This window comes from Ranitomeya imitator, chromosome 6 (assembly GCF_032444005.1).
Source record: "Ranitomeya imitator isolate aRanImi1 chromosome 6, aRanImi1.pri, whole genome shotgun sequence".
Lineage (NCBI taxonomy): Eukaryota > Metazoa > Chordata > Amphibia > Anura > Dendrobatidae > Ranitomeya > Ranitomeya imitator.
Genome location: NC_091287.1, coordinates 151,022,756 through 151,311,113, shown reverse-complemented (window position 1 = coordinate 151,311,113; position 288,358 = coordinate 151,022,756). Strand labels below are relative to the sequence as shown.

Genomic DNA, 288,358 nt, shown 5'->3' with positions numbered 1-288,358 from the left:
TCAATGGTTCGGCATGACAACCAGAGATCTGAAGTAGACCTCTATGGTTGTCATTGCTGGATTGCTTTGAGCGCCGCCTGGTGGTCGGCGCTCATAGCAAATGAGGATTTCTGCTACACACAGGCGATCTGATCATCGCCTGTGTGTAATAATAATAATAATTATAATAATCTTTATTTATATAGCGCCAATATATTCTGCAGCGCTGTACAGTTTAACAGTCTCAAACACAACAGTCATAAGTAAAAATGTTAACAATATGTTAATTAAAGCAACATAAGACGACCCTGCTCCTGAGAGCTTACAATCTACAATGAGGTGGGGGAGATACAAAGTACAGGTGTGTATTTACAATGATGTATTTACAATGATGGTCCAGCCATCTTCAGGGAGTTGGGGATAGATGGAGGTAGTGAATGGGCTACATACAAACATAAAATGACTTTGATTAGGGAACATGATAGGCCGCTCTGAACAAATGTGTTTTGAGGGAACGCCTAAAACTATGCTAATTGTGAATGGTCCTAATATCTTTGGGTAGAGCATTCCAGATGATTGGCGCAGCATGGGAGAAGTCTTGGAGTCGGTAGTGGGAGGTACGGATTAGTGCAGAGGTTAGTCAAAAGTCATTTGCAGAGCGCAGAGGTCGGTTAGGCAGTTAGACAAAAATGAGGTAGGAGATGTAAGGGGGTGCTGCACTGTGAAGAGCTTCATGGGTGAGAACAAGTGCTTAGAATTGGATTCAAATAATGAATGGGCAGCCAATGTAGTGACTGGCGAAGAGCGGATGCGTCCGAGTAATGATTAGCTAGATAGACAATCCTGGCTGCTTCATTAAGGATAGACTGGAGAGGGGAAAGTCGAGTAAGGGGGAGGCCAATTAATAGAGCATTGCAGTAGTGCAGGTGGGAGTGGATCAGGGCGATAGTGAGGGTTTTTGTTGTTTCCATAGTGAGAAAAGGGCGGATTCTAGAGATGTTTTTTAGGTGTAAGCGGCACGAGCGGGCAGGAGATTGTATATGGGATTTGAAGGAGAGATCGGAGTCAAACGTAACACCCAGAAAGCGCGCATGCTGTCGGGGTGTTATTATGGTGCCACCCACGGAGAGAGAAACGTCAGGTTTAGGGAGGTTAGTAGATGGTGGGAGCAGAAGAAGTTCAGTTTTGGAGAGGTTGAGTTTCAGATAGAGAGCATGATGTCGGAGACTGCGGACAGACAGTAACTGGTGTTCTATAGTACAGCGGGAGTAATGTCATGGGATGACGTGTATAGTTGTGTGTCATTGGCAAAAAGATGGTACTGAAAGCCAAATCTGCTGATGATCTGTCCAATTGGGGCCGTGTAGAGAGAGAAAAGAAGGGGGCCAAGGACTGAGCCCTGAGGTACCCCGACAGTGAGAAGGAAGAGGAGATGATGTGGAGCCAGAGATCAGAACACTGAAGGAGCGGTCAGAAAGATAGGAGGAGAACCAGGAGAGAGCAGTGTCCTTAATGCCAAGTGACTGGAGCCTAGAGAGTAAGAGAGGGTGGTCAACAGTGTCGAAAGCTGCAGAAAGATCGAGAAGAATGAGCAGAGAGTGGTCACCGTTACATTTTGCTGTCAGAAGGTCGTTGGTCACTTTGATGAGTGCAGTTTCTGTCGAGTGTAGGGGCGGAAGCCGGACGGTGAAGGGTCTAGGAGGGAGTGAATGGAGAGTTAACGGGTAAGGCGGGAGTAGACTAGGCGCTCCAAGAGTTTAGAGATGAAGGGGAGGTTGGAGACCAGTCTGTAGTTATTTGTGCAGGATAGGTCGAGGGCAGGTTTCTTTAGTAACGGAGTAATGATAAAGTGTTTGAAGGAGGACGGGAAAATGCCTAAGGAGAGTGAGAGATTAAAGATTGTGGTTAGATGAGTAGTGATGACTGGAGAGAGAGACTGGAGGAGATGAGAGGGAATGGGGTTGGTAGTGCATGTAGTCGGACGAGAAGAAGAGAGGAGCCTGGAGACTTCTTCTTCTGTGATGGGATCAATGTGGAGAGTGAGCCAGGGGAGATGCAGGGAGGGATGGGAGACACTGAACTTGGTGATTGTGAGCGTATTTCCTGATGGATATTGTCTATTTTCTCTATAAACTGGGAGGCCAGGTCATCAACACAAATCTCTGTGATAGGAGCTTGTGCTTTTGGCCTGAGGAGGGAGTGAAAGGTGTCAAAAAGTTTCTTGGGGTTGTTGGATAGTGAGGATTTCAAGGTGGTGAAGTAGGTCTGTTTGGCAATGTGAAGGGCAGAGTTATAGGTTTTTATCATAAATTTGAAGTGTATGAAGTCTTCTGGTGTGCGAGTTTTCCTCCATGAGCGTTCAGCTGTTTGGAGGTTCTGATGGTAAGGGGAGCTACTTCGTCCAGGGTGCTTCTAAGAGTGTAAGTGTAGTGATGTACCGCCAGATCAAGACACTAAAAAGAGGAGATTGGGGACAGTGATGAGTGTAAGGAGTCAGAAAGTGTATGAGGGTTAAGGGCTTGTAAATTTCTGACTGAATGGTAGGTAGGAGGGTGCTGGGGTGAGCAAGGATTTGTGAGCATGAAGGAGAGAATGTTGTGGTCAGAGAGGGGAAGCAGTGAGTAATTTAGGTAGGAGATTGAACACAGCCGGACAAACTCCAGGTCAAGGGTGTTACCGTCCTTGTGTGTCTCAGAGGTTGAGAGTTGTGAGAGGTCGAGCGAAGTGGTTAGTGATAGAAGCTGGGATGCAGATGTAGAAGTGGGGTTGTTTATGGGGATGTTGAAGTCTTCCAGGGCAAGGGTTGGGAGTTCTGAGGACATGAAGTGCAGCTGCCAGGCAGAAAAATGGTCCAGGAAGTGGATGGGTGAGCCTGGGGGACCGGTATATGACCTCTACTCTGAGGGAGAGGGGATGGAAGTGTAGCAGAGGCGATCAGACAACTGCAGCTTCTAGTCTCCCATAGAGACTATTGAAGCATGCAAAAAGTAAAAAAAAGTTTTCAAAAATACAAACAAAATAAAAAATATAAAAGTTCAAATAACCCCCATTTCACCCCATTCAAAATCAAAAATAAGAAAAAATCAAATATATACATATTTGGTATCGCAGCATTCAGAATCACCCGAATGATCAATATAAAAAAATTAACCCGATTACTAAACAGCATAACGAGAGAAAAATTCCAAACCCCAGAATTACCTTTTATTGGTCGCCACTACATTGCAATAAAATGCAATAACGGACAATCAAAAGATCGTATCTACACCACAATGGTATCAATAGAAATGTCAGCCTGGAGCGCAAAAAATGAGCTCTCACCCAGCCCCAGATCACAAAAATTGAGACTGCAAGGTTCTCGGAAAATAGAGAGTTTTTTACCAAAGTTTTGATTTTTTTTCTCCAACACTTAAATAAAAAAAACCTAGACATGTTTAGTGTCTATGAACTCATAAAGAGCAGGAGAATCATAATGGCAGGTCAGTTTTAGCATTCATAGAACATGGTAAAAAAAACTGTAGAATTGCACTTTTTTGCAATTTCACCGCTCTTAGAATATTTTCCCATTTTCCAATAGGCGATATGTTAAAAGTAATGGTGTTGTTCAAAAGTATAACTTGTCCCATAAAACAAAACAAGCCCTCACATGGCCATCTTGACCTAAAAATAAAAAAGTTATGGCTCTGGGAAAAAGGGGAGCAAAAGCGAAAATACCTCCGGTCATGAAGGGGTTAACCTATGTACTCATGCTCCAACCTAAAAAGTGGTTGTTCATCATTGCACTCAGTCTCTTCTACTTCTGGGGCATTGCCAGGTGAATGGGCCACAGAACCACAGTCAACGGAGTGATCAAAAAGCAGAAGAGACTTAGGGCTCAGACTGCTTAACTGATTTGAAAAGGGTGAGGTGGAACGCGGATGACCATCGTCCTCAGGTACCAACTCTGCACTTTCTGCAGTTGACCGGATACAAAGTAATGCGAAGGAACTGGAGGCACTCTCAGCCATCCAAGCTAACAGATTTTCAACATATTTTGGTCTCACCGTTCATCCAGGGGTATTTGTCCTACCAAAGGACGCATATTGTCCTTTGGCCTGCATGCACCAGAAGAAGGTGTTGTATTTGGGCATTTCCCAGAATACTAGAAAACATACACCTGTTTAGAAAAATTGTTTCTTTGGCTTAGAAATTGCAGCAATATTGTTGATGCCAATTATTTTTTTCCCAAACTACTATAAACCACACACACAGGTTTAGGAAAATTATTTCTTTGGCCTACATGTAGAAACAAGATGGCTGATATTAATTATTTATTTCCCAAACTACTAAAAAACACACACCAGTTTAGAATTTTTTTTATTTTAGGCTATAAATGGCAAAGAGATATGATGTATGATGTAAATTATTTTTTTCCCAGACTGCTATAAAGCACACCGATGTAGGAAAATTATCCAGTTTATAAAAATTATTTCTTTGGCCTATGAATGGCAATGAGATCCCTGAGGTGATTTATTTGCCACACTACTAGAAAAGACAGCGGTGCAGAAAAATTATTTGTTTGGTATTCAAATGGCAACGAGATTGTTGATGCCAATTATTTATTTGAATCACTACTAGAAAACACACAGTAGTCCTGAAAAAATATTTCTTTGGCCTATAAATTTCAGTGTGCTGGCTGATGCTAATTACCGTATATACTCATATATAAGAGTTTTTCGGCCCTTTTTACTGAGAAAGACCCCCTCGGCTTATACACGAGTCATGGTCTCAGTTTGGAGGTTCCCGGCATCTCCGGAACATGTCCTTGCTCCCCTGCAGCCTCGGCAAGTGTTCTGGTGGCTGCTGACAGAGCTGGCAGTCGGCGTTGGCACTGGGACAAGTGCCGTTGTCCTGAGCTGCCGGGGACATCGGCACACTATGGGGGCCAGGTGCCTGTGCCGCTGCTGGCTCAGGCCCCCGGTACTTGCGATATTCACCTGTCCCCGTTCCACCGCCGTGCTGTGTCTTCCACGTCCACCCGCTCTGACGTTCAGGTCAGAGGGCGCAATAATGTGATTAGAGTGCGCCCTCTGACTGAACAGTCACTGCAGAGAGCCAGCGATGCTGAGGAGCAGCGGTCGGGGACGAAAGGTGAGTATGTCATTTTTTTTTATTGCAGCAGCAGCAATATACGATATATGAGCAGCATAAACTGTATATGAGCACCATATGGGCATCTTATGGGGCCCATCAATATATTTATAGAGCATTATATGGGGCATATTTCTGTATGGAGCATCTTATGGGGCCGATCATCAACTTTATGCAGCATTATTTTGGGCATATTTTTATGTGGAGCATCTTATGGGGCCATCATCAACTTTATGGAGCATTATATGGGTCGCATTTTGTATGGAGCATCTTATGGGGCCCATGTCTCAATGTAATTTTATTGGTATATATTTTTGAAATTTACTAGTAGCTGCTGCATTTCCCACCCCAGACTTATACTCGAGTATATAAGGTACTTACTTCCAACCATACTAGAAAACACAGCTTTGTAAAAATTATTTTTTTGGCATAGAAAGAACAATGAGACTGCTGATGTCAATTATTTATTTCCCAGTCTGCAGTCCTGATAAGTTATTTCTTTGGCCTATAAATGGCAACAAGATGGCTTATGTCAACTATTTATGTCACAGACTATTAGAAGACACACTAGAGACAAAAAACCCAGCACCATAATGGTTAATGGGACCATGCACCGAGTAGATGCCAAAAAGTCACATTGATAGACTCACTCCAACACATATTTTTCAAAACAGGAGAAAATGCGGAGTACATAGGTTTAAGAAAACTTGTATTTTTAATATTCTCACAAAGGTAGGCAAAAGTTAAAAAACATGTATAAAAAGACTGTAGAGTCAGAAATCTAAACCCGGTTTTGTGAACTGTGCCCATTCCTCCCAGAGGGTAAGATGTCTCCTATATTAAAAGTATCATCCTGAAATATAGCACTGCATATGGTCTACAAAAAAATGGGTTACTATTATTTGATTACCATTTAGCTTTCTGACTGTACAACACTGACCAGTGCTTTACATATCTATAAAAACTCTATTTTGTTCACTTACATTGTGAATACTACCCTTTCAGAGAGAATTTTCTTACTGTTTGATGTGTCTGTCTTTTTATACATGTTTTTTAACTTTTGGGAAAAAGATCATTGCATGGTTGTCGTCACACATTTATAAAGACCAATAAGACCAAATAAGACCTCTGGAGATCTAGTTTAACATTTGGGCAGTCAGCTTTTGTCTTGTCGATCATCACCCCAATATACATTTTTTTAAAGCACCTGCACTTTTCCGGAATATTTAGTTAAAGGCTGGACATCAGAGAACAATTGGGGTTTAATTCCATACCTGTAGTTTTTCTTCTAGTTCATTGTTATGAAGTTGTGCAATTTTTGTAACAGACCATATCTTCAATTTATATTTTGTGTTATTAATCTGTCATTGTTGTCTAGCCAGGGAAAAACCTCAACTGGATGCTTGCTTCTTTACAACAATGTGAATAATTTTTATGGAGCCTGGATTCTTTGACTGAATTTGACATGATAATACTCTAATACGTGTTCAACATTCTTATGTGACTAGTTCATCATCTACTTTGAGTATTTGCTATGACCCATTGAGTCTGGAATCACACTTCTTACACGAGTCTGTATTAGGTAACTGCTAAAAGCTGCACTTAATACCTTTCAACTTCATAGCCTGCACATTAGAAATGTCTATTATTATGCCTTTAATGTTATATTCTAATATGCCCGCATTGAAAAAAAAGCTCTTGCTTATGGCAAGCTTAAATTTAAAGCTGCATCTTTTAAGAACAATAAAACATTTTTTTTCTATTCTATTATTTACAGATATGTTCACCTTTCTACATAATTTAACATGCATCTTATATATTGTACATACATTACATACATTTCCATACATTTTATACAGATATAATCCGCATAATATACTGAGTAACTTTGTAAGAGCATTTTAATATTTTTGCACTTGCTTTGAGTTACAGTTTGTAATATAGTCCAAATCTGCATTTACAGTTCTAGTCATCCTTAAAAATAAGATTATCTAACTTCTGTAATGCAATGATAGATTTAGTTTTTACTACATCAAATTACTTTATGTTGTCTATTAGAAAAAAATAAACTGAACTTCTGAGAGTGGTGAGCACTTCGAACCCCCAAGTGCTTCACAGAAGTTTATAACTTAGTGCCGTAAAAATAAAAAATCTGCTTCTCCTCACAAAAATTTTATTTTAGCCCCAAATTTTGCATGTTCATAAGGGTAACGAGATAAATTGCACCATACAATTTGTTGTACAATTTCTCTTGAGTACACCGATACCCCATAGGTAGGGGAATACTTCTTTTGAGGCACAGTGCAAAGCTCAGAAGGGAAGAGAAGCCATATTGCAGTTCAGATTTTGCTGGAATTTTATAACATTAGGCAGTGAAGACAAAATTACTACATTTTTACAACCAAAATTTTGTTTAGCCAAAGATTTTACATTTTCAAACAAGAAGTGGGTAATTTTGTCTCGCAATTTCTACTGAATGTCGCAATACCCAATATGTGGCTGTACAGTAATACTTAGCCATATGGACAGACTTGGCCATATGGAGATACTTGGGAGGAACGGAGAGCTATTTGCCTATTCAAGTGAATGGGTCTGTGCACATGTCAGTATGTTTCCAAGGGCCGTGTGTCCATGGGCAAAACAGGCTGACATGTCCATTTTTAATGACAGCATGGGCGGCAAAACATCCCGCACCTGTGCACACGCATAACACACATGGATGTCAACCATGTGAAATACATCAGCGCTGGGGAAGAAACATTATAGTAACTGCTGTTCCCCAGCGCTGGGGGCAGAACTCGGCTCTCATCACTCTCCCCTGCTCTGCTGGTGATCGGCATGAGCAGGGGAGAATAATGAGAGTAACATTTAAGTGATAAAAGAAACAGCAGGTGGGGGCTGATGGGACGATTACTCCCATCAGCCTACCCTTGTTGCTACTAATAAGAGTGACAGCAGCTCTTCCTACTTGCCCTGTAGTGATGACAAGTGGGATTCATATTTGTGGGGTTGATGTCACCTTTGTATTGTCTGGTGACAGCAATCCCATGGCTTAGTAATGGAGAAGCATCTATAAGACACCTATCCATTACTAATCCTATAGTTATCTATCTATATATATAATTGTCTAAGGGTTTTTCCGTCTGTCTGTCTGTCTGTCTGTCCTGGAAATCCCGCCAGGCCTCGACCAATCAGCGACGGGCACAGCGACGATGATGTCATAAAGGACGTAGATATCCCGCGTCTGATTGGTCGAGGCCGCCAGGCCTCGACCAATCAGCAACGGGCACAGTATCGACGTAGATGTCATAATGGTTGCCATGGCGACGATGATGTCATAATGGTTGCCTCGACCAATCAGCGACGGGCACAGTCTGCCGCGAATTCTGGAATCATTATTGTCCATATTCTACGGGGACATGCATATTCTAGAATACCCGATGCGTTAGAATCGGGCCACAATGTAGTATATATATAATTGTCTAAGGGTTTTTCCGTCTGTCTGTCTGTCTGTCTTTCTGTCTGTCTGTCTGTCCTGGAAATCCCGCGTCTCTGATTGGTCGAGGCCGCCAGGCCTCGACCAATCAGCGACGGGCACAGCAACGATGATGTCATAATGGTTGCCATGGCGACGATGATGTCATTAAGGTTGCCTCGACCAACCAGCGACGGGCACAGCGACGATGATGTCATAATGGTTGCCATGGCGACGATGATGTCATAAAGGTTGCCTCGACCAATCAGCAACGGGCACAGCGACGACGATGTCATAATGGTTGCCATGGCGACGATGATGTCATAAAGGTTGCCTCAACCAATCAGCGACGGGCACAGTCTGCCGCGAATTCTGGAATCATCATTGTCCATATACTACGGGGACATGCATATTCTAGAATACCCGATGCGTTAGAATCGGGCCACAATCTAGTATATCTATAATTGTCTAAGGGTCTGTTTGTCTGTAACCGAAATACCGCATCACAATGGTTGTGCCTAGCCGGCCTCAACCAATCAGTATTCATAAATAAACTACATACATATACTAGAACAAAAATAACATGAAGGACAGTCTGTGAGAGAGAGAATAACAGGGAGGACAGTCTGTGAGGGAGAGAATAACATGGAAAACAGTCTGTGAGGGAGAAAATAACATGGAGGACAATCTGTGAGGGACAGAATAACATGGAGGACAGACTGTGAGGGAGAGAATAACATGGAGGACAGTCTGTGAGGGAGAGAATAACATGGAGGACCGTGTGTGAGGGAGAGAATAATATGGAGGACAGTCTGTGAGGGAGACAATAACATGGAGGTAAGTCTGTGAGGGAGAGAATAACATGGAGGTCAGTCTGTGAGGGCGAGAATAACATGAAGGACAGTCTGTGAGGGAGAGAATAACTTGGAGGACAGTCTGTGAAGGAGAGAATAACATGGAGGTCAGTCTGTGAGGGCGAGAATAATATGGAGGACAGTCTGTGAGGGAGAGAATAACATGGAGGACAGTCTGTGAGGGAGAGAATAACATGGAGGTCAGTCTGTGAGGGATAGAATAACATAGAAGACAGTGTGTGAGGGAGAGAATAACATGGAGGACAGTCTGTGAGGGTGAGAATAACATGAATGACAGTCTGTGAGGGAGAGAATAACATGAAGGACAGTCTGTGAGGGATAGAATAACATAGAGGACAGTGTGTGTGGGAGATAATAACATGGAGGACAGTCTGTGAGGGAGAGAATAGCATGGAGGACAGTCTGTGAGGGAGAGAATAACATGGAGGACAGTCTGTGAGGGATAGAATAACATAGAAGACAGTGTGTGAGGGAGAGAATAACATGGAGGACAGTCTGTGAGGGTGAGAATAACATGAATGACAGTCTGTGAGGGAGAGAATAACATGAAGGACAGTCTGTGAGGGATAGAATAACATAGAGGACAGTGTGTGTGGGAGATAATAACATGGAGGACAGTCTGTGAGGGAGAGAATAGCATGGAGGACAGTCTGTGAGGGAGAGAATAACATGGATGACAGTCTGTGAGGGAGAGAACAACATGGAGGACAGTGTGTAAGGAAGAGAATAAAAATTTTCCCGTTTTTAAGTTTATTATATGGTAAAATAAAAGGTGTCATTGAAAACTATACGTCATCCTGTAGAAAACAAGCTGAACTATCCCGCTGAACTAATTTTGATATATGATCATGCAGCGATTATAATTCCCGTTACCGGCTTTTATTTAATAACCTCCTGTAACTTATGAAGGTCACAATTGACCGAAACGCTTTCCTGTATTTACTACAATAAATTTTTCCTGCTGCATCTTACCTAAAGTTGAGTGCTTGGTCTCTTACTATTAAAACATAAATGTAAGTGCCAATGTTTATAGAAATACTTGATGGTGGCCCGATTCTAACGCATTGGGTATCTACTATATAATCATCTAATTCTGTCTGTTTGTCTGTAACGGAAATCCCACGTCGCTGATTGGTCTCGCCAGCTGCCCGCAACCAATCAGGGACAGGCACAGTCTGGCCACGAATTGGCATGGGATTTGAACCACGCTTTGCTGATTGGTCGAGCCCGGTCGGCCGCAACCAATCAGTTATATTGGCACGGGATTTAAACACCACTTCACTGCTAATGTATATATTTTACCCAGAAAATTCTGTGTCTTCACTGCATTATTCTTAAATCTTCATCAATAAACTACATACATATTCTAGAATACCCGATGCATTACAATCGGGCCACCATCTAGTATGGTAAATAAAGACATAGCCAGAATAAAGTATTTCATGAGAAATAAAACAACACACAGTTTTCCATTTTATTTAAAAATAACAAACAGTTATACTCAGCTAACATCTATTCCATTGAAGCCCTCGTTCTCCTGTAATAAAACAAAAATAAAATACAACCATATTCCTCACCTGTCAGTCGTTCTGTCCCATACCATAATCCATGTCTGGGGATAATTACTTTTCAACCTGGATGGTGCCAAGATGCGATCATCCAGGCTAAAAACCAATGGTGAAAGAGCTGCTGATGAGAGCCATGTTTAGCACCCAGCACCAGGGAACAGCACTTACTGTAACGCTTCTTCCCTGGCACCCGTCTGTGTGGTACTGATGCTGCACATTGGCGGCACACACATGCCGCACATATGCCGCATGTATTACACACACTGACACCGACATCTCCGGTACTGGAAATATCAGGAAGTGTGAAAGAGGCCTTTTAGAGGGTTTTTATGTTTGGCTTCTGTCACACACTAAAAGACGCTTTTTATTGCGTCTATATTTTTTGCATCACCACATTTTGAGAGCTATAATTTTTCCATATTTTTGGCCGACAGAGTTATGTGATGGCTTGTTTTTGCTGGATGAGCTGATGCTTTTATTGGAAGTAGCAATCCTAACAGTCAATGTCAACCCTTTAACAAGCCTTGTCACATGACTTAGGATAATAGCCAAACTAGTGTGACAAGGCTCGTTAAAGGGTTGACATTGACTGTTAGGATTGCTACTTCCAATAGGTGGCACTAGAGTTCTATTCCTCTTCCTCTCTGAAGAGACAATTTGCATATTTCCCAGAGGAGCATTGAGGCTTTAAGTCTTCTTACCTCAACACTCTTATCATGTCACTCTCCGCAAGGAGACATGATACTTCTTGGATCCCAGTCAGACGCCTCTCAATCAGCCAAACCAGATCTCCACTTTGCACTGATGAGGGGCAGTACCCCGAAACACAGTGTCTGCAAATTGAGATTCTGGTTTGACTATTATCCTAAGTCATGTGACAAGGCTCATTAAAGGGTTGACATTGACTGTTAGGATTGCTACTTCCAATAGGTGGCACTAGAGTTCCAGTCCTCTTCCTCTCTGAAGAAACAATTTGAATAATACTGGCCTACAAAACCATCCATAACCTGTTTCCTCCAAATATCTCTGAACTAATCTCCCGATATCTTCCCTCACGTAATCTTCGATCCTCCCAAGACCTCCTTCTCTCCTCCACACCTATTCGCTCTTCATCCAATCACCTCCAAGACTTCTCCCGAATATCCCCCATCCTCTGGAATTCTCTGCCCCAACACATCCGACTATCAACCACATTTGGATCCTTCAGATGGAACCTGAAAACTCATCTCTTCAGGAAAGCCTTCAGCCTGCACTGATCCCGCTGCCTCCTCATCACTATCGAAGCTACCGCCTCACTAACACCGGAGCTCCTGCAACCCTCAACCTACTGTCTCCTTCCCCATAATCCTGTAGAATGTAAGCCCGCAAGGGCAGGGTCCTCGCCCCTCTGTATCAGTCTCTCATTGTTTGTTTGTTTACTCTAAGTGATATCTGTAACTTATATGTAACCCATTCTCATGTACAGCACCATGGAATCAATGGTGCTATATAAATAAATAATAATAATACTAATCGCACTGACTGGAAGAATAGTAAAAGTAATCTAATCACTCATACTGCATGAGGACAATTCCTTATGTTGATTTGTTCATTCTGCCTTTCAAAGATCGCAGCATGGCTCAACTCACATTTATCCTTCGCAGTTCCCTGAGAGCTTACACTGGGTTTTCCATGTAAATCTCTAAAATATGTGATTCAGATAGAACCATCGGCTGAAAATTTCCTATAATAAGGCATATAGAGGCACTGTGAATGCAGTCTGGCCTTTCATCCAGTGGTGTCCTACTTTTTAAATGTGCATAAAAGTACAGTTGCCACAAATTTGTTTACCTCTTAAAAGAAGAACACCGCTGAAGATAGGCCAGATGGAGTCCAATTCTGTAACTCTGCTGCCCCTTACCGCAAATAGATCCTTTGGGGGTTTCATCTGAATCGTGTCATTCGGAAATTTATTTGCTAACCTCGATGTAAGTGCTCAGCATAGAGTGCTGGATAAATGTGATCCCAAACATTATGCAAAATATTCAAAATAAAAGCTTCAACTCAATTCAAGAAAAAAGTAAGTCCCCACTCAGGTCTGCCATCTGTTAATGGAAATCTAGGTGGGTTCTGTGCTACTTTTAGTACAAAGGCTCTAGAAAAGCACTATGGCTCTGCAAAAGAACTCCAGAGAATTCTCCACTCCCAAATCCAAATGCCCCACTCCTTTCTGAGCTCCACAGGGTGCCTAATACATATTTAGCATCTACATGCATGGAATTTCTGTAGCAATGAGAGCCCATTTAATTTAAGGGGGTATGTTTCCAGAAGCACGTGCTGGGTATAATGTACTGGGGACTACAATGTACTGGGTACTAAAATGTACAGGTGCTACAATAGCAGATTTGCAATTTCTAATAAGCAACATCCACTGATGCTTGTTTCTGGAAAACACTCATGGAGTCTGTTAGGGCTAGCGGAATGCACTGAGTAATAGGTAGGTAGCTACAAGGTGCATTCGCAGCCTGGGGTCCACCGTGCAGAGATATCTGCTGCTAAGTAATGGCGGATGGACTCTGAGCTCACACGTGGGTTAAGCTTCACCCCGTGTGAACTGGTAGCGAACTCTGTTGCCTCACATAGTCGCGCTGTACACAAAACTAATACCCTAACTAGGGTTGTGCTTGCTCTGGAACTCTTCTGTGCTAACTGCACACATGAAGGAACTAGATGCTAAGCCAAGGCTAATTGCCCCCACTGACGCTAGCTGCCTGCCTGAGTGTACAGTCCCAATGCAAACAACTTCACACCACATAAGAACAGAGTGGTATTGTATCCACTGGCATAAGCCAAAACACATTTGATACTAGCGCATGGCCGTGCGGCCATGCGAGCCTTATATAGTTGCAGCAAGTAAAAGACCTTCCTAGAAGGACCAATGAGAGACTGCCATACCTGAGCATGTGACCCTAAATCTCCACTAAGAGACCTTGCCCTGGGCATGCTCAGTGTGTGCAAAACAGGACTTAGTCCTAGCACCTACAGGACCTTCCTGAAAGGACCAATGGGCTTAGGTGCCGTATCTGACCATGTGACCCTCGATCTAATTTCCAAAATGGGGTCACTTGTGGGGGTTACCAATGTTCAAGCAAATCAGGGGCACTTCAAATGCGACATTGCGTCTGTTAATGATTCCAGAAATCTTATGTTAAAAAAATCAAATGGTGCTCCTTCTCTTCCAAAACCTGCCATGTACTTTTCTTTCACATATTTGGTATTGACATACTCAGGAGAAATAGCAGAACAATTTATATGGTGGATATTCTCTTGTTATTCTTGTGAAAATGCAAAATTTGGGGCTAAAAGAACATTTTTGTGAGAAAAATGTGATATTATTTATTTTTACAGCTCTACGTTATAAACTTCTGTGAAGCACTGTGCTCACTACTCACCTAAATACATTCCTTGAGAAGTAAAGTTTCTAAAATGGCATCAGTTGTGGGGTTTTCCAATGTTTAGGCACTTTAAGGGCTCTCCAAAAGCGGCATTGTGTCCTCTAATGATTTCAGCCATTTTTGCATTCAAAAGTCAAAGCGGTGTTTCTTCCCTTCCAAGAACTGCAGTGCATTCAAACAGTAGTTTTCCCCCACATATGGGGATTCGGCATATGCAGAAGAAATTGCAAAACATCTATTTGGGTCCATTTTCTTTTACCAAAAATAAAAAAAATTGGGGTTAATAGAACATTTTTGTGGAAATAAATGTGATTTTTGATTTTCACGGCTCAACGTTATAAATTTCTGTGCTCACCACACATCTAGGCAATTTTGTTGCTTGGTCTAGTTTCCAAAACAAGGTCTCTCGTGGGGAGTCTCCACTCTTTAGTCACATCAGGGCTCTCTAAATGGAGCAAAATCAAACTGTGTTTCTTCCCTTCCAAGCCCTGCTGTGCACCCAAACAGTAATATTCCCCCAAATATGAGGTATTGGCATGCTCATGTGAAATTGTCCAACAAAGTATGGTATCCATTTTCTCCTGTTACAACTTTGAAAATAGAAAAATTTGGGTCCAAATAAAATTGTTGTGAAAATAAGTTAAATGTTAATTTTCTCCTTCCACATTGCTTCAGTTCTTGTGAAGCACCCGAAGGATTAATAACCTTGTTGAATGTGATTTTGAGAACCTTGAGAGAAGTTTTTAGAATGATTTCAATTTTGAGTATTTTTTGGCCATATAGTCCTCGCAAAGTCACTTCAAATGTGATGTGGTCTCTTAAAAAAATGGTTTTGCAAATTTTGTTATAAAAATGAGAAATCGCTGGTGAACTTTTAACCATTCAAACTTCCTAACAAAAATAAGTTGAACAACATGAAAAAGGCATCTGACGAAATGCGTAGTTTTGGGAGGGGTGAAGATTTTTTGTCTATATATGTAACATTATTGGATCCATTAAATATTAAGAAGTTCTTTGCAAAAATATATATCACTGTACCCTCTATGCTCGCTGGATACACTCCTCTTTTTTCTTGAATACAGCTGTGTTTAGTCTAGACTGAACAACTTCCGTGCTGGAGCGTCTGAAACGGCCGTCATAGTGGTGAGCTGAAATTATTTATATTTTTTCCTTTAAAAACAAATTATGTTTCAAAAATTGTGAAGCAAGGCTAGAGCCATCTAGTAGGATTGTTAACCAGCACTGGAGAATCCTCACAGTGCATAGTATGCACGATATGATGATTCACGAGTCTGCAGTCACATAGAGTAACTGCAGACTTGTAGCTTTAGACTGGACAACCCCTTTAAAACTCACTTTACTCTTATCTAAGTCAAGTGTCTGCTAAACTGACTTTGATATTTGATATAATGCTTGCAATCATTGAGATTATGTTTCTGCCTTAAGATTATCTCACCCAGTACAACTTTCTTTCAGTTTGCTTCACTATATGCTAAAACAATATGTTCATAGCCTTTTTGTATGTGTTTTATCAGTAAAAAAATGGAGGTCAACAATACAAATAGATTCCTAATTCACCATAAAGGGTATCTGTTGGTTGAGAAAAAAGATACATTTTTTGGGTTTCCTTTACCGAGGTAGAAATGTGGGATGAATCTAAAATGTCCCTACGAGGAATTCCCTGAAAATAATTTTCAAGCAAATCATCCGAAATTGTTAACTTTCATTTAAGAAGACTCAGTAATGCAGCGTGTCAGAAAGAGGAAGCTACAGAACACAATCTGACATTTCACAGTAGCCAATGTTGCAGCTGTTTCTAATAAGAAATTATTTTTAAAGTACATATACTGGTAGAGTTAGAATGTGCAATTGTTATGTGGGAAGAGGACATTTACCAACCATGAGCAGTTTGGTGTCCCCTTACAAAATGGATCTTTTGTCTGCCCACACATTGCACATTATTTTTCAGAACATTCATCTGAAAAATAGGATCCAATATGGAAATTTGTTGATTAAAAACAGCAACGACATTCAAAGATATACAGTCAAGACACAAACATAGCAACATCATCACCAGAAAACAGGGTGTACAACTAAGCTTGTCACCAGCATCATATGACTAGAGTAAATGTGACAGGCATTAAATGTCATATTTCTTAGGAAAACAAGTTCTTTTCAGAAGGCTGTACACTTCAATCTGATAGAAAACTTATGGAAATGGGGTTCTAAACTTTTTGACTATGCCTCAAATAAATCAGCAAGTTCTCCATTGCTGTATTTCATTTATATACCCCTATACCCTGGTTAGCAAACCATTTAAGTATAAACTATGCTATATAAAGATATTTGTTTTTACTTACTAGAGCTATTTAATTCCAGACACAGCCACATTTTAAGATTAACAATTCAATTTCCACCAGAAATTAATAGTATACATACAAATAAACATTTTAATATAATTTATTAACCCCTTTCTGACAACGGATGTACTATCACGTCGAGGTGGGGTGGGCCCCTATGACCATGGACGGGATAGTACGTCCAGCGCGATCGGCGGCGCTCACGGGGGGAGCGCGGCCGATCGCGGCCGGGTGTCAGCTGCCTATCGCAGCTGACATCCGGCACTATGTGCCAGGAGCGGTCACGGACCACCCCCGGCACATTAACCCCTGGCACACCGCGATCAAAGATGATCGCAATGTGCCGGCGGTGCAGGGAAGCATCGCGCAGGGAGGGGGCTCCCTGCGGGCTTCCCTGAGCCCCCCGCAGCAACGCGATGTGATCGCGTTGCTGCGAGGGTCTTACCTCCCTCCCTGCTTGCTCCAGGCCCGGATCCAAGATGGCCACGGATCCGGGTCCTGCAGTGAGGGAGGTGGCTTCACAGAGCCTGCTCAGAGCAGGCACTGTGAAGCAGCCTGCACTGCTATCAGATCGGTGATCAGACAGAGTGCTGTGCAAACTGTTAGATCATCGATCTGTGATGTCCCCACCTGGGACAAAGTAAAAAAGTAAAAAAAAAAAATTCCAAATGTGTAAAAAAAATAAAAAAAAATATTCCTAAATAATGAAAAAAAAAAAAATATTATTCGCATAAATACATTTCTTTATCTAAATAAATAAAAAAAACAATAAAAGTACATATATTTAGTATTGCCGTGTCCGTAACGGCCCGACCTATAAAACTGGCCCACTAGTTAACCCCTTCAGTAAACACCGTAAGAAAAAAAAAAAAAACGAGGCAAAAAACAACGCTTTATTATCATACCGCCGAACAAAAAGTGGAATAACATGCGATCAAAAGGATAGATATAAATAACCATGGTACAGCTGAAAGCGTCATCTTGTCCCGCAAAAACCGAGCTGCCATACAGCATCATCAGCAAAAAAATAAAAAAGTTATAGTCCTGAGAATAAAGCGATGCAAAAATAATTATTTTTTTCTATAAAATAGTTTTTATCGTATAAAAGCGCCAAAACATAAAAAATGATATAAATGAGGTGTCGCTGTAATCGTACTGACCTGAAGAATAAAACTGCTTTATCAATTTTACCAAACGTGGAACGGTATAAACGCCTCCCCCAAAAGAAATTCATGAATAGCTGGTTTTTGGTCATTCTGCCTCACAAAAATCGGAATAAAAAGCGATCAAAACATGTCACGTGCCCGAAAATGTTACCAATAAAAACGTCAACTCGTCCCGCAAAAAACAAGACCTAAAATGACTCTGTGGTCCAAAATATGGAAAAATTATAGCTCTCAAAATGTGGTAACGCAAAAAATATTTTTTGCAATAAAAAGCGTCTTTCAGTGTGTGACGGCTGCCAATCATAAAAATCCGCTAAAAAAACCACTATAAAAGTAAATCAAACCCCCCTTCATCACCCCCTTAGTTAGGGAAAAATTAAAAAAATGTATTTATTTCCATTTTCCCATTAGGGCTAGGGCTAGGGTTAGGGCTAGGGTTAGGGCTAGGGTTAGGGCTAGGGTTAGGGTTAGGGCTAGGGTTAGGGTTAGGGCTAGGGTTAGGGCTAGGGTTAGGGTTAGGGCTAGGGCTAGGGTTAGGGTTAGGGCTAGGGTTAGGGCTAGGGTTAGGGCTAGGGTTAGGGTTAGGGCTAGGGTTAGGGCTAGGGTTAGGGCTAGGGTTAGGGTTAGGGCTAGGGTTAGGGCTAGGGTTAGGGTTATGGTTAGGGCTAGGGTTATGGTTAGGGTTATGGCTAGGGTTAGGGCTAGGGATACAGTTTGGGTTGGGGCTAAAGTTACAGTTAGGGTTTAGATCACATTTACAGTTGGGAATAGAGTTGGGATTAGGGTTAGTGGTGTGTCTGGGTTAGAGGTGTGGTTAGGGTTACCGTTGGAATTAGGGTTAGGGGAGTGTTTGGAGGGTTTCAGCTATAATTGGGGGGTTTCCACTGTTTAGGCACATCAGGGGCTCTCCAAAAGCGACATGGCGTCCGATCTACATTCCACCAAATCTGCGTTGAAAAAGTAAAACAGTGCTTCTTCCCTTCCGAGCTCTCCCGTGTGCCCAAACAGGGGTTTACCCCAACATATGCGGTATCAGCGTACTCAGGACAAATAGGACAACTGTTGGGGTCCAATTTCTCCTGTTACCCTCGGGAAAATACAAAACTGGGGGCTAAAAAATAAATTTTGTGGGAAATAATTTTTGTTTTATTTTTACGGCTCTCCATTATAAATTTCTGTGAAGCCCTTGGTGGGTCAAAGCGCTCACCACACATCTAGATAAGTTCCTTAGGGGGTCTACTTTCCAAAATGGTGTCACTTGTGGGGGGTTTCTACTGTTTAGATACATTAGGGGCTCTGCAAACGCAATGTGACACCTGCAGACCATTCCATCTAAGTCTGCATTCAAATGGCACTCCTTCCCTTCCGAGCCCTCCCATGCGCCCAAACAGTGGTTTCCCCCCACATATGGGGTATCAGCGCACTCAGGACAAATTGGACAACAAATTTTGGGGTCCAATTTCTCCTGTTACCCTTGGGAAAATACAAAACTGGGGGCTAAAAAATAATTCTTGTGGGAAAAAATTTTTGTTTTATTTTTACGGCTCTCCATTATAAACTTCTGTGAAGCCCTTGGTGGGTCAAAGCGCTCAACACACATCTAGATAAGTTGCTTAGGGGGTCTACTTTCCAAAATGGTGTCACTTGTGAGGGGTTTCTACTATTTAGGTACATTAGGGGCTCTGCAAACGCAACATGGCGTCTCATCTCAATTCCTGTCAATTTTGCATTGAAAAGTCATACGGCGCTCCTTCCTTTCCGAGCTCTCCCATCCGCCCAAACAGTGGTTTACCCCCACATATGGGGTATCAGCGTACTCAGGACAAATTGTACAACAACATTTGGGGTCCAATTTCTTCTCTGACCCTTGGAAAAATAAAAAATTGGGGGCGAAAAGATAATTTTTGTGAAAAAATATGATTTTTTATTTTTATGGTTCTGCATTACAAACTTCTGTGAAGCACTGGGTGGGTCAAAGTGCTCACCACACCTCTAGATAAGTTCCTTAGGGGGTCTACTTTCCAAAATGGTGTCACTTGTGGGGGGTTTCAATGTTTAGGCACATCAGGGGCTCTCCAAACGAAACATGGCGCCCCATCTCAATTTCAGTCAATTTTGCATTGAAAAGTCAAATGGCGCTCCTTCGCTTCCGAGCTGTGCCATGCGCCCAAACAGTGGTTTACCCCTACATGTGGGGTATTGGCGTACTCAAGACAAATTGTACAACAATGTTTGGTGTCCATTTTCTCCTGTTACCCTTGGTAAAATAAAACAAATTGGAGCTGAATTAAATTTTTTGTGAAAAAAAGTTAAATGTTCATTTTTATTTAAACATTCAAAAAATTCCTGTGAAGCACCAGAAGGGTTAATAAACTTTTTGAATGTGGTTTTGAGCACCTTGAGGGGTGTAGTTTTTAGAATGGTGTCACACTTTGGTATTTTCTATCATATAGACCCCTCAAAATGACTTCAAATGAGATGTGGTCCCTAAAAAAAAATGGTGTTGTAGAAATGAGAAATTGCTGGTCAACTTTTCACCCTTATAACTCCCTAACAAAAAAAAAATTTGGTTCCAAGATTGTGCTGATGTAAAGTAGACATGTGGGAAATGTTACTTATTAAGTATTTTGTGTGACATATCTCTGTGATTTAATTGCATAAAAATTCAAAGTTGGAAAATTGCGAAATTTTCATAATTTTTGCCAAATTTCCATTTTTTTCACAAATAAACGCAGGTACTATCAAATAATTTTTACCATTGTCATGAAGTACAATATGTCACGAGAAAACAATGTCAGATTTACTGGGATCCGTTGAAGCGTTCCAGAGTTATAACCTCATAAAGGGATAGTGGTCAGAATTGTAAAAATTGGCCCATCATTAACGTGCAAACCACCCTTGGGGGTTAAGGGGTTAAAGAAATACTTCTGTACTGATCATTCAGTCTCAAATTTCCCAATAAATGGGTAAAATCTGTCTTTAGTGAATATACATTTTCCTATAAATGAAATCTGAAAAGACAGTTGGTGCTCATAAAGTTCTGTGGAGGACTGTAACTGTCATTTCAGTATCATTTGCCGCAGAAAGTCTGTTTCTTCTTCTAGCTCCTTCCATCTCTTTCACTCTCCGAAAAATCTTACAGGCACCAACTATCATCTTCTGTCTCAAAAATGGGAAAATCTGTCTTCAAGAATACAGTTTTATCCATGAATTGAGAGTGAGAGGTGAATCCAGGAGGAGAAAGATGCTGATATTACAAAATTACTTTTTTCATGTGTTACATTTTAAGGAAGGACATACAGTACCAAAAGGCACAGATAAAAACGAAAGTAGTTGAGATTTTCTAAAATTACAGTGGCATGTAAAACTTTATGCACATCTGGTCAAAATTGTGAATAGTTGAGCAAGTTGAAGATGAAATTATTTCTAAAAGGCCTAAAGTTAAGGATGAGACATTTCCTCTGTATTTTAGGCAAAAATATATATTTTCATCTTTTACATTTTAAATATTACAAAAAGAAAAATGGGTTGATGCAAGAGTTTGGGCACCATGCATAGTTAGCACCCTCTTTTGAAAGTATCACGATTGTAAATGTTTTTTTGCAGCCAGTCAAGAGTCTTTCAATACTTGTTTGCTGGACTTTCATCCATTATTCCTTGGAAAATTCTTCCATTTCTGTAAGATTCCTGGGTCATCTTGCATACACAGTTCATTTGATGTCTAGCCACATATTTTCAATGATGTTCAGATCAGGGGACTAGGAGGGCCATTGTAAAACCTTCAGCTTGCTCCTTTTGAGGTAGTTTGTTGCGGATTTTGATGTTTGTTAGGATCATTATCCATTTGTAGAAATCATCCTTTTTTCAAATTCAGCTTTTTTACAGATAGTGTTATGTTTGCATCAAGAATTTTTTGAAATTTCATTGAATCTATTCTTCCCACTTCCCGTGAAATGTTCCCATGCCATTGGTCAACACAATCCCAAAGCATGATTGATCCACCCATATACTTAATTATTTTTGTTCCTGATAGTCTGTATAATGACGCCAAAAAGAAAAAAACAAAAGCCATGCACATATCTGACCTAACTGTGGGGAAGAAGACTGAAGACTGAATAAATTATGTACTTGAAACTGAAAGTACTGTCACAAGAGAGCCTCTTGCCCTTGCATTTTCCACACAGGTCTTGCTGGTGGGGTCTTTTAGGTCTACTTGATACTCTTTTACAGGACACATGCACCTTGTCTGTTTGCAGCTCTGACTCATGATGTCCTCCACTCGATAAGGGTTAAAGGACTTCTGACAAGTTCTGCAAAACTGTTTGAAATACACCTTGTTGGTCCCCTGCACACACCAAACATATGCACTTTCCCAGAGGATGTTGCAGTCTTTACAGTGGTAATAGCCATACTTTTGTTCTAGGAACTGGAATCTTACTTTTGTCTGCCCAGGTGAAGGGCAGATTGGGTCTCATTCTCATCTCCTTTTTTTGGCTTCTTTGCCTTCACTAGCCTGTTTTTTGCCCTCTTTATCACTTGCAATTGAAGGGACATCATCTTTTGCAGCCTCACCAATTTTCTGCTGGACTTCTACATCCTCCTCTTGAAAAGATGTCTGTCTTCCAGCAGCAACAGGCAAGTACACTGTTATAGTTCTAAGAAAGCGTATGGTCTTAGTGGGAGATGTAGGACTTTCCTGGTCAAACAAAACCTGCTGAGGTTTTCTGAGGGTTCCTAGCCTCCTCCTGATTAGTGTTCTGGGGCCCAGAGAGCACTGGACAGACACATCCTATCTGGGGTTTACCTGGATGCCCACATCTCTGGTATTTACTTTCGTTAGTCTTAAGGTAAGTTTAGAATTCACCTGAGACAGGATAGCCTTTAATTGCGCTCTTTGGTAGTTATCAAAATATTCTCCAGTGTCACGATAGTTGGAAAGGTAGCTTTTCTGCCTCCAGCTTATCCCTTTATTTTTAGGATTAGGTACCTGAAGGAGTAAAGATTGTATGTGGAATATATGTAGTTATCCATTGCCTCAACTGTGAAGCTAGCTATAATGTCTGGCCTGATAGTCTGTACCTTTTTTCTCCACACATACCTTTGCTAATTATGGTCTAAGAATTTTATCTTCATTGGTCCACAGTATTTGTTTTCAAAATGCATCAGACTTGTTTAGCATACTTCTGAATCTTCATTTTATGGTGAGGATGCAGAAGAGGTTTCTCTTGAAGACTCTTCCATGAAGGTCATATTTGGCAGGTGTCTCTGAACAGTAGAAAAATATACCACAACTCCAGTGTGAGCTAAATCTTTCTGAAGGTATTTAGCCACCAATTGAGGTTCTGATTTGCCTCTCTAGCAATCCTACAAGCAGCTCTCACAGAAATTTTTATTGGTCTTCTAGACCTTATCTTGACCTTCACCATTCCTATTAGCTGCCATTTTTTAATTACCATATATACTCGAGTATAAGCCGACCCGAGTATATGCTGAGACTTCTAATTTTGCCACAAATAACTGGGAAAACTTATTGACTCTACTATAAGCCTAGGGTGGGAAATGCAGCAGCTACTGGTACATTTAAAAAATAAAAATAGATAGTTACCAATAAAAGTAAAATTAATTGCGACATCAGTAGGTTAAATGTTTTTGAATATCCATATTGAATCAGGAGCCCCATATAATGCTCCATACAGTTCACGATGGGCCCCATAAGATGCTCCATACAAAATACACCCCATATAATGCTCCATAAAGTTCATGATGGGCCCCATAAGATGCTCCATACAAAAATATGCCCCACATAATGCTGCACAAAAGTTAATAATGGCCACATAAGATGCTCCATACTAAAATATGCCCCATATAATGCTGCATAAAAGGTTAATGATGGCCCTTTATAATGTTCCATAAAAGTTGATGGCCCCATAACATGCTCTATTGAATAATATGCCCCATATGCTGCTCCATAAAGGTTGATGGCCCCATAAGATGCTCTACTGAATAATATGTCCCATATGCTGCTCCATAAAGGTTGATGGCCCCATAAGATGCTCCATAGAATAATATGCCCCTTATGCTGCTCCATAAAGATTGATGGCCTCATAAGATGCTCCATAGAATAATATGCCCCGTATTCTGCTGCTGCCGAGATAAAAAAAGACATACTCACCTGGCCAGGTGCTGGTGGCCTGAGAAAGCGGAGACATGGTGCGCTTTGGAGGCCAGGTGCTGGAGTTGCTGCTGGCTCAGGCCCCCGACCCTTGCAATATTCACCTGTCCCCATTCCACCGCCGCGCACCGCTGTGTCTTCCGGTCTCTGCAGTGACTGTTCTGGTAGAGGGCAAGCACTAAACATGTCATCGCACCCTATGAACTGAACGACACAGCCAGAGGACACGGAAGATCCTCTGGCAGATGAATATCGCATGGCTCAGCCTCCCCCGCCATACTCACCCCCTTCTTGTGCGGTCTCTGCTTCTCAAATGGTCTCTGGCACCTGCAGCTCTTCCTGTATTTAGCAGTCACATGGTACCGCTCATTAAAGTAATGAATATGCGCTCCACGCCTATGGGAGTGGTGTCGCATCCGTATTCATTACTTTAATGAGCTGTACCACGTGACCGCTGAACACAGGAAGAGCTGGTGCTGGAGACCATCTGAGAAGCAGAGACTGCACCAGGATAGGGTGAGTATGATGTGACAACCGCCACTACTGCCGCTCCCCCTCCCCTGTCGACCCCCTGGGATAATGACTGGAGTATAAGCCGAGAGGGGCACTTTGAGCCTAAAAAAATGGGCTGAAAATCTCGGCTTATACTCAAGTATATCCAGTACATTTCAATATGAGGATAGATCATCTTGAAAAGCCTATTCCTGCTTTGAGAGCCTCCACCAATTTAATTTTCAGAGTGCTAGACAGCTGCTTAGAAGAACCTATGACTGCTGTTTTTAGCCAAAAGGTTAGAGGAGGCTTGGTTTGTATAAAGCTTAGAAATTTGCATCACCTGGCCTTTCCTAACAATGATAGTGAACAAGCCATAACCCTAACAGGTTAATTAAGGTCTGAAACATTGGTGAAGGTTATCTAAGCACACAAATCTTTAATGGTGCCCAAACTTTTGCATATGCCCATTTTCATTTTATAATTTTTAAAATGGTTAATAATGACATTGTTTTGCCTGAAATACAAAAGAAATGTGTCATCTTTAACTTGAGCCATTTTAGAGTTAATTTCAGCATTGACTTGCAAAACTGTTCACAATAACAGTCATTTTGACCAGGGAAGCACAAACTTTTATATGCCACTGTATCTGATGGTGAAAGTCCATAGAATAGGTCATTAATGAATAATTCTTAAAATAACAACAAATGGACAGAAATATAAAAAATAGATAAATTAATAAAAATTAAAACTTAAGTAACTACGAGGTAATAGTGTTAGACTATACGGTAAATGAGATTTTTTTTTGTCCTAAAATGTCATATCACACATCACAAACAGTGCAATAACTTGATAATATTACTAACCTTAAGGCTATGAATATAAGTCCGGAGTTTTATTATCTTCCACTTAGTAAGTTATTCAGTAATATTTTACATTATTCATTTTGCCCCTGGAATACTTTGTTCATGGTAACTATCCTTACTGAATCTTGACATTTTAATCAATACCCTCAAGAGAGAATTAAGGAATGATTCAGACTACTTGGCATGACTTGCTTGGAAAGTTTTTGATCGGCTCAAAATAATATCTTTCTTTATGCTTGTCCTCGCTGACCCTGTCTTAAATTTTCTGGTTATATTGTCTTCACAGTATGCATGTCTGCTTTAATAAGCCAGTAGACATCTCACAATCTTAGATTACTTTGGTTTGGCTTTGCTGGTTTTTCACTGTTGTTGAGTATCCAAACTACTGTATTTTCAGCAAGTGCACATGTTAAAGATTGTATTATATGTGAGAATTGTTTAATGTACATTGATTATGTTCATATGTTTCTAAGTACCCTAATTTGTTTTGCAGGGTGATTTTACATATATTTTTAACAATGTTTTGAGATGTTATGCAACATCTATTTTGGATATGAAGTGCATAGCATAGCTTAAATATGCATTATTACAAGCAAAGTTTGATATATTATGGTTCAATAAAAGTTTATTAAACCATCTGAATTGTAAATGACATATAATGACATACAAAATGTACAATATGTACAATGTGACGTAAGAGACTTTGGTCTCATGGTCACACAGAAGACATCCATGAAAGCAAGTGAAACAACCAGATGAAAAGCGAGCACTATTCCGAGTGACAAATCAGTATATATGAATATGTAAATATCTATACAAATGTATAGCAAAATAATTAAATCGTTGCAAAACATGCAAAAAATATATGAATATCTGTCTATAGATTGGTCAAGAAAATATACACCAATATAATAATAATTAGAAACTAGTGGACACACAGCCATGGGAGACCACATCAATTTAATGCCCAACTCAAAGGAAACAGTAAGGGGGTAAATTGTTGTGCACACTGTCTGTAAAGGTGAGGTGCTGGTGTAATGGACTGTGAAAGTCCTTAAACCAGGAGTAAATGTTCACCGCACACTCTTTCAGTAGATATGCAGAACATAGTTTTATTTACTAAACAACAAATGGGAACAAAATAAAGATGGCAAAGGTGACCAAGCATTAAAACTAACGTTTCGACCCTCCCGGGTCTTAGTCATAAGGTCGCTCAGTCCAGAAGTGTAGATGCATAGATAGGGCGAGGGCAGAGAAGTCCTAAGGAAATGCACAAGTGCTGCTCAGTAAGGCTCAATCTATAGCAAGTGGAGAAATAGTCCTTATAGATGGGGACCTGTGGGAGTCTAGTGCATAAGCGGCGCACCCAGTGACAATTCTGACCACTGTCTTTTTGTGAAGTTATAACTCTGGAATACTTTAATGGATCCTGCTGATTCTGAGATTGTTTTTTTTGTGACATATTGTGCTTCATGTTAGAGTTAAAATTTATCCAATATCACTTGCGGTTATTTTTTAAAAAAACAGAAATATGGCGAAAATGTTTAAAATTTAGCAATTTTCAAACTTTTAAATTTTATCCCCTTAAATCAGAGAGACATGTCACAAAAAATTCTTAATAAATAACATTTTCCACATGATTACTTTACATCAGCACAATTTTGGAAACAATTTTTTTTTTGTTAGGAAGTTAAAAGGGTTAAAAGTTGACCAGCGATTTCTCATTATTACAATACCCTTTTTTTAGGGACCACATCACATTTGAAGTCACTTTGAGGGGTGTACATGACAGAAAATACCCAAAAGTGACACTATTCTAATAACTGCACCCCTCAAGGTGCTCAAATTCCACATTCAAGAAGTTAATTAACCCTTTTAACATCAGGGGTGGGGAATCTTTTTTCCGCCAAGGGCCATTTGGATATTTATACCATCCTTCGGGGGTGTACAAACTCCACCCACAAAGTGCATTCTGACTCTGGCACTGGTTTCAGGATGTAATCTTTCATTACATGCCCTTCAGTGTTCAGTAGTGAACACTGCATGTGTGTGCTAACAAAGCAAGGAGAAATTAATGAGCTGGTTGTAATCAAAATACACCTCCCTGTCCCTAGAATGCGGTCCCTGAGAATCTGTTTGGGGACCTGATAAAAGATCATCGAGGGTTGTAAATGGCCCTGGGACCTGAGGTTCCCCACCCCTGCTTTACGTGCTTCACAGAAGCTGAAGCAATGTGGTAGTAAAAAATGAACATTTAACTTTTTTCACAAACATTTTATTTCAGAACCAGTTTTTTTATTTTTACAAGTGTACCCTATAGGAGGAGGTAAACCAATGTTTGGGCGCACAGCAGAGCTCGGAAAGGAAGGAGCATTGGTTGACTTTTTCACTGCAGAATTGGCTGGAATTGAGATACAGTTAGGTCCATATATATTTGGACAGAGGCAACATTTTTCTAATTTTGGTTATAGACATTACCACAATGAATTTTAAACAAAACAATTCAGATGCAGTTGAAGTTCAGACTCTCGGCTTTCATTTGAGGGTATCCACATTAAAATTGGATGAAGGGTTTAGGAATTTCAGTTCCTTAACATGTGCCACCCTGTTTTTAAAGGGACCAAAAGTAATTGGACAATTGACTCCAAGGCTATTTCATGGGCAGGTGTGGGCAATCCCTTCGTTATGTCATTCTCAATTAAGTAGATAAAAGGCCTGGAGTTGATTTGAGGTGTGGTGCTTGCATTTGGAAGGTTTTGCTGTGAAGTAAACATGCGGTCAAAGGAGCTCTCCATGCAGGTGAAACAAGCCATCCTTAAGCTGCGAAAACAGAAAAAACCCTTCCAAGAAATTGCTACAATATTAGGAGTGGCAAAATCTACAGTTTGTTACATCCTGAGAAAGAAAGAAAACACTGGTGAACTCATCAATGCAAAAAGACCTGGGCGCCCACGGAAGACAACAGTGGTGGATGATTGCAGAATAATCTCCATGGTGAAGAGAAACCCCTTCACAACAGCCAACCAAGTGACCAACACTCTCCAGGAGGTCGGCGTATCAATATCCAAATCTACCATAAAGAGAAGACTGCATGAAAGTAAATACAGAGGGTTCACTGCACGGTGCAAGCCACTCATAAGCATCAAGAATAAAAAGGCCAGACTGGATTTTGCTAAAAAACATCTAAAAAAGCCAGCACAGTTCTGGCAGAACATTCTTTGGACAGATGAAACCAAGATCAACCTCAACCAGAATGATGGAAAGAGAAAAGTATGGCGAAGGCGTGGTACAGCTCATGATCCAAAGCATACCACATCATCTGTAAAACACGACGGAGGCAGTGTGATGGCGCGGGCATGCATGGCTGCCAGTGGCACTGGGTCACTAGTGTTTATTGATGATGTGACACAGGACAGAAGCAGCCAAATGAATTCTGAGGTATTCAGAGCCATACTGTGGGCTCAGATCCAGCCAAATGCAGCCAAACTGATTGGTCGTCGTTTCATACTACAGATGCACAATGACCCAAAACATAAAGCCAAAGCAACCCAGGAGTTTATTAAAGCAAAGAAGTGGAATATTCCTGAATGGCCGAGTCAGTCACCTGATCTCAACCCAATTGAGCAGCATTTCACTTGTTAAAGACTAAACTTCAGACAGAAAGGCCCACAAACAAACAGCAACTGAAAACCACCGCAGTGAGGGCCTGGCAGAGCATCGCAAAAGGAGGAAACACAGCGTCTGGTGATGTCCATGAGTTCAAGACTTCAGGCAGTCATTACCAACAAAGGGTTTTCAACCAAGTACTAAAAATGAACATTTTATTTAAAAATTATTGATTCTGTCCAATTACTTTTGGTCCTGTTAAAAACAGGGTGGCACATGTTAAGGAGCTGAAACTCCTAAACCCTTCATCCAATTTTAATGTGGATACCCTCAAATGAAAGCTGAAAGTCTGAACTTCAACTGCACCGGAATTGTTTCATTTAAAATTCATTGTGGTAATGTCTATAACCAAAATTAGAAAAATGTTGTCTCTGTCCAAATATATATGTACCTAACTGTAGGACGCCATGTCGCGTTTGTATTGCCCCTGATGTGCCTAAACACTAGAAACCCCCCACAAGTGACACCATTTTGGAAACTAGACCCCAAAGGAACTTATCTAGATGTGTTGTGAGAACTGTGAACACCCAAGTGTTTCACTAAAGTTTTTAACGCAGTGCCGTGAAAATAAAAAATCTTTTTTTTCCACAAAAATGATTTTGTTGGCCCCGAATTTTGTATTTTCACAAGGGTAACAGAAAATATTGGACCCAAAAAGTTGTCCAACTTGTCCTGAGTATGCTGATATTCCATATGTGGGAGAAAACTACTGTTTGGGCACATGTCGGGGCTCGGAAGGGAAGTAGTTAAGTTTTGGAATGCAGACTTTGATGGAATGGTCTGCGAGCTTCATGTTGCATTTGCAGAGCCCCTGATGTGCCTAAACAGTAGAAACCCCCAACAGTGACCCCATTTTGGAAACTAGACCCCCAAAGGAAGATATCTAGAAGTGTTGTGAGAACTTTGAACATCCAAGTGATTCACTAAAGTTTATAATGCAAAACTGTGAAAATAAAAAAAAAATTTTTTCCCACAAAAATGATTTATTAGCCCCCAATTTTTTTATTTTCACAAGTCACAGGGGAAATTGGACCAAAAAAGTTGTCAGTTTGTCTTGAGTATGCCGATACCATATTTGTGGGGGTAAACCACTGTTTTGGCACATGGCAGACCTCGGAAGTAGCACCATTTGAATTTTTCAAAGCAAAATTGAGATCATGTCGCATTTGGAGAGCCCCTAATGTGCTTAAACAGTGGAAACCCCCAATTCTAACTCCAACCCTAACACCAACACACCTTTAACCCTAATCCCTGTTGTGAATTCTGCTCTTGGGCTCCCTCCGGTGGTTGTTGATGGTAATGCAGTTATTCCTGAGCAGCAGTCTTGGACAGGTGTTTCTGCTAATTGCAATTCTGACTGGGGTATTTAGATTTGCAGGACTCATTAGTCCTTGCCAGTAGTCAATGTTCCTTTGGAAGTGTTGGTCCTCCGCCTGGCCTATCCTGCTTGGTGCCAATTCAGCTAAGATAAGTGTTTGTTTCTTTTTTTTAGACAAACTGCTGTGTGTTTATTTTCTGTCCTGATCTTGTTTCTATTTTGTTCCTGCTAGACTGTGCCTGATGTTTTTCTCAGTCTAGTTGGATTCGCTGGAGTCGCAGATGTACTCTCCACATCTTTAGTTAGGTGGTGGAGTTTTTGTATTTTTCTGCTGTGGATATTTTGTAGTGTTTTATGCTGACCGCATAGTATCCTATACTATCCTTTCCTATCTAGGTAGAAGCGGCCTCCTATGCTTATCCCTGTTTTCTGTCTGCGTGTGTCTTTTCCTCTCCTACTCACAGTCATTATTTGTGGGGGGCTACCTATCCTTTGGGGGTCTACTCTGAGGCAAGAGAGTTTTTTTATTTCTATCTTTAGGAATATTTAGTTCTCCGGCTGTGTCGAGGTGTCTAGGTCTGGTTAGGCACACCCCACGGCTACTTCTAGTTGCGGTGATAGGATCAGGGTTTGCGGTCAGTAAAGTTACCACTGCTCCAGCGAAGGTCATTTCATGCTGCTCCAAGGCCACCTGATCATAACAAATCCCAAACTGAATCATAACCCTAACCCTAACTCGATGACGAAGGTCCTTCACTCACTGCATTCTTAGGGACGGAGGCAGACGCTCGCAGCGGTGACAGCCAGGGTCCTTCGGAGGGGTGAGTATATCCATATTTGTTATTTTTATTCTTTATTTTTTACATGAATATGGATCCCAGGGCCTGAAGGAGAGTCTCCTCCCCTCCAGACCCTTGGAACCATATGCACCGCACACACCGATTCCGATTTCCGATATCGCAAAAATATCGGAACTCGGTATCGGAATTCCGATACAGCAAATATTGCAGTATCGGAATGCTCAACACTAGTCATTGGAAGGCATAACTAACTAGAATTGAGCGCATTGCCATTATGCAGCAAGGTGTCTTTTTGGCTTGTTTCAGACAAATCGATGAAGAGCCTCTATTAGATCTGGATTAAGACAGCTTCCATTAAATAGTGGAAGCCACAAGATCACCCCCAATGAAGAAGTGTTGGACAAGATCTTTATCAGTGTTGCGGAACAAAGAAATCCAAACATTGCCAACTAGGAGATTCCACTGCAGTAACTTGAATCCTAAGAGCTCAGCCTTACTTTTGGGCAGATTCAAATCTCTAACAAGATCGTTCCATTCACTTTGTGTTATAAGGTGGTGAGGTTGCTGACAAAGTCAGGGTAATGCAAGGAAGATGCTTCATTGCACCAAGCGCCCTCTTCTTCCTCACTTGACTGAAAATGTTTCTGATGCTTTTGGTACCCGCAGTTCTTCTGTATGTGACACTGGGAGTATTGCCACTTCTTCCTTTTAACTCCTTTCCTAATGGGGGAAACCATGACGAAATAGCAGTTGGTAGTGTGATTGCTTGGCTCTCTCCAGATCATTAGGACTGCAAAAGGCAGAGAATACCTCTTCCCATGCAACCACTGGGTAAGATGTGATGCACATCTATTGCATCATATGTGTGAAGCCCAACTCTTGTCCTGATTTCCTATTCTTCAGCCAAAATACAGGTTCTTATCATGGTAGTAAAGTTTTTTCTTTGTGGCACAAAAGTGACTTCTCCGCAAGTGTATAAAAACCTATCCACTTTGTTAATGCAAGAATGAGGCGTATCTGAAAAATATATAGAAACATGTCAATATGCTAGAAAACTAATCTAAGAAATCGTAAATCTGTATACATTACATAGAGAGGATTTATAAAAGTAGATGATGCAACTGTAATTAGGATTACGTCATCAGAGCTAAATTGGTGTTTTTGATTGGTCACGCTAAGATAATAGAGTACTAAAGGCTCAATAGACTAAATCGATGATGTAATAGATTAGCTACAAACAATGCAATAATGATGATGAAATAATAAAGACGCAATTTTTCTATAAGTGGCATGAAAGGTGTCATAAGTAATCACCACCTCCCCTGGATCTTAAAAGTTAGAGCCACTCAGCAAATTTAGGCATCATATTTATTTTCAGCACCACAAAATTAGTTAAGTTCATCTGTTTTTGTCACTGCACCAATTTGGCTATAGAACAGTGCTATGTTTACAATTTTACACTATTTATGTGCGGCAAAAATAAACTGTTAACTTTATTCTGTAAGTCAGTTTGATTAGAGTGATTCTAAATATATTTTGTACATCTTATTATTAGAGCTACAACTTTCTACTTTTTCACTTACTGAGCTATTTGACAGCTTTTTTTTATGTAACACGTTTTTATTGCTTCCATATTTGAATATACACAACTTTTTGATATCCTTTAACTTCATTTTTTTCTTGAGCCAGGATGAACAAAAAAAGCAATTCTGGTGCTGTTTTTTTATTTTTTGGTTTGCAAAGTTTACTGTGCAGGATAAATAATGATATAGTGTGATAGTATGCATTATTATTGGCCCTGTTATACCAAATACACTATATATTGTTTTTAAAGAACATTTATTTTTTGTAGCTTATTTTTTTTTTCCTAAAACTTGGATTTTGGGTAGATTATTTTTCTAAGTTTAAATACTTAACATTTTTTCACTTTTTTAATATTTATAAATCCCTGAAGTAAACTTGATCATGCGACCCTACAATCGCATAGGTAACACACTACACTACCTATGTTATTCAATTCACTATTTAGACTGACACCGTTTGACTGACATGTAGAGTATTAGACTCTACCACCAGTGGCATCTGTCAAGCTGTAATGTATGGCAAATAGAGACCATTTTCAGGCCCCTGGTTGCCATCGGAATCCATTTTCACCCCATTATTGCACTGTGTTGAGTTGGATGGGTTGACAGAGGACGAGCTCTTCCTCTTTTTAACTCCTCATGTTCTGATGTCACGATTGAAAGTGGTACACATTTGCTTCTCACAAAATTAGAATATCATCAAAAAGTTAATTTATTTCAGTTCTTCAGCACAAAAAGTGAAACTCATATATTATATGGAGTCATTACAAACAGAGTTATCTATTTCAAGTGCTTATATCTGTTAATGTTGATGATTATGGCTTATAGCCAATGAAAACCCAAAAGTCATTATCTCGGTAAATTAGCACTAGAACTACCGGAGGGGTCATTTTGACCCTTTTGCTATTTCTTTTTCCTATAATTTCTAACATTTTAACAAATGAGTTCTGAGTTTTTGTGACTTTTATTTATTCATGGTAGTGTATATCTTAGGACACAAAAATGAATTTAAACTTTTTCAGGGGCCTGGATTTTACAATTCATACCTACAAGTACTGAAGGGGTCAATTTGACCCCCATACATAAAAGTAGTAGTAGCCAAGTCTCCTAATAACAAATACATATGAGACTACTCTGATGAAGAATGGTGACATCACTCTTACAGTTTACCAAGGTAAGCCAAATAAGAATGTCATTTTGCTCAGTAGTCTTCACCCAGATGTAGCAGTTGGAAATGACAAGAAAAAAAAACGGAAACGGTACAATTTTACAATAAAACAAAGGTTGGAGTGGACACAGTAGACCAGATGGCTCGAAAGTACACCATAAAATCTGGAAGCCGCCGATGGCCTGTTCAGGTGTTTTGTAATGTACTTGATTTAGCAGCTATTAACGCAACTATGCTCTATAAAACAGCAACTGGGAGTAAAATTAGCAAACGGGAGATCATTCCTCAGCTTGATGTTATGACCATGTAAAAGGAAAATGCGTGTTGTACTTGATCTTAACACTGTTCCTACTAAGTTAAAATAAATGTTCTTTAATTTGTTGGCAACAAAAAAGTTATTTTTACTCCAGAGTAATGGTAGTTATAGGTATTATGAAACCTGCTGTAGTTCTATTGTTAGGGTACTTTATAACATCAGCTTCAAAAATTATTTTAAAATCTGAAATGTTGGCCTACTGAAATGTATGTCCAGTAAATGCCCTCAATACTTGGTCGGGGCTCCTTTTGCATCATTTACTGCATCAATGCAGCATGGCATGGAGGCGATCAGCCTATGGCATGCTGAGCTGCTAAGGAAAACCAGGTTGCTTTGATAGCAGCCTTCAGCTCATCTGCATTGTTGGGTCTGGTGTCTCTCATGTTCCCCTGGGCAATACCTCATAGATTTCCTGGTAGATGGCTGCACTGACTTTGGTCTTGATAAAACACATTGGACCTATACCAGCAGATGACATGGCTAGCGAAACCATCACTGATTGTGGGAACATCACACTAGACCTCAAACAGCTTGGATTGTGTGCCTATTCACTCTTTCTCCAGACTCTGGGACCTTGATTTCCAAATGAGATGTAAAATTTATTTCCTCTGAAAACAACACTTTGGATCACTGAGCAACAGTCCAGTTCTTTTTTCCTTGGCCAGGTAAGATTCTTCTGGCATTGTCTATTGGTCATGAGTGGCTTGACACAAGGAATGCGACACTTGTAGCCCATGTCCTGGTTACGTCTGTGGGTGGTGGCTCTTGAAGCAGTGACTCCAGCAGCAGTCTACTCCTTGTGAATTTCCCCCAAATTTTTGAATGGCCTTTTCTTAACAATCCTTTCAAGGCTGTGGTTATCCTGGTTGCCAGCCAGCTTTTTTAGTAATGAACTGCTGTGGCTTACCCACCTTGTGGAGTTTGTCAATGACTGCCTTCTGGACATGTGTCAAGTCAGCAGTCTTCCCCATGATTGTGGAGCCTACCGAAACAGACTAGGGGACCTTTCTATACACTTAAGAAGCCTTTGCAGATTTTTTTTGCCAATTATTCTAATTTACTGAGATAGTGACTTTTGGGTTTTCATTGGCTGTAAGCCGTAATCATTAGGGTTGAGCGAAACGGGTCAGCCATTTTCAGAAATCGCCGACTTTTGGCAAAGTCGGGTTTCATGAAACCCGACCCGACCCCTGTGTGGGGTCGGCCATGAAGTCGGCGATCTTCTGAATCTGGTATCGGAATTCCGATCCCGAGTTCCAATATGTTTGCAATATCGGAAATCGGTATCAGAATCCATATTAAAGTGTAAAATAAAGAATTAAAATAAAAAATATCGCTATACTCACCCTCTGACGCGCCCTGGTACTAACCGGCAGCCTTTCTTCCTTCGAATCAGCGCTTGCAGGACCTTGCGGTGACGTCGCGGCTTGTGATTGGTCGCGCGACCACCCATGTGACCGCTCGCGCGACCAATCACAAGCCGCGACGTCACCGCAAGGTCCGGCAAGCGCTGATTCGAAGGAAGGAAGGTTCCCGGTTAGTACCAGGGCGCGTCCGAGGGTGAGTATAGCGATATTTTTTATTTTAATTCTTTATTTTACACTTAGATATGGATCGCAGGGCCTGAAGGAGAGTTTCCTTCAGGAGTTTCCTCTCCTTCAGACCCTGGGAACCATTGGAAACCCAATGCACTGCATTGGGTTTCGAGTTTCGGCCGACCCCGACCCCGACTTTTTTATAGGATCGGCCGATTTCACTCGACCTGACTTTTGAAAAAGTCGGGTTTCGTGAAACCCGACCCGATCCTATAAAAATAAAAGTCGCTCAACCCTAATAATCATCATAAACAGATAATAAACACTTGAAATAGAATGCTCTGTTTCTAATGACTCTATATAATATATGAGTTTCACTTTTTGTATTGAAGAACTGAAATAAATTAACTTATTGATGATATTCTAATTTTGTGCAAAGCAGCTGTATGATGGGTTAAACTCGTAGGATGTTAAACTTCTAAGTTTTTAGTAGTTATAGAAATAATTTTGTTGTGAATATCAATTAAGTTCCTGCAGCTATTTACACCCATGGTGCAGATTTACCGTGTGAACAGCATAATGGATATATCTGTCATGGAGACATGTGCTCATGATTAGTGATGAGTGAGCGTGCTCGCCACTAATCATTACTCATTCAAGTATCACCATGCTTGGTCTACTCGGCGAGCACCGAGCATTTCTGGGATTATTTGGTGGTAACGAGTGTTGAGTGATACCTTCTGATATCCAGAAGTATCGGTATCGGATTGGATCGGCGGATATCCACAACATATCAGATATCGCCGATACCGATACCAATGCAAGTCAATGGGACACAAATATCGGAATGAAAATGAGCCCTTTCTGTCCTTCTACATCCTGTTCCAGAGGGGGGAAGTGTGTGGGCGGTGCGTGGGCGGACACTGTGCATGTCTGTGTGTGCGGGCGGCCTCTCGGGGGTCTGTGCGTGCCTGCCGGGGGTCTGTGCAGGCCTGCCAGGGCTCTGTGCAGCGTGCCGGGGCTCTGTGAGGCATGCCGGGGCTCTGTGCGGCGTGCGTGGCTCTGTGCAGCGTGCCGGGGCTCTGTGAAGCATGCGGGGCTCTGTGCGTCATGCGGGGCTCTGTGTGGCATGCTAGGGCTCTGTGCAGTGTGCCGGGGCTCTGTGAGGCGTGTGGGGCTCTGTGCGGTGTGCCGGGGCTCTGTGCAGCGTGCCGGTGCTCTGTGCGGTGTGCGGGAGGTCTGTGCGGTGTGCCGGGGATCTGTATGGGCCTCTCGGGGGTCTGTTCGTGCCTGCCGGGGGTCTGTGCGGGCCTGCCGGGAGTCTGTGCGGGCCTGCCGGGGCCCTGTGCGGCATGCGGGGCTCTGTGCGGCGTGCCGGGGCTCTGTGTGGCGTGCAGGGCTCTGTGCAGCATACGGGGCTCTGTGTGGCATGCCTGGCCTCTGTGCGGCATGCCGGGGCTCTGTGCGGGCTGCCGGGGCTCTGTGCCCGTGTGCAGGCATCGTCCAATGGGACTAAAAGTGACAGTGATTGACACATTAGCCAATGATGGGACAGTAGTAGTCCCATCATCCGGCTAATGTGTTGAATTAAAAAAAAGCGCCTGCAAAAAATGTAAAATAATAAACCATATACTACCTATCCGCTGTAGTCCAATTAATAATGAGTGTCCCACGACGATCTTCCCTATAGAACAGTGACATTGGGTGATGTCACTGCTCTATAGGACCCTCAGTGACACACTGACAGGAGACAATGCTTCCGGCAGTGCATCACTGAGGTTACGTTAGGACAAAGTCTCACTTTATGGCAATTGCTGCGTGGGAAAATTTCTCATACAGCAATACCAAAAGTGACACTACGGACTACTTTTTTTTTTTTACAGTGGCGGAGGAATACAGTGCGGAAGGATACCTTTCTCCCGTCATTGTGTTTCTGGAGCCCCTAAATGCGGTCGCAGCAGCTGATGCTGCCGTTCTCTATGGGAGATCGTCGTGGGACACTCGTGGATTTCTGCGGATAGGGAGTATATTGGTTGTTTGTTATTTTCATATTTTTTTACAGATGACAATGGCTTCGGGGATCAAAGTGACCAAGTAATGGTGAGTATGAACTCTATGTTTAATGTACTGTATATGTCTGTATGTATTGTATGTAATGTATAAATGTACTGTATGTGGTATGTATGTAGTATGTATGTAGTGTGTAGCATGTATGTAGCATGTATGAAGCATGTATGTAGCATGTATGTAGTATGTAGCATGTATGTAGAATGTATGTAGTATGTAGCATGTATGTAGCATGGATGTAGCGTGTATGTAGTATGTATGTAGTATGTAGCATGTATGAAACATGTATGTAGCATGTATGAAGCATGTATGTAGCATGTATGTAGTATGTAGCATGTATAAAGCATGTATGTATCATGTATGAAGCATGTATGTAGCATGTATGTAGTATGTAGCATGTATGTAGCATGTATGTAGCATGTATGTAGTATGTTTTTTTTTTCATTCAACACATTAGCCGGATGATGGGACTATTACTGTCCCATCATTGGCTAATGTGCCAATCACTGTCACTGTAGTAGGCATCGGACGATGCCTGCACACAGGCACAGAGCCCCGGCATGCCGCACAGAGCCCCGCACGCCTCACAGAGCCCCCGCACGCCGCACATAGCCCCGCACGCTGCACAGACCCCCGGCACACCCGCACAGAGCCCCGGCACGCCGCACAGAGCCCCACATGCTGCACAGAGCCCCGCACGCCGCACAGAGCCCCGGCACGCATGCACAGAGCCCCGCACGCCGCTCAGAGCCCAGGCACGCCGCACAGAGCCCCGGCACGCCACACAGAGCCCCGCACACCGCACAAAGCCCCGCACACCACACAGAGCCCCGGCACGCCGCACAGAGCCCCGACACGCCGCACAGAGCCCCGCACGCTGCATAGAGCCCCGGCACACCGCACAGAGCCCCGGCATGCCGCACAGAGCCCCACACACCGCACAGAGCCCCACACGCCACACAGAGCCCCGGCACACACGCACAGAGCTCCGGCACGCTGCACAGAGCCCTGGCACACCACATAGAGCCCCGGCACACCACACAGACCTCGGCACGCTGCACAGAGCCCCGCATGCCGCACAGAGCCCCGACACGCCACACAGAGCTCCGGCACGCCACACAGAACCACAGCAGGCCCTCACAGACCCCCGGCAGTCCCGCACAGACCCTCGGTAGGCCCAAGCAGACCCCCGGCAGGCGCGCACAGACCACCCCACGGTCACGCACAGACCCCACCCGCACACACACCCAGGCTCTGCCCATGCACCGCCCACACTCCATTATAGTGCGTCATTGTACTGTATGTGGTATGTATGTAGTATGTAAGTAGCATGTATGTAGCATGTATGTAGTATGTATGTAGCATGTATGTAGTATGTAGCATGTATGTAGAATGTATGTAGTATGTAGCATATATGTAGCATGGATGTAGCGTGTATGTAGTATGTATATAGTATGTAGCATGTATGAAGCATGTATGTAGCATGTATGAAGCATGTATGTAGTATGTATGTAGTATGTAGCATGTAAAAAGCATGTATGTATCGTGTATGAAGCATGTATGTAGCATGTATGTAGTATGTATCATGTATGTAGCATGTATGTAGTATGTATCATGTATGTAGCATGTATGTAGCATGTATGTAGTATGTTTTGTTTTCATTCAACACATTAGCCGGATGATGGGACTATTACTGTCCCATCATTGGCTAATGTGCCAATCACTGTCACTGTAGTAGGCATCGGACGATGCCTGCACACAGGCACAGAGCCCCGGCATGTCGCACAGAGCCCTGCACGCCTCACAGAGCCCCCGCACGCCGCACATAGCCCCGCACGCTGCACAGAGCCCCGGCACACCGAACAGAGCCCCGGCACGCCGCACAGAGCCCCACATGCCGCACAGAGCCCCGCACGCCGCACAGAGCCCCGGCACGCATGCACAGAGCCCCGCACACCGCTCAGAGCCCAGGCACGCCACACAGAGCCCCGACACGCCACACAGAGCCCCGCACACCGCAAAAAGCCCCGCACACCGCACAGAGCCCTGGCACACCTGCACAGAGCCCCGGCACGTCACACAGAGCCCCACATGCCGCACAGAGCCCCGCACGCCGCACAGAGCCCCGGCACACCGCACAGAGCCCCGGCATGCCGCACAGAGCCCCGCACGCCACACAGAGCCCCGGCACACACGCACAGAGCCCTGGCACACCACATAAAGCCCCGGACACCACACAGACCTCTGGCACACCGCACAGAGCCCCACATGCCGCACAGAGCCCCGCACGCCGCACAGAGCCCAGGCACGCCGCACAGAGCCCCGACACACCACACAGAGCCCCGGCACACCGCACAAAGTCCCACACACCGCACAAAGCCTCGGCACACCCGCACAGAGCCCCGGCATGCCACACAGAGCCCTGGCACGCCGCACAGAGCCCCGCATGCCGCACAGAGCCCTGGCACACCACACAGAGCCCCGCACACCGCAGAGAGCCCTGGCATGCCGCACAGAGCCCCGGCACACACGCACAGAGCCCCGCACACCGTACAGAGCCCCACACACCACACAGAGCCCCGGCACGCCGCACAGAGCCCCGACACGCCGCACAGAGCCACGCATGCCGCATAGATCCCCGGCACACCGCACAGAGCCCCGGCACGCCGCACAGAGCCCCGCACACCTCACAGAGTCCCACACGCCACACAGAGCCCCGGCACACACGCACAGAGCCCCGGCACGCTGCACAGAGCCCTGGCACACCACATAGAGCCCCGGCACACCACACAGACCTCGGCACGCTGCACAGAGCCCCGCATGCCGCACAGAGCCCCGGCATGCCACACAGAGCCCCGCACACCGCACAAAGCCCCGCACACCGCACAGAGCCCCGGCACACCCGCACAGAGCCCCGGCACGCCACACAGAGCCCCACATGCCGCACAGAGCCCCGCACACCGCACAGAGCCCTGGCACACCACACAGAGCCCCGGCATGCCGCACAGAGCCCCGCACACCACACAGAGCCCCGGCACACACGCACAGAGCCCTGGCACACCACATAAAGCCCCGGACACCACACAGACCTCCGGCACGCCGCACAGAGCCCCACATGCCGCACAGAGCCCCGCACGCCGCACAGAGCCCAGGCACGCCGCACAGAGCCCCGGCACGCCACACAGAGCCTCGCACACCGCACAAAGTCCCACACATCGCACAGAGCCCTGGCACACCCGCACAGAGCCCCGGCATACCACACAGAGCCCTGGCACGCCGCACAGAGCCCCGCATGCCGCACAGAGCCCTGGCACACCACACAGAGCCCTGCACACCGCACAGAGCCCTCGCATGCTGCACAGAGCCCTGACACACACGCACAGAGCCCTGCACACCGTACAGAGCCCCACACACCACACAGAGCCCCGGCACGCCGCACAGAGCCCCACACACCACACAGAGCCCCGGCACGCCGCACAGAGCCCCGACACGCCACACAGAGCCCCACATGCCGCATAGAGCCCCGGCACACCGCACAGAGCCCCAGCACGCCGCACAGAGCCCCGCACACCGCACAGAGTCCCACACGCCACACAGAGCCCCGGCACACACGCACAGAGCCCCGGCACGCTGCACAGAGCCCTGGCACACCACATAGAGCCCCGGCACACCACACAGACCTCGGCACGCTGCACAGAGCGCCGCATGCCGCACAGAGCCCCGGCACGCCACACAGAGCTCCGGCACACCACACAGAGCTACGGCAGGCCCTCACAGACCCCCGGCAGTCCCACACAGACCCTCGGTAGGCCCAAACAGACCCCCGGCAGGCACCCACAGACCCCCCCACGGTCACGCACAGACCCCACCCGCACACACACCCAGTCTCTGCCCATGCACCGCCCACACTCCATTATAGTGCGTCATTGCACTATAGGAACTTCTGATTCCGGTATCCAATATCGCAAAAGTATCGGAACTTGGTATCGGAATTCCGATACAGCGAATATCGGCCAATACCTGATATTTGCAGTATCAGAATGTTCAACACTAGTGGTAACTGGTGTCTCCACCCAGCATTTTTGGCAGAGTTTGGAGACCCAATCTTGCTGCAGGGATTGTCTGCCAGGCCATGAAACGCCGCAGCCATCTTTGCTGTGGTCGTGCAGCGATTGGCTTAGCAGCACAGCATCATCCTGAGTATAAGAGACCTGGCACTGCCCTGCTCGCTGCATTCATCTCTGGATTGAGTGAGAGTAGGGAGAGCTGCTGCAGAGATAGGGTCAGAATCGTGCTTTTAATGGTTAGTGTAGGTCTGCAACTGTTAATTCCACAACTCCTGAGAGTCCAACAGTCCTTTTTAGGGCTAAATCGTTGTTCCCGAGATTGCAGCGCTAGGTAGGCAGGGCACAGCATATCCACATCAGTGCAAGGCCTGCAGGCACAGTATTTGCGTACATAGCTCCCACCGCATCCCTCCAAAACCTCCATAACTGTCTGCTGCTGCTTATTTCCTATATACCTAGTTGCAGTTTTCATTTTTTTATTTTTTCCAAAAATTCACCCCCTCCTCAAAAAAAGAATACAGTCTGCTATGTCAGACTGAGTCCTGTTGCATCTGTAGAAAAATCATAGCTTGTCAGGCATACATAGCATAGTTGTGTCTGCTAGCCTTGTTCTACAATTTTTTTTTTATAAATTCACCCAAAAGCCAAAAAAACAACAGTTTGTTATGTCAGGCTGAGTCCTGGTGTTTTTTTTTTAAATCGTATTTCTGCAGTATCACAGTTCTCTGTGGTAGCTTTGTGCCAAAAAACAAAAAAGGCCTCATATATCGTCGTGCTCCAAGTTTGGGCATTTTAGGCCCGTTTTCCACTGTGTTTGTTGTCTCTTACTCTAGTTATATACTGCATTATTTTGCAGAACCCCCAAAAAAGTACAGGCAACATATTTGTCAGTGTAGTATTTCTGTGACAGGCCTCATACTGTATATCTGTGTGCTCCAAGTTTGGGCATTTTAGGCCGGTTTTCCACTGTTTTTGCTGTCTTTAACTCTAGTTATATATAGCACTATTTTGCATATAAAAAATACAGGCCACATATTTAGTAACATAGTAACATAGTTAGTAAGGCCAAAAAAGACATTGGTCCATCCAGTTCAGCCTATATTCCATCATAATAAATCCTCAGATCTACGTCCTTCTACAGAACCTAATAATTGTATGATACAATATTGTTCTACTCCAGGAAGACCTCCAGGCCTCTCTTGAACCCCTCGACTGAGTTCGCCATCACCACCTCCTCAGGCAAGCAATTCCAGATTCTCACTGCCCGAACAGTAAAGAATCCTCTTCTATGTTGGTGGAAAAACCTTCTCTCCTCCAGACGCAAAGAATGCCCCCTTGTGCCCGTCACCTTCCTTGGTATAAACAGATCCTCAGCGAGATATTTGTTTTGTCCCCTTATATACTTATACATGGTTATTAGATCGCCCCTCATTCGTCTTTTTTCTAGACTAAATAATCCTAATTTCGCTAATCTGTCTGGGTATTGTAGATCTCCCATCCCCTTTAATAATTTTGTTGCCCTCCTTTGTACTCTCTCTAGTTCCATTATATCCTTCCTGAGCACCGGTGCCCAAAACTGGACACAGTACTCCATGTGCGGTCTAACTAGTGATTTGTACAGAGGCAGTATAATGCTCTCATCATGTGTATCCAGACCTCTTTTAATGCACCCCATGATCCTGTTTGCCTTGGCAGCTGCTGCCTGGCACTGGCTGCTCCAGGTAAGTTTATCATTAACTAGGATCCCCAAGTCCTTCTCCCTGTCAGATTTACCCAGTGGTTTCCCGTTCAGTGTGTAATGGTGTTATTGATTCCTTCTTCCCATGTGTATAACCTTACATTTATCATTGTTAACCCCTTCATGACCCAGCCTATTTTGACTTTAAAGACCTTGCCGTTTTTTGCAATTCTGACCAGTGTCCCTTTATGAGGTAATAACTCAGGAACGCTTCAACGGATCCTAGCGGTTCTGAGATTGTTTTTTCATGACATATTGGGCTTCATGTTAGTGGTAAATTTAGGTCAATAAATTCTGCGTTTATTTGTGATAAAAACGGAAATTTGGCGAAAATTTTGAAAATTTCGCAATTTTCACATTTTGAATTTTTATTCTGTTAAACCAGAGAGTTATGTGACACAAAATAGTTAATAAATAACAATTCCCACATGTATACTTTACATCAGCACAATTTTGGAAACAAATTTTTTTTTTGCTAGGAAGTTATAAGGGTTAAAATTTGACCAGCGATTTCTCATTTTTACAACGAAATTTACAAAACCATTTTTTTTAGGGACCACCTCACATTTGAAGTCAGTTTGAGGGATCTATATGGCTGAAAATACCCAAAAGTGACACCATTCTAAAAAATGCACCCCTCAAGGTACTCAAAACCACATTCAAGAAGTTTATTAACCCTTCAGGTACTTCACAGCAGCAGAAGCAACATGGAAGGAAAAATTAACATTTAACTTTTTAGTCACAAAAATTATCTTTTAGCAACAATTTTTTTATTTTCCCAATGGTAAAAGGAGAAACTGAACCACGAAAGTTGTTGTCCAATTTGTTCTGAGTACACTGATACCTCATATGTTGGGGTAAACCACTGTTTGGGCGCACGGCAGGGCTTGGAAGGGAAGGAGCGCCATTTGACTTTTTGAATGAAAAATTGGCTCCACTCGTTAGCGGACACCATGTCACGTTTGGAGAGCCCCCGTGTGCCTAAAAATTGGAGCTCCCCCACAAGTGACCCCATTTTGGAAACTAGACGCCCCAAGGAACTTATCTAGATGCATAGTGAGCACTTTGAACCCCCAGGTGCTTCACAAATTGATCCGTAAATATGAAAAAGTACTTTTTTTTCACAAAAAAATTTTTTAGCCTCAATTTTTTCATTTTCACATGGGCAACAGGATAAAATGGATCCTAAAATTTGTTGGGCAATTTCTCCTGAGTACACCAATACCTCACATGTGGGGGTAAACCACTGTTTGGGCACATGGTAAGGCTCAGAAGGGATGGCGCCCCATTTGACTTTTTGAATGGCAAATTAGCTCCAATTGTTAGCGGACACCATGTCGCGTTTGGAGAGCCCCTGTGTGCCTAAACATTGGAGCTCCCCCACAACTGACCCCATTTTGGAAACTAGACCCCCCAAGGAACTTATCTAGAGGCATATTGAGCACTTTAAACCCCCAGGTGCTTCACAGAAGTTTATAACGCAGAGCCATGAAAATAAAAAATAAAAATTATTTTCTCAAAAATGATCTTTTAGCCTGCAATTTTTTATTTTCCCAAGGGTAACAGGAGAAATTTCACCCCAAAAGTTGTTGTCCAGTTTCTCCTGAGTACGCTGATACCCCATATGTGGGGGTAAACCACTGTTTGGGCACACGCCGGGGCTCGGAAGTGAAGTAGTGACGTTTTGAAATGCAGACTTTGATGGAATGGTCTGCGGGCGTCACGTTGCGTTTGCAGAGCCCCTGATGTGGCTAAACAGTAGAAACCCCCCACAAGTGACCCCATTTTAGAAACTAGACCCCCCCAAGGAACTTATCTAGATATGTGGTGAGCACTTTGAACCCCCAAGTGCTTCACAGACGTTTACAGCGCAGAGCCGTGAAAATAAAAAAATCATTTTTCTTTCCTCAAAAATGATGTTTTAGCAAGCATTTTTTTATTTTCACAAGGGTAACAGGAGAAATTGGACCCCAGTAATTGTTGCGCAGTTTATCCTGAGTATGCTGGTACCCCATATGTGGGGGTAAACCACTGTTTGGGCACACGTCGGGGCTCGGAATTGAGGGAGCACCATTTGACTTTTTGAATACAAGATTGGCTGGAATCAATGGTGGCGCCATGTTGCGTTTGGAGACCCCTGATGTGCCTAAACAGTGGAAACCCCTCAATTCTACCTCCAACACTAACCCCCCCACACCCCTAACCCTAATCCCAACTGTAGCCATAACCCTAATCACAACCCTAACCACAACCCTAATTCCAACCCTAACCCTAAGGCTATGTGCCCACGTTGCGGATTCGTGTGAGATTTTTCAGCATCATTTTTGAAAAATCCGCGGGTAAAAGGCACTGCGTTTTACCTGCGGATTTTCTGCAGATTTCCAGTGTTTTTTGTGCGGATTTCATCTGCGGATTCCGCACGGTATTTTCCGCACCATGGGCACAGCGGATTTGGTTTTCCATAGGTTTACTTGGTACTGTAAACCTGATGGAACACTGCGGCCAATCCGCTGCGGATCCGCAGCCAAATCCGCACCGTGTGCACATAGCCTAATTCTAAAGGTATGTGCACACGCTGCGGAAAACGCTGCGGATCCGCAGCAGTTTCCCATGAGTTTACAGTTCAATGTAAACCTATGGGAAACAAAAATCGCTGTGCACATGCTGCAGAAAAACTGCACGGAAACGGATTCCGCAGCGGTTTTACAACTGCTCCAATAGAAAACCGCAGTTGTAAAACCGCAGTGAAATGTGCAGAAAAAACATGGTAAATCCGCCATAAATCCGCAGCGGTTTAGCACTGCGGATTTATCAAATCCGCAGCGGAAAAATCCGCAGAGGACCAGAATACGTGTGCACATACCAAAACCCTAACCCTAACCCTAGCTCTAACCCTAACCCTAGCCCTAACCCTAGCCCTAACCCTAACCCTAACCCTAGCCCTAACCCTAACCCTAGCCCTAACCCTAACCCTAGCTCTAACCCTAACCCTAGCCCTAACCCTAACCCTAGCCCTAGCCCTAGCCCTAACCCTAGCCCTAGCCCTAACCCTAGCCCTAACCCTACCCCTACCCCTAACCCTAACCCTACCCCTAACCCTAGCCCTAACCCTAGCCCTATTCTAACATTAGTGGAAAAAAAAATTCTTTATTTTTTTATTGTCCCTACCTATGGGGGTGACAAAGGGGGGGGGTCATTTATCATTTTTTTATTTTGATCACTGGGATAGATTATATCTCAGTGATCAAAATGCACTTTGAACGAATCTGCTGGCCGGCAGATTCGGCGGGCGCACTGCGCATGCGCCCGCCATTTTGGAAGATGACGGCGCCCATGGAGAAGACGGACGGACCCCGGCAGGATCGGTAAGTATGATGGGGTGGGGGGGAGCACGGGGGGGGATCGGAGCATGGGGGGGTGGATCGGAACGCAGGAGGGGTGGAACGGAGCACGGGGGGAGGGGTGGAACGGAGCACGGGGGGTGGAACGGAGCATGGGGGGGTGGATCGGAGTGCAGCGGGGGTGATTGGAGCATGGGGGGGTGATTGGAGCACGGGGGTGAGCGGACAAGAGCACGGGGGGGAGCGGAGCACAGGACGGAGGGGAGCAGGGCAGTGTACCGGACAGATCAGAGGGCTGGGGGGGCGATCCGTGGGATGGGGTGGGGGCACATTAGTATTTCCAGCCATGGCCGATGATATTGCAGCATCGGCCATATGCTTGACAAAGACTTCCGGGTCGAAACGTTGCTGTAACATGGCCCAATAAAGTTTGCACTTTGGAATATTACACCCGGATGGAGCGCTGGTCTTTTGTTTCTCTTTGGACTATGTGGATGTTCCAGGAAGGTTCCCTGGATGTTTTCCTGGCGCCCCAATAAGTGAGTGCTGTCAGTCTTCTTTTTCTTCTTTGCAAAGTTTCTTAGTTCTGTCTGCTAGCCTTGTTCTTTTTTTTTTTTTAATTATACAACACCCTAAAAAAAGTTAATACAGTCTATTATGTCAGGCTGAGTTCTGTTGTATCGGGTTTAAAAAAATTGTGTTTCAGCTGGCATACATAGCATAGTTCTGTCTGCTAGCCTTGGTCCATTTTTTTTGTTTACATTCACCAAAAAGAAAATAAGACATTAAAACAGTCTGTTAAGTCAGACTGAGTCCTGGTGTATCTGTTTTTGAAAAATCTAATTTCCGCAGTAGCATAGTTCTGTGTGGTAGCATTGTGCCACTCTTTTTTTTGTTTTTTGTAAATTCACAAAAAAAAAGGTCTCATAAACCTGCGTGCTCCAAGTTTGGGCATTTTAGGCCGGTTTTCCACTGTTTTTACTGTCTGTGACTCTACTCATATACAGCACTATTTTGCATTAAAAAAAATACAGGCCACATATTTGGCAGTGTGGTATTTCTGTGACAGGCCTCACATCTGAGTGCTCCAAGTTTGGGCATTTTAGGCCAGTTTTTGCTGTCTCTTACTCTGGTTATATACAGCACTACTTTGCAGACCCCCCAAAAAGTACAGGCCACATATTTGGCAGTGTGGTATTTTCGTGAAAGGCCTCATATATCTGCATGCTCCAAGTTTGGGCATTTTAGGCTGGTTTTCCACTGTTTTTGCTGTCTCTTACTCTAGTTATATACAGCACTACTTTGCAGACCCCCCAAAAAGTACAGGCCACATATTTGGCAGTGTGGCGTTTCCGTGACATGCCTTATATATCTGCATGCTCCAAGTTTGGGCATTTTAGGCTGATTTTCCACTGTTTTTGCTGTCTCTTATTCTAGAACCAAAAAACACAAAAAAATATAGAACTAAAAAACACACATGGGCCACTTGCACAGTGAACAAGTCTGTAGAAACCTGTTCACACCACCAAAGAACTTGAAAACACAAAAGCGCACAGCAAGGTCAAAAATACTCTGTTGTAAAAAAAAGTCACAGTAAATAAGCAAGTGCTAGTCAAAAAATGAAAAAAATACAGGGTATTTAGTTAATACGTTTTTTTGCAAAAAAAAGTATGTTAAGCTGCTCCACCAATCGCCAAGGTATACCCATAATAGAGCAGTCCTATCTAATATATATAATCCCTATCTGATGTATTTAAAAACCTGATCATCTGTATAGTACCTGTATAAGCAGGATTCAGAGAGAAAATATATCCATGTGGACGTGCAGGATGGAACAGCTACAATGCAAATGACCCACAGAAGAGTGGTGAACTTCTGTTGTGAATTCTGTGGCTGAGTTCACTTCTGTGGTCACAAGTGGTATTGCAGTCTCTGGGCTTCCTCCCTCAGGTGTTTTGGTGAGCTCGTTGGCTGCCTTGCTATTTAGCTCCACCTGAGTCTGTCTTCCTTGCTCCTTGTCAATGTTCCAGTGTTGGATCTGAGCTACTGCATCTTTCCTTGGGCCTGCTGCTCTGCTAGATAAGTGCTTCTAGTTTGTTTTCTGTTTTTTCTGTCCAGCTTGCTATTAACTTTTGCTGGAAGCTCTGAGAAGCAAAGGGGTGCACCGCCGTGCTGTTAGTTTGGCACGGTGGGTCTTTTTGCCCCTTTGCGTGGTTTTCGTTTTAGGGTTTTTTGTAGACTGCATAGTTCTCTTTGCTATCCTCGCTCTGTCTAGAATATCGGGCCTCACTTTGCTGAATCTATTTCATTCCTACGTTTGTCTTTTCATCTTGCTAACAGTCATTATATGTGGGGGGCTGCCTATTCCTTTGGGGTATTTCTCTGAGGTAAGTCAGGCTTGTATTTCTATCTTCAGGCTAGTCAGCTCCTCAGGCAGTGCCGAGTTGCATAGGTAGTTATAGGCGCAATCCACTGCTGCTTATAGTTGTGTGAGGATAGATCAGGTACTGCAGTCTACAGAGATTCCACGTCTCAGAGCTCGTCCTATTGTTTTTGGTTATTGCCAGATCTCTGTATGTGCGCTGATTACTGCACGCTGTGTTGCCTGATTGCCAGCCATAACAGTAGATAAGTGCTTCTAGTTTGTTTTCTGTTTTTTCTGTCCAGCTTGCTATTAACTTTTGCTGGAAGCTCTGAGAAGCAAAGGGGTGCACCGCCGTGCTGTTAGTTCGGCACGGTGGGTCTTTTTGCCCCTTTGCGTGGTTTTCGTTTTAGGGTTTTTTGTAGAAAGCATAGTTCTCTTTGCTATCCTCGCTCTGTCTAGAATATCGGGCCTCACTTTGCTGAATCTATTTCATTCCTACGTTTGTCTTTTCATCTTGCTAACAGTCATTATATGTGGGGGGCTGCCTATTCCTTTGGGGTATTTCTCTGAGGTAAGTCAGGCTTGTATTTCTATCTTCAGGCTAGTCAGCTCCTCAGGCAGTGCCGAGTTGCATAGGTAGTTATAGGCGCAATCCACTGCTGCTTATAGTTGTGTGAGGATAGATCAGGTACTGCAGTCTACAGAGATTCCACGTCTCAGAGCTCGTCCTATTGTTTTTGGTTATTGCCAGATCTCTGTATGTGCGCTGATTACTGCACGCTGTGTTGCCTGATTGCCAGCCATAACAGTACAAGGAGCCACACCAATGATTCCCAATAGAGGGAAAAAAGAAATCCTGACATCATTTTTTTTTCTTAGCTCTGTCTTCAGTCTTTTTTTTCCCCTAGACATTAGAGTGCTTCAGGACACAGCTGTGGACATGGATATTCAGGCTCTGTGCTCCTCAATGGATAATCTCGTTGTAAATGTACAAAAGATTCAAGATACTATTGATCAGAAATCGATGCTAGAACCAAGAATTCCGATTCCTGATTTGTTTTTTGGTGACAGAACTAAGTTCCTGAGCTTCAGAAATAATTGTAAGCTATTTTTGGCCTTGAAACCTCATTCTTCTGGTAATCCTATTCAACAGGTTTTGATTATTATTTATTTTTTGCGCGGCGACCCACAGGACTGGGCGTTTTCTCTTGCACCAGGAGATTCTGCATTGAGTAATGTTGATGCATTTTTCCAGGCGCTGGGATTGCTTTACGATGAGCCTAATTCAGTGGATCAGGCTGAGAAAAATCTGCTGGCTTTATGCCAGGGTCAGGATGATGTAGAAGTATATTGTCAGAAATTTAGAAAGTGGTCAGTACTCACTCTGTGGAATGAATCTGCACTAGCGGCTTTGTTCAGAAAGGGTCTCTCTGAAGCTCTTAAGGATGTAATGGTGGGATTTCCTATGCCTGCTGGTTTGAATGAGTCTATGTCCTTGGCCATTCAGATCGGTCGTCGCTTGAGCGAGCGTAAATCTGTGCACCATCTGGCGGTATTGTCTGAGAGTAAACCTGAGCCTATGCAGTGCGACAGGACTATGACTAAAGTAGAACGGCAAGAACACAGACGTCTGAACAGACTGTGTTTCTATTGTGGTGATTCTACTCATGCTATTTCTAATTGTCCTAAATTCACTAGGCGGTTCGATAGCTCTGCCGTTATTGGTACTGTACAGTCCAAATTCCTTTTGTCCATTACCTTAATGTGCTCTTTGTCATCGTATTCTGTCATGGCGTTTGTGGATTCAGGCGCTGCCCTGAATCTGATGGATTTGGATTATGCTAAACGTTGTGGATTTTTCTTGGAGCCTTTGCGGTGTCCTATTCCGTTGAGAGGAATTGATGCTACACCTTTGGCCAAGAATAAGCCTCAGTACTGGGCCCAGCTGACCATGTGCATGGCTCCTGCACATCAGGAAGTTATTCGCTTTCTGGTACTGCATAATTTGCATGATGTGGTCGTGTTGGGGTTGCCATGGCTACAAACCCATAATCCAGTATTGGATTGGAACTCTATGTCGGTATCCAGCTGGGGTTGTCAGGGAGTACATGGTGATGTTCCATTTTTGTCTATTTCGTCATCCATTCCTTCTGACATCCCAGAGTTCTTGTCGGACTTTCAGGATGTATTTGAAGAGTCCAAGTCTGATGCCCTACCTCCGCATAGGAATTGTGATTGTGCTATCGATTTGATTCCTGGTAGTAAATTCCCTAAGGGTCGTTTATTTAATTTGTCCGTACCTGAACACACCGCTATGCGCAGTTATGTGAAGGAGTCCCTGGAGAAGGGACATATTCGCCCATCGTCGTCACCATTGGGAGCAGGGTTCTTTTTTGTAGCCAAGAAGGATGGTTCGCTAAGACCGTGTATTGATTACCGCCTTCTTAATAAGATCACTGTTAAGTTTCAGTATCCCTTGCCATTGATTTCTGACTTGTCTGCTCGGATTAAGGGGGCTAGTTGGTTCACCAAGATAGATCTTCGTGGTGCGTATAATCTGGTGAGAATCAGGCAGGGAGATGAATGGAAAACGGCATTTAATACGCCTGAGGGTCATTTTGAGTATCTGGTGATGCCGTTCGGACTTGCCAATGCTCCATCTGTTTTTCAGTCTTTTATGCATGACATTTTCCGTGAGTATCTGGATAAATTCTTGATTGTTTACTTGGATGACATTTTGATCTTCTCAGATGATTGGGAGTCTCATGTGAAGCAAGTCAGAATGGTTTTCCAGGTACTGCGTGCTAATTCCTTGTTCGTGAAGGGATCAAAGTGTCTCTTCGGTGTGCAGAAAGTTTCATTTTTGGTGTTCATCTTTTCCCCTTCTACTATCGAGATGGATCCGGTTAAGGTTCAGGCCATCCAGGATTGGACTCAGCCGACATCTCTAAAAAGTCTGCAGAAATTCCTGGGCTTTGCTAATTTTTATCGTCGCTTCATCTGTAATTTTTCTAGCATTGCCAGACCATTGACCGATTTGACCAAGAAGGGTGCTGATTTGGTTAATTGGTCTTCTGCTGCCGTGGAAGCTTTTCAGGAGTTGAAGCGTCGTTTTTGCTGTGCCCCTGTGTTGTGTCAACCTGATGTTTCTCTTCCGTTCCAGGTCGAGGTTGATGCTTCTGAGATTGGTGCAGGGGCGGTTTTGTCACAGAGAGGTTCTGGTTGCTCAGTGTTCAAACCATGTGCTTTTTTTTCCAGGAAATTTTCTGCTGCTGAGCGTAATTATGATGTGGGCAACCGAGAGTTGCTGGCCATGAAGTGGGCATTCGAGGAGTGGCGTCATTGGCTTGAGGGTGCTAAGCATCGCGTGGTGGTTTTGACTGATCATAAGAACCTTACTTATCTTGAGTCTGCCAAGCGCTTGAATCCTAGACAGGCCCGTTGGTCGTTATTTTTTGCTCGTTTTGATTTTGTGATTTCATACCTTCCGGGCTCTAAAAATGTGAAGGCGGATGCTCTGTCTAGGAGTTTTGTGCCCGACTCTCCGGGGTTATCTGAGCCGGCGAGTATCCTCAAGGAAGGAGTCATTGTGTCTGCCATCTCCCCTGATTTGCGGAGAGTGTTGCAGAAATTTCAGGCTAATAAACCTGATCGTTGTCCGGCCGAGAAACTGTTCGTCCCTGATAGGTGGACTAGTAAAGTTATCTCTGAACTTCATTGTTCGGTGCTGGCCGGTCATCCAGGAATCTTTGGTACCAGGGAGTTGGTTGCTAGATCCTTCTGGTGGCCATCTCTGTCACGGGATGTGCGTGCTTTTGTGCAGTCCTGTGGAATTTGTGCTAGGGCTAAGCCCTGCTGTTCACGTGCCAGTGGGTTGCTTTTGCCCTTGCCGGTCCCGAAGAGGCCTTGGACACATATTTCGATGGATTTCATTTCTGACATTCCCGTTTCTCAAAAAATGTCGGTCATTTGGGTGGTCTGTGATCGCTTTTCTAAAATGGTCCATCTGGTGCCCTTGGTTAAATTGCCTTCCTCCTCTGATTTGGTGCCTTTGTTCTTCCAGCATGTGGTTCGTTTACATGGCATTCCTGAGAATATTGTTTCTGACAGAGGTTCCCAGTTTGTCTCGAGGTTCTGGCGAGCCTTTTGTGGTAGGATGGGCATTGACCTATCTTTCTCCTCGGCCTTCCATCCTCAGACTAATGGCCAGACCGAACGAACCAATCAGACCTTGGAAACATATCTGAGATGTTTTGTTTCCGCTGACCAGGATGATTGGGTGTCATTTTTGCCGTTGGCTGAGTTCGCCCTTAATAATCGGGCCAGCTCGGCTACCTTCGTCTCTCCATTTTTCTGCAATTCTGGGTTCCATCCTCGTTTCTCTTCAGGACAGGTTGAGTCTTCGGACTGTCCTGGTGTGGATTCTGTGGTGGACAGGTTGCAGCAGATCTGGACTCAGGTGGTGGACAATTTGACCTTGTCCCAGGAGAAGGCTCAGCTTTTCGCTAATCGCAGACGCCGTGTGGGACCCCGACTTCGTGTTGGGGATCTGGTTTGGTTATCTTCTCGTCATATTCCTATGAAGGTTTCCTCTCCTAAATTTAAACCTCGTTTTATTGGTCCGTATAGGATTTCTGAGATTCTCAATCCGGTGTCTTTTCGTCTGACCCTCCCAGACTCCTTTTCCATACATAATGTATTCCATAGGTCGTTGTTGAGGAGATACGTGGCACCTATGGTTCCATCTGTGGAGCCTCCTGCCCCTGTTTTGGTGGAGGGGGAATTGGAGTATATTGTGGAGAAGATTTTGGATTCTCGTGTCTCTAGACGGAAACTCCAGTATCTGGCCAAATGGAAGGGTTATGCTCAGGAAGATAATTCCTGGGTTTTTGCCTCTGATGTCCATGCCCCAGATCTTGTTCGTGCCTTTCATGTGGCTCATCCTGGTCGGCCTGGGGGTTCTGGTGAGGTTTCGGTGACCCCTCCTCAAGGGGGGGGTACTGTTGTGAATTCTGTGGCTGAGTTCACTTCTGTGGTCACAAGTGGTATTGCAGTCTCTGGGCTTCCTCCCTCAGGTGTTTTGGTGAGCTCGTTGGCTGCCTTGCTATTTAGCTCCACCTGAGTCTGTCTTCCTTGCTCCTTGTCAATGTTCCAGTGTTGGATCTGAGCTACTGCATCTTTCCTTGGGCCTGCTGCTCTGCTAGATAAGTGCTTCTAGTTTGTTTTCTGTTTTTTCTGTCCAGCTTGCTATTAACTTTTGCTGGAAGCTCTGAGAAGCAAAGGGGTGCACCGCCGTGCTGTTAGTTCGGCACGGTGGGTCTTTTTGCCCCTTTGCGTGGTTTTCATTTTAGGGTTTTTTGTAGACTGCATAGTTCTCTTTGCTATCCTCGCTCTGTCTAGAATATCGGGCCTCACTTTGCTGAATCTATTTCATTCCTACGTTTGTCTTTTCATCTTGCTAACAGTCATTATATGTGGGGGGCTGCCTATTCCTTTGGGGTATTTCTCTGAGGTAAGTCAGGCTTGTATTTCTATCTTCAGGCTAGTCAGCTCCTCAGGCAGTGCCGAGTTGCATAGGTAGTTATAGGCGCAATCCACTGCTGCTTATAGTTGTGTGAGGATAGATCAGGTACTGCAGTCTACAGAGATTCCACGTCTCAGAGCTCGTCCTATTGTTTTTGGTTATTGCCAGATCTCTGTATGTGCGCTGATTACTGCACGCTGTGTTGCCTGATTGCCAGCCATAACAAACTTCCCAGTCTTGTAGAAACAAGAAAACAATTATAGAACCAAAAAACACATGGGCCACTTGCACAGTGAACAAGTCTCTTATTCTAGTTATGTACAGCATTATTTTGCAGATTCCCCAAAAAGTACAGGCCACATATTTGACAGTGTGCTATTTCCATGACAGGCCTCATATATCTGCGTGCTCCAAGTTTGGGCATTTTAGGCTGGTTTTCCACGGTTTTGGTGTCTGTTACTCTACTTATATACAGCACTATTTTGCATTTAAAAAAGTTCTACAAAACCCCAAAAATTTAAGACAGTCTGTTATGTCAGAGTGAGGCCTGTTGTGCTTGAAAAATCGTAGCTTGACAAGCTTAAGTTTCATAGTTCTGTCTGCTAGCCTTGTTGTTTTTTTTTTTTAATTATACAGAACCCTAAAAAAAGTTAATACAGTCTGTTATGTCAGGCTGAGTTCTGTTGTATCTGGTTTAGAAAAATCGAATTTCAGCAGTCATACGTAGTATAGTTCTGTGTGCTAGCCTTGTGCCACTCTTTCTTTTTGGGCTTTAAATTCAGCAAAAAGCCCAAAAAGATTTAATACAGTCTGTTATGTCAGGCTGAGGCCTGGTGTTTGTGTTTGAAAAATCAAAGCTTTGCAGGCATACTGATCAGATATCATTTAGCTAGAAATAAATACATTTATGTTGAGCTTCTGAAATAGTGCAGTAGTCCATTTAAAATGTGCAAGGCAAGGGATGGGGAAATGGATGTGATGCTGATGGTGCATGCAGAGGATGAGGCCGTCACCAAGGTGAAAGTGGGCCACAACATAGACCCACATCTTCTCACTCGACCTTCCTGTCCCAGTTTCTAGGGGACCGCAGCACACCACTATTGAAGCCAGAGCAGTGTGAAACTGTACTTGGTTGGATAGTGGATAATGCTTCCAGTCACTTAGCCACCACCACCACCATGTCTTCCACACGGTCAAGTCTGAGTAGCCGTGAATGTGGCCCAGATATTCCTCACCCTGATCCTCCTTCCTCCCACCATGCCGAGTGCCCTGAGACAACAGATCCCACACTTGGACACTCTGAAGAGCTGTTCAGTTTTCAATTTCAAGACTCTGGACTATCAGCCAGTCAAGTGAAGTGGGGACAGATGAGATCGCATGTAGAGCTGCCCAAAGCTTTGACCAGCCCCGTCACACGAAGCCGATGGTGTGAAAGTGTCACAAGAGGTGGATGATGATGAGACACAATTTCCATAAAGTCAGAAGGAGGAGCAGGGTGCGGATGTGGAAGACGAGGTGGTGGATGACATAGTGACTGACCCAACCTGTCAGGAGGACATGCATAGCGAGGACAGCAGCACAAATGGGGAAGGAGGCATATCCCCCAACAGGCAGGAAGAAACAGTGTGGTGGCCACAGACAGAAGGTGTGCATCCATTCCCCGTTACACCAACATGAGTGAAGTTGCTATTCCAACTGTTAGATCTTCCCGAGTCTGGTTATTTTTTAAAGACTCTGCTGATAACCTCACCGCCGCCAGAGCCGCTGCCTCACTGCCACCAGAGCCGCCGCCTCACCGCCACCAGAGCCGCCACCTCACCGCCACCAGAGCCACCGCCTCACCACCGCCAGAGCCGCCGCCTCACCCCCGCCAGAGCCGCCACCTCACCACCGCCAGAGCCGCTGCCTCACCACCGTCAGAGTCGCAGCCTCACCATTGCCAGAGCCGCTGCCTCACCCCTACCTTCTGTCTCTTCCCCACTATCCCATAGAATGTAAGTCCGCAAGGACAGGGTCCTCTCCCCTCTGTACCAGTCTGTCACTGTAAACCTGTTTACTGTAAACGATATCTATAACCCTGTATGTAACCCCTTTCTCATGTACAGCACCATGGAATTAATGGTGCTATATAAATAAATAATAATAATAACAACACCTAACAGACCATTTGCAGCACCTGCCATGCCCGCAGCATCAGCAGGGGTAGAAAAGCAACCTGCCGGACCACCACCAGCATGATCAGGCACATGGCAGCAAAGCACCCGACTTTGTGGGCCGCACCCCAGGCTCCAGGAACACTGTCTGCAGGTGACACCACTGCTTCTTCCACTGTTTTGTGTAGAAGGCAAAGCCAATCCCCAGTCCACCGTGCATGTGAAGATGCCTGTAGCCCTGCACCTGTTGTTGCCCACAGTCAAGCAGCACCATCATCAAGCCCGTCCATGTCCTTGTCCCAGCACAGCCTTCAGTTGTCTACACCCCAGTCTTTGGAATGCAAGCAAAAATACCAAGCGAACGCCCCACAGGCCTCAGTCCTAAATTCTAACATTTCTTTTCTGCTTGCTCTCGAAATGTTGCCTTTTAGGCTTGTTGAGACAGAAGCTTTCCACAACCTGATGGTGGCGGCAGTCCCAAAGTACTCGGTCCTTAGTCGCCACTATTCTCCTGGTGTACCATACCGGCATTAAACCAGCATGTGTCCCACAACATTACCCGTGCCCTCGGCAATGCTGTTACAGAGAAAGTCCACCTAACCATGGACACGTGCTTGTGGGCAGGGACGGTTCATCTCACTGACAGCACACTTGATTAACATAGTGGAAACTGGGACCCAATCGGACCTTGGGATGGAACACATCCTCCCCACGCTGAGGATTGCTGGCCCTACGTCAATCAGGGTTGCCGTCACAGTCTACAGCTCCGGCACCTCCTCCTCCTCCTCTTCATCCTCCATCTCTGAAATCAACATATCAGTCAGAAGCTGGAAGCACTGCAGCACTGCCTCAGCCAAGCGGCAACAGGCTATGCTGAAGCTAATCTACATAGGTGACAAACCGCACAATACAGAAGAGTTGTGGACAGCACTGAAAGAGCAGTCAGATATTTGGATGACACCACTGAACCTACAGCCAGGCATGGTCGTGTGTGACAATGGTCGTAACCTGGTGGCGGCTCTGAGGCAAGGTGAGCTCACACACGTACCTTGCTTGGCCCATGTGCTTAACCTTGTGGTTCAATGTTTTCTGAAAAGCTACCTGGAACTGCCAGAAAGTACGCCATCTGTCTGCCCATTTTAGAAAGTAAGCTACAGCTTCAGCTGCCCTTGCTGTGCTTCAGCAGTGTTTGCAGCTTCCAGCTCACTGACTGGTGTGTGATGTCCCCACGTGCTGGAACTCAAGGCTGCATATGTTGGAAAGGATTTGTGAGCAGAAGAGGGAAGTTGTTGACTACCAACATCATCAAGGTCATTGATATTCAGTTCAGACTCCACACATAAGACCTCAGGAGTGGACATAGATGTCAGACATATGTACCATCCTCAAAAACTTTGAGGACTGCACCAAGATGGTGAGCAGCGTTGATGCCATAATTAGCTTCACCATGCCGCTTCTCAGCATTCTGAAAACCTCTCTGCTCACAATTAAAAAGGATGTTTTGCAGGCAGAGCATGAGGACATGGAGCATGGAACCATATGGGGGAATTACACTCAGCCAGGCCTCATGTTTTCTCAACGTGGATTGGTAGGCAAGTAGGAGGAGGAAGAACAGAAGCTACGTTCATGCGCTATAAACGGTACTACAAGCACAGTTGTCATACCATCTGTTCAGCGGGGATGGCCTGGGGACAGGGAGGAGGAGGATGAGGAGGAGGATGACAGCATGGTCTGCCATCCTGTTGGTGAGGACACGGATGTCTTGCCTGTTAGCAGTCTGGCACGTAAGGCTGACTTTATGCTGTGCTGCATTTCACGTGACCCTCGCATTATAAAAAATTTGGGTGACACTCATTACTGGTTGGTGACACTTCTAGATCCATGCTACAAGGAGAACTTTCGATCTTTTCTGCCAGACGCAGAGAGGTGTACTAAAATGTTGCAGTACTAGAGGGCCCTTTTAGCAGAATTACTTAGAAAATTCCCATGTGAGAACGCTGGCAGCAGATGTCAGAGTTTGTTGTACAACCAAGGAGTCCAAGTGAGAAAGAAAGAAGTAAAATCCAGCTCAGGCAGGGGAACAATGGCAAAGTTCTGGGACAGTTTTCTCAGACCCTCCCATCATGATGGCACAGAGGCAAGGGGTGCTGTCACAAGAAGTGCAATGTTTGGGAAGATGTGAGGGAGTACCTTGCAGATCATACAAACATCCTCCGTGATTCCTCTGTGCCTTTTAATTATTGATTATCCAAGCTGGACAAGTGGCATGAACTTGCTCTCTACGCCTTGGAGATCCTGGCCTGCCCTGCTGCTAGTGTTTTGTCAGAGCGAGTTTTTAGTGCCGCTGGTGGAATTATAACAGATAAGCGCATCCGCCTGTCAACTGAAAATGCTGACAGGCTGACTCTTATAAAAATGAACAAGGGCTGGATTGGGAAAAACGTCTGTACACCATCAAGTGAAAACAGCGAAACATAACCTCAAATACATTCACTGTTTTGGGGAGGTGTATTCTCATGCAAATCTTCACAACCACACATGGGTATATGATTCCAGATTTTGTCTGTTTGTTCTTATCCTTCTCCTTATCCTCATCCTCATCATCCAGAACCACTAGATCACCAGGGTGAAGGTGCTCTGTACTCTCGGGGGTCTATGCGGCCTGCTTGGGGTCTGTGCAGCCTGCCGGGGGTCTGTACGGGCCACTCTGGGGGTCTGTGCAGCCTGCCGGGGGTCTGTATGGCCTGCCAGGGGTCTGTACGGGCCTCTCGGGGGTCTGTATTGGCCTGCCGGGGGTCTGTACGGGCCTCTCTGGGGTCTGTGCGGCCTGCCGGGGGTCTGTGCAGGTGTGCAGGCTATGACTGCTACAATGGCAGTGATTGACACATTAGCCAATGATGGGACAGTAGTGGTCCCATCATCCAGCTAATGTGTTGAATGTAATAAATAAAAAAAAACATACATGCTACATACATATTACATACATACTACATACATACAACATGCTGCATACAGTTAGGGCCACAAATATTTGGACAGTGACACAATTTTCGCGAGTTGGGCTCTGCATGCCACCACATTGGATTTGAAATGATACCTCTACAACAGAATTCTAGTGCAGATTGTAACGTTTAATTTGAAGGGTTGAACAAAAATATCTGATAGAAAATGTAGGAATTGTACACATTTCTTTACAAACACTCCACATTTTAGGAGGTCAAAAGTAATTGGACAAATAAACATAACCCAAACAAAATATTTTTATTTTCAATATTTTGTTGCAAATCCTTTGGAGGCAGTCACTGCCTTAAGTCTGGAACCCATGGACATCACCAAACGCTGGGTTTCCTCCTTCTTAATGCTTTGCCAGGCCTTTACAGCCGCAGCCTTCAGGTCTTGCTTGTTTGTGGGTCTTTCCGTCTTAAGTCTGGATTTGAGCAAGTGAAATGCATGCTCAATTGGGTTTAGATCTGGAGATTGACTTGGCCATTGCAGAATGTTCCACTTTTTGGCACTCATGAACTCCTGGGTAGCTTTGGATGTATGCTTGGGGTCATTGTCCATCTGTACTATGATCGCCATCCAATCAACTTTGCAGCATTTGGCTGAATCTGGGCTGAAAGTATATCCCGGTACACTTCAGAATTCATCCGGCTACTCTTGTCTGCTCTTATGTCATCAATAAACACAAGTGACCCAGTGCCATTGAAAGCCATGCATGCCCATGCCATCATGTTGCCTCCACCATGTTTTACAGAGGATGTGGTGTGCCTTGGATCATGTGCCGTTCCCTTTCTTCTCCAAACTTTTTTCTTCCCATCATTCTGGTACAGGTTGATCTTTGTCTCATCTGTCCATAGAATACTTTTCCAGACCTGAGCTGGCTTCTTGAGGTGTTTTTCTGCAAATTTAACTCTGGCCTGTCTATTTTTGGTATTGATGAATGGTTTGCATCTAGATGTGAACCCTTTGTATTTACTGTCATGGAGTCTTCTCTTTACTGTTGACTTAGAAACAGATACACCTACTTCACTGAGAGTGTTCTGGACTTCAGTTGATGTTGTGAACGGGTTCTTCTTCACCAAATTAAGTATGCGGCGATCATCCACCACTGTTGTCATCCGTGGACGCCCAGGCCTTTTTGAGTTCCCAAGCTCACCAGTCAATTCCTTTTTTCTCAGAATGTACCCAACTGTTGATTTTGCTACTCCAAGCATGTCTGCTATCTCTCTGATGGATTTTTTCTTTTTTTTCAGCCTCAGGATGTTCTGCTTCACCTCAATTGAGAGTTCCTTTGACCGCATGTTGTCTGCTCACAGCAACAGCTTCCAAATGCAAAACCACACACCTGGAATCCACCCCTGACCTTTTAACTACTTCATTGATTACAGGTTAACGAGGGAGACACCTTCAGAGTTAATTGCAGCCCTTAGATTCCATTGTTCAATTACTTTTGGTCCCTTGAAAAAGAGGACGCTATGCATTACAGAGCTATGATTCCTAAACCCTTTCTCCGATTTGGATGTGGAAACTATCATATTGCAGCTGGGAGTGTGCACTTTCAGCCCATATTATATATATAATTGTATTTCTGAACATGTTTTTGTAAACAGCTAAAATAACAAAACTTGTGTCACTGTCCAAATATTTCTGGCCCTAACTGTACATACTACATTCATACTCATACATGCAACATACATATTACATACATACTACATTCTACATACATACACACATACTACATACATACATGCAACATACTACATACATACTACATACATACATACAACATACTACATACATACTACATACATACAACATACATACAACATACTATATACATTCCGGTTTTAGTCTCAACTTGAGAGCATTCACCATTCAGCCAAGCTCCTCTAGGACCATTGTTACAACTTCCAGCTGTTCTGCACAGTGGTGTTCCGATCTTCCCAGTATAAGGAGGTCGTCCAGGTAAGGGACGAAAACGATGTTCCGAGTACAAAGGTAGGCCATCACCTCTGATATCACCTTGGTGAAAATTCTCAGAGCCACTGACAGCCCGAATGGAAGAGCTGTGTATTGGTAGTATCGGACCTGTCCCTGGACATATAGAGCTACCCTCAAACTTTTGAAGGTCTGGATGGATTAGGATGTGATAATTAGCATCCTTCAAATTTATGACCGCCATGAAACAATTAGGGTATAACTTTTACAGCAGTGTTAACCAATTCCATCTTGAAGGAGCAATTTACAATCCACAAATTGAGTTTCCTCAATAGTTCTGAAGGAAACATCCATTTTTTTTATTTTATCAAAAAGAGTGGGGAATAAAATCCCCTTCCCTTTTCTTCCTTCGGGATCTTGCAAAATTACATATATATATATATATATATATATATATATATATATATATATATATATATAATAATGATAATGTGTGCAAACTGTAAAGCGCTGCGGAATATGTTAGCGCTATATAAAAATAAAGATTATTATTATTATTATTATTATTATACAACATACCACATACATACTACATACATACTACATACATACATACAACATACATACTACAAATATACAACATGCATACAACACACATACAACATACATACTACATACATACTAAATACATACTACATACATACAACATAATACATACTACATACCTACTACATACATACTACATACAATATAACAACATACCAGAACTGATAATATAGAATGACCATATTTTCAAGGAATACTCAAATAAGGCTATAGAATACACATAAAGAGCTTAGAGCTTTTAAATTCCAAAATATAACAAAAAATATTAAAAATAATCACTAATATCAAGCAGATAACCATAGAAAAAATAATTTTATTGATACTACAAAATACAAGCAAGACAAACAAGTGCATATAATAAAATTTAAGAAAGTACTGGACAGGTCTGATGAACAATGATGCAAACTGGCAGAGGTAGGCTATCCATATAAAGGGAGGCACTCAAAAGTATATACAGTATATACCCAGCAAATATGTATATTATTAAGCTGGGTGGCAAATATTACATACACATACAAAAAGAGTAGCCAAATACAACCCTAATATAAATGGGCAAAAAATACGCCACAGGTCACAGGAACAAACAATGTGTTAAATATGCCATGTGGCAAAATCACCATGTTTCTACGAGACCAAAAAGTAAAGTGCCAAAAGTGCGTATATATCAAGGCATATCTTACCCATGGATGCCAAACAACAACCGCACAGATGCCCCATAGACTTGTATTAGCGACGGATCATGACGGATCGCGTCCGTTGTGCAACTGATCCGTCGTGTTTTTGCGGACCGTTGACATGAAAAAACGTTCAAGTAAATGCTTTTTGCCCGTCGCGTCCGCCATAATCTGCCGCGCATGCGTGACCGAAACTCCACCCCCTTCTCCCCAGACTTTAGAATGGGCAGTGGATGCATTGAAAAACTGCAACCACTGCCCACGTCATGCACAAATTTCACAACGTGCGTCGGTACGTCGACCCGACGCAAAGTGACCGACCCGTTCCGATGCAAGAATGAAAGAGGCCTTAATGAGCGTTTAATAAAAAAACGGAAAAAAGGCATGGGCTCCCGTGCAATTTGCTGTGCCAGAGGGGGAAAGGAGACAGCCGGGGGCCAATATTTGTAGCCTGCTATAAATATCAGCCCACAGCTGTCTGCGTAGCCTTTACTGGCTATTAAAATAGGAGGACCACCCCAAAAAATGATGTGAGGTACCCAAATATGTTATAGCCAGAAAGGCTACGCAGACAGCTGTGGGCTGATATTCATCGCCTAGAGAGGGGCCATGGATATTGCCCCCCCCCCCCCGGCTACAAATACCAGTTCGCAGCCACCCCAGAAATGGCGCATCTGTAAGATGCACTAATTCCAGCACTTAGCCCCTCTCTTCCCACTCCCGTGTAGTGGTGGGATATGGGGTAATAAGGGTTTAATGTCACCTTGCTATTGTAAGGTGACGTTAAGCCGGGTTAATAGCGGAGAGATGTTAATAAGACGCCTATCCATTATTAATCCAATACTAGTAAAGGGTTAATAAAGCACACACATTAGGAAAAAAGTATTTTAATATTCTTCATTTAACCATACTTTCCATACTTCAGCGCCTGCAAAAAATGTAAAATAATAAACCGTATACTATCTGTCCGCCATAGTCCAATTAATAACGAGTGTCCCACGATGATCCCCTCTATAGAACAGTGACATCTGGTGATGTCACTGCTCTATAGGACCTTCAGTGACACACTGACAGGAGACAATGGCTCCTGAAGTGCATCACTGAACTATAGTAACCTCTCAGAGTCTCACTTTATGGCAATTGCTGCATGGGAAAATTTCTCACTCAGCAATGCCAAAAGTGAGACTAGGGACTATTTTTTTACAGCGGCGGAGGAATACAGTGCGGAAGAATACCTTCCTCCCATCATTGTGTTTCTGGAGCCCCTTGAGAGTGGTCGCATCAGCTGATGCTGCCGTTCTCCACGGGAGATCGTCGTGGGACACTCGTGGATTTCTGCGGATCAGGGAGTATATTGGTTGTTTGTTATTTTAATCTTTTTTACAGATGACACTGGCTTCGGGGATCAAAATGACAAGTGATGGTGAGTATGTAATCTATGTTATATATACTGTATGTCTATATGTATGTATTGCATGTTATGTATGAATGTATTGTATGTAGTATGTATGTAGTCTGTATATAGTATGTATGTATATACAGTATGTAGTATGTATGTAATATGTATGTAGTATGAATGTATGTATGTAGTATGTATGTAGCATGTATTTAGTATGTTGTATGTATGTAGTATGTATGTAGTATGTATGTAGTATGTATGTATGTAGTATGTATGTATGTTGCATGAATGTAGTATGTATGTATGTATGTAGTATGTATGTAGTATGTTGTATGTATGCAGTATGTATGTAGTATGTACTGTATGTAGTATGTATGTAGTATGTATGTAGTATGTATGTTGTATGTATGTAGTATGTATGTAGTATGTTGTATGTATGTTGTATGCATGTATGTTGTATGCATGTATGTGTTATGTTGTATGTATGTAGTATGTATGTAGTATGTTGTATGTATGTATGTAGTATGTATGTGGTATGTAGTATGTATGTAGTATGTAGTATGTAGGTATGTAGTATGTATGTAGCATATTGTATGTATGTATTATGTTGTATGTCTGTAGTATGTATTTAGTATGTAGGTAGTAAGCATGTAGTATTTATGTTGTTTTTTTTACATTCAACACATTAGCCGGATGATGGGACTGCTACTGTCCCATCATTGGCTAATGTGTCAATCACTGCCATTGTAGCAGGCATAGCCCGATGGGACTTGTTGTCCCATCAGACGATGCCTGCACACCCACACAGACCCCCAGCAGGCCGCACAGACCCCAGAGAGGCATGTACAGAACACCGGCAGGCTGCACAGACCCCCCGAGAAGCCTGTACAGACCCCCGGCAGGTCGCACAGACCCCCGGGAGGCAGCACAGACCCCAGAGAGGCCAGTACAGACCCCCGGCAGGCCACACAGACCCCCAGCAGGTCGCACAGACCCCCTGAGAGGCATGTACAGACCCCCGGCAGGCCACACAGACCCCCGGTAGGCCACACAGACCCCAGAGAGGCCCATACAGACCTTCGGTAGGCGGCACAGACCCCTGAGAGGCCGCACAGACCCCCGAGAGGCCTGTGCGGACCCCCGGCAGCCCCGCACAAACCCCCATCAGGCTCACACAGACCCCCCCATGGTCACGCACAGACCCCGCCTGCACACACAGACTCAGTCTCCGCCCACGCACCGCTCACACTCCATTATAGTGCATCATTGCACTGTAGGAACTTCCGATTCTGGTATCTGATATCTTAAAAGTATCGGAACTCAGTATCGGAAATCCGATACAGTGAATATCGGCCGATACCCCCTATTTGCAGTAACGGAATGCTCAAGACTAGTCACAAAACACTTCATATAAATTTGATAAAGCAATGCAGTTAGTTTGGCTCAGTAGTTCATTACAAATATTTCTTTGTTCAATATATTAGTTTCTCTCCTTGAGAGCCATAACTTTGGCTGCCTCAAATGTACAAATGGCAAATATACAAATGGCGATTTGCAATCCAGATTAAAATACTGTATACCGAATACTTTCAGACCATCACATAGCTGCATTTCTTGTAAAACATTTACCAATGTGACAGACAATGCCCATAGTGGCAAAATCTTGAGAAATGTTTGTTTATTCACTTCACAAACAGTTCTAAGCCTCTATATGTTTGCTGTTTGTCATTGTAAAACATTAAGGTTTACTAAAACTCTGCCTGTGGTTGCTTTGTTATAACCTGGTGGTAAGGACAATAATGGACCGGTGGTTAAGAGCACACGGAATGACCTGATAGTTACTAATAATATAGGACGAGCTCTGAGACGTGGGAACTCTGCTGACTGCAATTCCTAATCCTATCACACACACTAGAAATAGCCGTGGATTGCTCCTAACGCTCCCTATGCAACTCGACACAGCCTAAGAAACTAGCTAGCCCTAGAGATAGAAAAATAAGCCTACCTTGCCTCAGAGAAATTCCCCAAAGGAAAAGGCAGCTCCCCACATATAATGACTGTGAGTAAAGATGAAAATTACAAACACAGAGATGAAATAGGTTTAGCAAAGTGAGGCCCGACTTACTGAACAGACAGAGGATAGGAAAGGTAACTTTGCGGTCAGCACAAAAAACTACAAAAAGACCACGCAGAGGGCGCAAAAAGACCCTCCGCACCGACTCACGGTGCGGAGGCGCTCCCTCTGCGTCCCAGAGCTTCCAGCAAGCAAGACAAAATCAAAATAGCAAGCTGGACAGAAAAATAGCAAACCAGAGAAAAACAAGCAGGAACTTAGCTTCAGCTGGGAAGACAGGTCACAAGAACGATCCAGGAGAGAACTAGACCAATACTGGAACATAGACAGGTGGCATGGAGCAAAGATCTAAGTTGAGTTAAATAGAGCAGCCAGCTAACGAATTAACCTCGTCACCTGTGGAAGGAAACTCAGAAGCCGCAGCTCCACTCACAACCACCAGAGGAAGCCCATGGACAGAACCAGCCGAAGTACCATTCATGACCACAGGAGGGAGCTTGACAACAGAATTCACAACATTGCTTGCTCTAAATCCTAGTGGCTTTTCTAGGGGTTTATGGCCCCTCGTCTGATGACTCCATGATATCTCAGTTTCATACAACCTTGAAACGTGGTCACTTGAAGGGCTGGGTGAAACTAGAGTTACTACATAGTATAAATTACTATGTAAGACCAGAGAAACATGACTAAGACAGATGCAAAAACTGGGGTACCTGTACATGTACAGTGTGCTCATGCCTGCATACTTGGGGACGCCCATGCAGTGTAGGTAATCTCCCAGGGGTTCTCTGTCTTGGTGTTGATTGTCTGATATTCCAGACTGATGATGTTTAAAAGCCTCTTGTGGATTATGTAAGTATACTGTATGTAGTTAATCTTTATATATACGTAATCACTATATGTATTTAATCCTTATATATACGTATTAACCTTTTTATGTTAACATATACAAAGGTGTGCGCACTCACACTAATCAATCATACTATTCCTTGAATTTTGTAGTTTGCAATAAAATTGTGTTGTATTGAAAGTATTAGCTTTATTTAAAGCTGTATCTGAACGTTAGTGTTAAAAACATGGCAAATAAAATTACCAAATTCTCCTGTAAATAATTCTGCAATGAGTTAACCACCATTCCATTAAAAAATACAAGTGGATTTTCATGGGCCCATCCAGTATGCGGGTTCCAAGACATAATGGGGTGCATATGACTATGCAGCAGGGCTGGCCTTGCTGCCAATGGGTAAAACAAAGGAGTACAGGAGTACAAAATGCATATTGTGAAGTGCATTTTCATGGGCCCATCCAGTATGTGGGTTACAAGGCGTAATGGGGTGCATATGACTGACTATGCAGCAGGGCTGGCCTTGCTGCCAATGTGTAAAACAAAGGAGTACGGGAGTATAAAATGCATATTGTGAAGTAGATTTTCATGGGCCCATCCAGTATATGGGTTAAAAGGCGTAATGGGGTGATTCCTGCCAATGTGTAAAACAAAGGAGTACGGGCATACAAAATGCATATTGTGAAGTGGATTTGCATGGGCCCATCCAGTAAGTGGGTTCAAAGGCTTATTGAGGTGCATATGAATTTGTAACAGGGCAGGCCTTGCATTCAATGCAACATTTTTTTCAGGAGGCCCTCTTGGACATCTTATGAAAGGGGTATTGTGGTGCGTTGTAATTCTTGGCAGCCCAGCCACTCACAGCATAGGGTACAACAGTTTAGGAAACCCACTGTATAATAATGGCCCTTTAAAAAGATTAATGCCACCTGATGCACCAGTAAAAATATGCTCTGTGACTTTAAGAGTCCCTCCTTCATATATTAAACAAGATGAGTCTGCATATGTGTCACACACCACATGGCCAGCTAGGGTTGTTAAATGTTACAATGACATTTCCCAGTGAATGCATTTGTAGTGGTTGAAAGCAATGTTAAAGTTGAAAAAACGCTTCAAAAATGCTGCGTCTGAACTAAGCCTAAGTGGGGAGGAAATTTTCAGTCTGGGTTAATTATTTGGCCTTACAGGCAAGTCCTTAACCTGCAAAGGATGTACCTGACATATTTCCCAGCAAAATCCGTTTTCGTTTCATTTTAGTGTGTTTTTTGTGGCACCTGGAAAAATGGCATGAATCGCGGAAACAATTGATTAAAGCTATGAACTAGGAGTCAGGAATGCTTCCAGGGGCAATCTACATGAAGTTCCTGTGTCATTTGAGCAGTGTTTCTATGATTTTCAGATGTTTTAGACATTAAAAGGACCCCCAGGGAGGTCACAGTAAAAATACTCGGGTCTCCCATAGACTTACATTGGGCTCGATGTTCTGGCTGAGTACCCTAGTATACCAATCTGCTCGACCCGAGCAAAGAGCACCCGAGCATTTTAGTGCTCACTCATCACTGCTCATGATGTAAACAGCTGTGCTAAAAAGTTTACATACCCCTGCAGAATTTTTGCTTTCTTGGCCTTTTTTTAGAGAACATGAATGATAACACCAAAACTTTTCTCCATTCATAGTTAGTGGTTGGGTGAAGCCATTTATTGTCAAATTACTGTGTTTTCTCTTTTTAAATCTTAATGGCAACCCAAAATATCCAAATGACCCTGACCAAAAGTTCACATACCCTGGTGATTTTGGCCTGATAACATGCACAGAAGTTGACACAAATGGGTTTGAACAGCTACTAAAGGTAACATCCTCACCTGTGATCTGTTTGCTTGTAATCAGTGTGTGTGCATAAAAGCTGAGTGAGTTTCTGGGATGCAGACAGCATCTTTTCTCCAGAAACTGACATTTTTGGATTGTGAGTAATGGAGAAAGCAAAAGAATTGCCAACGGATCTACGGAAAAGGTAGTTGAACTCTAAAAAACAGGAAAGAGATACAAAAAGATATCATAGGAATTTATAATGCCAATCACCAGCATTCAAACTGTGATTAACAAATGGAAAATCAGAGGCTCTGTAAAAACAAAACCATGGTCAGGTAGACCAACAAAATTTCGTCCACAAATGCCAGGAAAATTGTTCGAGATGCAAACAAAAACCCACAAATAACATCAGCTGAAATACTGGACTCTCTGAAAAGTAGCGGTGTGGCTGTTTCAAGATGCACAATAACAAGTCACTTGAAAATGGACAGAAAAATGGACTGCATGGTCGAGTTGCCAGAAGAAAGCCATTACTGCGCAAAAGCTACAAAGTATCTCTCCTACAATACACAAAAAAAGCACAGAGATAAGCCTCAAAACTTCTGGAACAAGGTAATTTGGAGTGTTGAGACCAAAATTTAACTATTTGGCCACAACCATAAACATTACATTTGGAGAGAGGTCATCAAGGCCTATGATGAAAGGAACACCATTCCTACTGTAAAGCATGGAGGTGGATTACTGATGTTTTGGGGATGTGTGAGCTACAAAGGCACAGGAAACTTGGTCAATGTTGAAGGAAAGATGAATGCAGCATGTTGTCAGCTAATACTGGAGGCAAATTTGCAATCATCAGCCCAGAAGCTGCGCATTGGACGTACTTGGACATTCCAACGTGACAACGACCCAAAACACAAGGCAAAGTTGACCTGTCATTGGCTGCAGCAAAACAAAGTGAAGGTTCTGGAGTGGAATATGTGGAAAAGCTCTCCAGATGTATACTTTGAAAAGGCTCAAATGTTATATGATTACTAATCTTACTTAGTAAAGCTTTGTTCACATGTTACTAAATTGACTTCACTTCATGCAAATCCTAGGAGTTTTGTTAGTCTCACCTCCTTCCGGTATCATTTGCCACGTTCTGCATATTTTAGGTAATTTTCATCTAAGATTGCGCTAACCTAGTAGCAGAACTGAATGCTATGTTATTACAATAAGTCACCACGCTGGGGCTATGTGCATGGAGAGCAGTAAATATTCATTGCTCTTTAATAATGGACTTGCTGTTAGCCGCAGTCACTGGCTTCCTGCAGCTGCCGAGCTTTCACGTGTCCCTGCTACTAGAGAGAATGAATATTCATAGCATTTCATGCCTATGGGGGTGGCAAGCAGTGAATATTCATTCCCTTAAGTAGCGTGGACATGCAAAAGCCCAGCAGCTTCAGGAAGCCAGCGGCTGCGGCTAACAGCGTGTCCATTATTAGCAAGAAATCAATATTCTGCTTATCACTGCTTTCCACTCCCATGGGTGTGCAATGCAATGAATATTCATTTCTCTTAAGCAGCAGGCTTAGAAGTTAGTCATAGCTGCCGATTCCTGCCTCCTGTGACCTGCTGCTCCCCCACCACAGCCAGAGCAGGTATATCCGGACTATAAGACACACCCTCCATTTTCCTCCAAAATTTTGGATGAAAAAAGTGCGTCTTATAGTCTGAAAAATATTATACTTGAGTAACAAGTTTCAGAGACTGTCCAAAGAAAAACTGAAGTTAGGCATTATTGCGGATCTGGATATTTGGAAATTCATGAAGTACAATGTGTTCTCAACAAAAATGAAAGCTGTTGAAAAAAGAGCTTTGGATTCTTTTATAAAAGTTGTGAAGAGTTTTCTAGGCAACAACAAAGTTGCAAAAATTAGGTCTATTGTGGAGAACATGAAACGTTTCAAAGCTTTCTGATGAATTTGAAGTTACATTTTTTTTACATTCCTATTTGGACTACTTTCTTGAAAATCTTGGTGCTCTTAGCGAAGAGCAAGGAGAAAGATTTCATCAGGGTATCAAAGAGATGGAACAGCAATACTAAGGTAGACGGAACGTGAACATGGGGGACAACTGCTACATGCTTCATAGACAAGATCTGCAGGTCTTCTCTAGGAGAAATTCTATCAAGAGAAGCTTTGAAAAGCTTTATTTTCCCCCCAAAAAATTGCAGAATGAATGTTCAATACATTTTTATATGTAATATTGTGTACATTTTTTACTACAATAAAGATTTCTCTTGTTCATCTTGCTTGTACATAATTTCACGCACATTTTGTGCAAAATTCATATGTGATGGTTAAAACTATATATATATTTTTAACTCATGAACATAACATAAGAATCAGTCATCGGATGTGAACAAAAATTTCATAAACCCCAAATTTGCATACCTGTGTAATCGGTCAGAGTTCATCTACAAAATTAAGATTTTTTTCTCACGTTTCCTCTGTGTGCAGTCCATATGCAATCCATTTTTTTTTACAGCAGCTATTAAAGTAAATCAGTAGGTAACATGAATCAAGTACCGACTGTACAATCTCTAAAACGCTGTGGCGGGAAGAAGCCGCTGGGGACCCGCCTGTATGACTAGTTAATAGCGAGGCGCAGTCGCTGGAGGCTATTAAAGGTATGTTTTTCTCTGAAAGGTCACAACATTTCAGAGACAAACTTACCTGGCTGTGATCACACAGCCAGTTTGGTCAGCATGTATCAGCTAACAGGTTCCCTTTAATTGTTTACAAGACTATTTAGTGTTTCCTATGTTACAGCATTGCAATTTATTCATTAAAAAAATGGATGCTATACTGTGGTTCTGTATTGGAAACTTTTTTTTGGTGCACCCATAGACTTGGAATTGCGGGAAATCTAGTGCATACTGCGATCTTTTTCAAATGCAGATTTGGTTGGTGAAAAAGATTGCTCATCTGCTTTATTGAATAAAGTTGGTCCGAGTGAAAATGCAATTGTGTGAATGAGCCCTTGGAGCCATTTGTCGTCTGGAAAAAAGGCACAAACATGATGATTCAGTCCATATGTATCCATGGATTATTTCAGTGCTCTACGTTAGCACATTTTTTTAATCTGTTCTGGTTACTAGGAGTAAGAGCCTATAGCTCTAAAAAGTCACTCTTATATAAGGCAGTATACTGAGCCGCTAAATCCTCTTTAAACTTATCGTGTTTGCTGTCATAGGTCCAGCAGCATATTCATGATTATATAGCAGATGATCTCAGCAACCTGCAGTACGTTTCTCGAAAAGTGTTCTTTCTCAGAAGAATTGACATTCCTGACTCTGCTACAGCTGGTCCTCTTAAAGGTAAACTTTAGTTTAAAGAGGCTCCCGGGCTTCATTTGTCAAATATGCGAGTTGCTATCACCGGGGATTTGTGAACAGAGTAGAATCATTTTTGAGATGTATTCTAATTAAAATTGATACTGAAACTGTGTCTGTTTCTTTTAATCCTTACAGGGGATTTTTATTCAGGAAAGTAAAATATACCTCATGGGAATGAATTTTAGCTACACACTCGAATCTTCATGAGCACTTTTTTTATTAAGAAGGGTGAGAGCCAAAATTGTGAATGAGAATAGGCCAATATTATTTATCTTTAAAGTGAACCTGTCATGATGTAAATGTTATTTATCTACACAGTACCACTATATCTGTCGATAAATAGCATTTCTGGACGTGTATGGCAGGGTTAGTGGAGCAGCGGCTACAGGGAGAAACTGAAGTTCTAGTCCCCTGCAGTCATTGGCTTTCAGACATTTGGGTGGAGCAGGAGAGTAAGGCTTCTTTCACACTAGCGTCGGAATCTCCCCGTCGCAATGCGTCGGGGAGAGATTCCGACGCTAGCGTTTGCTGCATTGCACAATGGGTGCAGCGGATGCATTTTTCCGGCGCATCCGCTGCCCCATTGTAAGGTGCGGGGAGGTGGGGGCGGAGTTCTGGCCGCGCATGCGCGGTCGGAAAAAGCGGTCCGTCAGGAGAAAAAAACGTTACATGTAGTGTTTTTTTCTCCCGACGGTCCGCAAAAGCACGATGCATGCGACGTGTGGCAATCCGTCGCAAATGCATCGTCAATGCAAGTCTATGGGGAAAAAACGCATCCTGCAAGCACTTTTGCAGGATGCGTTTTTTCTGCAAAACAACGCATTGTGATGGATTGCAGAAAACGCTAGTGTGAAAGTAGCCAAACATTCACGAGCAATATACATTGAGGTGCTATAATCATTCCATGTCTTTTTGATTGGTAGCCTGATGAACACACACCGCACACATATGCGATGCACATACACTGCAGAGCAGGGAGGGAATTACAGCACAAGGAATTTTAACCAAATGGTCTTTGTATAGGGAGCAGTGACTGTTACAGCCTCCTGTACCACCCTAATGGCTGAAAGTGAGCGTCTGCAGTGAAAATAAGTTACTATACAGTAGATTAGTGCACTATTAAAACCACAATCATTGTATTGGTCACTATTATAATACTGAATGCAGCCTCATTCCCCTGAAGACACCAGTAATGGTGAAACATGTTGAGGAGGCATCCAGTTACTTATGTTCTTAAAAAACAATAGTTTGTAGCTGGTCCTTAATAAGTCGTAAAATATTGGTCTGTGGCAACACTACGCAATGAGAAATGATACAATGAACTTCTAATGGTCCTGAAGACTGATAGAAGAGAGTCAAGGGGATCGTGCAATAAGGAGATTAGTAGACAGTGGGGGCAATTAGATTAGTTAGTCCCATTTCATATAATGGGAGTTGTTGGCTACTCAGCCTAGAATTGATCATTGATATGTCAGTATAACTAAATATTTATAATCGCTGAATAGGAGGATTTGTGGGTTATGATCCATGCTGCCAGCTCATCCAGAACAGACAAAATGTACAATTGAACAGTGGTTTATTCTACGCGTTTCGGAGTGCATATGACTCATTTTGACAGATGATGTAAGGTCGCGTGTGGACCGGGGGATCTGCGGGAGCCGCCACTATATGACTATGAATCTTCTACATCAAGTGAGTAGTTACATTACTGGTGAATCTTCTTTTAAATTGTGAGATAAGAAACTATCTGTGCTTTTTCTTTCCTGCAAGGCATATTACTAGTAAATATTTATAATAGAACAAGTGAATTAATGCCAGATAGGAGGAGAGACCTTATGGCTGGCTGACAAGTTGATCAATATAAGGAAGGTACATTACCTTCTAATATGAGATAGCTAATTGTATGAAGGAATTGTTAAGTAATAAGCTGATACTTATGAAGGTGGATAACTATTTCATTTGAAGCCTATATAAAGTCATCCATTACAACAAAAAGACTATCTTCACATTGGAAATTAATCCAAACATTGTTACTCAGGTCAAAGTAGAGAGCTATAATGGTGATGAACACATTACAACATTGTAGTGCACTAATCTATATTAAATTAATTAATAAAAGTTATGTTGTATTATAGAATCTTTAGTTTAGTTTTATGTTGCCTTTGGCAATCCGTATTTAATGTATTAAATACGCTATCCTGGTTCTGTAGGAGCAGTCATGATACAGTGAGATTAAGGGTTCATAGTCATCGGCGTATAAAAAAAACAGATTGCACTGTGATTAATATTAGTCAATGATTATTTGTTCATCTGCATTTTTTTCTCACCTCGGATAGAACTTAGAAAAAATTTGCAGCATGCTGCAAGTGTCCACAAATATCGAGCGAGAATCGCCAATTAAAGTCAATGGTTATGCTGTCCTTCTTTTTCTGATATAATCCCCCAAAAAGTAAAAATAAATAAATTAAATCATCCCATTACAGGAAATGACACATGGGTAAGTGTTGACAGGCTTCCATAAAGCTAATATAAGCCTCCATTGAGACAAACACACCTCTACGGAGTTTCTACAACAGTTGGAAATGTCTCGTTCTATCAACTTGGATATGCTGTTGGAACTGGTATAGCTGCGTCCCGAGCTTTGGGACGCCAGAGACTTGGGCTCTCAGAACGAAAATATTAAGGATGCAGCATGAATATATATATGTCAGCAATTGTATTCACAATTTGCTGACAGTTCTAATGATGTCCAAATGGGGATAAGTAAGTTTTGTTTTGTGATTATACTATAATTCTATTTGTATGATATGAAAATGCCATATTCCAAATCATGTATCGTATTTTTCATATTATAAGACACACTTTTGTTCCCCCAACTTTTGGGGGAAAGTGGGGGGGGGCGTCTTATAATCCAAATCTGTGTGCTGTGCTGTAGAGGAGAGGGGGCGGCTGTGAAGTGGTGTCAAGGGGCTGGAGTGGGCTCCAGAGACAGTGGGAGGTCATGTGCTCCCGCTTATTAGCCTCATGTAATATTCACTGCACCCGCTGTCCATCACGTTGGTGCTGAAGCCATGCGGAGTTGGTTGACAGGGGAGTGGCACATATTACATTGCCTGCTCTCTCCCCCCTCTCCAATCATGGATATGGCCCCCCGGTCACTATATGCCCCCCTGCGCTGCTGGCAGGCACATGAACCCCCCAGTCACTATATGCCCTCTGTGCTGCTGGCACGCACATGGCCCCGCGGCCACTCTATATGCCCCCCTGCTGGCAGTCACATGATAAAATAACAAACACTTAATTTACATTCCGTTGATGGCTCCGTGTTCCCATTTCCCCGTGCGTGGGTCTTCCTGTGTCCGTGCTGACATCTGATCATGTGATTGGCACAGCACAGTAATGTCATCACTGTGTGCCAAGGTCACATGATCCAAAGCCCGGGAAACAGGAAGCGCAAGTGAGGAGCTGGGAGCACAGAGCCATAATCGTAAGGTGTGTTAAGGGTTTGTTATTTTATCATGTCCCTGCGAGCAGGGCGGCATATAGTGACCAGGGGGCCATGTGCATGCCATAAGCACAGGGGGCATGTGGTGACCAGGTGGGCCATGTGCCTGCCAGCAGTATGGGGGCATATAGTGACCGGGGTGGCCATGTGCCTGCCAGCAGCACAGGGGGCATATAGTGATTGGGGCCATGTGCCTGCCAGCAGCACAGGGGCCATGTGCCTGCCAGCAGCAAAGGAGGGCCATGTGCCTTCCAACAGCACAGGGGGCAAATGTGCCAGCACCACAAGGGGGCCATGTGCCAGCACTACAATGGGGCCATGTGCCAGCACAAGGATGGGGGTTATATAGATATCAGGATGAGGGACATACCGTACATATGATTGGCAAGACGGACCCTGGCATCATAAAACAGACCCCCATTTAACATAAAAAAAATGTTTTCACTTTTTCTTCACCAAATTTGGGGGTGCATCTTATAATCAGGTGCATCTTATAAATCGAAAAATACGGTATACACTGTGTGCAGAATTATTAGGCAACTTGTATTTTGATCACATGATACTTTTTATACATGTTGTCCTACTTCAAGCTGTTCAGGCTTGAGAGCCAACTACCAACTAAGTAAATCAAGTGATGTGCATCTCTGTAATGAGGAGGGGTGTTGTCTAATGACATCAAAACCCTATATAAGGTGTGCTTAATTATTAGGCAACTTCCTTTCCTTTGGCAAAATGGGTCAGAAGAGAGATTTGACGGGCTCTGAAATGTCCAAAATTGTGAGATGTTTTGCAGAGGGATGCAGCAGTCTTGAAATTGCTAAACTTTTGAAGCGTGATCACCAAGCAATCAATAGTAATAGTTACCTGCGCAAACAGATATTCTCCTAAGATAGCCAAATCTAAAAAAAAAAACCTCTCCAACTTCCAAAAATATTAAGCTTTGATATTTATGAGTCTTTTGGGTTGATTGAGAACATAGTTGTTGATCAATAATAAAAATAATCCTCTAAAATACAACTTGCCTAATAATTCTGCACACAGTGTATTGTGTGTACGTCAATGTTATGTTTGCCTTTTTGTGCCCTTCATAAACTTTTAAGTGATCAAATAACAACTTAAATCCATTACAGTGAATGATGTCACTAGAAGATGATGAAGCTGTCAAGACTTGTATCGAAGGAAGGGGCAGCAGCAAGCTACCTGTGGTGAGAGTGCCCCCAAAAAGCATCCATATCTTTACATGCATTGTTTAAATTTTCTTTTTTTTGTTTATACTTACAAGATTCATAATATTGAGCAATTATGTTTTTTTTCATATATCACAGAACAGAATCCAACTTACAGGATTGGAAGTTAGTCCCAGAGTCAGGGGCTTTCAACCCACAAGAAGAGGATCCTGGACATTCGGGCAAACCACAGGAGGCCACTGAACAAGAGGAGCAGGGCCAGAGCAGTAGCCCCACCTTGCCCCTTGACACATCCCCACAGGCAGCACCCATACCACTCAGACTCAGAAGAAGGGAGGCTCTCACCAACTCCATATGGAGCAAGATAGATAGCAGGGTGATTGACTATATTTCATACACCGTAGATGATTATGGTGAGGAGCCCTTTTGTAGAACTCTGGCCCAACATCTGAACCAAATCCCCATGGAAATCAGAATCCAAACAAAATACAGCAATTCTCCACATCATTGATGCTGCAATTCCCCCCAGTGACATCCAAGAACTTTATAAAAGCGACACTTGAGATGGGCACAAAGGCACCAGCCACAGGTCATCCTGGAGCGACAGGACATTCTGCAGCCACAGGACAGACTCCAGCCTCAGGACAGACTGAAGACATCCTCCAGCAACAGGACAGCTTCCAGCCTCAAGACATCCATGAGCCAAAGGACCACTGGCAGCATCAGGACCACCAGAAACACATGGTCTACATGATTACTATGCTGCACCATCTTAACACCCACAGTTTTTCCTCCCAATTGAAGCCTGGCATGTTGTTCCTCCAAACAATATCTACCGTGTTGCATATCGCAGACACAGACACTCCTGCCCACCACACCAGGATTCTGGCCATAAACTGACAGGACCTGTTATATATGGCCCCAAACAACAATACCCATGTCATCCCCCCAAATACTTACAACCACCCTTTTTGTCACATGTAGTCAGCCTTCATCGTTCAACCCAAGCTAACTCATCTTCAAGTCTACCCTCATCATCACCTCCATATTTTTTGAGTTTGTAGACCTGTTTTAGGTTCCAATTTTTGTTTTGTTCAAACATTTTGCCTAATTTAAGGTTTTATTTCAGCCATCATGTTGTAAATAATAAAGAACAATGTTGTTAAAGATGACAAATGAGCACATGTTTTTATTTCATCATCTATGTTTTCCAATTACAAAATAAACACTTGTTTATACACATTTTGCGTATTTGAACATATATCAAACCAACATTATAGTGTGAGCATCACAACACTAAATTATCTTGCCATGGTGTGGACTGACTATGTCATAATTAGCATCACTTTTCTCGTGCTGTATGCTGGAGCAGACTTTGAATAGACTCTGGCAGGAGACAGCCGAAGAGGATGCAAAAGGGATAACATTGTCTTTAAGTTCCAGACTGTCATCACACAAGCTTGTGCCAAGACAGGGTGGATCACTGTGATCTCGGGAGGCTGGTGAAAACAGACAAACTGTTATCGAAGGTGCAAGTTGCGAGGAACAAATGGAGGAGGAATAGGTGATGGGCGAGCAACTATCAGATGAAGAGCAGCATGAGTTAGGACTTCATGTTAGAGCCTGACATATGAGTACCTTCTTGCTGCACTATCTGCAACATGATCCCCATATAGTTTTGATTAGGAATACTGCTGACTTAAGGTACCGTCACATTTAGCGACACTGCAGCGATCTAGACAATGATCCCGATCGCTGCAGCGTCGCTGTGTGGTCGCTGGAGAGCTGTCACACAGACAGCTCTCCAGCGACCAACTATGCGAAGTCCCCTGGTAACCAGGGTAAACATCGGGTTACTAAGCGCAGGGCCGTGCTTAGTAACCCGATGTTTACCCTGGTTACCAGCGTAAACGTAAAAAAAAAACAAACACTACATACTTACATTCCGGTGTCTGTCCCCCGGCGTTCTGCTTTCCTGCACTGACTGTGAGCGCCGGCTGACCGTAAAGCACAGTGGTGACGTCACCGCTGTAATCTGCTTTATGGCTGGCCGTCGCTGACAGTGCAGGGAAGCAGAACGCCGGGGGACGCGACAGACACCGGAATGTAAGTATGTAGTGTTTTTGTTTTTTTTACATTTACACTGGTAACCAGGGTAAACATCGGATTACTAAGCACGGCCCTGCACTTAGTAACCCGATGTTTACCCTGGTTACCAGTGAAGACATCGCTGAATCGGCGTCACACATGCCGATTCAGCGATGTCTGCGGGAGATCCAGCGACGAAATAAAGTTCTGGACTTTCTGCTCCGACCAACGATGTCACAGCAGGATCCAGATCGCTGCTGCGTGTCAAACACAACGATATCGCTAGCCAGGATGCTGCAACATCACGGATCGCTAGCGATATCGTTGTTAAGTTGGCCAGTGTGACGGTACCTTTAGGGTTTGCCACTCTGTTAGATCCACGTTATAAAACCAAATTTTGCCAAATGCTTCCCGCCCTGGAAAGGGACCCGCAAATGCTGGCGTATCGAAACATGCTTTTACACAACCTTAAGTGAGTTTTTCCTCCATGACAGCAGTGAAGCACACAGTTTGCATTTCAGCTCTAGACTTCCAACCTCTGGCACGTCAATTTGTCAGCACCAAACACTAGCAGCAGCAGCAATGTTGTAAGTGGAAGAAGCAATTTCTGTGAGTCCTTTGACACTTTTTTAAGACCAACTTGTGCACCAGCACAACAGAGTCCAAGTCTTACACGTGGTGAACAAATGGAGAGGATGCTGCAGGAGTTTCTAGAACTGAATATCAATACCATCAGGGAGGGTTTGGAGCCTTTCACATTTTGGTCTTCCAAAATGGATGATGACCTGAGCTTGCCTCACGCTTCTTGGAGGTTTTATCATGGTCAGCAGCCAGCGTTCTCTCAGAACGTGTCTTCAGCACTGCTTTTGTTGTCCCGATGGATAAGCGCAGCTGCCTGTTCCCTGAAAGAGTGTACTGCCTAATTTTCATCAAGATGAACAAGTCTTGGATCTCCAAGGACGTTTGCACCCCAATCGCAGACTGTACAAACTAGTTGATATTAAATTTTTTTAGTGTGACGCATTATTATCACGTAACTGCACTCTGTGATATCTTTAGTGTGGCTTCTGTGCCTTCTGTGGCTGCTGTTACTGGTGTTAAGACAAATTTGTTGAAATATGAACAGTCATGGTTGATCTACATCTGCTGGGTTAGCTGTAGTGCATGACGTGTCAGTCCCAATTATACTATTTCTATTCTAGTGACATTTATTCCACTTTGGTGGTGTTAAAATTGTGAACACTCCTAGTTGGGTGTCCATCTGCTTGATTGGGCGTAGTGGAAGACCTGTCAGTCCCTATTATACTATTTCTCCTGTGGTGAAATTGATGCCACTTTGGTATTGTCTGCCAATAATTTTTGGAAATGTGAACACTCCTGGTTGTGTGTCCATCTGCTGGATTGGATGTAGTGGAAGACCTGTCGGTCCCTATTATACTATTTCTAATGTATAGGCCCGAATACATTCTCACATTGTCGCACTCTAATAAATGCGTTTCTTGCACACATATGATGTCCTGGCGAGCTTTAGCAAGCTGTCGCCAGACAACAGATCTTTTACCTGGAGAAATGAGTCCGTTTACGTTATTTGAATATAATGAGATAGTCATAAGGAAAAACTATAGAGGATCTAATAAATACATGTTCTCTGGGAGACCGCCACTGCAGATAATGAGGAAGAGGACTTCTATCTAGAGCAGACCTGTAAAAAAACAGAGGGGGAAAGAGGGATGGGGAAAGGAAAGACACGACAAACAGATGATTAAACTCATTCTGACATGTGACGTACTATCCCTTCGAGGTGGGGTGGGCCCGTATAACCACCGACGGGATAGTACGTCATAGCGATTGACCGCGCTGTGGGGGGAGCATGGCCGATCGCGGCCGGGTGTCAGCTGACTATCGCAGCTGACATCCAATACTATGTGCCAGGCGCGGTCACGGACCGCCCCCGGCACATTAACCCCCGACACACTGCGATCAAACATGAACGCAGTGTTCTGGCGGTATAGGGAAGCATCGCGCAGGGAGGGGGCTCCTTGCAGGCTTCCCTGAGACCCCCGAAGCAACGTGATGTGATCACGTTGCTCCGAGGGCCTCCTACCTTCCTCCCTGCAGCAGGACCGGATCCAAAATGGCCGTGGGGCTGCAGCCGGTTTCTGCAGGGAGGTGGCTTCACAACGCCTGCTTAGAGCCGGGAAGCCTCTATGAGTGCACGTCAGATCGCTGATCTGACACAGTGCACAGCAAAGTGTCAGATCAGCGATCTTACACTATAACATGATGCCCCCCCTGGGGCAATGTTACAGTGTAAAAAAAATATTCACATGTGTAAAAAAAATTTTAAAAAATTCGAAAAAAATATATATATATATTGTTCCCATAAATACATTTCTTTGTCTAAATAAAAAACAATAAAAGTACACATATTTAGTATCACCGCGTCCGTAAGGACCCAGCCTATTAAACTGTTCCACTAGTTAACCCCTTCAGTGAACACCGTAAAAAAAGAGGCAAAAAACAATGCTTTATTATCATACCGCCAAACAAAAAATGGAATAACACACGATCAAAAAGACAGATATAAATAACCATGGTACCGCTGAAAACGTCATCTTGTCCCGCAAAAAACGAGCCGCCATACAGCATCATCAGCGAAAAAATAAAAAGTTATATTCCTCAGAATAAAGTGATGCAAAAATAATTATTTTTCCTATAAAATAGTTTTTATCGTATAAAAGCGCCAAAACATAAAATAAGATATAAATGAGGTATCGCTGTAATCATACTGACCCGAAGAATAAAACTGCTTTATCCATTTTACCAAACGCGGAACGGTTTAAACGCCCCCTCAAAAGAAATTCATGAAAAGCTGGTTTTTGGCCATTCTGCCTCACAAAAATCGGAATAAAAAGCAATAAAAAAATGTCACGTGCCCGAAGATGTTACTAATAAAAACGTCTCGCAAAAAACAAGACCTCACATGACTCTGTGGACCAAAATATGGAAAAATTATAGCTCTCAAAATTTGGTAACGCAAAAAATATTTTTTGTAATTAAAAGCGTCTTTTAGTGTTTGACGGCTGCCAATCATAAAAATCTGCTAAAAAACCCGCTATAAAAGTAAATCAAACCCCCTTTCATCATCCCCATAGATAGGGAAAAATAAAAAAATTAAAAAAATGTATTTATTTTCATTTTCCCATTAGGGTTAGGACTAGAGTTAGGGCTAGGGCTAGGGTTAGGGCTAGGGTTAGGGTTAGAGCTAGGGTTAGGGTTGGGGCTAGCGTTAGGGCTATGGTTAGGTTTAGGGTTAGGGTTAAGGCTAGGGTTAGGGTTAGGGTTAGGGTTAGGGTTAGGGCTATGGTTAGGGCTAGGGTTAGGGCTAGGTTTAGGGTTAGGGTTAGGGCTAGGGCTAGGGTTAGGGTTAAGGCTACAGTTAGGGTTGGGGCTAAAGTTAGGGTTAGGATTTGGATTACATTTATGGTTGGGAATAGGGTTGGGATTAGGGTTAGAGGTGTGTCAGGGTTAGGGGTGTGGTTAGGGTTACCATTGGGATTAGGGTTAAGAGTGTGTTTGGATTAGGGTTTCAGTTATAATTGGGGGTTTTCCACTGTTTAGGCACATCAGGGGCTCTCCAAACGCGACATGGCGTCCGATCTCAATTCCAGCCAATTCTGCGTTGAAAAAGTAAAACAGTGCTCCTTCCCTTCCGAGCTCTCCCGTGCGCCCAAACAGGGGTTTACCCCAACATATTAGCATACTCAGGACAAATTGGACAACAACTTTGGGAGTCCAATTTCTCTTGTTACCCTTGGGAAAATAGAAAACTGGGGGCTAAAAATAATTTTTGTGGAAAATTTTTGTTTTTTATTTTCACGGCTCGGAGTTAGAAACTGTAGTGAAACACTTGGGGGTTCAAAGTTCTCACAACACATCTAGATATATTCCTTGGGGGGTCTAGTTTCCAATATGGGGTCACTAGTGGGGTTTTTTACTGTTTAGGTACATTAGGGGCTCTGCAAATGCAATGTGACGCCTGCAGACCAATCCATCTAAGTCTACATTCCAAATGGCACTCTTTCCCTTCTGAGCTCTGCCATGCACTCAAATGGTGGTTCACCCCACATATGGGGTATCAGCGTACTCAGGACAAATTGGACAACAACTTTTGGGTCCAATTTCAACTGTTACTCTTGGAAAAGTACAAAACTGAGGTCTAAAAAATAATTTTTCTGGAAAAAAAATGATTTTTTTTATTTTCACGGCTCTGCGGTATAAACTGTAGTGAAACACTTGGGGGTTCAAAATTGTCACAACACATCTATATAAGTTCCTTGGGGGGTCTAGTTCCCAATATGGGGTCACTTGTGGGGGGTTTCTACTGTTTAGGTACATTAGGGGCTCCGCAAACGCAATGTGATGCCTGGAGACCAATCCATCTAAGTCTGCATTCCAAATGGCGCTCCTTCCCTTCCGAGTTCTGCCATGCGCCCAAACAGTGGTTTACCCCCACATATGGGGTATCAACGTACTCAGGACAAATTGTACAACAACTATTGTGGTCCAATTTCTTCTCTTACCCTTCGAAAAATAGAAAAATGGGGGTGAAAATATCATTTTTGTGAAAAAATATGATTTTTTATTTTTACGGCTCTGCATTATAAACTTCTGTGAAGCACTTGGTTGGTCAAAGTGCTCACCACACATCCAGATAAGTTCCTTAGGGGGTCTACTTTCCAAAATAGTGTCAATTGTTTAGGTACATCAGTGCCTCTCCAAATGCAACATGGCGTCCCATCTTAATTCCTGCCAATTTTGCATTGAAAAGTCAAACGGCGCTCCTTCCCTTCCAAGCTCTCCCATGCGCCCGAACAGTGGTTTACCCCTTACAACTCCCTAACAAAATAAATTTGGTTCCAAAATTGTACTGATGTAAAGTAGACATGTGGGAAATATTACTTATTAAGTATATTGTGTGGCATATATCTGTGATTTAATTGCATAAAAATTCAAAGTTGGAAAATTGTAAAATTTTCAAAATTTTTGCCAAATTTCCATTTTTTCATAAATAAACTAAGGTAATATCAAAGAAATTTTACAAGTATCATGAAGTACAATATGTCATGAGAAAACAGTGTCAGAATCACCAGAATCCGTTGAAGCGTTCCACAGTTATAACCTCATAAAGGGATAGTGGTCAGAATTGTAAAAATTTTCCTGGTCATTAACGGGCAAACCACCCTTGGGGGTAAAGGGGTAAACAGAAGAACAGAAGACCATTCAGGTATGTCCTAAGTCCGAAGGTGAGCAAAAAACAGTTCACCCACAGGGCAATATGCTGAGGCTAGCCAAAAGAAAACAAAGGGGTAGTCAACTCAGCAATAAACATCAGCATTCAAAAAAGAGAAAAAAAAGCTGAACAAAGCGACCAGTTTTGTATGGGAAAGTAGCCAGGAACCAATACAGCTATAATCCTCAGGCAACCTCCCACTCGGGATCGATGTGGCACCTGCCGTTCTTGTTATGTCCAGATCCTAGGGAGTCTGTGGTCGAGGGGGAACCAGGAGGCCCCAGGCCCGTTTGGTCAGGGCTTGTGAGGGTGTTAGACAAGTGGTGACCGAACCATATTTACGGATAAAAAGCTTGGTGGGGAACCCCCAACGGTATAGGATACCCTTTTCCCGCAAAATTGAGATAGAGGGAAGAAAAGCCCTATGCAAGGCTAGAGTTCCCGGGGACAAATCAAGAAAAAACAGCAATGCCAGCAAAGCGTTCAGGCAGAGTTGGGATGTTTCTCATTGCCTGCAGGAAGTCTTCCTTCATTTCAAAAAATGGATACAAGCCAGAACGTCCTTAGGAATAGAGGGACCCAGATTCGCTGGTTTAGGGATCCGGTGAATGCGGTCTATTACAATATCCTTTTTAGCAGATTGTGGGAGAACCGCAAGAATAAAGTCCTGAAGAAAAACTTTCAAGTCTGCTGCCACAACTGACTCCCCAATGCCTCTTAATGTTGTTTCTCCTGGACCTGTCATCCAGGTCCAGAGTCTTAGAATGAGTTTTGGTAGCCATTAGATGGAGATTATCATGGGCATCCCATAGTTCGTTGTGAGAGGCCACTAGCTCTGCCATTTTACGCTCCAGGCGGTCTGTGCGGTTCCCTATTTCCTCCACATCTCCCCTCAGATCTGCCAGCATGGAGCGCATATCCTCCTGAAGGGAGGTCCTAAGGTCCCCCAGCATTTCCCTAAGCAGGGCAGCAGTAACGGGGCCATCAGAGAACTCAGCTGCAGCCACAGTTGATAGTGATAATTGCGAGCCTCGGTGTGCAGCGCGGGAAGCTCTGGGGGAAGGCGGCAACAACTTGGAGCTCTGGGGCGGCTGGGGGGAGGCTGTGAAAAAGTACACGATGCGCTGAAGCGGTTCGGGAACCAGGCTTGGACGTCTCCATGCACTCACCGCAAGGTCAAGTACCAGCGCCGGTAGCTTACTTGAGCGGAGGAGCCATCTGGTAAGAGCTTTGTGCCACTTTATGGTTCCTGCGCACGGAGCTCCCATTCTATGCGACCTACTCCATGGGCAGACAGGCCACGCCCCTAAACTGGTGCAGTTTTGATGCAGTTTTTGGTGCGGTTTTTGGTGCAGTTTTTGGTGTGGTTTTTGATGCAGTTTTGGTGCAGTTTTGATGCAGTTTTTGGTGCGGTTTTTGCGCAGTTTTGATGCAGTTTTTGGAAATAAATAAACAAAAAATGTGCATGATTTGAATGGAAACATGAATGAAAAAATGGACTCGGAGGCCAGATTCATCATTTCACATCTCAGTTTCATATATTTTTCTCCGGATCCATCGCTGTGCGTTTTTTCACCGGACAGAAAAACCGATCCTCTGTATTTGTTTTCCATCCGGCGGAAACAGCTTTTTTGACGGATCCGGCAAAAAACGCATGAAACGTGGGGCCATCAGGCGCAATTCGGCGCTAAGACAACTCTATGAGAATAAAACAGATCCGTTTTTTCAAAATTCGCCGGATTGTGCCTGATGGCAAAAACCTGATGTGTGAAAGCAGCCAGATATATGGATAGAAACAACTATGTATCTATAGATATATCTATCTATAAATATATCTATAGATAGATATATCCATAGATATATAACACTGGTCAGCGCAATTTTCCTGGCAAAAGGGTTTTAAAACATACTTTAAATTAATTTTGGCTGCTGATTACGAATATAAACTTCATTTTTGGCTATCACATTAGGATTTCGAGATATTTTAAATTTTTGATGAAAATTACTCCTAATGTTTTATGATAAAAGCACATGATTTTCGGTACTACATTTTGTATATTTTTAATCAAGGAATAGCAAAGATTACAAAGTCTATGTACAGCAAATCAAATATACTTACAGAATTAAACTACAAAATATAAAAACACATATATATGGCACACAGATGAATGACAAATGGCAGTTATTTTAACTTTCTTTTCTTGGCTGATCTGTGATGTACAGCTTCTGGGTTGTCTCTCATCAAGCTCCAGCAATAGTCAGCCATCATATGTCAGTCCCACTGACCTTGATACCGTTCTTCCATTGTTTTAATGTCCTGATGAAAATGCTCCCCTTGTTCCTCGCTCACATCCCCAAGGTTCTCTGGAAAAAAGTCTAACTGGCTGTGTAAATAGTGAATCTCGATACTCATTCTACATCCAAGATTTCGCAGACTCATTAGTAGCTCTTCCACAATCTCTTCATAGTTGTCTGCTTTCTTATTCCCTAGAAAATTCTGCACCACATTACAAAATGCATTCCAAGCTCTTTCTTCTGTCTCATTCATTGATGTGATAAAATTTGAGTCTCTCATAAGTGTTCTTATTTGAGGTCCATCAAATATTCCAGCCTTTTTCTTCTCTTCGCTAAGACCAGGAAAAGTTGACCATATATAGTTAAAGCATTCTCCACTGTGATTGAGAGCTTTGACGAACTGCTTCATCAATCCAAATTTTATGTGTAAGGGAGGAAAGACAATGTCCTTCCTACCCACTAGAGGATCATGGTTGCCATTCTTATCGCCAGATGCCAAACTCTGTCTCTGAGGTCATTCAGTTTACACCCAATGCTCTGCTGTAGCTCTACTGTCCCAGTAGCACAGAAAACAAGGGTGTTATCATAACAAATGGGAATTATGCATGTTCAAAGAAAACAAAGATATTCTGACATTTATTGTGAGACTAAATGAAAACTAAATTTACCTTAGAGAACCGTATAAACCGGCACTTTTCATACACTACTTATATTTATCATGGAATTCATGAAAATGGGCTATATACCTATAGCGCAAAAACGTGATGTGATAAACGTGATGTGATTTTGTTGACCAGTGTAATAGAAAGGCCGATGTTTTTAAGGCTACTTTCACACTTGCGTTTTTAGCAATCCATCGCAATCCGTCATTTTGGGAAAATAATGGATCCTGCAAATGTGCTCGCAGGATGCGTTTTTTTACCCATAGATTTGTTAGCAACGGATAGCGATGGATGGTCAAATGTTGCGTCCATTGTGCAACAGATCAGTCATGTTTTGGCTGACCGTCGGCGCGAAAAAACGATTAAGTGAACGATTTTTTGTCTGTAGCATCCGCCATTTTCTACCACGCATGTGCAGCCGAAACTCTGCCCCTTCAGAATGGGCAGCGGATGCCTTGAAAAACTGCATCCGCTGCAGACGTCGAGCACAAATTTCACAAGGTGCCTCGGTACATCGGCCCGACGCATAGCGACGGACCCGTACCGACGCAAGTGAGGAAGAGGCCTTAATGAGCATTTCATTAAAAAAAGGAAAAAAACGGCGTTGGCTCCCACGCAATTTTCAGCGCCAAAGGGGGAAAGTCGACCGCCGGGGGCCAATATTTGTAGCCTGGGAAGGGGGTAATACCCATGGCCCCTCCCAGGCTATGAATATAAGCCCGCAGCTGTCTGCGTAGCCTTTACTGGCTATTAAAATAGGGGGACCCCAAAAAGAAATGACGTGGGGTCCCCCTATATTTTATAGCCAGAAAGGCTACGCAGACAGCTGCACCCTGATATTCATAGCCTAGAGAGGGGCCATGGATATTGCCCCCCTGCTACAAATAGCAGTCCACAGCTGCCCCGGAAATGGCGCATCCATTATTAATTCTAGTGTAGTGAAAGAGTTAAAAAAAATAAAGACACAGCCAGAAAAAAGCATTTTAATATTCTTCATTTAACCATACTTACCATACTTCAGCGCCTGCAAAAAATGTAAAATAATAAACCATATACTACCTTTCTGCCGTAGTCCAATTAATAAGGAGTGTCCCACGACGATCTCCCTATAGAACAGTGACATCGGGTGATGTCACTGCTCTATAGGACATTCAATGACACATTGACACGAGACAATGGCTCCTGCAGTGTATCACTGAGGTTACCTTAGTTCAGGGTCTCACTTTATGGCATTTGCTGCGTGGGAAATTTCTCACACAGCAATGCCAAAAGTGAGATTAGGGACAATTTTTTTTTACAGCGGCGGAGGAATACAGTGCGGAAGGATACCTTCATCCCGTCATTGTATTTCTGGAGCCCCTAGTGAGCGATCGCATCAGCTGATGCTGCCGTTCTCCATGGGAGATCATCGTGGGACACTCGTGGATTTCTACAGATGAGGGAGTATATTGTTTGTTTGTTTGTTATTTTACTATTTTTAACAGATGACACTAGCTTCGGGGAACAAAGTGACAAGTGATGGTGAGTATGTACTCTATGTTATATGTACTCTATGTCTATATGTATGTATTGTATGTAATGCATGACTGTATTGTATGTAGTATGTATGTAGTATGTATGTAGTATGTTGTATGTATGTAGTATGTATGTAGTATATTGTATGTATGTAGTATGTATGTAGTATGTATGTTGTATGTTGTATGTATGAAGTATGCATGTATGTATGTATGTAGGATGTATGTAGTAAGTACGTTGTATGTATGTAGTATGTATGTATGTAATATGTATGTTGTTTGTATGTATGCAGTATGTATGCAGTATGTAGTATGTATGCAGTATGTATGTAGTATGTATGTATGTAGTATGTTGTATGTATGTTGTTTGTATGTAGTATGTGTATGTAGTATGTATATAGTATGTTTGTTGTATGTATATAGTATGTATGTTGTAAGTATATATGTAGTATGTATGTAGTATGTATGTAGTATGTATTTAGCATGTATATATGTAGTATGTTGTATGTATGTATGTAGTATGTATGTAGTATGCAGTATGTATGTTTGTGTTTTTTTTGTTTTTACATTCAACACATTAGCTGGATGATGGGACTACTACTGTCCCATCATTAATTAATGTGTCAATCCCTGTAAGTGTAGCAGGCATTCAGTGTAGCAGGCATAGCCCGATGGGACTTGTAGTCCCATCGGACGATGCCTGCACACACAAAACCCCCGAGAGGCCTGCACAGATCCCCAGCAGCCTGTGCAGACCCCCGCCAGGCCCACACAGACCTCTGGCAGGCCCATACAGACCCCCAACAGGCCTGCACAGACCCCCGGAAGCCCACACAGACCCCTGAGAGGCCCGTACAGACCACCAGCAGGTCTGCACAGACCTCCCACGGTCCTGCAAAGAACCCGCCTGCACACACAGACACGCAGTCTCCACCCATGCACCGCCCACACTCTTCCCCCCTCCAGAACTGGATGTGCACAGGAAAGAAAGGGCTTATTTTCATTCCAATATTTGGGTCCCATTGACTTGCATTGGTTTCCGGTATCGGTGTCGGCGATACCTGATATTTTTTGGGCGTCGGTCCGATCCAATCCGATCTGATATTTCCCGATATTGGAAGGTATCGCTCAACACAAATTTTCTGTATTCTATGTGTATATATATAAATATATGTATATATACAGTTATATGAAAAAGTTTGGGCACCCCTATTAATCTTAAGCTTAATGTTTTATAAAAATTGTTTTTTTTTTGCAACAGCTATTTCAGTTTCATATATCTAATAACTGTTGGACACAGTAATGTTTCTGCCTTGAAATGAGGTTTATTGTACTAACAGAAAATGTGCAATCTGCATTCAAACAAAATTTCACAGGTGCATAAGTATGGGCACCCCACCAGAAAAGTGACATTAATATTTAGTAGATCCTCCTTTTGCAAAAATAATAGCCTCTAGTCACTTCCTGTAGCTTTTAATGAGATCCTGGATCCTGGATGAAGGTATTTTTGACCATTCCTCTTTACAAAACAATTCCAGTTCAGTTAAGCTTGATAATCGCTGAGCATGGACAGCCCTCTTTAAATGATCCCACAGATGTTCAATGATATTCAGGTCTGGGGACTGGGATGGCCATTCCAGAACAGTGTAATTGTTCCTCTGCTTGAATGCCCGAGTAGATTTGGTGCGGTGTTTTGGATCATTATCTTGCTGAAAGATCCATCCCCTGCGTAACTTCAACTTTGTCACTGATTCATGAACATTATTGTCAAGAATCTGCTGATACTGATAGGAATCCATGCGTCCCTCAACTTTAACAAGATTCCTGGTGCCGGCATTGGCCACACATCCCCAAAGCATGATGGAACCTCCACCAAATTTTACTGTGGGTAGCAAGTGTTTTTCTTAGAATGCTGTGTTTTTTGGCCGCCATGCATAATGCCTTTTTGTATGACCAAACAACTTAATCTTGGTTTCATCAGTCCACAGGACCTTCTTCCAAAAAGAAATTGGCTTCTCCAAATGTGCTTTTGCATACCTCAGCCGACTCTGTTTGTGGCATTCTTGCATAAACGACTTCTTTCGCATCACTCTCCCATACAGCTTCTCTTTGTGCAAAGTGCGTTGTATAGTTGACCGATGCACAGTGACACCATCTGCAGCAAGTTGATGCTGCAGCTCTCTGGAGGTGGTCTGAGGATTGTCCTTGACTGATCTCACCATTCTTCTTCTCTGCCTTTCTGATGTTTTTCTTGGCCTGCCACTTCTGGCCTTAACAAGAACTGTACCTGTGTTCTTCCATTTCCTTACTATGTTCCTCACAGTAGAAATTGACAGGTTAAATCTCTGAGACAGCTTTTTGTATCCTTCCCCTGAACAACTATGTTGAATAATCTTTGTTTTCAGATCATTAGACAGTTGTTTTGAGGAGCCCATGATGCCACTCTTCAGAGGAGATTCAAACATGAGAACAACTTGCAAGTGGCCACTTTAAGTAGCTTTTCTCATGATTGCATACACCTGGCTATGAAGTTCAAAGCTCATTGAGGTTAGAAAACCAAAAAAAGTGCTTTAGTAAGTCAGTAAAAAGTAGGTAGCAGTATTTAAAACAAGAAAATGATAAGGGTGCCCAAACTTATGCACCTGTCAAATTTTGTTTGAATGCAGATTGCACATTTTCTGTTAGTACAATAAACCTCATTTCAAGGCAGAAACATTACTGTGTCCAACAGTTATTAGATATATGAAATTGAAATAGCTGTTGCAAAAAAAAAACCATTTTTTATAAAACATTAAGCTTAAGATTAATAGGGGTGCCCAAACTTTTTCATATAACTGTATATATATATATATATATATATATATATATATATACAGTACATATATAACTATATACATGTATTTATAATACAAACGGAGTCAGCACATGCGCATACCGCACTAGGGCACCATTTATTGAAGAGTGTCTTCAATAAAACGGCACCATACTATGGACGCCGCTGATGCCAGCACCTACTTCAGCAGGATGTGCTTCCTCGGCAATCAGAAGCCAGCAGCTGACGTCAGTGTGTGTGTGACTGGGTACTTGGGAGTGACATCATGCTCCCACATCGCTTGGAGGCTGAAGCCAGCTGCTGGCTATAGAAAATGATGATGTGCTGCATGGGAGTGGAGGAAAGGTGTGTCAGAGTGTTTATTGTTTTTTTCTATGTATTGAAAAACAGCATTGCAGCCAAGATGGGGAAGATTGGGGACTAGGGTTGAGTGAAACAGGTCGTTCATTTTCATAAGTCGCCGACTTTTGGCAAAGTTGGGTTTCATGAAACTGACCCGATCCCTGTGTGGGGTCAGCCATGCGGTACGCGACTTTCGCGCCAAAGTCGCGTTTCAATGACGCGAAAAGCGCCATTTCTCAGCCAATGAAGGTGGACGCAGAGTGTGGGCAGCGTGATGACAAAGGTCTCAGTCCCCACCATCTTAGAGAAGGGCATTACAGTGATTGGCTTGCTTTCTGCGGCGTCACAGAGGCTATAAAGGGGCGTTCCCGCCGACCGCCATCTTATTGCTGCTGATCTGAGCATAGGGAGAGGTTGCTGCTCAGAAGCAGGGATAGCGTTAGGCAGGGTACATTAACCCCCAAACCGCTTGTGCTATAGCGATTTCCACTGTCCAACACCACCTTTTCTTAGCAGGGACAGTGGAGGCTACATTTTTTTTTCCTCAGCGCTGTAGCTCATTGGGCTGCCCTAGAAGGCTCCCTAATAGCTGCATTGCTGTTTGTACACCGCTGTGCAAACCAACTGCTTTTTTCAAAGCACAAATCCTGTTGCTCCTTCCTTTCTGCACAGCTTTCTTGTTTGTTTGTCCACATTTTTGACTTTTTTGTTTCAGCAGTCCACTCCTTGTTATTGCTGCCTGCCATACATTGCTGAGATTACTGCAGGGAGATAGTAATTGCAGAACAGTCCCTTTTTTTTTTGTTTCGTTATATCTCTTCAAGCCACTTTCTGCCACAGAAAATATACTCTAATACAGTGGCCCAGATTTATTCACTAGTCTCCCTGAAGAAAAAAAAAAGGTACAGATTAAAATTGGCAAATCTGTATCAGTGGCAGTCCTGTGTGTGGCATCTGTGTCTCATTTTCTGGCACAGAAAACATACAGTCTAACAGTGGGCCTGATTTCTTGCCAATTCTCCCATAAATAAAAAAAAATAGTGGGAGATTAAGATTGGCAATTTTGCCTCAGTGCCAGTGCTGTGTGTGGCATCTGTCTCTAATTTTGTGCCACATTAAACCTAGTGTGTAATACTGGGCCAGATTTCTTTTAAATTCTCCCTGAAAAAAAAATAGTGGTAGATTAAGATTGGCATTTCTGCTTCAGTGCCACTCCTGTGTGTGCCACCTGTCTCAAATTTTGTGCCACATTAAACCTAGTGTGTAATACTGGGCCAGATTTCTTTTCAATTCTCCCTGAAAAAATAAAAATAGTGGGAGATTAAGATTGGCATTTCTGCTTCAGTGCCACTCCTGTGTGTGCCACCTGTCTCAAATTTTGTGCCACATTAAACCTAGTGTGTAATACTGGGCCAGATTTCTTTTCAATTCTCCCTGGAAAAATAAAAATAGTTGGAGATTAAGATTGGCAATTCTGCTTCAGTGCCACTCCTGTGTGTGCCACCTGTCTCAAATTTTGTGCCACATTAAACCTAGTGCGTAACACTGGGCCAGATTTCTTTTAAATTCTCCCTGAAAAAAAAAACAGTGGGAGATTAAGATTGGCATTTCTGCTTCGGTGCCAGTCCTGTGTGTGCCACCTGTCTCTAATTTTGTGCCACATTAAACCTAGTGTGTAACACTGGGCCAGATATTTGTCAAATTCTCCCTGGAAAAAAAAATAGTGGGAGATTAAGATTGGCATTACTGCTTCGGTGCCATTCCTGTGTGTGCCACCTGTCTCTAATTTTGTGCCACATTAAACCTAGTGTGTAATACTGGGCCAGATTTTTTTCAAATTCTCCCTGGAAAAAAAAATAGTGGGAGATTAAGATTGGCATTACTGCTTCGGTGCCATTCCTGTGTGTGCCACTTGTCTCTAATTTTGTGCCACATTAAACCTAGTGTGTAACACTGGGCCAGATTTCTTTTAAATTCTCCCTGAAAAAAAAAATAGTGGGAGATTAAGATTGGCATTTCTGCTTCGGTGCCAGTCCTGTGTGTGCCACCTGTCTCTAATTTTGTGCCACAGAAAACCTAGTGTGTAACACTGGGCCAGATTTCTTTTAAATTCTCCCTGGAAAAAAAACAAATAGTGGGAGATTAAGATTGGCAATTCTGCCTCAGTGCCAGTGCTGTGTGTGGCATCTGTCTCTAATTTTGTGCCACAGAACATATACTGTATAAGAGTGGGCCACATTTCTTCAATATTCTCCCAGAAAAAATAAAAAGGGGGAGATTTTAATTGTTAGTGTCTGCATCAGCATCAGTCCTGTTAGTGGCATATCTGTCTGCCACTGAAGCTGTGTACTGTTATACATTGGGCCTGATTTTCCCTGCAGTCCCACCCACCTATAAAGGGATATATAAATCCAACAGAAGTTTGAGTTCACTTTGTAACTGGTTTTACAGTAACAAATACCGTTAGTTTGGTTACGTTTTTCAAACAATGAGGAAGTCTGGTGGAAGAGGTCGTGGCCGTGGGCGGTCATTGCCAGCTGGTAATGATGGTAGTGGTGGTGGAGCATCAGGTGGTCGTGGGAAAAGCAATATAGCACCTAAGTCTCGAGTTGTTGAGCCAGGTTCGTCGCCTGGCTACACAAGGCCTCGAACGCTCCCTTTTCTGGGAGTAGGAAAACCGCTTTTAAAGCCGGAGCAGCAAGAACAAGTTTTGGCTTTCCTTGCTGACTCAGCCTCTAGCTCTTTTGCCTCCTCTTCTGAAACTGCTAAATGTAAAAGCAGCGCGTCGTTAGTGGATGTTCACGGTCAGGGACAAGTCGCTTCCTTGTCTTCTTCACCAAGAACAACAGAGAAGGATGCGTCAGGCAACACAACGGGTTACTCCATGGAGCTCTTTACACATACCGTTCCTGGGTTAGAAAGTGAAACAGTTAACAGGCCATGCCCATTACAAGTTGAATCGGACATGGAGTGCACAGATGCACAGCCACAGCCAGATTACTATGCTGTTCCTTTGACTCAGACCAGAACATTGCCCTCGCAGTGTACTGATCCAGAATCAGACCCTGATGAGACTATGGTGCCCCGTCATGAACGCTATACCACCGGCTTACACGGTGACACAGATGAAGTTGCACACGAGATAGAAGAGGAGGTCATAGATGACCCAGTTGTTGACCCCGATTGGCAGCCATTGGGGGAACAGGGTGCAGGCGGCAGTAGCTCTGAAGCGGAGGAAGAGGAGCTGCAGAAGGCATCAACATCGCAACAGGTTCCATCTGCCAGGCCCGTATCTGGCCAAAAACGCGTGGCAAAACCAAAACCAGTTGTAGGACAGCGTGGACATCCGGTTAAAGAAGCTCAGTCTGCAATGCCTGAAAAGGTATCCAATAGTAGAAAGAGTGCAGTCTGGCATTTTTTTAAACAACATCCAAATGATCAGCGCAAAGTCATCTGTCAAAAATGTTCAACTACCTTAAGCAGAGGTCAGAATCTTAAAAGTCTAAATACAAGTTGCATGCGTAGACATTTAACCACCATGCATTTGCAAGCCTGGACTCACTAGCAAACGTCCCTTAAGGTTGTAGCACCCTCGGCCACTGAAGCTAGTCAGCAACGCTACATCCCTTCCCTCACTGTAAGCCTACCATTTCCCGCACCACCTGCAGTAAATGTGCAGATTTCGTCGCCAGGCCAAAGCAGTTAGGGAATCACCAGTTTCGTAGTAGGAAACACTGCATGTAGGGCACCAGCAAGAATACCATCTCCAACCCTCTCTCAGTCTGCCATGTCCACCGGCACCCCCGCTAGTTCCACCATCTGCAGCTCTCCAGTCCAGCTCACCCTACATGAGACTCTCGTTAGGAAAAGGAAGTACTCATCCTCGCATCCGCGTACACAAGGTTTGAACGCTCACATTGCTAGACTAATCTCATTAGAGATGATGCCCTACCGGTTCGTTGAAAGCGAAGCTTTCAAAGCCCTGATGGACTACGCTGAACCACGCTACGAGCTACCCAGTTGACACTTCTTTTCGAGAAAAGCCATCCCAGCCTTCCACCAGCATGTAAAAGACCACACCGTCCATGCACTCAGGCAATCTGTGAGTACAAAGGTGCACCTGACAACAGATGCATGGACCAGTAGGCATGGCCAGGGACGTTACGTGTCCATCACAGCACACTGGGTTAATGTGGTGGATGCAGGGTCCACAGGGGACAGCAGTATTGGGACAGTTCTGCCTAGCCCACGGTCTAGGAAACAGTTGGCTGTAGGCGTTCGCCCCCTTCCTCCTCCTCCTCGTCCTCCTGCAGATGCGAGAGCTCGTCCACAGACCGCAGTCGCACAAGCATTCCATCTGCAGCTGCCACTGTTGCACATGAGGTGTCCCATAATGGGACAGCTAGTGGCAAGCGTCAGCAGGCTGTATTGGCAATGAAGTGTTTGGGTGACAACAGACACACCGCAGAAGTTCTGTCCGAGTTCTTGCAGAAAGAAACTCAGTCATGGCTGGGCAGTGTACATCTTGAGGCAGGCAAGGTAGTGAGTGGTAACGGAAGGAATTTTATGGCTGCCATAGCCCTTTCCCAACTGAAACACATTCCTTGCCTGGCTCACACCTTAAACCTGGTGGTGCAGTGCTTCTTGAAAAGTTATCCGGGGTTACCCGACCTGCTCCTCAAAGTGCGCAGACTTTGCACGCATATCCGCCGTTCGCCCGTACACTCCAGCCGTATGCAGAACCATCAGCGGTCTTTGAACCTTCCCCAGCATCACCTAATCATCGACGTTGCAACAAGGTGGAACTCAACACTGCACATGCTTCAGAGACTGTGTGAACAGAGGCGTGCTATTATGTATTTGTGGGAGGATACACATACACGGGCAGGCAGTTGGATGGCAGACATGGAGTTGTCAGGTGTGCAGTGGTTGAAGGTACAAGACCTGTGTCAAGTCCTTCAGGGTTTTGAGGAATGCACATGGCTGGTTAGTGCAGACAACGCCATAATAAGCATAAGCATCCCCCTAATGCGTCTGCTGATGCAAAGTTTGATGCACATAAAGGAGCAGGCGTCTGCAGCCGAGGAAGAGGAAAGCCTTGATGACAGTCAGCCATTGTCTGGTCAGGGAAATCTACAGGACGAGGTAGCGGGCGAAGAGGAGGAGGACGAGGAGGATGATGCGGAGTATTTTTTGAATGAGGAAGCTTCTCCGGAGCCAATATTAACTGGTGGCGTTGCAAGGCTGGGTTCAGGTTTTTTGAGGGAGACAAGTGACATAGATTTGCCTGAAACTGCCCCTCAAACCAGCACAACCGCAGATTTGACAACTGGAAGTTTGGCCCACAAGGCGGATTATACCTTATGTATCCTCAAAAGGGACCCACGCATTATTAAAATGATGACCGATGACGATTACTGGTTGGCCTGCCTCTTTGATCCTCGCTATAAAGGCAAATTGCAAAATATCATGCCACATGAGAACCTTGAACAAATATTAGCAACCAAACAAGCAACTCTGGTAGACCGTTTGATTCAGGCATTCCCAGCACACAGCGCCAGTGATGGTTCTCACATGAGCTGCAGGGGGCAACAGGGCAGAGGTGTTAGAGTTGCAAAAATCAGAAGTGGCGTTGGACAGAGGGGTTTTCTGACCAGGTTGTGGAGTGATTTCGCAATGACCGCAGACAGGACAGGAACTGCAGCATCAATTCAAAGTGACAGGGGACAACATTTGTCCAGTATGGTTACTAACTATTTTTCATCCCTTATCGATGTTCTCCCTCAACCGTCATTCCCATTTGATTACTGGGCATCCAAAATAGACACCTGGCCTGAATTGGCAGAATATGCATTGCAGGAGCTTGCTTGCCCAGCAGCTAGTGTGCTATCAGAAAGAGTATTCAGTGCTGCTGGTTCAATATTGACCGAAAAAAGGACTCGTCTGGCTACCCAAAATGTTGATGATCTAACCTTCATTAAAATAAACCACTCATGGATTTCTAATTATTTTGCCCCACCTTTCCCGGCTGACACCTAGCTTTCCTATAAAAAGGTCTTGCTTGTGGACTGGTCTTACTGACTGTTCCAATCTCTTAATCTGCAGCAGCTGTTTGTCCAGCATACGACATGTTTACAGCTCCCTAAATGCGCTAACTCCCCCCACGGGGCCGTGGTCTCGACACTTGGCACAAGCACCCGTGAGAGTGCCGTTTGTCTGAAGAGGTGGGTGTGCCTGCTTTTGGCTGACGGCACTGCCACTGGGTCCCTCATAGTACAATAAAGTGTCTCTGGCGGTGGTGGCGTGCAACCAACGTCAGACACACCATTGTAACATGAAGGGCCCTGGGCCTGTACCGCCGGCCACAAGAGAGTTTCCCCCCCCCCAGCTCAAACAGTGCTCTACCACTTGCAAAATTATCTCTCACATCTCCACCAATGTTTAGTCTATGCGCTGACATCCTTCAATGCCTGGCACTGACAATACCAATTTGTTGGCATGTATGATGCTAGTTAAAATAGTCAGGGTCAGTGTCCTATATTGACACCAGTAAATAATTAGCGGCGCCAAATTACTATGTCTGAAACTCAGCAGAGGAACCCACCCCTGTACCTAAGTATGCCACCCTTTTTTTTTTGGTTTACTTGTTTGGGGAGACATTAACATCTATTTATTTTTGGGGAGTACGAACTGTGTCAGACACTCCTTCCAATCGTCCTCCGCTGAACAAACCAATGCTGCCTGTGTACCCCTGCAAGATAATTCGAACTGCATTGAGCCTAATTTTTTTTAATTTTAGGACTACTAAGTCTGTCTGCGGTCCCTCCTTCCAATAGTCCTCCACTGACCACACCACTGCTGCCCGTGAACCCCTGGAACCTATTTTAAAGTGCCTACAGCCTGTTTTTGTTATGTTAGGCCTACTAAGCCTGTCTGCGGTCCCTCCTTCCATTTGTCCTCTGCTGAGCACACCAATGCCGACCGTGTACCCATGTACCTTTTTTTCAACCTGCAGTGAGCCAACTTTGTGGTGTAAGGCCTACTAGCAGTGTCTGTCTGCGCCACTTAATACAGCTGTTCTCCTCTAAAAAAAAAAAAAAAAAAAAAAAGGCTGGTTTTCAGCCTGTCAGAATTATGAAACTGCATTGGGGCCACAAATTTCGTTGTGGTCTACAAACTGATTCTTCCACTCCAAGGTGTTCTCCAGGTTGCCTTTCCTGAGCTTCAATCTTCAGGCTCTTGTTAAATAGTTTTTTAATTGAACAACTGCAGTGGGGCTACTAGTTGGGTTGGGGCCTACTAACGGTGTATGCTGCTCCTAGGTGTTCTCCAGGTTGCCTTTCCTGAGCTTCAATCTTCAGGCTCTCGTTAAATAGTTTTTTAATCGAACAACTGCATTTGGACTACTAGTTGGGTTGGGGCCCACTAGCGGTGTATACCGCTCCAAGGTGTTCTCCAGGTTGCCTTTCCTGAGCTTCAATCTTCAGGCTCTTGTTAAATAGTTGTTAAATGGAACAACTGCATTTGGCCTACTAGTTGGGTTGGGGCCTACTAATGGTGTATGCCGCTCCAAGGTGTTCTCCAGGTTGCCTTTCCTGAGCTTCAATCTTCAGGCTCTTCTTAAATAGTTTTTTAATCTAACAACTGCAGTGGGGCTACTAGTTGGGTTGGGGCCTACTAATGGTGTATGCCGCTCCAAGGTGTTCTCCAGGTTGCCTTTCCTGAGCTTCAATCTTCAGGCTCTTGTAAAATAGTTGTTAAATGGAACAACTGCATTTGGCCTACTAGTTGGGTTGGGGCCTACTAACGGTGTATGCCGCTCCAAGGTGTTCTCCAGGTTGCCTTTCCTGAGCTTCAATCTTAAGGCTCTCGTTAAATAGTATTTAATCGAACAACTGCAGTGGGGCTACAAGTTGGGTTGGGGCCTACTACCAGTGTCTGCCGCTCCAAGGTGTTCTCCTGGTTGCCTATCCTGAGCTTCAATCTTCAGGCTCTCGTTAAATAGTTGTTGAAACAACACTGCATTAGGCCTACAAGTTGGGTCTGGGTTCTACAAACGGTGTCTTCCGCTCCAAGGTGTTCTCCAGGTTGCCTTTCCCTAGCTTCTATCTTCAGGCTCTCGTTAAATTGTTTTTAATATAACACTGCATTTGGCCTACTTGTTTTGTTGGCCCTACCAACGGTGTCTGCCGCTCCTTGATGTTCTCCTACACTGAACAAACCAGTGCCACCTGTTTACTACTGTTACCAATTTTGAACTGCATTTAGCCTACTTACTGATTTGGACCTACTCACAGTGTCAGCCTCTCATTACAGTTGTACTCCACTGAACAAAGCAATGCCCCCTGGTTAGTCCTGTTACCAATTTTGAACTGCATTTAGCCAAATTAATTCTTTGGGCCTATATCTTTGTTTCCTCCTCATCCTGCCCATTGCCCAGCCAGTGATAGATGAGTCTGCTGGTACATTGACCCAGAACGCTACATTCCCCATGCACGCTACACAGCAAGAATGTGACCCTGCTGAAAGTCAGGTTCCCCTTCCCGCATACCATAACACCTTACACGGGGACAAAGAGGAAGGTGCAGATGAAAGTGCAGGTTCCTTCATCAGGTGGGGGGGAATACTCGTTGGCGACGTCACTGGCACAGGGCCCCTCATAGTATGCAAAAAGTGTCGCTGCTGGTGGGAGGCGCCCCCGCCGTGCAAACACACCACCGTACTTTGAGGGGCCCTGTGCCAGTGCCAGTGCCAACGAGTGGGCCCCCCCTGCTTGCTCAGGATCACAGCACTTGCAAAGTTTAAATACTTACCTCTCCCTGCTCCACTGCCCTGAGGCGGTCCAGATTACCTGGGCCCACTAAATACTTGAACCAGCCCTACCCCCCACAACTTTAGCCAAATGACCCCCAATTTCCAATGCCTAACTATTATTATAAGGTAAATTAAGATTGACAAGCTTCAGTAACAAGAATGGATGTTTTTGCCATTAAAATGGGCCCTGTAGGTGTTTTCCTAGCCTCCACTCACTACCGACTATGCTTCCCCATTGACTTGCATTGGGTTTCGTGTTTCGGTCGATCCCCGACTTTTCGCGATAATCGGCTGATTCCACTCGACTCGACTTTTGAGATAGTCGGGTTTCGTGAAACCCGACTCGACCCTAAAAAACTAAAAGTCGCTCAACCCTATTGGGGACCATATACAAAGATTGGGGACCATATACCATGATAGACGGACATACATCACGATAGTGAAGCATATACCAGGATGGGGAAGCATATTCCCTTATATTTGCATTCTGGTGCCACTGCTCCTGTCTGTGGCTGCACATTGTTACCCCTACCTGCTCTCTGTTGCCCCTGCCTTCTCTGCTGCCCTCGTCTGCTCTCTGCTGCCCCTGTCTACTCTCTGTAGGAGTGTTTTTTTTCTAAACTAAAACCTCAGTATTCAGGTTAAATTGCCGTGTTGTCACTTTGTGATAAATAATTGGGTTTTGGGTTGCACTTTGGTCACATGGTCTCTAAATGTTTTGCCATCGCTGTTGTAGAACATTATTTCAATAAAATGGAGCTGGAGCCAGTGAGTGTGCAAACTGCAATCTCCAGCACCATTTTATTGAAGACACGTATATGCGAATTCACAGACACAGTGCGTAGAACAGGTACTGTATATATATATACATATATATATATATATATAGATATATATATACTGTACATATGTACATACAGTTTATATATATATATATATATATATATATATACACACATACATACATATTTCTTCATACATATGCATCTTTTTAGACATAATTATTGATAAATCCTAGTGTGGTAGGGTAGTAAGAAATAATAAAGAAAGAGCGATTTAGAATTAATCATTATTATTTATTATTAATAACGTGTTCACTTCTCTTCTGTATCAACAATGCTTTAGTTGTTGGACATCTGAAATGTTTATCTAGGAGGCTAAAACAGCAACACAATTTCAGATATTGTAGAGGTTATAAAAACAAATGCACTGAAATTGCAGCTATTCGTTTGTCACTCGTTGTTGTTTCAAGGGCCGAGCCCATTTATCTCTTGAGTGTACGTGTGAATAGTTTTTATGTTTTCAGTTCAAATTATTATTGTTTTATAAAATAAAAGCTAGAAATCTGGAACTTGTCTTATATGTCAGAATTTATATTGAGGATCTATTCTCTTGTTTAGGATACATGCTTCTAAAAGTGATTTCTAATTTATAGATGAGATTGCAAATTAAAATGTATGAAAAATGTAAATAAGCCAATCAAAAAGTAAAGAAGTGATCTTGCATATATAGTATGTATGAAATTGGATAGATAGATGGATAGATAGATAGATAGATAGATAGATAGATAGATAGATAGATAGATAGATAGATAGATAGATAAGGTATAGATAGATTAAATAAATGAATACAGGAAGTAAATTATATAAATTATAAAAAATAATAGTACAGAAGAAAGGATGATGTATATGTAGAAGAAGGCACACATGAAATTAAATGTTAATTTTTACCTTTCATGAACATAAATGTAATTGATATACATCACTTTGCTGCAGAATGGATATATTAGAAAATATATTTTTATTAACTGAGCCATTCCCCTCCCCAAGATATCCTGTTATTTATTTATTTGTTTGATGTACTGTACTTGTCACATGCACTTTGGATTGCACTGCATGCACTTTATATACATATTGTATCCTAATCATGATATATATTATAAAAAATGTAGTTTATCCTGTCAATGCATTTATGATATTATCGATTTGTTGCACACTTTATGCACTAATTATGTAAATGTATGCACCTATAAAAGGTGGACACTGATATCTGTTTGCTGCTTGAGAAAGGCTCACAGTTTTTGAGCTGAAATGTGGATACTTTAGGTTATTAAATAAGTACCTTTTCACTTTTACTGGTGTGCTGCCTCCATTTTTTTCCTCCTACATAGAGGATTGGTTGCTGCCTTGGAGACACGGCACCCAGACACACTGTTGCCTGTTGCTGTTTTTCACTTTTTCCTTTCTGCTATTTATTGGAGATCCCAAAAATTATAAATAAGTCAAGTCCATAAAACTACAAAGACATGTGTTAAAGATATTTTCTGCTAAATAATTATGACATGTCAATCAGATATGCCATACAGGAAGATGGCATTCTCACTGATTTAGAGAATGAATGAACCCAAGTGACCCTTTGTCAATAGGGACATGCAAAGATTTCCAAAATGTCCATTAAATTAACTATATTGTATTTGTGTAGTATTGAGTAGCATTGCCAGAGAGTACCCTAGATCAAACCAAAAACAGAGGAAATGTGATAGATAAGTGAGGTCACCCTACATTTTACTACATATATAGGTATGCCATACAGGAATGTATAAAGGGGTAACTTGGTAACAACATAAAGTTCTTCATTTCTATAACATATGCAATTACAATATTACAAAATATACAAGCAGTGCCTCAGCAATAGAAAAAGATTGAAAAAAAGCAGATATTTTTACATTAATAGACAGTTTTCACCAGTCAGAAGTAATTCTTGCAAGTCATCAAAATAGTTTCAACCTTACAGTTTAAGAATTTCCACATCTGTATAAATGCTTACATAGATAAAAAAATCCTCAAATAACTATGAGGTATAGATAATTCAACGACAATCGTATCTACAATTTAATGTTGGTCAAGATAGTATATGCAAAGTAAAAAATAAGTACCTCTAACTAAAACCTTAATGTAAAATCATAAATCAAAAAGACTGAGTAGAAAACAAATACCCAAGGTCATGCAAGGGAAGGTCATGCAAGGGTTAGATGAGTTAGTGGGAGTTTTGCCATTGACACTGGCTTACTCAAGGGTGCAGAGTAGTAGCAAAGTATGTGTGTCCGCAATAGACACAAAAAAAAACATGAGCTACATGGAACTCACCAGTAAAAGTGTCAGTGCGAGGTACAGAACAACTCTGTAAGATGACTGTCAGCACACCATTGTGGGTCAGCATTCAGCTATCCCAGTGTATTTCCAATGGTATACTGTACACACATGTGCTAAGGAGCCCAAAAATCTCAGATCTCTCAATACCATAAGGGTATGTTCACACTGGGCATTTTTGCTGCTTTTTTATGCTAATTTTCAGCTGCTTTTTATAGTACCAGCAAAGCCTATGAGATTTCAGAAATCTCATACAGACACATTTGTTTTTTTTTTGTCATCAGGATTTTGTGCTTTCCAGCGTTTTTTTTTACAAAGGGCATGTCTCTTCTTTCAGCATCAGCATTTAATCATTGACTTGAATGGATGGGGAAAAAATGCTGCAAATACGCAGGATGACATTTTTTTGTAGCGTATTTGCTGCAGAAATGTCAATGACAGCCAGATGTGACCTCACACTCGGCTCTGCTACCTCTAGAAGGCAGGTTGCATGATGCGTCCATGCAGCCTGTCATCCAGCAGAGCGGACCCGAACCCCATTCACTATAATACAGTGTTTGCCACGATGTCATATACATGACAGCGTTGCAAACACAGCTTCTTATCGGAGGGGAAATCATCCCTGCCGGTGAGAGAGCCACGGTTCCCACGCTGTCAGAAGACAGCAGGAGCACTCAGCTGTGATCAGAGGTATAAACTTTACCTCCGGCCTTTGGTGTCAGCTGATGGGACAACTGATCCCATTATCCGACACCTGCTACCGCTAATAACAGTGAGAGCAGCAGCGGCAGATGGGAGTATTTATCTGCCGCTCCTGCGCTATAAATACATTTTTTTTTTTTTTTAAACGTGCGGGTTCCGCCTATTTTTGATAACAGTCAGAAAAAAAAGCTGGGGGCTGCAACCCACAGCTGTCAGCTTCAGCAAGGTTGGTTATCAAGAAGAGAGGGGTCCTCACGTTTTTTTAATTATTTAAATATATAATTTTAAAAAACGGCATGGGGTTCCTCCCATTTTTTACAACCAGCCTTGCTAAAGCTCACAGCTGGGGGGTTGGTATTCTCAGGCTGGTAAGGGGCCATGGACATTGGCCCCTCCAGCTTAAAAATATCAGCCCGCAGCTGCCCAGAAAAGGAACATCTATTAGATGCAATAATTCTGGTGCTTTGCCCTGCTCTTCCCATTTGTCCTGTAGTGGTGGCAAGTAGGTAATATTTGTGGAGTTGATGTCATCTTTCAGGAGACATCAAGCCTACAGCTTAGTAATGGAGAGGCGTCTATAAGACACCTATTCATTACTAATCCTATAGTTACATGTCAAACAAAGACACAGTCAGAATAAAATTCTTTATTTGAAATAAGATTTAACACAGTTTTCCATTTTTATTTAAATGCCTAATCCAACTGAAGCCCTTGATCTCCTGTAATAAAAGTAAAATAACAAACCAACAATATATCCATACCTGTCCGTCGTTGTGTCCCACACAGTAATTCATATCTGGGGGATATACAGATTTCAACCTGGACAGTGCTAAGATGCGACTGTCCTGGCTGAAAACCACTGGTGAATGAGTTGCTGCAAGCGAAGCTTCAGTGACTAGAGGTGATATCACTGAAGCTGTGCTCCCTCTCAACCTGAACTGTACTGAACTCTGGACCATGGGAAAATGCACTGTCATTTTCCCACGGTCCAGAGGTCACTGCAGTTCAGGCTGAGTGGAAGCGCAGGCTCAGTGACATCACCGCTAGGCACTGAAGTTCCGCTCCCTGCATCTCATTCACCAGTGGTTTTCAGCCAGGACAGTCACATCTTGGCACCGTCCAGGTTGAAAACTGATATCCCCAGATATGGATTACTCCGTGGGACACAAAGACGGAGAGGTATGGTATACTGTTGGTTTGTTATTTTACTTTTATTACAGGAGATCGAGGGCTTCGCATGAATTAGGTGTGGTTGTAAAGGAACCGTCACACAGTGGCATTTTGATCGCTACGACGGCACGATCCGTGACGCTCCAGCATCGTAACAATATCGCTCCAGCGTCGTAGACTGCTGTCACACTTTGCAATGTACGACGCTGGAGCGATAATTTCATGACGTATGTGCGATGTAGAAGCCGTTGGTTACTATGCGCACATCGTATACAATATCGTGCACACCTTTGTTACACCATGCGATCATGCCGCCACAGCGGGACGCTAGACGACGAAAGAAAATTTCAAACAATCTGCTACGACGTACGATTCTCAGCGGGGTCACTGATCGCAGGAGCGTGTCAGACACAGCGAGATCGCTGGAACGTCACGGATATATCGCTGGAACGTCACAAATCGTTCCGTCATAGCGATCAAAATGCCACTGTGTGACGGTACCCTAAGTATGGTTTAATTAAGAATAATACAGGAGTCTGTGTGTTTCTTTCAATTAAAGGACTTTATTCTGGCTGTGTCTTTATTTACCATGCAAATATAGGATTAGTAATGTGGGCGTCTCATTGACAACCCTCTATTTCCAACCTCGGGGCTTGATGTCACCTGACAGTAACATTAACCCCCCCAACTACTGTATTACCCCACTTGCTACCGCTACAGGGCAAGTGGAAAGAGCGAGGCTAAGTGCCAGAATTGGCGCATCTTAAAGATGTGCCTTTTCAGGGGTGGCTGAGAGCTGATGCTTTTAGCAGGGGGGCAATATCCATGGCCTATTCCTAGGCTATTTATAGCAGCCCGCAGTTGTCTGCATAGCCTTTGCTGGTTATTAATTATAGGGGGACCCCACACCATTTTTTTGGGGGGTCACACATTTTAGTAGCCAGTAAAGGCTAAGTATACAGCTGTGAGCTGATATTAAGAGCCTGGGAAGCTCCATTGGTATTACCCCCTTCCCAGGCTATAAACATCTGCCCCCAGTCACTGGCTTTCCCTCTGCTAGTTTTGAAAACTGTGCAGAAGCCCACGCCATTTTTTTCCCTAAAAATTATCTTTAGTTAATTAAATACATGTACAGTAATTTGCACACACACTTTACTAATTGTATTTGTCACTGACATCTATATATCTACCTATTCTGTATGTATTTACTGTATGTAATCCATCTCTCCTACCCTGTCGGCTCCTGCAGGGATTTTGCAGAACCGGGCATATGATTTACCAGCTTTTCTTCTATCTCTCTGTGCAATGTATATATATATATATATATATATATATATATATATATATATATATATATATATATATATATATATGTCACTATACATATATAACTATTCTATCCATTCTATTCTAACCTGTCAGTAGTGACTTTACTGTAGAGGAGCTTGAAATGCTAGCTTTTCAAAGGAGGAACGGTTCTACAAGAAGCAGTTTTTTTTTTCTCTGGGGGCACTCAACTTTATTAGTATCCACAAAGAGACCCAAGTTAGCCCCCAAAACGCATGAAAAAATGCACCAAAACCGCAACAAAAACGCAAACAAAAACGCACCAAAACGCACTAAAACATGCGTGCCGGGCAGACTGCGGGGAGTAAGGAGCGGCCATTTTCTTCCAGACTGTGCCCGTCGCTGATTGGTTGTGGCTTTTTTTCCGCGACCAATCAGCGACTTGGATTTCCTTGACAGACAGAGGCCGCGACCAATGAATATTCATGACAGAGAGACAGAAGGACAGAAAGACGGAAGTGACCCTTAGACAATTATATAGTAGATTTGTCTACCTACAAAATACGTCCTAGTGAGTATGTATGAAACACTGATGAAAATCTATGATTGACTGTAAAATTAAGCAGAAAAACAATCAGTGTTTGACTGTAGCTTCTTGGGCCCCTTGGTGGAAATTATTTTGAGGGCCACTTCTCAGATGCATGTTCTTATGTAATTAATAGTTATATAATTAATGTCCATCCAAGAAAACAGTAAAGCTGCACAGCCGCTATATATATCAGCTACAATAAGCGCGTGGTGGGATAGGAGAGCCCGATCCTCACAACGGCGGTGCTCGCATGAAGACAAGCAACAAATCCATGACATATAGAAGAAAAATGCGGCAGCTCCCGTTGAGACCCGTTGAAGCGCTACAGTCGGCGCGAAACGGCCGTTGTCTTTCCCTGTTCACCTCCTCGTCTTTCCTGCTCCCCCGTGCCGTCAGCATGTTATCTGCACTGTAAGTGTTTTCAATAAAGATTTGGACCACGCAACCTTCGGTGAGTACTGCCGCATTTTTCTTCTATATGTCAGTTATATAATTAACCTTATTTTAATAAATTAACTTGTAGGGTATGGTCCCACGGTCAGTAAATGCTTCGGGTTGGACGCTGCATACATCCACAGTGCCCAAACCACACCGGCCAGATGTTACAGCATAGTGGATGGGATTTCAAGAAATCCTATGTCCACTATGTGTGCACTGGCACCTGCGGCTTCCCTGCAGAGACACACATGCGACATGTCTTTCCAGGCCGCAGCATGTCTATTTATCTTGTGGAGATGCTCAGTCTCCGAAAGATAAATCACCCGTCCACAATGTGTTGGCATTGTGATTCTGCATGGTTCAATGCACACATGCGGAATCACCTATGTTCAAAAGCCGGCAACGCTTTGGACGCAGCGAACATGTGCTACGTCCAAAGTGCTGCTGATTACAGACTGTGGGAACAAACCCTTATTGTAAATCCTATGCTGCTATTTGAAATGAATAGGTTATACTTAAAGGGTTTTTCCAAATATTTCAAATTTTCAAATATCCAGCAGGATGGATGATAACTTTGTGATCATGAGATCCAGCCACTGAGACTCTCACAGATTCCAAGAATGGGGTTTTGTAAACATTTGTCATAATAAAATTTCAGGGAACAGGGCCCTTAAATTCCCCTTCGGAAGAGAGCAGTGGCCATTAGGGTTGAGCGAAACGGGTCGAAATTTTTCAAAAGTCGCCGACTTTTGGCAAGGTCGGGTTTCATGAAACCCGACCCGACCCCAGTGTGGGGTCGGCCATGAAGTCGGCGATCTTTTGAATCTAGAATCGGAATTCCGATACCGATTCCCGATATGTTTAAGATATCGGGAATTGGTATCGGAATTCAGATTTAAGTGTAAAATAAAGAATTAAAATAAAAAATATCGCAATACTTACCCTCTGACGCGCCCTGGTACTAACCGGGAACCTTCCTTCCTTAGAATCAGCCTTCCAGGACCCTGCGGTGACGTCGTGGTGACGTCGCGGCTTGTGATTGGCTCGTGCGGCCAATCACAAGCCGCGACGTCACCCGCGACGTCACCGAAGGTCCTGGAAGGGCTGATTCTTAGGAAGGAAGGCTGCCGGAAAGAAGCAGGGCGCGTCCGAGGGTGAGTATATTCCTATTAGGTATATACTCACCCTCGGACGCGCCCTCCTTCTTTCCGGCAGCCTTCCTTCCTAAGAATCAGCCCTTCCAGGACCTTCGGTGACGTCGCGGGTGACGTCGCGGCTTGTGATTGGCCGCGCGAGCGGTCACATGGGCCTGGAAGGCTGACTCTAAGGAAGGAAGGTTCCCGGTTAGTAACAGGGTAAGTATTGCGATATTTTTTATTTTAATTCTTTATTTTACACTAAAATATGGATCGCAGGGCCTGAAGGAGAGTTTCCGCTCCTTCAGACCCTGGGAACCATGGAAACCCAATGCACTGCATTGGGTTTCGGGTTTCGTCCGACCCCGACCCCGACTTTTTTATAGGATCGGCCGATTTCACTCGACCCGACTTTTTCAAAAGTTGGGTTTCGTGAAACCCGACCCGATCCTATAAAAGTAAAGGTCGCTCAACCCTAGTGGCCATGCGTGCTCTGCTACTAATCCATTCATGAGACTCATAGATAATTGAGGACAGTTGTCAGCTTTTTCCAGCTGTACAAAAGACAAAGAATGAAGTATTGGCTGCACATGCTGCACATCTTCTCTCTTCAAATAGGGCTTTTAAGGGCCCTATTCCTGGGATCAATGGGGATCCCAGTGATAGGACCCCCCCATGAATCAGCAATTTGTTGACTGGTAACGTTGTAATGTTGAAATTATTGCTTCTGATCAACTCATTGGGAATAGACCTCAATGACAAATGATTGTTTTTTAAGCCCAATATTATGTCAGATCCTAGACCTATCAAATAATTTATTGGTACTCTTGTAGGTCAGCCTGAATTATTAGCTATTATTAGTTAAAAACCTTGAGAAGTAGGCAGTGCAAAAAGATAGAATAATAAATATTCTATAATCTGTGGTGATATCTCCGACACCATAAAGTTGGAGCAGTGCTATGATTTACAAATCAAAAATCCATGAGTGGAACAATATGATCACAAAAGCTATGAAAATTAAAAAGCATTTGCTTGCTTTGAAAATATATTTGCTCAAAATTATTTTACAGTAACTCATTTTTATTTAATTATAATCCTGCATTTACTGGTAGAAACAACAGCTGTAAAATTGTTACATGAAACTCTGGGTCAAAGAAAGAGCATTAGGAAACGATGTGTGGTGATCTCTGCTTCTCATTCAGGGTCAGGGGAGCACATGTAGCAGTTGATCATTATTTATTTATCTGCAAGTGCTCAGTGGAGCCATGCAGAGAGGCAATCTCACAAATAACCTCACTAGGGGGAAAAATAACATTCGATTAAACCTTAGAGGAACAGGGAAGCTCCTGTTCCTTTGATTCAGTTCATCTGTAAATTTTTTATTTCTCCAGGAAACAAAACCCTTTAAATTTAACACTTTGTCTTTTGAAACTGTGTTATCTACTAAAAGTCTTAGTAATATAAACATATTTTAGTGGTTAAACTAGCAGATATTTAAAATGAATAATGAAAGGAAATTCTGAATGGAACATCAGATGTATCTTTGAAAGAAGAGTTAAAGTATCTCCCCGAAATAATTTAACTCCTTTTTATGCAAAAAAAGCCATAAACACATCACTAACTTAATCACAAAGTCAAAACAAAATTGCTCTACATGAACTCAGCCTAATATAATAAGCGTACTATTGAAATACACTATGACTACATCAATATACAGTGGGGAAAAACTTATTTAGTCAGCCACCAATTGTGCAAGTTCACCCACTTAAAAAGATGAGAGAAGCCTGTAATTGACATCATAGGTAGACCACAACTATGAGAGTCAAAATGAGAAAACAAATCCAGAAAATCACCTTGTCTGATTTGACAACGTTTATTTTGCATATTATTGTTGAAAGTAAGTATCTGGTCATTAACAAAAGTTCATCTCAATATTTTGTTATATACACTTTGTTGACAATGACAGTGGTCAAAACGCTTTCTGTAAGTCTTTACAAGCTTGGCACACATTGTTGGTAGTATGTTTGCCCATTCCTCCATGCAGATCTCCTCTAGAGCTGTGATGTTTTGGGCAACACAAACTTTCAACTCCCTCCAAAAGTTTTCTATGGGGTTGATATTTGGAGACAGGTCCTGGATTGATTGCTTTAAAGGGTTAGTATTGTCATGAAATTGATACAAAAGACAAGTTTGCAATTGACTTGCTTTGCCTATCTGCTGTCATACTACTGCTATGAGACCTTTTGTCTTACATAGTTTACTGCTTGTTGCCAAGGTGATCAACTACTAGATCCTGGGCTGTCATAGCACATTCCAGGCTAAGTTAACTCCTCAGAACCTAGTTACCTTTCTCCAGACCATTAATTTCTATACAGCAGTTAGCTACTCATCTCCACTTTACTGTTGGCCTCTCACTTAGAGCTGATGTTATCAGTTTTTTCAAAATCACAAGTCCCTTTCCCACAGCTGTGTCTGCTTCTGGAGCAGTACTCCTAATTGCTTTTCTCACTTTTCTGAGCTATGTGACTTTTCAAAGGCCTTGTTTCTTCTATAAGCAAATATAGTGATAACACCAACACTGACAGATCGGAGTGGATAACAATACCATGATAAGCTTGACAAGTTGGGCAGCGTTAACGGATGGCATTGTGCCCTGGTGTTACGCACTCCGTTAACGCTGCTATTAACCCTGTGTGACCAACTTTTTACTATTGATGCTGCCTATGCAGCATCAATAGTAAAAAAAGATATAATGTTAAAAATAACAAAAAAAATAAAAAATCGTGCTATTCTCACCTTCCGACTTCCACCGATGAGCATGATGCTGCCTCCAGCTTCCGTTCCCAGAGATGCATTGCGAAATTACCCAGAGTACTTAGCGGTCTCGCGAGATCGCTAAGTCATCTGCGTAATTTCGCTATGCATCAATGGGAGCGGAAGCTGGCGGCAGCATCGTGCGCATAGGCACAGCTTCGCTGGATGCCAGAGGGTGAGTATATAACTATTTTTTATTTTAATTTTTTTTAACAGGGATATGGTGCCCGCACTGCTATATACTACGTGGGCTGTGTTATATACTACGTGGGCTGTGTTATATACTATATGGGCTGTGTTATATACTGTGTGGGCTGTGTTACATACTGTTTTACGTGGGCTGTGTTATATACTACATGGGCGGTGCTATATACTACATGGGCTGTGTTATATACTGCGTGGGCTGTGCTATATATTAGGTTGCTGTGCTATACATTACGTGGACTGTATTATATACTACATGGCTCTTATATACTATGTGACTACGTGACTGTGCTATATACTATGTGGCTGTGCTATATACTACGCGGCTGATAAATACTATGTGGCTGTGCTATATACTACGTGGCTGTGCTATATACTACATGGCTGTGTTATATACTATGTGGATGCCATATACTATGTGGCTGCTATATACTACGTGGCTGTGCTATATACTACGTGGCTGTCTGTGTTACGTGGGCTGTGCTATATACTATGTGGCTGCTATTTACATACATACATATTCTAGAATACCCGATGCGTTAGAATCGGGCCACCATCTACTGTTGAGAATAAGCATTTAATTAGACTATGAAGAAGTAATGTGACACAATGTACTGACTACGCACAGCCCAAGGCAGAGGTACCATTTGCTCTGTAATGAAAATTGGTGAGCATAGACAAAGAGTTATAGGTGTTTTGTTAGAGGAGTTCTTTTGGAGTCCAAGAATTACAGGTTCTCTGTGAAAGATTGTGGGTGCAACCAGCCCACTGGAGTTGATGTGCAAAGCGAGATTAGAAGTGGAAGTGCTGTGATGAACGAGTTCAGAGAATAAAGAGACATCACACACATGTAGTCTCCAGGAAGAGATTCTGCTTTAATGGAATGCGGATGGTGGTTATATACACCCCTAAACAGAGAGTGCTCTATGCCATGAGGAAAGCCACAGTTTTCTGGGATTTAGACATATATGGGCAGCACGGTGGCTCAGTGGTTAGCAATGCAGTCTTGCAGCGCTGGACTCCTGGTTTCAAATCTCACCAAGGACAATATCTGAAAGGAGTTTATAAGTTATCCCCGTATTTGCATGGGTTTCCTTCCACATTACAAAGATACAAAGACATACTGATAGGGAATTTAGATTGTGAGCCCCATCAGGGACAACGATGATAATGTGTGCAAACTGTAAAGTGCTGCAGAATATGTTAGCGCTATTTAAAAATAAAGAGTATTATTATTTTGGTTTGATTCAGTTTCTCAGACACTTGGAATGGGTAGGGAGTAGTGTTGAGCATTCCGATACTGCAAATATCGGGTATCAGCCGATATTTGCGGTATCGGAATTCTGATACCGAGTTCCGATTCTTTTGCAATATCGGATACCAGAATCAGAAGTTCCCATAATGCAAAGAGCCAGTTTCATTTAATTCAGCCAATGAGGAATCATTAGAAGTGTGGGCACATCCTGCTCTGCATGTTAGGCATGTGACTGCTGGCATGGCTGTGATTGGCTGCTGAAATGATGTCATGATGCACTATAAAAGTCACCGCTGCCATTTTGGGTTCACTCTGCTGTGAATTCAGTTAGGGACACGACGCTGTGTTCTGACTGAGGGCCAGTTTTGAGATAGCGATTTGCTTCATTGTGCTGTACCCAGGCTAATTTAGCAACCGCTGTGTGAGAACCTTGTTTTTGCAGCGCTGTTCACGGCTGTCTGCTAGGTGTCTGTGCGAGTGCAGCTCACTCTGTAGTCTGGTCTGCAGCCACAGCTGGTTGTAGTCAGCTCAGGGTGCATCACTGCCTCATACTGTTCCATTGTCCTTTTTTCAATTAGTGCAGCCTGCTGCACATTTTTTCAAATTTATCCTATTAGTGGGTTTCCATCCGTATCCTGCTAGATTGTGGAAAAACACTATAAAGGAGTACATAGAGGAGCTTTTTTTGGCCTTGCAGCGCCGTTCACAGCTGTCTGCACGGTCTCTGTGCTCACTCTGTAGTCTGTTCTGCGAAAAAATCAAAAAGTTAATAAAGTTCACCAAACACTCCACTTTACAGTTGTGTAGGCCACATTAGCTCATATTAAAGTCTAGTCCACACTTTATAAAATAAGTGTTTCTTATACCTGTTAGCAGCTGTTCAGGAATAAGCACAACAAGCCCTTAGTACTTTTCTGCCTATCTTTATCAGTCTACCAAGATGAAGAAGGCAGGGAGTAAGGCACGTGGTCATGGGTGTGGAGTTTCTGCAGGGAGAGGACGTGGGGATTCTGTGTCTGCTGCGGGCACCGGTGACTCATCATCCCCCAGTTTTAGCAGGGAACAGTCCTTCATGCGCAGCTTTGTAGGAGCTTGCCGTACCCCGAAGCTGTGGGACAAACAAATTGAAGACGTTGTCGGATGGATGGCAGCTAACGCATCGACTTCAATTAGTGCCACATCCTCTCAGGCACAGAGCACTGAAGAGCACCCATCTGTCTCTTCACCACCTGCCAAATTGCCCAGGCAGTCAGAGAGCCCTGTACAGGAGCCATCTCTACTTCTGTTGTCTGAATCTCTTGGCTTGGAAAGAGGGGGCCAGCCAAGCAGCATTCGGGAAATGGAAGAAGAGGCAGTATGCAGTGATACCCAACAGCTTTGTCTCTCTAAATCTGAAGAGGCTGGTGGGCCAGTGCCTTCGGTCAGCACACCTCAGTACGCATCTGATGATGAGACTCAGGTGCCACTTTCTGGTGTGTACTGTGCTGCCGAGACTACACAGGAGAAGCAGTTGGTGGAAGAGTGTAGTGTAGATGATGAGGTCCTTGACCCATCATGGCATGAGGTACAGGAAGGTGGTGGGAGCAGCTTTGAGGAAGAGATTCCCCGAATGGCCCAAAGAGGGAGAGGGAGGGGGAAGACTGTGTTGCCTGTAGCCTCCACTTCGGCACCCATTAGGAGCATGCCTCTTCCAAAACCCAAAATGGGCGCTCCCAAGACTTGCAGTGCCTGGTACTTTTTTGACACAGTTGCAGATGACATTTGCTTTGTCAAATGCAAGCTGTGTTATCAGAAAATCAAAAAACCACAAATATGTGGAAACATGTGCAGACCAAGCACGTGGTGGAGTTATAAAAATGCACTGAAGACCTAGGCCAGCCTACAGCGGTACCTACAACCTCTTCAGCTCATGTTGCAGCTTCTTCCTCCAGCTCACACACAGCTGGTTTGGCTTCCTCACAGGATCGCCATGGAAGAACCTCTGGCACTGTTGTACAGAGACTCAGTGTAATTCCACCTACAGCACCATGTTCCCTGTCATCCTCACATTCCCAGCCCATTCTACAGCCATCAGTAGCACAGGCATGGGAGAAAAGGTGGCCATTCTCGTCAAACCACCCCCTAACACAGGCTCTGAATGCTGGCATTGCAAAACTACTGTCCCTTGAAATGCTGTCATTCAGGCTGGTGGAGACTGACACCTTCTGTTTTTCATGGCATTGGCAGTCCCACAATACAGCATGCCCAGCCATTTTTATTTCAGCAGGCAAGCCGTCCCTGCCCTGCAAAAGCATGTGGAGGGAAACATTAAACTTGTGCTACTAAATGCCATCAGTAGCAAGGTCCACCTCACCACCGATGCGTGGACCAGTCACCATGGACAGGGACGATACCTTTCCCTCACTGCCCATTGGGTCAATGTTGTGGAGCCGGGTACAGATCTTGCCAGGGGCACTGTACAAGTTCTGCCAACTCCAAGGATTGCAAGATACCCGTCTGTACACATTGACTCCTCCTCATACTCCAGTTCCTCCGAATCATCGCTGCAGGAGCCGTCACGGTCTGCCTATACCTTGACCCGTGAACGCTTACCTGTTACGACCGATATGAGCACAACCGTGGCCAAACGTCAAAAGGCCATACTGAAATTAATTTCTTTGGGGAATCAAGGGCACACAGCGCAGGACTTCTGGAATGCCATCAAGCAGGAGAGCGATGTGTAGTTTGTGCCAGCAAATCTCCAGCCAGGCATGGTAGTGTGTGACAATGGCCGAAATCTGGTGGCAGCTTTGGCCCTAGGCAACCTCACTAACATCCCATGTCTGGCACATGTGCTTAACTTGTTCATGCAGAGTTTTTTGAGTGACTATCTGGATCTTGATGCACTGCTGCACAAGGTCCGCCTAGAGTGTGCTCACTTGCGGCCTCCCAGCATGGCAAGATCGTGCCTTGCAGCTCTGCAGCGCCGATTCCACCTTCCGGATCATTGCATCATATGTGACCTACCCACCAGGTGGAATTCAACGTTACGTATGTTGGAGTGGTTGTGTGAGCAGCAGCCAGCAGTAATGGAGTACCAGCTGCATCAGGCGCAAAGAAGTCGCACTACCCACCGTTCGGACTTCACAACCACTGAGTGAGCCACTATGAAGGACATCTGCCAGGTTTTGCGTGCTTTTGATGATTGAACGTGGATGGCGAGTGCAGATGATGCACTAATCAGCATGACTGTCCCCCTTATCTGCCTACTTCAAAAAACACTGCAAGCGCTATGGGATGAGGTTGTTAAAGAGGTGGAGGATGAGGAGTCACAAATGCCATCTGCTTCTGGACAGTCTGCACAACGTGGTTCCTCACAAAGGCCTAGGTAGGGGACACTTTGTGAGGAGGATGAGGAGGAGTCAATAGAGGAGGAAGACATCTGTCCAGAAGAGGGAGTTACACAATGCTCCAGTAGTCAGTATGTAGAGCGAGGGTGGGGTTATGCCGAGCAGGCAGAGATCATGCCTCAAGCAGGGGACAGCGTTTCTTGGCCAGTTGGCAGTCTGCAGCGCATGGTTGATTTCATGCTGCAGTGCCTGAGAAACGACCGCCGCATCACTCACATTCTCAACACGGTTGATTATTGGGTGTACAACCTTTTAGATCCTCGCTATCGGGACAACTTACAAAGACTCATAACACCATTGAACCGGGAAGCGTAAAATGCTGGACTACCAAGACACACTGGTGCATTCCATAATCTTCTCCAGTCTAACCGAGAGCAGTGCTGCTAGTGCTTTACAAAGCAGCTCAGTGTGTAGAGGCAGTGGAGGAAGCTCTGCACAAAGAGGGAGCAGAAGCAGTGCCTCAGCACATGGCAAGACCAGTATGGCCTAACTGTGGCAAAGTTTTGTGTGCCCGCCACAAATGTCTACACCATCACAGACGGCTCCAGTCAGCAGGAGGCAACGTTTCCGTCAGATGTTGACAGACTACATGTGTTGCCCTCTCACTGTACTCCCAGACGGCTCTTCCCCCTTCAAGTTTTGGGTCTCTAAGCTGAATACATGGCTAGAGCTTAGCCAGTATGCATTGGATGTGCTGGCTTGCCCTGCTGCTAGTGTATTATCAGAACACGTCTTTAGTGCCGCAGGTGGTGTACTAACAGACCGTCGCATGCGACTATCCTCCGATAACGTTGACCGCCTTACTTTTTTGAAAATGAACAAGGAATGGATCTTGCAGGAATTTGCCACTCCTCTTCCAGATTAAATAATTGGTTGGCAACAGTATCCAGGTCTCCTGTTGTGTTCATGTTTCTACCTCCTGAACTGCAATCCCTGGGCTCCAACACCGCCAGTTGCTGCTCAGAAGTACCGTGTGCACACTCAACACTTGCTGCCGTGTTATTGGGTTTCAGTAACGTCAGCTGATCCCCTGCTGTGTGTGTGGCAATGCCTCCACTCTGCTTCTCCTGCATTCCCTGGGCTCCAACACCGCCAGTTCTTGCTCGGAAGTGCCATCTGCACAGTCAACAGTTGCTCTTCTGTTATTGGGTTTCAGTAACATCAGCTGATCCCCTGCTGTGTGTGCAGCAATGCCTCCACTCTACTTCTCCTGCATTCCCTTGACTCCAACACCGTTAGTTGCTGCTCGGAAGTGCCGTCTGCACAGTCAACACTTGCTGCTGTGTTATTGGGTTTCAGTAACGTGAGCTGATCCCCTACTGTGTGTGCGGCAATGCCTCCACTCTGCTTCTCCTGCATTCCCTGGGCTCCATCACCGCCTGTTGCTGCTCAGAAGTGCTATCTGCACAGAGATAAGCACTAGCTCCTGTGTTAGTGGGGTTCAGCAACGTCAGCTGCTCCCCTGCTCTGTGTGCGGCAATTTCTCCACTCAGTTTCTAGCATTGACCCTGGGCACCAACACCACCAGTTGCTGCCCGGACGTGCTGTCTGCACAGTCAACAGTTGCTCCTCTGTTATTGGGGTTCATTAACGCCAGCTGCTCCCCTGCTGTGTATGTGGCAATTTCTCCTGCTCCCTCCACACTAATACCACAACAGATATTAAACTAGCTCAAATTAGGCCTCCTCCTACACTCTGATTCTAGCATTGACCCTGGGCTCCAACACCGCCAGTTGCTGCCCGGAAGTGATGTCTGCACAGTCAATAGTTGCTCCTCTGTTATTGGGGTTCAGTAACGCCAGCTGCTCCCCTGCTGTGTATGCGGCAATTTCTCCTCCCTCCACACTCACACTACTACAGAAATTAAAGAGAACCTTTCCCCCCCAGGTGTTTGTAACTAAAAGAGCCATCTTGTGCAGCACTAATGCTGCACAAGGAAAAGGTGGCTCTTTTAGTTATGCTCCTTACACATGCTGCACTAAACACTTATAAAATATGTCCCCTCATACCGTGAAAAGTCCCGGAGGCGGGACTTTCCTTCCTAATCAGACGCGGCACAGCTGTTTTTCATACCCCCTTGGCACCATGCGCCGCCTCATGAGCATTGTTTGAATCTGTTCCGGAGCCTGCACTGTTATATTATCCCTTGGCCATGCGCAGTTAGCGCTGCCCCTTCTTCTGACATCATTTGATGTCAGGCTGACTGCACCTGTGCGGCCGCACTGCACAAGATCCTGCCAAGCAGTGTCTTCTGATTTATTCACACTGTGGGGCTGAGATTCCTAGGCATGCGCAGTGCTTATCTTCGCCTCTCACTCATCTCCTTCCACTTTCTTCAGACTGTGCGGCATCAGCTGATCCCTAAGCGCATATCACGGCGATTAGGGATCAGCTGACGCTGCACAGTCTGAAGAAGGCGGAGGGAGATGAGTGAGAGGCGAAGATAAGCACTACGCATGCCCATGAATCCCAGCCCCGCAGTGTGAATAAATCAGAAGACACTATGGGGCGGGATCTCGGGAAGCGCGGCCGACCAGGCGCAGTCAGTGTGACATCAAATGATGTCAGAAGATGGGCAGCGCTAACTGCTCATGTCCAAGCGCAGACTCCGAGACAGATTCAAACAACACTGAGGAGGCGGGGCGCCCGTCGCCAAAGGGGTATGAATGACGGCTGTGCTGTATCTCATTAAGAAGGAAAGTCCCATCTCCGGGACGGTTTCACGGTATGAGGGGGCACATTTTATAAGTGTTAACTTCAGCGTGTGCAAGGAGCATAAGGAAAATAGACACATTTTCCTTGTGCAACATTAGTGCTGCACAAGGTGGCTCTTTTAGTTACAAACGCCAGGGGGGGGTTACAGGTTTCCTTTCAACTTGCTCCAATTAGGCCTTGGCCTACACACTGTTTCTCCTGTAATTCCTGGGCTCCAACACCGCCAGTTGCTGCTCAGAAGTGCCATCTGCACAGTCAACACTTGCTGCTGTGTTATTGGGGTTCAGTAATGTCAGCTGATCCCCAGCTGTGTATCCGGCAATTGCTCCTGCTCCCTCCACACTCACACAACTACAGATTAGAAACTTGCTCAATTATGCCTCGGCCTACACTCTGCTTCTCCTGAAATCCCTGGGCTCCAAAACCACCAGTTGCTGCTCGTAAGTGCTGTCTGCACAGCCAACACTTGCTCCAGTGTTATTGGGGTTCAGTAACGTCAGCTGATCCCCAGCGGTGTATCCTGTAATTGCTCCTGCTCCCTCCATACTCATATAAATACAGATTAGAAACTTGCTCCAAGTAGGCCTTGGCCTACACTCTGTTTCTCCTGTAATCCCTGGGCTCCAACACCACCAGTTGCTGCTCGGAAGTGCTGTCTGCACAGTTAACAACTGCTCCAGTGTTATTGGGGTTCAGTAATGTCAGCTGATCCCCAGCTGTGTATCCGGTAATTGCTCCTGCTCCCTCCACACTCACACAACTGCAGATTAGAAACTTGCTCAAATGAGGCCTCGGCCTACAGAAGTGTCTTTGGCATGGTTACTCCCTCCTGCTCAGCCTGGTTCCAGCACACCAGCTGTTTCCGGGTAGTGTCAAGGTCACTTTGCTTCTAATACATTGTCCTGTCGGGTTGCAGTCGGGTTAGCTAACTCTATGGTGCCTGCAGTTTTGGTGCTTCTTATGTGGGCTGCAGGAACTGGCAATCAAGGCTGGTTCCGTAGTGCCAATAGGACAAGCTCCCCCCTATAGGACTGTGGTTTTTGGTAACTACGGCCAGCTTGAGGCCTAGCAATTTTTTTTTCCTGTGGACCTTCTGCTGCCTATCTGAGTTCCAGCACCATTAGCTGGTTCTTTGGAATAGGTCCCCCTGGATCCAGTACCGTTAGCTGGTTCCAGGCAGAGCCTTTGGCTTAGGTGCCTCCTTCTGGGTATCCGAGTTCCACCAACGTCTGGTGGTCCTTGGTAGTACTTTCTGGCACGGGTACCTCCTGCTTAGTAACTGGGTTCCAGTACCGTCAGCTGGTCCTCGGTAGTTCCATTGGCTCTTGTACCTTCAGCTACCCATCCAGGTTCCAGTACCGTCAGCTGGTTCTCGGCAGTGTCTTTTGCTCTTGTACGTTCTGCTCCCCATCCTGGTTCCAGTACCGGCAGCTGTTTCCAGGTAGAGCCTTTGGCTTAGGTGCCTCCTTCTGGGTATCTGAGTTCCACCAACGTCTAGTGGTCCTTGGTAGTGCTTTCTTGTATGGGTACCTCCTGCTTAGTAACCGGGTTCCAGTACCATCAGCTGGTCCTCGCAAGTTCCATTGGCTCTTGTACCTTCTGCTACCCATCCGGGTTCCAGTACTGTCGGCTGGTTCTCGGCAGTATCTTTTGCTCTTGTACCTTCTGCTCCCCATCCTGGTTCCAGTACCGTCAGCTGGTTCCATGCAGAGCCTTTGGCTTAGGTGCCTCCTTCTGGATATCCTAGTTCCACCAAATTCTGGTGGTCCTTGGTAGTGCTTTCTTGTACGGATACCTCCTGCTTAGTAACTGGGTTCCAGTACTGTCAGCTGGTCCTCGGTAGTTCCATTGGCTCTTGTACCTTCGGGTAGCCATCTGGGTTCCAGTACCGTCAGCTGGTTCTCGGCAGTTCCTCAGCCGTCTTGTACCTTCTGCTACATTTCCAAGTTCAAGACCCTAAAGACGACAACCCCGGAGACGATGACCCCGGAGACGACAACCCCAGAGACGGCGACCCTGAAGACTACCCCAAAGGAGACGATGACCCTGGAGATGACGACCCTGGAGACGATGACCTGGAGACGATGACCCTGGAGATGACGACCCTGAAGACCGAGAAGCAGAAGAACAAGAGGTTGCAGAACATAAAGCAGAAGAACATTAAGCATAAGACTAAAAGTCAGAGTAAAAGATATTATCTAAATTATAAGCAGAAGAAGACTAAGCAGTGTATGGGGGTGAGTCTGTTCCTCCTCGTGGTGCCCCTGGAAAAAACCTGCTGCTGCAGGCCAAACTGAACGCGGGCAAATCCTGTTGTAAATCTTTTGTGACAGGCAGAACGGAAGGTGTAATCTTCAAACTTTTATAGATAACAACTACAGGAATTCCTGTCACAAATAAGAATATGATGAATAAGAAGAATATGAAGAAGATGAAGAAGTAGAATATGAAGAAGAATAATAGTTGAATAAAAAGAATATGAAGAATATAAAAAAAAGAGTAATAGGAAGAAGGTGAAGAAGAAGAAGATGAGTAAGGTGAAGGAGAAGGTGATGAAAAAGATGCTGCTGCTGAGGATGATGAAGAAGAAAGTGTGGGAGAAGTAAAAAAGAAGGTGAAGAGCATGGAAGTAGTGAAACATAATTAGCTGACAAAATATAAAAAATCTTAACATAGTCAATATCTTTGTAACTCCGAATGTCTTAAAAAAATTTTTAATTCCTGCTATTCCATTTGATTGGGCTAAACCTCTAGCCTTTAATGTCTCCTCCACCTCCCCCAATACATCCTACATTATTCTTAGTTGTTTTCCTTCATGTAGAATTAACCTAAAAGAAAAGAAAGGGTTTATTTTAATTCCGATATTTTTCTCCCATTGACTTGCATTGGTATTGGGTATCGGTATCGGCGATATCCGATAATTTTTGGATATCTGCCGATTCAATGCGATACTGATATTTCCGAATATCGGAAGGTATCGCTCAACACTAGTAGGTAGGGAGTTCTGTGTAAAGCTGCCACGTGATTTAGAGCATAAAATGAAGACTGATAAGACAAAATTTGACCCTCATTTCACACAAGATGAAAACTAAACTATAACTATATTCACACATTATCATCATTTGTATTTCTTTCAACAAGTTTCATAAAATTGTGCCAAAGCTGCAGTGTAATATGACCATGATATGTAACTAGACTAATAAAAGAAAACAAATAAAACATCTCGCTGATAGTGTTGAGCGATACCGTCCGATATTTGAAAGTATCGGTATCGGATGGTATTGGCCGCTATCCGAAAAATATCGGATATCGCCGACACTGATATCCAATACCAATACAAGTCAATGGGACACAAATATCGGAAGGTATCCTCTATGGTTCCCAGAGTCTGAAGGAGAGGAAACTGCAGCGGTGACAACCAGGTCCCGTCCGAGGGTAAGTATATCAATATTTTTTATTTTTATTCTTTATTTTACACATGTATATGGATCCCGATACCGATTCCCGATATCACAAAAATATCGAAACTCGGTATCGGATTTCCGATACAGCAAATATCGGCCGATACCCGATACTTGCGGTATCGGAATGCTCAACACTACTCACTGACACTTCTATTACAAAACACCATAGAAAAGCTATAGATTCAACAGAAATGTATTTATACCTGGTCAGTCTTTATGGCCAAATGTGACAATGACATTTACACCTCTTAAAATTACCCCCATTTTAAAAAAAATTCATCATATGATCTTCTAGAAGTATTCCATTCACAGTTTTTATCTTCTTAATATATTGCAATCATCATATTATATAGCACTGTATGCTTACAATTGCTCATTTTGCCTTTCTGCCCAGTTAATTCTTATGTTTTCTCTGCTTTATGTAGAAACAGGAAGTCTTTTGTCCCTACATTTATCTTCCCCTTCTTCACCTTCTGATCCAACTGATCCTCCCCTCCTCCTACCAGGGATGTTTGCAGTAACATATGACTCACACAGATAAAATTGACCTCCTGCTTCTACATAGAGCTTAGAAGGATTCAACTAGTTAGATTAATTATGTGATGACATAGACCTAATGGAAAAGAGAATAATTATTTGGGTAGAAAGGCCAAATGAGCAATTATAAGTACACAGTGCTATATAATATGATGATTGCAATATATCAAGAGGATAAAAATGTTAAAGGGGTGCTTTTTAAGAGCCGCTTGTGTGATATTTGATGCACAAATACCTAGACTTTCTTTAACTTTTTTTTTTGACTTTTCAATTTAAAATATTAATAGCTTTAATAATTTCTTCAGATTTTCTTAGAAATGTATTTAATCTTCATAGACTCCTAGTAATAAATTGTTTGAATTATGTTAAAAAAGGTAAATGAGACACATTGTATTGGTCCCAGCATCATCGTTCTGTAAAATTATGTCATTTCCCTGAAAGGAAGTCACTGATACACTTTATAGCACAGTTTAGTAGGTTAAAGGGACATTCTAACTAGCAAGCCAATTATCTGGCTTTCCTCTCTAAGGTTAACTCTAAAATAAGCCATTGGGAAATAAAAGTCTAAGAGAGAAAAATTAAAAGGATCAGTGTGGCCACCATGAAGGAAATTTAGACATTTCCTACTGGCTACAATCACTTTTGGCAGAAAAAGATAAACTATTTCCAAACTAAACTACAGAAAGCTTTTAGTGGATTTTAATTCTTTGTTGAAGCTTTAGCATTCCTGCTAGAAATACATTTAATAATGTAATTTAGCATAGTAGTTTTTACTAGCTAATTTTATTAGTAAATATCTGGATGGATAGATAGATAGGTAGATAGATAGATAGATAGATAGATAGATAGATAGATAGATAGATAGATAGATAGAAATAATTTACTAATACAATGATCTAGTAAAACTAATGAGTAAAATATTTTTCCTTGAAGTTCACAGCAATCAAAATACACAGTGACGGCTCCACTCCACAATATCTTATATTATGCAATCCATAACCAGTTATCATGAACAGATATACAGCAGTAGATGAAAAAAGTCATGTCACATCACTGCATCAATAGCATCCACTGCTAAATTAAAAAACAGTATAAGTACAAAAGCAGAGTAACACAATGGAGAACCACATGTAAAGATTTAGTAAAATATCTATTATCTAGTACATAGAATATGCTTAGCAGTGGCTATATGTTATATATAGAATATGTTTTCCAGCATAAATAAGTTATATCCTAGTGGAAAAATAAATGTTCAAGATGAACAATAGTAAAGCACTTACATGTTATAATGGGAAAGAGTGTTGTAAAATGTGGTCTTGGTGCCTCTATGCTCGTTTCACCCTAGCTTCACCAGGGGCATGTCACAAAAGGAGCCAAAAGTTGAGTCTATAATGGTAAGTGTATTAATTAACCAATGCAATTGAAAACTCATTACGTGTACTTTTTGCATAACCAATCATATTGGCCGCTATTTATCATGTCAGCTAGAGACAACCTATTCAATAGTGCATATCATCTTTGCACAGCTAAACAGCCTTTCAAGAGATCTGTAACCTATGTGCTTAGTGAAACCCATAAATGCTGATTGAATAGTAAACCTCAGCATAATCAGGATATTGCCCAATGAGGAATCGCATTGGTGGTGCATGTGCAGATGGATGCCTCACTGATGTATAGCTTAAGCCCAACGTGACTGTGTTCAGAGCGTGCTGTGTCTCCTAAGGAACCATTTCTCTGGCACTGCAAGTGAGTCGCCCGTCAGGGCCGTGCGGTACTCAGTACCGGGTCTCGTCGCAATTAAAGGGGTAGTCACGGTGGCAGCGACCCGGTCCGTGGCCCTGGGTGCCCAAGTAAAAGGGACGTTCTTTAAAGGGGTTGTGGAAATAAGGAAAGTTTGTGACGCCACCTGTGGTTCTCTGTCAGAGGTGACCAACGCTGCATAAAGGGGTCCTCTGGGGGCAATGGTGCTGCAGCAAAGATGTTGTCACTTCCCATAGGTGAAGCGGTGTCCCCGAGGCTCCCGGTGTATTTGGCAGGGATGGTGACTGCCGCAAATAATTGGAGGACACAGGGTTGCAGTCTTTACCTGGTTTACTGAGATGGTATTCAGCCTCCGTCCAGGGTACTGGTAACAGGTGTAGCTGGAGTCCAGGCAGCCTGAAGACAGGTGGAAATCCCCTTGACAGGTCAGTTTGGGAGCCTTCCACTATCCGCTGGTCTGTGGTCCATTGCTGCCTGTAGCTCTTTAACAAGGCCCTCTTTCTTACCTGTCCAGGGACAGTACCTGCACGGTAGGCAACTTGAGCCATCTTTTTGGGTCTCTGTTCACGGTGACTCTGGACTCTGATTGATACTGTACCTCAGGTATTATGTGGGCAAGTCCCTTTTAGTTTCCTGCCCTCCGGCTCTGCCATGGTGCTTGCAGTCCCCCTCAGCCTCAGGCTCTCGGTAACCGATTTCTGCACTCAGCTTAAAGAGGCCCAGTAGCAGTCTTTCTCTAGCTCCTAAGTACCTCTGAGCTCCTTCACTGTCTGTTACCAACTATCAACTGTCTGCTTGTCTGCCTAGCAACTGACTAGCAACTGACTCATCCTCCTGACCAGAGAGAGCAGCTCCCCTCAAGTCGGGTGTAAAGCTCCCCCTTCTGGCCTGGAGTCAGAATGTGTTGCATGTAGTGTTGAGCATTCCGATACTGCAAATATCAGGTATCGGCCGATATTTGCTGTATCGGAATTCCGATACCGAGTTCTGATATTTTTGCGATATCGGAAATCGGAATCGGAAGTTCCTATAAGTTCCCAGTCATCTTCGGCGTGTGCGGTACGTATGGTTCCCAGGGTCTGAAGGAAAGGAAACTCTCCTTCAGGCCCTGGGATCCATATTCATGTAAAAAATAAAGAATATAAATAAAAAAATATGGATATACTCACCCCTCCGAAGAATCCTGGCTCTCAGCGGTGCAACTGGCAGCCTCCGTTCCTAAGAATGCAGTGAGTGAAGGACGTTCGATGACGTCGCAGAAGGTCCTTCACTCACTGCAATCTTAGGAACGGAGGCAGACGCTCGCAGCGGTGACAGCCAGGGTTCATTGGAGGGGTGAGTATATCCATATTTTTAATTTTTATTCTTTATTTTTTACAGGAATATGGATCCCAGGGCCTGAAGGAGAGTTTTCTCTCCTTCAGACCCTGGGAACCATCCAGGATCACTTCCGATATTTGTGTCCCATTGACTTGCATTGGTATCAGGTATTGGTATCTGCGATATCCGATATTTTTTGGATATCGGTCGATACCATCCGATACCGATACCGTTGAATATCGGAAGGTATCGCTCAACACTAGTTGCATGTAAGGTTACCTGCCAAAGGGATCCCTCCTGTCTCCAGGCAAGGCATTACCCTTCCTGAGAGGAAGGCAATACCACTGTGGTACCTGAAATCCTGGGGTGCCACAATCCCCCCCCTGTTAAATCCAGTACTCCCGGACTGGGAAAAGAAAACATAAACATCAGGTTACAAAGGTGTAAAACATCTTGAAATACATAAAATGATTCAAACTTATTCTTCCCTTGCGGGAAGCATTTTTGGCTTAAACGTTGCAAACATATTTACAAAAGTTCAACTGGTCTTATACCAGGGTGTCCTTGTTCATTAGCAACAGTACTGATGCGGGGGATCCATCATAAACCCCCAACGTAGGATTGGGCGGGCTATAAGGCATTTCCAGGCCCGGTGTTCACTATGCCATACGGTGTTAGCTTCCGGTCTGTGAAGTAACAAGGCTCTACCCACGCCGGCAATGTGGGCAGAACCAGGGTGCACCTTGAGGGTGCCAACTATGTGCAATAACAGTTTTTGGGCAATTCACTGTCCATTACCCTATTTTCCATTTTAAACCTGCAACAAGCATAAGCAAACATTTTTAAAACAGAGAGCAACAATTATTGACAGCAGTCCCTGTAATTGGCTGGGATCTGACCTCTGGTACTACGAGTAGATCTGCGTAGTTCCTGGTCTAACATGTCTGCTGTTGTGAACCCACTAGTGTCTGTGCTACTTGTAGGCCTGCATCGTAATGGTAAAGTGGGTAAACATCTGCGACTTCTTAGATTCATCATGGGTCTGACACATTCACCGATAGCAGAGGGTGGATTCTCTTGTTCCACTGCAGGGGTGACGTTTGCTGTTTGAGCCCGCTGGTGTAAAGTCTCTTCTGTCTCAGGATGGTCTTGAATCACATTTTGTTCTGGTTTTTCCAGCTGGGAAAAGTCAAGACAGGTATCACCCCGACGCCCCCAGAAGAAGCAGGAGGCAAAACGCGCGTCGGGGTGAAGGGATGCCACGAGCACATTTACCAGCATCGGCACTAATGAAGGTACAAGCCTTATAATTTATGCTTTGCATTAACAGATTTGTTTCCCTTAGTGTGCATCAGGATTGTGCACTATTTAGCATGGCTTTACTTCTATGGTTGTATTTATAAGAAGAGTAGGATTATGGGTTAATGATGGTTTGCTGATATAGGGACAATTTTAAAATATAATATTTACAAGAGCATTCCTACTCTGATTATTATAATTTATACCTTCAGCACCTCTTTATGTACATAACATCCTAATATATCTTGTATTATCACCAATATTAGCCTAAGCTGCCTTAAGGTACTGTCACACTAGACGATATCGCTAGCGATCCGTGACGTTGCAGCGTCCTCGCTAGCGATATCGTCCAGTGTGACAGGCAGCAGCGATCAGGCCCCTGCTGGGAGATCGCTGGTCGGGGAAGAAAGTCCAGAACTTTATTTCGTCGCTGGACTCCCCGTAGACATCGCTGAATCGGCGTGTGTGACACCGATTCAGCGATGTCTTCACTGGTAACCAGGGTAAACATCGGGTAACTAAGCGCAGGGCCGCGCTTAGTAACCCGATGTTTACCCTGGTTACCAGCGTAAAAAAACAAACAGTACATACTTACATTCAGCTGTCTGTCCCTTGCCGTCTGGTTCCTGCACTGACTGCTGGCCGTAAAGTGAAAGCAGAGCACAGCCACAGCGGTGAGTCACCGCTGTGTGACTCACCGCTGTGCTGTGCTTTCACTTTCACTTTACGGCCAGCAGTCAGTGCAGGAACCAGACGGCAAGGGACAGACAGCTGAATGTAAGTATGTACTGTTTGTTTTTTTACGCTGGTAACCAGGGTAAACATCGGGTTACTAAGCGCGGCCCTGCGCTTAGTTACCCGATGTTTACCCTGGTTACCGGGGACCTCGGGATCGTTGGTCGCTGGAGAGCGGTCTGTGTGACAGCTCTCCAGCGACCAAACAGCGACGCTGCAGCGATCCGGATCGTTGTCGATATCGCTGCAGCGTCGCTAAGTGTGACGGTACCTTAATATATTTTTCTTGGATTAGATGCACACTGGGCTGTTTTTGAACTTATAACTTGTAGTGTCCCCTACGGCATTTTTTGCTTTTTTTACTGTTTATTGTTCATTGTTATAATAAAAATAGTTTTAAGGTTGCTATATGTGGCATCCCTTCTTTTTTCCACATTGACGGTTATGTGGGAATGGTAGTATCGGGTATCACTATGGCCTGATGTACTTGAGTCCAAGACTGGGGAAAATCTCCAAGAACGGTATGGATCCTCTTTTCTTCTTCTACCATTGGTTGAGTAGTACTTGGATCTTTTTCTTTGTCTCTCAATTTGTCAAGGCATACTGAGATGATTTCTAGATACTGCAGTCAATGTTTCTCCTCCATCTTTGCTGATTAGACAGACTTTAGTATTCAAAGTCAAAGTTGGACGGGAAGATAGTATATGGTTCTACTTCCCACTGATCATCGAGTTTGTGCATTCTCCTTTTTCACTTTAACACTTGTTCACCTGGTGACAAGGGAATTGCAGGGGCACGTTGGTTATAGTCTCTTTCTTGTTTTTGTCTTGCCTGAGACAAGCTTCTTTCTACACACTCTTGTGCTTGGCGGTATTTCTTTTGTCTTCGGTATCCCAATCTGTATCTGGTGAGGTTATTTCTGGGGTTAGGACTCCCATGTCTAGATCAAGAGGTAATTTGCTTGATCTTCGTCTCATCAGGTATGCTGGAGTACAGTTGGTGGAATTCACTGGGATGTGATTGTCACGGGGGTACTGGGTAGACTACAGCTGATTACCTGGGCCCCTGCGACATCCCTCAGACTAGTGAAAACCCTCTCTGTCCCTCTCCCAGAATTTACACTGATGGTGTGCTTGTCTGGGCCGCAAAGCCTGACCCTGACTCCTGTTTCAGCCCTATGCTGAAACCTCCACCCGCCACCCAGTGATAAGACCACACACCAACCTCAACAGAAAACACAGACAGAGAAAACTAAAAAATGCACCACACCGCAGACATACAGGAAAATACTATAATGTGCACAGGGCAAAACAAACACAAATATGGGAAGGAGAAATATGACAAAGGATAATACACCACCAGATACGATATTTCTTCTCCTAGACCACCACTCCAGACCGAGATCACCAGGCATACGACACAAGCTATAATCGGCGACGCCCAAAGTCCAGAATGACTATTTAAAGGCCACGGGCGTGACCCAGCCTCCAACCAGATTACCAGCTAGATTAACCCTGGATAACCTGGATAAAATCTAGCCGGCGCCACTGAGCGTATAGCGGACAAAAGTGGAATTACCGCTGACTTTCGGACGCCCTAGTGTGAAAAGCGTCCGACATGACAGTGATTGTACAAATTTACCAAATCAGGCAACTTCTCTGGCCACAAGTTTCTTTCATGTAAAGGCACGGTCTTCAGTAAGTCAATTACTACTTGGTTCATCTTTTCACACATTCCTTTGGTTTGTGGGTGGTACGGTATTGTAAGTGCAGCAAGGTAGATCTGTAGTTAATTTTAAAAAATAACTTTAGTATAAACCCTTAAAAGCCATCAGGCTCAGAAAAAACTAAATCCCAAAAAGAAGAACAATCAGGCACAAAATAAATATACTAACAGACGTTCCTGCAGAGCGTTGCAATAATTATAGCGTGTTGAAAAGAAAACACCCTTTCTTTGAAAGACTTACACCATCAATAACCGTAATACCAATGGACTCCTTACAGTCTGCATATGATAACTTCAAAAAGACCAGACAAAAGCACATGAATTTGATGCTACGGTATATAAAGGAACAGTCTCATCCAAAATGTAGACTCCTTCCTTCACAGTATAATCTGGATTGGTCCGAGATACCAATGTCTGTGGGGGGACCTCTCTAAAAGTTCATTCCAAACCCCATTCCTTTAAAATGCATCCGAACCATACTCAGATACTCCTTGATAGATAGGTCTCCCGACGCGTTTCTTTAGGCTCAGTCATCAGGGGAGAGGCCAAATTCAAATACAATTAGAGTGTGTGCTGTCCATCGCACATCACACTGGAGGAGCTGGCTTTTTGGTGTTTTTGGTGTGATGGGGTAGAGTCAGTGCCCACGTGTAATTTCTGACACCAATCTTCTAATTGTCTTGCAGAGCCATTGTCCTCCGCCTGGTTGGACAGGACCAAGGGTTCTGTTGCCTGTATTGCATTATTATCAACAGTAAACAGTTTGGCAAGTGTGGCATATCTGGTTAAGTGGACCTTTTTCTCTCCACATTTAAGGACACGTACTGGTATCCTCCACTTGCAGACATCAACCACCCCTCTGGCTGTTAGGATTGTGGGCCTACTATCTGAATACACAGGTTCTACCAGGGCCTGGTAGTCTTTACCTCTGAGGCCTATTGCTGCCTGACACCATATTAACATTGCACTCCTGGGGGGTATTGCAATGGGGATCAGATCACTCACTGTGACACGTCCAATTTCTCCACAGATAATTCCTGTTCTCTCTGCACCAGAGCTCTGATTTCTTTCTGTAGGACATGTTGCTCACTAGAACCAGCAGTTTCAGCCACTTGTTGTAACAAGACAATAACCTTGGCAAGACAATTTTCAATGACAGTAGTACCAATGGTCATCATAGGGTTACAGTCACGTCGATCAATATCAACAATCACCATTCCTTGGGCCTTTAATTCTACCCACCCCACTTTAATGGTGACCTCTTTGTACCCCACCTGTGGCAAAGGCTGACCAATACTGGCAAATGTTGTTAAATAACTATCTGGGCCACGGATAATGTCTGTGTCAGCCCAGTTTTATATAGGACTAGATTGTGGCCCGATTCTAACGCATCGGGTATTCTAGAATATGCATGTCCCCGTAGTATATGGACAATGATGATTCCAGAATTCGCGGCACACTGTGCCCGTCGCTGATTGGTCGAGGCAACCTTTATGACATCATCGTCGCCATGGTAACCATTATGACATCTACGTCGATACTGTGCCCGTCGCTGAATCAGAAACGTGAGATGTCTACGTCCTTTATGACATCATCGTCACTGTGCCCGTTGCTGATTGGTCGAGGCCTGGCGGCCTCGACCAATCCGACGCGGGATTTCTACGTCCTTTATGACATCATCGTCGCTGTGCCCGTTGCTGATTGGTCGAGGCCTGGCGGCCTCGACCAATCAGAGAGCCAGGATTTCCAGGACAGACAGACAGACAGAAAGACAGACAGACAGACAGACAGACGGAAAAACCCTTAGACAATTATATATATAGATTATATATAGTTTAGAAAGGATGTAAGGCATAGTCGTCACCTTAGAACCAGTGTCCAATAAAGCATTCATCGGGATGCCGTCGATCACAATGGGGAGGACCGGTCATCCTCCGACGTACTTGGCTCGCCAACTTTGTGGGCCTGGGCTGGGGCCATTCTGGTCTGAGAGAAGAAATGGCAGTTGGGCCAAGGAGCTGATAGTGAGAGGTCATACAGTTGAATCTCTAACAGCCCTGTGACTGTTACCAGGCCTAAATCACCGGCCTGAGGAGAAGAGGGATAGAGAAAAAGGACATTGTGAGAACCGGGTAGCATTAATCACTACCCAGAACAGGCGCAAAGACGGATACCGGATCCGTGGCTGTATTCATTATATATAATACAGCAACCGGAAAAACGTGAGGTGATATCAGCTTCACTAGGGCCGGACGCAGCAACAGACACAGAGTTCAGCGGTACTCCCAGAGGGGGTAAACCGATAAAAGGACTCGGGTTGCCCATCGAACCAGGACCCGGAGGGGACAGATTGGGCCGGCAGCCAGTTCACATACAGCAGCAGGGCCACACAGAAATTGCGCACAATAAGAGGCGAAGACCCCGGCAGGGTCAAAGTAACTCAGAGTTCCCATACAGACTCCGGTGACAGGACTGGTTGTAAATCCTTTTATGTTAAAGTAAACTGGTTAAACGTTTCAGTGCCTCAGTCTTTCATTTGGACAATAGCCATCTATCCAGGATCGGGATCGTCACCGCTGGGAGAACCTGCTGCTGATCAAGTAAGTGCCTGTCCCCTCATGATACCCCTTACACTGTGCATTGCCTGAGGCCTCAGCACCGGGTCAAGCCACCCGTGACATCCCCCTCAAGAGACAGACTCCATTGGTCCGGTGCTGGGTATCCCGGTCTCCTGGGCGTCACAATTGGCGTCACGAACAGGACGCCAGGCCTGCCTGGCTGTGGCCAGTTCTTCTCTCAGACCAGAATGGATTTTTCTTTAATAAAGTCAATTTTCAAGATTTTTCATCCAAGTTTTCATAGTTTTGGGCTCCAATCACGGCACACAATACCCGGTATACGGGCTGGCTAGATCCTGTTCGTGACGCCAATTGTGACGCCCAGGAGACCGGGATACCCAGCACCGGACCAATGGGGTCTGTCTCTTGAGGGGGATGTCACGGGTGGCTTGACCCGGTGCTGTGGCCTCAGGCAATGCACAGTGTAAAGGGTATCGTGAGGGAACAGGCATTTACTTGATCAGCAGCAGGTTCTCCCAGCGGCGATGATCCCGATCCTGGATAGATGGCTATTGTCCAAATGAAAGACTGAGGCACTGAAACGTTTAACCAGTTTACTTTAACATAAAGGGATTTACAACCAGTCCTGTCACCGGAGTCTGTATGGGAACTCTGAGTTACTTTGACCCTGCCGGGGTCTTCGCCTCTTATTGTGCGCAATTTCTGTGTGGCCCTGCTGCTGTATGTGAACTGGCTGCCGGCCCAATCTGTCCCCTCCGGGTCCTGGTTCGACGGGCAACCCGAGTCCTTTTATCAGCTTACCCCCTCCGGGAGTACCGCTGAACTCTGTGTCTGTTGCTGCGTCCGGCCCTAGTGAAGCTGATATCACCTCACATTTTTCCGGTTGCTGTATTATATATAATGAATATAGCCACGGATCCGGTATCCGTCTTTGCGCCTGTTCTGGGTAGTGATTAATGCTACCCGGTTCTCACAATGTCCTTTTTCTCTGTCCCTCTTCTCCTCAGGCCGGTGATTTTGGCCTGGAAACTGTCACAGGGCTGTTAGAGATTCAACTGTATGACCTCTCACTTTCAGCTCCTTAGCCCCACTGCCAGTTCTTCTCTCAGACCAGAATGGATCAAGGGGAGTCTCTGGAGCTCCCCCTTCTGGCCGGAAGTGGTAGTGCAGTTTTGCTATCTTAATATTTGTATTTAGTGTCAGTAACTATTTTTGTGGCAAATACCCCTAGGGGTGCCACATTCCCCCTTAGTTAAGAACAGTACTCCGGGACTGTGGGACGATAACATTTTGACATAACAATTAATATGTACAGAGTCTTAAAAATGAAAAGTCACAAAAATCACTCAAGGAAACAAAAATAGAGTTCTCTAAAAAGTCACTTCAAATAGCGTCTATTAATACAGTTCTATCCTTGAATGTACTCAATATAAAGTCTAAAGAAAGTTCAAAAAGAGCAAAAAGCAAAGTTCAAAAAGCAGTCTTTCCGGAGCTTTGATTTAGTGCCTCCGGGTCCTGGTTCGACGGGCAACCCGAGTCCTTTTATCAGCTTACCCCCTCCGGGAGTACCGCTGAACTCTGTGTCTGTTGCTGCGCCCGGCCCTAGTGAAGCTGATATCACCTCACATTTTTCCGGTTGCTGTATTATATATAATGAATATAGCCACGGATCCGGTATCCGTCTTTGCGCCTGTTCTGGGTAGTGATTAATGCTACCCGGTTCTCACAATGTCCTTTTTCTCTGTCCCTCTTCTCCTCAGGCCGGTGATTTTGGCCTGGAAACTGTCACAGGGCTGTTAGAGATTCAACTGAATCCTGGATAGATGGCTATTGTCCAAATGAAAGACTGAGGCACTGAAACGTTTAACCAGTTTACTTTAACAAAAAAAGATTTACAACCAGTCCTGTCACCGGAGTCTGTATGGGAACTCTGAGTTACTTTGACCCTGCCGGGGTCTTCGCCTCTTATTGTACGCAATATCTGTGTGGCCCTGCTGCTGTATGTGAACTGGCTGCCGGCCCAATCTGTCCCCTCCGGGTCCTGGTTCGACGGGCAACCCGAGTCCTTTTATCGGCTTACCCCCTCCAGGAGTACCGCTGAACTCTGTGTCTGTTGCTGCGTCCGACCCTAGTGAAGCTGATATCACCTCACGTTTTTCCGGTTGCTGTATTATATGTAATGAATACAGCCACGGATCCGGTATCCGTCTTTGCGCCTGTTCTGGGTAGTGATTAATGCTACCCGGTTCTCACAATGTCCTTTTTCTCTATCCCTCTTCTCCTCAGGCCGGTGATTTAGGCCTGGTAACAGTCACAGGGCTGTTAGAGATTCAACTGTATGACCTCTCACTTTCAGCTCCTTAGCCCAACTCCCAGTTCTTCTCTCAGACCAGAATGGATCAAGGGGAGTCTCTGGAGCTCCCCCTTCTGGCCGGAGGTGGTAGTGCAGTCTTGCTATTTTAGTATTTGCATTTACTGTCAGTAACTATTTTTGTGGCAAATACCCCTAGGGGTGCCACATTCCCCCTTAGTTAAGAACAGTACTCCGGGACTGTGGGACAATAACATTTTGAAATAACAATTAATATGTACAGAGTCTTAAAAATGAAAAGTTACAAAAACCACTCGAGGAAACAAAAATATAGTTCTGTACAAAGTCACTTCAAATAGCGTCCATTAATACAGTTCTATCCTTGAAGGTATTAGGAAAGGCACTGTACTTAGTGTCCAGGAATTTAGTTCCATTTTTCCAACGGAGTTATCAATATAAAGTCTAAAGAAAGTTCAAAAAGAGCGAGGAGCAAAGTTCAAAAAGCAGTCTTTCCAGAGCTTTGATTTAGTGCCTCCGGGCTGATAAAAAGTTCAAGAATATGCAAGAAGTTCATACAGACAAGTCTCTGTAGGCACTGGGCTTAAACGTTGCAGACTGATAACAATGACTATACTACATTTTCTGTTTAACTATATACGGCATAACATATATACAATTCACATTATGAGCTTTATAGTTGGTAATCTGCATACCTGGCCGGTAATTGACCCTGGATACTACGCTGTGATCTACGTAATAGCGGTGTCTCTTCATGTGGTGTACTACTGTCTACTGCGGATGTAGTATCTGCCCGCTCTGCTAAAGATAATTCCACGACTATGGAGTTGGCAAGTCCACCGTGAATGGGATTACTCTGACCAGGAATCTGTTCTTCCTGGCCTGGATCCTCCTGTAGTACGGGGTCAGCCTCTTCCTGTCTTGGGACTTCTGGTATTGGGTTTGGTGTTGGGTAAAAGGCCACCATGGGAACCACTACTGCACCATGGTATGTTAGTAGGGTTTTGGGAAAGTCTCCTATACAGGTGTGATACACTTCCTCTTCTTTTTCCTTTACTGGTTGAACCTGTATGGGTTGAATAACTTCTGGTTCTGGCTGGACAACGTCTGGCTCTTTCAATGCTTCCGGACATAATTTAAGATTGTCTCTTGACACTAGTACAGATGTTAAGCCTCCGTTTTTGCTAATGAGACACATTTTAGGATTATCCACTCTTGTTGGTAAAACTGTGTAGGGTACGGCTTCCCACTGATTGTCCAGTTTATTGGTTCGACGATTTCTCTTGAGCACTTGGTCACCTGGTCTTAATGGGGTCGCTAGAGCATTCTGGTTGAAAGTTCGCTCTTGTCTTTCTCTAGTTTGCTGAAGGCTTCTTTCCACACTCTCTTGCACTTGGCGATACTGCTTTTGCCGTATGATATCCCAATTGGAGTCTTGGACTTCTGCGTCTGGTTTCAGAATTCCCATTTCTAGATCGATTGGTAATTGGCTGGGTCTTGCACGCATAAGGTAAGCTGGGGTGCCCAGGGGCCTGGGCGTGACGCCCAGGAGACCGGGATACCCAGCACCGGACCAATGGAGTCTGTCTCTTGAGGGGGATGTCACGGGTGGCTTGACCCGGTGCTGTGGCCTCAGGCAATGCACAGTGTAAGGGGTATCATGAGGGGACAGGCACTTACTTGATCAGCAGCAGATTCTCCCAGCGGTGACGATCCCGATCCTGGATAGATGGCTATTGTCCAAATGAAAGACTGAGGCACTGAAACGTTTAACCAGTTTACTTTAACATAAAAGGATTTACAACCAGTCCTGTCACCGGAGTCTGTATGGGAACTCTGAGTTACTTTGACCCTGCCGGGGTCTTCGCCTCTTATTGTGCGCAATTTCTGTGTGGCCCTGCTGCTGTATGTGAACTGGCTGCCGGCCCAATCTGTCCCCTCCGGGTCCTGGTTCGACGGGCAACCCGAGTCCTTTTATCGGCTTACCCCCTCCGGGAGTACCGCTGAACTCTGTGTCTGTTGCTGCGTCCGGCCCTAGTGAAGCTGATATCACCTCACGTTTTTCCGGTTGCTGTATTATATATAATGAATACAGCCACGGATCCGGTATCCGTCTTTGCGCCTGTTCTGGGTAGTGATTAATGCTACCCGGTTCTCACAATGTCCTAATTCTCTATCCCTCTTCTCCTCAGGCCGGTGATTTAGGCCTGGTAACAGTCACAGGGCTGTTAGAGATTCAACTGTATGACCTCTCACTTTCAGCTCCTTAGCCCAACTGCCATTTCTTCTCTCAGACCAGAATGGATCAAGGGGAGTCTCTGGAGCTCCCCCTTCTGGCCGGAGGTGGTAGTGCAGTCTTGCTATTTTAGTATTTGTACTTACTGTCAGTAACTATTTTTGTGGCAAATACCCCTAGGGGTGCCACATTCCCCCTTAGTTAAGAACAGTACTCCGGGACTGTGGGACAATAACATTTTGAAATAACAATTAATATGTACAGAGTCTTAAAAATGAAAAGTTACAAAAACCACTCAAGGAAACAAAAATAGAGTTCTGTAAAAAAAACCACCAACAGGGTGGGGCCCAGCAGGCAGGTGAATTTAAATCCGTTAGCACACCATAGATGGGCTGACACCCAAGACAGCAATCCGGCTGTGAAGTTGGTGAAGGAACTGTTAACTGAGCAAAGTGCATATCCCGGTGAGGATGCCCCAGAAGAGACGCATCAACTCTGGAAAGAGAGAGGCAAAATGTTCCTGTATCAAGGGAAGCTCTGTAGAAGGTACACCAATCCGAAAACACATGAATTGGTTTGGCAGATTATCGTGCCTAAACAAGATGTCAAGATGGTCCTCGAAGCTTACCATAATGGTGCTGGTCACTTCGGTTGGAAAAAGTTAGAAGTACTTCTAAGAGAAAGATTTTATTGGGTCGGGATGAGAAAATCAATCGAACAGTGGTGCAGAAATTGTGGCCCGTGCAACCTCAGAAGAAACGATCAAAAGAACCAAAGAGCACCACTGCAGCCCATAATCACCAAACAACCACTTGAACTTGTAGCCATGGACCACGTGAAGTTGACACCAAGCTGGTCTGGCTATGTCTATGCCTTGACCATCGTGGACCATTATTCACGCTTCTTGGTAGTAGTACCCGTAAAAGATCTGACAGCAAAAACAGCAGCCAAAGCGTTCCAAACGTACTTTTGTAGACCCCATGGATATCCGGAACAGGTTCTCACCGACCAAGGTACAGCCTTTGAATCAGAGATCTTCAGAGAATTCTGTAATATGTATGGTTGCAAAAAGATCCGGACGACGGCCTATCATCCACAAACAAACGGCTTATGCGAGAAGATGAACCATATTGTAATAGAACTACTAAAGACTTTACCTGAGGCAGAAAGGAATCAATGGCCAAAGAAATTGCCTGACTTGGACACCAGCCAGGGGGCGCCTGCTGACTTGGGCCCTGGCCTTGGCTCCTGCCACAAAAATAGTTACTGACACTAAATACAAATATTAAGATAGCAAAACTGCACTACCACTTCCGGCCAGAAGGGGGAGCTCCAGAGACTCCCCTTGATCCATTCTGGTCTGAGAGAAGAACTGGCAGTGGGGCTAAGGAGCTGAAAGTGAGAGGTCATACAGTTGAATCTCTAACAGCCCTGTGACAGTTTCCAGGCCAAAATCACCGGCCTGAGGAGAAGAGGGACAGAGAAAAAGGACATTGTGAGAACCGGGTAGCATTAATCACTACCCAGAACAGGCGCAAAGACGGATACCAGATCCGTGGCTATATTCATTATATATAATACAGCAACCGGAAAAATGTGAGGTGATATCAGCTTCACTAGGGCCGGACGCAGCAACAGACACAGAGTTCAGCGGTACTCCCGGAGGGGGTAAGCTGATAAAAGGACTCGGGTTGCCCGTCGAACCAGGACCCGGAGGCACTAAATCAAAGCTCCGGAAAGACTGCTTTTTGAACTTTGCTTTTTGCTCTTTTTGAACTTTCTTTAGACTTTATATTGAGTACATTCAAGGATAGAACTGTATTAATAGACGCTATTTGAAGTGACTTTTTACAGAACTCTATTTTTGTTTCCTTGAGTGATTTTTGTGACTTTTCATTTTTAACCCCTTCCCGACCTGTGACACAGCGTATGCGTCATGAAAGTCGGTGCCAATCCGACCTGTGACGCATATGCTGTGTCACAGAAAGATCGCGTCCCTGCAGGCCGGGTGAAAGGGTTAACTCCCATTTCACCCGATCTGCAGGGACAGGGGGAGTGGTAGTTTAGCCCAGGGGGGGTGGCTTCACCCCCTCGTGGCTACGATCGCTCTGATTGGCTGTTGAAAGTGAAACTGCCAATCAGAGCGATTTGTAATATTTCACCTAAAAAAATGGTGAAATATTACAATCCAGCCATGGCCGATGCTGCAATATCATCGGCCATGGCTGGAAATACTAATGTGCCCCCACCCCACCCCTCCGATCGCCCCCCCAGCCCCCCGATCTGTGGTCCGCTCCCCTCCGTCCTGTGCTCCGCTCCCCCGTCCTCCTGCCCGCTCCCCCCGTGCTCCAATCACACCCCCCCGTGCTCCAATCAAACCCCCCCGCACTCCGATCCCCCCCCGTGCTCCGAACCACCCCCCCTGCACACCGATCCACCCCCCCTGCACACCGATCCACCCGCCCGCACACCGATCACTCTCCCCCATGCTCCGATCCCTCCCCCCCGTGCTCCGACGCCCCCCCGTGCCCTGATCTCCCCCCCCTGTGCCCTGATCTCCCCCCCTTATACTTACCGATCCTGGCGGGGTCCCGTCCGTCTTCTTCCCCGAGCGCCGCCATGTTCCAAAATGGCGGGCGCATGCGCAGTGCGCCCGCCGAATCTGCCGGCCGGCAGATTCGTTCCAATGTGAATTTTGATCACTGTGATATAATCTATCACAGTGGTCAAAATAAAAAAACAGTAAATGACCCCCCCCATTTGTCCCCCATAGATAGGGACAATAATAAAATAAAGAATTTTTTTTTTTTTCACTAAGGTTGGAGTTAGAACTAGGGTTAGGGTTAGGGTTAGGGTTAGGGTTAGGGGTAGGGTTAGGGGTAGGGTTAGGGGTAGGGTTAGGGGTAGGGTTAGGGGTAGGGGTAGGGTTAGGGGTAGGGTTAGGGTTTCGGTATGTGCACACGTATTCTGGTCCTCTGCGGATTTTTCCGCAGCGGATTTGATAAATCCGCAGTGCTAAACCGCTGCGGATTTATGGCAGATTTACCGCGGTTTTTCTGCGCATTTCACTGCGGTTTTACAACTGCGATTTTCTATTGGAGCAGTTGTAAAACCGCTGTGGAATCCGCAGAAAGAAGTGACATGCTGCGGAATGTAAACCGCTGCGTTTCCGTGCAGTTTTTCCGCAGCATGTGTACAGCGATTTTTGTTTCCCATAGGTTTACATTGAAATGTATACTCATGGGAAACTGCTGCGGATCCGCAGCGTTTTCCGAAGCGTGTGCACATACCTTTAGAATTAGGCTATGTGCACACGGTGCGGATTTGGCTGCGGATCCGCAGCGGATTGGCCGCTGCGGATCCGCAGCAGTGTTCCATCAGGTTTACAGTACCATGTAAACCTATGGAAAACCAAATCCGCTGTGCCCATGGTGCGGAAAATACCGCACGGAAACGCTGCGTTGTATTTTCCGCAGCATGTCAATTCTTTGTGCGGATTCCGCAGCGTTTTACACCTATTCCTCAATAGGAATCCGCAGGTGAAATCCGCAGTAAATCCGCAGGTAAAACGCAGTGCCTTTTACCCGCGGATTTTTCAAAAATGGTGCGGAAAAATCTCACACGAATCCGCAACGTGGGTACATAGCCTTAGGGTTAGGGTTGGGTTGGAATTAGGGTTGTGGTTAGGGTTAGGGGTGTGTTGGGGTTAGGGTTGTGGTTAGGGGTGTGTTGCGGTTAGGGTTGTGGTTAGGGTTACGGCTACAGTTGGGATAAGGGTTAGGGGTGTGTTGGCGTTAGAATTGAGGGGTTTCCACTGTTTAGGCACATCAGGGGTCTCCAAACGCAACATGGCGCCACCATTGATTCCAGCCAATCTTTCATTCAAAAAGTCAAATGGTGCTCCTTCCCTTCCGAGCCCCGACGTGTGCCCAAACAGTGGTTTACCCCCACATATGGGGTATCAGTGTACTCAGGACAAACTGGGCAACAATTACTGGGGTCCAATTTCTCCTGTTACCCTTGAGAAAATAAAAAATTGCTTGCTAAAACATCATTTTTGAGGAAAGTAAAATGATTTTTTATTTTCACGGCTCTGCGTTGTAAACGTCTGTGAAGCACTTGGGGGTTCAAAGTGCTCACCACATATCTAGATAAGTTCCTTGGGGGGTCTAGTTTCCAAAATGGGGTCACTTGTGGGGGGTTTCTACTGTTTAGGCACACCAGGGGCTCTGCAAACGCAACGTGACGCCCGCAGACCATTCCATCAAAGTCTGCATTTCAAAACGTCACTACTTGACTTCCGAGCCCCGACATGTGCCCAAACAGTGGTTTACCCCCACATATGGGGTATCAGCGTACTCAGGACAAACTGGGCAACAATTACTGGGGTCCAATTTCTCCTGTTACCCTTGAGAAAATAAAAAATTGCTTGCTAAAACATCATTTTTGAGGAAAGAAAAATGATTTTTTATTTTCACGGCTCTGCGTTGTAAACGTCTGTGAAGCACTTGGGGGTTCAAAGTGCTCACCACATATCTAGATAAGTTCCTTGGGGGGTCTAGTTTCCAAAATGGGGTCACTTGTGGGGGGTTTCTACTGTTTAGGCACACCAGGGGCTCTGCAAACGCAACGTGACGCCCGCAGACCATTCCATCAAAGTCTGCATTTCAAAACGTCACTACTTGACTTCCGAGCCCCAACATGTGCCCAAACAGTGGTTTACCCCCACATATGGGGTATCAGCGTACTCAGGACAAACTGGGCAACAATTACTGGGGTCCAATTTCTCCTGTTACCCTTGAGAAAATAAAAAATTGCTTGCTAAAACATCATTTTTGAGGAAAGAAAAATGATTTTTTATTTTCACGGCTCTGCGTTGTAAACGTCTGTGAAGCACTTGGGGGTTCAAAGTGCTCACCACATATCTAGATAAGTTCCTTGGGGGGTCTAGTTTCCAAAATGGGGTCACTTGTGGGGGGTTTCTACTGTTTAGGCACACCAGGGGCTCTGCAAACGCAACGTGACGCCCGCAGACCATTCCATCAAAGTCTGCATTTCAAAAGTCACTACTTCCCTTCTGAGCCCCGACGTGTGCCCAAACAGTGGTTTACCCCCACATATGGGGTATCAGCGTACTCAGGAGAAACTGGACAACAACTTTTGGGGTCCAATTTCTCCTGTAACCCTTGGGAAAATAAAAAATTCTGGGCTAAAAAATTATTTTTGAGGAAAGAAAACGTATTTATTATTTTCACTGCTCTGTGTTATAAACTTCTGTGAAGCACTTGGGGGTTCAAAGTGCTCACCTCACATCTAGATAAGTTCCTTTCGGGGTCTAGTTTCTAAAATGGGGTCACTTGTGGGGGGTTTCTACTGTTTAGCCACATCAGGGGCTCTGCAAACGCAACGTAACGCCCGCAGAGCATTCCATCAAAGTCTGCATTTCAAAATGTCACTACTTGACTTCCGAGCCCCGACATGTGCCCAAACTGTGGTTTACCCCCACATATGGGGTATCAGCGTACTCAGGAGAAACTGTACAACAACTTTTGGGGTCAAATTTCTCCTTTTACCCTTGGGAAAATAATAAATTGCAGGCTAAAAAATCATTTTAGAGAAAATAAAATTTTTATTTTATTTTCATGGCTCTGCGTTATAAACTTCTGTGAAGCACTTGGAAGTTCAAAGTCCTCACCACACATCTAGATTAGTTCCTTTAGGGGTCTAGTTTCCAAAATGGGGTCATATGTGGGGGATCTCCAATGTTTAGGCACACAGGGGCTCTCCAAACGTGACATGGTGTCCGCTAATGATTGGAGCTAATTTTCCATTTAAAAAGCCAATTGGCGTGCCTTCCCTTCCGAGCCCTGCCGTGCGCCCAAACAGTGGTTTACCCCCACATATGGGGTATCAGCGTACTCAGGACAAACTGGACAACAACATTTGCGGTCCAATTTCTCCTATTACCCTTGGCAAAATAGGAAATTCCAGGCTAAAAATCATTTTTGAGGAAAGAAAAATTATTTTTTATTTTCATGGCTCTGCATTATAAACTTCTGTGAAGCACCTGGGGGTTTAAAGTGCTCAATATGCATCTAGATAAGTTCCTTGGGGGGTCTAGTTTCCAAAATGGGGTCACTTGTGGGGGAGCTCCAATGCATAGGCACACAGGGGCTCTCTAAACGCGACATGGTGTCCGCTAACAATTGGAGCTAATTTTCCATTCAAAAAGTCAAATGGCGCGCCTTCCCTTCCGAGCCCTGCCGTGTGCCCAAACAGTGGTTTACCCCCACATATGAGGTATCGGCGTACTCGGGAGAAATTGCCCAACAAATTTTAGGATTCATTTTATCCTATTGCCCATGTGAAAATGAAAAACTGAGGCGAAAAGAATTTTTTTGTGAAAAAAAAAGTACTTTTTCATTTTTACAGATCAATTTGTGAAGCACCTGAGGGTTTAAAGTGCTCAATATGCATCTAGATAAGTTCCTTGGGGGGTCTAGTTTCCAAAATGGGGTCATTTGTGGGGGAGCTCCAATGTTTAGGCACACGGGGGCTCTCCAAACACGACATGGTGTCCGCTAACGATGGAGATAATTTTTCATTCAAAAAGTCAAATGGCGCTCCTTCCCTTCCGAACCTTACCATGTGCCCAAACAGTGGTTTACCCCCACATGTGAGGTATCGGCGTACTCATGAGAAATTGCCCAACAAATTTTAGGATCCATTTTATCCTGTTACCCATGTGAAAATGAAAAAAATTGAGGCTAAAAGAATTTTTTTGTGAAAAAAAAGTACTTTTTCATTTTTACGGATCAATTTGTGAAGCCCCCGGGGGTTCAAAGTTCTCACTATGCATCTAGATAAGTTCCTTGGGGCGTCTAGTTTCCAAAATGGGGTCACGTGTGGGGGAGCTCCAATTTTTAGGCACACGGGGGCTCTCCAAACGTGACATGGTGTCCGCTAAAGAGTGGAGCCAATTTTTCATTCAAAAAGTCAAATGGCGCTCCTTCCCTTCCAAGCCCTGCCGTGCGCCCAAACAGTGGTTTACCACCACATATGAGGTATCAGCGTACTCAGGACAAATTGGACAACAACTTTCGTGGTTCAGTTTCTCCTTGTACCATTGGGAAAATAAAAAAAATGTTGCTAAAAGATAATTTTTGTGACTAAAAAGTTAAATGTTCATTTTTTCCTTCCATGTTGCTTCTGCTGCTGTGAAGCACCTGAAGGGTTAATAAACTTCTTGAATGTGGTTTTGTGCACCTTGAGGGGTGCATTTTTTAGAATGGTGTCACTTTTGGGTATTTTCAGCCATATAGACCCCTCAAACTGACTTCAAATGTGAGGTGGTCCCTAAAAAAAATGGTTTTGTAAATTTCGTTGTAAAAATGAGAAATCGCTGGTCAAATTTTAACTCTTATAACTTCCTAGCAAAAAAAAATTTTGTTTCCAAAATTGTGCTGGTGTAAAGTAGACATGTGGGAAATGTTATTTATTAACTATTTTGTGTCACATAACTCTCTGTTTTAACAGAATAAAAATTCAAAATGTGAAAATTGCGAAATTTTCAAAATTTTCGCCAAATTTCCGTTTTTATCACAAATAAACGCAGAATTTATTGACCTAAATTTACCACTAACATGAAGCCCAATATGTCACGAAAAAACAATCTCAGAACCGCTAGGATCCGTTGAAGCGTTCCTGAGTTATTACCTCATAAAGGGACACTGGTCAGAATTGCAAAAAACGGCCAGGTCATTAAGGTCAAAATAGGCTGGGTCATGAAGGGGTTAAGACTCTGTACATATTAATTGTTATGTCAAAATGTTATCGTCCCACAGTCCCGGAGTACTGTTCTTAACTAAGGGGGAATGTGGCACCCCTAGGGGTATTTGCCACAAAAATAGTTACTGACACTAAATACAAATATTAAGATAGCAAAACTGCACTACCACTTCCGGCCAGAAGGGGGAGCTCCAGAGACTCCCCTTGATCCATTCTGGTCTGAGAGAAGAACTGGCAGTGGGGCTAAGGAGCTGAAAGTGAGAGGTCATACAGTTGAATCTCTAACAGCCCTGTGACAGTTTCCAGGCCAAAATCACCGGCCTGAGGAGAAGAGGGATAGAGAAAAAGGACATTGTGAGAACCGGGTAGCATTAATCACTACCCAGAACAGGCGCAAAGACGGATACCGGATCCGTGGCTGTATTCATTATATATAATACAGCAACCGGAAAAACGTGAGGTGATATCAGCTTCACTAGGGTCGGATGCAGCAACAGACACAGAGTTCAGCGGTACTCCCAGAGGGGGTAAACCGATAAAAGGACTCGGGTTGCCCGTCGAACCAGGACCCGGAGGGGACAGATTGGGCCGGCAGCCAGTTCACATACAGCAGCAGGGCCACACAGAAATTGCGCACAATAAGAGGCGAAGACCCCGGCAGGGTCAAAGTAACTCAGAGTTCCCATACAGACTCCGGTGACAGGACTGGTTGTAAATCCTTTTATGTTAAAGTAAACTGGTTAAACGTTTCAGTGCCTCAGTCTTTCATTTGGACAATAGCCATCTATCCAGGATCGAGATCGTCACCGCTGGGAGAACCTGCTGCTGATCAAGTAAGTGCCTGTCCCACTCCATTGGTCCGGTGCTGGGTATCCCGGTCTCCTGGGCGTCACAATTGGCGTCACGAACAGGACGCCAGGCCTGCCTGGCTGTGGCCAGTTCTTCTCTCAGACCAGAATGGATTTTTCTTTAATAAAGTCAATTTTCAAGATTTTTCATCCAAGTTTTCATAGTTTTGGGCTCCAATCACGGCACACAATACCCGGTATACGGGCTGGCTAGATCCTGTTCGTGACGCCAATTGCATTGCCTGAGGCCACAGCACCGGGTCAAGCCACCCGTGACATCCCCCTCAAGAGACAGACTCCATTGGTCCGGTGCTGTGGGTATTCTAGAATATGCATGTCCCTGTAATATATGGACAATGATGATTCCAGAATTCGCGGCAGACTGTGCCCGTTGCTGATTGGTCGAGGCAACCTTTATGACATCATCGTCGCCATGGCAACCATTATGACATCATCGTCGCTGCCGCCAGGCCTCGACCAATCAGAGACGCGGGATTTCTACGTCGATTCTGTGCCGGTCTCTGATTGGTCGAGGCCTGGCGGCCTCGACCAATCAGAGAGCCGGGATTTCCAGGACAGACAGACAGACAGACAGACAGACAGACAGACGGAAAAACCCTTAGGCAATTATATATATAGATTATATATAGTTTAGAAAGGATGTAAGGCATAGTCGTCACCTTAGAACCAGTGTCCAATAAAGCATTCATCGGGATGCCGTCGATCACAATGGGGAGGACCGGTCATCCTCCGACGTACTTGGCTCGCCAACTTTGTGGGCCTGGTCGCCTTATTTCTGGGGGTTGGCCCTCTGCCCCAGGGGTCACTCGTTTAAATGACAGCGTCTTGCAATATGTCCTGCCTGGTTGCAGCGGCGGCAGATAGGTCATCCGTCTTGATAATAGCGGTTGTTATCTCTTCCTCTGGTTGGCGGAATCCTCTTCAGTCTTCACCAGGGGACGTCCTCAGGGCTGGCAGCCAGCTTTATCTTTTCTTTTGGAGATTCCTGCAGGGACTGCACGGTCCTGGCTAGTTCAGCTACGCTTTTTGTCAGTTCTTGTACCTGGAGGCATAGTCCTGTGGAACGATCATCATCCATGATCTGTGCGTCGGCCTCAACGGAGACCTGAGGATGTGATGCCACCTCCTGGTGGTACATGAGGGCTGGATGCCAAGGGGGCACTGTGCAGCTGGGATGAGGTTTTTGCAGCACCCGGATGGCCCTGTCTTTAAATTGCGTGAAGTCCAGGTCAGGGTTTTGCAAGGCCAGGATGCGTATCTGGGTCATGTGGGTGCGGGAGAGGAGTCACTCAATGAATTGCTCCTTTAAGAGCTTGTCTCCATCCTGTACGCTGTTAGGGTAAACTTGTTTGATGGCCCGCAGTGCCTCCTGTAGATTAAGGACATAGTCCCGTATGCTATCCTGTGTTCTCTGTTTGCACCCGAAAAACTTCATTTTGATTTCTGCAACGGTGTGGGTGTCAAAGGTGATTTTAAGTTTGGCAAAGATGTGCTGCACAGTCCCTTTTTCTATTTCTGGCCAGGATTTTACCTCTCTTAGGATTGCGCCAATTAGTTGGCCAATTAGAATGCTGACGTTTTGATGCTCTGTCAGAGGATATGCTTCAAATAGGCTGCAGAGACTTTCCTTAAAGTCACTGAGTGTATGGGACTCCCCAGAATATTTGGGAAGCCAGGCCATTCCTGGTATATAGGGCATGGATAGCAGCATTATGGGAGCAGTAACTGCAGTGGAGTCCAGTCAGCTGGTAGGAGCTGCGAGCACTGCGGGCCTTGTGGCATTATGGGACCTATGGCTGCATCCACCGTGGGGTCTGGGGGCATTATGGGGCCTGTGACTGTGACCGCCACCAATTTTTCTCCCGAGTGAGACATGTCCCCGTGCTAACCTTACAGAGGCCCAGCTTTTCTCTTCCGGGGACGGTAGCGGTTCCTCCAGTAAGCTGTCTGCAGCGGTTCCTCTCGTCAGCGCTCAGGCTCTTTTCCGGGCCCTCCGGCCAGAGTTGTGCAGCATCTTCACTTGTGGTGTTGCTGCATGGCATCCTCCCTTGCGGCTTTCATTTAAGGCTCCACCCACAATGGCACACCCCTCTTTCCTGCGCTCCTCACTGCGCTCCTTATGGTATCTGTTAGTGGTTATTTTTAAAACAAAGTGCGCGCACTGTGTGATGCAGTGATGGTGGCAGTTATGGTGTGATGCAGTTATGACGATGTTTTGATCACGATGTTTTAGAAACCCATTAAAGTCTCTGACATACAACTTATTAAAGTCTCTCTTTTAAGTACAGTCGCTTATGCGCACAAGACCCACTTCAAACGGTAAGTCCATCCTATTCGTGATGCCAAAATGAGTTGCCTGTCAGGGCCGTGGGGTACCGGGTCCAGTCGCAATTAAAGGGGTGGTCACAGTGGCAGCGACCCGGTCCATGGCCCTGGGCGCCCATGTAAAAGGGACTGTCTTTTAAGGGGTTATAGAAATAAGGAAAAGTTGTGATGCCACCTGGTTCTCGGTCAGAGGTGACCGACGCTGTTGAAAGGGGTCCTCTGGGGACGATGGTGCTGCAGCAAAGATGGTGTCGCTTCCCACAGGTGAAGCAGGGTCCCCAGGGCTCCCGGTGTATTTGGCAGGGATGGTGAATGCCGCAAATAATTGGAGGACACAGGGTTGCTGTCTTTACCTGGTTTACTGAGATGGTATTCAGCCTCAGTCCAGGGTAGCGGTAACAGGTGTATCTGGAGTCAAGGCAGCCTGAAGATAGGTGGAAATCCCCTTGACCGGTCAGTTTAGGAGCCTTCCATTATGTGCTAATCTGTGATCCATTGCTGCCTCTAGCTCTCTGACAAGGCCCTCTTTATTCCCTGTCCAGGGACAGCACATGCATGGTAGGCAACTTGAGCCATCTTTTTTGGGTCTTTGTTCAATGTGACTCTGGACTCTGATTGCTGCTGTACCTCAGGTATTATGTGGGCAAGTCCCTTTTAGTTTCCTGTCCTCCGGTTCTGCCGTTGGGCTTGCATTTCTCCTCAGCCTCAGGCTCTCAAAACCCGGTTTCTGCACTCAGCTTAAAGAGGCCCAGTAGCAGTCTTTCTCTAGCTCCTAAGTACCTCTGTGCTCTTTCACTGTCTGCTACCAACTGTCAACTGTCTGCTTGTCTGCCTAGCAACTGCCTAGTAACTGTCTCATCCTACCGACCAGAGAGAGCAGCTCCCCTCAAGTCGGGTGAAGAGCTCCCCCTTCTGGTCTGGAGTCAGAATGTGCTGCATGTAAGGTTACCTGCCAAAGGGATCCCTCCTGTCTCCAGGCATGGCCTTACCCTCCCCGAGAGGAAGGCAATACCACTGTGGTACCTGATTTCATGGGGTGCCACATTAGCACACATTTATTGCTTCGCCCGGCCGGGATGTAAATCTGGGAAAGCTAACCGTGTGCATGCACACATGGGATCCAGGTACAAACTGGCAGATTGCAGATGTAGATAAAAAAAAAAAATGTTTATAATATACACCAGTCTAATATGATATCGGAAGCAGGGTGTGACCAATAGTATAAAAATTAACTTTTAATTCATATATACTAAAAAGTTGGTATATCCAACTGAGTAAAAAACATAGAAGACTCCACAAAGAAAGATTCCCAAACTAGGGGAATAGTATCAAAATCCAACCCCCAAAGTCTCTAAACACACCTTAGTGTGTCAGCAGCACGGGGGGTATGGTATACACTCCTGTGTGGGAGTATTTGAACACAAACATAAATCACAAGGTTCATATATCTGTGACCTATCGCATGTCAGCTGCCCCCACCTGTCATATGGAGATGCAGTAAATGCGAACGAGTGCCAAAAAAAATTGGAACGATCTCACCTCGAAATATTCTGTAATGTGGGTGAGAGTTCTCGTGGTAACAGCATACAGAGGGGGGGGGCCTGTGATTTTGGCCGCACATCAACCCGTCCACACTGTTTGAGCAAGTAGTATAGACCCCAATAATCACCGCATGTTTCCCTACGCGTTTCGTTATGATCAACTCATCAGGGGAAAGTAAGAAAAGGATCCTCGCCCGCTCCGTGGGGGATCCACAATATAGGGGTATATCGGCAATCACTGTTAGTCAGCGTTGCGCGTGTTTTAAATAACCCGCCCTGAATCCTCTGGGCTGGGTCTCGTGACGTAGGTTCAAGGCGCCCCCTCTGGAACGCTAGTGCTGAACCGCACGCGTCACTTCCGGCGGCGCGTGCTCGTCAGGTTGCTACGGTGGCACACTATCCATTCGTGACGTAGGTTCAAGGCGCCCCCTCTGGAACGCGAATGCTGGACCGCACGCGTCACTTCCGGCCGCGCGTGCTTGTCAGGTTGCTGTGGTTGGCACACTATCCACTCCTATCGCAGCTCTTAGAGTTAAGTCCCGTACCGCCCACATCATTTCCAGCGGTGTATGTTAGGTAAGGTTGCTATGGTAGCGTGCTTTTTCGTGTCCTAAAGCAAACAATGGGGCCATGTATATCACCAACTGGTGCCCTGGCCCTGTCCAGCTGCCATAACAACGTGACACCCGACCGTAACCTCAAGTCCAGGCGTTCACGTTGTAAGCCACTTTCCGGAGTCCTGTAATCACCCTGCATCAGTCTCTACACGAGCTCAGATGCAGTGATAAACACAGAATGTTATTAACCCCTCCATGGTTGCTAAGTACAATAGATAGCATCCCACCATTTGTACAGGGTATGGACTACAATTCATATCACCGATCCTAACATATCCTTAACATTGAAGGGAGGATCGCAATAAAAGAGCACATGCTGGTTGTCTCCTGCGAGCTGGAATGAAACCGCAGTTAGAGGTCAGTGAAGACACAAGCCCAAACTCTGTTGGGAAAAAGAGGGGGAGCAAAACGGCCAAACACAGTTACAAAAATAATGATAAGGAAAAATTGAGCATGGAGTGGTTGACACGGAGAGATGAAGGGGGGACTCATGGGGGAGGTGCACCAGAAAAAACATAGATGGAGAGATAGGGTTATGTACACACCCAATGTCCCTAATTCACTCCTATCAATACCTGCCTGGCAATGGAGGTTGGCACCCTAGGATAGAGAAAACGCAAGATTGGCGCCCCCATTCCACGACGGCTGTCCCTGTTATTGGTCCTAAAGATACCCTAATGTAAATTAAAGGAGGAAGAAAGGAAAGGGTCCCTATGATATATATTTGGGCTAATTTTCCAGGAAGCAGGTGTATGTGAGAATTTCGTTTAGGCCCTCCGGCGTTTGTGTTCGTAAGCGGAAGATCCATCTTGTCTCACATTGTAGTAACATCTGGTCCCAATTGCCCCCCCTCTTGGGTGCACCAATTTTGTCAATCCCCATGAATCTAATTCCTCGACTGTCACCATTGTGTTCAGTGTTAATATGCCTAGCCAGGGGTGCATCTCTATTAAGTGCAATGTCTCTCAGATGTTCCCCTACACGTCTCCTAAATTCGCGTATAGTCTTGCCAACATATTCTAAGCCGCATATGCACGCTGCTCTGTAGATTACTCCCTTGGACCTGCAATAAATGAAATGGTAGATTTCGTATTCTTTCCCAGTCACTCCACTTTGAAACTTTGATCCTACTGTGAGTACCGGGCAGGCTATACACCCGCTACATTTATGGCAGCCTTTAGGTGGATTAGGGAGCCATGTATCTGTGGCACCCCTAGGGGTATTTGCCACAAAAATAGTTACTGACAGTAAATGCAAATACTAAAATAGCAAGACTGCACTACCACCTCCGGCCAGAAGGGGGAGCTCCAGAGACTCCCCTTGATCCATTCTGGTCTGAGAGAAGAACTGGCAGTTGGGCTAAGGAGCTGAAAGTGAGAGGTCATACAGCTGAATCTCTAACAGCCCTGTGACTGTTACCAGGCCTAAATCACCGGCCTGAGGAGAAGAGGGATAGAGAAAAAGGACATTGTGAGAACCGGGTAGCATTAATCACTACCCAGAACAGGCGCAAAGACGGATACCGGATCCGTGGCTGTATTCATTACATATAATACAGCAACCGGAAAAACGTGAGGTGATATCAGCTTCACTAGGGTCGGACGCAGCAACAGACACAGAGTTCAGCGGTACTCCTGGAGGGGGTAAGCCGATAAAAGGACTCGGGTTGCCCGTCGAACCAGGACCCGGAGGGGACAGATTGGGCCGGCAGCCAGTTCACATACAGCAGCAGGGCCACACAGATATTGCGTACAATAAGAGGCGAAGACCCCGACAGGGTCAAAGTAACTCAGAGTTCCCATACAGACTCCGGTGACAGGACTGGTTGTAAATCCTTTTTTGTTAAAGTAAACTGGTTAAACGTTTCAGTGCCTCAGTCTTTCATTTGGACAATAGCCATCTATCCAGGATTGGGATCATCACCGCTGGGAGAACCTGCTGCTGATCAAGTAAATGCCTGTTCCCTCACGATACCCTTTACACTGTGCATTGCCTGAGGCCACAGCACCGGGTCAAGCCACCCGTGACACCCCCCTCAACAGACAGACCCCATTGGTCCGGTGCTGGGTACCCCGGTCTCTTGGGCGTCACAATTGGCGTCACGAACAGGATCTAGCCAGCCCGTATACCGGGTATTGTGTGCCGTGATTGGAGCCCAAAACTGTGAAAACTTGGATGAAAAATCTTGAAAATTGACTTTATTAAAGAAAAATCCATTCTCCATTGAAAACTATTGAAAGTGACTTTTCCCCATTGGTTATAATGGAGTAAAGATGGCCGCCATCCCCTGAGGTAATCACTTCATAACCGTTAGGCACGAGACTGTTAATTGAGCTACGCCATCACCTGAGCCCCAGTCTAACTGAAAAACTTCAGAATCCGCCATTACAGAGCGCGGTGGGTGGGAGCAGCAGGGGGCGTGTCATTGTGGGCGGCACCAAGCTGAGCGCTCTGACATCAGAGCAAGGGGAAAATCGATCCTGCTGCACAGCGGAACGAATCTACACTATCCCGATGGAAGCGGAGGACCGGAAGGGTCCGGATTAACTAAGGGGGCACAGTATGTCGCAGCACGGAGACGCCGCAGCACCCGGCGACGCTAATGCAGCTGAAAGACAGAGTGTCGATAGAGAGTCCGGTAGCGCAGCGGTGCAAGGAGTGGCGCCCATCATGCCGGTGCTGATGCCATATACCCCGGGTGGCCCATGGCTTCCAATGTATGAAGGTGAGCCTAATACCCTTGACGATTTCAGAGAAAAGATGCTGGCCCATTTTGACATGTTCCCTGTGGGTGAAGTTCAGCGTGTTAGTCTCCTGATGATGCAGTTAAGTGGCCATGCTAAGCGAGAAGTCACAGCATGGGCAGCTGATCTAAAAGGCACTGTTGAACGCATATTTGCTGGATTAAAAGCTACATTTGAAACCACTGCCAGCAGCAAAGCTAAAGTACGATTCTTTAATTGCAAACAAAAAGTTAATGAGGGCGTGAGAGACTTTGCCTTAAACCTGCAGGAAGCCCTTAAATCACTTACACTGGCTGAACCCATTTTTAACACCGGATCGGATAAACTGCTAAGAGATCAATTTATTGAGGGACTCTACACCCCTTCTCACCGGGGGCATGTGAGCATGCTTGTTTTTAAGAACCCTGAATTGACATTTGCCCAATTAAAGGAGAGCGTTATACGTCTCCAGCTGGCAGAGGCACCTCGGGATCAGGATCCTGCGCAACTCATGGCAGAGGCTCCTCAACAACATGGAGTACCAGTGACATCAGCTATGTCCGGGGCCATTGCTAAGCCCCTGGGGCCCAGTACTAATGAGGCTCTTCAACAAAAGCTTGACTCTTTAACTGATGTTGTTGCTTCAATGGCTAAAACCATGCAGGAGATGAGAGGACCCAAGATGGAGTTGTCAAACCGTAGAGAAGGTGTTCCATGGATGAGACCCCGGAGATACCCGACATGGAGAGGACGACCCCGCGACCGCTACCAACCGGATGGACAGCCCATTTGCCGCCGTTGCCAGCAGCCAGGCCACTTTGCACGAGATTGTGATTTAAACGGGAATCCCCTGGGAATGCGGGCCGCTTCGCAGGAATGAACTTTCAAGGCCCAACACCCTGGCACGACAGGTACATCGGAGGACGACCCATTATCCCTATCGTGCTGGACGGAATGCCCCTCAACGCTTTGCTGGACACAGGTTCCCAGATTTCATCTATACCGTATATCCTTTATAAGAGGTACTGGGCTGATGCAGATATTGATAAAGGGCCCTCTGATGTTGAACTAGATATATGGGCCAGTAATGGTAAGTTGGTACCGAAACTAGGATTCAGGGAGATGACCATAAAGATTGGTAAAGTAGAATTGAAGAAACAGGGTATAATTGTTGTTGATGTTGACCGGCGGAACTGTGAACCAACTGTATTGATAGGAATGAATGTGTGAGAGAACTGCTTTTCCGAAGTCATTTCTGTCTTACAGCAAATTGCTGAAACTGCCCAATCCTGCCAGCAGAGAGTTCTCCGGAGGGAAATAAAAGTATTGATGTTAAGGCAACAGGTAGAAGTTGCAGGTGGAGAAATCGGCAGTGTGAGGGTAAGTGATCCAACATCTGGTATGGTGTAGAGCAGCCATTGGTACTAAGGGACGAGATTATCAAGCCTTAATAGAACCAGTGTACACCGACAGCAGGCCCACTATACTCACAGCACGAGGGATAGTCGAGGTACACCGGGGACGAGTGCCGGTACGACTTTTGAACTGTGGAGAGGAAGAGGTCACTTTGCCAAGGTATGCTACAATGGCAAAGCTATATACTGTTGACAACAATGCCATCACAACCATTGAGCCCTTAGAACCAACCTGTCAGGTGGAAGGCAATGGCTCAGATGGAGAAATGGAGGATTGGTGCCAACAGCTACACGTGGGCATAAATTCAACACCTACCCATCAAAACAAGGGGTGTATAGGCTAGTGACGGAATATGAACAAGTCTTCAGTAAACACCCATTGGACTTCGGACGGATAGAAGGGGTAGAACACACAATCCCCACCCGTGACCATCCCCCAATAAAAGAAAGATATAGACCCATACCGCCCGCTCACTATCAATGTGCAAAAGATATGCTGAGGGAGATGAAACAGGCCGGGGTAATAAGAGACAGCTGTAGCCCCTGGGCGGCCCCTCTAGTGATTGTCAAAAAAAAGGACGGAACCATGAGAATGTGCGTAGACTACCGGAAGATTAATAACATCACCCATAAAGACGCCTACCCCTTGCCTAGGATAGAAGAGTCCTTAACTGCTTTGAAATCTGCTAATTATTTTTCCACCTTAGACTTAACAAGCGGGTATTGGCAAGTCCCTGTGGCTGAGCGAGATAAGGAAAAGACGGCATTCACCACACCAATGGGTCTATGTGAATTTAATCGCATGCCGTTCGGACTCTGCAACGCATCCGGTACCTTCCAGCGGCTGATGGAATGCTGCCTCGGACACAAGAACTTCGAGACCGTCCTCCTGTACCTAGATGATGTGATCGTCTACTCAAAGACTTACGAACAACACTTAATAGACCTGGCAGAAGTGTTCGAAGCCTTATCCAGGTATGGCATGAAAGTCAAGCCATCCAAATGTCACCTTCTCAAGCCAAAGGTACAGTACCTGGGACACATCGTGAGTTCGGAGGGAGTAGCACCAGATCCCGAGAAAATAAGCGCCATAAGGGATTGGCCAAGACCTACCAGCGCAAAAGAAGTGAGACAATTCCTGGGATTGGTGGGTTACTATCGCAGATTTATAAAAGGATTTACCAAGTTGGCAGCAACCTTGCAAGACACCTTGGTAGGGCAGACGAAGAAACCTTCAAACCGAAACCCTCCTTTTCAGTGGAACGACGAAAGGGAAGACTCCTTTGAACAACTAAAGAAGGCACTAACCGGAGAAGAGGTTCTGGCATACCCAGATTACCATCAACCTTTCATCCTCTACACCGATGCCAGTAATGTGGGACTAGGAGCAGTGCTGTCACAAAAGCAAGAAGGTCGGGAGAAAGTCATCGCCTTTGCAAGTAGAAAGCTCCGGCCTACTGAAAGAAATTCAGAAAATTACAGCTCCTTCAAATTGGAACTACTGGCAGTAGTTTGGGCTGTGACTGAACGTTTCAAACACTATCTGGCCGCTGCAGAATTTATTGTCTATACTGACAACAATCCGTTGACCCACCTGGACACAGCCAAATTAGGTGCGTTAGAACAGCGATGGATAGCCCGGTTATCTAATTACAACTTCAAGATCAAGTATCGAGCAGGTCGCAAGAATGGAAATGCCGATGCCCTATCCCGGATGCCACACTTGAGAGATGTAGAAGAAGAAATGGGGGAGCTTGAAGAAATTGAACTACCAGCCTTCCATCATCCCAAGGCAAAACATCATCAGTCAAGTACCTATCAGAAACAACAAGAGGTGAATTTAAATCCGTTAGCACACCATAGATGGGCTGACACCCAAGACAGCAATCCGGCTGTGAAGTTGGTGAAGGAACTGTTAACTGAGCAAAGTGCATATCCCGATGAGGATGCCCCAGAAGAGACGCATCAACTCTGGAAAGAGAGAGGCAAAATGTTCCTGTATCAAGGGAAGCTCTGTAGAAGGTACACCAATCCGAAAACACATGAATTGGTTTGGCAGATTATCGTGCCTAAACAAGATGTCAAGATGGTCCTCGAAGCTTACCATAATGGTGCTGGTCACTTCGGTTGGAAAAAGTTAGAAGTACTTCTAAGAGAAAGATTTTATTGGGTCGGGATGAGAAAATCAATCGAACAGTGGTGCAGAAATTGTGGCCCGTGCAACCTCAGAAGAAACGATCAAAAGAACCAAAGAGCACCACTGCAGCCCATAATCACCAAACAACCACTTGAACTTGTAGCCATGGACCACATGAAGTTGACACCAAGCCGGTCTGGCTATGTCTATGCCTTGACCATCGTGGACCATTATTCACGCTTCTTGGTAGTAGTACCCGTAAAAGATCTGACAGCAAAAACAGCAGCCAAAGCGTTCCAAACGTACTTTTGTAGACCCCATGGATATCCGGAACAGGTTCTCACCGACCAAGGTACAGCCTTTGAATCAGAGATCTTCAGAGAATTCTGTAATATGTATGGTTGCAAAAAGATCCGGACGACGGCCTATCATCCACAAACAAACGGCTTATGCGAGAAGATGAACCATATTGTAATAGAACTACTAAAGACTTTACCTGAGGCAGAAAGGAATCAATGGCCAGAGAAATTGCCTGACTTGCTGGATCTGTATAATCATGTCCCGGTGAGTTCCACCAATTGCACCCCAGCTTACCTTATGCGTGCAAGACCCGGCCAATTACCAATCGATCTAGAAATGGGAATTCTGAAACCAGACGCAGAAGTCCAAGACTCCAATTGGGATATCATACGGCAAAAGCAGTATCGCCAAGTGCAAGAGAGTGTGGAAAGAAGCCTTCAGCAAACTAGAGAAAGACAAGAGCGAACTTTCAACCAGAATGCTCTAGCGACCCCATTAAGACCAGGTGACCAAGTGCTCAAGAGAAATCGTCGAACCAATAAACTGGACAATCAGTGGGAAGCCGTACCCTACACAGTTTTACCAACAAGAGTGGATAATCCTAAAATGTGTCTCATTAGCAAAAACGGAGGCTTAACATCTGTACTAGTGTCAAGAGACAATCTTAAATTATGTCCGGAAGCATTGAAAGAGCCAGACGTTGTCCAGCCAGAACCAGAAGTTATTCAACCCATACAGGTTCAACCAGTAAAGGAAAAAGAAGAGGAAGTGTATCACACCTGTATAGGAGACTTTCCCAAAACCCTACTAACATACCATGGTGCAGTAGTGGTTCCCATGGTGGCCTTTTACCCAACACCAAACCCAATACCAGAAGTCCCAAGACAGGAAGAGGCTGACCCCGTACTACAGGAGGTTCCAGGCCAGGAAGAACAGATTCCTGGTCAGAGTAATCCCATTCACGGTGGACTTGCCAACTCCATAGTCGTGGAATTATCTTTAGCAGAGCGGGCAGATACTACATCCGCAGTAGACAGTAGTACACCACATGAAGAGACACCGTTATTACGTAGATCACAGCGTAGTACCCAGGGTCAATTACCGGCCAGGTATGCAGATTACCAACTATAAAGCTCATAATGTGAATTGTATATATGTTATGCCGTATATAGTTAAACAGAAAATGTAGTATAGTCATTGTTATCAGTCTGCAACGTTTAAGCCCAGTGCCTACAGAGACTTGTCTGTATGAACTTCTTGCATATTCTTGAACTTTTTATCAGCCCGGAGGCACTAAATCAAAGCTCCGGAAAGACTGCTTTTTGAACTTTGCTCCTCGCTCTTTTTGAACTTTCTTTAGACTTTATATTGATAACTCCGTTGGAAAAATGGAACTAAATTCCTGGACACAAAGTGCAGTGCCTTTCCTAGTACCTTCAAGGATAGAACTGTATTAATGGACGCTATTTGAAGTGACTTTGTACAGAACTATATTTTTGTTTCCTCGAGTGGTTTTTGTAACTTTTCATTTTTAAGACTCTGTACATATTAATTGTTATTTCAAAATGTTATTGTCCCACAGTCCCGGAGTACTGTTCTTAACTAAGGGGGAATGTGGCACCCCTAGGGGTATTTGCCACAAAAATAGTTACTGACAGTAAATGCAAATACTAAAATAGCAAGACTGCACTACCACCTCCGGCCAGAAGGGGGAGCTCCAGAGACTCCCCTTGATCCATTCTGGTCTGAGAGAAGAACTGGCAGTTGGGCTAAGGAGCTGAAAGTGAGAGGTCATACAGCTGAATCTCTAACAGCCCTGTGACTGTTACCAGGCCTAAATCACCGGCCTGAGGAGAAGAGGGATAGAGAAAAAGGACATTGTGAGAACCGGGTAGCATTAATCACTACCCAGAACAGGCGCAAAGACGGATACCGGATCCGTGGCTGTATTCATTACATATAATACAGCAACCGGAAAAACGTGAGGTGATATCAGCTTCACTAGGGTCGGACGCAGCAACAGACACAGAGTTCAGCGGTACTCCTGGAGGGGGTAAGCCGATAAAAGGACTCGGGTTGCCCGTCGAACCAGGACCCGGAGGGGACAGATTGGGCCGGCAGCCAGTTCACATACAGCAGCAGGGCCACACAGATATTGCGTACAATAAGAGGCGAAGACCCCGGCAGGGTCAAAGTAACTCAGAGTTCCCATACAGACTCCGGTGACAGGACTGGTTGTAAATCCTTTTTTGTTAAAGTAAACTGGTTAAACGTTTCAGTGCCTCAGTCTTTCATTTGGACAATAGCCATCTATCCAGGATTGGGATCATCACCGCTGGGAGAACCTGCTGCTGATCAAGTAAGTGCCTGTTCCCTCACGATACCCTTTACACTGTGCATTGCCTGAGGCCACAGCACCGGGTCAAGCCACCCGTGACACCCCCCTCAACAGACAGACCCCATTGGTCCGGTGCTGGGTACCCCGGTCTCTTGGGCGTCACATATCTTTTATCAGCGGGGAATAATGACTGTGTACGAGTCTATCTCCAACAGATCTACCCTTTTTGAAAGTGATTTGTGGGGAATCCCCCACCATCTCTCCGATGTCCCCATCCATGCTCAAAACGAACCAGTGTTTCTGTAATATTGACCGTACTTTTTGAGCCCCGTTGTTGTAGGTGGTGATAAATCGGCAAGTCGGCACTTCTTCTTCCTTTGGAGCTGGCACCAAGAGACTGTCCCTTCTTCACCTCATTATAGGCCTTCTTCAGAATGCCCTTGGGGTAACCTCTGGCCAAAAACCGTGTTTGCAGGTCGTCTGCCTGTCTCGTATTCCTCATCCGAGGAACAGTTGCGTCTTGCTCTGAGGTATTGGCCTTTTGGAATGCCTCTTTTCAGGGGTACCGGGTGGTGGCTGTCCCACCTGAGGAGGGCATTAGTAGAGGTAGGCTTTCTGTATGTCTTGGTGTCCAGATGTCCATCTGGTCTTTTTTGGATATACAGATCCAGAAAAGGTAATTCATTTCTGTGGCATTCAAAAGTAAAAGACAGTCCTAAATTGTTGTTCATTTTTGCCACAAAACTTGTTAGGGTGCCAATGTCTCCGTTCCAGATTAGCAGAACGTCATCTATATAACGGGACCAAAAGGCTATATTGGTCTGTTCCTCCGTAAAGGGGTCCCCAAAAACCTCAGTTTCCTCCCACCAGCCCAGGAGCAAATTCGCGTAGGCAGGCGCACAGGAATTACCCATCGCGGTGCCCCTGAGCTGGTGGTAGGTGGAGCCATTGAACAGGAAATAATTTTTGGTCAAACAAAACTCCAACAGGTCCAGAATAAATCTGTTATGTCCCAGGAATTGTTGACCCCTGCTTCTAATGAAGTATTCCACTGCTCTTAAGCCATCCCTGTGTCTTATAGACGAGTAGAGCGCCTCAACATCAATGCTGCAGAGGAGGGCCCCTGGTTCTCGGGTCAACCCCTCTATTTTTCTCAGCAAATCCATTGAGTCTCTGGTATATGAATTCAATGATGTGACATATGTTTTAAGAACCTCGTCCAGGTAGATTCCTACATGATGGCTAAGGCTATTGATTCCTGAGACTATGGGTCTCCCCTTCAGTGGGGTCAGACCCTTATGGACCTTTGGGAGGCAATAGAAAGTTGCCATCACCGAATGTTGTGGAAGTAAAAATTCAAATTCATTCTTGTCAATCAAATCATTGTTCAAACCTCCATCTAGAATCGTTTTAAGCTGTTTTTTGTATATAGCGGTGGGGTTTGAGGAGAGCTTTTCATAGTTCTCTGGGTCATTAAGAATCTTTTCACACATGTTTACATACTCCCCATGATTCATAACCACCGTGTTCCCCCCTTTATCTGAGGGTTTGATTATGATCTTGGGGTCCTTCTCTAAGCCCTTTAAAGTCTACATCTCTACTTTGGATAGATTATACTTCCTCTTCATTGGTTCTTTCTCTAGATCTTCCAAGTCTCTGGTCACCAGCTCCTCAAAGATGTCTATTGCCGATCGATCTCCCTGTATTGGGGGCAATTTTTTGCTTTTGCTTTTAAGTTTGGTAAATGGGCCCTTGCCCGTGTTTTCTGGAGTGGAATCTGCCAAATTATACAAAAATCTAACATCTGCTAATAATGTATCCGGAATGTTTTTTATAAGAGAGGATAACTCTCTTATAAAAAACTTCTTCTTCCACCTTAGTTTTCTTGTGAAGAGGTGCAAATCCTTCACACACTCAAAAGTTTGAAAGCTTGAAGTGGGTATGAAGTTTAACCCCTTATTAAGGACCCCAATTTCCAGATCACTGAGACTCCTAACAGAGAGGTTAATTACTTGTGGAGCTAAAGGTTGAGTCAATTGGTGTTGGGGTTGGACCGGTTCCTCAGGAAGTAGTCTCGGTCTAAAAAACGAGCCCCTCCCGGTCTCTCGTTAGGCCGTCCCCTTTGGTTACCTCTACCTCTGTGTTTACCTTTCGTATTTCGTGGAAGTGTATCTGAATCAGACAAATCTGTGTCTGTGGATGATATATCAGTTTCAAATGTCCTAGTGGTTTGTCTGTTTAGTGGAAGATGATATGCCTTGTTATCTTTACACTCCTGCAAGTCTCTTACAAAGTTCCGGTGTTTCCTCTCTTTTAGATGGAACTGATACCTTTCTACAGAGTTTTGTAGAACAGTCTCCTTGGAGGAAAAGTCTGGTTCAGCAGAGAACTTTTTGGTAATGTTAATTTGTTCTCTGAGACTCTCATTAAGATTTATTAGAGTTTTTTTCTCTTCCTCCAAGAGAAGGTTCATAAACCTTAAGGAGCTTGCAGTGGCTTCCTTTTCCCACTGCTCACTCAAACTCGAATTTTTATACCTGAATCCGGGTTGAAGTGTGATTCTCAAATGGCGGGGAACTATACCCGCCTTTATGTAATTATCAAGGCTTTGTACCTCCCACCAACTGCAGATCTGATTTTTGTAAATTTTGGTCAACTACTTGAAAGCATTGTTATATGTCGGTGTATATTTGGGCTGTACAAAATTACGCTCCGAGAAGACCTCCTTGGCCTCGACTGCCCACAACTCAGTATCAACTCCTCTCGCCAAGAAACCAGCCATGCCCCAAGAAAAAATAGATAAAAAAATTTTTTTTTATAATATACACCAGTCTAATATGATATCGGAAGCAGGGTGTGACCAATAGTATAAAAATTAACTTTTAATTCATATATACTAAAAAGTTGGTATATCCAACTGAGTAAAAAACATAGAAGACTCCACAAAGAAAGATTCCCAAACTAGGGGAATAGTATCAAAATCCAACCCCCAAAGTCTCTAAACACACCTTAGTGTGTCAGCAGCACGGGGGGTATGGTATACACTCCTGTGTGGGAGTATTTGAACACAAACATAAATCACAAGGTTCATATTGTTAGGACTGGCGGAACGCACCAAGAAAGGTGGTATAGATGCGTTCGCAGTCCGGGGTCCACCGTGCAGGTGAAAACCTGCTGCTAGTAAATACAGACTATATGGCGGTACACTAAAGTATATACACGTGGGTTCAACCTCACCCAGCATGAAGGGAGCAATCCTGTTGTGTCACAGGATCGCGGTACCGCACCTAAAGCGCGAGCGAGTAGTCAGCGTACTTAACCCCAACTGGGATTGAAGTCCGATTAGACCCTCGCTGGCACTACACCACAACTGGGTGTGTAAGGAAACTAAGAATAAATATATAAATGCACAGGAGTGCGAGCAATGCTGCACTGACGGACGCCACCAACCACACTTGGGTATGGAAAGCGCAAGGCAAGCGCACAGCGCCGTACAGGCGGACACAGCAAGAGGACGCTGTAATGTGTGTATCGTGCAGATGATTAGTCGGGCGCTAGATAGCTACCAACATCCGCGAGCAGACAACAACTCTAGGGAGGGATATTTAGGAGCTTTCATCCATCGACATACATTCATCTACACACACACATATAACATTATGAGACAATACTAGCGCATGGCCGTGCGGTCATGCGCAGTTTATATAGTTGCAGCACAGGAAGTGGCTACAGCACTTTTGCCCTTCCAAGATCTGCCAAGAGGACCAATGGAATGTGCTGCAGAGCCTGAGCACATGACCCTCGATCTCCAACGGGAGATCTTACCCTGGGCATGCTCAGTACGTGCAGACAAGGACTTAGTCCCAGAGAAGTCCGCTCGCTGCTGACCAGCACTGACTTTAATGGCAGAGACTGGAGAAGCAGCAGCAACTCTTCGCACAGAGTCAGACTGAGCGAGACGCTGGGATCGACGTCCCTGCTGAGCAGACTCCACTGCGGCTGGAGGAGAATGGGAGACCGCAGTGGAGACGGATCGAGATTCCCCCTGTGCAGCAGAGGAAACTCGACTCTTAACATTACCCCCCCTCCTAGGGCCCCCCCTCCTTGGGCCTTGCTACGTTCGAAGGCAGCAATGAGCTGCGGAGCCCGAATGTGCTCAACAGGCTCCCAGGACCTGTCCTCGGGGCCATAACCCTTCCAGTCCACGAAATAAAATTTTTTACCACGCACCACCTTGCACCCCAAAATAGCGTTCACCTCATAATCGTCCGTAGACGAACCCGATGTCCCAGCAGATGACTCGGAAAACCGGGACATATATACGGGTTTCAAGAGGGACACATGAAAGGTGTCGGTGATACCCAGGCGTGGCGGAAGGGCCAAACAATAGACCACAGGATTAACCTGCTCGAGGACCTTGAATGGGCCCAAGTAGCGAGGAGCAAATTTAGTGGACTCAACTCGCAGCCTGATGTTACGGGCGGAGAGCCACACCAAGTCGCCAGGAGCAAAGGTCGGAGTGGGGCGCCGATGAGCATCAGCGAAGGACCTCATTCTCTCCTTAGAGGCCCGAATGGCATCCTGAGTGCGGTCCCAAATATCCCGTGACTCCACAGCCCAGTCTGCCACCCTGGAGTCGGCGGAAGACACGGGCATAGGCACAGTTACCCGTGGATGCTGACCATAGTTGAGGAGGAATGGGGTTTGTCCAGTGGAGTCGGCTACGGCGTTGTTCAGTGCAAACTCTGCCCATGATAGCAAGGATGCCCAGTCATCCTGCCTGGCTGAAACAAAATGTCGCATGTATGTGACCAAGGTCTGGTTGGCCCTCTCTACCAACCCATTCGTCTCGGGATGATAAGCGGAAGAGAGATTCAACTCAATACTGAGAAGATGACAGAGCTCTCTCCAGAACCGAGACGCAAACTGGGGACCCCGGTCACTGACAATTTTGTCTGGCATACCATGCAGGCGGAAGATATGTCTAATGAACAACGCTGCCAAGGCCCGTGCAGAAGGTAACCGCGGCAGCTGCACCAAATGCACCACTTTTGAGAAATGTTCGGTGATGACCCAAATGATGGTACAGCCGCGAGACTTGGGCAAACCCACAACAAAGTCCATCCCGACCATCTCCCAGGGCCTATCTGCCACCGCAAGGGATAGAGCAAACCCGCTGGCCTTTGACGCGGAGATTTATTTTTGGCGCAGGAGACACAAGCCAGAACATAATCCCTGACATCCCGGACCATATGCGGCCACCAGTACGTCCTCGCCAGTAGCTCAGATGTCCTCTTTGTCCCAAAGTGTCCACCCACCCTGGACGAATGAGCCCAAGAGAGAACCTCCGGTCGCAAATTAATGGGCACAAAAGTCTTGCCCGGAGGCACAGACTCTAGCGAAACCGGCGCCATGGTTCTCAGGCTCTCGGAAGGGACAATAAGCCGATGCTCCTCTTCCTCCTCCTCAGTTGACATAAGGGAGCGAGAGAGAGCGTCAGCATGGATATTCTTCTCCCCGGCGAGATAATGAAGGGAAAAGTGGAACCGGGAGAAGAACAGGGACCATCTGGCCTGACGAGAATTTAGCCGCTGAGATGTCTGCAAATAGACCAAATTTTTGTGGTCCGTGTAAACTTGGAAGGGAAACCGCGCACCTTCCAGAAGGTGTCTCCACTCCGAAAAGGCCAACTTCATTGCTAGCAACTCCCTGTCCCCGATGGATTAGTTCCTCTCCGCTGGCGTGAAGGTCTTGGAGAAGAAGAAGCATGGATGCTTCCGACCTTGAGCATCCTTTTGGTAGAGGACTGCTCCAGCACCAACGGACGAGGCATCCACCTCCAGTAGGAATGGCTTATCCACATCGGGACAATGTAAGATGGGAGCGCTAGCAAAGTGGGACTTAATAGAAGTGAAGGCCTTGGAGACCTCTTCCGACCACAATTTGGGATTCGCTCACTTCTTGGTGAGGGCTACCAAGGGAGCTACCCGAGTTGAGAAGTGGGGAATGAACTGGCGGTAATAGTTTATGAACCCCATAAAGCGCTGCACCGCTTTAAGAGAATGGGGCTCTTGCCAGTCCATCACAGCCTGTAGTTTGGCAGGATCCATAGCCAATCCCTGGGCGGAGATGATATAGCCCAGGAAAGGTAAGGACTCCTGCTCAAACACACACTTCTCCAACTTTGCGTAAAGAGAGTTCGCCCGTAGGAGGTCGAAGACTCTGCCAACATCTCTCCGGTGGGAGTCAATATCTGGAGAAAAGATGAGAATATCATCCAGATAGACTACAACCGAGGTGGAAAGCATATCCCGGAAGATGTCGTTGACAAAGTCTTGGAAAACGGCAGGTGCATTACAGAGCCCGAAGGGCATCACCAGATACTCATAGTGCCCATCTCTGGTGTTAAATGCCGTTTTCCACTCGTCCCCCTCACGGATGCGAATCAGGTTATAAGCACCCCGCAGATCTAGTTTAGTAAACACTTTAGCTCCCCGAAGCCTATCGAAAAGCTCAGATATCAACGGCAAAGGGTACTTGTTCTTTACTGTGATAGCATTAAGACCCCTGTAGTCTATGCATGGACGTAGTTCTCCATTCTTCTTCTGCCCGAAAAAGAACCCTGCCCCAGCAGGTGACACTGACTTCCTGATGAACCCTCTTGCCAGATTCTCTTGTATGTACTGAGACATTGCCTCCGTTTCCGGGAGAGATAATGGATAGACTCGACCCCGGGGAGGCTCAGCACCAGGCAAGAGATCAATAGGACAGTCATAGGGGCGATGGGGCGGAAGGGTCTCCGCTGCCTTTTTGGAGAATATGTCTGCATAAGGCCAATATTGCTTGGGGAGAGAGGAGAGATCTGCGGGTACCTCTGTAGTAGTAACCTGAACGCACTCTCGATGACACCTGTTCCCACAAGATTCACCCCATCCCAGAATTCTGCCTGAGGACCACTCGATGTGAGGAGAGTGGTACCGTAACCAAGGTATCCCCAAGAGAACCTCATCAATTCCCTCAGGAATGACGAGTAGAGATATAATCTCCTGATGAGATGGTGACATGGACAGAGTAAAAGGGATAGTTTGATGTGTAATCTGTGTGGGCAGTGTCGACCCATTCACCACTCGTACCGTTACTGGTTGAGATAGCATGACCAGAGGAATTGCGTGACTTTGGACGAAGGCTGAAGACATAAAATTGCCCTCCGCCCCAGAATCCACGCAGAGTTCCACCGAGTGAGAGGATGAGCCCAATGTTATTGTCAACTTAAAGGACAATTTGGAGGCAAACGTCGCCGTGTCTAGTGCACCTCCACCAACTACCACTAGACGCTGACGTTTCCTCGACCGCTGGAGACATCTGGAGGCAAGATGTCCAGACTGTTGGCAAAGATGACAAATCTGGAGTGCACGAGCGGTCCGGGACTTAGATCCTGCTCGAGACTCTACCACAGGCTCATGGGGCTCAGGAGCCTGGTCTGGAGATTCCAAAGGTTTGACGAAGGTGGGAGCCAGCCGAAACCTCTGCCTACACTGGGCTCGCTCTAACCTCCGCTCGTGAAGACGGAGATCAATACGAGTGGATAGAGAAATTAATTCCTCCAGTGTGGCGGGAATCTCCCTAGTGGCCAGGGCGTCCTTAACGTGGTCAGCCAGCCCCCTCCAAAATATTGGAATGAGGGCTTTATCCGACCACTCCAGCTCAGATGCTAAGGTGCGGAAGCGGACGGCAAAATGACTGACCAAGGACGAGCCAATGCCAACAATTGGAGCGCCGTATCATGGGTGACACGAGGTCCCAAAAAGACCTGCTTCAGAGTGCTCAGAAACAACGGAGCACTCTGCACCACATGATCGCCACGCTCCCACAGCGGCGTAGCCCACTGCAACGCTCTGTCCGACAGAAGAGACACTATAAATCCCACCTTAGCCCGCTCTGTAGGGAAACGAGAGGCCAGAAGCTCGAGATGGATAGAGCACTGACTCACGAAACCCCTACAAGACTTACTGTCACCAGAGAATTTCTCTGGAAGCGGGAGGCGAGTTAGAGTCGGGACAGGAGCGGCAGTGGACAAGGTGGCTGCAGCAACACTAGCAGCCTGAACAGCGACAGCAGTGACATCCACAGCTGAAGTTGAACGCTCAAGAGCCGCCAACCTTCCCTCCAGCTGCTGGATGTACCGCTGTGAACGCTGATCGTCCATCATTTACTAGCCAGACCCTGGTGCTAGTATTCTGTTAGGACTGGCGGAACGCACCAAGAAAGGTGGTATAAATGCGTTCGCAGTCCGGGGTCCACCGTGCAGGTGAAAACCTGCTTCTAGTAAATACAGACTATATGGCGGTACACTAAAGTATATACACGTGGGTTCAACCTCACCCAGCGTGAAGGGAGCAATCCTGTTGTGTCACAGGATCGCGGTACCGCACCTAAAGCGCGAGCGAGTAGTCAGCGTACTTAACCCCAACTGGGATTGAAGTCCGATTAGACCCTCGCTGGCACTACACCACAACTGGGTGTGTAAGGAAACTAAGAATAAATATATAAATGCACAGGAGTGCGAGCAATGCCGCACTGATGGACGCCACCAACCACACTGGCTTGGGTATGGAAAGCGCAAGGCAAGCGCACAGCGCCGTACAGGCGGACACAGCAAGAGGACGCTGTAATGTGTGTATCGTGCAGATGATTAGTCGGGCGCTAGATAGCTACCAACATCCGCGAGCAGACAACAACTCTAGGGAGGGATATTTAGGAGCTTTCATCCATCGACATACATTCATCTACACACACACATATAACATTATGAGACAATACTAGCGCATGGCCGTGCGGTCATGCGCAGTTTATATAGTTGCAGCACAGGAAGTGGCTACAGCACTTTTGCCCTTCCAAGACCTGCCAAGAGGACCAATGGAATGTGCTGCAGAGCCTGAGCACATGACCCTCGATCTCCAACGGGAGATCTTACCCTGGGCATGCTCAGTACGTGCAGACAAGGACTTAGTCCCAGAGAAGTCCGCTCGCTGCTGACCAGCACTGACTTTAATGGCAGAGACTGGAGAAGCAGCAGCAACTCTTCGCACAGAGTCAGACTGAGCGAGACGCTGGGATCGACGTCCCTGCTGAGCAGACTCCACTGCGGCTGGAGGAGAATGGGAGACCGCAGCGGAGACGGATCGAGATTCCCCCTGTGCAGCAGAGGAAACTCGACTCCTAACACATATATCTGTGACCTATCGCATGTCAGCTGCCCCCACCTGTCATATGGAGATGCAGTAAATGCGAACGAGTGCCAAAAAAAATTGGAACGATCTCACCTCGAAATATCCTGTAATGTGGGTGAGAGTTCTCGTGGTAACAGCATACAGAGGGGGGGGGGCTGTGATTCTGGCCGCACATCTACCCGTCCACACTGTTTGAGCAAGTAGTATAGACCCCAATAATCACCGCATGTTTCCCTACGCGTTTCGTTATGATCAACTCATCAGGGGAAAGTAAGAAAAGGATCCTCGCCCGCTCCGTGGGGGATCCACAATATAGGGGTATATCGGCAATCACTGTTAGTCAGCGTTGCGCGTGTTTTAAATAACCCGCCCTGAATCCTCTGGGCTGGGTCTCGTGACGTAGGTTCAAGGCGCCCTCTCTGGAACACTAGTGCTGAACCACACGCGTCACTTCCGGCGGCGCGTGCTCGTCAGGTTGCTACGGTGGCACACTATCCATTCGTGACGTAGGTTCAAGGCGCCCCCTCTGGAACGCGAATGCTGGACCGCACGCGTCACTTCCGGCCGCGCGTGCTCGTCAGGTTGCTGAGGTTGGCACACTATCCACTCCTATCGCAGCTCTTAGAGTTAAGTCCCGTACCGCCCACATCATTTCCGGCGGTGTATGTTAGGTAAGGTTGCTATGGTAGCGTGATTTTTCGTGTCCTAAAGCAAACAATGGGGCCGTGTATATCACCAACTGGTGCCCTGGCCCTGTCCAGCTGCCATAACAACGTGACACCCGACCGTAACCTCAAGTCCAGGCGTTCACGTTGTAAGCCACTTTCCGGAGTCCTGTAATCACCCTGCATCAGTCTCTACACGAGCTCAGATGCAGTGATAAACACAGAATGTTATTAACCCCTCCGTGGTTGCTAAGTACAATAGATAGCATCCCACCATTTGTACAGGGTATGGACTACAATTCATATCACCGATCCTAACATATCCTTAACATTGAAGGGAGGATCGCAATAAAAGAGCACATGCTGGTTGTCTCCTGCGAGCTGGAATGAAACCGCAGTTAGAGGTCAGTGAAGACACAAGCCCAACCTCTGTTGGGAAAAAGAGGGGGAGCAAAACGGCCAAACACAGTTACAAAAATAATGATAAGGAAAAATTGAGCATGGAGTGGTTGACACGGAGAGATGAAGGGGGGACTCATGGGGGAGGTGCACCAGAAAAAACATAGATGGAGAGATAGGGTTATGTACACACCCAATGTCCCTAATTCACTCCTATCAATACCTGCCTGGCAATGGAGGTTGGCACCCTAGGATAGAGAAAACGCAAGATTGGCGCCCCCATTCCATGACGGCTGTCCCTGTTATTGGTCCTAAAGATACCCTAATGTAAATTAAAGGAGGAAGAAAGGAAAGGGTCCCTATGATGTATATTTGGGCTAATTTTCCAGGAAGCAGGTGTATGTGAGAATTTCGTTTAGGCCCTCCGGCGTTTGTGTTCGTAAGCGGAAGATCCATCTTGTCTCACATTGTAGTAACATCTGGTCCCAATTGCCCCCCCTCTTGGGTGCACCAATTTTGTCAATCCCCATGAATCTAATTCCTCGACTGTCACCATTGTGTTCAGTGTTAATATGCCTAGCCAGGGGTGTATCTCTATTAAGTGCAATGTCTCTCAGATGTTCCCCTACACGTCTCCTAAATTCGCGTATAGTCTTGCCAACATATTCTAAGCCGCATATGCACGCTGCTCTGTAGATTACTCCCTTGGACCTGCAATTAATGAAATGGTAGATTTCGTATTCTTTCCCAGTCACTCCACTTTGAAACTTTGATCCTACTGTGAGTACCGGGCAGGCTATTCACCCGCTACATTTATGGCAGCCTTTAGGTGGATTAGGGAGCCATGTATCTTTTATCGGCGGGGAATAATGACTGTGTACGAGTCTATCTCCAACAGATCTACCCTTTTTGAAAGTGATTTGTGGGGACATCGGAGGATGGTGGGGGATCGAAAACACATCAGCAAGTCCACCTGTGAATGGCTGTACAAAAACAAAATTAAGACTTTGGAGTGACTTAGTCAAAGTCCTGACCTTAATCCCATTCAGATGCTGTGGCATGACCCTAAAAAAGGCAGTTCATGCCCGTAAAATCTCCAATGTGGCTGAATTACAATTCTGCAAAGATGAGAGGGCCAAAAGTCCTTCAGAGCATTGCAAAAGACTCAATGCCAGTTATCGCAAAACACTTGATTGCAGTTGTTGCTAGAAAGGGTGGCCCAACCAGTTATTAGCCTTAGGGGCAATCACTTTTTCACACAAGGCCCTGTAGGTTTGGAGTTATTTTTCCCTTAATAATAAAGACCTTGATTTAACCCTTTAGTGACAGAGCCAATTTGGAGCTTAATAACCATGCCGATTTTTACAATTCTGACCACTGTCACTTTATGTGGCTATAATTCTGGAACGCTTCAACGGATCCCACTGATTCTGAGAATGTTTTTTTCATGACATACTGTACTTCATGTTAGGGGTAAAATTTCTTCGATATGACTTGAGTTTATTTATAAAAATTTTTTTGCAATTTTCAAACTTTGAATTTTTATGCCCTTAAATCAGAGAGTGGTGTCACATAAAATACTTAATAAGTAACATTTCCCACATGTTTACTTTACATCAACACAATTTTGACAATCTGCTTTTGTTAGGATGTTATAAGGGTTAAAATTTGATCCGCGATTTCTTATTTTTCCAACAAAATTTACAAAACCATTCTTTTAGGGACTCTCTTACATTTGAAGTGACTTTGAGGCTCAATAGAAAATACCCAAAAGTGACATCATTCTAAAAACTACACCCCTCAAGGTGCGCAAAACCACATTCAAGAAGCTTATTAATCCTTCAGGTGCTTCACGAGAACTAAAGCAACGTGGAAGGAAAAAATTAACATTTTACTTTTTTCACAAAAAAATTTATTTTGGAACAATTGTTTTTATTTTCACAAGGGTATCAGGAGAAAAGGGATCACAAGATTTGTTCTGTGCCGATACACCATGTGTGGGGGAAAAGCCACTGTTTGGGTGCATGGCAGGACACAGAAGGGAGGGAGCACCATTTGACTTTTTGAACGCAAATTTGGTTAAAATTAATGGTGGCGCAATGTCGCATTTGGAGATCCCCGATGTACCTAAACAGTGGAAATCCCTCAATTCTAACTCCAACCCTAATTTCAACACACCCTAAACCTAATCCCAACTCTAACCACAACAGTAACCCCAACACACCCCTAACCCTAATCCCAACTCTAACTACAACCCTAATCACAACACACTCCTAACACTAATCCCAAATCACAAACCTAACCCCAACACACCCATAACCCTAATCTCAACCATAACCCTGACCAGAAACCTAACCCTAACACACCCCTAACCCTAATTAAAATCCTAACCCTAACCCTAGCCCTAACTCTAGCCCTAAACCTAACCCTAACCTTAGCTCTAACCCTAACTTTAGCCCAACTCACTGTAGCCCAACTCAAACCCTAATGGAAAAATGGAAATAATCTTTTTTATTTCATTATTTTTCCCTGGAGAGTGATTAAAGGGGGGTGATTAAAGGGGGCTCTGTTTACTATTTTATTATTTTGAGCACTGTTGTAGTGTCTATCACAGTGATCAAAATGAACCAAAACATTTTTCTATTTTTGCCAGGTGCCGATTGGCATATCTCGGTGGGCACACTGGGGGATTCCTGGACTCCAGAGATACAGGGGGTGATTGGTGGACATCAATTGGGATGAATTGGGGGAATTCCTGGACCCCTGAGGTACAGAGGGCGATCAGGGGACCCTATTTCTCTCTCCTGTGATGTTTGATCACATCATCATGTTCTCTGGGGTCTCAGCCACCCCCGGCGGCCGAGACCCCAGAGAAATTCCGACTCTGGGGGACGCTTTACATTTTTTTGTTCCCTTGGTTTAAGTACCCTTAGTTTTTGCCATGAAAAGGCGTATCGATGGTCATTAAGGGGTTAAAAAGTGCATCTTGTGTTTACTTGTGTTATCGTCATCTAATATTTACATATGTTTGGTGATGTGAAACATTTAAGTGTGACAAACATGCAAAAAAATAGGAAATTAGGAAGGGGAAAACACTTTTTAACACAACTGTTTTATTGTGTATGCATATTAATTTTTATTCGAATGCCAAAAAATATATTTGAAATGGTGATGATACTAGTGAAATATGAGGATTGATATACACTTATGTATACGAATAAAAAAAACAAAACTAATTTTATTGTCAGTTCCAACGATCCATTGTAAATATACTTAGCTGATGCTCTAGTAGTATATGTGCACCTATTTGGGATATGCAAAGTAAAGTGCTGTGTACAAAGGCAGCAACACATAAAACAAAGACCTCAATAAGTCTACTACTCAATAAAGTTCATGTGCATTCCAAATTACTGACATCCAGTGAAACTTTCATTTTTATGTATCACCGTACAGTGAACAAAGTTATAACAGAAATACATATATATTTAATGCAATAAATACATACAGTATAAAAAATACCTTAAATATATCTATTACTCAAAAAAGTGCACATCTACTATATAATTGTCTAAGGGTCACTTCCGTCTGTCCTTCTGTCTGTCTGTCTGTCACGGATATTCATTGGTCGCAGCCTCTGTCATGGAAATCCAAGTCGCTGATTGGTCGTGGCAAAACGCCCACGACCATTGCCACGACCAATCAGTGACGGGTGCAGTCCGGTGGCAACATGGCCGCTCCTTCCTCCCCGCAGTCAGTGCCCACTCCATACTCCCCTCCAGTCAGCGCTCACACAGGGTTAATGGCAGCGCTAATAGACCGCGTTATGCCGCAGTGTAACGCACTCCAATAACGCTGCTATTAAGCCTGTGTGACCAACTTTTTTACTATTGATGCTGCCTATGCAGCATCAATAGTAAAAAATTCTAATGTTAAAAATAATTTTAAAAAATAAAAAATCATCATATACTCACCTTCCGGCGTCTTTCCCGCTCCTCGTGATGCTCCGGTGACCGATCCATGCATTGCGTTCTCACAAGATGATGATGTAGCGGTCTCGCGAGACCGCTACATCATCATCTCGCGAGAACGCAATGCACTCTTGAGACCGGAGCATGCGAGGAGCGTCGGTAAACGCTTCCTGGATCCAGGTGAGTATATAACTATTTTTTATTTTAATTCTTTTTTTTAACAGGGATACGATGCCCACATTGCTATTTTCTAAGTGGGTAGTGCAATATACTACACGTGCTGAGCAATATACTACGCGGACTGTGCAATGTACTATGCAGGCTGTGCAATATACTACGCGCGCTGGGCAATACACTATGTTCCAAATTATTATGCAAATTGGATTTAAGTGTCATAAAGATTTAATTGTTTTGTTTTTCAAATAAACTTGTGGACGGTATTGTGTCGCAGGACTCAATAGATAACTGAAATCAATCTTAAACACATGTGATAATTAGTTTTCCAGGTGATTCAAATTAAAGGAAAACTACTTAAAAATGATGTTCCACATTATTAAGCAGGCCAAAGGTTTCAAGCAATATGAGAAATAAAAAGGATCTCTCTGCTGCTAAAAAGCGTTAAATAGTGCAATGCCTTGGACAAGGTATGAAAAAATTAGATACTTCACAAAAACTTTGTGATCATCACGCTGTGAAGAGATTTGTGACTGAAACAGAGCACAGACAGAGTTCATGCAGATAAAGGCATAATGAGGAAGGTTTCTGTCAGACACATTCATTGGATTAAGAGAGCAGCTGCAAAAATACCATTACAAAGCACCAAACTGTTATTTGAAGCTGCTGGTGCCTCTGGAGTCCCTCTAACCTCAAGGTGTATGATCCTTCAAAGGCTTGCTGTGGTGCATATACCTACTATTCGGCCACCCCTAAACAGTGTTCATGAGCAGAAACGGTTGCAGTGAGCCCAGACATACATGAAGACTAATTTTCAAACAGTCTTGTTTACTGATGAGTGTCGAGCAACCCTGGATGGTCCAGATGGACAGAGTAGTGGATGGTTGGTGGATGGCCACCATGTCGCAACAAGGCTGCGACGTCAGCAAGGAGGTGGAGAAATCATGTTTTGGGCCGAAATCATGGGGAAACAGCTGGTGGGGCCCTTTAAGGTTCCTGAAGATGTGAAAATAGCTTCTGTAAAGTAAATAGCGTTTCTGACTGACAACTTTCTTCCATGGTCTAAAAGCAGAAACGTACCTTCAGGAGCAAAATTGTCTTCATGCATGACAATGCCCCATCTCATGCTGCAAATAATACCTCTCAGTCATTGGCTGCTATGGGCATAAAAGGAGATAAACTCATGGTGTGGCCACCATCTTCCCCTGACCTCAACCCTATAGAAAACCTTTGGAGTATCATCCAGCACAAGATCTATGAGGGTGGGAGGCAGTTCACATCAAAACAGCAGCTCTGGGAAGCTATTCTAACTTCATGCAAAGACATACAAGCAGAAACTCTCCAAAAACTCAAGAATGCAAGAATTGTGAAGGTGATATCAAAGAAGGGTTCCTATGTTAACATAACTTGGCCTGTTAGGATGTTTTGGAGTTAAATAGCTTTTTTGTTCAGTGAATGTGACCTCCTAATGCTGCAAATTCCACAAATGAGCATTTTCAGTTCATTAAAACATATCAAATGTTTAGAAATTCTACTGTGCCTAATAATTTGGAACAGTGCATTTCGAGTTTTTATTCATTTTGGAGATTATACTGTTATCATTGGGAGGTTTCTTCAATAAAATTCGATGTATACACTAAGAGGTGATGACTTTTATTAGACTGACTGTCATTTGCACCGACCATTTAGGAAAATCCGAGAAAAATGTCATTTGCATAATAATTTGGAATATACTATGCGGGCTGTGCAATATACTACGCGGGCTGTGCAATATTCTACATGACTGGGCAATATACTACGTGACTGGGCAATATACTACGTGGCTGGGCAATATACTATGTGGCTGTGCAATATACAATGCGGGCTGTGCAATATACTATGTGGCTGGGCAATATATTATGTGACTGGGCAATATACTACGTGACTGTGCAATATACTACGTGACTGGGCAATATACTACGTGACTGGGCAATATAGTACGTGACTGGGCAATATACTACGTGACTGGGCAATATACTACGTGACTGGGCAATATACTACGTGACTGGGCAATATACTACGTGGCTGGGCAATATACTATGTGGCTGGGCAATATACTATGTGACTGGGCAATATACTACGTGACTGGGCAATATACTACGTGACTTGGCAGTATACTACGTGGCTGGGCAATATACTACGTGGCTGGGCAATATACCATGTGACTGGGCAATATACTATGTGGCTGGGCAATATACTATGTGACTGGGCAATATACTACGTGGCTGGGCAATATACTATGCGTCTGGGCAATATAGTACGTGACTGGGTAATATACTACGTGGCTAGGCAATATACTACGTGGCTGGGCAATATACTACGTGGCTGGGCATAATACTACGTGAACATGCATATTCTAGAATACCCGATGCATTTGAATCGGGCCACCATCTAGTCTATTTATATAATTGCCTTGTAATGTTTTAATTTCCTCTTCTGTCCAGATGTCACCGTATCTCAGAATTCCAAGTGGAGGAAGTTCACCGACTGTAATATTGGGACACCCAAGTGATGGGTGTCTCAATATGGAAACTGCTGCTGGTACAAACCTAATGCGCGGTACCACCAGCGGAAAACCGTTGCACCACACACACACACACTCTATATGCCGAGCGCACCACACACACGCTCACACACTCATATACTCACACACTCTTATACACTCACACTCTCACACTCACACTCACACACACACTCACACTCTCATACACTCTCATACACTCTCACACACTCTCACACTCTCTCTCACACACACACACTCACACACACACATTCGCACTCACACGCTCATACTCACACTCACACACTTACACTCTCAGTCACACACTCACATTCACACTCACATTCACACTCACACACTCATGCAGCCTCTTGCACGGTACCACCAGCAGAACACCGTTGTGAACACGCCACCCCTGAGATCAGCCGAATAATTCACTGACTGCCACCATCTTTGTACAGGAGGAATGCATGTGCAGTTTTAATGTGACCGTCGCTATCTGTCTGCACAAAGATGGCGGCGGTCTGATTTACTGCGCCTGTGCGAATTATGCGCAGGTGCAGTGAATCATTTGGCTGATCCCGATTGCAGATGCTTGACATGTCTACAGGCAGAGGAAGCCGGTCACATTAAAGGGGTTTCCCACGAACAAAAGTTCATTTTAAAAATTGCCTGTGTCTGACCATGTACGGAGCGTACCACGTCTCCTGGGCAGGGGAGGAAGCAAAAGATAATACTGACATTACAGCAGGAGATCACAGTGGATTCATTTTGCGAGGTAAAATATTTCACTGACTGTTTTTAAACAATATTTTACCTTACAAAATTTATCCTTGCGATCTCCTGCTGTAATGTCAGTATTGCGTTTGAGGGGAGAACACAGCACGGGAAGGAGAAAGACAGCAGACAACGGGGATAGCACATGGAGTAGACAGGTCAAAGAAGAGAGCACAGACAGGAGAAGTCATGGGGAAAGAGAGAGTGGATTGGTGGGTGAGCACATGGGGGGAGAGATTCTCAACGCTGAAAAGCCTGCCCCATTGCGACATTACCGACCTCCCGATGCGATAGCATCGGGCCTCCTGCATCTAGTACATTATAACCAAGTGAAACCCATTGAAAACCACTATAAAGACTACCTGCCTAACACAAAGTGTAATACTTAAGAGGGCATAGAAAAAGTTTCAACTTACAACTATATTATGTGAACAATGAGACTCCAAATTAGCCTGAATATCAGTGCCATGTTATGAAGAGAATAAGGCTTATATTACATAAAAATCATATATGGAATCCATACGAAATTCCCCAGACCGTATTATTGGCCTATAAAAGATAAAGGCTACAGCCCATACTCCATGAGTGATTCATGAACCTACATGGAATGTAGGTCAATGGCCTGTAGTTACCTTCTGTTGCGGTGAGACGCCCTCTGCTGGATGTCCTCATATGACCTCAAGGCTGGGAAAATATTCAGAAAAGTTCCCACGCTCTAGGTCATATGAGGACATCCAGCAGAGGGCGCATCACTGCGAATGAAGGTAACTACAGGTCATTGACCTACTTTCCATTTATTCGCTTGGGTTTTACAGGCAGGAGCACAGCTGCATTATAGCAGAGCTCCTGCCTGTAAAATAATTTAACCCCTTCTGATGGATTTACATCGTGGGACATATCGGCGGAAGGTATGAGATATTGTTGGTTTATTATTTTTAATTTGTTACAGGTCGAGGGTCTTCAGGTGGATTGAGAGTGGAATAAAATATTACAACAACCTGTGTGTTTATTTCATTAAAATACTTTGCAATATTGTGTGTGTGTTTTTTTAACCATTTCATGCTATTGGATTAATAATGGATAGGTGTCATAATTGACGCCTCTCCATTATTAATCTGGCTTAATGTCACCTTACAATAGCAAGGTGACATTAACCCTTCATTACCCCATATCCCACCGCTACACGGGAATGGGAAGAGAGTGGCCAAGTGCCAAAATAGGCGCATCTTCCAGATCTGCCTTTTCTGGGGTGGCTGGGGGCAGATGTTTTTAGCCGGGGGGGGGGGGGCAATAACCATGGACCCTAATTAATATCTGCCCTCAGTCACTGGCTTTACTACTCTGGCGGAGAAAATTGCGCGGGAGCCCACGCCAATTTTTTCCGCAATTTAACCCTTTAATTTAATAGCTAGACAGCCCAAATTTTGCACATACACACTACTAACATTAGTAGTGTGGAATATGCAAAAAAATGGGGATATGAGATGGTTTACTGTATGTAAACCATGTCTCATATCATGTCGGAAGAAGATAGCAAAAGCCGGCAATTGAATTACCGGCTTTTAAGCTATCTCGCGCTGGATGAAATATTAATATATATATATATATATATATATGTGTCTCAATGACATATGTATATATATATATATATATATATATATACCTATTCTATGTGTACACATTTATTCTACCTATTCTATTGTAAGCTGTCAGTGTGATTTTACTGTACACCGCACTGAATTACCGGCTTTTCTCGCTAACACCGCTGCGTATTTCTCGCAAGTCACACTGCTGGTCCATGTGTAATCCGTATTTTTCTCGCCCCCATAGACTTTCATTGGCGTATTTTTTTGCACAATACGGTGACAAACGCAGCATGCTGCGATTTTCTACGCCTGTAGGACATTATTGCAAGAGAGCTTGGCTGAGTAGATTACACAAGAAGGAAAACACACAGCAAGTCAGCAGGATCTAGGAGCAACATGGCAGATGTGACAACCTACATGGTGAGCTGCAGCATGTGCTACATGTTCACAGATCGACCAGAAGAAGAATCAAATTTCACTTGTCAGAAGTGTAGACTAGTGGCCCTTTTAGAAGAAAAGGTGTGGGGTCTGGAAGAAAGAATAGCAACTTTGAAACTCATCAAAGAGAATGAAGACTTTCTAGACAGAACAGAAGCATCTCTACTGGTCACAGAAGGTGAAAAAAGTGTCAGAGAACCTCCAAAAGCAGATGAGTGGAAGCATGTGACCGAAAGAAGCAAGAAGACCATGGAGAAATCACCAACCACACAACTGAAGAACCGATATCAAATCTTTGTAGAGGATGAAGATGGCACACCTAAGGATGAAGCAATACCAGAAAGCAAAAAAGAAAAGGGCACACAGCAACAAGTGACAGCAAAAAGTACAGCCAAGAAGCAACGAAGAGTGGTGGTGGTGGGAGACTCACTACTGAGAGGCACAGAAGCAGCCATCTGCAGACCGGACATAACTGCAAGAGAAGTATGCTGCCTTCCAGGTGCGATGATCAAGGATGTGACCGATAGGATACCAAAGCTCTTCAGCTCCAAGGACGTCCACCCATTTCTTCTGATACATGTTGGCACCAATGACACGGCAAGGAAGGACCTACCGACAATCTGCAAAGACTTTGAAGAGTTGGGGAAGAAAGTAAAGGAACTGGATGCACAGGTAGTTTTTTCTTCTATCCTTCCAGTAGACGGGCATGGCACCAGGAGATGGAACAGGATCCTTGATGCAAACAACTGGCTAAGACGATGGTGCAGACAACAAGGATTCGGATTTCTGGACCACGGTGTGAATTACTGGTATGATGGACTCCTCGCCAGAGACGGACTACACCTCAACAAACCTGGGAAACACACATTCGCCAGAAGACTCGCTACACTCATCAGGAGGGCGTTAAACTAGAAGAAGAGGGGACGGGAAGAAAAACATTAGACTTGAACAAAGAAGACCCAGGAAAACATACTCAGATGGGAGGTAAGAACATTTCTAAAACAATCCACAGCGAGGAGATTGGAACAAAACAAAATCCTCTAAACTGCATGCTCGCAAATGCCAGAAGCCTGACAAACAAGATGGAAGAACTAGAAGCAGAAATATCTACAGGTAACTTTGACATAGTGGGAATAACCGAGACATGGTTAGATGAAAGCTATGACTGGGCAGTTAACTTACAGGGTTACAGTCTGTTTAGAAAGGATCGTAAAAATCGGAGAGGAGGAGGGGTTTGTCTCTATGTAAAGTCTTGTCTAAAGTCCACTTTAAGGGAGGATATTAGCGAAGGAAATGAGGATGTCGAGTCCATATGGGTCGAAATTCATGGAGGGAAAAATGGTAACAAAATTCTCATTGGGGTCTGTTACAAACCCCCAAATATAACAGAAACCATGGAAAGTCTACTTCTAAAGCAGATAGATGAAGCTGCAACCCATAATGAGGTCCTGGTTATGGGGGACTTTAACTACCCGGATATTAACTGGGAAACAGAAACCTGTGAAACCCATAAAGGCAACAGGTTTCTGCTAATAACTAAGAACAATTATCTTTCACAATTGGTGCAGAATCCAACCAGAGGAGCAGCACTTTTAGACCTAATACTATCTAATAGACCTGACAGAATAACAAATCTGCAGGTGGTTGGGCATCTAGGAAATAGCGACCACAATATTGTGCAGTTTCACCTGTCTTTCACTAGGGGGACTTGTCAGGGAGTCACAAAAACACTGAACTTTAGGAAGGCAAAGTTTGACCAGCTTAGAGATGCCCTTAATCTGGTAGACTGGGACAATATCCTCAGAAATAAGAATACAGATAATAAATGGGAAATGTTTAAGAACATCCTAAATAGGCACTGTAAGCGGTTTATACCTTGTGGGAATAAAAGGACTAGAAATAGGAAAAACCCAATGTGGCTAAACAAAGAAGTAAGACAGGCAATTAACAGTAAAAAGAAAGCATTTGCACTACTAAAGCAGGATGGCACCATTGAAGCTCTAAAAAACTATAGGGAGAAAAATACTTTATCTAAAAAACTAATTAAAGCTGCCAAAAAGGAAACAGAGAAGCACATTGCTAAGGAGAGTAAAACTAATCCCAAACTGTTCTTCAACTATATCAATAGTAAAAGAATAAAAACTGAAAATGTAGGCCCCTTAAAAAATAGTGAGGAAAGAATGGTTGTAGATGATGAGGAAAAAGCTAACATATTAAACACCTTCTTCTCCACGGTATTCACGGTGGAAAATGAAATGCTAGGTGAAATCCCAAGAAACAATGAAAACCCTATATTAAGGGTCACCAATCTAACCCAAGAAGAGGTGCGAAACCGGCTAAATAAGATCAAAATAGATAAATCTCCGGGTCCGGATGGCATACACCCACGAGTACTAAGAGAACTAAGTAATGTAATAGATAAACCATTATTTCTTATTTTTAGGGACTCTATAGCGACAGGGTCTGTTCCTCTGGACTGGCGCATAGCAAATGTGGTGCCAATATTCAAAAAGGGCTCTAAAAGTGAATATAAATGTGTATATACATAAAACATTCACTAAACACATCTCTATATAGATATATACATTTTGGGGCATTTCCCTTCTTCCATACCTATGAACATCAAGTCACAATATTAATGCAATAAAGTGAACCTGGAAATTATAGGCCAGTAAGTCTAACCTCTATTGTTGGTAAAATATTTGAAGGGTTTCTGAGGGATGTTATTCTGGATTATCTCAATGAGAATAACTGTTTAACTCCATATCAGCATGGGTTTATGAGAAATCGCTCCTGTCAAACCAATCTAATCAGTTTTTATGAAGAGGTAAGCTATAGGCTGGACCACGGTGAGTCATTGGACGTGGTATATCTCGATTTTTCCAAAGCGTTTGATACCGTGCCGCACAAGAGGTTGGTACACAAAATGAGAATGCTTGGTCTGGGGGAAAATGTGTGTAAATGGGTTAGTAACTGGCTTAGTGATAGAAAGCAGAGGGTGGTTATAAATGGTATAGTCTCTAACTGGGTCGCTGTGACCAGTGGGGTACCGCAGGAGTCAGTATTGGGACCTGTTCTCTTCAACATATTCATTAATGATCTGGTAGAAGGTTTACACAGTAAAATATCGATATTTGCAGATGATACAAAACTATGTAAAGCAGTTAATACAAGAGAAGATAGTATTCTGCTACAGATGGATCTGGATAAGTTGGAAACTTGGGCTGAAAGGTGGCAGATGAGGTTTAACAATGATAAATGTAAGGTTATACACATGGGAAGAAGGAATCAATATCACCATTACACACTGAATGGGAAACCACTGGGTAAATCTGACAGGGAGAAGGACTTGGGGATCCTAGTTAATGATAAACTTACCTGTAGCAGCCAGTGCCAGGCAGCAGCTGCCAAGGCAAACAGGATCATGGGGTGCATTAAAAGAGGTCTGGATACACATGATGAGAGCATTATACTGCCTCTGTACAAATCCCTAGTTAGACCGCACATGGAGTACTGTGTCCAGTTTTGGGCACCGGTGCTCAGGAAGGATATAATGGAACTAGAGAGAGTACAAAGGAGGGCAACAAAATTAATAAAGGGGATGGGAGAACTACAATACCCAGATAGATTAGCGAAATTAGGATTATTTAGTCTAGAAAAAAGACGACTGAGGGGCGATCTAATAACCATGTATAAGTATATAAGGGGACAATACAAATATCTCGCTGAGGATCTGTTTATACCAAGGAAGGTGACGGGCACAAGGGGGCATTCTTTGCGTCTGGAGGAAAGAAGGTTTTTCCACCAACATAGAAGAGGATTCATAAGGATCATAAGGTCCATAAGGATGCGGTTAGTCCTCCGGGGCGTCCTATTGTCTCTGGCATAGGAGGGCTATGCGATCCTTTATGTAAGTACATTGATCATTATCTTAGATCGCAAGTCGAAACATTGCCCTCCTATGTCAGGGACACTACGGACGTCCTGAAGAGATTGGATGGAGTGATTTTGGAGTCTGACATGTACCTCGTCACGGCGGATGTTGAGGCATTGTATACCTCCATCCGCCATGATGATGGACTTGAGGCAGTTTCTTTCTTCCTGGAATCCAGCAACATTGAGCCAGGGATTAGAGATTTGGTGTTGACACTCTTGAGGTTCATTCTTACACACAATTTTTTTACTTTTAAGGATCGATACTACCTCCAGAATCGGGGTACTGCAATGGGGGCGGCGTGTGCGCCCTCTTATGCTATGCTAACCTCTTTTTGGGATACTGGGAGAGGGGCATTTTTCAGGGGGGCGCGCACTCCGCCTCCCAGATTCTGGGGTGGTATCGATTCATTGATGATATTTTGTTTATTTGGCAGGGATCCAGTGAGGATCTCTATGGATTTATGCAGGAGTTGAACCGCAATAGTCTTAACATCAGACTCACGTACACTTTCCACCAGAAAAGAATTTCCTTTTTGGACATTTGTTTGCTGGTCCAGGATGATGGAACCATAAATACTGATGTATTCCGAAAAGAGACATCTGTCAATTCCCTCCTCCATGCATCATCCTCCCATACGAGTTCAACTATCAGAGCTATCCCTACGGGTCAGTTTCTTCGTATGAGGAGGATCTGTAATACGGACGAGGCCTTTGAGAGACAATCCTTGGACCTTGGGGAGAGATTCCTGGCACGAGGATATAGTAAGAGGAATATCAAATCCGGACTCATTCGTGCTAGGAAGTCTAAAAGATGTGATTTATTGAATCCAAGAAAAATGGACAAACAGATTAGTACGGGAATACAATATATTTCTACCTTTAACCATCAATGGGGGAGGATGTATGAGATTCTAAAGAGACACTGGCCCATTTTGTTGACAGAACCAAGCTTATCAGGATGTCTTTCGGATTCCCCCCTCATGACGGCCAGGAGGGGTAAGAATCTGAAGGACATTTTGGTTCGCAGCCATTATGTGGCTAAAACACCTAATGTATTTGGAGCTGGTAAACAAAAATGGGGATTTTATCCATGTGGTGACTGTTTGGCGTGTCGGAACCATATTAGGGCAATTTCTTTTTCATCCTCTGATGGCCAAAAAGAGTTTAAAATCACAGACTATATATCATGCAGTACTACTTTTGTGGTATATTTGGCCAAGTGTACCTGTAATCTACACTATGTTGGACTAACCTCACGTGAGATTCGGGTACGCACCCGTGAGCATGTCAGGGATATTCTGGCAGCCGCGGAGATTGAGGATTGTACTACCCTAAAGACGATCCCGCGCCATTTCAAGTCGCATCATGGATGCAATCCAAAGGATCTCCAGGTAATTGGGATCGACCGAGTAAGATGTGGTATTCGAGGGGGGGACCTAAAGAAGATCTTGGCCCAACTTGAGTGCCGGTGGATTACCACATTGGGAACTATGGCTCCGATGGGCCTAAATGAACAGTTAAGTTTCTCGGCTTTTCTCTGAAGGTCTAGTGTGTCATGATTGGAAGAGTCATTATCATCAAATATCCTCTTTTTTGTTATAGTCATTTTAGTTCTGTCCTTTTTTGGTCTTGGATTTTAATTTTGTGTGTCTCTTTGTTTGTTTTATATAGTTATTGTTGTCATTTCTTACCCCTTTGTGGTTGACTTCCCACGTGTTGAGTTCTTCTGGATCAGCTGTTCCTGCTGTTGGAGGGAGGCTTGGAAAGGACTTGTGGAAGAAGAATCCTGCCCTTCCCTTGACATGAAGGTGTTAAGACATTTGGAGGTGGAGTTTCGTTGGAGGAATGAATCTTAATGAACACAAAAGAACAAAAAACTCTTTTAATATATTTTTTCACATTGCATTATATGCTAGAATTCTGGTCCTATGACCTGGGATTGGTATGCATGAGTTCTCTATATGATATTGTTTATATATACACTTTTTCACTGTAACTACGTATTTAATAGAGTGTAAGTCTGGTGAGGTTGTGCCTCTCCCTTCTTTTATTTAGTGTTATGATTATTCATTGTTATGTTTATTGCACAGGATATCTGTATCACATTTGGCATTTTTATCGTTACCTCCCTTCCCCCTTTCTGTCTTCTCTCCTGTTAAACGGCCCTTGTTACCTCCCAGCAGGTGCGCATGCCCGCTGTTCTGCATCCCTGATGCATCCCCGCTGGCCTCCGTAGTGTCTGGTGGGCGTAATGACGTCATGGGGAATATTTTCCCCCGCCCGCTTTGACATGGTATGGTCAGTGGCGATGCGTCTTGCGGGATGTGGTTTTCAGCACGCATGCGCCATGTCAGAAGCTGGGATATCCGGTGTATGCTGGCGGCTGTATGGGCTGTTGTCCGGATACGGCGCCGAGCACCGGTATTCATGTGCGCAGGCGCAGTGTTCACTGTTTGTCCATGACGGAATACCCGGAAGTATCAGCAGCGGGCAGTTACGTATACGCATTGTGATCTTGTGCGCATGTTCGGCGGCCATCTTTCTGGTTAGTTATTAGATCGGAGTGCGCACGCGCCGGATAGCGCTAATGAATGATAGTATACAGCTGATTTGGAGTAATATAAGTATGTGGGAATGACACACACACACAGCCCCCGGAAGAAGCCCACGCGAAACGCGCGTTGGGGCTGCTGTGGAGCGCATACTGACAGATACTATCATGGGTAAGTTGCAGCATCCTGGTTAGGGGTCCTCTTAATATTTGTTTCTCACTTGGCCCCATAGAGGATTTATTATCAACATCCTATATGTGGATAGGGTGTTTTCACTAGTTCCCAGCTCTATTTTTGTGGCTTACATTGATTATGGAGGACGTTTGTGAGTCTGGATTATATCCCTGCTAGGTATGCTCACTTGCCCGGTCTGTTACTTCAGTTTTGTTGCTCTTTCCCCTCATGAGTTATTGTCTTTTCACCTTTTATGTGTGTTGTACATTGTTTTAATATTGAATATATTAATAAAATATTTATATTGGATTAATAATGAGTAGGACATTTACTCCCCTGTGGTCTCGTGTAGGATTTATGCTTTTCTGGAGTGTCCTGTGTTATCGATCAGTAGTCTATCATTGTGGCAATTTGCCCTCTGGAGATATTTCTGTATATTTCAGTGGTTTCTCTTTCTATAAGATGGATCTGGATAAGTTGGAAACTTGGGCTGAAAGGTGGCAGATGAGGTTTAACAATGATAAATGTAAGGTTATACACATGGGAAGAAGGAATCAATATCACCATTACACACTGAATGGGAAACCACTGGGTAAATCTGACAGGGAGAAGGACTTGGGGATCCTAGTTAATGATAAACTTACCTGTAGCAGCCAGTGCCAGGCAGCAGCTGCCAAGGCAAACAGGATCATGGGGTGCATTAAAAGAGGTCTGGATACACATGATGAGAGCATTATACTGCCTCTGTACAAATCCCTAGTTAGACCGCACATGGAGTACTGTGTCCAGTTTTGGGCACCGGTGCTCAGGAAGGATATAATGGAACTAGAGAGAGTACAAAGGAGGGCAACAAAATTAATAAAGGGGATGGGAGAACTACAATACCCAGATAGATTAGCGAAATTAGGATTATTTAGTCTAGAAAAAAGACGACTGAGGGGCGATCTAATAACCATGTATAAGTATATAAGGGGACAATACAAATATCTCGCTGAGGATCTGTTTATACCAAGGAAGGTGACGGGCACAAGGGGGCATTCTTTGCGTCTGGAGGAAAGAAGGTTTTTCCACCAACATAGAAGAGGATTCTTTACTGTTAGGGCAGTGAGAATCTGGAATTGCTTGCCTGAGGAGGTGGTGATGGCGAACTCAGTCGAGGGGTTCAAGAGAGGCCTGGATGTCTTCCTGGAGCAGAACAATATTGTATCATACAATTATTAGGTTCTGTAGAAGGACGTAGATCTGGGGATTTATTCTGACGGAATATAGGCTGAACTGGATGGACAAATGTCTTTTTTCGGCCTTACTAACTATGTTACTATGTTACTATGTTACTATGTATAATACGGATCAGTAAAATACGGCTGATAGGAGCTGGGGTATAGAGAAGCATTGTACTGTATGCAATTCGTATTTTCAGCACCTCTCTTACGTCCGTAAAACACAGTAGTGTGACGCCGGCCTAAGGGTTTCTGTCTGCAAAGGCTCACATGCATACAATGTACCCCCTCAGCAAAAAGTCACCAATCGCTAAAAGTATACTAAAAAAAGAATATATGAAAAATGAACGTGTAAGAGGCAAAGTTAAAAAATCTTTATTGGAAAGAACTAGCACCGATGTTAAAATAAATAATAATAAGCATTCTCATAAAAGATTCCCTACACAAATTCATTGAAGCCAAAATTCTTGTTAAGGCCCCCAGGTGCCTCAATCCCCAATCTATATATCCATTGGCTTTCCAATTTCACTGGTTTTCTACCAATATCACCCCTTGTATTGGTTAAATGTAGTTTATCTATTACCTTCACTCTTGGATTTTGAATCACTCTGGTGGTAAAAATTAAATGTCTGGGAAGTGTTTTCAGAGAATTAAGATCTGTGTTTGTTTTTCAGTTTTCTATGTTCCTAATGTGTTAGACGATTCTTACCTTACGTTCCCTAGCAGTCATTCCTGCATGGTGACTCTTCTATGTCTGCACAATAGTATTACTCTGGGGATCTCTGTGAACTCAGGCAACAATGTATTTCACAATGATTTCCTCTAAGATTAGTACTACAGCTACTTAACTCTGATGCTGGGCTTACCAAGAGCATCCTCTAGGTTGGGAACATCTACATGTTCCTCTGTGCTGCCCACTGTAGTTGCTTCTGTAATGGGGTTGACTGAAGCCATGAAATGTTATGTATATTTAACATTTATTTATGCTTTAACTCCTTCATGACCCGGGGAATTTTCGTTTTTTCGTTTTCATTTTTCGCTCCCCTCCTTCCCAGAACCATAACTTTTTTATTATGGCCATGTGAGGGCTTTTTTTTTGCGGGACGAGTTGTACTTTTGAATGACATCATTGGTTTTAGCATATCATGTTCTAGAAAACGGGAATAAAATTCCAAGTGCGGTGAAATTTAAAAAAAAGTGCAATCCCACACTTGTTTTTTTGCTTGGCTTTCAGCTAGGTTCACTAAATGCTAAAACTGACCTGCTATTTTGGCAAACAAAATTCCAAACTTCGCTAAAAAAATAAATAAATAAAATTGTGCCATTTTCCGATACCCATATCATCTCCATTTTTCGTGATCGGGATCGGGTGAGGGCTTATTTTTTGCGTGCCGAGCTGACGTTTTTAATGATAGCATTTTGGTGCAGATATGCTCTTTTGATCACCTGCTATTGCATTTTAATGCTATGTCGCAGCCACCAAAAAAAAAAAACTTCTGGCATTTCAATTTATTTTCTCGCTACGCCTTTTAGCAATCAGGTTAATCCTTTATTTTTTTTTGATAGATCGGGCGATTCTGAACGCGGCGATACCAAACATGTGTATGTTTGATTTTTTTTTTTAATTGTTTTATTTTGAATGGGGCAAAAGGGGGGTGATTTAAACTCTTATATTTTTGTATTTTTTTTCATATTTTTTAAAACATTTTTTTTACTTTTGCCATGCTCCAATAGCCTCTATTGGAGGCTAGAATCTGGCACAACTCGATCGCCTCTGCTACATAGGAGCGAAGCACAGATCGCTCCTGTGTAGTAGAATTACAGACTTGCTATGAGCGCCGACCACAGGGTGGCGCTCATTGCAATCTGGCATCAACAACCATAGAGGTCTCAAGGCAACCTCTGGACTCTTTTTTCTTGCAACCTCTGGTTGTTATGCCGACGCATCGCTGACCCCCGATCACGTGACGGAGGTCAGCGATGCACGCATTTCTGGCCTGATGTCCGGAAGTGCTAAATAAATGCCGCTGTCAGCGTTTGACAGCGGCATTTAACTAGCTAATAATGGCGGGTGAATTGTGATTCCACCCACCGCTATTGCAGGCACATATCAGCTGTTCAAAACAGCTGAGATGTCCCGGCTTTGATGCGGGCTCACCGCCAGAGCCCACATCAAAGCAGAGGATCTGACATCTGACGTACTATCCCGTCCGAGTTCAGAAAGGGGTTAAATATTGTATTGCATCCTTCCGCCTTCAGAATAGGAGGAAAAGGACATCACATGGGAAAGTGTGAGGAAGTAGAACACAGAGCTGGAGTTGATCCCTGTTTACTAAGGACTGCATATAATTAGAATTGAGCCATGCCAGATGGCCAGTCCGGCCCTGGCTCCATGCTTTGTCACAAGTAGTGTTGAGCGATACCGTCCGATACTTGAAAGTATCGGTATCGGATAGTATCGGCCGATACCCGAAAAATATCGGATATCGCTGATACCGATATCCGATACCAATACAAGTCAATGGGACATCAAGTATCGGAAGGTATCCTCATGGTTCCCAGGGTCTGAAGAAGAGGAAACTCTCCTTCAGGCCCTGGGATCCATAGGGATGTGTAAAATAAAGAATTAAAATAAAAAATATTGATATGCTCACCTCTCCGGCGGCCCCTGGACATCACGCTGCTAACCGGGAGGCTTCTTTGTTTAAAATGCGCGCCTTTAGGACCTGCGAATGACGTCCCGGCTTCTGATTGGTCGCGTGCCGCCCATGTGACCGGCACGCGACCAATCAGAAGCCGCGACGTCATTCGCAGGTCCTCAATTCCTAGAATTAGGAGTTTTTGTGAATGAGAATGACGTTGCGGCTTCTGATTGGTCGCGTGCCGGTCACATGGGCGGCACGCGACCAATCAGAAGCCGGGACGTCATTCGCAGGTCCTAAAGGCGCGCATTTTAAACAAAGAAGCCTCCCGGTTAGCAGCGTGATGTCCAGGGGCCACCGGAGAGGTGAGCATATCAATATTTTTTATTTTAATTCTTTATTTTACACATCCCTATTGATCCGATACCGATACCCGATATCACAAAAGTATCGGATCTCGGTATCGGAATTTCGATACCGCAAGCATCGGCCGATACCCGATACTTGCGGTATCGGAATGCTCAACACTAGTCACAAGTGTTAACAATATTGGGATCCTGCAGACGCCTATATTGCTGACAGCATAGCAGACAAGGATGCCCACAGCTGGACAGGCCCTTCTGGCAATGAAAGGGGAGTAGTCTCGAAAGCTTGCAATCTGTTACCATCTTTTCAGTTAGCCATTAAAAGGTACCTTACAATAGTAAGCATTCAGTATTTTTCTTCAATGGGAAATATAGGCCTGAAAATGAGGTGACTTTCAGAGGAACTGTACTTTCAACAAACTCTGCATAAATTAATAGTGCAGGCAAATATAAGAAACATTATAATATGTCTTATCAGAAAAATCAGCTTCCTTTCGAGAAGTGTAGAGGGTCAGAAAACATTCTGCAGAGATTGGTGCAGCAAAGGAATGGTGATAGGTGAGTATTTTTATTATACTGTATTTATTTTAAATAATGGAGGCAATTATATTGTTTGATGAGCTTTGTGGGGGCCTAAAACAGTTTGCTGGGCCTTATGGGGGCCATGATAAAGTTTGCAGGGCTATTTTTGACCATAATACAGTTTGAATGAATATATGGGGGCTTTGACACAGCTTGCAGGGCTAAGAGAGCTTATTGTGCAGTTTGCAGGGCTATATGGCAGCATTGACACAGTTTGCAGGGCTATGTGGGGCCATTATACAGTTTGCAGGGCTATGTGGGGCCATTATACAGTTTGCAGGGTTATGTGGGGCCATTATACAGTTTGCAGGGCTATGTGGGGCCATTATACAGTTTGCAGGGCTATGCGGGGAAATGATATTATTTGGAGGGCTATGTAGGGGCCATTATACTATTTATATGGCTTTGTGATTGCAAGTATAAAGTTTATATGGCTAAATAAGGACTATTATACAGTTTGCAGGGCTGTGTTTGGGTGCTAAAAAGAGTGTACAGGGCTATGTGTGGGCCATTATACAGTATGAGGTTTATGTGTGGGCCATTATAAAGTTTGCAGGAGGGGTCAATTAGGACTTCTGCTTTTGTCCATGTTGTATAGATACAAGTAGTTCTGAAGATAAATGACAAAAACTTCACAAAATCTCCATGTCGTAGCTGACAACACACTACAATGCTACATATCACTCCTGCTCTCAGAAGAGGCCACACAGATCCAGTTAGTGTAATTGAAAATAATCTCCAGATCCTATTTGAGCACTAAAAAAAGCATTTTAAAATGCAGTATTGTATATATACTATGCTAATAAGAGGAAATACATAGTGTGGTATTATGCTCAGTCCAAGGAAAACATAAGTACCATAATTTATTACTTGTTATATGTGCATGCACTCTTCAAGTTAAATGTAGAAATAAGTATTAGGTATAATTCCCAAAACACTATGATCTCCTTTACTTAGGGTGCCTTGTAAGTAGATTTATATGTCAACCCTTACTAAAGTTCAGTGGTTGGGTAAAGAATTAATGTCCTACACAATCATCCTGCAGTGCCTTCTGCATGGAAAGAGACAGGCCAGGTTTTACACCAGTTTGGCATGTGTTATGTGTTCCATACAGCTGACACTTGCTGACTTACTGAGATATTACCAATGGAATTAGGAGAGTGTGAAATGGAAATCATAATTACAATATGAGGTTTGAAAGCCATTAAACATTCATTCTCGGGCCTCTAAGGATCACCAGATGCAAAAGGTATCTTTCCCAGAGGTCCATATGCTACTAATTATCACAAATCTTAGCAGCTGTGAAAATAGAACAGTTCTATGTACCATGAGATCTGCATCATTAGAGTGTACAAGCAATATTGCGTTAACAGAAAAAAATGGAGCAATATCAGACCTGGAAATACATACAATAGTAAATGTGATAATGCAACTTTATGGTTGGAAATACAGCAATGGAAAGATTACATATGATGACTAATGATATTAAACAGTTGCTTTAGTAGAGACAGATGTTTTTTCCTATTATGAGGATATTTATGTTCCAATGGCTGTTCTAGATCAGTTGAATATACAGTATAATTATATAAAAATGATACTATTTTATCAGAGTTGAAGAGAACCAGTAACACGGCATTTTGTTCCTCTAGTCTCAGCCGATGATGTAGAATACTTGATGTAACGGAGGACTAGGTACAAGTCCTGTCCTTAAAGATATTAATCAAGCCAGTTTGGGTGGTATTATGGAACAGCCAGATTGATTTGTCTGCTCGGCGTCTCTGGCTCCTTGACTGCATACACATATTAGCATTAGTCTGATTTCACTAATGACTCTGATATTTCAAAACAGGAAAAGACAATATGGTCATGATGATGGTTTGAGGAGCTATAGCACCTGAAAGGTTCTCTTTAATATAGATTATTTTTCAGATTATAAGACGCACTTTTTACCCCCCAAATTTTGGGGGAAAATGTGGGTGCGTCTTTTAATGCGGATATACCTTATCAGCCACAGTGGAGCAGGGTCGCTGATGGAGGAGGCAGGAGTGGAGCGTTGCTGAAGGCCGCAGGGTGGGATGAGGGGGTGTTCGGATGTGCGCTGCTGCAGGTATTCAGTGGTGCGAGGGTTCAGCCAACATTTTGTCAAAGCCCAGAGACCCCGCATTTACATTGTTTACTATGCGGTAGACTCCAGGAAAATGGCTGCCGGGGGCGGCCCCTGCGCAGATGGAGATCTCGGGACCAAGATCTCAGGAGATGAGATCTCAGTGCCAAGATCTCCATCGGCACATGCGCCGCCCCTGGCAGCCATTTTCCCGGAGTCCACTGCATAGTAAACCTGGGCTTTCACAAAATGTCGGCGGTGCCCCTGAACCACCGACCACCCGCAGCGGCGCATATCCTAACACCACCTCATCCCAGCCTACGGCCTGCAGCAATGCTCAACTCTTGCCTCCTCCAGCAGCAACCCTGGAACCCGCTTCACCACAGTCACCACACCGGGAAGCAATAAGATGCATGGATTGTAAGAAGCACTGCCATTTTATTAAAAAAAAGTTTTTTTTTCCTATTTTTCTCCTCAAAATTTGGTGTGCGTCTTATAAAATACGGTACACTATGTGCACAATAATTAGGCAAGTGAGTATTTTGAGCATCTAGTCATTTTTAGTGTTGAGCATTCCGATACCGCAAGTATCGGGTATCGGCCGATACTTGCGGTATCGGAATTCCGATACCGAGATCCGATACTTTTGTGGTATCGGGTATCGGTATCGGATCAATAGTGATGTGTAAAATAAAGAATTAAAATAAAAAATATTGATATGCTCACCTCTCCGGCGGCCCCTGGACATCACGCTGGTAAACGGCCAGCTTCTTTGTTTAAAATGAGTGCCTTCAGGACCTGCGAATGACGTTGCGGCTTCTGATTGGTCGCGTGCCGCCCATGTGACCGGCACGTGACCAATCAGAAGCTGCGACGTCATTCTCATTCACAAAACTCCTAATTCTAGGAATTAAGGACCTGCGAATGACGTCGCGGCTTCTGATTGGTCGCGTGCCGGTCACATGGGCGGCACGCGACCAATCAGAAGCCGCGACGTCATTCGCAGGTCCTGAAGGCGCTCATTTTAATCAAAGAAGCCGGCCGGTTACCAGCGTGATGTCCAGGGGCCGCCGGAGAGGTGAGCATATCAATATTTTTTATTTTAATTCTTTATTTTACACCTCACTATGGATCCCAGGGCCTGAAGGAGAGTTTCCTCTCCTTCAGACCCTGGGAACCATCAGGATACTTTCCGATACTTGATGTCCCATTGACTTGTATTGGTATCGGATATCGGTATCGGCGATATCCGATATTTTTCGGGTATCGGCCGATACTATCCGATACCGATACTTTCAAGTATCGGACGGTATCGCTCAACACTAGTAATTTTTCTGCAGATTTTCCAGCTCCAAGCTGGATACACTTGAATGTTTATTGGATGAAGCCGATCAGGTGATGTGTATTTGTGTATTGAGGAAGCGTGAGACCGATGGTTATCAATACCCTTTATTGAAGGTGTGCAGAATTATTAAGTTGATGTTTTCCTCAGGAAAAATGCACCAAAAGAAAGATTTACCTTACTCTGAAAAGTCAACATTTGTGAAGTCTTTCAGAAGGATGCAACATTTTTAAAATTGCTAAGAGTGCAATCACAGAACCAGATGAAACAGCTGAAAATAAACAAATGAGATGGGAAAATGTATGTTTTTCATTTAGTTGCATAATAATATTGCACATTAAGTCTGTGTTCACAAGCTACATTTTGCAGCATCTTTTTAGCTTCCAAAACCTTCTCATTTGGCAGTAAAACACTGCATTCAAAACAGATATTTGTGCAGCATTTTTCACCACGGTTTACATATTTTTTGCCATATTTTTCAGTGCAGATAAATTGTGTAATTTGTCTGCAATACATGGAAAATAAAATGTTTTATTCACACCAAAACGAGCTAAAAATGCTGCAAAAATGCTTAGATGTGTTTTTGCAGCTTTTCATTGCTTTCTATGCGTGAAAAAAAAAAAACTGTACAAGCGATGAAATAATTGATATACTGCAGATTTAAGATTTTCCAATTCAGTCAGGAAGGTAAAAAAAAAGCATGTCTTATAGATTTCTGAAATCTCATAGCTCTTTCTTGCTGGTACTGTAAAAAGTAGCAGTTCATAGGAAAAAGTATGCAAAATAACTCCTCAAGAAGAGGAAGAAATCTGTCTGCCCATCGCTAACTGTTTATTGCTACTTTGTGAGCCAATATCCACCCTTAGGTTGGGGTCACATTAGCGTATGGCATCAGATGTAATATGCTAATGACACTCGGCTCAAGCTATGCTGCAAGCGTGAACCCAGTGTCAGTGCTCTGCTGTCTGTTTCTCTGGCATAAGTGACAGGTGCCAAGGAGTAATTTCTCCATCTCCTTTATTGCTGGCATCCACAGTAATCGCACTGTACTCATATGACATCCGAGTGCAGTCCGATGTTTAACAAGCACCCATAGACTTGTATGGGTGAGTGTCATCCGATTCCTGAATGCAAAAGCAGCACACTGCAATTGTTCTTTCAGCCTGAATCAGCATGAGAAAATAATCGCAGATTTGATCTGCCCCATAGAGTAACACTGGGCCGATTGCTATGCGATGTTTTATCGCCCTCGGCTGTGTTATTTGTCACGAAATATAACTCCGGTTATCAGCAAAACCAAAAATACCCATCTTGTAGACAGGGCTGTTGCCTATTGTCAGTTCACTGTCCGGATCAATTTGGCTGAAGGTACTATGGTACATGTCTAGAATTGTGCAAAGTGGAAGTTAAGCTTGTCAAAATACGATCCCCACAGAAGTCACATCGAAAGCATTGTGAAAAAAAACTACAGGTGACAGGACCCATTAGTTTGGTCATCCAAAAGTAAGGATCAGCCTCGTAGTAAATGTACACAATTTGACCTTAGCTATCAATGTGGCTATATGGTGTAAAATTTATTGGAGAGTTAATTTTTCTCATTTAAAAATGACACTTTCCTTCCTTTGTTAATGTTCAATGGAGTTCTTCTAGAGTCACAGATTTATAATATGCATTTTTGGCAAGTAATGAAACCCCATCAGTAGCCAGGAAACATTTTCACAGATATTGTCCAAACATGGTAGACACACTGTGCATCATGAAGATAATCTTACATGAATGGTCACAAGGCTAGCTTTACTTAGATAAATGTTGCGCTATAACACTTTCCACATATGTTTCTTCCCGATGCTACTATGACCTACTAGGAGTACCTTATTTGTAGTTCTGCCAGAACACTGGTGCCAGAGAGAAGCTTAAAAGCTTCTCACACTAACATTACAAACGGCACATGGTGGGTATGCACCCTTGTATCATTTAGCTGCCCCCTCTTTTTAGATTAAACTTTTATTGTAGATAGACTCTAACTTGGACATGTAGTCTTTGTGTGAAGTTGAGTCCACAACTCAAGCCGTGAATCAGGATAATCAAGAAGTCCGAGGTCAATAGCCAGGATGGTATGTCATAAACAGATGGAAGAGACAAAGACATAGTCACGTATTGATCCGAGGTCAGAATATCAGGAACATAGCGGATCAAAGCAAAAGGATTAATACAAATGTGTAGTCAATAGGAAACTAAAGGGTCAGGCAATAAAGTATGAGAAAGTCAGAATGCTGAGAGCAAGGCACAGAGGTACAAGCCACACAGATCTCAAAGCTACTACTGGCAGCTCTCTGGCCAGACAGCTCAGGTAAGTATCTAAGTAATCACGGGGACAAGTAACACCTGAAAGGGAGCACAGCATTTGCCAGACTCAGGTTGGACGGTTGATCTGTCAACAACAACACAGCTCAGCACCCCACAGAACCAGACTGGACAATGGAGCTGTCAGTTGCTGGGTTCACTCATGATGTAGATGCTGAGGTCACTGCTCACAGTTGGACAGAGTCTCTAATATACAGTACAGACCAAAAGTTTGGACATACCTTCTCATTTAAAGATTTTACTGTATTTTCATGACTATGAAAATTGTACATTCACACAGAAGGTATCAAAACTATGAATTAACACATGTGGAATTATATACTTAACAAAAAAGTGTGAAACAACTGAAATTATGTCTTATATTCTAGGTTCTTCAAAGTAGCCACCTTTTGCTTTGATGACTGCTTTGCACACTCTTGGCATTCTTTTTATGAGCTTCAAGAGGTAGTTACCGGGAATCGTTTTCACTTCACAGGTGTGCCTTGTCAGGTTTAATAAGTGGGATTTCTTGCCTTATAAATGGTGTTGGAACCATCAGTTGTGTTGTGCAAAAGTCTGGTGGATACACAGCTGATAGTCCTACTGAATAGACTGTTAGAATTTGCATTATGGCAAGAAAAATGCAGCTAAGTAAAGAAAATGAAGGTCAGTCAGTCCGAAAAATAGGGAAAATTTGAAAATGTCCCCAAGTGCAGTGGCAAAAACCATCAAGCGCTACAAAGAAACTGGCTAACATGAGGACTGCACCAGGAAAGGAAGACCAAGAGTCACCTCTGCTTCTGAGGATAAGTTTATCCGAGTCACCAGCCTCAGAAATCACAGGTTAACAGCAGCTCAGATTAAAGACCAGGTCAATGCCACACAGAGTTCTAGCAGCAGACACATCTCTACGACAACTGTTAAGAGGAGACTTTGTGCAGCAGGCCTTCATGGTAAAATAGCTGCTAGGAAACCACTACTAAGGACAGGCAACAAACAGAAGAGAACACAAGGAATGGACATTAGACCAGTGGAAATCTATGCTTTGGTCTGAGGAGTCCAAATTTGAGATCTTTGGTTCCAACCACCGTGTCTTTGTGCGATGCAGAAAAGGTGAACGGATGGACTCTACATGCCTGGTTTCCACCGTGAAGCATTGAGGAGGAGGCGTAATGGTGTGGGGGTGCTTTGCTGGTGACACTGTTGGGGATTGATTCAAAATTGAAGGCATACTGAACCAACAAGGCTACCACAGCATCTTGCAGTGGCATGCTATTCCATCCGGTTTGCATTTAGTTGGACCAGCATTTATTTTTCAACAGGACAGTGACCCCAAACAGACCTCCAGGCTGTGTAAGGGCTATTTGACCAAGAAGGAGAGTGATGGGGTGCTATGCCAGAGGACCTGGCCTCCACAGTCACCAGACCTGAACCCAGTCGAGATGGTTTGAGGTGAGCTGGACCGCAGAGTGAAGGCAAAAGGGCCAACAAGTGCTAAGAATCTCTGGGAACTCCTTCAAGATTGTTGGAAGACCATTATCGGAAACTACCTCTTGAAGCTCATTAAGAGAATGCCAAAATTGTGCAAAGCAGTCATCAAAGCAAAAGGTGGCTACTTTGAAGAACCTAGAATATAAGACATAATTTCAGTTGTTTCACACTTTTTTGTTAAGTATATAATTCCACATGTGTTAACTCATAGTTTTGATGCCTTCAGTGTGAATGTACAATTTTCATAGTCATGAAAACACAGAAATATCTTTAAATGAGAAGGTGTGTCCAAACTTTTGGTCTGTACTGTAGGCACACAGATAATTCCTGTTTGTGATGCCAAAAATTGTGGTGGACCACTGGGGAGCATTCAGATGTGGCAAAAGGGCCAGTTGGGGCATGTAGTACCACTGGCAGCACATAATGATTTCACGATGGGTGAATGGGTCGCGGGACCCCTCAACACTTCCCTCATGTCCACAACAATTGTAAATAGCGGGAGGTGGCACTTGTGGATAATATAGGACCCCCACGGAGGCACTCCTGTAGCGGTGATGTCTGGGTGCAAATTTTGGAGCGCCAGTGGTGTTTGTTCAATTTCAAGCAGCCAGACATGCAGGTGCACTTGTAAACATAACAATTTTACTGAAAGAGGCAACCGGGTGCAGTCTCTCTCTTAAAGGCAAAGTTTACAGTATATTGTGCATATGAAAATAATGGGTCTCTCCTCATGAGACAAGTGAGGTTATGGCCTCTCATGGCAGCTGGTGCAGAGTTCTCTTCACTTGCTATTAGAGGAAGTGTTATGCGCAGTCCAAGAAATATTACACTGATGAAAGAACCTTCACAGATTGGCTCTCCGTGGAAACACACTAAAGTGTGGAAGTACTCAGAGTTTTGAGCCTACCATTCCCTTTTGTAGGGGGTAGGTTACGCAAAGTAAGTGGCATGGCAGTCACATGGATGGTCCTGGCTAGAAGCAAACAGGATAACCAGCATGCAGGAGAGTACATGTGCAGCTTCATCTCTCCTTTGTAGAGGAGATTATGAGGAGAAATATTTCCCCCCAGCATGGGCTGGCTTGGAAAATATGCTGGGAGCAGTAGTGTGTGCTTCCTCAGGCAGCTTGAACCACCCAGAACTGGAATTTACCTCAGGAAGTATGAGAGCACTGAGCTGAGAGGCTCCTTCCAGCCATTTCTATTGCAGCTTGTTACGAGGAGAATAATCACTTAGCTTTCTTATACATATATTGGCCAGTAGATGGCAGCAAAGCACATTTATGAGTCGTCAGTAGTGTTGAGCGATACTGTTCGATATTTGAAAGTATCGGTATCGGATTGTATCGGCCGATATCCAAAAAATATCAGATAACGCCGATACCGATACCTGATACCAATCCAACTCAATGGGACACAAATATCAGAATGTATCCTGGAATGGTTCCCAGGGTCTGAAGGAGAGGAAACTCTCCTTCAGGCCCTGGGATCCATATTCATGTAAAAAATAAAGAATAAAAATAAAAAATATTGATATACTCACCCCTCCGGCGGACCCTGGACCTTAGCGGTGTAACCGGCAGCCTCCGTTCCTAAGAATGAGCGGGTGAAGGACCTTCGATGATGTCGCAGCTTGTGATTGGTCATGTGACCACTCATGTGACCGCTCACGCGACCAATCACAAGCCGCGATGTCATCGCAGGTCCTTCACTCGCTCATTCTTAGGAACAGAGACTGCCGGTTGCAGCGGTTACAACCAGGGCGCTTCCGAGGGTGAGTATATTCATGTTTTTTATTTTTATTCTTTATTTTACACATAAATATTCATCCCGATCCCAATTCCCGATATCGCAAAAATATCGAAACTCGGGATCGGAATTCCGATACCGCAAATATCGGCCGATACCCGATACTTGCGGTATCGGAATGCTCAACACTAGTCGTCAGTATACAATACAATATATTACATTTCCTAACTCACAGTGCCCAAACAAATTCTGACACACTGGAACAAATCTACTACCACATGATAACTGTCTCATTCATCAGCAGTAGAACAGGTACCAGGATACCACAGACAGTTCAAGCACAGCCTTGTACCAGACTGAAAGACTGAGCTGTCAATCCTAAGTCATACTGAGGGGTGGAAACATTACACAGATGAAATACTTAATGATTTATCTCCATATTTGTTATTGTTTATGATCTGAAAGCTAAAACTTTGTATTAGTGAAAATGATAACTTCCATGCATAGTTCCATCTTAGGCCTCTTTCACATGTCCGTGTCTCTGGCATGTGTGGAGACAGTTTTCAAACGTACCAGAGACACGTACATGTAGACCCATTCAAATGAATGGGTATGTACATATGTCAGTGTGTTTCCAAGGACCATGTGTCCGTGGGCAAAACATGCTGACATGTCCGTTTTATACCGTCAGCATGGATGGCAAAATGTCCCGCTCATGTGCACACGGAGAAAACACATTGATGTCCCTGTGTGACATGCATCGGCATCAGGGAAGAAGCGCTACTGTAAGCAGCTCTCAGCAGCTCATTCATCAGTGGTTTTCAGCCGGGACAGTCGCATCTTAGCACCATCCAGGTTGAAAATGTTTTAGCCCCCAGATATGGATTACAACATGGGACACAACGACGGACAGGTATGGTATATTGTTCCTTTATTAATTTACTTTTATTACAGGAGATCGAGGGCATTGGGCAATTAGGTGTTGCAGTATGTATGGTTTAATTTAGAACATTAAAGGAGTCTGTAATTTTTTCAAATAAAGGACTTTATTCTGACTTTGTCTTTATTTAACATCACAACTATAGGATTAGTAATGGATAAGTGTCTTATAGACGCCTCTCCATTACTAAGCTGTGGGTTTGATGTTACCTCACAAATATTACCCCACTTGCCACCGCTACAGGGCAAGTGGGAAGAGCCAGGCAAAGCCCCAGAAAAAATGCATCTAATAGATATGCCTTTTCTGTGCAGCTACAGGCTACTGTTTTTAGGCTGGGGAGCCTATACCAATGGCCCTTACCAGCCTGAGAATAGCAGCCCCAAACTGTTAGCTTTACCAGCCTTTTAGAAGCTGACAGCTGGGGGTTGCAGCCCCCAGCTTGAGTTTTGCCTGGTTGGTTTAATAAAATTGGGGGGAACCCACGTCGGGTTTTTCATTCATTTATTTCCGAACAATCGCAGCCGGCGGCTGTGGAAAACGCCCATCATTCGCTCCTGCTGCACTGTTCTTAGCGACAGCAGGTGTCAGATGATGGGGTAAGAGTCCCAAAAGCCCCCACCTGCTGTCGTTCAGACTTTAATATAACACTCATCATTCTCCTCTGCTCACCAGCAGAGCAAGGGAGAATGATGAGAGCTGGCTTCAGCACCTGCCGCCAGGGAACAGTGCTTACTGTAGCGATTCTTCCCTGGCGTCTGTCCATGTGGTACTGGTGCAGAACATGGGTGGAACACGGTTGCCACACGTGTGCCACACACGTGTCACATGTAGTACACACATGGACACACGGACACGGATAATTCTCGTACAGTTTTTTTCCGGTACCGGAAATAAACGGACGCGTGAAACCGGCCTAATGGTAAGGAAAAGCATTGCAGTTATAGTGTACATCATCCTTACAAAACTTAAAACAAATTATTTATGAGTTTATTCTGTTTAAATGAAAAAATATTATTTGTATTAAAATAAATCTTAGTTTTATCATAACTTAAATATTAACTTTTTTGTTTCATGTTTCTGGGATAAATTATAATTTAAAAATGTATAAACAATATTTTCTTTATATTATAATAAAATGAAGTATATAATTATGTATTTGTATCTCTAATCAGTTAGCAAACGGGTGTCACAAAAATGTGACCTTTGCTTTCAATTTGTGCTGCACTTGGCTACTAACATGGGTGGCCTGTTTAGAATTGCAATCTATACTTTCACCATAGACTCAGCATGAGATTAGTGAAACCTATTACAAACAAGTGGAAAGTAAATTTACGGGTAGAGGAAGCCCTCAGGAGGAAACATATTTAATTTGTGAAATACTGCCACTCGCTACAAATCTATGGTAACTTTTGGAAACATGAGTAACCCAACTCTACTCAGTTGGCCAGTGAGTAACTTAGTGATTTTGTGGTTTGACCCCCATATGCTACATCAATCAAACAAAGCTCCTTCTTTCTTCATCCAAGTAAAACCACCACTTCCCCCGCAACATGTCATTACCAACACAATACAGTTAGCTTAGCAACAGTTCTTGGAAGGATCCCTCTACTTTAAAGCACTGTTAGAACACAAAGCTTCCTTCCTGTACTTTATTCAGTAAGCTAGCCTTAAAACAGACTAATCTTCACATATATAACAGCATATATGTGTTTGTCACGAAGCATTCTTTTTCCTTTGTCTTAATGCTAAATAATAAAAAGTATGAAAAAAAGTATATCTTAAAGTTAGCAGGCCAGAAATCAGAGAAATGAAAGATAAAAAAACAAAACCTCTAAAATTAATTTTGTAACAGGTCAATTTGATATTGCAGTACTATGTTTTTGTTTCTGTTTCATTGCTGCAGTGCATGCATAGTCTACTGATACAGTGGCACTTCTGCAGTGAGTCAAGATAAACAATTGAAGATATGAGCTGAGCCACCGCACTTATGGGGTCAAGGCGACACAAAGCAGCATGAAGAGGTCACATGATTGGTCCTTCCCCACACACATAACGGGTCCTGAATGAAAATGGATCCTGTCTACTATTTCACCTTCCCCTGATGAGTATGTGAGATCAAACGCATCAGGAGGAAACTCTATTGGGGTCACGGCAAAAGGGTCCTTTTGGAACACGAATCTGGGGTATTGTATGGAAGATAATTATCTCACCCTGAATGATCCTTTTGGCCCCCTTTGGTTAAGGAAAGCGAGGTGAGATCTTTCCTAGTTATATGTACCTAATATTGAGCTAATAGAGACAATGTAAGGTGAGAGTATTTTTTCTCTTGATGTTAATACCACGGTAATAGGATAATGACTGTCACTGTGGGACTCTATACCACGGTGAGAAGATCTTTTGAGGATAAGGATTATCATTGTGGGTTTCTTGATTCTATGGTTCATTCTGCTACTTTAGGTGGCAGCTGTGTGCTTTTTCATGTGATAATTGTGTCTGTCTTTTGCTATATTGGCGTTTTTAAAGATATTCTATTAAAATTGTTTTGATTTTATTGAACAATCACACCCTGCTTTTGACATTCAAATTTGATTGGTGGTCATTGCTATTTTGATATTATGTCATATCATTTTACACAAGTGGGTTACAGTTTAAACTTTTAATTCATAAGTTGCCATCCTTAGGCTAGTTTCACATTTGCGTTTAAATCGGCAGCGTTTAAAACGCATCCGCATGTGGTGGAAAAAACGCATGTAAACGCGTACAAACGCGGCATTTTTTAGACGCATGCGTTAACGCATGCAGTTAAAAAAACGTTGCGTTTGTACGCGTTTACATGCGGTTTTTCCTGCGTTTGCGTTTTTGGTGCGCATGATGAGAAATTTCACAAGAGAAAAATCAAGATAACCAGACACCGCCAATGGGACTACAGAGGGCGTGTATTATGGGATCTCTATATATAGACCCTAGGGCTACTGAAATTTTAACAGTTTGCTACTGTATCCTGTGTCATGATGGATCTTCGCATGGAGAGATTTTATTTCAACCTGGATTTCAGCTTCAAGCTGTTTCTGGCCTGTGCTTTTGCTTGGGAGCAAGACAGAAATCGCGAAAGATGGAGAAGAAGACAAAGTAGGCGTTTTTGGAGGCACCCCTTTATCGAACTACATGAGAGCCGTGGAGCCTATCACACGCTCTATGCCGAGCTTAATGCCAACCTGGAGAAATTCCAGGAATGCACACGAATGTCTCGTGTCTAAGGAGCCACACGGCGACAGGACACCCATCTCCGTAGATCGATTCCACCCGAGGAACGTCTGCTGGTTACATTAAGTTACGTTCAAAATCTAAACCAATGACAGTCCAAATTTAGTGTTTTCTGACATGTACTTTTTGGGTATTTTCCTTTCTTTCTTTATCGTAACCACACCATAAAAGAATAGATTGTAATGGTTTTTTTTGTGTTTGTTTTTCTTCCAGATTTCTGGCCACCGGAGAGAGTTTATCATCCCTCCACTTCCAATACCGGCTTGGAATATCCACCCTGTCTGGAATAGTTGTGGACACCTGCTGGGCTTTGTGGAATGTACTCCGGGATGAGTTTATACCCCTACCCACCTTGGACATGTGGCTTGAAATTGTGGAAAAATTCTGGAATGTGTGTGATTTCCCCAACTGTTTAGGAGCGGTGAATGGAAAGCACATTCGCATTATCAAACCAGCCAGAACAGGATCGGAGTACTTCAATTACAAAAAATATTTTTCTGTGGTGCTCATGGCAATAGCCGATGCGAACTGTCACTTCATCGCCATGGACATTGGAGCTTTTGGCCGTGGCAGCGATTCCCAGACTTTCAAGAACTCGGATATGGGCCACCGTGTGTATGGCAACAATTTCAATTTTCCACCGCCACAACGTCTTCCCAACACTCAAGGTCCACCGATGCCATTTGTTATGGTTGGGGATGAGGCCTTTCAGATGTGTGAAAACCTACTGAAGCCCTATTCCAGTCGGGACTTGAACCACACTAGAAGGATCTTTAACTACAGACTGACCATGGCCCAAAGAACAGTAGAGTGTACCTTTGGCATTCTGTTCGCTAAATGGCGCATTCTTGCATCAGCCATAAATCTAACAGTGGAAACAGTCGACGAGGTGGTCAAAGCCTGTGTGGTTCTGCACAATTATATAATGGTTAAGGAGCAACCCAACATTGAACTGGATGAACCAGTTGCACACCCACTGCCCGATTTCCAGCATCACCCGCTGCGGTCAACTGCAGCCGTTGGTCACATGCGGGACCAATTTGCTGCCTTTTTTTATTCAGATATTGGACGTGTGTCATGGCAGGACAATGTTGTGTAAATGTCCTGTTGTAATTACATCTGTACCAGTAATTTTCTACAATGATAATAATATTTCTCATTAATAAACTTTAGTTTTGGTTGTGTTGACCGTCTCTCCAATCTTTTTCCTCTCCAAACCAAGGCTGTCCTAAAACTGGCAGTATTTGATCTGTATTTAATATCAGCTTTTGTAATCCAAAACCAGGAGTGGGTGATAAAGGCAGAGGTGCTAGTTATTATGTTAATATCATAATTTACCTCTAATTGTTCCACTCGTTGTTTTGGCTTACAAATACTGATATAAAACACTGGCCACATACTGCTAGTAATGGCAGCCATGTTGCTTTTTTGGTAAGCTTGTTGACGTCATTCAAATCAAACTTTTTTTATTTTGCTGACAACTCAAAAAATTATTTTATACTGCGCCGGCTTGGGATAGAGTGATGTAAACGGGGTGTGTGAAGAATTGAGGCCTGGCTAACTGTGGACGACGCAGAGGTGGCAGGAGAAGGGGCAATGAAACTAGAAGGGTCTAGAAGTTCGGGGATGGGGCTTGACACATGAGCGGCTTGAGACGCACTGGAAGGGTGAGAAAAACCTGACATTACAGACACATTGGTAGGTGAAGGGGGAGGAATGCTAAGAGTCCTCTGTTTTTTTTCTGTGTTTTTTTGGGGGTTTGCTTGGTTGGGGGAAGTCTTGGTGGGCTCATATGGCGTGGCGTGGAGGCGGGTGACCTGTCAGGGTCCGGCTGCACTGTGTCAGAGTCCATAGTGCTCATAGATCGTGCAACCATGCCAGAGTCCATAGCGCTTGTAGAGCGGAAGGCCATGCCAGGGTCCTGCTGCATCATGGTGGTGGTGGTGGTGGCGGTACGGAAGGCCATGCCAGGGTCCTGCTGCATCGTGGAGGTGGCGGTACGAAAGGCCATGCCAGGGTCCTGCTGCATCATGGTGGTGGTGGTGGTACGGAAGGCCATGCCAGGGTCCTGCTGCATCGTGGAGGTGGCGGTACAGAAGGCCATGCCAGGGTCCTGCTGCATCATGGTGTCAGTGGAGGAGGTCCAAGCAGGAGCAGCGGATGTCATGGTGGTGGCGGTGGGATGTGGCAACTGTCCACACACTCCCTTTTATCACCTTGATGGTGGGGGGTGGCTTATCAGTGTCTAGACATGGTTTTCTCAATTGAAACGCATGCGTTCAAAAATGCAACTAAACGCATGTGCTTAAAAACGCGTTTACATGGACAGCAATGCATTTTTTTGACGCAAACTTTGCACAATCGAAGGCATGCGTTTCCAAATAGACGCCTCTAGAAATTACTACATGTTGCATTTCCGCACCAAGCCGCAAACGACTAAACGACGCATACGTCATCAAACGTGGCAAAACGCGAACAAAAAAAAACGCATGCATTTTTAATGTTAAATAGAGGAATACACGACGCATGCGTTTATATGCGGTGCAAACGCTGTGACAACAACCGCAAATGTGAAACCAACCTTACACTACGTGATTATGATCGCACCCCTATTTACCCGAGTCTTCACCCCTTGTTTTTTTATTTGTGTTTGTATTTGTGAATTCATTGCAGCGTTTAATAAAATTTACCTTTTACCATTCTAAGGGTTACATGTCTTCATGTTTTTCTCTGGTGGACATAGACACATGAACAAAATTGTTGGCACCCCTCATTTAATTACAGAAAAACCCACAATGATCACAGAAATAACTTGAATCTGACAAAAGTAATAATTAATAAAAGATCTTTTTCTGTCATTAAATTTGGGGTACCAACAATTTTGACCACGTGTGTATATTTAGATTGGACTTTTCCCTTGTTTAACCCCTTAGTGACGGGGACAAATTTTTAAAGTCTGACCAGTGTTCCTTCATGTGGTAATAACTCTGGAACGCTCCATCATATCCCAGTGGTTTTGAGATTGCTTTTTTCATGACACATTATGTGTTATGGTAATGATAAATTTAGGTCAATATGTTTTGTGTTTATTTCTAAAAAAAATAACACAAATTTGACAAATGTAAAAGAAAATGCTATTTTCAAACTTAATGATCCCTTTAATCCAGATAGTCATACCACAGAAAAGCATTAATAAATAACATTTCCCACATGTCAGCTTTAAATCAACAACATTTGTAAAATGTTACTTTATTTTGTTAGCATTTTAGGAGGTTTAAATTTGTAGCAGCAATTTTTCCTTTTTTCCAAGGAAATTTACAAAATTAATTTTTAGGGACCTATCCAAGTTTGTGAAGTAACTTTTTGGGATCCGATATATTGGAACCCCCCAAATTGATACCATTTTAAAAACAGCACCCTCTGACATATTTAAAACTTCTGGTAGTTTATTAACCCTTCAGTTGATTTTCAGGAATTAATGCAAAGTGGTATGACAGGAATGAAAACTTTTATTTTTACCACCTGAATAACATCTGCTAACTTCTGAACAGGCCACTGCAGCCGGCAGACTCTAAGACTGCTATTTGGTAATCGTAAACATCAGGATTACACAATCATGATCTCGGGGTGTCAATAGGGATAAAGAGGGAGCCCCCCACGCTGTTAACTATTTATATGATGTAGTCACTATTGACAGCAGCATCTAAAGGGTTAAACAAATATGGACGGTGACAACACTGATCGTGGCTGATGCAGCAAGTTGTCAGCTATAATGTACAGTTGACAGCTGCTGGATTGTCACCTGTATGGGTATGCTGTTCTCTTATATTGCAGGTTAGTAAAAAGACATATTGGTGGTCATTAAGCGGTTAAGCTAGATTATATCGTGGCCCTATGGCCTTTATTTTTTGATTCTGTGTTACCTTCTCAGTGTGGATTGTTTTACTATGTGGATGTGGTAGCTGAAGTAGTAATACCACTGTGCAGGGATCTAAAGTAGACATTATAACTGTGTGGGAAAGAAGTGAATCTATTTTTACTGTCTGTATGGTATTATTGGGGCACTTTGGATGATATAGCATGATTTGGCTTGTCAAAGTAGAGAAAAAGTGGTCAGCATGCTGAAAAAAAAATGTTTGTGTTTTACATTCTCTAAACTTTTTGGAGAACAAACCCTTGAACACAAGAGTAGAGTTGAGCATTCCGATACCGCAAGTATCGGGTATCGGCCGATATTTGCGGTATCGGAATTCCGATACCGAGTTCCGATATTTACCGCATATCGGATACCAGAATCGGTAGTTCCCAGAATTCAAACTGCACGAATTCAGCCAATGAGGAATGATTGCAAGTGTGGGCACATCCTGTTCAGCATGGTGAACTACTGGCAAGGCTGTGATAAAAAACGCTGCCGCCATATTGCGCTCACTCTGCTGTGAATTCAGTTTGGGACAGGACACTGTGTTCTGACTAAGGGCCAGTTGAGATAGCGATTTGTTTCATTGCGCTTTTCACAGGCTAACTTAGCAACCGCTGTGTGTTCACCTTGCTTTTGCCTTGCAGCGCTGTTTTAACAGCGTTCTGCAAGGTCTCTGTGTGTGTGAGTGCAGCCCTCTCTGTAGTCTGTGTGCAGCCATAGCCGGTAGTATTCAGCTCTGGGTGGTTCACACTGCCTCATACTGTTCTATCCATTGTCCTTTTTTGCTAATAGTGCAGCCTGCTGCACATTTTTTCAAAAATTTCCTATTAGTGGCTTTCCACCCGTATCCAGCTAAATTGTGGAAAAACACTACAAAGGATAACATAGAGGAGGTTTTTTGGGCCTTGCAGTGCCGTTTACGGCTGTCTGCACGGTCTCCGTGTGAGTGCAGCTCGCCCTGTAGTCTGTGTTCAGCCACAGCCGGTTGTATTCAGCTCAGGGTGCGTCACTGCCTCATACCGTAAAATACATTGTCCTTTTTTGCTAATAGTGCAGCCTGCTGCACAATTTTTCAAAAATTTCCTATTAGTGGCTTTCCACCCATATCCAGCTAAATTGTGGAAAAACACTACATAGGATAACATAGAGGAGGTTTTTTGGGCCTTGCAGTGCCATTTACGGCTGCCTGCACGGTCTCGGTGTAAGTGCAGCTCGCCCTGTAGTCTGTGTGCAGCCACAGCCGGTTGTATTCAGCTCAGGGTGCGTTACTGACTCATACCGTAAAATACATTGTCCTTTTTTGCTAATAGTGCAGCCGGGTGCACATTTTATAAAAAATTTCCTGTTAGTGGATTTCCACCCGTATCCAGCTAAATTGTGGAAAAACTCTACATAGGATAACATAGAGGAGGTTTTTTTGGGCCTTGCAGCGCCGTTTACGGCTGTCTGCATGGTCTCCGTGTGAGTGCAACTCGCTCTGTAGTCAGATCTGCCCAGAAAAAAAAAAAGTAAAGTTCACCAAACACACCACTTTACAGTTGTGTAGGCCACATTAGATCATAATAAAGTCTAGTCCACACTTTAGAAAATTAGTGTTTCTTATACCTGTTAGGAGCTGTTCAGGAATAAGCACAATAAGGCCTTATTACTTTTCTGCTTATCTTCATATGTCAACCAAGATGAAGAGGGCAGGGAGTAAGGCACAGTAAGGCACATGGGCGTGGGCGCAGAGCAGGGAGAGGATGTGGTGATTCTGTGCCTGCTGCGGGCACCGGTGACTCATCATCACCCAGTTTCAGCAGGGAACAGTCCTTTATGCGCAGCTTTGTAAGAGAGCGCCGTACACCGCTGCGTGAAGATCAAATTGAAGCCGTTGTCGGATGGATGGCAGCTAACGCATCGACTTCAATTAGTGCCACATCCTCTTAGGCACAGAGCACTGGAGAGCAGCCATCTGAATCTCTTGGCTTGGAAACAGGGGGCCAGCCAAGCAGCATTGGAGAAATGGAAGAAGAGGCAGTGTGCAGTGATGCCCAACAGCTTTGTCTCTCTGACTCTGAAGAGGCGGGTGGACCAATGCCTCCGGTCACCACACCGCAGTACGCATCTGATGATGAGACTCAGGTGCCGCTTTCTGGTGCGTACTGTGCTGCCGAGACTACCCAGGAGGAGCAGTTGGTGGCATAGGGTAGTGTAGATGATGAGGTCCTTAACCCATCGTGGCGTGAGGTACAGGAAGGTGGTGGGAGCAGCTCTGAGGAAGAGATTCCCCGAACAAGCCAAAGAGGGAGAGGGAGGGGGAAGACTGCGGAGCCTGTAGCCTCCACTTTGGCACCCGTTAGGAGCTTGTCTCTTCCAAAAGCCAAAAAGGGCGCTCCCAAGACTTGCTGCAGTGCCTGGTCCTTTTTTTACACAGTTGCAGATGACATTTGCTTTGTCAAATGCAAGCTGTGTAATCAGAAAGTCAAAAGAGGGAAAAGTGTCAGAAACCTCAATACCACAAATATGTGGAAACATGTGCGGAACAGGCACACGGTGGAGTTACAAAAACACACTGAAGACCTAGGCCAACCAACGGCGGCAGCTACCACCTCTTCAGCTTGTGTTGCCTCTTCCTCAAGCTCACACACAGCTGGTTCGGCTTCCTCCCAGGATCACCATGGAATAACCTCTGGCACTGTTATCCAGAGACCCACTGTAATTCAACCCACAGCACCACGTTCCCAGTCATCCTCACACTCCCAGCCCAGTCTACAGCCATCGGTAGTACAGGCATGGGAGAAAAGGCAGCCATTCTCAGCAAACCACCCCTGAGCACAGGCTCTGAATGCAGGCATTGCCAAACTTCTGTCACTGGAAATGCTCTCATTCAGGCTGGTGGAGACTGACAGCTTCCGTGACTTGATGGCATTGGCAGTCCCACAGTACAATGTGCCCAGTCGCTTTTATTTCAGCAGGCAAGCCGTCCCTGCCCTGCACAAGCATGTGGAGGGACACATAAAACATGTGCTACTGAACGCCATCAGTAGCAAGGTCCACCTCACCACCGATGCGTGGACTAGTCAACATGGACAGGGGCGATACCTTTCGCTCACAGCCCATTGGGTTAATGTTGTTGAGCCGGGTACAGATCGTGCAAGTGGCGCAGGACGTGTCCTGCCCACTCAAAGGATTGCAGGAATCCAGTCTGTACGCATTGACTCCTCCTCATACACAAGTTCCTCAGAATCATCGTTGCAGGAGCCGTCACAGTCCACCTCCACAGGGACCCGTGAACGTTTACCTGTTACGACCGACATGAGCACAGCCGTGGCCAAACGTCAACAGGCCGTACTGAAATTAGTTTCTTTGGGGAATCGAAGCCACACAGCGCAGGAGCTCTGGAATGCCATGAAGCAGGAGAGCGATGTGTGGTTTGTGCCAGCGAATCTCGAGCCAGGCATGGTAGTGTGTGACAATGGCCGAAATCTGGTGGCAGCTTTGGCCCTTGGCAACCTCACTCACATCCCATGTCTGGCACATGTGCTCAATTTGGTTGTGCAGAGTTTTCTGAGGGACTATCCAGATCTTGATGCACTGCTGCACAAGGTCCGCCTAGAGTGTGCTCACTTGTGGCGTTCCAGCACGGCAAGATCGCACATTGCAGCTCTGCAGCGCCGATTCCGCTTTCCGGAACATCGCATCATATGTGACCTACCTACCAGGTGGAATTCCACGTTACATATGTTGGAGCGGTTGTGTGAGCAGCAGCAAGCAGTAATGGAGTACCAGCTGCATCAGGCGCAAAGAAGTCGCAATACGCGCCGTTCAGACTTCACAACCACAGAGTGGGCCACTATGAAGGACGTCTGCCAGGTTTTGCGTCCCTTCGATTATTCCACGCGGATGGCGAGTGCAGATGATGCACTAGTCAGCATGACTGTCCCCCTTATCTGCCTGCTTCAACAAACACTGCAAGCGCTAAGGGATGATGTTGTGGAAGAGGTGGATGATGAGGAGTCAGCATTTCCATCAGCTTCTGGAAAGTCAGCGCCACGTGGTTCCTCACAAAGTCGTAGGCAGGGGACACTTTGTGAGGAGAATGTGGAGGAGTCAATGGAGGAGTAAGACCTCCGTCCAGAGGAGGGAGTTACACAATTGTCCAGTAGTCAGTGTGTACAGCGAGGGTGGGTGATGAAGAGCGGGCAGAGATCACGCCTCAAGCAGGGGACAGCGTTTCTTAGCCAGTTGGCAGTCTGCAGCACATGGTTGATTTCATGCTGCAGTGCTTGAGAAACGACCGTCGCATCGACCACATTCTCAACTTGGCTGATTATTGGGTGTACACCCTCCTCGATCCTCGCTACCGGGACAACGTACAAAACCTCATCACACCGTTGACCCGGGAGCGTAAAATGCGGGAGTACCAAGACACACTGGTGAATTCCATCATCTTCTCCAGTCCAACTGAGAGCAGTGCTGCTAGTGCTTTACAAAGCAGCTCAGTGCGTCGAGGCAGTGGAGGAGGCTCTGCACAAAGAGGGAGCAGAAGCAGTGCCTCTGCCCAAGGCAAGACCAGTATGGCCCAACTGTGGCAGTTTTGTGTGCCCGCCCCAAATGTCTACACCATCACCGGCGGCTCCACTCAGCAGGAGGCAACGGTTCCGTCAGATGGTGACAGACTACATGTCTTGCCCTCTTACTGTACTCCCAGACGGCTCTTCCCCTTTCAAGTTTTGGGTCTCTAAGCTGGATACATGGCCAGTAGGGTTGAGCGAAACGGGTCGGCCATTTTCAGAAGTCACCGACTTTTGGCAAAGTCGGGTTTCATGAAATCCGACCCGACCCCTGTGTGGGGTCGGCCATGAAGTCGGCGATCTTCTGAATCTGGTATCGGAATTCCGATCCCGAGTTCCGATGTGTTTGCAATATCGGAAATCGGTATCAGAATCCATATTTAAGTGTAAAATAAAGAATTAAAATAAAAAATATCGCTATACTCACCCTCTGACGCGCCCTGGTACTAACCGGCAGCCTTTCTTCCTTCGAATCAGCGCTTGCAGGACCTTGCGGTGACGTCGCGGCTTGTGATTGGTCGCGCGACCGCCCATGTGACCGCTCGCGCGACCAATCACAAGCCGTGACGTCACCGCAAGGTCCTGCAAGCGCTGATTCTTAGGAAGGAAGGCTGCCGGAAAGAAGCAGGGCGCGTCCGAGGGTGAGTATATACCTAATAGGACGGGCGGTCGCGCGACCAATCACAAGCCGCGACGTCACCGCAAGGTCCTGCAAGCGCTGATTCGAAGGAAGGAAGGTTCCCGGTTAGTACCAGGGCGCGTCCGAGGGTGAGTATAGCAATACTTTTTATTTTAATTCTTTATTTTACACTTAAATATGGATCGCAGGGCCTGAAGGAGAGTTACATTAGACGACCCTGTGAGGTGGGATCTCGGGCAGCGTGGATGCACAGGCGCAGCCAGCCTGACACCAAATGATGCCAGAAGACGGACAGCGCTAAGTGTGCATGGCCAAGGGATAACATTACAGCGCAGGCTCCGGGACAGCTTCAAACAACGCTGAGGAGGCGTCGCACGGCACCAAGGGGGTAGGAATGACGGCTGTGCTGCGTCACATTACAAAGGAAAGTCCCACCTCCGGGACGGTTTTACGGTGTGAGGGGACACATTTCATAAGTGTCTAGTTCAGCATTTGCAAGAGCATAATTAAAAGAGCCACCTTTTCCTTTTGCAGCATTAGTGCTGTACAAGATGGCTCTTTCAGCAACAAACGCCTGGGGGGGTTAAAGGTTCCCTTTCAACTTGCTCCAGTGCAGGCTTCGGCCTGCACTCAGCTCCTCCTGCTGTCCCTGGGCTCTAACACCGCCAGTTGGTGCCCGGAAGTGCTGGCTGCTTAGAGCAAAACACCCGCCAATGTGTCAGTGGGGTTCAACAACACCAGCTGTTCCCCTGCTGTGTAGCCGGCAACGTGTCCTGCAAACGCCACGCAGACACAACAGACCTAAAGCTGCCGCCAGTGCAGGCTTCGGCCTACACTCTGCTCCTCTCCTCCTCCTGCTGACCCTGGGCTCTAACACCGCCAGTTGGTGCCTGGAAGTGCTGGCTGCACAGAGCTAAACACCCGCCAATGTGTCAGTGGGGTTCAGCAACGCCAGCTGTTCCCCTGCTGTGTAGCCGGCATCGTGTCCTGCAAACTCCACGCAGACACCTGAACTGAAATTAAAGGGAACCTGTCCCCCCCAGGCATTTGTATGTATAACAGCCATCTTGTACAGCAGTAATGCTGCATTTGTACAAGGTGGCTCATTAACTTATTCTCCTTGCACACGTCGAACTCAACATGTAAAAAATGTGTCCCCTGAGACCATTAATCCGTCCCTGAGGTGTGACTTTCCTTTTTAATGACACGCAGAAACCCCCTTGGTAGCGCTGCCCATCTTCTGACATCATTGGTTGGCTGGCTGCGCCTGTGCGTCTGCCCTGCCCGACACAACGCCCCTCGGTGTCTTATTTATTTGGACTGCGAGGGTGTGATTGATGGGCATGAGCAGTGCATATCTTCACCTGTCTTCACTCATCTCCTTCCGCCTTCTTCAGACTGTGCGGCTTCATGGCCGTGGCATGCGATAAGGGATCAGCGGACGCCGCCCAGTCTGAAGCAGGTGTAAGGACATGAGTGAGAGGCGAACATATTTACTGCGCAAGGCCATGAATCCCAGCCCCGCAGTGTGAATTTATGAAAAGACACTGCGGGTCTGGGATTCATGGGCATCGCTAACCGCACCGGCTGACATGAAATGAGGCCAGAAGACGGGCAGCGCTAACAGCGCATGGCCAAGGGATAACACAACAGCGCAGACTCCTGTACAGCAAATAACGACGCTCAGGAGGCTGCGCTCAGCACCAAGGTGGGATTTTTGACAGCTGTGCTGCGTCTCATTAAGAAGGAAAGTCACGCCTCCAAGACAGTTTGACTGTATAAGGGGCTAAATTTTATACGTGTTTCATTCTGCGTGTGCAAGGAGCAAAATTTAAAGAGCAACTTTTTACTTGTGCAGCATTACTACTGCACAAGGTGTGGCTCTTCTAGTTTGTAACACCTGAGGGGAGGTTAAAGGTTACCTTTGAAATTGGTTCAATTAGGCTTCGGCCTACACTCTGCTCCTCCTGCAGACCCTGGGCTCTAACACCGCCAGTTGGTGCCCGGAAGTGCTGGCTGCACAGAGCAAAACACCCGCCAATGTGTCAGTGGGGTTCAGCAACGCCAGCTGTTCCCCTGCTGTGTAGCCGGCAACGTGTCCTGCAAACGCCACGCAGACACAAAGCTGCCTCCAGTGCAGGCTTCGGCCTACACTATGCTCCCCTTGCTGACCCTTTGCTCCAACACCGCTAGTTGGGGATCTAGGAAGACAATCTTGAATAGGTCCACATCCTGGTTCCAGCACCATCAGCTGGTTCTGGGCAGAGCCTTTGGATTAGGTGCCTCCTTCTGGGTATCCGAGTTCCGCCAACGTCAGGCGGTCCTTGGTAGTGCTTTTTAGCACGAGTACCTCCTGCTTAGTAACCGGGTTCCAGCACCGTCAGCTGGTCCTCGGTCGTGCCATTGGCTCTTGCACACTTGAGCAACGCTTCCGGGTTCCAGTACCGTCAGCTGGTTCTCGGCAGTGTCTTTGTCACGGGTACTCCCTCCTGCCCAGCCTGGTTCCAGCACCGTCAGCTGTTTCTGGGTAGTGTCAAGGTCACTTACACGCCTATACGTTGTCCCGTCGTGTTGTGGTCGGGTTAGCCAACTCCATGGTGCCTCCAGTTTAGGAGCTTCCTATGTGAGCTGCAGGAAGTGGCAATCAAGGCTGGTTCTGTTGTGCCAGTAGGCCAAGCTCCCCCTGTAGGACTGTTGGTGTTCGGTAACTGCGGCAGCCTCACGGCCTAGCTGTTCTCTCTTCTCCTGTGGACCTTCTTCTCCACATCCTGGTTCCAGTACCGTCAGCTGGTTCCGGGCAGAACCTTTGGCTTAGGTGCCTCCTTCTGGGTATCCGAGTTCCGCCAATGTCAGGCGATCCTTGGTAGTGCTTTTTAGCACGGGTACCTCCTGCTTAGTAAACGGGTTCCAGCACCGTCAGCTGGTCCTCGGTCGTGCCATTGGCTCTTGCACACTTGGGCAACGCATCCGGGTTCCAGTACCGTCAGCTGGTTCTCGGCAGTGTCTTTTGCTCTTCTACCTTCTGCTCCCCATCCTGGTGCCAGTACCGTCAGCTGGTTCCGGGCAGAGCCTTTGGCTTAGGTGCCTCCTTCTGGGTATCCGAATTCCACCAACGTCAGGTGGTCATTGGTAGTGCTCTCTGGCACGGGTACCTCCTGCTTAGTAATCGGGTTCCAGTAACGTCAGCTGGTCCTCGGTAGTTCCATTGGCTCTTGGACCTTCGGGTAGCCATCCGAGTTCCAGTTCCATCAGCTGGTTCTCGGCATTTTCTCAGCCTTCTTGTACCTTCTGCTACATTTCCAAGTTCAAGACCCTAAAGACGATGACCCGGAAGACCACCCCTAAGATACGACGACACCAGAGATGACAACCACTGAGATGACGACAACCCTGGAGACGATGACCCTGAAGACCACCCCGATGACGACGACGAAGACGACGACGACGACCCTGGAGACGATGACATGGAAGACCGAGAAGCAGAAGAGCAAGAGGCTGCAGAACAAAGAGCAGAAGAACATTAAGCATAACACTTAATATCAGAGCAAAAGGTTATCTAAATTATAAGCAGAAGAAGACTAAGCAGTGTATGGGGGTGAGTCCGTTCCTCCTCGTGGTGCCCCTGGATAATGCCCGATGCTGCAGGCCAAACTGAACGCGGACAAATGTAACTGTTTTGTGACAGGCAGAACGGAAGGTGTAATTTTCAAACTTTAATAGATAACAACTACAGGAATACCTGTTACAAATAAGAATATGATTAAGAAGTAGAATATGAAGAAGAATAATAGTTGAATAAAAAGAATATGAAGAATGTAACAAAAAAAAATAATAGGTAGAAGATGAAGAAGAAGATGAATAAGGTGAAGAAGAGGTTGATGTCAAAGATGCTGATGATGATGAAGAGAAAGTGTGGGAGAAGTAAAAAAAAGGTGAAGGGCGTGGAAGTAGTGAAACATCAATATCTGACAAAATAAAAAAAATCTTAACATAGTCAATATCTTTGTAACTCCGAACATCTTAAAAAAAAATAAAATTCCTGCTATTCTATTTGATTGGGCTAAACCTCTATGCCTTTAATGTCTCCGCCACCTCCCCCAATACATCCTACATTATTCTTAGTTGTTTTCCTTCATGTAGAATGAACCTACAAGGAAAGAAAGGGTTTATTTTAATTCCGATATTTTCATCCCATTGACTTGCATTGGTATTGGTTATCAGTATCGGCGATATCCGATATTTTTTGAATATCGGCTGATACAATCCGATACCGATACTTTCCGATATTGGAAGGTATCGCTCAACACTACACAAGAGGTGTTGGCAAGGTTACTCGTGTATAGAGCCAGAATACCAAAGCCCCATATGCTGTTCAGTGGCTGTTCTGCAGCTCAGCTCTCATTCACTTCAATGGCCACTATGCAGTTTATGGAGCTTTGGTGTTCTGGCTTCATACATTGTGTACTTTTGCACCTCCGAATAGGCTTTTAATACCAAGATCCAGGAAACCCCCTGTAGAGGGTGAATGAAAGCATAAATATAGTATGATATACTGTACATAGCATGCATTGAGTCAGACCATGTTAAGGCTATAGGATCATAGAATAAAGGAGTGTATAGTATTAGTTGGATGTTCTGAGCCTGATGAAGGAGTTAGATTAGATTTTTTGTGTTTTCTAGATCTGACACAGGTAACTCCTTCATAAAGATCCATTCTTAATCTTACTTTAAGATTGCTCATTCACTCCTTTGGCAGCACTGATACAGCCACCGCAATCCTATATTCTATTTGTATCCTTGGATTGCTGGCGAGATCAATCAGCGTTGTGCCTGAAATTGCACAACTCACTCAGGTGAGTAGCTTCACCACTGGAATTTTAGTTTGTTTTCCATCTGATCTGTGTAAGGTGCGCTTTCTGTTTCCCTTTTTTTAAGCATTTAGTTGGATGCATTCTTACAGGGTGAGGAGAATCCCTCCCCTGAGGCACTACAATATTAACTAGTAGGGAGGTCAGGAATTTTTCCAAGGGTCATAGAAAAAACAAGTCTGTCTTTAGTGGTTCATGAACATACAAGAAGGATCACATCAGCTCACCAGATCCTTACTAAGCTATTACGGAGCGGGGCACAGAAAAAGTTCTCGGGCCGGATCCCCGGGAAGTAATAGCTGAATAGTGATGTAGGTAGCCATCAATCCCAGTGACATCTATATATATATGTATATATATATATATAAATCTGAGTGTGTGTGTTTGTGTATGTATCAAGCCACGCCGCCTCCACATACCCGTCCCACTCCGCATACCCGCACTCACTCACTCAGCACACAGTGCTGAGGAGCGTGGGTCACACAGTGCTGAGGAGGGGTTTCCACAGTGCTGAGGAGAGGGGGCACACAGTGCTGAGGAGGGGTTCATACGCCTTCTGTATCTCTCACAGGCTGCCTATTACCCCCAATGGCTGTACTTCTGTCAGGAGAGTCCGCAGCACTCACCTTGGCTGGAGTCCTCAGTACCCAGCTCCGTACAACCGGACTTCTCAGTGACAACACTAATGTAAACATGTACTCCCTGCCAGAGCACTACACGCCAGCTGCGGCTGCTCACTTCATTGCCAGGCCAGCAGTCAACCAGCCAGAGAAGTGCGGGGAGGAAGAGGAAGTAATGAGGCTGGAGGAGGGCGGGGAGCCGGTCGATAGGTGCACGCTCAGGTATGAGGCAGGGAGAGGCCATGGCGAGGGACGTCCACATCATATGTGCCTGGACAGGCTAGAAAATAGGAGTCTGTGCTGCACCGACTAATACACAGCAGCGCCCTCTTTTGGCACGCTCTAATTCTGGAAAGTTTTTGAGAAAATGACACCAAAATCACATTGAGCTCGGTTGTGTTTAAAATTAATATAATCATTATTATTTGTTATAACCAACCATAGTTAGTTACAATGCCCAGGCAACGCCGGGCTCTTCAGCTAGTACTTTATAAAATTATAATTTATTAATTGCTTTAAAAAATGAAATAATGTGAGAATAGAAAAAGGGAATGAAACACACGGCCTATGCATTTCGAGCATTAAAATACTTAGTCAAAGCATTGTATTCTTATGTACTTTTTCCTTTAAAACCTTTAGGAGTCAGTCTAATGGGTAGAAGAGTAATTAAACAATGTACAAAGCATCCCAGGACACAGTATGAGACGGTAGTGCATGCAATAGGAATTCAAAGCGACATAAAGAGTTAATCCCTTTAGGTTCCCCACTAGGCAGAATACAACATATCAATTTTGCCTTCTTTAACCTTTTTTTTTTATCAAACTTTCAAGACTTGATAATTAAAAAAGTTCAGCTCTATTTCATCTGTATGTGCACAATAGACCAATTTCCATACTCCAATAAGCATAGCCAAATCTTTCACTGCTACTGTTCTCTTTTTACAATATCACATATTTTTTTTCTTTCAGCATCCCATGTGTACATAGTAATTTTCTATATGTTGTTTTAATAATTGTACTAAATTACTTGGTCAGCCAAGCAGATCTAACGTGTAATTGAAGATGTGCACTGTAATTTCAGGATCTAATAATATCCACTTATCTCAATGTCATATTTATCTGATATAGGCAATGCTGTGCGACCAGAGCTAACTACTGCCAGTCAAAACGTGTTTCTCATAAGCTTCCATCATGGCAAGGGTGATACTGATCTGTACTCACATCTGTACAGTAATCATTTTAAGAATGCTTTTTAATGAAAAATACACAATCGTTTTGTAGTTGTAAATCCATGATATAGGAAATGTGTTACACGTCCCTTCAAATGAGCACTTAGCAAAATTAGGTCTTTCCCAAGTTAAAGAGTTATTTAGGCGGTAATAGATACTGAGAAGTTCTCAAAGATTTTATCACTTGCTTCTTTTCAAAAGTGTTTTAACAGTATTTCAAAAGATGCTCTCAATTCTTAGCACATGGGAATAGATTCTTCAAAATGTTTATTCCAGTTTTACGAAAAAAATACCTGGAAAAATATAGTGTTTGGGCTGAGCACCATATTTTTAAAGCCTTTGCTCCACTTGAGTGGGTCATAGTTGTTACAGTTAGAAAAACTAGTTTATAAAAGTTTTCTATATTCCAACTTCCATTGTTTTAGCAAAACATTGTCAACAGATACTCTATATCTTGAGTTCGGGAAGAGAAAGGCATGCGTATGTCAGCAGAGGCAATGAAAAATGGTGGGGTTCCTGTCTCTTAATCTTTTTTGATTGTCACATGCATGTAGCTGAATTCAGTAGTAGACATAAGATCGACCTGAAAATTTTAGTAAACTCTCTTTAAGTTTTGAGATGTTACTCTTTGAGTAAAATGTATACAAATTTGCAGGTCCTGGTGAATTCAAACACTTTGTAATTTATTTGAATGTATCACAAAAAAAGTAGTGTCTTCTTCACATACTGGTGAATGGGCTAATAATGTTTGGTGCCGCCATTTGGATTCATCACAATACCTTGCAGCTATAATATCACATGATCTAGTACAGCCAATCAGGAAGAACTAACACAGTCAGTATAAAAGATGAAGGCCGGCTAAGAAGTTTCATTTTAAGCTACTGAAGCATAAGTATACAAGGTCAGAAAGGTCTGCTCATTCCACAAAGGGATAGGATAAAGATCTAAATCTGATTATGGTGTACTGCTTCATTGCTGAATCATGTTTAAAACAGGAGTGATAGTCTCCAAAGATTGAAGTGATAAAGGGAGGTGTTGGACCTGCATAGTCACTCAATATAAGGCCAGGGTCACACCAGCATATTTTCTCTCATCTGAGAGATTCAAGTCGATTATGCAAATCACAGTCTGATCAAACTCTGATCAAAAAGTGATGACAATGTGATTGTTTTGGATGTTGAGAAGAAGGGGGAAAAATGTCTCCATATTGTGCATTCTGTCAGTCTTAGAAAAAAAAAGACTAAAGTCAGATGTCATCTGAGTACAGTATGATGGATTCTACACTCTCATTGACTTGCATGAGCGAGTGCAATCCAAAAATTTGGTAACAATCATAAATGTGAATTGCCCCATAGAATAGCATTGATTCCAATGCTATCCGATGTTTTATCTGATCACAGTAAGAAAGATAATCCGGTCATGTGCATGAGCCATAATTGTATCAGTGATAAATTGCTTTAAGACCACCTTTAAAGAGATGTTTGATGTTAAGCTACAAGTCTGCAGTCACTATATGTGACTGTAGATTTGCGAATCTTCGCATTGCGTGCCCTGCACACTATGAGGATTCTTTGGTGCTGTTGCTAGGAGTGGGCGGTCATGTGACTTCATGTCATCAATTTGCATACTCCTGGCCACATTCCAACTAGACTGTTTAGAGCCACAATGAGCGACGGCAGACTTGTAGCTTAAGACTAGACAACCCCTTTAATAACAAAAAAGAAGAGAATGTCCAGCTTCACCAAATCCATAAAAAAGAGTTTTCCTTATTCACAAACTTTGAACATAGAGGATACAGACTTCAGCACGAACCATATGGGTAAGAATCTCAACGCGTTTCTGGAGACTAAAGGTACCTTCACACTAAACGATATCGCTAGCGATCCGTGACGTTGTAGCGTCCTGGCTAGCGATATCGTTCAGTTTGACAGGCAGCAGCGATCAGAATCCTGCTGTGATGTCGTTGGTCGGGGCTAGAAGGCCAGAACTTGATTTGGTCGCTGGCTCTCCCGCTGACATCGCTGAATCGGCGTGTGTGATGCCGATTCAGTGATGTCTTCGCTGGTAACCAGGGTAAACATCGGGTTACTAAGCGCAGGGCCGCGCTTAGTAACCCGATGTTTACCCTGGTTACCATCCTAAAAGTAAAAAAAACAAACACTTCATACTTACCTTCCGCTGTCTGTCCTCCGGCGCTGTGCTTTCCTGCACTCACTGTGAGCACAGCGGCCGGAAAGCAGAGCGGTGACGTCAGACAGCGGAAGGTAAGTATGTAGTGTTTGTTTTTTTTACGTTTACGCTGGTAACCACGGTAAACATTGGGTTACTAAGCGCAGCCCTGCGCTTAGTAACCTGATGTTTACAATGGTTACCGGCATCGTTGGTCGCTGGAGAGCGGTCTGTGTGACAGCTCTCCAGCGACCAAACAGCGACGCTGCAGCGATCCGGATCGTTGTCTGGATCGCTGCAGCGTCGTTTAGTGTGAAGGTACCATAAGCTCCCTTAATCATCTTTAACTCCTTCATGACCGTGGGATTTTTCGTTTTTCCGTGTTCGTTTTTCACTCCCCTCCTTCCCAGAGCCATAACTTTTTAATTTTTCCGTCAATTTGGCCATGTGAGGGCTTATTTTTTGCGAGATGAGTTGTACTTTTGAACGACATCATTGGTTTTACCATGTCGTGTACTAGAAAACAGGAAAAAAATTCCAAGTGCGGTGAAATTGCAAAAAAAGTGCAATCCCACACTTGTTTTTTGTCTGGCTTTTTTGCTAGGTTCACTAAATGCTAAAACTGACCTGCCATTATGATTCTCCAGGTCATTACGAGTTCATAGAAACCTAACATGACTAGGTTATTTTTTACCTAAGTGGTGAAAAAAAATTCCAAACTTTGCTAAAAAAAAAAAAATTGTGCCATTTTCCGATACCCGTTGCGTCTTCATTTTTCATGATCTGGGGTCGGTTGAGGGCTTATTTTTTGCATGCCGAGCTGGCGTTTTTAATGATTCCAATTCGGTGCAGATACGTGCACCATTATTGCATTTTAATGCAATGTCGCGGCGACCAAAAAAAAATGTAATTCTGGCGTTTCGATTTTTTTCTTGTTACGCCGTTTAGCGATCAGGTTAATGTTTTTTTATTGATAGATCGGGTGATTCTGAACGTGGCAATACCAAATATGTGTACATTTGATTTTTTTTTATTGATTTATTTTGATTGGGGCGAAAGGGGGGTGATTTAAACTTTTATATTTTTTTATTTTTTTCACATTGTTTTTAACTTTTTTTAAAAACTTTTGCCATGCATCAATAGCCTCCATGGGATGCTAGAAGCAGGCACAGCACGATCGCCTCTGCTACATAGCAGCGATCTGCTGTTCGCTGCTATGTAGCAGAATTTCAGGTGTGCTGTGAGCGCCGACCACAGGGTGTCGCTCACAGCTACCGGCAATCAGTAACCATAGAGGTCTCAAGGACCTCTATGGTTACAATGGAGAAGCATCGCCGACCCCCAATCATGTGACGGGGGTCGGCGATGACGTCATTCCCGGCCGCCCGGCCGGATGCGGTATTTAAATGCCGCTGTCTGCGTTTGACAGCGCATTTAACTAGTTAATAGCGGCGGGTGAATCGCGATTTCACCCGCCGCTATTGCGGGCACATGTCAGCTGTTCAAAACAGCTGACATGTCCCGGCTTTGATGCGGGCTCACGCGGAGCCCTGCATCAAAGCAGGGGAGCTGACATCGGACGTACTATACCGTCCGATGTCAGTAAGGGGTTAATAACAACATTTATTTTTTCCTTCACATACTGCAAACAAAGAGTGCAGTTTAATATTCCTCTGCTGCTACAAAATAAGGTTTGTTTGTCGTGAAAAATGTGCTTCATGAATTGTGAAGGGCAGAAAACATATTTTTTAAGACAAAGTAAAAATGTACACAGATCTGAAATGTAAACACAAATGTCTACCTCAAAAAGTTTGCATGTTTTGAAAAATAGTTTTTGCACATTTCCCTGTTGCAGTAGTACAACAATATTCTTATATACCACTTACTGTATATAGGTTTACACTAGTTACCCTAGCAAGATAGGATATGGTCACTCAAAAGGGATTTAATCCATCCTAGGAGTGTCACGCTGAAATGTCAGTGTTTTGATTGACAGCTTGGCCATCCAATCTGTGACTGGGAAGTGTGGGACTTTCTTCAGGTGTTCTTGAGATTGCTATTTAACTGAGCTGTCTACCCCTGATTCCTACCTGAAGTAGTTAACATTTAAAGGAATATTCGGCAAAGCTGGCAAATTTGAATTTGAAACAATCTTGTCATTTTCATTCAGTAAAATGCCAGAAGAAATCAGAAAACAGGTCCAGGATCCAATATCAGGGTTTCAAACTAAAATGCAAACAAAGATTATGAAAATGTGTAGCACTACGACAACTGCAAGCTATGATTGGGAGGGCCCTAGTGCGAGAAGGTGAAGAATACTTGTAATGCAAGCTACAGTGATCAATAATGCAGCATTCAAACTAGACTGTGTCTCATTATATGGTTGTTGACCACTTGTAATATTTTTCTGAGACCATCTCTACTTTTTCCCACATTTCCCTCTAATACTTTTCTGCTAATATTGTTCTAAACATCCCATCTTTTTTTGTAACACCCCCCCCATTGAGACGCTGAGTCACTTCTCATGGACAAGCCGTGAGCAGTGATAGTCGAGGAGTCCAAGGTCAAAAGCCAGACGTCTTAAGGTACCTTCACACTGAGCAACTTTAGAACGAGAACGACAGTGATACGTGACATTGCAGCGTCTTGGATAGCGATCTCGTTGTGTTTGACACGCAGCAGCGATCAGGATCCCGCTGTGACATCGCTGGTCGTAGCTAGAAGTCCAGAACTTTATTTGGTCGTCAGGTCGGCGTGTATCGTCATGTTTGACAGCAAAAGCAACGATGCCTGCAATGTTTTTTCATGGAGCTAACAACCAGCGAGAACGATAAGTATGTCACTGGATCGCTCCTGCATCGTTCTGCTGTTGCCGTGTTTGACGTCTCCTAGTGACCTAAACAGCGATGCTGCAGCGATCGGCTCATTGTCTATATCGCTGCAGCGTTGCTTATAGTGTAACAGTACCTTTATGATCTATTATCCTAATGTGTACTAGTATATACTGTGGTGGAAATAAGTATTTGATCCCTCGCTGATTTTGTAAGTTTGCCCACTGACATTGACATGGGCAGTCTATCATTTTAGGTTCATTTTAACATTGAGAGATAGAATATCAAAAATAAAATCCAGAAAATCACATTGTATAAGTTATATACATTTCTTTGCATTTTGCAGCGAGAAATACTGTAAGTATATGATCCCTCTGGCAAACAAGACTTAATACCTGGTGGCAAAACCCTTGTTGGTAAGCACAGCCGCCAAACATTTTTTGTAGTTGATGATGAGGTTTGCGCTCATGTCAGGAGGAATTTTGGTCCTCTCTTTGCAGGTCATCTCTAAATCATTAAGATTTTGAGGATGTCGCTTGGTAACTCGGAGTTTCAACTCCCTCCATAAGTTTTCTATTGAATTAAGGCCTGGAGACTGGCTAGGCCACTCCATGACATTAATGTGATTCTTTTTGAGTCACTCCTTTGCTGCCTTGGCTGTATGTTTGGGGCATTGTCTTGCTGGAAGACCCAGCCACGACCAATTTCTAATGTCCTGGCGGAGGAAAGGAGGTTGTCACTCAGGATTTTACGGTACATGGCTTCATCCATAGCAGAGAAACACCCCCCAAAGCATAATATTTCCACCTCCATGCTTGACAGTGGGGTCAGTGTTCTTTGGGTCATAGGCAGCATTTCTCTTCCTTAAAACACGGCGAGTAGAGATAATGCCAAAGAGCTAAATATTTGTCTCATCTGACCACAGAACCTTCTCCCAATCACTCACAGAATCATCCATGCATTCATTGGCAAACTTCAGATGGGCCTGCACATGTGCCTTCTTGAGCAAGGGGACCGTGTGGGCACTGAAGGATTTTAAACCTTTACGGGGTATTGTGTTACTAATGGTTTTCTTGGTGACTGTGGTCTCTCACCATCCTCATGATCAAAAATACTCCACGATGTCATATTTTGTATAGTGACCCACATCAATGTCGATTGACAGTCATTTTGTATTTCTTCCATTTTCTTACTATTGCACCAACAGATGTCTCCTTCTTACCAAGTGTCTTACTTATGGTTTTGCAGCCCATTCCAGCTTTGTACCGTTCTATGATCTTGTCCGTGACATCCTTATAAAGATCTTTGGTCTTGCCCACGTTGTAAAGGTTAGAGTCTGACTTATTAATTGAGTCTGTAGACAGGAGTCTTTTAGAAAGGTGACTATGTAAGATAGCTGTCTTTAATGCAGGTAACGAGTTGATTAGGATCGTCTAACTGATTTGTAGGAGCCAGAACTCTTAATGGTTGGTAGGGGATCAAATATTTATTTCCAAAAATGCAAAATGCTAAATAAATTTATATAATTTATACAATTTGAGTTTCTGGAGTTTATTTTTGATATTATATCTCTCAATGTTAAAATTAACCTACCCCTAAAATTATAGACTGTTCATGTCTTTGTCAGTGGGAAAACTTGCAAAATCAGCAAGGGATCATATACTTATTTCCCTCACTGTATATGTCAATTTCCTATTTTCTTCCATGTCCGACGATCTTAACAAATACTACATATGTTCATACGCATGCATATAAGCTCTTATCCCATAATACAGTACTTTGGTTCCCCCTCCTATCCTATATGCTTTTTAGGTAGACTATCCAAAAGTGGTTATATGGTGCATCTCTCTATGGCAGGACACCCCCATATTTAAACTTTGGGTATGGTATGTGATTCCTATATGCATATTTTATACTTATAAATGTTTTCTATTCATGGTATATAACTGGCTCTGGTGGGTCACTAACTGGCTCCAATGGGCTATGGAGAATAACTGGATTACAGCAGTATTTCAGTATAGACTGTAACATATGCATGCCAGCGATATTTGTAATGTCATGGGATAATGATATCAACAATTATGTTGTAGGCAAAGTCTTGCTCATTCTAAGGCAATTATTCCATCCACATGTTATAACATTTTGGTCACAGCTGGTATTTTACCTAATCTGAGGACTTGGCATGCTTTTTCAATGCTTTACTATCATAACGCATATTATGGACTCAAGAATCATTTACTTAATGGCACTTACATTTTATCCATCTAGCGTACCCTAAATTTTGATTATCATCATTTGGGAAATCTATTTATTTTCGGTCACTCTCTTGGGCTGATATGCACTTGATAGGTAGAGTACATGAGAGGGCTTATAAAGTATGCTCCTTTATGGTCCCCGGACTTTTGGACATACTTACCTTTGGGACTGCACAGGTAACAATCATGTTCTGGGTAAAAACATGTCCATTCTATGCATCTGTTTAATATCTATGCTATAACTTATTGTCTACTTTTGGTATTCTGCCTATTTTGAGAACTAGGCATCTCTTCTAATGCATTACCTTCATATGCATGTTATATTTTAAGCCTTTAATAGCCATCTACCTGCTGGCAAGTGTACTACATTTAAATCCTACCTTGATTTTCATCTTTGGACGACACATTTTTTTTTGCATATTAAGGTCTCTCCTTTTTCTATTTGTTCACATATATTTATAGTCACCATATTGCCACTAATGGCATACTTTCATTGCATGCATTTTTCATTATTGGTTACTATTCACCTACTTATTTCACACTTACTGAATATTTACACCCAGCTACAGTCATCATACTATTGATTTCCATGTCATTATGGTGTCTATAATACCTCCTTTAACCACGACAACCCAATTTTTTACATTTGTTTTTACACTAAACTTCTCTAGATATATCATTCTGTGATATATCCATACTTTAAATATACAGAAGCTATTAACATAGTAACATAGTAACATAGTTAGTAAGGCCGAAAAAAGACATTTGTCCATCCAGTTCAGCCTATATTCCATCATAATAAATCCCCAGATCTACGTCCTTCTACAGAACCTAATAATTGTATGATACAATATTGTTCTGCTCCAGGAAGACATCCAGGCCTCTCTTGAACCCCTCGACTGAGTTCGCCATCACCACCTCCTCAGGCAAGCAATTCCAGATTCTCACTGCCCTAACAGTAAAGAATCCTCTTCTATGTTGGTGGAAAAACCTTCTCTCCTCCAGACGCAAAGAATGCCCCCTTGTGCCCGTCACCTTCCTTGGTATAAACAGATCCTCAGCGAGATATTTGTATTGTCCCCTTATATACTTATACATGGTTATTAGATCGCCCCTCAGTCGTCTTTTTTCTAGACTAAATAATCCTAATTTCGCTAATCTATCTGGGTATTGTAGTTCTCCCATCCCCTTTATTAATTTTGTTGCCCTCCTTTGTACTCTCTCTAGTTCCATTATATCCTTCCTGAGCACCGGTGCCCAAAACTGGACACAGTACTCCATGTGCGGTCTAACTAGGGATTTGTACAAAGGCAGTATAATGCTCTCATCATGTGTATCCAGACCTCTTTTAATGCACCCCATGATCCTGTTTGCCTTGGCAGCTGCTGCCTGGCACTGGCTGCTCCAGGTAAGTTTATCATTAACTAGGATCCCCAAGTCCTTCTCCCTGTCAGATTTACCCAGTGGTTTCCCGTTCAGTGTGTAATGGTGATATTGATTCCCTCTTCCCATGTGTATAACCTTACATTTATCATTGTTAAATCTCATCTGCCACCTTTCAGCCCAAGTTTCCAACTTATCCAGATCCATCTGTAGCAGAATACTATCTTCTCTTGTATTAACTGCTTTACATAGTTTTGTATCATCTGCAAATATCGATATTTTACTGTGTAAACCTTCTACCAGATCATTAATGAATATGTTGAAGAGAACAGGTCCCAATACTGACCCCTGCGGTACCCCACTGGTCACAGCGACCCAGTTAGAGACTATACCATTTATAACCACCCTCTGCTTTCTATCACTAAGCCAGTTACTAACCCATTTACACACATTTTCCCCCAGACCAAGCATTCTCATTTTGTGTACCAACCTCTTGTGCGGCACGGTATCAAACGCTTTGGAAAAATCGAGATATACCACGTCCAATGACTCACCGTGGTCCAGTCTATAGCTTACCTCTTCATAAAAACTGATTAGATTGGTTTGACAGGAGCGATTTCTCATAAACCCATGCTGATATGGAGTTAAACAGTTATTCTCATTGAGATAATCCAGAATAACATCCCTCAGAAACCCTTCAAATATTTTACCAACAATAGAGGTTAGACTTACTGGCCTATAATTTCCAGGTTCACTTTTAGAGCCCTTTTTGAATATTGGCACCACATTTGCTATGCGCCAATCCTGCGGAACAGACCCTGTCTCTATAGAGTCCCTAAAAATAAGAAATAATGGTTTATCTATTACATTACTTAGTTCTCTTAGTACTCGTGGGTGTATGCCATCCGGACCCGGAGATTTATCTATTTTAATCTTATTTAGCCGGTTTCGCACCTCTTCTTGGGTTAGATTGGTGACCCTTAATATAGGGTTTTCATTGTTTCTTGGGATTTCACCTAGCATTTCATTTTCCACCGTGAATACCGTGGAGAAGAAGGTGTTTAATATGTTAGCTTTTTCCTCATCATCTACAACCATTCTTTCCTCACTATTTTTTAAGGGGCCTACATTTTCAGTTTTTATTCTTTTACTATTGATATAGTTGAAGAACAGTTTGGGATTAGTTTTACTCTCCTTAGCAATGTGCTTCTCTGTTTTCTTTTTGGCAGCTTTAATTAGTTTTTTAGATAAAGTATTTTTCTCCCTATAGTTTTTTAGAGCTTCAATGGTGCCATCCTGCTTTAGTAGTGCAAATGCTTTCTTTTTACTGTTAATTGCCTGTCTTACTTCTTTGTTTAGCCACATTGGGTTTTTCCTATTTCTAGTCCTTTTATTCCCACAAGGTATAAACCGCTTACACTGCCTATTTAGGATGTTCTTAAACATTTCCCATTTATTATCTGTATTCTCATTTCTGAGGATATTGTCCCAGTCTACCAGATTAAGGGCATCTCTAAGCTGGTCAAACTTTGCCTTCCTAAAGTTCAGTGTTTTTGTGACTCCCTGACAAGTCCCCCTGGTGAAAGACAGGTGAAACTGCACAATATTGTGGTCGCTATTTCCTAAATGCCCAACCACCTGCAGATTTGTTATTCTGTCAGGTCTATTAGATAGTATTAGGTCTAAAAGTGCTGCTCCTCTGGTTGGATTCTGCACCAATTGTGAAAGATAATTTTTCTTGGTTATTAGCAGAAACCTGTTGCCTTTATGGGTTTCACAGGTTTCTGTTTCCCAGTTAATATCCGGGTAGTTAAAGTCCCCCATAACCAGGACCTCATTATGGGTTGCAGCTTCATCTATCTGCTTTAGAAGTAGACTTTCCATGCTTTCTGTTATATTTGGGGGTTTGTAACAGACCCCAATGAGAATTTTGTTACCATTTTTCCCTCCATGAATTTCAACCCATATGGACTCGACATCCTCATTCCCTTCGCTAATATCCTCCCTAAAAGTGGACTTTAGACAAGACTTTACATAGAGACAAACCCCTCCTCCTCTCCGATTTTTACGATCCTTTCTAAACAGACTGTAACCCTGTAAGTTAACTGCCCAGTCATAGCTTTCATCTAACCATGTCTCGGTTATTCCCACTATGTCAAAGTTACCTGTAGATATTTCTGCTTCTAGTTCTTCCATCTTGTTTGTCAGGCTTCTGGCGTTTGCGAGCATGCAGTTTAGAGGATTTTGTTTTGTTCCAATCTCCTCACTGTGGATTGTTTTAGAAATGTTCTTACCTCCCTTCTGAGTATGTTTTCCTGGGTCGTCTTTGTTCGAGTCTAATGTTTTTCTTCCCGTCCCCTCTTCTTCTAGTTTAACGTTTATTATGTCATTTTTATACATTTTTATAGCGCCATTTATTCCATGGCGCTTTACATGTGAAAAGGGGGCAAATATAGAAAAATACATTAAACATGAGCAAAATACAAGGCCCACAGGTACATAAAGAGGGAGGACCCTGCCCGCGAGGGCTCACAGTCTGCAAGGGATAGGTGATGATACACTAGTAGAAGGTAGAGCTGTTTGTGCAGCAGTTCAGTAGGTTGAGGATCACTGCAGGCTGTAGGCTTGTCGGAAGGGGTTAGTCTTCAAGTTCTTTTTGATGGTTTCTATGGTAGGCGAGAGTCTGATGTGTTGTGGTAGAGCGTTCCAGAGTATGGGGGAAGCACGGGAGAAGTCTTGGATGCGATTGTGGGAGGAAGAGATGAGAGGGGAGTAGAGAAGGAGATCTTGAGAGGATCGGAGGTTGTGTGTAGGTAATTACCGGGAAACCATGTCACAGATATATGGAGGATACATACAGGTTGTGGATGGCTTTGTATGTCATTGAAAGGGTTTTGAACTGGAGTCTCTGGGCGATAGGAAGCCAGTGAAGGGCTTGGCATAGGGGAGAGGCTGGGGAATAGCGGCGAGACAGGTAGATTAGTCGGGCAGCAGAGTGTAGGATGGATTGGAGTGGTGCCAGAGTGCTAGAGGGGAGGCCAGAGAGTAGGATGTTGCAGTAGTCAAGTCGGGAGATGATAAGGGCATGCACTAGTGTTTTTGTGGTGTCGTGGTGAAGGAATGCACGGATCCGGGAAATATTTTTAAGTTTGAGACGGCAGGAGGAGTCAAGGGCTTGGATATGCGGCTTGAAAGAGAGGGCAGAGTTGAGGATTACCCGAGGCATCGGGCGTGTGGGACTGGAGAAAGTGAGCAGCCATTGACATTGATGGATAGGTCTGGTGGAGGGGTAGAGTGAGATGGGGGAAAGATGATGAATCCTATTTTGTCCATGTTCAGTTTTAGAAGGTGAGCAGAAAAGAAGGCTGAAATAGCCGACAGACATTGTGGAATTTTGGTAAGTAAGGAGCTGAGGTCAGGTCCGGATAGGTAGATCTGCATGTCAACGGTGTAGATATGATACTACATACCGTGGGATTCTATGAGCTGTCCCAGGCCAAAGGTGTAGATGGAGAAGGATAGGGGTCCTAGAACAGAGCCTTGAGGAACACTGACAGACAAGGGGCGAAGTGAGGAGGTGGTGTGGGAGAGGGAGACACTAAATGTTCAGTCTGTTAGATATGATGAGATCCAGGATAGGGCCAAGTCTGTGATGCCAGGAGATGAGAGGATCTGTAGCAGAAGGGAGTGGTCCACAGTGTCAAAGGCAGAAGACAGGCCCAGGAGAAGGAGGACAGAGTAGTGTCGCTTGCTCTTGGCAGTTAGTAGGTCACAGGTGACTTTAGTTAGGGCAGTTTCAGTTGAGTGATGGGGTCGGAAGCCAGAATGTAACCGGTCAAAGAGGGAGCAGGAGGAGAGGTGAGAGGACAGTTCAAGATGGACATGTTGTTCCAGTAATTTTGAAGCATAAGGGAGAAGAGATATCGGGCGATAGCTAGTCAGAGAGGATTGGTCGAGGGAGGGCTTTTTGAGGATGGGTGTGCAATATGTACTCATATTGTCTACAATAACATCTCTAGACACAGCACATGGTGATAAGTTTATACTTTACTAATAAGATCCTCTTTATGTATTTTATAAATGCTAGTGGAATCTGTATTCATTCGCTTTAATTTATTGCACCTTTGAACACTTTGGGAATGCTTGCTATCCTGTACAACAGATTGGGGAACTATGCATGAGGTATTTCTCTATATAATTTTGTTTCTGTTGCCATTTTTGGCTACTGACGCTTGCCTGTGTGTATGTGGTAATTCCTGAGGAAGAAGTCATATATAGACTTCGAAACGCATTGAATAAAGCCACCATTCCTTTTCTTCAATACATCCGGACTTTTATTTGTTCAGCAGCGCAGATGATATCCACAAAATTCCTTTGTATGGTTTTTGATATTGTCAATGCCTGACCCGTGGATTTGTGGCAGCTGGTGTTTATATGCCTTGTCAAAGGGACATCAGGTGAGTAGTTTTCTGAATAACAGACTCTGAATCTATTGGATAAGACCCTATTTGCGCTTCTTTTCTCCTACAGTTGCCTTGATTGATAAATAGAGGGAAGAGACAAAAGCTTAGTCAGGTTATGGTTTGAGGTCAAAATATGAGAAGGATAATGGTTCAGAACAAAAGTTTTAAACAGATGGATGGTCTGAAAGAGGTCGAAGGTCAGGCAATGATAGATCAATGAGCAAAATATAAGGTACAGAGGAACAAACCATACTTAGCTGAAGTTACTGCTGACAGCTACTGTATCTGGGACTGCAAGCTCAGTTAAACTGCTGAGCAATTATGGAAATATAAAGCACCTGATGAGAGCTCAGCAACTCCCAGTCTGAGATTGGACAGCCGAACAGTCAGTCAAAACACAGACAGCTCAGTGTGCCCCTACACCCGACTGTACAACTGAGTTGTCAATCACTGCACAGACAGCTCAGCACTGAGCGCTCGAATTGTGACACCCATTACCTGTGTATGACTTGTGTTCTCCAGCGCCCAGAAGTTGTGAGTGAGCAACGGTTTTCTGAAGCTAATATGTATGAAGACTATTGTCTTTTTCTAATGCAGCAACTTTATGATTGTTGTTGGGAGCTGTGGTGCACACCTGTAATCCTAGCTACTATGGGAGGCTTGGGCTGTAGGATCACTTCAGCTTGTCAGTTCTGGTCCATCCTGTGCTATGTGGATCAGGGGTCTTCTCTGCCCTAAGTATCAATATGGTGACTCTGAGCCAGCTGCTGGGAGACACTTAGTTGATGAAGGATGGGGAGGTCCTTGGTCAAAAAAAAAAAATTCCCATAATGGATGATAAAAGCACTTAAAGTGAATCTGTCACCGCCAAAATCAACAGTGAGCTAAGCCCACCGACATCAGGGGCTTATCTACAGCATTCTGTAATGCTGTAGATAAGCCCCGATGAATCCTAAAAGGTGAGAAAAAGAGGTTAGATTATACTCACCCAGGGGAGGTCCCGCTGCTGGTCCGGAGCCTCCTTTCTTCATCAGATGACGTCCTCTTCTGTACTTCACGCTGCGGCTCCGGTGCAGGCGTACTTCGTCTGCCCTGTTGAGGGCATATCAAAGTACTGCAGTGCACAGGCGCCGGGAAAGGTCAGAGAGGCCTGGTGCCTGAGCACTGCAGTACTTTGCTCTGCCATCATCGGGGCAGACAAAGTACACCTGCGCCGAAGCTGCAGCATGAAAACCAGAAGAGGACGTCATCTGATGAAGATAGGAGGCGCCGGACCAGCAGCGGGAATGCCCCTGGGTGAGATAATCTAACCTCTTTTTCTCATCTTTCAGGATACATCGGGGCTTATCTACAGCATTACAGAATGCTGTAGATCAACCTCTGATGCCGGAGGGCTTACCTCACCCTCGATTTTGGGGGTGACAGGTTCCCTTTAATAGATACATAACTTTATGATTGCCTTTTTGAGAATTGTATTGTGGTCTGTTATACTTATAGTAGTAGAAACCAGGTAATACTAAACTGAAATGCAAAACCTAATTTGTGTACATTTTAAATGCATCTTTCTTAACTAAGCATCTTTTATCATGGTCACTTTTTATTTTTTTCATCATCGTATCTGTGTGAGAACTTGTTTTTTGTTCTATAAGTTTGTATTTGCATTAATTCTTCATAGCAAGTAATAGAAAAAGAATGAATTCTGCTTTATTATGTTTTACATTTTATGCTTTTCATTTGCTGCACACTTTAACACCTTTCTCACAAATGGGCATAACTGTACATCCAGATTAAAGTTAGCATACAGCAGTCAGGCATACAGTTTCATTACAGGAATGGCATGAGAACAGAAGTTGTCCCCATGGCACATCAGCAGCACGAGCTATAATTTACAGCTAGGCTCCTGCTGCTTGTGCTGTTACTGAAGTTAAATCCGATCCCTGCACCTAAACTACTCAAATGCCACTAATCAATATGGATGAATTTGACAAGGGCCCATTTGCATTCCCACAGCATAAATATAGTGTGGCAATGGACAGTTTATAAAAAAAAGGTACTCTTTTATCCTGTCAATAAAAAAAAATGACGATAAACTTGGCACACACAAAAAAGTGAATGCAGTGAAATTTTAATGAGGTAAAGTACATACAGTAGACATTTTGGTTTAGACCTTCATCAATATACATCACTTATATACTTGTGGGTATAAGGGTCATATTGTAGGGATCAAGGTTCCCCGTAGTAATGAGGATTAAGTATCTGGATATGCCGGGTATGATTCAATGTCATAGAAGTATGTGGGTAACGGACGCAGTATCCACTGGTAGTCGTGTTTACCAGTGCCGGTGGCGTCTGCTGGCCAGAATTACTTATAGAGCTTGGCCATCTACTTGCAGTGGCCAGAGCTTGTTAATGCATGTGCATCTCCTATTGAATTAAATAGAAGGCGAATGTGTAGTACCGCACGGCAGCCACTACAAGTAGACTGCCAAGTTCCGCAAGTAAGTGAATGCTGAACCCCGGCCGATCAGACATTGATGCTCTTGATGCTATCTTGACGATAGAGCATCAATGTAAAAGTAGAGTGACAAAGTTTGCGATATTTTTATAAAACAGCCGCAAACATTTTTGATAAATTCCCTCCATAGTCTCTATGTGTTATTAGTCCTAATTACATGTCAAGACACCACATGTCCAGAAGTCTATTCTGTCGATGCTATACTGGCAACATAAATAAGTATAGTTTATGTTGTGTTTATATTACTGTTTAATCTGGAGTTATCAATGTAGGTAGCAAACAATGATTCGATCAAGGTAAAGAAAGTAAATATAACAAAGTTTATATTTAAAATAATTACATTTTTTCACTTCAAAAATGTTTAATTACCCTTTTAAAGGACACATACTGTATTGCTTCACTTTTTCCTGTTTATTATTCCTTGTCTGTGCCCTCAGTCCTCACCATAGATTATGACGCTCTCAGCGAGTATAAACAAATTCTACTGTATTTCCTCTGACCCTGCCGGATTATTGTATGCCAAGTAATTTACAATGGACGTCACCAAGAACAGTTTGGACTAGACAAGATTTGTATAAAAAATGAATTACTTCTAGAGATTTGTTTCTTTTTCCATATCACCATACGTTATTCCACTACATACGTTTCATGTTCACTGCTGTTTAACTGTCATGAAAACTATAATTAAATGCAACAGATCATGTAAAATACCACTAACTGGTGTGTAGACAGCCCATTTGTGGTGGTTCAACCACAAAAAAAAATGTCACTCAGAAGCAGCAAAGATGAACATTTAGAATAATCTCGGTCAAATTTATTGTTTTCTAGTGTCATTTACTGGATAAAATGTATTAAAGTGTTGTCCACTGTAAGGGAAATGTTTCAAGGCTGAGATTTCATACACCAGCCTTGATCCTAAATCCCACTGGAGTAAGATGTTCTCCATTTATTAAGGAGTGCATGCTTTGCAATATATTTAGTGCCTCTTTGGGCTTTCCATGTGACAAAAAATTAAATCTACTCTAGCCATCAGCTGCTGTAGATTACAGCTAAAATATTCACCTTTCTTTACATTATAGTAAATTTGTCAGATGTTGGTTAGGTAGACGCCTCCTTCCAATTGTTGTCCACTTTTAGAAAAGTGCCATTAGTAGTGGAAAACCTGAAAAATGTTGCAAATTATTGCATAAATAAACCATGCACCATAATTTCTTACTTTTGTTTTACTTGGGGATTATATTACTTCATTTAGCTTTATGTGTTGGTGCCATGATTTTTGGGCAATTACTAGTATTTAAGAATTACAAAATATACAGTTCTGTGGAAAAGTTTTAGGCAGGTATGGAAAAAATACTGGAAATAAGAGGCTTCCAAAGATAGAAAAGTTAATATTTTATCATTATAAATAAAGGAAAAATGAACCAAATAGAAATATTAACAAATTAATATTTGGCGTGATCATTAGTGTTGAGCGATACCGTCCGATACTTGAAAGTATCGGTATCGGATAGTATCGGCCGATACCCGAAAAATATCGGATATCGCCGATACCGATATCCGATACCAATACAAGTCAATGGGACATCAAGTATCGGAAGGTATTCTCATGGTTCCCAGGGTCTGAAGGAGAGGAAACTCTCCTTCAGGCCCTGGGATCCATAGGGAGGTGTAAAATAAAGAATAAAAATAAAAAATATTGATATATTTACCTCTCCGGCGGCCCCTGAACTCAGCGCGGGTAACCGGCAGGCTTCGTTGTTCAAAATCAGCGCTTTTAGGACCTGAGAAACACGTCCCGGCTTCTGATTGGTCGCGGGCCGCCCATGTGACCGCCACGCGACCAATCACAAGCCGCGACGTCACCGCAAGCTATTAGCGCGCTCATTTTTGAAAAATGAGCGCGTTAATAACTTTCAAAGACGTAGCGGCTTGTGATTGGTCGCGGCCACGCGACCAATCACAAGCCGCGACGTCACCGCAAGCTATTAACGCGCTCATTTTTAAAAATGAGCGCGTTAATGGCTTTCAAAGACGTAGCGGCTTGTGATTGGTCGCGTGGCCGCGACCAATCACAAGCCGCGACGTCACCGCAAGCTATTGACGCGCTCATTTTTAAAAATGAGCGCGTTAATGGCTTTGAAAGACATAGCGGCTTGTGATTGGTCGCGTGGCCGCGACCAATCACAAGCCGCGACGTCACCGCAAGCTATTAGCGCGCTCATTTTTGAAAAATGAGCGCGTTAATGACTTTCAAAGACGTAGCGGCTTGTGATTGGTCGCGGCCACGCGACCAATCACAAGCCGCTATGTCTTTCAAAGCCATTAACGCGCTCATTTTTAAAAATGAGCGCGTCAATAGCTTGCGGTGACGTCGCGGCTTGTGATTGGTCGCGGCCGCGACCAATCACAACCCGCTACGTCTTTGAAAGCCATTAACGCGCTCATTTTTAAAAATGAGCGCGTTAATAGCTTGCGGTGACGTCGCGGCTTGTGATTGGTCGCGTGGCCGCGACCAATCACAAGCCGCTACGTCTTTGAAAGTCATTAACGCGCTCATTTTTCAAAAATGAGCGCGCTAATAGCTTGCGGTGACGTCGCGGCTTGTGATTGGTCGCGTGGCGGTCACATGGGCGGCCCGCGACCAATCAGAAGCCGGGACGTGTTTCTCAGGTCCTAAAAGCGCTGATTTTGAACAACGAAGCCTGCCGGTTACCCGCGGACTCACCAGGGGCCGCCGGAGAGGTAAATATATCAATATTTTTTATTTTAATTCTTTATTTTACACATCTCTATGTATCCGATACCGATACCCGATACCACAAAAGTATCGGATCTCGGTATCGGAATTCCGATACCGCAAGTATCGGCCGATACCCGATACTTGCGGTATCGGAATGCTCAACACTAGTGATCATACTCTGCCTTCAGAAAATTACTCTATGAGCACAAGGCAGGGCTCGAAAAGGAAAGGAGCACTATTTGACTTTTGGAATTCAAATTTGTCTGGAATCCATAGTGTGCGACATTTTGAATTTGCAGAGCCCCTGATGTGCTTAAACAGTGGTAACGCCCCAAAAGTGACCCCATTTTTGAAGCCAGACCCACCAAGGATCCCCTCACCTTGGAACCCCAAGTGCTTCACAAATTTTATAACGTTAAGCAGTGAAAATCAAAAATCATATTTTTCACACAAAAATTTTGTTTTGGTCAATTTTTTTTATTTTCACAAGAGTAACAAGCGAAATTGGACCCCAAAATATGTTGTGCAATTTCTTCTTAGTATGCTGATACACCATATGTGGTAGGAAACTACTGTTTGGACACACTGTGGAGCTCTGAAAGGAAGGAGTGACAGTTTGGAATGCAGACTTTGATGGAATGGTCTGTGGGTGCCATGTCATGTCTGCAGAGTCTCTGATGTGCCTAGACTGTGGAAACCCCCCCCACAAGTGACCCCATTTTGGAAACTAGATCCCTCAAGGAATTTATCTTGATGTGTGTTGAGGACCTTTAACCCACAGATGCTTCACATAATTTTTCAACGTTGAACTTTGAAAAAAAAATTGATTTTCCAACAAAAATGTTGCTTTATCCCAACATGTTTTCATTTTCACAATGGTAACATGAGAATTTGGACATCAAAATTTGTTATGATACCCCATATATGGTGGAATACTACTGTTTGGGTACACTTTTAAGCTCCAAATGAAAGGAGTATAGTTTTGGAGTGCAGACTTTGATGTCATTATTTGCGGGCGCCATGACGCAGAATCCTTGAGATACCAATATGGTATGCACCCCCTATAGTGACCCTATATTAGAATTGATCTAGAGGTTTACTGGCATGTGAATTTTATAATGTGGTGGCATAAGGGAATTATTTAGAGTACATCAGGTTGGCATTTTTTAAGTTGCGTAGAATACATTTTGATTCTAGAAATTAATAGAAAAAACTGTAGTATAATTACTACAAGAATTTTCTAGAAAAATTCTGACACAACTGCTAAATAGAAGTCAGTAACATAAAATGAGGGCCCACAACTATCTGACACTAATTTTGATTCTATAAATTAGTAGAAAAAACCTGTAGTACAAGTAATACAAGAATTTTCAACTTCAATTTTGAAACGACAATCACTAAACGGACGTCAGTAAATACAAACTACTGAGAGGTAATTCTTGTTATATTTTAGTATATTTTTACGATGGATTATACTGTCCTTAATCTAGTGTAGCTCTGTCAACTAATCTACACTATTATTTTTATTTGATTTTTTTAAACTTTAATATCTGATGCAAATTCTGATTATATGTTATTAAAAATACTATAGTATAAGCTTATAACTACAGTATATTTTTACTGCCTCTACCTAGCCTACCTATCAACTAAACGAAATATAGTTAAAAATTTTTTACACTTTTTTAGAAAGAAAGAAAAGCAACCAGATGTCGATCAGTGATGCGCGTCATTGATCAGCGGATCAGTGGCTGCAGGATGAAAGCACGAAGGTGATGCACAGGTGAAAAAAAAATGGACAGGGAAAAAAAGGTCTAAGCCAAAAGTAAATACAGATGGTTACTAGTGATGTTCGTCACTGATCAGCAGCTCAGTGGCCACAGGACACACATAGGGAGGTGGTTTACAGGAAAAAAAAAGTCTTAAGGCAAAAGTGAACACGGATACCAAATATTGACATAAGTTTGCGTTAATTTGTGGGAACCCCTTCCTGACCATGACGTATACTTATATCAAATGTCATGAAAGGATGAAACAAAATTGCAGCCACCGTTTTGCTGAACTGTAGAGAGCCAACAAAAGTTAAAGAAAAAATATCACTACTCACCTTAACTGATAATCTCCCAGCCACTTCCACTGCATACTCTCCCTAGTATAGTACTTGGCACCTCTTCTTACTTTTAACAATTTTTGACTTTTCAGAGTCAGTAAAATGCCCTTTATGGCCTAATTACGCTGAGCAAAACAAGCTACCTAATAAGTCTGCACACCTTGATAGAAGGTGTTGATATCCTTAGGACTCATCCTTCATTTAACAAATACACATCACCTACTTTGCTTCATCCAATAAGTATACAAACTTATGCAGCTTGGAGATAGAAAATATTCATAAAAGCAATGATATGGCTAAAACACTAATTTGCCTAATAATTGTATAAATACTGAATATATATTCCTCAACATTGAAATTGCAACACCGAACTGCGCCGAACGAAACATGTTGAATTTTGTTGCGGTCAGCGCAGTGTCCAAAGGGTGCATGCGGAGGCATCCGCTTACAGCGTACGTCCCTGCATACCCAATATTAAAGATACTGTAGGTATGCAGGGTACCACAGGATGCAAGGAGAAGTAGGCGGAGCGTGGGAGCATAGGGGTGGTTTCATGGAGGAAGAAGGGAGGAAGTACCCTGCCATCCGCAGCCCTCCTGTACACAAGTATGAAACCAGCCCAATAAGTTTAAGCCATACAGACTGCTCACAGTAGCATGAACAACATGAAGCCTGGTGTTTTTGTATTGAAAAACTGCACCCACAGCACCTGGGACACTTTGGAGAAATGTCTGTACCACTGTTTGCATTACCAAATTAATGAAACACCAAGTGCATTTACAATGAAAACTAGAGGAGTCTGGCTAACCTTAAATTATGCCACATCACACCATAATATTGAGAGTAGAAATGGTGTGGTGTTTTATCATGAAAATCTTGTGGTCTTTAGATAGAGACCTTTAGATAGAGACTGGAGAGTGGATTGGAAAAATGGAGGTCTATCCTCTTCAGTGACACGTCCCACTTTTCAATTAAATGCAATGATAGCCGGAGATTAGTCTAGAAACTACTTAAGGAATACCATGAAGAGGCCTTTAAGGTGGAACATTGTACCAATCCTATTTCTGCATTAATGATGTGCAGTTATATAGTCTATAGCAGCCCGACCACTCTAATCTTTATTCCAGGGACAATAACAGCTCAGCATTGCATAGATTGCATTGTGGCCCCAATAATGCTGCCATTTCTCCAAAGAACACCAGGAACTCTTTTTCAACAGAACAATGCCAGGTTACATATTTTTCCTGCAACTGTGAGCAGTAGTGTTGAGCGATACCGTCCGATACTTGAAAGTATCGGTATCGGATAGTATCGGCCGATACCCGAAAAATATCGGATATCGCCGATACCGATATCCGATGCCAATACAAGTCAATGGGACATCAAGTATCGGAAGGTATTCTCATGGTTCCCAGGGTCTGAAGGAGAGGAAACTCTCCTTCAGGCCCTGGGATCCATAGGGATGTGTAAAATAAAGAATTAAAATAAAAAATATTGATATATTTACCTCTCCGGCGGCCCCTGAACTCAGCTCGGGTAACCGGCAGGCTTCTTTGTTCAAAATCAGCGCTTTTAGGACCTGAGAATCACGTCCCGGCTTCTGATTGGTCGCGGGCCGCCCATGTGACCGCCACGCGACCAATCACAAGCCGTGACGTCATTCGCAGGTCCTTAACGCGCTCATTTTTAAAAATGAGCGCGTTAATAGCTTGCGGTGACGTCGCGGCTTGTGATTGGTCGCGTGGCCGCGACCAATCACAAGCCGCTACGTCTTTGAAAGTCATTGATGCGCTCATTTTTAAAAATGAGCGCGTTAATAGCTTGCGGTGACTTCGCGGCTTGTGATTGGTCGCGGCCACGCGACCAATCACAAGCCGCTACATCTTTGAAAGCCATTAACGTGCTCATTTTTAAAAAATGAGCGCGTTAAGGACCTGCGAATGACGTCGCGGCTTGTGATTGGTCGCGTGGCGGTCACATGGGCGGCCCGCGACCAATCAGAAGCCGGGACGTGATTCTCAGGTCCTAAAAGCGCTGATTTTGAACAACGAAGCCTGCCGGTTACCCGCGCTGAGTCCAGGGGCCGCCGGAGAGGTAAATATATCAATATTTTTTATTTTAATTCTTTATTTTACACATCTCTATGTATCCGATACCGATACCCGATACCACAAAAGTATCGGATCTCGGTATCGGAATTCCGATACCGCAAGTATCGGCCGATACCCGATACTTGCGGTATCGGAATGCTCAACACTAGTGAGCAGTCTTTATGGCTTAACCTATCTTGGCCTGCAACATCCTTGGACTTGTCTCTCATTGCGCATATCTGAGATGTTAATTGTCGGCAATTGCAAATAGAGCTGCCAGCCAGCAGCAGATCTTACTTATTTGAGTTCCAAAATGCATTCAGCATGGCAGAAAAATCCCCAGAAAAGTATTAATAATTGAATTGCTTTATCATAATAAAGATTATTTGAGGTAATTTTCTAAGTATTAATTAAAAGGACATATTCATCCTAGACACAAGCAACATACATATGGACAATAAGAAAACAAAATGGAATAATTGCTACCAATACCCTGCACTATGTCCTATATTACCACCTGCCTGTCAGTGGAGGATGGCACCCTAGGGGATACATACGACAATAGTTGCGCCCCCGCTCCTCGGTGGCTCTCCCTGCTGCCCTAGATGGCCCACTCCACAACTAAGAGAAGGAAAAAAAAGCTAAAGGGAGAAAAAAAGGTGTATTTGGTACATCACCCAGGCCTCCTACATGACAGGATGATCTAGGCCTGATGCGTCTATCACACCCAGTTGGGTGACAACTGGCAGGTTTGTCTAGGCAGGTGTATAATAGGTGAGCTGTTTCTTATAGGCTAATGTTAGTGTAAGTATTCCCTTAATTGGGTAGCATGGCGGCTCAGTGGTTAGCAGCACCACTCTGGTTTCCTCCCACATTCCAAAGACATACTGATAGGGAATATAGAATGTGAGCCCCATCGGGGACAGCGATGATAATATGTGCAAACTGTGAAGCGCTGCAGAACATGTTAGCGCAGTATAAAAATAAAAACTATTATTATTAGTAGTAATGCAATGTCTGGCTGATTTAACCCTATATGCACCCTGCACATTTTGCTTGGTACACCAAACACTCAGTCTTGCAGTTTGAGAAATCCCTCTGATGAAAAACCCTCCACGAGGAGGAACTGGTGAATTGCTTACGAGGTCTCATCCACTTACAATAGCTGGAGTCTCCACATTTGAAAAAAACGCATGGTTTTCGAATTTAATTACGAGCATGTGAAGGTGTGTAAGGGCATGTAATTCTGCAATTATGCTGTACATATTTATAGTGACACAAACATATTTTAAACCTCAAGACAATCACATCATATAAACTTACAGAGCAATGAGTCACTGAATGACGTATCCATGCTTAGAAATGTTTTTCCAAAAGGATGTCTATTAATTTTTTATGGATCAAGCATATACCTATAAATGGAATCCAGTTATCCTTAGACAGGCTAAGGCATTGTACGCACAGTTAAGATGACATAACCATGGTATGAGAACTATGCAATAATTTTAGAATGTTGGAAAGATGTCCCTCCCTTTAGGATTTTCTGCCCCCAGGACATGACAACAAAAGAAAAGATAAAAGCAAAGTCACTAGTGGTTAGACACTTCATATTAATTCTGAGGTTGTGAGCAGGATCTAAAAAAAACACAGTAACGTAATCTCTTAAGTGAAAGCTCAATTGTGAAAAAGACAGAGCAATCCATTATGAAAATACTAATAGATTAAACATCCACCTTTAATGTCACCTAAAATCTGTACAATTCAATTAAAACAAAATGGAATCTTTTCAGGAGTAAAAAGAAAAGATCCATGGTTGCATAAATAAGCTCACCATTAAACTAAGATTTTGTTGAACTACCCTTTGAATTTATGACAGCATTCAATCTTTTTGGTAGCAGTCTATCAGCATGGGACATCTAGTACTGGCAATTTTTGGCCACTCTTTCTTCCAGTAGCGCTCCAAATCTGTTAGATTTTGAGGGCATCTTCAGGTCAACCTACAAATGTTCAATTGGCTTCAGGTCTGGACTTGGCCTGTGCCATTACAAAACATTGCTCTATTCTGGCAAAGCCATTCTTTTGTTGACATGGAGGTATAATTGTCATGGTGAAAGGTGAAATTCATTTTCATCTTCCACTTTTTAGCAGAGGCCTAAAGGTTTTGAGGCAAAATTGACTTATATTTGGAACTGTTCATAACTCCGTACACTTTGCCTAAATCCCCAACTCCAGTTGGCAAAAACAGCCCCAAAGCAAAATACTGTCTCCTCCATACTTCACTCTGGGTATGGTGTTCGTTTGGAGATGTGCAGTATTGGCTGTGCACCAAACATACCTTTCTGAATTATGGCCAATGTGTTCAACTGTGGTCTTATCAGGCAATAACACATTTTCCCACAAGTTTTTGCAGTTGATGTATGTTTTGGTAAAACATAGCTGGGTTTGGATGTTTTTCTTTGAAAGAAAAGGCTTCAGTCACCTGATTTCACAGGCTAGACATATGAATATGGGAGATTACTTTCACATATAGTACACAACCTGTACTGATCAAATTTCCCTGCATTTCCTTTAATGTTGGTTTCATACCATCCCCTTGGACAAATTTTCTTCTTGTCTTTCCATTAATTTTGAGGAATGTCTAGTCCTTAGTACTGTCACTCTGTATGACAAATTTAAACCACTTATTGATTACTGTCTTCACAGTGTTCCATTGTATAGCTAATTTCTTGGAATTGTTTTGGCACCCTTCTCTTGGTTGAGGACTTCAAATGAGACCCTTTTGCTGTGCTGTAAGCAGTTTATGAACTATGGCTTGGGATTTAAAATGCAATTAAGAAACTGTCAGGAAAATCCTACAAGTACAACTAATCTTTTTAAGATTTCAGTTTGTTTTTTAATGAATTTGCATAAATTCTGGGTGACATTAAAGCTGGAAAAAGTTGATCGAAAAATGATTTTTCATTATTCCTCTGCTCAGTGAGTGACTGTTTTGCTGCCCTATGGAATCTGGGTCTTGCTGAGTTGTCGGTGTTTTGATTGACAGCTCTGCAGTCCAATCTTGTGATGGACATGCTGAGCTGTGGGCACTTTAAATGACAAATTGGCCATCCAATCTGTGACTGGGAGATGTGGGACTTTCTTCAAGTGTTTTCTGTTCTGGAGATTGCCTAGTTATTTAAATAAGCTGTCTGACATCTGATCCCTTCCAGACATAGTTTGTGCTTCCTGGTTCCTCACTGAGGTTTGATCTTCTACTGCCTGACCCTTTGGACCATGTCCTGACTATCCCTTCAACTTTACCATTTGCTTTGATCCACTATCTCCTGATATTTTGACCCCGGACAGTGACCTGACTTACACCTTTTGTCTTTCCCCTTGGATTTTTATGTGCTCTCTTTTTACTGAACTTGGAAAGTCTGACTTCACTGCCTCATGGCCTTTCCTTGAATAGTGACTAGCATCACATTACGTCTGGCTGTATACTTTTTTTCCTCACTAGTAGATCCAGTTTGTACACTCTGTGATCAGGTGACAAATCTGACCTAGATGATTGAAGATCTGGCCAAGGATTACGAGAGGCTAGAATCATCACAGCCACAACTGCAGGGTCAGTTTAATACTCTGAGTGCTTCCCAAAGCTCTCCGCTATCGGCAGCAGCTATGACTTCTGGACCCACTGATGTGCAGTTGACTGCATCTGAACCATTTGTGGCACTTCCTGACAGACTTTTGTGAGAGAAGGATCAGTTTAGGTTATTCAGGGAGAGCTGTAAACTATTTTTTACTCTACGACCCTGGCCTTCAAGGGATGAGTGCCAGTGGATGGGGACCACAGATTTAGGCATTCTCTTTTTCACCACTAGTCCCAGAACAGTCATCTGATTTATAACAAACCTGACAGGGTCCAGATCATAGAGGCTTAGATCATGAACCTGAAGCAGGAAGTCCACACTGCTGATGATTATAGTTCGGAGTTCCAGCAATGGTCCTCTGAGGTTCTATTGAGTGATGCTGTTAAGGATGCTCTGGCTTTGCATACTCAAACCTGTTCTTAGCGGGAGGCTATGACTTAGGCCATTCATATGGAACATAGAATTTGAGAAAGATGTGGTGAGCGACAGGGGGTTTTGGTCATTTTTCCCGTCTGTTTCCTTAAATGAGATGGAACCAATGGAGGTTGAAGCAGTAAGCTCTCGGACAGTGGAGTAGAAACTTTGGTGCAATGACAGAATCTGCCTCTACTATGGTCATGCTGGACATTATCTCAAGGACTGCTCAATATTACCTCAAGCAAACAAGCAGTTGGGAAATGCCTAAGTCTGGGTGATTATCGAGGAGGTCATTCAGGTTTCCAGGTACCTTTTTATTCCTCAGATAAAGTACTGTTGAACATGGAGCTATGTTTTCAGAACCTGTGGTTACCCGCACATGCTTTCATTGACTGTTATTCTGCTGTGAACATTATTGATTCTGGTCTGGTTCTTAAACTAGGATTAGGGACAGTTAGATTTGAAAGACCCATTCAGATTGTTGCCTTTGACAAGAACTTTGTCCAGCTGTTAGCGGTGGAATTAACACTAAGAGTGGGAACACATCACTCTGAGTCCATCTCTTGATATCTCTTGGGCGACTTAACAGCTCGATTGCATTTAGATTTCCATGGCTGCATATTCATAATCCTGTTAATGATTGGTGTCAAAAGGATACTGCTAAGTGGAGACTCACCTGGTATAAGATATGTCTTTGTTTTGTACAAATTTACTCCGCTAGTCTAGAGGGTCTGCTGGTGTACCTGAAAGAATTGTGTTCTTGGAAAAAGAGACATAAATACTACCTTCCCTTTGTCCTTACGATTGTGCTATTGATTTTATTTAAAACGCCAAATAGCTTAAAGCTTGCCTGTACAATTTTTTGGAATCTGAACAGACAGCTATGAAAGAACGTGTAAATGAAAGTTTACAGAATGGTCACATCCATAATTCAGTTTTGGGTTTAGCTGCTGGTTTCTTCTTTCTGAATTAGAAAGAAGGGGGTCTCTGCCCTTGCCTCGATTTCTGTGAACTAAACAAAAATGTGGTTAAGAATACTTACTGGGTCTAAAAGGTTTACTTGGTCCTAGAGGAGCTTATAATCTGATATGCATCCGGAAAGGTGATGAGTAGTATTGAGCTATACCTTCCGATATCGGGAAATATCGGATTGGATTGGATCGGACCGATACCCAAAAAATGTCGGATATCGCCGATTCCGATACCGGAAACCAATGCAAGTCAATGGGACACAAATATTGGAATGAAAATAAACCCTTTCTTTCCTTGCACATCCAGTTCGGGAGGGGGAAGAGTGTGGGCGGTGCGTGGGCAGAGACTGTGCGTGTCTTTGTGTGCATGCAGAGTCTGTACGGGCCTCTGGGGGGTCTATGTGGGCCTGCTGGGGGTCTGTGCGGGCCTGCCAGGGGTCTGTACGGGCCTCTCGGGGGTCTGTGCAGGCCTGCCGGGGGTTTGTGCGGTCCTCTCGGGGGTCTTTGTGTCTGTATGCAGGAATCATCCGATGGGACTACAACTCCCATCGGGCTATGCCTGCTACAATGAGAGTGATTGACACATTAGCCAATGAAGGGACAGTAGTAGTCCCATCATCCGGCTAATGTGTTGAATGTAAAAAAAAAACAACACAAACATACATACTACATACAACATACTACATATATACATACAACATACTATATTCTACATACATACTACATAAATACTACATACATACATACAACATACTACATACATGCAACATACATACAACATACCACATACATACAACATGCATACTACATACAACATGCATACAACATACATACAACATACTACATAGATACAACATACATACAACATACTACATACAAACAACATACATACTACACGCACACTACATACAACATACTGCATACAGTACATACTACATACTATAAACTACATACATACTACATACATACAAACAACATACATACAACATGCTACATACATACAACATACATACAGCATACCACATACATACAACATACATGCAACATACCACAAACAACAAACCAGGGATTCAAGCTTCAGGAGGCTAATTTGCATATTCCAGGTGCCTTCTGGGAGAAGCGAAGTCTCCCTAAGCTAGAAGATCGTTGGGTACAGCCGGGACCAGCTGCTTCGAAAGCATCACCAAACCGCGCGCCTTACGGCGCGCAAATTTTTGCCTGTAGGACATTATTGCAAGAGAGCTTGGCTGAGTAGATTACACAAGAAGGAAAACACACAGCAAGTCAGCAGGATCTAGGAGCAACATGGCAGATGTGACAACCTACATGGTGAGCTGCAGCATGTGCTACATGTTCACAGATCGACCAGAAGAAGAATCCAATTTCACCTGTCAGAAGTGTAGACTAGTGGCCCTTTTAGAAGAAAAGGTGCGGGGTCTGGAAGAAAGAATAGCAACTTTGAAACTCATCAAAGAGAATGAAGACTTTCTAGACAGAACAGAAGCATCTCTACTGGTCACAGAAGGTGCAAAAAGTGTCAGAGAACCTCCAAAAGCAGATGAGTGGAAGCATGTGACCAAAAGAAGCAAGAAGACCATGGAGAAATCACCAACCACACAACTGAAGAACCGATATCAAATCTTTGTAGAGGATGAAGATGGCACACCTAAGAATGAAGCAATACCAGCAAGCAAAAAAGAAAAGGGCACACAGCAACAAGTGACAGCAAAAAGTACAGCCAAGAAGCAACGAAGAGTGGTGGTGGTGGGAGACTCACTACTGAGAGGCACCGAAGCAGCCATCTGCAGACCGGACATAACTGCAAGAGAAGTATGCTGCCTTCCAGGTGCGATGATCAAGGATGTGACCGATAGGATACCAAAGCTCTTCAGCTCCAAGGACGTCCACCCATTTCTTCTGATACATGTTGGCACCAATGACACGGCAAGGAAGGACCTACCGACAATCTGCAAGGACTTTGAAGAGTTGGGGAAGAAAGTAAAGGAACTGGATGCACAGGTAGTTTTTTCTTCTATCCTTCCAGTAGACGGGCATGGCACCAGGAGATGGAACAGGATCCTTGATGCAAACAACTGGCTAAGACGATGGTGCAGACAACAAGGATTTGGATTCCTGGACCACGGTGTGAATTACTGGTATGATGGACTCCTCGCCAGAGACGGACTACACCTCAACAAACCTGGGAAACACACATTCGCCAGAAGACTCGCTACACTCATCAGGAGGGCGTTAAACTAGAAGAAGAGGGGACGGGAAGAAAAACATTAGACTCGAACAAAGACGACCCAGGAAAACATACTCAGAAGGGAGGTAAGAACATTTCTAAAACAATCCACAGTGAGGAGATTGGAACAAAACAAAATCCTCTAAACTGCATGCTCGCAAACGCCAGAAGCCTGACAAACAAGATGGAAGAACTAGAAGCAGAAATATCTACAGGTAACTTTGACATAGTGGGAATAACCGAGACATGGTTAGATGAAAGCTATGACTGGGCAGTTAACTTACAGGGTTACAGTCTGTTTAGAAAGGATCGTAAAAATCGGAGAGGAGGAGGGGTTTGTCTCTATGTAAAGTCTTGTCTAAAGTCCACTTTAAGGGAGGATATTAGCGAAGGGAATGAGGATGTCGAGTCCATATGGGTTGAAATTCATGGAGGGAAAAATGGTAACAAAATTCTCATTGGGGTCTGTTACAAACCCCCAAATATAACAGAAAGCATGGAAAGTCTACTTCTAAAGCAGATAGATGAAGCTGCAACCCATAATGAGGTCCTGGTTATGGGGGACTTTAACTACCCGGATATTAACTGGGAAACAGAAACCTGTGAAACGCATAAAGGCAACAGGTTTCTGCTAATAACCAAGAAAAATTATCTTTCACAATTGGTGCAGAATCCAACCAGAGGAGCAGCACTTTTAGACCTAATACTATCTAATAGACCTGACAGAATAACAAATCTGCAGGTGGTTGGGCATTTAGGAAATAGCGACCACAATATTGTGCAGTTTCACCTGTCTTTCACTAGGGGGACTTGTCAGGGAGTCACAAAAACATTGAACTTTAGGAAGGCAAAGTTTGAACAGCTTAGAGATGCCCTTAATCTGGTAGACTGGGACAATATCCTCAGAAATGAGAATACAGATAATAAATGGGAAATGTTTAAGAACATCCTAAATAGGCAGTGTAAGCGGTTTATACCTTGTGGGAATAAAAGGACTAGAAATAGGAAAAACCCAATGTGGCTAAACAAAGAAGTAAGACAGGCAATTAACAGTAAAAAGAAAGCATTTGCACTACTAAAGCAGGATGGCACCATTGAAGCTCTAAAAAACTATAGGGAGAAAAATACTTTATCTAAAAAACTAATTAAAGCTGCCAAAAACGAAACAGAGAAGCACATTGCTAAGGAGAGTAAAACTAATCCCAAACTGTTCTTCAACTATATCAATAGTAAAAGAATAAAAACTGAAAATGTAGGCCCCTTAAAAAATAGTGAGGAAAGAATGGTTGTAGATGACGAGGAAAAAGCTAACATATTAAACACCTTCTTCTCCACGGTATTCACGGTGGAAAATGAAATGCTAGGTGAAATCCCAAGAAACAATGAAACCCCTATATTAAGGGTCACCAATCTAACCCAAGAAGAGGTGCGAAACCGGCTAAATAAGATTAAAATAGATAAATCTCCGGGTCCGGATGGCATACACCCACGAGTACTAAGAGAACTAAGTAATGTAATAGATAAACCATTATTTCTTATTTTTAGTGACTCTATAGTGACAGGGTCTGTTCCGCAGGACTGGCGCATAGCAAATGTGGTGCCAATATTCAAAAAGGGCTCTAAAAGTGAACCTGGAAATTATAGGCCAGTAAGTCTAACCTCTATTGTTGGTAAAATATTTGAAGGGTTTCTGAGGGATGTTATTCTGGATTATCTCAATGAGAATAACTGTTTAACTCCATATCAGCATGGGTTTATGAGAAATCGCTCCTGTCAAACCAATCTAATCAGTTTTTATGAAGAGGTAAGCTATAGACTGGACCACGGTGAGTCATTGGACGTGGTATATCTCGATTTTTCCAAAGCGTTTGATACCGTGCCGCACAAGAGGTTGGTACACAAAATGAGAATGCTTGGTCTGGGGGAAAATGTGTGTAAATGGGTTAGTAACTGGCTTAGTGATAGAAAGCAGAGGGTGGTTATAAATGGTATAGTCTCTAACTGGGTCGCTGTGACCAGTGGGGTACCGCAGGGGTCAGTATTGGGACCTGTTCTCTTCAACATATTCATTAATGATCTGGTAGAAGGTTTACACAGTAAAATATCGATATTTGCAGATGATACAAAACTATGTAAAGCAGTTAATACAAGAGAAGATAGTATTCTGCTACAGATGGATCTGGATAAGTTGGAAACTTGGGCTGAAAGGTGGCAGATGAGGTTTAACAATGATAAATGTAAGGTTATACACATGGGAAGAGGGAATCAATATCACCATTACACACTGAACGGGAAACCACTGGGTAACTCTGACAGGGAGAAGGACTTGGGGATCCTAGTTAATGATAAACTTACCTGGAGCAGCCAGTGCCAGGCAGCAGCTGCCAAGGCAAACAGGATCATGGGGTGCATTAAAAGAGGTCTGGATACACATGATGAGAGCATTATACTGCCTCTGTACAAATCCCTAGTTAGACCGCACATGGAGTACTGTGTCCAGTTTTGGGCACCGGTGCTCAGGAAGGATATAATGGAACTAGAGAGAGTACAAAGGAGGGCAACAAAATTAATAAAGGGGATGGGAGAACTACAATACCCAGATAGATTAGCGAAATTAGGATTATTTAGTCTAGAAAAAAGACGACTGAGGGGCGATCTAATAACCATGTATAAGTATATAAGGGGACAATACAAATATCTCGCTGAGGATCTGTTTATACCAAGGAAGGTGACGGGCACAAGGGGGCATTCTTTGCGTCTGGAGGAGAGAAGGTTTTTCCACCAACATAGAAGAGGATTCTTTACTGTTAGGGCGGTGAGAATCTGGAATTGCTTGCCTGAGGAGGTGGTGATGGCGAACTCAGTCGAGGGGTTCAAGAGAGGCCTGGATGTCTTCCTGGAGCAGAACAATATTGTATCATACAATTATTAGGTTCTGTAGAAGGACGTAGATCTGGGTATTTATTATGATGGAATATAGGCTGAACTGGATGGACAAATGTCTTTTTTCGGCCTTACTAACTATGTTACTATGTTACTATGTTACATACATACAACATACATACAACATACTACATACATACAACATACATACATACTACATACAGCACATACTACATACATACTACATACAATACATTCATACATTACATACAATACATACATATAGACATACAGTACATCTAATATACAGGTCCTTCTCAAAAAATTAGCATATAGTGTTAAATTTCATTATTTACCATAATGTAATGATTACAATTAAACTTTCATATATTATAGATTCATTATCCACCAACTGAAATTTGTCAGGTCTTTTATTGTTTTAATACTGATGATTTTGGCATACAACTCCTGATAACCCAAAAAACCTGTCTCAATAAATTAGCATATTTCACCCATCCAATCAAATAAAAGTGTTTTTTAATAACAAACAAAAAAACCATCAAATAATAATGTTCAGTTATGCACTCAATACTTGGTCGGGAATCCTTTGGCAGAAATGACTGCTTCAATGCGGCGTGGCATGGAGGCAATCAGCCTGTGACACTGCTGAGATGTTATGGAGGCCCAGGATGCTTCAATAGCGGCCTTAAGCTCATCCAGAGTGTTGGGTCTTGCGTCTCTCAACTTTCTCTTCACAATATCCCACAGATTCTCTATGGGGTTCAGGTCAGGAGAGTTGGCAGGCCAATTGAGCACAGTAATACCATGGTCAGTAAATCATTTACCAGTGGTTTTGGCACTGTGAGCAGGTGCCAGGTCGTGCTGAAAAATGAAATCTTCATCTCCATAAAGCATTTCAGCCGATGGAAGCATGAAGTGCTCCAAAATCTCCTGATAGCTAGCTGCATTGACCCTGCCCTTGATGAAACACAGTGGACCAACACCAGCAGCTGACATGGCACCCCACACCATCACTGACTGTGGGTACTTGACACTGGACTTCAGGCATTTTGGCATTTCCTTCTCCCCAGTCTTCCTCCAGACTCTGGCACCTTGATTTCCGAATGACATGCAAAATTTGCTTTCATCAGAAAAAAGTACTTGGGACCACTTAGCAACAGTCCAGTGCTGCTTCTCTGTAGCCCAGGTCAGGCGCCTCTGCCGCTGTTTATGGTTCAAAAGTGGCTTTACCTGGGGAATGCGGCACCTGTAGCCCATTTCCTGCACACGCCTGTGCACGGTGGCTCTGGATGTTTCCACACCAGACTCAGTCCACTGCTTCCTCAGGTTCCCCAAGGTCTGGAATCGGTCCTTCTCCACAATCTTCCTCAGGGTCCGGTCTCCTCTTCTCGTTGTACAGCGTTTTCTGCCACATTGTTTCCTTCCAACAGACTTACCATTGAGGTGCCTTGATACAGCACTCTGGGAACAGCCTATTTGTTGAGAAATTTCTTTCTGGGTCTTACCCTCTTGCTTGAGGGTGTCAATGATGGCCTTCTTGACATCTGTCAGGTCGCTAGTCTTACCCATGATGGGGGTTTTGAGTAATGAACCAGGCAGGGAGTTTATAAAAGCCTCAGGTATCTTTTGCATGTGTTTAGAGTTAATTAGTTGATTCAGAAGATTAGGGTAATAGGTCGTTTAGAGCAGAGGTACCCAACCGCCGGTCCGCGGACCAGGACCGGGCCGTTGAGGTTTTTCAGCCGGTCCGCGGCGCCGCTGACAGCTAGCTTCGCGGCCCTGCGCCTGGTCAGAGCACGCTCTGTGACAGCTCGCAGCTCCCAGCAGAGAACATTATGCAGGACGGGGCGGGGCGTCAGGCGGGTCTTAGTGACGCAGCCCTCCTGCGCAGCATGGTGTGTTCCTGATGGGGTGGGGCGGCAGGCTCTCCTCACTGACACGCCCAGTGGCGTATCTAGGGGGGGGGCAGCCGGGGCATTTGCCCCGGGCGCAGCCGGCAGGGAGGGGCGCAGTCGGGCCGCCTCATTCGGCGGTCCGGAGTGTCTCCCCCGGCGGCTGCATTCTGACTCCCCCGGTCAGGGAGTCAGCTGTTCTCTGTGCCGACTGTCAAGCTGACAGCCGGCACAGAGAAGCTGCAGAGCGCCGGCTCCCAACGTGTGCAGAGGTGGAGGGGAGCCCCTGCAGGGTGGCTGCGACAGGCAGGGAGAAATCCCCGCAGCTCCGCTGCCCAGCGATCTGTCTTCCTGCTTCCTCTCACACAGACGCGCCGCTGGATGACGTCATCATTCAGCGGCCGGCTGTGTCAGAGGAAGGCAATGAGATGCTGTGGTAGAGTGCGAGGAGAGGTGAGAGGGGTGTGTGAATGTGTGTGTGAGAATGTGTGTGCGAGAATGTGTGTGTGTGAGAATGTGTGTGTGTGAATGTGTGTGTGTGTGAATGTGTGTGTGAATGTGTGTGTGTGAGAATGTGTGTGTGTGTGAGAATGTGAATGTGTGTGTGTGAGAATGTGTGTGAGAATGTGTGTGTGAATGTGTGTGTGAATGTGTGTGTGAATGTGTGTGTGAATGTGTGTGTGAGAATGTGTGTGTGTGAATGTGTGAATCACATTCTCATTATAAATGTCATAATTACATAAGTATGCACTAAGCTCCACCCCTCCATAACCCCACCCCCATATGACCAGAGCCCCACCCCCACCCCACCGGGCCATGGAAAACTGGTCTTGCTTAAAGCCGGTCCCTGGTGCAAAAAAGGTTGGGGACCTCTGGTTTAGAGAACCTTTTCTTGATATGCTAATTTATTGAGACAGGTTTTTTGGGTTATCAGGAGTTGTATGCCAAAATCATCAGTATTAAAACAATAAAAGACCTGACAAATTTCAGTTGGTGGATAATGAATCTATAATATATGAAAGTTTAATTGTAATCATTACATTATGGTAAATAATGAAATTTAACACTATATGCTAATTTTTTGAGAAGGACCTGTATAAAGCTGAATGTGTGTGTGTATGTATGTATGTACAGTATGTCCGGGATTGGCATCTGCACGGTCGCAGCTACAGCCACAAAATTTTGCACAGTCACACGCATGGACCCCGAGAGCGTCATAGGCTATGTTGTGAGGTGAAATTTTAACCCCGCGTGTTCCAATTCACAAAATAATTTTACCCCTATCTACATAATGGGGAAGAAGTGAAAGGAAAAGTGTTGGAGGCGTCGCAGCTACAGCCACAACATTTTGCAAAGTCACACGTCTGGACCCTGAGAGCGTCATAGGCTATGTTGTGAGGTGAAATTTTAACCCCGCGCTTTCCAATTCACCAAACAATTTTGCCCCTATCTACATAATGGGGAAAAAGTGAAAGGAAAAGTGTTGGAGGCAAATTGACAGCTGCCAAATGTAAACAAGGGGGACTTAAAGAGTGAGAGCGATGGCACCAAAGAGTATATACCGTACAGCTGCTAAGGTGGGGCCCCAACATGGATACTCACCACACACAGGGATATGAACACACACACAAAACGTGCCACACACTAGCACGTGCTTGAACACATATACCGCCCTCAGCACACATTTCACCACACATACACCAACCTCGCCACATAAAAGTCGAAACACAAAAGTCGCCACTCAAAACTCGCCACGCGCAACACTCGCCACATGCAAAACTAGGCTCACGCAAAACTCGCCACACGTGAAAAACTCATCTCATGGAAAACTCGCCACACACAAAACTTGCACACGCGGAAAAATTGCAACATGCACAAAAGTTGCAACACATGCAAAAGTTGCCTCACACAAAACTTGCACATACTCAAAACGCACCACACATAAAACTCGCCACGCGCAAAACTTGCCATGCGCAAAAGTTGCAGCACACAACTTGCTACACTAACCTTTCACATGCAACTCGACACACAAAAAGTTGCTACACGCATGTCGCCACACAAAACTCATCTCACAAAAGTCGCTACATGCATGTCGCCACATGCAACTCAACACACACAACTTGACACATGAAACTCGCCCTAAAACACACACAAGTTTGGTATTATCCTTCAAAAATAAAAATCTGATTAATAAGCAGACAAACTACAAGAGCAACAAATGTACCATATAGGAAATACGGCAGCTGTCAGTCACATGACCTGACTATTATGTTTATGTGTGAGCTAATATGTACTGCCAGGGGGGAGGGCTTCCTGTTGGCTGGGGATTTATCAGGCTGCCAATTTAGCTTACAAATACTGAGGTAAAAATACTGACCAAATAATGTGTGAACGCGGTCTAATACAGGAGGACATGACACACAGATATATACTATATACAGGAGGAGATGACACACAGGTATATACTATATACAGGAGAGATGACACACAGGTATATACTATATACAGGAGGAGATGACACACAGGTATATACTATATACAGGAGGAGATGACACACAGGTATATACTATATACAGGAGGAGATGACTTACAGGTATATACTATATACAGGAGGAGATGACTTACAGGTATATACTATATACAGGAGGAGATGACACACGTATATACTATATACAGAAGGAGATTACATACAGGTATATACTATATACAGGAGGAGATGACAACCTGGTATATACTATATACAGGGGAGATGACATACAGGTACATACTATATACAGGGGCGATGACACACAGGTATATATTATATACAGTGGAGATGACACACAGGTATATACTATATACAGGGGAGATGACACACAGATATATACTATATACAGGGGAGATGACACACAGGTATATACTATATACAGGAGGAGATGACATACAGGTATATACTATATACAGGAGGAGATGACACACACATATATACTATATACAGGGGAGATGACACACAGGTATATACTATATACAGGAGGAGATGACATACAGGTATATACTATATACAGGAGGACATGACACACAGGTATATGTTATATACAGGAGGAGATGGCATAAAAGTACATACTATATACAGGAGGAGATGACATACAGATATATTCTATATACAGGAGATGATGACACACAGGCATATACTATATACAGGAGATGACACATGTATATACTATATACAGGGGAGATGACACACTTATATACTATATACAAGAGGAGGTGACACACAGGTATATACTATATACAGGAGGAGATGACACACAGGTATATACTATATACAGGAGCAGATGACACACAGGTATATACTATATACAGGAGCAGATGACACACAGGTATATACTATATACAGGAGGAGATGACTTACAGGAATATACTATATACAGGAGGAGATGACACACATATATACTATATAGAGGAGGAGAAGACATACAGGTACTGTATATACTATATACAGGAGCAGATGATACACATGTATATACTATATACAGGAGGAGATGACTTACAGGTGCATAATATATACAGGAGATGACACACATATATACTATATACAGGAGGAGATGACATACAGGTATATGCTATATAAAAGAGGAGATGACACATAGGTATATAGAGGAGGAGATGACATACAGCAGGTATATACTATATACAGGGGAGATGACATACAGGTATATACTATATACAGGAGATGACATACAGGTATATACTATATATGGGAGGAGATGACATACAAGTTTATAGTATATACAGAAGAGATGACATACAGGTATATACTATATACAGGAGGAGATGACACATGGGTATATAGAATATACAGGAGGAGATGACATACAGCAGGTATATACTATATACAAGAGAAGACATACAGGTGTATACTATATATAAGGGAGATGACAAACATGTATATACTGAGGTGAAAATGAGGGGTGTGAGGTGAAAATGAAAAGGTGTGAGTGCAAAATGAGAGGAGGGAAAATAGTGGAGTGATTGGAAAATGACAGATGTGAGGTTGAAATGACAAGTGTTAGGGGGGAATGAGAGGAGTGAGGGGAAAAATGAGAGGTGTAAGGGAGAAAATGAGAGGTGTAAATGAGAAAATGAGAGGCATGATGGGAAAATAAGAGATGTGAGGTGCTATAACTAACCACAGATATTTACTATGCCCAGGCAATGCCGGGCTCTTCAGCTAGTATAACATAGAGTTCATACTCACCATCACTTGTCACTTTGTTCCCCGAAGCCAATGTCATCTGTAAAAAATATTAAAATAACAAACAAACAGTATACTCCCTGATCCGCTGAAATTCACGAGTATCCCACGACGATCTCCCGTGGAGAGCAGCAGCATCAGTTGATGCGACCGCTCTCTGGGGGCTCCAGGAATACAATGCCGGGAGGAAGGTATCCTTCCGCACTGTATTCCTCCACCACTGTAAACAATAGTCCCTAGTCTCACTTTTGGCATTGTTGTGTGAGAAAGTTCCCACACAGCAATTGCCATAAAGTGAGACCAGTGATCTACAGTAACCTCTCAGTGATGCACTGCAGGAGCCATTGTCTCCTGTCAGTGTGTCACTTGAGGTCCTATAGAGCAGTGACATCACCCGATGTCACTGTTCTATAGGGGAGATCGTCGTGGGACACTCGTTATTAATTGGACTGCGTTGGACAGGGAGTATACAGTTTATTATTTTACGTTTTTTGCATGCGCTGAAGTATGGTAAGTATAGTTAAATGAAGAATATTAAAATACTTTTTTTCTGGCTGCGTCTTTATTTTTTTTAACTCTTTCACTACACTAGGATTAATAATGGATAGGCATCTTATTGACGCCTCTCCAATATCAACCCAGCTTAATGTCACCTTACAATAGCAAGGTGACATTAACCCCTTATTACTGATCTGATTACTGATTTGATCTGTCAAAAAAGCTGTTTCCGCTGGACAGAAAACACATACAGAGGAGCAGTTTTTCTGTATGGCAAAAATACGCACAGCGACAGATCCGGCAAAAAATGAATGAAAAGTGTGGCCATCAGTATGTACAATGCCTACAAGTAGTATTCAACCCCCTGCAGATTTAGCAGGTTTAATAAGATGCAAATAAGTTGGAGCCTTCAAACTTCAAACAAGAGCAGGATTTATTAACAGATGCATAAATCTTACAAACCAAAAAGTTTTGTTGCTCAGTTAAATTTTTATAAATTTTAAACATAAAAGTGTGGGTCAATTATTATTCAACCCCTAGGTTTAATATTTTGTGGAATAACCTTTGTTTGCAATTACAGCTAATAATCATCTTTTATAAGACCTGATCCGGCTGGCACAGGTCTCTGGAGTTATCTTGGCCCACTCCTCCATGCAGATCTTCTCCAAGTTATCTAGGTTCTTTGGGTATCTCATGTGGACTTTAATCTTGAGCTCCTTCCACAAGTTTTCAATTGGGTTAAGGTCAGGAGACTAACTAGGCCACTGCAACACCTTGATTTTTTGCCTCTTGGTTTTCTTGGCTGTGTGCTTTGGGTCGTTGTCTTGTTGGAAGATGAAATGACGACCCATCTTAAGATCCTTGATGGAGGAGCGGAGGTTCTTGGCCAAAATCTCCAGGTAGGCCGTGCTATCCATCTTCCCATGGATGCGGACCAGATGGCCAGGCCCCTTGGCTGAGAAACAGCCCCACAGCATGATGCTGCCACCACCATGCTTGACTGTAGGGATGGTATTCTTGGGGTCGTATGCAGTGCCATCCAGTCTCCAAACGTCACGTGTGTGGTTGGCACCAAAGATCTCGATCTTGGTCTCATCAGACCAGAGAACTTTGAACCAGTCAGTCTCAAGTGATCATGAGCAAACTGTAGATGAGCCTTGACATGACGCTTTGAAAGTAAAGGTACCTTACGGGCTCATCTGGAACGGAGACCATTGCGGTGGAGTACGTTACTTATGGTATTGACTGAAACCAATGTCCCCACTGCCATGAGATCTTCCCAGAGCTCCTTCCTTGTTGTTCTTGGGTTAGCCTTGACTCTTCGGACAAGTCTGGCCTCGGCACGGGAGGAAACTTTCAAAGGTTGTCCAGGCCGTGGAAGGCTAACAGTAGTTCCATAAGCCTTCCACTTCCGGATGATTCTCCCAACAGTGGAGACAGGTAGGCCCAACTACTTGGAAAGGGTTTTGTACCCCTTGCCAGCCTTTTGACCCTCCACGATCTTGTCTCTGATGGCCTTGGAATGCTCCTTTGTCTTTCCCATGTTGACCATGTATGAGTGCTGTTCACAAGTTTGGGGAGGGTCTTAAATAGTCAGAAAAGGCTGGAAAAAGAGATAATTAATCCAAACATGTGAAGCTCATTGTTCTTTGTGCCTGAACTACTTCTTAATACTTTAGGGGAACTAAACAGAATTCTGGTGGGTTGAAGGGTTGAATAATAAATGACCCTCTGAAAAGACTTTTCACAATTTTTAAAAAAAATAAACAAAGAAATAACATTCTTTTTTGCTGCAGTGCATTTCACACTTCCAGGCTGATCTACAGTCCAAATGTCACAATGCCAAGTTAATTCCAAATGTGTAAACCTGCTAAATCTGCAGGGGGTTGAATACTACTTGTAGGCACTGTACTGTAGTATGTATGTTGTATGTATGTAGTATGCATGTTGTATGTATGTAGTATGTATGTAGTATGTATGTATGCAATATGCATGTAGGATGTATGTAGTATGTATGTAGTATGTATGTTGTATGTATGTAGTATGTATGTTGTATGTATGTAGTATGTATGTAGTATGCATGTTGTATGTATGTAGTATGTATGTAGTATGTATGTATGCAGTATGCATGTAGTATGTATGTATGTAGTAAGTATGTAGTATGTGTGTAGTATGTATGTAGTATGTACTGTATGTTGCATTTATGTTGTATGTATGCTGTATGTATGTAGTATGTATGCATTATGTATGTAGTATGTTGTATGTATGTAGTATGTATGTAGTATGTATGTATGTAGTATGTTGTATGTATGTAGTATGTATGTAGTATGTTGTATGTATGTAGTATGTTGTATGTATGTATGTAGTATCTATGTAGTATATAGTATGTTTTATACATGTATGTATGTGGTATGTATGTAGTATGTTGTATTTATTGTATTTAGTATGTATGCAGTATGTATGTAGTATGTAGTATGTATGTAGTATGTTGTATATATGTATGTAGTGTGTATGTAGTATATAGTATGTTGTATACATGTATGTATGTATTATATATGTAGTATGTTGTATTTAGTATGTATGTAGTATGTATGTAGTATGTAGTATGCATGTTTGTTTTTTTTACATTCAACACATTAGCCGGATGATGGGATTACTACTGTCCCATCATTGGCTAATGTGTCAATCACTGTCATTGTAGCAGGCATGGCCCGATGGGACTTGTAGTCCCATCAGACGATGCCTGCAGACAGACACAAAGACCCCCGAGAGGCCAGCACAGACCCCCGAGAGGCCCGTACAGACCCCTGGCAGGCACGCACAGACCCCCCACGGTCCCACACAGACCCCACCTGCACACACAGACATGTAGTCTCCGCCCATGAACCGCCCACAATCCATTATAGTGCATCATGACATCATTTCAGCAGCCAATCACAGCCATGCCATTAGTTAACATGCCTAACATGCCTAACATAATGTGCCCACACTTCATAGGATCCTCATTGGCTGAATAGAATCAAACTGGCTCATTGCATTATGGGAACTTACCATTCCGGAAATCGATATTGTAAAAGTATCGGAGCTCAGTATCGGAACTTTGATACAGCGAATATCGGCCGATACCCAATATTGCAGTATCGGAATGCTCAACACTAGTGATGAGAGTAAGACAGTTTTTTTAACACTTGAGGGTCTATTTGAGAATCTGGTTGTGTCTTTTGGATTAACCAATGCAACTGCTGTCTTTCAGAACTTTCTGAATTACATTTATTCTAATATTATTGAAAGGTTTAATGTGGTATACCTTGATGACATTCTAGATTTTTTATCTGACTTGAGTTCACACTATGAGCATGTTCGTTTTGCTTTACAAACCTCAGGGAAAAATTCTTGTTTGCTATATCAGAAAAGCGTACCTTTTCTATTCGAAAACTATTGTTTCTGGGGTTCATTGTATCTAAACAGAGTGATCTATTTCAAGTGTTTATTTCTGTTAATGTTGATGATTATATTTCAAAAAACCTGATCTGCACATCCAAACATAGACACAGTGTGAACAGGTGCTGAACCCAGAGTCGCCAACTCGTATATATTTAAGTAAATAGGGCAGCACACTGCAGCGCCAAAACATGCAAACTTGAAAACACAAAATTTGAACTGCATTACTGCACTGAAAATATGAAAAATGAGAGCTTTTAGCGCATAAAAATGGCCAATTTTATGTGTACCTCGTAGCCACGATAAGGCATCTCTCTTATACGAGGCCCTACGCTTGACCTACCTCTCTGAGAATAAACGTCTCCATCTGAATGGGTACATGTGAAACCTCTCCTTGGACTCAAATTCTCTCTCACTGTGGAGGGGTATTGGACCTATTATAATTAAAACACCTGAAGCTAGGAGGCGGGGAGTGCACGATCAGAAGGCTAGAGAATACATTTCAAAAAACCTGATCTGCACATCCAAACATAGACACAGTGTGAACAGGTGCTGAACCCAGAGTCGCCAACTCGTATATATTTAAGTAAATAGGGCAGCACACTGCAGCGCCAAAACATGCAAACTTGAAAACACAAAATTTGAACTGCATTACTGCACTGAAAATATGAAAAATGAGAGCTTTTAGCGCATAAAAATGGCCAATTTTATGTGTACCTCGTAGCCACGATAAGGCATCTCTCTTATACGAGGCCCTACGCTTGACCTACCTCTCTGAGAATAAACGTCTCCATCTGAATGGGTACATGTGAAACCTCTCCTTGGACTCAAATTCTCTCTCACTGTGGAGGGGTATTGGACCTATTATAATTAAAACACCTGAAGCTAGGAGGCGGGGAGTGCACGATCAGAAGGCTAGAGAATACATTTCAAAAAACCTGATCTGCACATCCAAACATAGACACAGTGTGAACAGGTGCTGAACCCAGAGTCGCCAACTCGTATATATTTAAGTAAATAGGGCAGCACACTGCAGCGCCAAAACATGCAAACTTGAAAACACAAAATTTGAACTGCATTACTGCACTGAAAATATGAAAAATGAGAGCTTTTAGCGCATAAAAATGGCCAATTTTATGTGTACCTCGTAGCCACGATAAGGCATCTCTCTTATACGAGGCCCTACGCTTGACCTACCTCTCTGAGAATAAACGTCTCCATCTGAATGGGTACATGTGAAACCTCTCCTTGGACTCAAATTCTCTCTCACTGTGGAGGGGTATTGGACCTATTATAATTAAAACACCTGAAGCTAGGAGGCGGGGAGTGCACGATCAGAAGGCTAGAGAATACATTTCAAAAAACCTGATCTGCACATCCAAACATAGACACAGTGTGAACAGGTGCTGAACCCAGAGTCGCCAACTCGTATATATTTAAGTAAATAGGGCAGCACACTGCAGCGCCAAAACATGCAAACTTGAAAACACAAAATTTGAACTGCATTACTGCACTGAAAATATGAAAAATGAGAGCTTTTAGCGCATAAAAATGGCCAATTTTATGTGTACCTCGTAGCCACGATAAGGCATCTCTCTTATACGAGGCCCTACGCTTGACCTACCTCTCTGAGAATAAACGTCTCCATCTGAATGGGTACATGTGAAACCTCTCCTTGGACTCAAATTCTCTCTCACTGTGGAGGGGTATTGGACCTATTATAATTAAAACACCTGAAGCTAGGAGGCGGGGAGTGCACGATCAGAAGGCTAGAGAATACATTTCAAAAAACCTGATCTGCACATCCAAACATAGACACAGTGTGAACAGGTGCTGAACCCAGAGTCGCCAACTCGTATATATTTAAGTAAATAGGGCAGCACACTGCAGCGCCAAAACATGCAAACTTGAAAACACAAAATTTGAACTGCATTACTGCACTGAAAATATGAAAAATGAGAGCTTTTAGCGCATAAAAATGGCCAATTTTATGTGTACCTCGTAGCCACGATAAGGCATCTCTCTTATACGAGGCCCTACGCTTGACCTACCTCTCTGAGAATAAACGTCTCCATCTGAATGGGTACATGTGAAACCTCTCCTTGGACTCAAATTCTCTCTCACTGTGGAGGGGTATTGGACCTATTATAATTAAAACACCTGAAGCTAGGAGGCGGGGAGTGCACGATCAGAAGGCTAGAGAATACATTTCAAAAAACCTGATCTGCACATCCAAACATAGACACAGTGTGAACAGGTGCTGAACCCAGAGTCGCCAACTCGTATATATTTAAGTAAATAGGGCAGCACACTGCAGCGCCAAAACATGCAAACTTGAAAACACAAAATTTGAACTGCATTACTGCACTGAAAATATGAAAAATGAGAGCTTTTAGCGCATAAAAATGGCCAATTTTATGTGTACCTCGTAGCCACGATAAGGCATCTCTCTTATACGAGGCCCTACGCTTGACCTACCTCTCTGAGAATAAACGTCTCCATCTGAATGGGTACATGTGAAACCTCTCCTTGGACTCAAATTCTCTCTCACTGTGGAGGGGTATTGGACCTATTATAATTAAAACACCTGAAGCTAGGAGGCGGGGAGTGCACGATCAGAAGGCTAGAGAATACATTTCAAAAAACCTGATCTGCACATCCAAACATAGACACAGTGTGAACAGGTGCTGAACCCAGAGTCGCCAACTCGTATATATTTAAGTAAATAGGGCAGCACACTGCAGCGCCAAAACATGCAAACTTGAAAACACAAAATTTGAACTGCATTACTGCACTGAAAATATGAAAAATGAGAGCTTTTAGCGCATAAAAATGGCCAATTTTATGTGTACCTCGTAGCCACGATAAGGCATCTCTCTTATACGAGGCCCTACGCTTGACCTACCTCTCTGAGAATAAACGTCTCCATCTGAATGGGTACTTGTGAAACCTCTCCTTGGACTCAAATTCTCTCTCACTGTGGAGGGGTATTGGACCTATTATAATTAAAACACCTGAAGCTAGGAGGCGGGGAGTGCACGATCAGAAGGCTAGAGAATACATTTCAAAAAACCTGATCTGCACATCCAAACATAGACACAGTGTGAACAGGTGCTGAACCCAGAGTCGCCAACTCGTATATATTTAAGTAAATAGGGCAGCACACTGCAGCGCCAAAACATGCAAACTTGAAAACACAAAATTTGAACTGCATTACTGCACTGAAAATATGAAAAATGAGAGCTTTTAGCGCATAAAAATGGCCAATTTTATGTGTACCTCGTAGCCACGATAAGGCATCTCTCTTATACGAGGCCCTACGCTTGACCTACCTCTCTGAGAATAAACGTCTCCATCTGAATGGGTACATGTGAAACCTCTCCTTGGACTCAAATTCTCTCTCACTGTGGAGGGGTATTGGACCTATTATAATTAAAACACCTGAAGCTAGGAGGCGGGGAGTGCACGATCAGAAGGCTAGAGAATACATTTCAAAAAACCTGATCTGCACATCCAAACATAGACACAGTGTGAACAGGTGCTGAACCCAGAGTCGCCAACTCGTATATATTTAAGTAAATAGGGCAGCACACTGCAGCGCCAAAACATGCAAACTTGAAAACACAAAATTTGAACTGCATTACTGCACTGAAAATATGAAAAATGAGAGCTTTTAGCGCATAAAAATGGCCAATTTTATGTGTACCTCGTAGCCACGATAAGGCATCTCTCTTATACGAGGCCCTACGCTTGACCTACCTCTCTGAGAATAAACGTCTCCATCTGAATGGGTACATGTGAAACCTCTCCTTGGACTCAAATTCTCTCTCACTGTGGAGGGGTATTGGACCTATTATAATTAAAACACCTGAAGCTAGGAGGCGGGGAGTGCACGATCAGAAGGCTAGAGAATACATTTCAAAAAACCTGATCTGCACATCCAAACATAGACACAGTGTGAACAGGTGCTGAACCCAGAGTCGCCAACTCGTATATATTTAAGTAAATAGGGCAGCACACTGCAGCGCCAAAACATGCAAACTTGAAAACACAAAATTTGAACTGCATTACTGCACTGAAAATATGAAAAATGAGAGCTTTTAGCGCATAAAAATGGCCAATTTTATGTGTACCTCGTAGCCACGATAAGGCATCTCTCTTATACGAGGCCCTACGCTTGACCTACCTCTCTGAGAATAAACGTCTCCATCTGAATGGGTACATGTGAAACCTCTCCTTGGACTCAAATTCTCTCTCACTGTGGAGGGGTATTGGACCTATTATAATTAAAACACCTGAAGCTAGGAGGCGGGGAGTGCACGATCAGAAGGCTAGAGAATACATTTCAAAAAACCTGATCTGCACATCCAAACATAGACACAGTGTGAACAGGTGCTGAACCCAGAGTCGCCAACTCGTATATATTTAAGTAAATAGGGCAGCACACTGCAGCGCCAAAACATGCAAACTTGAAAACACAAAATTTGAACTGCATTACTGCACTGAAAATATGAAAAATGAGAGCTTTTAGCGCATAAAAATGGCCAATTTTATGTGTACCTCGTAGCCACGATAAGGCATCTCTCTTATACGAGGCCCTACGCTTGACCTACCTCTCTGAGAATAAACGTCTCCATCTGAATGGGTACATGTGAAACCTCTCCTTGGACTCAAATTCTCTCTCACTGTGGAGGGGTATTGGACCTATTATAATTAAAACACCTGAAGCTAGAAGGCGGGGAGTGCACAATCAGAAGGCTAGAGAATACATTTCAAAAAACCTGATCTGCACATCCAAACATAGACACAGTGTGAACAGGTGCTGAACCCAGAGTCGCCAACTCGTATATATTTAAGTAAATAGGGCAGCACACTGCAGCGCCAAAACATGCAAACTTGAAAACACAAAATTTGAACTGCATTACTGCACTGAAAATATGAAAAATGAGAGCTTTTAGCGCATAAAAATGGCCAATTTTATGTGTACCTCGTAGCCACGATAAGGCATCTCTCTTATACGAGGCCCTACGCTTGACCTACCTCTCTGAGAATAAACGTCTCCATCTGAATGGGTACATGTGAAACCTCTCCTTGGACTCAAATTCTCTCTCACTGTGGAGGGGTATTGGACCTATTATAATTAAAACACCTGAAGCTAGGAGGCGGGGAGTGCACGATCAGAAGGCTAGAGAATACATTTCAAAAAACCTGATCTGCACATCCAAACATAGACACAGTGTGAACAGGTGCTGAACCCAGAGTCGCCAACTCGTATATATTTAAGTAAATAGGGCAGCACACTGCAGCGCCAAAACATGCAAACTTGAAAACACAAAATTTGAACTGCATTACTGCACTGAAAATATGAAAAATGAGAGCTTTTAGCGCATAAAAATGGCCAATTTTATGTGTACCTCGTAGCCACGATAAGGCATCTCTCTTATACGAGGCCCTACGCTTGACCTACCTCTCTGAGAATAAACGTCTCCATCTGAATGGGTACATGTGAAACCTCTCCTTGGACTCAAATTCTCTCTCACTGTGGAGGGGTATTGGACCTATTATAATTAAAACACCTGAAGCTAGGAGGCGGGGAGTGCACGATCAGAAGGCTAGAGAATACATTTCAAAAAACCTGATCTGCACATCCAAACATAGACACAGTGTGAACAGGTGCTGAACCCAGAGTCGCCAACTCGTATATATTTAAGTAAATAGGGCAGCACACTGCAGCGCCAAAACATGCAAACTTGAAAACACAAAATTTGAACTGCATTACTGCACTGAAAATATGAAAAATGAGAGCTTTTAGCGCATAAAAATGGCCAATTTTATGTGTACCTCGTAGCCACGATAAGGCATCTCTCTTATACGAGGCCCTACGCTTGACCTACCTCTCTGAGAATAAACGTCTCCATCTGAATGGGTACATGTGAAACCTCTCCTTGGACTCAAATTCTCTCTCACTGTGGAGGGGTATTGGACCTATTATAATTAAAACACCTGAAGCTAGGAGGCGGGGAGTGCACGATCAGAAGGCTAGAGAATACATTTCAAAAAACCTGATCTGCACATCCAAACATAGACACAGTGTGAACAGGTGCTGAACCCAGAGTCGCCAACTCGTATATATTTAAGTAAATAGGGCAGCACACTGCAGCGCCAAAACATGCAAACTTGAAAACACAAAATTTGAACTGCATTACTGCACTGAAAATATGAAAAATGAGAGCTTTTAGCGCATAAAAATGGCCAATTTTATGTGTACCTCGTAGCCACGATAAGGCAAACCCATTCAGATGGAGACGTTTATTCTCAGAGAGGTAGGTCAAGCGTAGGGCCTCGTATTAGAGAGATGCCTTATCGTGGCTACGAGGTACACATAAAATTGGCCATTTTTATGCGCTAAAAGCTCTCATTTTTCATATTTTCAGTGCAGTAATGCAGTTCAAATTTTGTGTTTTCAAGTTTGCATGTTTTGGCGCTGCAGTGTGCTGCCCTATTTACTTAAATATATACGAGTTGGCGACTCTGGGTTCAGCACCTGTTCACACTGTGTCTATGTTTGGATGTGCAGATCAGGTTTTTTGAAATGTATTCTCTAGCCTTCTGATCGTGCACTCCCCGCCTCCTAGCTTCAGGTGTTTTAATTATAATAGGTCCAATACCCCTCCACAGTGAGAGAGAATTTGAGTCCAAGGAGAGGTTTCACATGTACCCATTCAGATGGAGACGTTTATTCTCAGAGAGGTAGGTCAAGCGTAGGGCCTCGTATAAGAGAGATGCCTTATCGTGGCTACGAGGTACACATAAAATTGGCCATTTTTATGCGCTAAAAGCTCTCATTTTTCATATTTTCAGTGCAGTAATGCAGTTCAAATTTTGTGTTTTCAAGTTTGCATGTTTTGGCGCTGCAGTGTGCTGCCCTATTTACTTAAATATATACGAGTTGGCGACTCTGGGTTCAGCACCTGTTCACACTGTGTCTATGTTTGGATGTGCAGATCAGGTTTTTTGAAATGTATTCTCTAGCCTTCTGATCGTGCACTCCCCGCCTCCTAGCTTCAGGTGTTTTAATTATAATAGGTCCAATACCCCTCCACAGTGAGAGAGAATTTGAGTCCAAGGAGAGGTTTCACATGTACCCATTCAGATGGAGACGTTTATTCTCAGAGAGGTAGGTCAAGCGTAGGGCCTCGTATAAGAGAGATGCCTTATCGTGGCTACGAGGTACACATAAAATTGGCCATTTTTATGCGCTAAAAGCTCTCATTTTTCATATTTTCAGTGCAGTAATGCAGTTCAAATTTTGTGTTTTCAAGTTTGCATGTTTTGGCGCTGCAGTGTGCTGCCCTATTTACTTAAATATATACGAGTTGGCGACTCTGGGTTCAGCACCTGTTCACACTGTGTCTATGTTTGGATGTGCAGATCAGGTTTTTTGAAATGTATTCTCTAGCCTTCTGATCGTGCACTCCCCGCCTCCTAGCTTCAGGTGTTTTAATTATAATAGGTCCAATACCCCTCCACAGTGAGAGAGAATTTGAGTCCAAGGAGAGGTTTCACATGTACCCATTCAGATGGAGACGTTTATTCTCAGAGAGGTAGGTCAAGCGTAGGGCCTCGTATAAGAGAGATGCCTTATCGTGGCTACGAGGTACACATAAAATTGGCCATTTTTATGCGCTAAAAGCTCTCATTTTTCATATTTTCAGTGCAGTAATGCAGTTCAAATTTTGTGTTTTCAAGTTTGCATGTTTTGGCGCTGCAGTGTGCTGCCCTATTTACTTAAATATATACGAGTTGGCGACTCTGGGTTCAGCACCTGTTCACACTGTGTCTATGTTTGGATGTGCAGATCAGGTTTTTTGAAATGTATTCTCTAGCCTTCTGATCGTGCACTCCCCGCCTCCTAGCTTCAGGTGTTTTAATTATAATAGGTCCAATACCCCTCCACAGTGAGAGAGAATTTGAGTCCAAGGAGAGGTTTCACATGTACCCATTCAGATGGAGACGTTTATTCTCAGAGAGGTAGGTCAAGCGTAGGGCCTCGTATAAGAGAGATGCCTTATCGTGGCTACGAGGTACACATAAAATTGGCCATTTTTATGCGCTAAAAGCTCTCATTTTTCATATTTTCAGTGCAGTAATGCAGTTCAAATTTTGTGTTTTCAAGTTTGCATGTTTTGGCGCTGCAGTGTGCTGCCCTATTTACTTAAATATATACGAGTTGGCGACTCTGGGTTCAGCACCTGTTCACACTGTGTCTATGTTTGGATGTGCAGATCAGGTTTTTTGAAATGTATTCTCTAGCCTTCTGATCGTGCACTCCCCGCCTCCTAGCTTCAGGTGTTTTAATTATAATAGGTCCAATACCCCTCCACAGTGAGAGAGAATTTGAGTCCAAGGAGAGGTTTCACATGTACCCATTCAGATGGAGACGTTTATTCTCAGAGAGGTAGGTCAAGCGTAGGGCCTCGTATAAGAGAGATGCCTTATCGTGGCTACGAGGTACACATAAAATTGGCCATTTTTATGCGCTAAAAGCTCTCATTTTTCATATTTTCAGTGCAGTAATGCAGTTCAAATTTTGTGTTTTCAAGTTTGCATGTTTTGGCGCTGCAGTGTGCTGCCCTATTTACTTAAATATATACGAGTTGGCGACTCTGGGTTCAGCACCTGTTCACACTGTGTCTATGTTTGGATGTGCAGATCAGGTTTTTTGAAATGTATTCTCTAGCCTTCTGATCGTGCACTCCCCGCCTCCTAGCTTCAGGTGTTTTAATTATAATAGGTCCAATACCCCTCCACAGTGAGAGAGAATTTGAGTCCAAGGAGAGGTTTCACATGTACCCATTCAGATGGAGACGTTTATTCTCAGAGAGGTAGGTCAAGCGTAGGGCCTCGTATAAGAGAGATGCCTTATCGTGGCTACGAGGTACACATAAAATTGGCCATTTTTATGCGCTAAAAGCTCTCATTTTTCATATTTTCAGTGCAGTAATGCAGTTCAAATTTTGTGTTTTCAAGTTTGCATGTTTTGGCGCTGCAGTGTGCTGCCCTATTTACTTAAATATATACGAGTTGGCGACTCTGGGTTCAGCACCTGTTCACACTGTGTCTATGTTTGGATGTGCAGATCAGGTTTTTTGAAATGTATTCTCTAGCCTTCTGATCGTGCACTCCCCGCCTCCTAGCTTCAGGTGTTTTAATTATAATAGGTCCAATATCCCTCCACAGTGAGAGAGAATTTGAGTCCAAGGAGAGGTTTCACATGTACCCATTCAGATGGAGACGTTTATTCTCAGAGAGGTAGGTCAAGCGTAGGGCCTCGTATAAGAGAGATGCCTTATCGTGGCTACGAGGTACACATAAAATTGGCCATTTTTATGCGCTAAAAGCTCTCATTTTTCATATTTTCAGTGCAGTAATGCAGTTCAAATTTTGTGTTTTCAAGTTTGCATGTTTTGGCGCTGCAGTGTGCTGCCCTATTTACTTAAATATATACGAGTTGGCGACTCTGGGTTCAGCACCTGTTCACACTGTGTCTATGTTTGGATGTGCAGATCAGGTTTTTTGAAATGTATTCTCTAGCCTTCTGATCGTGCACTCCCCGCCTCCTAGCTTCAGGTGTTTTAATTATAATAGGTCCAATACCCCTCCACAGTGAGAGAGAATTTGAGTCCAAGGAGAGGTTTCACATGTACCCATTCAGATGGAGACGTTTATTCTCAGAGAGGTAGGTCAAGCGTAGGGCCTCGTATAAGAGAGATGCCTTATCGTGGCTACGAGGTACACATAAAATTGGCCATTTTTATGCGCTAAAAGCTCTCATTTTTCATATTTTCAGTGCAGTAATGCAGTTCAAATTTTGTGTTTTCAAGTTTGCATGTTTTGGCGCTGCAGTGTGCTGCCCTATTTACTTAAATATATACGAGTTGGCGACTCTGGGTTCAGCACCTGTTCACACTGTGTCTATGTTTGGATGTGCAGATCAGGTTTTTTGAAATGTATTCTCTAGCCTTCTGATCGTGCACTCCCCGCCTCCTAGCTTCAGGTGTTTTAATTATAATAGGTCCAATACCCCTCCACAGTGAGAGAGAATTTGAGTCCAAGGAGAGGTTTCACATGTACCCATTCAGATGGAGACGTTTATTCTCAGAGAGGTAGGTCAAGCGTAGGGCCTCGTATAAGAGAGATGCCTTATCGTGGCTACGAGGTACACATAAAATTGGCCATTTTTATGCGCTAAAAGCTCTCATTTTTCATATTTTCAGTGCAGTAATGCAGTTCAAATTTTGTGTTTTCAAGTTTGCATGTTTTGGCGCTGCAGTGTGCTGCCCTATTTACTTAAATATATACGAGTTGGCGACTCTGGGTTCAGCACCTGTTCACACTGTGTCTATGTTTGGATGTGCAGATCAGGTTTTTTGAAATGTATTCTCTAGCCTTCTGATCGTGCACTCCCCGCCTCCTAGCTTCAGGTGTTTTAATTATAATAGGTCCAATATCCCTCCACAGTGAGAGAGAATTTGAGTCCAAGGAGAGGTTTCACATGTACCCATTCAGATGGAGACGTTTATTCTCAGAGAGGTAGGTCAAGCGTAGGGCCTCGTATAAGAGAGATGCCTTATCGTGGCTACGAGGTACACATAAAATTGGCCATTTTTATGCGCTAAAAGCTCTCATTTTTCATATTTTCAGTGCAGTAATGCAGTTCAAATTTTGTGTTTTCAAGTTTGCATGTTTTGGCGCTGCAGTGTGCTGCCCTATTTACTTAAATATATACGAGTTGGCGACTCTGGGTTCAGCACCTGTTCACACTGTGTCTATGTTTGGATGTGCAGATCAGGTTTTTTGAAATGTATTCTCTAGCCTTCTGATCGTGCACTCCCCGCCTCCTAGCTTCAGGTGTTTTAATTATAATAGGTCCAATACCCCTCCACAGTGAGAGAGAATTTGAGTCCAAGGAGAGGTTTCACATGTACCCATTCAGATGGAGACGTTTATTCTCAGAGAGGTAGGTCAAGCGTAGGGCCTCGTATAAGAGAGATGCCTTATCGTGGCTACGAGGTACACATAAAATTGGCCATTTTTATGCGCTAAAAGCTCTCATTTTTCATATTTTCAGTGCAGTAATGCAGTTCAAATTTTGTGTTTTCAAGTTTGCATGTTTTGGCGCTGCAGTGTGCTGCCCTATTTACTTAAATATATACGAGTTGGCGACTCTGGGTTCAGCACCTGTTCACACTGTGTCTATGTTTGGATGTGCAGATCAGGTTTTTTGAAATGTATTCTCTAGCCTTCTGATCGTGCACTCCCCGCCTCCTAGCTTCAGGTGTTTTAATTATAATAGGTCCAATACCCCTCCACAGTGAGAGAGAATTTGAGTCCAAGGAGAGGTTTCACATGTACCCATTCAGATGGAGACGTTTATTCTCAGAGAGGTAGGTCAAGCGTAGGGCCTCGTATAAGAGAGATGCCTTATCGTGGCTACGAGGTACACATAAAATTGGCCATTTTTATGCGCTAAAAGCTCTCATTTTTCATATTTTCAGTGCAGTAATGCAGTTCAAATTTTGTGTTTTCAAGTTTGCATGTTTTGGCGCTGCAGTGTGCTGCCCTATTTACTTAAATATATACGAGTTGGCGACTCTGGGTTCAGCACCTGTTCACACTGTGTCTATGTTTGGATGTGCAGATCAGGTTTTTTGAAATGTATTCTCTAGCCTTCTGATCGTGCACTCCCCGCCTCCTAGCTTCAGGTGTTTTAATTATAATAGGTCCAATACCCCTCCACAGTGAGAGAGAATTTGAGTCCAAGGAGAGGTTTCACATGTACCCATTCAGATGGAGACGTTTATTCTCAGAGAGGTAGGTCAAGCGTAGGGCCTCGTATAAGAGAGATGTCTTATCGTGGCTACGAGGTACACATAAAATTGGCCATTTTTATGCGCTAAAAGCTCTCATTTTTCATATTTTCAGTGCAGTAATGCAGTTCAAATTTTGTGTTTTCAAGTTTGCATGTTTTGGCGCTGCAGTGTGCTGCCCTATTTACTTAAATATATACGAGTTGGCGACTCTGGGTTCAGCACCTGTTCACACTGTGTCTATGTTTGGATGTGCAGATCAGGTTTTTTGAAATGTATTCTCTAGCCTTCTGATCGTGCACTCCCCGCCTCCTAGCTTCAGGTGTTTTAATTATAATAGGTCCAATACCCCTCCACAGTGAGAGAGAATTTGAGTCCAAGGAGAGGTTTCACATGTACCCATTCAGATGGAGACGTTTATTCTCAGAGAGGTAGGTCAAGCGTAGGGCCTCGTATAAGAGAGATGCCTTATCGTGGCTACGAGGTACACATAAAATTGGCCATTTTTATGCGCTAAAAGCTCTCATTTTTCATATTTTCAGTGCAGTAATGCAGTTCAAATTTTGTGTTTTCAAGTTTGCATGTTTTGGCGCTGCAGTGTGCTGCCCTATTTACTTAAATATATACGAGTTGGCGACTCTGGGTTCAGCACCTGTTCACACTGTGTCTATGTTTGGATGTGCAGATCAGGTTTTTTGAAATGTATTCTCTAGCCTTCTGATCGTGCACTCCCCGCCTCCTAGCTTCAGGTGTTTTAATTATAATAGGTCCAATACCCCTCCACAGTGAGAGAGAATTTGAGTCCAAGGAGAGGTTTCACATGTACCCATTCAGATGGAGACGTTTATTCTCAGAGATGTAGGTCAAGCGTAGGGCCTCGTATAAGAGAGATGCCTTATCGTGGCTACGAGGTACACATAAAATTGGCCATTTTTATGCGCTAAAAGCCCTCATTTTTCATATTTTCAGTGCAGTAATGCAGTTCAAATTTTGTGTTTTCAAGTTTGCATGTTTTGGCGCTGCAGTGTGCTGCCCTATTTACTTAAATATATACGAGTTGGCGACTCTGGGTTCAGCACCTGTTCACACTGTGTCTATGTTTGGATGTGCAGATCAGGTTTTTTGAAATGTATTCTCTAGCCTTCTGATCGTGCACTCCCCGCCTCCTAGCTTCAGGTGTTTTAATTATAATAGGTCCAATACCCCTCCACAGTGAGAGAGAATTTGAGTCCAAGGAGAGGTTTCACATGTACCCATTCAGATGGAGACGTTTATTCTCAGAGAGGTAGGTCAAGCGTAGGGCCTCGTATAAGAGAGATGCCTTATCGTGGCTACGAGGTACACATAAAATTGGCCATTTTTATGCGCTAAAAGCTCTCATTTTTCATATTTTCAGTGCAGTAATGCAGTTCAAATTTTGTGTTTTCAAGTTTGCATGTTTTGGCGCTGCAGTGTGCTGCCCTATTTACTTAAATGTTGATGATTATGGCATAAAGCCAATGAAAACCCAAAAGTCATTATCTCAGTAAATTAGAAAATTAATTTCAACTTGATTCAACTCGGTTTTCAGAAACTGATTATTGTAGAGGTTGATGCCTCAGAGGTTGATGTAGGGCCTGTTTTCTTCAAGATCCCAAAGCTCTGACTAACTTATGGCCATGTACCATTGTTCGCAGGAAATTTTTGTCTATTGAGAGAAATTATGATGTTGGAAATAGTGAGCTGTGAGCTGTCAAGTTAGCTTTTGAAGAATGGAGGCATTTATTGGAGGAAGCTACTCACCAGGTCGGTGGTTATGGATCATGAAAATGTAGCTTATATTGAATGTGCTAACTGTTTCATCCCAAGATGGGTCAAGTGGTCCTTATTTATTTTGTAGATTAAATTTTTCCATCACACTCAGTTTAGGGTCTAAGAATGATGCTTTGTCATGTAACCTTGATTCAGTTTCACCCCCAGAATATGAATACCCCATTCTTCCACAGGGTATAGAAATTTCTATGATATCCCCCGAATTGGATGAAAAGATTTGTATAGTCCAGACATTCACTCCTTACACTACTCCTGGGTCTAAATTATTTGTGTCCATGTATCTAACATTATGTCTGTTGCAAGAATTTCATGACTCCATCTTGAATGGTCACTTCGGGGTGCCTGCTACTCAAAAAGCTACATGAATACTATTTTGGTTGTCATCCATGCTTAACGATAATAAGGGTTTTGCAAACGCTTGGGAAGTTTGACCACTCATTAAGTTTTTCAGAACCGGCCAGCTGGGAAATATGCTCCATTGCCTATTCCAATAAAACATGGACTCATTTGTCCATGGATTTCATTACTGGTTTGAATTTGTCTAGTGAAAAAACTGTTATTTGGGTGATAGTTGACCGGTTCAGTAGACAAGCTTACTTTGCTTCATTATCAGGGTTACCTAATGTGGAGATGCTTTCCAGGTCATTTATCAATCATGTGGTGAGATTGCATGACATTCCTTTTAACATTATATTTGATAGGGGGGTGCAGTTTGTCTCCAAACTCTGGACAGCGTTTTCTAAGAAATTAGGAATTAACTTGCTGTATTTCTCTGCTTACCAACGTAAAACAAAAGGTCAGACAGAGAGGACTGTAGCATGTGCGTTCCTGCACGCTTCCCATGCTCCCCTCCCCTGGCAGGGATGCTGACTAACTCACTGGCAATGCCCTCATCCCACACATCCTCCTCCTCCTGCTGCTTCCCTACAGTTAGGGCATGTATGAGCATAACTCTGGTTTCTTAAAGATACATTGTGCACCGTCTAAAACTGTCCACAGCCAAAGGCTGGGAGACAAATATTATTTAAGATACCTCCACCTGTTGGGAGATGCCTGAGCAACATGTTTAGTCAGTTTGCATGCTTGCTAGTTCTCAGGTCTCCTGTCTCTTAGTACCTTCTAGTACCCGCTAGTTCCCAGTAGTACCTGCCAGTACCTACTAGTACCCATTTGTTCCTGCTCGATCCTACCTTTCCCTGATTGTGCCTTTCTTTTCCCGGCATCTGCCTGCCTGTATACCCTCCATACCTGCCTGCATCTGTCTTGCCAGTCTTTATACTAGTTTATCTGCCTGTTCTTGCTGTGACAGTCTGTATACCAGCCATTCCTGCCTGCACCTGCCATGCCCATCAGTATACCAGGCGTACCTGCCTGAACCAGAGATGCCAGTCTTTATACCAGCTGTACCTGCCTGCACCTGCCATATCAGTCTGTATACCAGCTGCATCTGCCTGCACCTGCCATGTCAGTCTGTATACCAGCTGCACCTGCCTGCACCTACCGTGTCAGTCAGTATATCACCATACCTGCCTGTACCTGCCATGTCAGTCTGTGTACCAACTGTACCTGCCAACATCTGCTGTGCCAGTCTTTATACCAGCTGTATCTGTCTTCACCTGCCTTGTATTCCAGTATTCCTGCAGTGCCTGCCTGCACTTGTCAAAGTCATATCTATTACTGGCCATTCCAGCTACCTGACTCTTTGAGGGTCAGCTGCCATGTGTCCAAGGTGTGTCATGGAGTAGCACCTGGCGTTGATCTGGAGACAAGTTTAACCCTACCATCTGGGGCTCAAGCAACGAGTCAGGCTTTAGCCAAGTCACACCTCTCTAGACTCTCCCTAGTCCATGGCACAGTGGTTCCACCACTATTCTCATAACAGATTGCTCAGTCCATGGAATCTGCTGGCTCTCAATCTTCCTCTATTTCCGACCTGTACCAGGAGGTTTCCTGCCAGAAACACCAGAAAGGACAAAATCTTCTCTTATCTGAGAACAGTGACCACCCGCTTGGACACACTGACATCTCTGGCGGCATCCACTCCTGTCCAACATGTGGCAACCTCAGCCATTACTCACCAGCCTACCAGCTATGTTCTTGGTTCTGGACCCCATCTTTTGACTCCACCACGTTATGATGGTGATTTTCTTAATGCCATGGATCCACTATGCAATGTACTCTGCACTTTAAGTTCTTGGCACATCAGTTCATTCCAGATCGGGCTAAAGTGACATTAATTATGTCTCATCTTCCTAACAAAGCTCTGGTGTGGCTCAGTACCCTATGAGAGAGAGGCAATCCTCTCGTCTCAAATCTCTAGATGTTTCTTGAGACTTTCTGCAAGATATTTAATTAGCCTAACTGCATGTCATCAGCAGCATTATCCCTCCTCAGATTTCACCAGGGAAAACTCACATTTGGTCAGTATGCTTGTCTGATTTTGTACCCTGTCCTTTGAAATCACCTGGAACAACAAGGAGCTGGAGGTCGCCTTCTGGGAGAGACTTTCCAGGAGAATTAAAGAAAACCTGTCAGCAGGATTTTGCAAAGTAAACTACAGGAATTGTCATGTTGGTGCTGTTACACAGATTAAAATGATACCTGCGGTGAAAAAGACCTGTCTACAGGCCTGTCCCAAAGCAGGAGCATGTTCCTCATTATAGAGAAAAACAGAGAGAAAGAAACAAAGCGAGAGATACTTAGACAGAGACACCCATAGACAGAGAGAGAGACACACACACAGACAGAGAGATATACACAGAGAGAGACAGGCAGACAGAGAAACACAGAAAGAGACAGACAGAGAGATATACAGAGAAAGAGACACATAGACAATCAAAGAGGGATACACAGACAGAGAGAGATACACAGAGACAGAGAGAGAGACAGGCAGAGAGACAGAGATAGACAGTCAGACGGACAGGCAGAGAGACACAGAGGAAAACACACAGAGATACAGAGAGTGACAGACAGAGAGATAGACAAATATAGAGATGCTGTGGCAGGGGTAGCTGACAAACTCTGGGCTGCTGTGGCGGGGGTCGCTGACATACTCTGTGCTGATGTCATGGAGTTGCTGACGTACTCTGTGCTGCTGTTGTGGCTGAGTTGATGACTTATGCTACTCTCATAACAAGGACAAATCAGTCATTGGAACATATTTTAAAGTGTTTCATTTTGGCTCTTCAGAAGGACTGGTCCTCATTCTTACCTGAGTTCGCCTTTAAAGTCAAGTTCCCTTGTTCAGTATTTGGTCAGTATTTTACATCAGGATTTGCAAGACGAAATCAGAAGTAGATCAAGCAGAGAAAATGTATAATAGAATTATTTGCACGACTTCTGAATTTTTCATTCAATCCTGGTTTTCGCTTAGGAATACTGATGTTAAATACTGACCAAATACTGAAACTGTGAACATGGCCTGACAGTCGGGTTAACCAGTTTTCTGGAACCTCACTGTGTACTTGTAATTGTGGTTTACATGCTCTTTTTGGAGAATTTTCAAGAATAAGTTCTGGTTGTCCTGGAGTAAAGGTTGCCATACAGAAACTTGGGGATTTCTGGAGGGTGGGTCAGAAGAATATTGGAGTAGTTCAGCATCGGTAGGGAAATAGGAAAGTTCGGGGGTGTCCCATAGTTAAAGTTTTTTATAAGGTCTGGGCATTTTCCAAAAATATTAAGCTAAAAGTGCCATTAGCAAAGTTGGGTCCCAATTTTATTAGTTATATGAGATTTTGGAGGTAGTTTACCAGGTGGCTTTCAGAATAAATATCCTTCCATCTTTTCGCATTCCAAATGTATTCCATAAATCCCTTCTAAAAGTGTTTGTCCCTTCGGTTTTGCCTCCTCTGACATTTTCTGTCGATAACAGCTTTGAGTTTGAAGCTCAAAATATTGTTGATTATCTGAAAGTCCATAATTCCCTTGCAGAACCTCATTCATTGAAAAGGCTATGGAACAGAGGAGAAATTCTGGGTCCCTTTCCGAGCCGTAAACACCAATTGTCTGGTCAAGGCCTTCCATTGCAGGTTTTCTGGAAAATCTGGGGGAACGGTGGCCCCACAAGAAGAGGGAGTACTTTCACAATTCCTCTACTCAGTGATTAATTGTTTTGCAGCCCTATGGAATCTGGGTCATGCTACGTTGTCAGTGTTTTGATTGGCCACTCTGCAGACCAAACTTGTGATGGGATTTACTACTCGGCCTTCTAATCTGTGACTAGGAGTTGAGGGACTTTCTCCAAGTGTTTCTCTGATCTGGAGATTGCTTAGCTACTTATGAGGGATGTTCATTAAAGATGATTTTCTCTGACCCACTTCTATTTATCACAGGATGCCGAAACTGCACATGTGTAATAATATAAGTATCTATAGGCTACATGCCAATTTGCAACTCAGAACTGATAATGGTCTTGATTTTACAGGTGCTGAAGTGCTGTGAGATAAGGTACCCAGTGGAATACAGAGCAGTCAGCAAGTTCCTTCACTTGAAAGACCGCAAACCAAAGGAGACGTTCGATGACATGAAAGAGATTTATGGTAATGATTACCCGTCATAGGATGTAGTCAAGAACTGGCATCATGAATTTAAATTTGGTTAGAATTCAGTACAAACAGCTCCTGCTAGTGATGAACACACCATCCAGCAAGTGGAGGATTTTGCAAAATCGCCGCATAACCATTTGTCACTTAGCCCAAAATGTCAAGATTAGTGTGGGGACTGTGGAAAAAATCATTCAAAACCATCTTCACATGCATAAAGTATCCGCTTGCTGGGTTGCCCGGCTGCCCACACCTTTCCAGAGGCAGAAATAAGTCAAATGCTCTCAGGCTCTATTGACGATGTGTCATGGAAACCAGGGGGACTTTTTCAACAGACTGATCACACAGGATGAAAGCTCGATCCATCACTTGGATCCTGAGACTAAAGTCCAGATAATGCAATGGAAGTATCATGACTCACCGCCTCCAAAGAAGGCACATGCCCAATCTTTGGCAGGCAGGGTCTGTCCTTGAGTAGTGACTAGTGCCTCTTGATTATTGTGACAAAAACATGTCATTTTAACAAGGCTGTGTGGACTTTTCATATCCACTGTATAATACATCCTAGTTAAATATGTATAATAACCTATATAAAGTTATTTGTCTACCCACCTAAAAACTATGGCTTGTCTACATTTCTTAATCTTAAAATAATACGCCACAACCATCAGATTGCTACCTACACTGTCACATTTAGCAGTATTTGCATTTGACAGTTGGCAGAACATGTCTGAAGGCCGGCAGAGAGACACAACACATTAAGCCCAAGGTGTGCACTAGAAGGTCCAGGAGTACGTGACCAATCCAAGTCCACCCACCAGAGAGTGCAAATTGTAGCGCCCCCAGCCCAGCCTGTATGACACTGAACATATCTTGGTCACTCCTGCCTATTTTAAACATAGACACTGATGCTGTGACTGACCGCTTCCTGCAACCAAGTGTGCAGCATTTTGTTGCACCTTCTCAGACACCTCAACTGCCTCCTTAGGTGTGATACTCATCTTACCTCAGTCATGACAGAAGCAGGCCTGCTAGTTTTATAAAACATGTGTTGTAAGTAGAACTGCGCTGTAGATATTGTACTGGAGTCCAGGAGTATGGTTTTCCTGTTTCCGAAAACCCTTGTGCCTCAGCAGCAGTTTGTTAAAAAATAATATATTTTGCCCACCTTCCCTGGGTCCAGCACTGAGTTTCTGCTGCTGCTCTCCATATCTGTTATTGTCTGCAGTAAGACATCACATTCACAGCACTGCTGCTAATCAGTGAGGTTATATAAATCGGCACAAACTCAGTTCCTGGCTGCAGCACTGTTGATGTGATGTAATCACTGCAGAGAATGATAGACACTGGGAATTATTTAATTTATTAATAATTTTTTTAGTCTGCTCTGGTCTTACTCATTCCTTTTTAAAAGTTGTTAACTGGGCTTCTAACTGCTGTCCATAGTTTTCCTCATCAATAGCCAATCGCACTGTAATTGGATGACTTGTATTGGTGTATTAGGCGTTGAAATAGAAAATGCTCGCTCACCCCAGACCATACATACATGTATAAGGTGGCATGAGGAGAAATCTAAACAGAAAATATCTGTGTTTGCTGGCTGTGGGACATGTGCGAAGCAGGCTGATTTGTTCCAGATTTACAGCAGTGCTATGCAAATGTGATATACTTTTCAGCTTCTGTTGAGGATTTCTGGCAATTTCCGCAGAAAAAAAAGTTGTTGTTTTTTTGTCTGAAAAGACCTAAAAACCATAAAAATGTGTTTATAGTACTAATTAATTAAAGAAACTCATAAACATATTTTACCGTAGGCAAAAATTCAGTTCTCTTACCCTTGCTTGTCATTTTTGCACACAATAAATGTGCGTGAAGCTTCTTTGTAGATCACAATTATTGAAAATTGAGTAAGAAGCATATTAACTATATATTTGATAATCTGTAAAAAAATTCATTTAATTTGACAAAAACACATTTTTCTCACTTGACCACAGGAGGATGCTGCAGTCCTTGTCCAATGCATATCTGGGGAAATAACAGCGTGTAAACATCCAGCATTTGAATCAGACAGGGACATGTTACAGTTTTCAATCATTTTGTCTAATTATGGTTTTGTCTAACATTAAATAATCAAATATAACTCTTCTAGGCATTGTTTGCTAACATGTGTTACATTTTTCCATCTACAATAGATTGCTGATATATACTTTATGCTGTATAGTACACACATAATAGTCTGCATCTGCTGCTCTCATACTGTAAGTCAAAATGTAAAATGAAATCTTCAGTAATGCCGATACTTGTAGTTTCTCAAGAAAGAAAGCAGCTTGAAGATCCTTGATACTATATATTGACTTGTTACAAAATATAGCATGATAGAATTTTTTTAAGGATTGTTTGAAGATCTATGTCTAGAACCTGGAAATGTCCTATGGCTACATAATCCAAAGACTCTAGTGCTAAATCTTTAGACATTGGTCAAGTCATAAAAGAGGTTTCCAACTGTAAAGAAATCACATTTTTTTTTCATATTTTATACTTTTTATGGTAAAATATTTGTGAGCTCTTGTAAAATATTGAGATCATTATGGGTTTCTTCTCATATATATAGCATTTATTTATAGGAAATTTTGTCTACTAGATATAATATAATGTTTTTTCAGTTATGTGAAATATCTTGCAGAGGACTTTGACAAATCAATCTGCCAGAATCCTGCTCTGGGTCAAAATCCTAAAACGACTTTTGCTATTCAAGTCAACCGGTGTCAATGTCCCAAATCTAATTTAGGCAATTATTGATTTTTTTAAATCAACAAGTTCACTTCCAGTTCCCTGGACTGTTCATAACCGAAAAACTACAGTACCTGGTAAGCAGTAACTTCTAAAAATACAATGAAGAATATTTTAAGCCAAAAATTGTATTCAATGCTTTAAACAATTCTGTCTGGCTGCTGCTTATTTTTAATTGCTAATTATGTGTAAGTAAAAAAAGGAATAACAAAAAAAGAGAACAGCAATCTAATTTGTGATCGGAAACACAAGCATTTTTTCTTAAAATCAGAAATAGTCTGTAACATTTGTCTAAAGGGGAGGAAAATAATTGTGTTGCCACTAAAATATTTTAAAGTAGATAATAGATAGATTGATAGTAAATAGATATTGATAGATAGATAAAATGCTGTCAATTTAACAGCAGTGTACAGTAAAATCACAGCAGAATAGATAGATATATAGATGTCAGTAAAATATATAATTAGTACAGTGCATCTGCAGCTTACTGTACATGTATTTAATTTTTAAAAGATTATGGGTATGTTTCCACGTGCAGGAAACGCTGCGTGTCTGACGCTGCATAGAGCCGCAGCGTCAGACACGCAGCGACCAGATGTTACAGCATAGTGGAGGGGATTTAATGAAATCCCGTCTCCACTATGCGTGGTAACATGCACGCGGCGGCCCTGCGACTCCGGACATGCTGCGCGTCTTTTCAGATCGCAGCATGTCCGTATATCTTGCGGCGACGCTGCGTCGCCGCAAGATATAGCACAGGGCCCTATGCGATGGGTGCAATGATGCCGGATGTGTGCTATGAACACATCCGGCATCATCGCGTCCCAGAAGAGAGCGGGGCTTACCGCAGAGCGGCAAAGCCGCTCCGACGATACCGCCGGCCATCCTGATCGTGGACACATACCCTTAATTTCTCAAAAAAATGGCGTGGGCCCTGACATAAGTTTCTTAACCAGCAGAAGGAAAGCTGATGGCTGGGGGCAGATGTCTCTAGCCTGGGAAAGAGGTAATATCCATGGAGCTTCTCAAGCTATTAATATCAGCTCACCGCTGTATATTTAGCCTTTAATAACTTTAAAATTGTGGACCCCAAAAAAATAATGACGTATAGTCCCCCTATATTAATAATTAGCAAAGACTAGGCAGACAGTTGGGGTTGATGTTCATAGCCAAGGAAGGAGCCACGGATATTGAGCCCCCAGGCTAAAAACATCAGCTCTCAACCACCCCAGAAAGGGTACATCTGTAAGATGTGCCCATCCTTGCACTTTGCCTATCTTTGCCTATCTTTTGCCACATTTGCTGTAGTGGTGGCAAGTGGGGTAACAGTTGGAGGGGTTGATTTCACCTTCGTATTGTCAGGTGACATCAAACCCATCCATAAGATGTACCCATTACTAACCCCATAGTCATATTGTATAAAAACACAAACAGAAGTCCTTTAATTGAAAGAATGCCATAGATTCCTTTAATCATTCTAAATTAACCATACTTACTGCACTGCCCATTCAAGTGACACCATTGTCTTCTGCAAGAGAATTAAAATAACTAGTAATAATATTCCTCACCAGTCCACTAAAAAGATGATAACCCATTTCTCCTGCGACGGGTCTTGCTATACTACATCTAGATGGCAGGATGCATGGTTGCACAATGCAACCATACAGCCTGACATCCAGCAGAGACACTGAGCACTGTCTGCTACTGCTGGCCAGTGTCTGGCAGGGAACTCCTAAAACCCGTCTGACATCGCTGCAAGCAGGAGAAAGTTCTCACAATCGTGGTGCTGTCAGAAAGGTCCTGGGAATTCGCAGGCAATAAACTCACTTCACCTTGATATCAGCAGATGCACTGTTAGAAATATTCCCACGATGCTTGGGCTCGGATAGCAATCGCACTGCATTATGAAGTTAACCCCCTTCTGTCATCGGTTGTAATAGTACGCCGATGTCGGACTCTCTCCCTTTGATGTGCGATGCTGAGCCCACATCTCTTCAGGCATATGTCTGCTTTTTTGAACAGCTGACATATGCTTTGAATCGTGATCCACCCTCGGCTGTTAACTAGTTAAATGCCATTGTCAAACTGACAGCGGCATTTACCACGTACTTCCAGCAAGCGCGGCAGAAACCCCGCCCATCGGCACCCATGTCACATGACCGCAGGTCACCGATGGGTTGTCATGACAACCAGAGGTCTCCAGCAGACATCTATGGTTGTCACTACCGGATTGCTATGAGCGCCGCTTAGTGGTCGGCGCTCATAGCAAGAGAGCAATTCTGGTACATACAGGCGATCTGATCATTGCCATTATGTAGCAGAGCAGATCAGGTTATGGCAGCTTTTATTCTCCCATGGAGACTATTGAAGTGTGCCAAAAGTAAAAAAAAGATGTTTTAAAAAATATAAAAAAAATATACAAAAGTTCAAAACACCCCCTTTCAACCCATTCAAAATAAAACAATTAAAAAACATATTTGGTATTGCTGCATTCAGAATCGCCCGATGCAATCTATCAATATAAAAAAATTAACCCAATCGCTAAGCGGCATAATGAGAAAAAAAGACAAAGCACTAGAATTAGGCTATGTGCACACGTTGCGGAATGGGGTGCAGAAATTTCTGAAGAAAATCCGCATCTCCTGGCAGAAGCCGCAGGTGCAGATTTGCCGTGGATTTGACTCTAATTTTGTGTGGCTTTTATGCGGAATTGATATGGATTTTGTGCGGATTTTCTGCATTTTTTACCACTGCGGATTTCTATAATGGAAGGGTGCAGAAACGCTGCAGATCCGAACAAAAGAAGTGACATGCACTTCTTTTAAATCCGCAGCGTTTCCACAGAGATTTTTCCGCACCATGTGCACAGCTTTTTTTTTCACTATTGATTTACATTGTACTGTAAATCACAGTGCAGATCTGCAGCTATTCTGCATGGAAAAAAATGCTGCAGATCCGCACTAAATCCGCATCATGTGCACATAGCCTTACAGTTTTTTTGGTCGCTGCAATATTGCATTAAAATTCAATAATAGGCAATCAAAAGTTTGTATCTGCACCAAAATTATATTATTAAAAACGTCTGCTCGGCACATAAAAAGTAAGCCCTCACCCAACCTAAGATCAGAAAAAATGAGACGCAATGGGTATCGGAATATGGCACATTTTTTTTTAAACAAATTTTGGAATTTTTGTTCACCACTTGATAAAGAACCTATACAGTACATGTTTGGTGTCAATGAACTTGTACTGACCTTGAAAAGCATAATGGAAGGTCAGTTGTAGCCTCTAGTGAACATAGTAAAAAAAGCAAAACAAACAACAATTGTGGAATTCCACTTTTTTTGCAATTTCATCCCACTTGGAAATTTTTCCAGTTTTCCAGTGCACGATATGTTAAAACCAATGGTGTCTTTCAAAAGTGCAAATTATCCTTCAAAAAACAAGCTTTTACATGGCCATATTGTCTAAAAAAGTTATGGCTATGAGAAGAAGGGGAGCAAAAAATGAAAACACAAAAACGAAAATACCTCTGGGCGTTAAGGGGTTGAATGCTAGGTGTAGATTCGATTGTACTCACATGAAAAACATATGACACTCGTTTAAGTTTGCAAGAACAAAATCAATTTTAAAATCCCTAGTGTGACTCTAGCATTAGGGAAAATGCGCACATTGAGTATTTGCTTGCAGAAATATCTGCAAGATTTCTGCATCTCGTGGCAGAAAAAACACTGGGCCAAAAATGTATTTTGCCACATTTTTTGGTGCATTTTTGCCGCAGTTTTGAATGCATTTATGTACAGCAATGAAGACAATGAAGGCTTTTTTAACTAAATAAAGATATTTAAAAAAAAGTTTTGTGATGAAATATCTTGGCTCAATGTCTTCTTTTTCATTCTGATGCAGTAGCATCAGGGTAATGGAGTTAGGGCTTGGTGTCAGCAGCT

At 43.8% G+C, this 288,358-nt stretch overlaps 1 pseudogene; it reads right to left on the bottom strand.

Annotated features, from left to right (window-relative positions):
- Positions 1-22,072: 22,072 nt before the first annotated feature.
- On the bottom strand, positions 22,073-23,036 carry LOC138643328 (zygote arrest protein 1.L-like; annotated as a pseudogene).
- Positions 23,037-288,358: the final 265,322 nt, after the last annotated feature.